Source organism: Stenella coeruleoalba, assembly GCF_951394435.1.
Source record: "Stenella coeruleoalba genome assembly, chromosome: 15".
In the NCBI taxonomy this organism is placed as follows: domain Eukaryota; kingdom Metazoa; phylum Chordata; class Mammalia; order Artiodactyla; family Delphinidae; genus Stenella; species Stenella coeruleoalba.
In genome coordinates, this window is record NC_137161.1 from 29,172,897 (window position 1) to 29,458,947 (window position 286,051).

The window sequence follows — 286,051 nt, forward strand, 5'->3', positions numbered from 1 at the left end:
CTGCATTGGGAGTGTGGAGTCTTACTCACTGGACCACCAGGGAAGTCCATGCAGAATATAATTTTAAAGGTAAATCACATATAGGCCTATAACAGAAGATTCTTCTCTATGCTTCTCTATTCTCAAGTCAACCACTTTTAGTTCTGTTTGTTATTCCTTCTTGTATTTACCTTTATGCTTCTATTGCTATTTCTTGGATTTTTATGTTTAGATGTTATCTGTGGATTTCCTGCTATGGAATTAAGGATTTCGCTTTCCTACCACCCCTCCCCGCAACATACACCAAAATACACATACACATTTCCTCCTGCCATCCTCCCAAAAGAACTAAATCACTGGAGTCAATATTCAGTGCTTATATTATGACCATGTAAAGATTATTGTTCAACTTTTTTTGTTCGCTGGAGTTAGCAAGTACTTTGTTTTATCATTTGCTTGGTTTTCAAGGCACTAGTTGCTAATTCAATCCCAAAGCTTCCAACAGAACTAAACATTTTGCATATGTCTAAAAACAGCAGATAGGGACTTCCCTGGTGGCACGGTGGTTAAGAATCTGCCTGCAGGGCTTCCCTGGTGGCGCAGTGGTTGGGAGTCCGCCTGCCGATGCAGGGGACGCTGGTTTGTGCCCCGGTCCGGGAGGATCCCACGTGCCGTGGAGCGGCTGGGTCCGTGACCCATGGCTGCTGAGCCTGTGCGTCCGGAGCCTGTGCTCCGCAGCGGGAGAGGCCGCAGCAGTGAGAGGCCCGCGTACCACAAAAAAAAAAAAAAAAAAAAAAAAAAAGAATCTGCCTACCTATGCAGGGGACATGGGTTCGAGCCCTGTTCTAGGAGGATCCCACATGCTGCAGAGTAGCTGAGCCCGTGTGCCACAACTACTGAAGCCCGCGCGCCTAGAGCCCGTGCTCTGCAACAGGAGAAGCCACTGCAATGAGAAGCCCTCATACAGCAATGAAGACCCAATGCAGCCAAAAATAAATAAATTAGAAAACAAACAAACAAAAAAAACCCAGCAGATAATCAGTTTCATTTTCTTCTGGAGACATCCCTCCTGGAGCATCTATCTTTTGATTCCAGGCTGGGTTGCTTGCTTTCTTCACCTGGAAACATAGCTGATGTCCCAGGTCTTTCTCATCACCACTCTCCTGTGTTTAGTCTCACTTCTTTCTTAGTTTAGTTCCTTATTTTTCTGAAGCACATGCTCCAGTAGCTTCCTAAGAAAGAGTGTATGCAAGGTCAAGTTTTTGAAACCTTGTTTGGCTTAAAATGTCTTTATTCTACCCTCATACTTGATAATCGTTTAGACAGATATGTTGCTAGGTTGTAAATCATTTTCCCTCAGAATTTTGTGGGCATTGCTTTATTGCTCTGGGAAGACTCAGAAAAAGGCGATCAATGAATGGTTCCAAGGGCTGGGGGCATTGGCTCTATGACTGTTGAGCTCACCACCACCAAAGATGTCAAGGTCACCAGACTTGAATCTTTGAACAGAATCCCCTGGAGGCAGATATGCAGCCGGACCCTTGCTCTGTCTCCTCCTCTCCTAGGGCCTGTATGGTCACTGTGCCCCTACCCCTACCTCCATCAGTTTTCCTTCGAAGTATGATATGTGAACAAGGATTAAGTTCTCTCAGTTATGACCCATTTCCACTCTTGCCTCTCAAGTCACTAAACTGAGCCTCTGTAACCATTTACAGATTATTAGTGGAGATAGGTTTCTTTTCCAGGTGACCAATCCCTTCATAATGCTCATTTTCCATAATTTCATTCTTGGAGGGTGACCGTAATCTCCAATTTTGGGGTTACTATGTTGTAGCCCTCTTACAGTCATTCTCTGTGCCATTTCTGGAATGCCAGTATCCAGAACACCTCCCACAAACAACAATGCTTCAAACAGCTAAACAGCCCCTTCCTGCCCCACCCCCATTTAGTAGGTCATGTGGGAGCCCTGCCCCAGAAAGCCTCTGGTTGCTTCCTGGCAGAGTCTATCTCTGCATTCCAGAACTGCAGTTCTGAAAAACCCCCCACAGGGGATTCCCCCACAGGAGCCCACAGGCCTCACCCTACTTTCAGGGGAGAGAGCTGGGGACAGACAGATCGAGTGACTTGCCCCTGGACACCCAGTCCCGGGAACCCGAGAGACAAGCAGCCCTTCATCCTGTGGTAAGCTGCCCAGGTGGTGATGGGGTTATAATGCCTTCCTGGCAACTCAAATCCCCACCGGAGGGCCCTAGGGCGGAGAATTAGCAAAGACAAGAGGATTAGTCTTAGCGCTCAAAAGTCAGACCTCCCTTTGGCTAAACTCTGCCTAAGCTACCCGCTACTTATGAGGCCAGAACCAGCATTAGCCTGCTCCTTACCCCAGGTCCCCACCTGGCAGTAGGTCACAATGCTCCAGCCGCCCAACCCACCAGAATGGCTGACTGAAGTGGGAGGGGGTGAGGAGGGTTTGGTGGGTGGGTGCGTGGGGAGGGGGAGATTTCTAAGGAGCCCAGCTCCCCACTGCCTGAGCTCACCCTTGAGTGTCTGCCAGGGCCCCACCCCCTCCCATGGTCCTCCCCCCAATACTCCTTCCCAGCCCTAGTCCTTCGTGTAACCTCCACCTCCCTCCATGACCCGCCTCTGCTTACCCAGGCCCGAAGCCCTTGCTTATCCTGTCCCAGTCCCTTCCAGGGGCGTGGGTGTGGGGAGGGATCGGGTAGCCCAGTGGGTCCATGTGTGTCCCCCTGGGGCCCTAGCCAGGCCCAGGTCCTGGACAGTGTCCTAGGGCTGGGGGCACTGGGGCTGACAGTTCGGGCAGTCTTTTCCACAGCTGACTCAGCCTCGCTGCTGCTGCTACTGGTCAGCTTACTGGCCTTCGACCTGCTCCACCGGTAAGTGGACAGCAGCCTGGAAGGTTGGGCAGGTGAGCAAGGGGTCAACCTCTCAAAGCCCAGCTGCCACCCTTTCTCTCCACAGGCCTGCAGGTCCCACCTGGCCACAGCACACACATCTCACAGGGGGCCAGAGTCAGGGGGCCGGCGAGGGTCCAGGGCAGCAGGAGGCTCCACTCCTGCCCACAGTGGCAGCCACAGGATGACTCAGCCTCCAGGAGGCTCTGCTGCTGCTGCTCCTGGGCCTGGGGCTACTTCTGGGAGCCCGCAGCATGCCCTTGGCACTGCTTGCCCTGGCTTTCTGCCTCCATCCTTGGGCCTGAATGCCCTCCGGAAATACACTGACCGTGCTGTTTCCTCAGGCCTCCTTTCCTCCACCCTGGTCTGGGAAGGTGGGAGGATACTCCTTTATCCCCCAGCCTGCACCTACATTGGGGGACCTCTGAGGTCTCCCCACAATGTGGACAGTAGATACCTAGGTCTGAGTCCGAGGGCATCAGTAAAAAGTGAGATAAGGGACAGGGAGCCCAGTGCAGGGAATGGAGCCATCTCAGAACCTCTAGGTTAGGGGTCACTATTCTGGCCTCCACTGTGGTTCTGGAGAATGAGGGTCCAGAGAGAAAGAACTGCAAGAGAGTGGAGTGGGACTGGATATCGGCCAGCAGGGAAAGGAGGATCCAGAGAGGTCTTTCCACAAGAAAACATGAGAAACTACATCTGTGGGCTCACCAGGCTCCCTGCCAGCCTGGAGGGTCCATGAAAGAGGCTCAGGTAAGCCTCACATCCTGCAGTGTTTCCTCTCTTGGCTGGACCCCACCCTAGTCCAGGTCACAATGGGGCTTCTTTGGGAAGGGTGGGGACAGTGAGAGTGGGGGCTCCACTCTGGCTGGGCGCTGCAGGAAGAAACATGACCTAAGTGGCTCTGCCCAGAGGTAAGACCCATGCCCCAGCTCAAAGCCCCACCACACCCATGCTGGTACCCTCCTGACCCCTGCACCCTCACCCACCCTAAGGTGCCAGGCATCTCCAGGGCTGCTCCTGCAGCTGGCGTGGCTCTCTCCCCAGGTGCACCAGACGTGATGCAGCAGCCGCGAGCGGAGACGCATGCCATCGGGGCTGGTGAGGGGCCACAGCGTGCAGTGCCCTGGTCGGCCTGGGTCACGCGGGAGGGCTGGGTGCGCTGGTGCGTGTGCCATGTGCCCCCAAGCTGGACACAGTGGTGGACCACATCAGGCTGGCAGCAACCGCTGCAGCGTGTGCTGTGGGGTCTGGAGGGGATCCTCTACCTGCTGCTGGTGCTGATGCTGTGCCACGCGCTCTTCACCACCGGCTCCCACCTGCTGAGCTCCTTGTGGCCCGTGGCAGCTGCAGCGTGGCTCCATCTGCTGCCGGCTGTCCTGCTGCTGGTGCTCAGTGCCCTCCCCGCCCTGCTTTTCACCGCCTCCTTCCTGCTGCTTTTCTCCACACTGCTGAGCCTCGTGGGCCTCCTCACCTCCATGTCTCACCCAAGCCATGCTCAGGACTTGGACCAATAGAAGGGCAACGCCATCCTGCTGCTTGTGTCTGTTGAGCCCTGGCCTAGGGCCTGAAGCCCAGGGGAGAGGGAGGGCAGTTGGGACCAGGGCCTTCCTGCCTCAGCAGGCCCCAGACCTTCAGGCCTTAGTTGGGACTGGTCAGGGCATGCATGATGTTGCTGGAACTGGCAGGGTAGACTGTCCTGACCTCTGGGCACCTCCCTCAAGCTGATGCTGCAGGTACTTGGGGTGCGGGGGCAGGGACTTTGAGAAGAGACATTAGGGCAGAAGGCTTAGCCAGGGGCAGAGCTTGACCAAGCCGTCAAGAGCTCCCACATGCATGTGGTGACACCACTGGGGCCCCCTTAGCAGCTGGCAGCATCTTTTTTTTGCAGCTGCTCAACTGTCTCAGCTTCAGACTCATAGAGAACGACTTGGGTACCTCTGTATTTGCCGTTCCCCCCACCAACCTCCTCTTTCCACTTCCCCAGGCTCTAGAAAGGGCCCACTGACAGAAACTTAGCTGGGAGAGGTCTAGCCAGAAGCCTCATGGGACCTCAGCCAACTCACCTTCCAGACCTTTCTGCCCAAGCATTCCCCACTCCCTAGACTTCCTACCTCCTGCCTCAGTCCACATCCCCACCTCTGGGAAATGGGCCAACCAGTGTAGTGAGGTTCCCAGAGAGCACTTACTCTTTAAGGCTCCTGAGGTTTGCTATGGAAAAACAAACAAGAAGTCCCATTTCACCCACCTATGCAACGTGTGGCCTTGGCCAATTAGTTTCTTTGAGCTTTGGTATTAAGCGGGTCCTGTCATGGAGCTGTTGCGAGTCAAAGGCAATAATACCTATGTGTGAAGTACTTTGAAAAGACCAGAAAACTGCACGATATTGTATTGAACTCTAAAGAGCAGATAGCTTCTCCAGGCCTTCAGAGAAATGTTCTGTCATGGATACAACTGGGGCCCTACCATGGTAAACAGCGGATGGACGAATGTGAACAAAATGTAAAAGGTTGTATGCCATGAAATCTCAAAATATGCAGGTGTTGAACTCTTCTGATTGTGAAATGCTTGGGGCTGGGGCTTGGTGCCAGGAAAAGTCTTGCACAGCTATGTGAGTGGGGAAAGCACGGCCCACGGGTTTCTAAAACCAACCCAACAAGCTGCTTACAGCACCAGGAGGGCCTTGGAAGGTGGCATCCCTTGATGCCCAGGATGCTGGCTGTTCACACATCAGCTAACCCTCCAAATAAAACAGTGAGTGATCAGTTACTACAGGTAAGACATTTGATAGATAAGACCCACCACCTGACCCCCACCTCACTCCAGACCTCCACCTAATCCCTGACCTTCCCCAATCTAGTCTTGACCCCACTATATACATAACCCTAAAATCCCTGTTCCTAAATCCCTCAACCAAAAGGCCCCTCTCCTGCCAGCTAAATACTCAAGCCCTGGTGACCAGCCCCTAGAACCCAGGTTCATTTTTGCTAAAACCCATTCGCTGCAGAGTTTCATAACTCTGGTCATCTGGCCACTAGTCATCAACAGCAGCTCCTGAAACCCCAGACGCAGTCCTCCTTTTTTCCTTTCAGTTCTCCCTGAAATCTGACCTGGTAGCAAGGGCAAAGGCAGGACATGGAGGTGGAATAGGTTCATGGTTAGCACGGGCTCTGGTGTATTAGCTGAAGCTGGGTTTGAATCCCAGCATTGTCACTTTCCAGCTCCATGGCTTTGGTAAAAATTGCTAAGCCTTCTTGAACTTCATTTTCCTCTTGGTTAAAACAAAGGCAAGAACACCTGTCTTGGGGCCCCTGTGGGGCACTTGGTATGTGAGGCAAAGTTTCTGGACTGACTCCTCACACCACAAACTGTAGCTATGCTGTTACCATCCCATTTTAGAGATGAGAAGTCAGGCACAGGATAGCTACTTGCCAATGGCAAGGCCAGGTTGTTTGAGTCCTAGTCCAGCCTAACAGGCTACTAAAGGGAAAGCAATGGAGGAGATATAACCTAACTGAAGACCCCAGGGCTTCTCAATGCCTGTTCTTTAAGCTCCTGTCAGAGATGAAGCCAGGATGCCAATCTTGGGCCCATCATTGACTTGGCCGTGCATTGCTAGCCAGGGACATCACTCCAGAGCCTTGGGGCCACTCTGATTGAGAGAGGAGGTTTCGGCCCAGACCAGACACGCTGGGGGGCAGGATTTTGGCAGGAGCAAGGAGAAGGCCTTCTTCCCTTCCCCACATAAATATATATCTTCTACCCTCCTGCGTTGCTGGTGTGGGGTAGGGTGGCACAGCCAGACTGGAGAGCAGATAGGCAATACTTATCAAATTAGATCAACACATACCCTGTGACCCAGCAACCCAAAATGAATTCTCACAGAGGCCCATAATGGCCTTGTTCCTCAAAGTGTGGTCCCAGGGCTAGCAGTATAGGCATCACCTGTAAACTGGCTACAAATGTAGAGGCTCAGGCCTCGCCCCAGGTGTGATGAATCAGAACCTGCATTTTAACAAGACTCCCAAGGGATAACTTTGCACACTGTGAGAAGCACTGCAGGTGAGGGGATATGTTGAGGGGATACGTCTGAGAATGATGATTGCACTCACTGGTGGTGGCAGGAAATGGAAAATGTGAAACATGGTGGATGAGCACTGTGGAGAGGAGGCAGCAGTTAGAAAGGGTGGAAGCTATATGGATTGATCTTGAAATCCTAGCGTTGAGTGAAAAGAAGCTGAATGAAAAATAATGCAATTTTTTTCACACAAACTTAAAATGCATGCCAACAAAACCAGACACTTTCTTCTTCTTCTTCTTCTTTTTTTTTCTTGATAAGAACAAAAAATAGAATGGAATGGCGAACTCTAGAGCCAGCCAAATGGGATGGATGGAGTACACAGATAAAAGGAAATAAAGTGAGGGACCTTGCAGAGAGGGAAGAAAAACATAACTCCTGAAATTACTTTAAATGTAGACAAAGTCATCCATTTAGACTTAAAACGCTTAATAATGCAAGTCTGGGGAGAATGAACATGCTAGAATGAAGTTCTAAGCCCTTCCGTTTGGGCCAAGAAGGGAAAGCTGTCCCACTGGCCTCAGTGACCTGGGAGGTTGGGTGAGTTTTCTTTGCTGGCCCTACCCCATCCAACCCCGCAGCGGGCTCAGATGGGGTGGGGTTCCAGTAACGCTTGTGGCCTGGCCAGAAAAATAATCAGATCAGGCGGAGCATAAAGAACCGGAGTGGAGGAGGTGTCAGCCGCGAGGGGCCTTGCATGTGAGAAAGCAGAGAGAGGATCCACAGCGGCATACACGCACCCTGGGGGAGCGCCTAGGAGCAGGAGCGCCCGGTAGGACTTTCCTCTGCCCCAAGGACCGGGGAGCAATGAGTAGGAGCGGCCAGGATGCGGGAGGGTCAGAGAGGGCGGTGTCAAGGGGGATCATAAGGCTGGGGGCTCCACTTGAGCTAGAGTTGTCAGTGGCCACCCTAGAGGGAAGAAGAGGGGTCTCTGGAAGCAGGCGGTGCGGTGCCCAGGGAACCGCTCAGGACCAGCTACGGGGAGCCGGGAGGGGGCGCTCTCACCCAGACGCTTTTGTGCCGGGGAAAGGGGGCGGCCCCGCCCCCGCTAGCGGGTGAGGGGAGCAGCACTGCTCGCCGAGAGTCCGTGGTCACAGAGAAGGAGGGGGCCGACTGGATCCTTGGGGGAGGAGGAGGAGGAGAAGACCTGCGCTGCGCGGGGAGGTTGCCCCAGGAGCGACCTCTAGGCTCAGGTGCGCGGGAGAGGGGTCAGGGCGACGGCTGGAGAGCGCCGAGCTCGCGCGTTGACCGTGGAGGCACAGCTGGGTGGGCATGGGCCTTATGTTGGGAAGGAAATCCCTAGCCTTGCCAGGGATCAGAGGGCTGTGGGCACTCACATAGGGTAAGTGCTAGCCACCCCCGTAAATCAACACCTCCCCCCACCTCCACTCCACCCCCGGAATCGCAGCCCCTTGACTCGGTGCATGGCTTGCTCCCCTAGCGGAGACCTCCAGCTCTGGCTACGAAGAGTCGGGCTTGGCTGGGTGCGGGAAGGAAATGAGGAGGGGGAGAGGTATCTCCCGGGCCGGGCCGGCAGTGGCGGAGAGGGTAGATCTTGGGGCCAGGAAGGAGCATCTCCGGCCCACTGGCGGCTTCATTGACTCCTCAAAATCTCCTTAACCCAAAACTCTAGCCTGAGTTCCCCAGCCTGAAACCCAGAGGCATCGAGGGCAGAGCTCATGAGAATCCAGGAGAAGGAAGGGCCCAATCTAGCTGGCTTCACTGTCTCCGACTGCTGTCCCAACCCTAGTCTATTATTCCGGGGGTAAAGACCTGTCTTTTGTAAGGTTCTGTCAGGATCTGGATGCAACCAACTTTGGACAAGTTATTTTCTGCTGAGCAAACATTTCTATTACCTTTCAAATATTTTCCATCTTCAAAATAAAAGAACTTAGGAGCTGTAGCTTTTATCATATTTTCTGGCCTGTGTCTTCAAATGTCTAAAACCAAAAAAGTTTTTAAAATCGATATGTGATACTGTATACTTGCAAAATATTTGTAACATATATGTAAGTTGTGAAGCCCTCTAAACCCAAGGATACCACATCCATCTAAAAGCCAGATGTTATGAGAATAGGTCCTCTTCCTTTGTGTTCATCTTCTGCCTATACAAGCTGGAATTCCCAGACAATGGTATATGGAATTGCTGTTCACAGGTAACTTTGACTTGATCCTGATTTTAAAAGAACTGCTTTTAAGTTTCCACCATTAAGAATTACTGTGGAGTTTTGATAGTTAACTTTTATCCAGTCAAGGAAATTCCTTTCTACTCCTAGTTTGCTAGTAGCAGTTTTGATCATGAGTGGATGTTGAATGTTAAAAAAAATTTTTTTTTCTTCATCTACTAAAAGGACTACTTATTCTGCTTTATGCTGCTTATATGGTGAATTAAATTTTTAGGTGTCTTTTTAATGTTAAACCACTCCTGGATATCCTGATTCTTTTTTTTTTTTTTTTTTTTGGCCAAACTGCACGACTTGTGGGATCTCAGCTCCTGACCAGGGATTGAACCAGGCCATGGCAGTGAATCCTAACCAGTAGGCCACCAGGGAACTCCACTGGTTCCCTTTTAATTGACATATAATACATACATTTTACATATGAATAAAATGCACAAATATCGAGGGTATGGCTCAATTAAAAAAATTTTTTTGCCCTCACTGCACGGCATGCAGGCTGACCTGGGATTGAACTCATACCCCTGCATTGGAAGGGCAGAGTCTTAATCACTGGACTGCCAGGGAGGTCTCTGGCTCAATAAACTTTAACATATTTGTGTGTCTTTGTGTGGCCATGTAACTACCAGCCAGATAGAACTTTTCCATCACCCCAGGTAGTTCCATCATGCCCTTTCCCAATCAATACCTCCCCCAAAAGGTAACCACAATTCTGATTTCTATCACCATAGATTAGCCTATTCTTGAAATCATGCAGAATAAAATCATATAAAATGTATTCTAGTTTCTGGCTTCTTTCAACATTATATCTGTGAGATTTATCCATGTCGTTGCATCTATCAGCATTTGTTTTCCTTTATTACTATCCCATTGTATGGGACGAATATCCACTCTCCTTTTTTTAAAAAAATTATTTGTTTTTGGCTGCATTGGGTCCTCGTTGCTGTGCGCGGGCTTTCTCTAGTCGCGGCGAGCAGGGGCTACTCTTCACTGCAGGCTTCTCATTGCGGTGGCTTCCCCCCGGCTGCGGAGCTCAGGCTCAAGGCACGCAGGCTTCACCAGCTGTGGCACACAGGCTCCGCAGTTGTGGCTCACAGGCTCCAGAGCGCAGGCTCAGCAGCTGTGGCACATGGGCCTAGTTGCTCCGTGGCATGTGGGATCCTCCCAGACCAGGGCTCAAACCAGTGTCCCCTGCATTGGCAGGCAGATTCCTAACCACTACGCCACCAGGGACGCCCCCACTCTCCTGTTGATGGACATTTGGCTTGTTTCCAAGTTTTGGCTACTATGAAAAAAACTTCTATGAATATTCTTGCACAGGTCTTTTGGTAAATCTGTCTAGATGTACTCATTTCTCTTGAAGTGAAATTGCTGAATCACAGAGTACATAAATGTTCAACTTTAGTAAATGCTGCCCAAGAATTTCCAAACTGATTTGTACCAAGCAGTGGTTCCACTGCGTTTTTCAGCCTATCCACCTAATTCATTGTTTGGAGTTTCTGCTCCTTCCTGGTCATCAGATATGGTATTTACATTTGTTTCTCATTTTCACTTTCGCTTGGGTGATTTCTGAGAGGAGGAGGGTTCTAATCAGTCTCCCACATGGGCTCGGGAGCTTTTTGTTTAGTTCCAACCACTTAATGAGTGTCTACCATGTGCCAAGAAATTGTGCAAGGTATGTATCTTGTATCTCCAGGAGCAGATGAGTGTTGAACATACACATGAATGTGTGAGACTGGTATAGGTGAGATCTAGCCAGATTCCAAACTGCATATAAAATATTGACAATTTCAACTCAGCCCTTGATATTTCCCAATCCCAAAGAGCTGCTGACAACAAAGAACCCCTCCAGGGTCTTTGTTAAGTACACGTGTGTTCTGGTGAGGGTGTAAACAAGTGTGTGAGACAGTAGGAAGGATGCATTCAATGATTTCTAAACAGCGTGGGTTAAAAGGTCCAAGGTCGCAGAGAGCCCAGAGGCAGCCTCCCCAACTTTTAAGATCATGGCTGGGAGACCTACTCCCTTACACAAAAAGATGCTACTCTGTTCTTCCATGCCTTTATTGGTGACAGCAATGGACAACAACAATGCCAGGCATAGCAAGATACCCTGGCCCAGCACCTGGGGTGGGAAGCAGGCACTGCAGGGCCACTGGCACATTCAGCTCCAGCATAAGATCCACTCTACCCAGGCCACGTCCCCGAATGGGGAGGAGGCCATTTGTCCAGTTTGTATGTATGGATCAGCCTGTCTGAGTGTCTGGGACGCTGCCTGCAGGGTGCCCCTGTCCTTGGCACGTGGTAGGGGCTGGTGTGAATACAGCGTGGCATCCCCCGGTGGATGGCCAGGCCCCGGTGCTGACCATGGGGGATAGGGCTGGAGACTGGAGGAGGCAGGGGGCCAGGCACAAAGTTCACTGCGGGGCTACATCCTACAAAAGAACCAGCCATTATCAGAATGGGCTTCTGGCCAGGGTGAGCCCAGCTCTGCCTTCAGGCAGTTCTGGTCCTCCAGGGTGAGTTTCTCTGGGCTTCAATTTCCCCATTTGCAAAATGGCAATACTACTTCCCCTACTTCCAAGTCAGGAAATTGTGACAATCAATGAGCTAATTAATGAGTCTACGGATGCTGCTCCAGACTCAGCTGTGACTGAACCCAAGCCTGGGGGGCACAAGGGCTACCCAACTCCTCTCAGCCCACCTGGACACAGGAGGCTAGGATGGGGGAGGTTCAAGGGGATGCTGGGAAAGGTGTGCTGGGAGGTTGTAGAGGCACCTACCTAAGTGGGGTGGCATCGAGCAGTCTTCTGTTGGATTAAAGTTGAAGAATTCATGGGGTGGGAAGGGCTGGCCTGGGAAAAAAGGGGGATCCTGGGGCAGGAGTGGAAACAGAGGAGGTGGGGAGGGCTGAGGAAGAGGGTAGGGAAAATGCATGGGAAGGGGTAAAGGAGAGGGTGGGGGCAAGGCCAGCTGCTCCCTGAAGGCTGGGGTCTGCCCCTGGCTCCCCTGGAAGAGATGATCCGGCTCTGGCCAGTCCTCAATCCATGGGTCTAGGAATGGGATGGTTGTTTTAGGTAGGCCTGGGGAGCCAGGCCGCCCTGAACTGTGGCTGTCCACACTTCTAAACCTCTACTCCCTCCTCTTGGAGAACACAGCACCCTCTACTTCCTACACAGGTTTCCTCATCCCCTCTCATTTCAGGCCAAGCCCAAGCTGCACTCTTTCTTCCCTGCCTGTCTCAATAGTCAGTGGATTTGCCTTTGTTCTGACCTCATGCTCCCCTCCAGTCTCCTCCCTCTGTTGCCCAGCTCCTGTATCTTTAGCTTTTTCCTCTCCCAGCTCCTTGCCACAGACCAATAAATAAGCTTAGTAAACCTTCTCTCTTAAAAACAAAGATCCTGTCACTTCCTTCTCCCAGTAGGCCCTTGTTCCTTTCATATTTCCTCCCACAAAGAGTATTTTGCCCAGGTGCCATTCTCTCCATCAACTGCTCACTACCTCTTTTAACCCTACTCCACTCCTTCAACACTTATCCTATGAAATGTAACCACTTCCTCGCTTCCTGACAAGTCACGTGGCCAAGAGCCTCTGTCCTCCCTGAAAGTGACTCTACCCTTGTCTCCTTTTGTTTCCTCCATCAGCCCCTCTTCCCTTCCAACTCCAAAACATGGCTATTGTTTTGCTCTTTCCGTCTGTTCACATTCATGCCCTCAGCTGCCATCTCCCTGCTGGGCATCACTGACTCCAAATCTACTCAACATCTTCACAGTACCTCAAAGAGATCTGCCCTAACCAAACTCACCAACTCATCCTCCCACCCAACTCTTCCCTTTGATGTTCCTATTTCTGTGGCTCCAAACTGGATTCAGAAGACCTGAGCCACGATAAACTAGCCTTACAACTTTTAGAGCAACCCTTCATTTGTTGGGGATCAGTTCTCCAACTGATTTAGATGAGATTTAGTTCTCACCTAAAAAAACAAAGAAATTGGACTATTATATAATCAAGATCCTAATTCACTTCCCTGATGCTCCAACTCCAGGCTAAAAGTGACATTCTTGACCTCTCTATGCCCTCACATCCCTTAATGCTACTACAGCCTTCTAACATGATTTGTGTCTCCAATTCAATAAACACTATCCTGTAGGTAGTATGTACACAGCAATTGTCCTAGACAAGTGGCTTAAAGGGATGAGTTGTCAACAAGTGAGGCAGGAACCTTAGCCTTGGAGGACACGATCCAGGGCAGAAGCAGACATGGAACAATCACCCACGATGTTCCCTTTATAAGCAGGCAGGAACTGAGGGGGTGACAGCACCAGCCAAGGGGCTTCGTTGTTTCTGCCACACTGTCTGGATTACCTTTCCTCTGTTTCTGCCTTTCCACCCCCAACATCTACTCCTGTCTAAAAGTATTCCCATTCCTTTTCCGTTTATCTGTAGCATAAGGGTCTCTGACATGCTGCCTTATGTGCTCAATGCTCACTCACATACACATGGGTGACCACACGGCTAGACCATACAGAAACCCAGGGGAAGGAAGGAGCACTCAGGATCCACAACGGTCCTTCAAGGGGCCTCTACTCCCCTTGAGGATCTCTGTCCTGTTGTTTATGAGCCCTATGCTTTGAGGGCCCTCTTTGCATCACTACCGTCCCCACTTGTGGTAGGGCTCACCATGGGGATAGTCACGCTTTGGCAGCTCCACACCCCAGGCATCAGCCACGTGGGTCAGAAGCAAGTGTGAGAGGTGGCGGTGGGCATGCTGGTCCCAGTGGACACCGTCCCGGTGACGGTGCTGTACTGCATGCCGGAAATGAAAGTGGAGATCCAAGACATCGAAGCAGTGGTCCCCAGCCAGTGTAGCGCTGTAGAAGTTCCCTTCAACCACATCCCGCCGCAGAGAGCCTGCCAGGGGCTGGAGCTGAGTGATAAAGTGCAGCATCTAAGAGCCACAGAATGAAGCAGGTTTGGAAGGGAGGGTCCTCTATCTACCAGTCAGCTGCCCCGTCCTCTATCCTAAGGGGCTCTGGTCACTTGCCTCAGGCAGAAGGAAACCCCCAGTGACACGCTCTCCTAGGGGCATTGCCATGTTCCACACCAGCAGGCAGGAGTCTGGCAACACCTGGTCCATGCGCATGAACACCCGCTCCAGGTTCTCTCGGTAGCTCTCCATCGAGCAGCGGCCATACCTGTTGGGTAGCACAAAGGGTGGGCAAGAGCACAGGGGTGGGTGGCCTCTGAGCCATACCTCCACCCCTGGTTTCCCTCTCCCCCTGCCCCAACCTGGAGAGATCCCAGAGGCAGGAGTTGATGATCACCAGGTCCGGGGCAGGCCCATATGTCAGCTCCTCCAGGATTCCCTCGAGGTACTCGGAGTAAACGCGGGTGAGGAAGTAGAAGCGTACAAGGTGGTGGCCAGAACCCGAGCAGAACTGGCGGACCTCTCGGTACTGTGTCCCGTTGTGCAGCTCACCCAGCTGACCCCCAGCCATCAGCTGGTCCTGTTCAAAGCTCAGCTCCCCCTGCCCACCCCCCGACCCAGCTGGTCAGACCCATGCCAGGGAGGAGGACCCTACCAGGCCAGAGTCTGTGCCCACCCACCACTGGCATGGCCACCAAGCTTCCCTCACCTTGGCTTTCAGCTGGGCGGCTGTGAGCAGTGAGTCTTTCTGGAGCAGAAGCACCAGGTCTTTGTACACAGCCCGCTGGACTGCAGGGAGACAGAGATCCTGCGGCTGAGGCAGGCTGCACTCCACCCCAGCTCCTTCCAAATCCAGGCCTCCCATCTTCCCAGGGCTGGGGCTGCCCAACACCACCTTTGTGGAGTGTTGACTTAGAGACAGAAGAGAAGGTGAGGTTACAAAGTCCTGGCACTACCTCTGTTCCTTCTAGCTGTACATCACTTCTCAACTCCGTATATAGTGACCCAAGATCACCTGGCAGAAATAAGTCAGCCAAGTCACCCAAGAGACAGACAGCACAATCCACTGCTTCCATGAGGGACATTGTGGGGGACTGTCAGGAAGAAAAATGCTGAGCAAGGATGGGGTGAAAAGCTTGACAGGCTACATCTGTCAGGACACCTGTGTAAGGCGTTAGGGAAATAAAAAGAGAAAACCTACTGGACTGTTCCAGACTAGGTATCAGGAAGGAGATTTGAGATGGAGGCAGAGGGTTCAGATGCAGAAAACAGGCTGCAGGTGTGGGACCGGGAAGTGTGATTCTAGAAGGGCACTCACTTGAGTCCCCCAAGATAACCACGAACTTGTTGTGTAGCAGCTGCTGGACTTCAGAGGCCTGGAATTGGACCATGGTGCTTCCCAGCGGGCGGCGCGCTTCCTCGTTCTCCAGACAGAAGACCATGCCGCCGCCAACAACGACGGGCTGCAGGGTGGAGACTCAGGACAGGTTGGCTCCAGGGCCCACACGGAATAAACGAGACCAGCGGCGGCCCCTTCAGGGCTGCTCTGGGCTACAGGGACCAGGTGGCGTTAGCAGAGTGGGGCCCATGGTGGCGCCGGTCTCCATTACACTTGGCACATGAGGCAGGAGGTCGCCAGGCCCGCAGGGCTCCAGGACACCGAGGCGCTTCCCGCGCGGTGCAGCCCTGCGCCCCGCCACGTGCCCGCCGCCGCCCCGCGCATGCGCGCGCTCGCTCGCGCCAATTACCGAGTCCCGGGGCGCCGCGCCGTTCACCCGCGACCCGGGCAGGCCCGCACACCGCGCGCCACTCCCGCAGCGGGGTCCGGGCCTGGCCTCATGTTCCCGCGCCCGAAGAGGCCGGTCGCTTCAGCACAGCCTCTGCCCAGCAGAGCCCGTGCGTCCCGGTTAGCGGTCGGTCCGCAGCCCGACGCCCAGCACTCTCCATGCGTGAGTCGCGGAGGCCCGACAGCGCCTGGGCCCTCCCCGCCCCGGGCTGCGACACTCACAACTCCCACTTCCGGTCACCCATGTCCTGCTCTGCCCGACCCCCCAACGCCCGAGGGGACAGGAAGGCAGCAGGGGTGGCCGCCGTGGGGAGTAGGAGCCAGGGCCGGGCCCACCCGGGCGTGGGAGGGGCGCGGCGGCGGCCAAGTGCAGCCACCCACAGCGGTGACGGCCGTGGCCGCGGCCTCGCCACGTGACCCGAACGGGCGGAAGCGGAAGTGCCTGCCTGGAGCCCGCGCTAGGTGCGTGTCCCCTCGGCGCTGGCTGGCTGCCACCTGCACCAGCTATGGACTGCTACACCGCGAACTGGAACCCGCTTGGGGACTCTGCCTTTTACCGGTGAGCCGCCCCGCCCTGCCTCCCACGGTCTGGCTTATCCCGCTCGCCCGCCGGCTTGAGTCTCTGAGCGAAGCCGGACGCGCGCGTCGCGGTCTCTACGGCGCTGGGGTCCGCCCCTCGCCGGCTCTCCCGCGGCGTCTACCACTTAACACACAGCCACCTAGGGCCGGGCCTTCCCCTTCTCCGGAGAAGGAAACTGAGGCAACCGTAGTGGTCACACTGGTAGCGGCACAGCCCAACTGAAGCCCAGGGCTGTCAGCCTCTGGAAGGATGCTCAGATCACGTTGAGGGTGGCCGCCCACGGGTGACAGTGAGTGATCGGTCTCCTGCCGGGAAGTGCTGCTGAAGTCAGACCAGGGGTGCTCCTACGGGGGCCTGCTTGCACGGCGGGCGGGGTAACAGTGCTGACCAAGGCCGGGAGAAGGAGGCGAATCGCCACTAAATCCAGAGGCAGCACGAGTGAGGACCCCCTGCTAGGGGCAGCCCTCTCATGGGAGTCGTGGAGTCCTAAACCACTAATCTTTCTAAAGTGTAGACTGATCACATCATTACCCTAATTAGGATTTTTTCCAATGACTTCTCTTCTTTGAAAAACAAAGTACAAACTCCTCGTGTTATATCTATAAACCGGCCTTATTTGTCTTTTCAACTTCGACTTCAATTTCTTCAACTCCTACCCAAATCTGTGTTCCAGTTGCACAGAACAGGATCCCAACACATCATGACGTTTCAGGGCTCCCTGTGTTCACACCAGCCTGCAGTTCCTTCTGTGAGCACTGCCATTTCCCTCTTTACTTCACTGGAGAATTCTTACTCATCCTTCAGGACTTAGTTTAAGGGTTCATTCTGAAACCTTCCCTGATTTAAGCCCAACAGACTTGACTTTCAGCTGACTTTCCTTTGGGTCTCACAAGACCCAGTGCTAAGGTCTGTTATGTATGGCACAGTAGGGCAATGTTTGTATAGGTTTCTTCTGCTAAACCAAATTCCTTGAGGGCTGAGAGCATTTCTTGCATCTCTTTATCTCCAGTGCATATTTAGAACAGTGCCTGCTATGTAGTGGTTGCCTAATAAAGTTTAAAAAAATACTTTATTGATTGCAACTAAAGATCACAAAGGCATCTCGTTGGGGTCTTATTTCAATAGAAGACAACTGTTAATGCTAGTGAAACTATATACCATTGTTATTCACATGTTAAAACTTTTCACTGTAATCTTTAATACACAAAATGTCAGCCCTTAACACTTCTGAGGTGGACAAATGCCTTGATGCAATTTTTAGAGATCTGTTGCATTTGTTGTTTATTTCTGATTCTTATAAATGTGCCTGTACAATGTGAGAAAAGTTGCAAAAATTTAGTTAAAAATCAGGGAAGTCAGTAGGAAATAACAGTGATTTAAACTTTTTGTGGAGAAGGGTTGTCAGTTGACATAGGTAGCGTGTAATTTGGTGTTTACGACACAGCATATACTTTTAAAAATATTAACTTGGGGCTTCCCTGGTGGCGCGGTGGTTAAGAATCTGCCTGCCAATGCAGGGGACACGGGTTCGAGCCCTGGTCCGGGAAGATCCCACATGCCACAGAGCAACTATGCCCGTGTGCCTGCAGCCCGTGCTCTGCAGTGGGAGAGGTCGCTGCAATGAGAGGCCTGCGCACCTCAGTGAGGAGTGGCCCCCGCTCACTGCAACTAGAGAAAAGCCCGCGAACAGCAATGAAGACCCAACGCGGCAATCAATCAATAAAAAATTAATATGTATTACTTTTGAAAATATATGTTGCCTACACAGGCTTATTAAATAGAGTACTGAAAATGGTGACCTCATTGCCATAGAACTCCTGGTTATCATATGAAGTCTTAGCTTTGTTTATACACCAATAAAATTTTACTATCTTTTTTTTTTTTTTTTTTTTTGCTGTATTGGGTCTTCATTGCTGTGCGGGGACTTTCTCTAGTTGCGGCGAGCAGGGGCTACTTTCATTGCAGTGCGTGGGCTTCTCACTGCAGTGGCTTCTCTTGCTGTGGAGCACAGGCTCTAGGCGCGTGGGCTTCAGTAGTTGTTGGCTCGTGGGCTCTAGAGTGCAGGCTCAGTAGTTGTGGCACACGGGCTTAGTTGCTCCGCGGCATGTGGGATATTCCCGGACCAGGGCTCGAACCCGTGTCTCCTGCATTGGCAGGCAGATTCTTAACCACTGGGCCACCAGGGAAGTCCCTCAATAAAGTTTTAAATGAGTGTAAATGTTGAGTACATGCTATAGACATGATCTGCATGGCTAGCCTACCCTTACCTGTACTGTACCGCCAGAAGGGAGTAGAGGTATAAGCCTTGCTGCAGACGATGTGTTGCTCTTGGTAATGGGTGTTGAGCCTTTCTATGTACTAGACACCATGCTAAGTACTTTATGTGTATTAAATTGTCTAAGTCTCACAGCCCCATGAGGTAGGTATCATTATTTTAACCCCATCTTACTGATGAGGAAACCAAGGCACAGAGAAGTTAAGGTGACCAGGTTACACAGATAGTGGAGCCAGGATTTGAGCTCGGTCTTCTTCTAGAACCTGTGTTAAAGCATAGGGTTTTTGTTTTTAAGTAGGAAAATAAAATAAGTAGAAAATATTTTAGGTGCAGATACTAGGTTTATTTGTATTTGTGTATAACCTTATGCCAAGACTTAATACATGTTCAAATAAGTGAATGAATGATAAACAGGGTGGCGGACATTTCAAGTCCTATCTACAGGATGGGATTCTTTTGCATTGGAAGTAATGTTCTGGAAAAATCACTAATTTGGGAGGGCAAGGAGAGGTAATGGTGATTAGTTCTTATGAGGCTCCAGAATTTTAACCATTTTTATTCTAAAAACCCAGTTTGAGATAATACCATTAAATAATTTTGCCCAGCCCTTTGCCACACTGAATGTATATTGGGCCAATAAAAAGACATGGACCCTTTCTGCCCTCAGAACTTATAGCCAGCAGGGAGACAGTTGATAACCACTAATGACTCTGTATTTGTTTGATCATAAGCAGTGAGGTAAAGGAGAGTGTAGGGTCCTCAGAAAGCATATAACAGATTGGTAAGTCAGAGGAAAAGAAGACTTTCTGAAGGAAACAATACCCCATCCAGGAGATGAGTAGACCTAGGTGCAGGGAATGGGATCCAAGAAGAGCATATACAAAGGTCCTGAAACGAGAGAGACAGGGACACTCTCAGTGACCTAAATAGAGAGAGCCAGTGTGGCTGGAGTGCCACAGACAAGGAGACAGGGTAAGAGACCACTTTATCTGAAGACCAGTGAGAAGCCTAAGTGAAAGGATTGATGTGATTGGATTTGCAGGATGTGTGTGTGTGTGTGTGTGTTTTAAGTTCCTCCTGGAGGCAATGGGGGGACAAGTTGGAAGGGGCAAGCAAGAATGGAGACTGGTTAGGAGGCTGGTGGAATAGACCAAGGAGAAGTTGATGGTGGTGAGCACTGGAGATGGAGAGAAGGGGACCAATAGGAGAGATATTAAGGGGGTAAAATTGAAGGACATTGTGATGAGTTGCATTTAGTAGGGAGGAGGAAGAGCAACAAATCGAGGATGACTTGGATTTTTGGCTTAACATAATGAGAAAGGAAGAGTGAGTTTGGTGGGGAAAAGAGTGAGCTTGGTGTTGAACACAGTGTTTCAGGTACTTTATTTTTTAATAAATTTATTTTTATTCATTTATGTATTTATTTATTTTTATTCTTGCTTGCATTGGGTGTCTGTTGCTGCACACGGGCCCTCTTTAGCTGTGGCGAGTGGGGGCCACTCTTCGCTGCAGTGTGCGGGCTTCCCATTGCCGTGGCTTCTCTTGCTGCAGAGCACCGGCTCTAGGCGTGGGGGCTTCAGTAGTTGTGGCTTGTGGGCTCCAGAGTGCAGGCTCAGCAGCTACAGTGCACGGGCTTAGTTGCTCCGCGGCATGTGGGATCCTCCCAGACTGGGGCTCGAACCCGTGTCCCCTGCATCGGCAGGCAGACTCCCAACCACTGCGCCACCAGGGAAGCCCTTAGAAACATCCTTTATGGTGAAGGAGACCGAAGATACATTTCGTACTTGTGGAACTCTTAGTAGAAGAGAGGTTGACTGTTTTAGTTGGTTTTATGGCTTTGTACGTTTGTCTGTTTTGCACGTATAAACGTGAACATTAAAAAAAACTGTGGTTAAATACACATAATATAAAATTTACTATCTTATTCATTATAAAGTACAATTCAGGAGTGTTAAGTATATTCACATTGTGCAGTCAATCTCCAGAACTTTTTCATCTTGCAAAATTGAATCTCTAGGGCTTTCCTGGTGGCGCAGTGGTTGAGAGTCCGCCTGCCGATGCAGGGGACACGGGTTTGTGCCCCGGTCCGGGAAGATCCCACATGCCGCGGAGCGACTAGGCCCGTGAGCCATGGCCGCTGAGCCTGCGAGTCCGGAGCCTGTGCTCCGCAACGGGAGAGGCCACAACAGTGAGAAGCCCGCGTACCGCAAAAAAAAAAAAAAAAAATTTGAATCTCTATACCCATTAAATGATAACTCCTCATTCTCCCATTCCCCCAGCCCTGGCAACTACCATTCTACTTTCTGTCTCTATGAATTTGACTACTCTAGATAGCGCATACAAGTGAAATCATACACTATTTGCTTTCTTGTGGCTGGCTTATTTCATTTAGCATACTGTCCTCAAGGTTCATCCATGTTGTAGAATGTATCAGAATTACCTTCCTTTTTAAGGCTGAATAATATTCTTTTGTATGTATATACCACATTTTATTTATGCATTCATCTGTCAGTGGACACTTGGGTTACTTCCACCTCGTGGCTATTGTGAATAATGCTGCTATAAACAATGGTGTACAAATATCTCTTCGAGACCCTGTTTTCACCCAGAAGTGGAATTTCCGGATCATATAGTAATTCTGTGTTTAATATTTTGAGGAATTATCCTACTGTTTTCCATGACAGCTGCACCGTTTTACATTTCCAGCACAAGGATACTTTAGTACTATTTATTTTTAAGGCAGGCTGGAGTCAAGGGATTTCGGGGGTGATTGTGGTCTCTTTTCGGGGCCTGGGGATTTTGGAACTGATGGATTATTCCCCAAGGCTAGACCTGATGCGCTTCTTCCTCCACAGTGATCTGACAGCTCAGCCTGGACAGGCTGGAGATCATCTATTTTCACACAAGCTCTTCTCTTACTGCAGTGGACTGTGCTTTTCCAGCAGTTCAGCTGCACTGCAGCAGGGATTTTGTCACTGTTTCCCGGAGGGGGCTGGAATTGAGACTACCATACCTGCTAGATTTAGTGATTTTCTGGTATTAGACCCAGGGTCCATTTACTGCTGCTCTGGGGATTTCCACTTCCAGGACCTGCAGGTAGAGGAGAAATATGTAGCTGACCTTCCTCACGGAAGATACGGCCTAGCGTCACAGAGTTCTCACCTCTAGACTTTTCTGAGATGCTGCTCTCAGTCTGTCCATCCACGCCCCAGGCCGACCTCGAGGCATAGCTTGAGTCACCTCACTGTCCCTGAGAAGCCTTCTTTACCTTGAAGGCTTGAAGAGGTGGCCCATGCTTTGCTGCTCTTCGCTCCCTGACCCTTACTCCTGTACCCGTATGCTTCTTTCCCACCCCAGTCTGTGTCGATGCTAACCTCCTGGACTGCAGCGAAAGCCTCCTTGGGTCTCTCCTGCCAATCGCTGACTTCACCTTGTGCTTCCCAGAGAGCTGGAAGTCGTTGCCTAGAAGAGTGTAGGGTTCCCCTGATGAAATCTGCCTGTTGTGTTGCCAACCTGCCAAGGAGGTGTGCCCCGTCTCCCTGCCTTCTCAGAAACCATGCGCCGTCCATCCACCCTCCCGCCACCATAGGTTTCTCCAACTGTTGTTACGCAGGACCCCCTGCATCAAGGTCACCTGAGATGCTGGCTGCACGCAGCTTCCTAGGCCAGATCTACTCCATTATCTCTGGGTTGGGTCCTAGGAATTTGATCTGTATTTTAACAAGCAGCCAGGTGTTTCTTTGCTGCAGGAAAATTTGAAGACCTCTACATTGTTTTCCACGATCCTTACCCCCAAGGGCTCCCTTTCAGACCTCAACCTCTATATTCAAATCTCCCCATCCTAACAAAAAATAAACTTCCCTATTCAAAAAATAAACAAGTCCCTCCTCCTCACCTCACCAAAGGTCTGAAAACTGCCACCTATACTTGCTTCCATTTTCTCTCTTCCCACCTATCACTCACTATGGTCTGACCACCCTCTTCTCAGTGACATCCTGTTACTGCACTGGACACAGCTCAGGCCTCATTTGAGCTTGACTGCCTGGGGCATTGGATAGAGGTGACCTCCCTTTTTTCTTGGAATTTGTATATAACTTTTTACAGTGAAAAATTTTAAATGTACAATTTAAAATTGTACATTTTAAATGTACAATTTGTACACACAAAATGTATAGTAGAGTGAATACCCATAGCCATTGTTTAGGCTTAAAAATTGTTATTGTGTTGTAATACATTTGCTTCAACTACTTGTAAGTTTAAAAAAATTTAAGAAAAAGTTCAAATATACGTAAATGTTCTAAAAGTAGTGTAGTGGACATCCATGTGCTCATCATCACCCAGCTTCAACAAGTGTCAGCACTTTGCCATTCACTTTTCATCTACCCGCCCCCCATCCCTCAACACACACACACTTTTTGGGACCATTTAAAAACAATATCCAGACATCTTTTCAATCAAATACATTTTCTGCTATATTTTAAAGTAAATTATAGTCACACCTTAAATGTGTATTACTTTGAAAAAAAAAGACAGTTTCCTAGAAAACTATAGTGTTATTTCACACCAAACAAAATGAACATTTAATATCATCTAGCAACCAGTCCTTCTTCAGACTTCTCCAGTTGTCTTCAAAATGCCTTTTTATAACTGGTTTGTTCAAATTGAGACCCAAATAAGAATTATTCATTTGCTTACCCACCCCACCCCACGCCCGCACTGCGTGGCTTGCGGGGAATCTTAGTTCCCTGACCGGGGATCGAACCTGGGCCCCCGTGGTGAAAGTGCTGGGTCCTAACCACTGGACCACCAGGGAATTCCCTGCTTATCTCTCTTAATTAAGTCTCTTGTAAACTTGAACATTATCATCCTTACTCTCACCCCTACCCTTTGTTTTCATGACGTTGACTTGTTTTAGAGACCTAGTCGCTTTCTGGATTTGTCCCCTTGCTTCCTCGTGGTGCCTTTGAACTTTTTTCTCTATCATAGCCTGTATTTCCTGAAACTGTGTGTTAGATCTAAAGGCTTGATCAGATTCAGGTTGACATTTTTGGCAGAAACACCTTGTACAGTGATGTGTGTGTGGTGTTCATCTGGAGGCATCATTGTATCGGGTTGTCTGCTACGAGGGAAGTTGAGATTGACAGGTAGTTTGGAGGCTGATGGCCACATCCTCACCCGTTTTCCCTCCTGTGACAAGCAAGTGGTCTGTGGAACGTGACACAGTTAATATCACTGTGATTCTAATTAGGAGACAAACCATACAGTGATTAAATAGGGGAAGTTTAGTATAAAGAACTATTAAACAGTGATAACAAAGTAACTATAAGATAAAATAAAACTGTCCTTTCCTAGGGCTGAGGAGAAAGGAAGGACAAGTTGGGGGGCGGGGAATGCCCTTCTCAAGCTGGGGTTCCTACCTCGCTGGGGAAGGTATAGTTGCAGCCCACTGGATGGTGGGGGAGTTGCTGGTTTGCCTGGGCCAGAGCTGGTCCACAGTCACTGGACAAGCAGGAAGCAGCCCTCCTGGGCACAGATAGGGCACAGGTGAGCCATAGCTGGTGGCCAGGTTCATGGGCTTGCACAGGGGGCACCAGTATGAGCAGGAGACCTGGAGCATGCGGTGTCTTGTGGAGAGAACCACGGGAAGGTGGATGCCAGTCCAGGCCAATGCTGTGAGGTCACCAAGGGATTGTGTGTTCTGGGTGCATGGTATCACCAGATGTCCTCATACCCACACTGCTGACTGACCTTGCAGCTGCTGGAAACAGCCAGAGACACCCCTCCTCCTACAATATCCCTTTACTACAGGGCCCTCTACTGAGAAAGCTTAACATCTAGCTCTCTGTGGAGCATGTATTGAAGGATGAATTTGGAGCTGGGAGGCAATAATTTGATAACTGGCACAGTCCATTCTTCGGCTGATCAGCTTCCACAAGTGCCCTCTACACTTCAACTCCCTCACAACAACAAAACAACTTTATATTTCTGCTTAACAAGATACCATCCTTCTTACAAGTAAACTTCTTTTTCCCAAAGTGAGAAGACGTACAGTCTTAACAGTCATTGTATCAATCACTATATTAGTTACTCCTCAAATTGAATTACAGTCCCACTGAATATTCTGTTACCTAAAAATTGAATTTTAAAGTTAACCTCTAATAATTTGTGTATAAAATAAAAATGGGAAGGAGAGAAGATAGTGGCTGGTATATATATATAAACCCATGCATACAACAAACACAGAGAAAATACACAAAGTGGCTATAGTCTTCATTTCTGTAACTGGTCACAAGATCATAGTATCTATGGTTTCCTTTTTCAACTACCCATCCCATATTTCCCTTGCTCTCAGCCAGAACCTTCACTGCTCTGCTCTTTACATAGTGAAGTGACCCAAACCTCAGTCATTCTGCTTTTTTTGATTGCTGAGGTTTTTCATTAACCTTTTTTGTTAGACACGGAAGTACTAAGAGGTGCCCCAGAGGATCCCTTGGGTTTCAGACAGTCCTCCTTGCCTCCATTGTGTAGCAGCAGCTTGATTTCCCCTTGGCCATCAGGATAATCACTTCAACCAGTAAATTAACCCCATTTTCTTGGCTGTTGTTTCAGTGGCATAAGGAGCCCCAAATGGCAAGGTAGCACCCTTTATATATATATATATATATATACACAAAAATATAAATTTATTTATTTATTTTTTGGCTGCGTTGGGTCTTCGTTGCTGCCTGCGGGCTTTCTCTAGTTGCGGCGAGGGGGGCTACTCCTCATTGCAGTGCACGGGCTTCTTATTGCGGTGGCTTCTCTTGTTGCGGAGCACGGGCTCTAGGCGCGCCGGCTTCAGTAGCTGTGGCACTCAGGCTCAGTAGTTGCAGCACACGGGCTTAGTTGTTCCACAGCACGTGGGATCTTCCTGGACCAGAGCTTGAACCCGTGTCCCTTGCATTGGCAGGCGGATTCTTAACCACTGCGCCATCAGGGAAGTCCCCAAGGTAGCACTCTTATCTTCTAATTCAGTGAATCCATTGTTGTGTCCCCTGGTGGAAACATTCTCCCCTTGGAGACTAAGCTCTCCAAACCAATAGGTCTCAAAGTTAGTGAAACTGGAAGCAATATTTTAATGAGAGTCATTAGGTGTAATAGTGAGAGGAGCCACTCCCACTTCCACTCCTTGATTCCAGGTCCCCCATATTCTGACTGTGGAGGAGATAATACTATATAATGGTCTCTGATGCAAAGCATAAGCTTGCATCCTGTAAGACAGGGCCCCATACTTTTAGGATACTGTCTCCCAATGGGTGCTTTAACTGAGTCGTCAGTACATTTAGACCAGCCACTTCTGGGTAATGGGATATATGGTAAGACTTGTTGATTCCATGGACCTGAGCCCACTGCTGCACTTCCTTTGCTGTGCAGTGAAGTCCTTGATTAGTCGCAAGGCTTTGCAGAATGCTACAACGGTAGATGAGACGTTCTGTTTGTTTATTTATTTATTTATTTATTTATTTATTTTGCTTGTGGTGCGTTTTAGTTGCGGCATGCGGGCTCTTAGTTGCATTATGAGGATTCTTAGTTGTGGCATGCACACGGAATCTAGTTCCCCGACCAGGGATCGAACCTGGGCCCCCTTCATTGGGAGCATGGAGTCTTACCCACTGGACCACCAAGGAAGTCCCATGGTACATGAGACATGCTGTACGTCCACGATGGTAGGTGCTAGCAAAGGCATTACAGGTAAAGAAGACAAATCCACATCCAGAATATGTATTCCAGTGAGGACAAATCTTTGTCTCCTCCATGATGGAAGAGGTCCAGTGTAATCGACTTGCGGACTGCTCCCCCTGGGAATGGTGCCATACTGGGACCATGTATTGGTCTCTGCTCTTGGCCGATTAACCACTCAGCAGTAATGTTAGCCAGGTCAGCCTTGGAGAGGGAGGCTCCCAAGACATCTACCTCAAGTGAGAGCATAACAGGGTCTTCAAGTAGAGGAAGGCTAGTCTCCTCGGACACAGGAAGGCAAGCTACTTCCACTGGTAAGGAAGACTCAGAATGACTTGGGGGCTCAAGATTGTCAGTTTCATCTGGGTCTAACCAGTTATCTCCCTTCCAAGTTTCAGGATTCCTTCCTTTTCTAATTAGTGCCCTAACTTTCACATGTGCCAGAGAATTTAACTGTCATTGTTTAACAACCCATAAGATTAAACTCTGTCTTTGATTTTCAGCAGTAGCAGCTGTGTGACTACAAGAAATAAGAGATTCTTTTAGGCTGTTACAGAAGCTTTCTGCTTCTCAGACCGTGACTGCAGCTGAAAGTTAATGGACCTAACCTTGTCATTTTCTCTTTGTAAATGTTCAAGTACACTCAAAATAACCCATCCACACCACAGCCTTTATAATCATCGTTATTGCCATACAGTCAAGCACGTGTTTGACTTGGCATTTCACTACACTGAACTACAGGTTTGGTTAATTGTGATGCTGCTGCACGCAGTGGGTTACTAGCATCCGTTTTGCATTGTCAGGGAACACGGCACTGCACCCAAGCCCAAGCACATGACCAAACCAGTCCTCAAATCCCATCTTTAGGAGTCTGTCTCCTGGGGCCACTCCCTGCACCAATTAGTCTGGGTCCAGTCAAGAGATGTAGACTGGGCAAGTTTAATAAATGTAAGGAATTATTAAGCTGTCATAAAGAGTAACTATAAGATGTGAGAAATTTTTATATGGTAGCCTAGGGCTAAGGGAGAGTACTCAAGAAACAACAAACTTGGCAGGAGGGACCTTCCCCAGGCTGGGGTTCATTTCAGACCTCAGAGAAAATACAGTTGCAGCCCGCCGGATGGCAGTGAAGTTTACCGGTTTCCCTGGGCCAGAGCTGGTCCACAGTTGCTTGGCCAGCAAGAAGCAACCCTCTGGGGTTCAGCAGGTAGGGGCCACAGGTGAGCTGCAACTAGGGGTCAGTGGTGTGGGCGTGCAGAGGGAGTTGGGGAGCTGATGCCGGCAGCCTGGAGCACTTAGTGTCTGTAAGGCAAGCCACAGCCAGTGATTGGGTGCATGGTTGTGCAGAGGGGGTCAGTGGAAACAAGGCTACGAGCAGGGCAGTCAGTGGCCTGGCATCTTGGCATGCAGAGGGAGTAGGGCCTGGTGTAGGCAGGAGGCCAGGAATGCCATGTCTGTCCAGGGAGCCAGTCTGGGCAAGCCTTGGAGGTTGCTGCATGGCTGGTCAGAGCACCACCAGATGTCCTCACACCCTAGCTGCTGGGTGACTGCCCTGCTGGAAGCAGCAGGAGAAGCCTCTTCCTCGTGCAGTGTTCCTCCAGCGCCCTCTACTGAGGAGGCTTAACATCAGGCTCACTGTGAAGGAGAAATTCTTAAAAGAATACTGTCTGTTATCACAAAACACATATGGAAGAGTGAATTTGGAGCTATGTGTCAGTGAATTGATAACTGGCATGCTAGGTCTGTTTGGATATCTATCTTCCCATCAGATTTAATCTAAGGGATTTTAGTAACAAAAGGTCAAAAGAAATGTACATGGGGTTGAAAAATTCAAATAATGCAAAGGTATATAGCCTACAAATTGTCAGTCTCCCTATTCCCCTCCCCCATTCACCACCCTCTCCAAAGGTAACCACTGTCTCTCCACGCTGGCTCAGTGTGGAGGCCTATGAGAGTTCTTCTATGTATTTACACACATACGTGTGATTATATGTAAATATGCTTATAAAAATATGTGCTGTTTTTTATTGTGTAAGTGGATTCATATGGTTCATACTGCACTGCAGCTTGCCTTTTTTTTTACTTAACAATATATCTTAGAGGCCACTTCATGTCAACATACCCAGTCACTTTGTTAATAGGCACATAATATTCCCCAAAATGGGCATAAGTAGTTTATTTAACCAGTCTCATTTTAATGGGCATTTAAGGAGATTTTTCCAGGATTTTTAAAAACTATTTTAAACAGTGCTGCAGTGAATTCATACCTTTGTGTACTTGTGCAAGTAGTTTCATAGGTTAGACTCTTGGAAGGAAATTGCTAAGATAGAGTGCATACACATTTAAAAATTGGATACATAAGTGCTTCATTCTCTTCCATAAGGGTTGAACCATTTTACACTCCCACCAATATGTAGGAAAGTGTTCATTTTCCCACATCTTCAACAATATTCCATGTTATTTATTAACCTCTTAATTTTTTGCCATTCAGATAGCCAAAACATAAAAATAATTTTTAAATTCATATTTACCTAGTTGTTAAGTATGTCTGTTCATATCCTTTGACTATTTTTCTATTGTGTTGTCTCTACTGATTTGTAAAGGAGTTCTTTACGTGTTCTCCATGATAACCCTTTGTTACAAATGTTACAGATTTTTTCACAGTAGTCACTTGACTTTTATGTATTAATGTTTAACATACATATGTTAAGTTTTATGTGATAACGTCTATCAGTCTTTTCCTTTTTAATTTCTGGGTTTTGTGTCTTACTCTGAAAGACTTTTCCATAGTTCACATTATGAAAATATTAGCTTACATTTTTCTCAAGTTTTTTATGTTTCGTTTTAAACTATTTTCACAGTTATGATATAGCCCTTGACCATTTTTCTTTTACTTTTATTTTCATTTTTTTCACAACTAATTAGAGCTTTTTTAAAAAAGTATTTTTGTTTTTATTTATTTATTTTTGGCTGCATTGGGTCTCCGTTGCTGCGCGTGGGCTTTCGCTAGTTGCGGCGAGCAGGGGCTACTCTGTTGTGGTGCGCAGGCTTCTCATTGTGGTGGCATCTCGTTGCGGAGCACGGGCTCTAGACACGCGGGCTTCAGTAGTTGCGGCACGCGGGCTCGGTAGTTGTGGCACATGGGCTTAGTTACTTCGTGGCATGTGGGATCTTCCCGAACCAGGGATCGAACACATGTCCCCTGCATTGGCAGGCAGATTCTTAACCACTGTGCCACTAGGGAAGTCCTTAACTTTAGTTTTTAAGTGTATTCAATATCTGATATATATATCTGTTTTCATATTTTCAAATGTTCTTAAATATTATCCAGTATTTTCTCTTTCAGATGACATTTTTTTGCCCCCCCCAGATGAACTGTAGAATCAGTTTGTGCTTCCCTACCCACCAGAAAATTGGACTGATTTTTAATGGAATTCTCTTGCATTTATACATCCTTTAGAATATTTCTTCATGTCTTCTATATCCTTGAGTAAACTGATTTGATTTTGCAAAAAATGTTTATTAGGTTTATTGTTCGGTATCATAGTTTTATTGCTATCAAGAGTTATATTTCTAATTAGTTCTTGCTATGGTATAGAAAACTAGTTGGTATAGAAAAAAATATATTGATTTTTGTTGATCACTTACTGAGCTCTTTCTTTCATTGTTCCATAGACTGCTTTGGATGTTCTAAGTAGACTATCTCGTTATTTGTAAATGAATAGTAGCAACCTCATTCCTTCTTCAAAATGGAAACCTCTGGGGGTTTTTTCTTAAATTATTTTGGCTAGAATGCCGAGAAGAATGTCAATAGAAAGAAATGATGGACATCTTCCTGATCTTTAACGGGAAGTTTCCTGAAATGATACTAGCCGAAACACCCTCCTTCTTGAACATTGTCTTCTCTTGGTATCCTGGTGTAGTGTCCACTTCTTCTCTGTCCCCTTTTCCCCACCTCCAGCCTTCAAATGATGGCATGCCTCAAGCCTCCTACTCTGTCTTCCCATGCAGCACGTCTCTTGGTGATCCATGCGTATCTCAGATTGCAGTCATCTCGTGCCAGTTTGCCAGTTTGTAATTTCAGTTACCTCCTGTGAGTCAAGCATTCATATATTGGCATCTGCAACCCAGGACTCTCCCTAGCTCTAGGCTTACTAAAGAGCTCCTCTTGGATTTCTTTCAGGCACTGCTCACTCAGTACCTCTAAAACTGAGTTCATTATCAACAGGCGTTGAGCTGGACCCCTGGGTGTAAAGCCCATAACCAGATTCAGTGTTAAGAACCAGAAATAGAAGAAAGGCTGTCTATCCTGGGAGGCCCTCCTGGAGGGTCTTATTTCCTGCTAATGCAGGCTCAAGCCAACCACCCCACCCTAGTCCCACCTCACTTTGTGCCCTGGATATTGGCCACACAGCCTGCCCTCCAAACACCCTCTGCTCCCTCACCTGCTATCCCTAAGCATGCATGTGGTCAGCTGGCCTAGCTGTTTCTAGTCATCACCCCCCTCCCTGCCCCTTGGGGGGGAACAGATGGAGGCATTAGGGGCTCCTCTGGGGCTCAGCCCATCTGGATGCAGGATCATGACGAGTCTAATCTCTGTTTGTCACTGTGTGGGCAGGAAATATGAGCTGTATAGCATGGACTGGGACCTGAAGGAGGAACTGAGGGACTGCCTGGTGGCCGCTGCGCCCTATGGGGGCCCCATTGGTAAGTTTCCCCTCTGGCACTGCATGCTCTGGGACCGCGGGATGAACTTGGGGTCCTTGCTGTTGGGTGGTTCTTGCTGGCATATGCTACCCACCCCCACTCCACCCTACTGAGATGCTTTTAATCCTGGTTCTCGGGAGGCCTGCCACATGTGGGGCGGGCCTAAGGAGCTAGTTCATAAGGCCTGCTTCACATGGGGTGGGCCTGGGCAGCTAGGACAGAAGGTTTCTTCTCAAACCACAGCGCTGCTGAGGAACCCCGGGCGGAAGGAGAAGCCTGCCAGCGCACGGCCAGTTCTTGAGATCTACTCAGCTTCTGGTGTGCCTCTGGCCAGTCTGCTGGTGAGCACCCTGCCTGCCCTGCGGCTGGGGGCTGGACAGGGTTCTGCATCCCGAGGACAGCTTCCGGAACCTCCCTCTCCTCTGCAGTGGAAGAGTGGGCCCGTGGTGTCCCTGGGCTGGTCAGCAGAGGAGGAGCTGCTCTGTGTGCAGGAAGACGGGGTCGTGCTGGTTTATGGGCTTCATGGTGACTTCCGGAGACACTTCAGCATGGGCAATGTAGGGGCCCCAGGGGGCTGGGGAAAAGGGATGGAGTCTGGGAATCTGCGGCTCCCTCAACCCACGGCCCCTCTCTCCAGGAGGTGCTCCAGAACCGGGTTCTAGATGCCCGGATCTTCCATACTGAGTTTGGTTCTGGGGTGGCCATCCTCACAGGGGCCCACCGCTTCACCCTCAGTGCCAACGTGGGCGACCTCAAACTCCGCCGGATGCCAGAGGTGCCAGGTGAGCCCTGACACCCCTGAGGCAGCATTCACTGCCCACAAATGTGCCTCCAGTCCATGGGACCATCAGAGGCAGAAACTGTGGGCTCTGGTCAGCCTGAGGTTGTCCTCTTCCCTGGCCGCAGGTCTGCAGAGTGCACCATCATGCTGGACCACAATGTGCCAGGACCGAGTGGCACACATTCTTCTGGCTGTAGGACCTGATCTTTACCTCCTGGATCACGCAGCCTGCTCTGCAGTGGTGAGAGGCCTTGAGTGGGAGTGAACTGGAGGGACTGGGGGAGGCAGTGGGAGGCTCTGAGAAGTCAGTATCTTTGGTGTCCTCTCCGGCCCTGCCCCAGACACCCCCTGGCCTAGCCGCAGGAGTGAGCAGCTTCCTGCAGATGGCTGTCTCCTTCACCTACAGACACCTGGCGCTCTTCACAGACACAGGGTACATCTGGATGGGGACAGCGTCTCTCAAGGTGTGATCCTGGGACAACACAGGGGCACCATGCCTTGTCTAGGAAAGATCTCTTGTGGGTAGGGGAAGGGCTTTTGAACCAGACTGGTGACTGTTGAGACAGGACCATGACATTCCCTGCACCCTTTCAGGAGAAGCTGTGTGAGTTCAACTGCAACATCCGGGCTCCCCCGAAGCAGATGGTCTGGTGAGGATGAGGGTGTTATCCTGGGGGTAGAAGTGGACATAGCCTTGTCTCCTGGGACAAGTTGATTCATCCTGTCTACTGACCCAGCCAAGTGGAGCTTGAATCTTGTCTTCTCTGCCAGTGCATATTTGAGGGGCCAGTCCCCTGTGGGCCCCAGATACCCCTGGGAGTTGATAGCACAGGATGAGAGGGAAGCAGACCGGTCAGCCAGAGGAATGGGATAAGCGGCAGCAAGCCTATGCAGGGTTGTCCCAAGGCAGAGTGATACAAGCAGCGATGTGGGAGACATGGCTGTGGACCAGGCATCCCGTGTGTCCGTGTGTGTGTGTGTGTGTGTGTGTGTGTGTGTGTGTGTGGTGCTGTCCACAGGTGCAGCCGTCCTCGCAGCAAGGAGAGGGCCGTTGTGGTAGCCTGGGAGAGGCGGCTAATGGTGGTGGGCGACGCACCTGAGGGCATCCAGTATCCTTGGAGGGCTGCTGGGGGTGAGGAGGGGGAAGGAGGGTTGCCTGCCCTGCGCCATCTCTGGGTGCTCTTAGGAACCTTGACCAAGCTCAGGTTCGTGCTGGATGAGGACTCCTACCTGGTGCCTGAGCTGGATGGGGTCCGCATCTTCTCCCGCAGTACCCATGAGTTCTTGCACGAGGTTCCAGGTGAGGCCCTCATAAGAGCACCGGGTGACCCAGGGCAGGGGCTCCTCGGCACCACAGCTGCCCTGGGCCGGTGCCCCGGAGTAGGATCAGGGTACTGAGGTAGGGATGAGGGTTTCCTGACCCCCTTTCCCACTTACCAATTTCCTCCCAGTGGCCAGCGAGGAGATCTTTAAAATTGCCTCAATGGCCCCCGGAGCGCTACTGTTGGAGGCCCAGAAGGAATATGAGGTAAAGCCTTGGGCTTCTCCTTGGGCCTCAGGATGCTGTCCTTCCCCTTCCCCTAATTGGCCCAGCCCATGCCCCTGCAGCCAAGTGCTACCTGTCAAGACAGGGGTCCAGACAGGACATTGGGGTGGGCTGGGCTAGAGAGAGCTGGCTCAGGTGGATTGAAGGGACATGGTGTCCTTCGTGTGGTGATAGGGAGGGGCAGGGAACCCCCAGTCTAGGCACAAGTCAGGGCTCTATTGAGAGGTCTCAGGGCCCTCACAGGCAACTGTGGGCTGCTATGGGGGTGTGTGTGGGCACCTTGCGGGGAGGACTGAGTGGGCTGAGGGGATTTGGGGCCTGGCCTCTGCAGCCTTCCAAACCAGCCCATTTGAACCACAGCCCGGAGGGGTTAGGGGCCAGACATGGAGGTGTTCTCAGTCATGACGCACTGTCCCTGGCACCTTCCCCCCTCCCCAGAAAGAGAGCCAGAAGGCGGATGAGTACCTACGGGAGATCCAGGAGCTGGGGCAGCTGCCCCAGGCCGTGCAGCAGTGCATCGAGGCCGCGGGACATGAGCACTGGCCAGACATGCAGAAGAGTCTGCTCAGGGTTGGGCTGGATGGCAGGGCTGGAGGGAGGGGGTGCTGGGCAAGGGTGGGCTGGCAGAGAGGGAAGCTCTCTCTTGCCCTCTGGCTCTTTTCAGGCGGCCTCCTTTGGAAAGTGTTTCCTGGACAGATTTCCACCCGACAGCTTTGTGCGCATGTGTCAGGACCTTCGTGTACTCAATGCCATTCGGGACTATCACATCGGGATTCCCCTCACCTATAGCCAGTATCCCCAAGTGTGCTGACAGGGTGTTTACTTCCAGGGGTGGAAGGGCAAGGGGATGGAGATGCCTCCTGAAGGTCCTTGGCAAATAGGACTTATCTCCCAACTGGATCCTTAACCAAATAAAATACAGATACAAGCAGCTCACCATCCAGGTGCTGCTGGACAGGTACAGCAAGCCCAGGGTGCTGGGAGGAGGGCCGTAAGTGGGTGGGCATTACAGCCCCTGGTGTGCTCTTGTGGTCACTGCTCGTGATTCATTTCCTTGGGATCTGAGAGGCTGGAGTTACAGGCTGGGACCACTCTGCCCTCTTTCTACCCCACTTTATCCCTTGTGCCCTTCACCTCCCTTGTCTGCCAGGCTTGTGTTGCGGAGGCTTTACCCCCTGGCCATTCAGATATGTGAGTACCTGCGGCTTCCTGAAGTGCAGGGCGTCAGCAGAATCCTGGCCCACTGGGCCTGCTACAAGGTGAGGATATAGGACAGAGTTTAAGGGGATTTAGGGGCTTACAGGCCCTGGTGAGGTGTAGGAAATAAGTGTAGAGCTGAAAGGGTGGGTCCTGATCAAGGCAGTGGGGGTGGGGGTTAAGGGGTGAGAGCCAGGTTTGTGTGACACCCCCTTCCCTCTGCAGGTACAACAGAAGGACGTGTCTGACGAGGATGTTGCTCGTGCCATTAACCAGAAGCTGGGGGACACACCTGGTGTCTCTTACTCTGACATTGCTGCACGAGCCTATGGCTGTGGCCGCACGGAGCTGGCCATCAAGGTGCGGGTGCCTAGCCCTCCCTGGATGCTCTGATGTGGGTGTTAGAGGTCCCCAGGCCAGCTCCTTCTCTCTGTGCCTTCCTCCCCACCCCACAGCTGCTGGAATATGAGCCACGCTCTGGGGAACAGGTTCCCCTTCTCCTAAAGATGAAGAGGAGCAAACTGGCGCTAAGCAAGGCCATCGAGAGTGGGGATACTGACCTGGGTGAGCAGGGTTTGGGTGAGGACAAGGCTGGGGACCCTGGGCTGAGGAAGGGGCTGGGCTGGACCCTCATCCCACCTTATTGTCCCATAGTGTTCACGGTGCTGCTGCACCTGAAGAATGAGCTGAACCGAGGAGACTTTTTCATGACGCTTCGGAACCAGCCCATGGCCTTAAGTTTGTACCGACAGGTGTGTGCAGGGGGCAGCGTGGGGTGGAGCCTCCTGAGCCCTTGAGTTGGCTTTGCTGACTGCCCACCTGCTGTGGCCCCAGTTCTGTAAGCATCAAGAGCTAGAGACGCTGAAGGACCTTTACAATCAGGATGACAACCACCAGGAGCTGGGCAGCTTCCACGTCCGAGCCAGCTACGCTGCAGAGGAGGTCTGAGGGCCGCAGGGCGGGTGGGGCCCACGGGCTGGGCCGGTGGTCTGGCTCCTTCTCCAGGAGTCTAGGCCTTGAATGCAGCACATACCCCATTTGGTCCTCACTGTGGGGGGAGAGCTTGAGAAGACATGAGGCCAGGCTGGGGATTGGTCCCAGAGGAGCTGGTCTTTCCATTAGGGACAGCAGAGCCGTGTGCCCAGTGGCCAAGGCTGGCAGTGGCAACCCTGGGCACAGCGATGGGGGAGAAAACCATAGCCTGGGTGGGAGGGCCGAGGTCCTTTGTGCTATGAACTCAGGTGTCCCTTCTTGCCCTTGCAGCGTATTGAGGGGCGGGTCGCAGCTCTGCAGGCGGCAGCCGACGCATTCTACAAGGCCAAGAATGAGTTCGCAGCCAAGGTTTGTCCCGTTCTTCTCTAACAACCTCCTCTCCTCCCCTCCCGGTCTTCCCTCCTTGTCCCTCTCATCCCTGTCCTGCCTTATCCCTGTCCCCAGGCCACAGAGGATCAAATGCGGCTCCTACGGCTGCAGCGACGCCTAGAAGATGAGCTGGGGGGCCGGTTCTTAGACCTGTCTGTACACGACACGGTCACCACCCTCATCCTCAGCGGCCAAAACAAGCGTGCGGAGCAGCTGGCACGTGACTTCCGCATCCCTGACAAGAGGTAGATGAGGGCCTGGTGTGCCTATAGGTCCCAGGACCCCCTGCCCCTCCTGGAACACCTCCATCCCCAACTTTCCCACAGGCTCTGGTGGCTGAAGCTGACCGCCCTAGCAGATCTGGAAGACTGGGAGGAGCTAGAGAAGTTTTCTAAGAGCAAGAAATCACCTATCGGCTACCTGGTGAGATGGGGCCCTCCCTCTACCCCACCTCCAGTGAGGTAGTACTGGGGAGAGGGCCAGGCTCAGACAGTCTGTTCACACATCTGTTCAGCTCTCCCGCAGAGCTAGTGGGAGCTTCCTGGGCCAGGCACATGGGAGGATGGGCCTGAGTCTGCCTGCAAATGTTGAGGGGGAGGGAGAATGAGCTGCTTTCCCAAAGGAGGGCCACAAGGGACACCACGTGCCTGAAGGAAAGTCCTGTTTGGGAGGGAGGGGCACAGGGAGGGCACATATGTGAGGCAGTGGAGGATGTTGAGGGGTTTGTTTTCTGTGGCAGGTGGTTCAGAGGTGTGGTGGGTCGGTGGGATAAGGGCAGCCATGAGAGAAAACTCAGGCCCTGGGAGGGCAGGAAGGTGCCTGCTGTGAGTGAGTAGCGGTGGATGGTGGAGTGGACACATGGAAATAATTGGTCCCAAAGCTCTAACAGATCTTTGTGGTAGGTTGTTTCTGCCCAAAGAATGTTGAGATCACAACTGTTGTATGTGTATGTTGGGTGGGAATGGGCGGGCATTATACAGACTGAAGGGTATATAAAATACATTGGGATAATAAATCCACTGGACTTTGCTCATAAGAGAGAGAACAGGAGATCTCTGCCTTATCTTCCCTCTCCACCCTCTCCCTCTCCTAAGCCCTTTGTGGAAATCTGCATGAAACAACACAACAAATATGAAGCCAAAAAGTATGCTTCCCGCGTGGGTCCTGAGCAGAAGGTCAAGGCCTTGCTTCTCGTTGGGTGCGTCTGCTGAGAGCCCTAAGGGTGCTGGGTGGCTGAGCCAGTGGGCTGATGAGAGGCATGGTTTGTGCCCTTGGGCAGCGCAATACCATCTCCCCTCCTGCTGAAACCCCAGGGACGTGGCTCAGGCTGCAGACGTTGCCATCGAGCACCGGAATGAGGCAGAGATGAGCCTCGTATTGTCCCACTGCACTGGAGCCACAGATGGGGCCACAGCTGACAAGATTCAGCGGGCCCGGGCTCAAGCCCAGAAGAAGTGAGGGGCCTACCTGCTCATCTCCGCAAGCCCTGGGCCTGGCAGAAGTGTCACTGCTCATCTAGCTCTTACCCCAGAGCAAAGCCCGAAGAGCTGGGGTGAGAATGAGGGTTCTGGTTGTAAATAAAGTCGAAACATTTTAGAGTACTTGTCTATGCAAGTCCATTCTAAGCAAAAGCAAGCTGGAGGCAGAACCTTCCAGATACCTCAGCAGAACCATGTGTTTGATTGTGGGGTACTGGAGAGGGAGCTTCTCCAGTGAGATTTACAGACCCCTCTCCACAGTTACCAAGGAAAGTCCTCTCAAGCCCACAGCCCCTAGGAAGATTATGGGGAAAGGTGGCACAAAACATAATAAGCACCAAGTCATCAAGAACCACACTGAAAAGCATTACACACACACACACACACACACACACACACACACACACACACACACACGAAACATGCTAAACACTTTACCATTGTTTTCATTTATTCCACAAGACAGCCCTGTGAGATAGTTAATATCACCCCCTCTTACAGAAGAGGATCGAGGACGGGGGAGCAAGTATGTGGCAAGATGGGAATTGAAACCTTATTGGACATTTGGGAGTCTTAGAGCTTCTCCTTGGCTGTTGTGACAGAGGAGGGATGACTCAGCTGGACCTGAAATCAGGCCCTCTGAGCAGGGGATCCTGAAGGAAGGCCCCCCTGGTTTGCACTACAGTGAGAATTGGAGGACTAATGAGAGGCATGTGGCCATTGGATTGGAGGGATCAAGGAGGAGCCTTTGGAAGCCCTGCCCCTTGGATAGTGGTGAGCAATTCTGAGTGGTCTCTGGGCTGAAGAGAAAAGGAGAATGGAATTCTCCTTTTGGCAGTTCTGTCAAGGAAGAACTGCAAACTGGAGACCCCTGGCTCCCCACTCCCCTCAATGGAGGCTTTGCCCCTGGTCAGTGGGAATGCCTTCGTGGCCCTCCAGGCTCTCTGCCTCTAGCCTCTGTACTCCAGTGCACTTTGGCTTCATGCCCCAGCGCCCCTACCCAACACTGAGGGCATTACCTTTCTTTTTGTTGCCCCCGTTAAGTCTTGAAGGAAGACAAAGGAGGAAACCAAAGCCCAGAGAGAAGGTAGGCCTCCCTGGAACATCTGGCTTTCCCCTCTTTGACGCCCCTAGGGCTATGCTTAAAAAGAGTGAGACTCAAGCTTGCTAAGATGTTTCTGATTCTTTTTCTTCCTCCACCTGATTTGTAAATGTAAGTTTGTGAAAATCCTGCAAGGGGATATAAATCAAATTGTAAAATAATCATTTGTTATTCTCACCACTTAGAGAACTTGAACAGGGTAAAACAGGGATGGTTTGTCTGCTCCACAATGTCTAGGACATCAGCTGGAAGACTCAAAGTTTGGGGGTGACTTGACAGCTAGGGACTAGAATCTGAGGGCTTGGCAACTCACATGTCTGGCAGTTGAAGCTGGTTGTTGACCGGAACCTTAGTTCTGTCAGCCATAACACCTGCCTCACGACATAGCATCTGGGTCCCAAGGGCAGCATCCCAGGAGAGCCACATAGAGCTGTACTGCCTTCCCTAACCTTGTTTTGGAAGTCACACAGTATCATACCTGCCATATTCTGTTTGTCAAGGCAGTTACATGGACCTACCCCATCCAATTCCAAGGGGGAATAGATGCCATCTTTTTTTTTTTTTGCGGTGCGCGGGCCTCTCACTGCCGTGGCCTCTCCCGTTGCGGAGCACAGGCTCCGGACACGCAGGCTCAGCGGCCATGGCTCACGGGCCCAGCCGCTCCATGGCATATGGGATCTTCCCGGACCGGGGCACGAACCCGTGTCCCCTGCATTGGCAGGCGGACTCTCAACCACTGTGTCACCAGGGAAGCCCCGATGCCATCTTTTGATAGAGGAGTAGCAAGGCTCTGGAAGAGTGTGTAAAACTGGAAATTTGGCCAGTTTTTGGAATCACAGTCTGGCACAATCTATCAGCCTTCCCTCTTAGAATCAGCAGACACCTTCAGGGAAAGGAAAGGAGGTTCCCAATACTGGGGTCACTCTGGGATTTTTTTTCCTCCTCAGTCTTGCCCCCACAGTTCTCCACTGCCCTGGTAGCTCTTCATTGCCTTTTTTTTTTCTTGGCCACGCTGTGTAGCATGTGGGATCTTAGTTCTCTGACCAGGGATCGAACCTGTGCCCCTGGCAGTGGAAGCGTGGAGTTCTAACCACGTGACCGCCAGGGAATTCCCTTCAGTGCTTTTAACAAATGCTTTCTCCAGCTTTTCTAACTAGAAAAAGGGTTTTAACCATCCAACCCAGTCCTCTTTCTCTGGAAGGGGGGCCCTGGGCAGTGCATTTAGAATGTACACAATAAAAGCCTGTGTCCTCAAACATACAGCATATTTACTCGTATGATATACAAACTCTAAGCACTGTACATGTAGGGACTTCCCTCGTGGTCCCGTGGTTAAGACTCGGCACTCCTAGTGCAGGGGGCCCAGGTTCAATCCCTGGTTGGGGAACTAAGATCCCACATGCTTTGACTAATCCTGCGGGCCACAACTACTGAGCCCAGCACGCTCTAGGACCCACATGCTGTAACTAGAGAAGCCCTTGTGTTGCAACGAAGACCCAGCGCAGCCATAATTAATTAATTAATTAATTTTAAAAAAGCACTGTACACGTGAAGTTTTAGAAATATGTGAGAACGATGACATACAAACAGTGATTACAACTTTATAAAAAGTGTGTATGCATGTGGAGAAGCACTGGAATTGTCCATGGGGAGACTTGTTTGAAAATTAAAAGCAGTTTTGTGTACCTTCTAGTAAAGATAAACTTTGATCTCCCCCCACCAACATTTTATCCTGAAAACTTAAAAACATACAGCTAAGTTGAAAGAATTTACAGTGAACACCTGTATACCCACCACCTGGATTCTACCATTAACATTTTACTATGCTTAATTTGCATACATCTCTCTATCCCTCTATCCATTTTATTAATCCATCTTATTTTTGATGCATTTCGAAGTAAGTTGCAGTCATTGGTATAGTACCTCCCTCTAAATACTTAAGAATGCATTTCATTAACCGGAGTTCATTATTTGTGTGCAATTTTTTCTTTTCAGGCAAAATATATATAATGCTCAGCTTTTAATTGTACGTTTGCTGAGTTTTGACAAACTCACTTATACACTTACAGTGATTTTATTTTATTTTATTTTATTTTTGACCATGCCATGTGGCATGTGGGATCTTACTTCCCTGACCAGGGATCGAACCCACAACCCCTGCATTGGAAGCCTGGAGTCTTAACCATTAGACTGCCAGGGAAGTCCCTAAATAGTGATATATTAAAAACAACTAGTTTGCTGCACAAAAAAATTAAAAAAAAAACAACTAAGATTTATTTTTCAAATCCTTGGTTGCTCAACTGTAATTAGTGTAAAATGCCTTCTCTACCCTGAGCGATTTGCACAGCAGGCCTGGGCCTACAGTCACAGGTAGGGTCATCATGGCCAATGGAAGGAACTAGGATTGAGCCTTGGACCAGGATTTTGGGCCTGGGGGCAGAGAATTTGGAAACATTTCTTCTGGTTTAGGATATCCATGGATATCCCTGGAGTGAGAGTTGGGGCAAAGGCTCCTATAAGCCATCTTCTCAGGGTGAGGGGGCTGCAGTTTCTTCTAGGTACAAAACTCTGGCAAATGACCCTTGGGAATAGAACAGTGAATGGCCTGGGAAGTCACTTGGCTCTCATTTACTTCAACTTCGTATCATGCTGCCTTGCTTTATTTTCATTAGAGCATTTAGGAAATTTTTTTGTTCACTTGTTTATTGTCTGTCTCCCCATCTAGACTGTAAGTTCCTGAGAGCAGAGACCTTTTCTGTCTTATTCCCTGCTGTGTCCAGCTCATGGTCGGCAGCACTTAATAAGTATTTGTTGAACAAATGACTCATTGGTCCATTTACTAGATGGGGAAAGGAGGCCCTGAAAGGGGAAGTGACTTGCCTAAAGAAACAGGAGTCCTTTACTCACACCCTCCAGTTCTCCTTCTAGTCTAATCCTTCTCTCATGAAACCTGTGACTTCTGGGGCACCTGTGGGGTGGCTGACAAGTGCCTACCGCTAGGTGTGTGCTCCTTTGGGCTGGAACTAAAGCAGGGTCTGGAGCAGAAGACTGCCTCCCCACCCTCTTTCAGTTCCTTTCCTCTCCTCTCCTCTCCTCTTGGAAGATAGCCCTTTGCCTTGTGGTGATGGGTGGAGCTGTGGACACCCTGGGCATCAGGTAGGATGGGGAGTTTGGGCAGGTCTCCACAGGTGGGCAGCTGAGGATGGGACTCTGTCCTCTCCCACTGCAAATAGGGTCTGTGTGGTCGCCAAACTGAAATTTCCTTCTCAGGGTCCCCAGGATGGAATACGCAAGGCCCTGTCTCTCCTTGGTGTGAGGTCCTGTCACCCCTGCACACACACCACAAATGCTCTGACCCCAATGCAGCTGTCTCATGGAGAGAAGGAACTGCATTTCCTGAGGATGGGTTACTTACCAAACTGCATATGCCTGTAATTCTCGGTGCAGCCTTGGGAGGTTCCAGGAAGAGTAGCAGAGGGAGACTCGGGTCAAGCAGCCAGTGGTAAGGCTTGAACCCCAGGGCTCTCTGACTACCACACCCAACCACAGCATTTTCCCAAGTGTAGTCAGATCTGGTGGGGATCCTTCAGATGACCTCAAGGATGAATGCTTTTTATTTTAATATATATTTATATTAATGTAGGTTAGGAAATATAAGTAGCATGGGAAACCCTTTTATGGTAGTATAAGTAAAACTATAAATAAAAAAATAAACCAAAAGAAACATACTAAGAAATAGTAGTGTAGGTCAGATGTAGGTGGGGCAAGCCTGGTGGAGATTAGTTCTAGCCTACTGCTATCCTAGCTACCCAGGTATCTCCAGCACTCACAGTCATTATTTTTCAGGGTTTCCAAACCCTTGAGTTCAGGCTTTTTCACCTTGGCAGTTCAGTGTGTGGATAGAGGGAGTTTTTCTACTTTCTGGGTAACTAAGTGGTTGGTATATATAAGGACCTGCCCTCATTCGCTGCCCTTGGGGCTCTAACAGGAGACTGGGTGTGTGGCCTCTGGGTCTTTGGGCTGGAGTGTCTGTCGGGCAGAGGCGTCTAGGATTAGGTCATTTCACAACACTTTTGGGCCAGCCCTGCTGAGAGGGAGTGGGAGACACAATTCCTACTCAGGGAGGAACTTCCCTGCTGGGGAGGGGATGCCCCGAAGGACGCCCGCCGCACCCGGTATTCCCAGTCCGTGGCTCTGGTCAGCACACGCTTATTCCACAAATCGGGGCAGCGGGGTGCATAGAGTTCCAAATTGACGCCCCAACTGCAGGCGGTAGTGGGGAGTGGAGGTGGTCACTGATGTGGGCTTCTGCTCCTTCGCCTAAATGTCCCCGCCATGCAAATGGATTGCAACCAGCCACAGACCCTTCCCATGGGGCGCGTTGAACGTGGGACTGTCTTCCGGGCCACGGACGGGAGAGGGAGGCTCGCCACCGCCAACTCCAGGCAGCTCAGGCTGCGGGTCAGGAATGAAGGGTCTCCCAGCAAGCTCCGCTTGCACACTGCTGGACAATCTTTCTCCAGCCTACAGACTCCCCGCCACTCCCCCTGTGCGGGTCCCGGTGCGTCCGTGGGACCCTGCGTGGGGACTACAACCTGAGGAGTGTCTCACTCGGCACCCACCACGACTGTGTAATCGGCCTTCAGCGATTCCTGAAGTCCTGCAGCCTGGGAACCCGCTGTTGCCGGGCATACCAACCGATGGCTTTGAGGTGGCCACGTGCGGCGGGGTGAGCTGGGGAGGAGTTCCGCACCTCCCACCCGGTCCCCGGTCCCTGGCCTCAGGGGGAGACGCATCTCCCGGTCCTTTCGGCGCTTTGAACCTCCCCTTCCCCGCCAGGCCTATCGCAAACACCCCCACCGCAGAGCACCATGTGTCGTGTTTCTACCCGGCTCGGTGCAAGCCAGGCCCGGATATGCGCATCTGGAAAGCTGGGGAGATTTCGCTGGGGCTCGAGTGGGGATGGCTAGGTTGACTTGATGGAAGACCACAGCCACGGTGCTAGGCCTCTTCTAGCGGTTTTGCAGGTTCCTCTCCCTCCCCACTGAGAGCCTCCGTCCTTTAAATACCTTGCACCAATTAGAAAAAGGGAGGGGGGAGTTCGAGGGAACCCGTTTGGAGACAGGAGTGGAAAGACGATTTTTGAGTTCCAGGCTGCCCTGATCGCTAGACATTGGTGTAACTTGTGTTTGGCCTCAGTTTCCGCATCTGTAAACTGGGAAGAAGGCCCACATCCAGGGAGGTGGGACAGTAGAGAGGCGGACGGTGTTGGTGCACGGTCGGCCGGTGCTCCCAGGGTCCATGTGCGCTGCCTTGGGGTGCACATCTCCCAGGCCATCAGTGAGACGGTGACAGTGAGACCCGGCCTTACGCCCCAGGCTGGCAGGCGAGAGAGCGCTCGGAGGCGCGCAAGGGCGGGACCCAGGAGGGCCAGGAGACGCCCGTTCTGTCTGGGCCAACCAGCGCCCGTCTCTGAACCACCAATGAGGAGGCTCTTTACAGCCAAGGCCGGGTCGGGAGCGAGGCTGCGGCGAGTGCGGCGCTGACAGAGACGCGCGCGCGCGTTCCAGCTCGGACCCGAGGCTGCCGCCGCCATCACCGCCGCCCGCCCGGTAGCCCCTCAGCCGCTGCCCCTCAGCCGCTTCCCCTCGCCATGGAGGCGAGGCCGCCGCCGCCGCCGCGGGGCTCCGAGCCGTGGGCCGGGCGGCGGCCCTGAGGGCGTGTGGCGGGCCGAGACGCCGCCGCGGCACAGAGGCGGAGCCGCCGTCCTCGTCCCCAGCGGTCCCGCCCAACGCCGGACTCGGTGAGTGTTCGCGGCTGCCGCCGCCCAGGCGGGCTCCGGAGGTGGGGGGGCGGCTCCCGGGAGCGGGTGGGAGGGGTCCCCGGCCCGATCCCAAATCCCTCTTTTCCGGGCCGGATCCATCCGGCTTTCCAGGGATCCCACATCCTTGCGCTGTCTGTGTGTGTGTGTGTGTGGTGGGGGGTGTCCCCGGAAACGCTGTCCGTCTGTGTGGGTGGGGTGGGGTGGGGGGTGTCCCCGGAAACGCGCCGGCCCGGGCGCCGACCCCTCTCTACTGCCCAGGAACTTTGCGTGTGTCCTCCTGGGGTCGGGCGGGGGCGCTGCCATAGTTCATTCTGAAAGAAGAAATTTGGACAGCGAGAACAGAATTTGCTCAGGTCCATTTAATGGGAAGAAAGAGGAAAACTCCTGGCACGAGAAAATTTGCTCTTACAGTGACCAACTTTTCTTCCCCGGGCCCCTCTCTTTACCGTCCACTCCCTACAGTTGAGGCCGCTTAGGAAGGGAAGTAGGGGCTCAGAGCTGCCCAGAATTTAAAATGAGCCAATTGGGAATGCAGGTCTCCTCCTTTTTTTTTTTTTTTTACTTTTGGTGAATAACACAAAGAATACCGTTTTTTGAAAAATTAGTTCCTAATTGTATTTCCTGAAGATAAAAATAATAATGGCAGAGCTGAGCCTAATGTTGAGGGTTTGTTTGTTTTTTTTTTGAGGTCAGTGAATGATGTTTGTAAGACAGGAAAATAGGAATGTTTAAGACCTCTCTAGGAGGGTGAATGCCTTCAGAAGCCTTTGCCCAGGGTAGGGATCCCTGCTCTAGAACCAGTCACATCTCCTGAAAGATCTCTTCTCTTGCCACCTGCTTGCCATTAAGGCAGCTCTAGAACCAGAAGATGGTGGGCAAGGAGAGGACTGGTGGTGGAAGATGGGTGAACATCTTCCTGCCTGGCCACTCCTTTACAAAACACAGATCTGATGCTGTCACTTGTTTACTTAAAACTCCCTCGCTTTCCTTTTCCCATAGGGTGAATGAAGCCCAAAATGCCTTAACAGGTCCTACAGGGCACTTGACAGTCTTGCTTCAACTTACTCTTTTACTTTTAGCTGAATCCTTCAATTCTCCTTCCTTTCATCCCCCTCTCTGGCCAATCAGAATTGCTTGACTGCCTCCTTTTTTGCTTGTGTGATCCTCTTTCCTCCCCACCTTTACCTGCCAACCTCCACCTCTTCCTTTAAAGCCCTTCTCATTTGAGAAGCTTGATGAGGGCAGGAGCTGTGCCTTGTTCAACTGTTCATCTTCCATATTGAGAGGTTTCTTCCTCCCGATTGTCTTACAGGTCCTGTCCCATCTCTTCCACTTATGTTTACTTCCAGGTACCCACTTCCTGAGAAAATCTTTTTTTTTTTTAATTCAGTGGAATCTTTTTTTTTTTTGGCTGCGTTGGGTCTTCGTTGCTGTGCGTGGGCTTTCTCTAGTTGCAGCAGGTGGGGCTACTCTTTGTTGTGGTGCACGGGCTTCTCATTGCCGTGCCTTCTTGTTGTGGAGCATGGGCCCTAGAGTGCATGGGCTTCAGTAGTTGCGGCATACGGGCTCAGCAGTTGTGGCTCGCGGGCTCTAGAGCGCAAGCTCAGTAGTTGTGGCACACGGGCTTAGTTGCTCCGTGGCATGTGGGATGTTCCCGGACCAGGGGTCGAAACTGTGTCCCCTGTATTGGCAGGCGGATTCTTAACCACTGCACCACCAGGGAAGTCCCCTGAGAGAATCTTTCCTGAGTGTTTCCTGCTTGGTGTGCACACCTATGACTTTTAGTATCTTGATTCCCCATCTCTTCATGTCCATCCCATCCAGCCCCCATAAGTAATCAACAGGCAGAAGCTGGCCGGTCTCATATGCCACTGGCCTTCAGTCTGCTTGACTGTCTCTGAAAGGCTAAAAGCCCCACCATCTCTTTTTCACCTCTGCCTGCCTGAAGTGGCCTGACTATGTGCGTACTGTAGGGCAGGGTACAATCTAGGAGGCTGTTCACTGGGTACCTTTTAGACACTAATTTACCACCTAGGTGAAATTCAGAAACCAGAAAAGCCAGTCCTCTGACTGAAGTACGTTCACATGTATTCTGTTTGCCAGGTGAAGTGCTTGGCATACAGAATAAAAGTGAGGAAGTCACATCTTTACCTTTGAGGGGCTCACAGCTTAATGCAGGACAAGTGGATACAAATACTTATATCACAGGTACTATGAGAGTGTAATAATACCTTTTATTTGCCTTGTGTCAGGCTAGGTAATAAATGCTTTCCACGAATTATCTTATATAATTCTTTCTGCCATCATGTGGTGGCTGATTCTTACTAGACAAGGGTGGAAACTGAGCCCATACAGTGTGCAGATGAGGGAATACTCAGGATTTGAATCTTGGCAGTCTAGTTCCAGAGTATCTGCCTGGCTGTATAGACAGCATTCCCTCCCTGGGTGGTCTGAGAAAACTTGACTGGAAGGGAGCCTTTGGGTCATGAAGGATAGATAGGAGTTTATGTATGGTGGACAGGATACAGGAAAGAAGGAGCAGCACAGGCAGGCTTGGAGGTGGAAGGAACCCATTGTCCTTGGGGAGCAGGGAGAGGTTAAACGTAGTTGGATAGGGTAGAGGGAAGAAGAGTGGGAGATGAGATTAGGTTGGCTTGAAGGGCTGTAAGTGCTGTGTTAGAGTTTGGGCAGTGGAGACTTTAAAGGGGGATTTTAAAGGAGGTCAGGGGGACTTCCCTGGTGGTGCAGTGGTTAAGAATCCGCCTGCCAATGCAGGGGATACGGGCTCGAGCCCTGGTCCGGGAAGATCCCACGTGCCGCGGAGCACCTAAGCCCGTGCACCAAAACTGCTGAGCCTGTGCTCTACAGCCTACGAGCCACAACTACTGAGCCTGTGTGCCGCAACTACTGAAGTTGGCGCACCTAGAGCCCGTGCTCCACAGCAAGAGAAGCCACTGCAATGAGAAGCCCGCATACCACAACGAAGAGTAGCCCCCACTCGCCGCAACTAGAGAAATCCCGCACACAGCAACAAAGATCCAAGGCAGCCAAAAATAAAAATAAACAAAATAAAATAAATTAAAAAACTAAAAGATAAAGGAGGTCAGGGACTTGGGCACACCAGACTTTTGAAAGGTCATTCAGGGGCAGTATGGGGCCAGATGTTAATACCCTTCCAATTTAGGAGGCAATGGTGAGGCTTCACAGAGGCAGAATCATAGCCTCTTAGACCCAGAGTGAGGCCTAAAGAGAATACTGCTGAGTTTTGGGCACAGGTCATACTTATGAGAAAAAATTCCAGCAGTATGAAAGCGTATGTATAGAGAAATGCCTCCCTTCTACCCTGACCTCCCCAGAGATGGTTGAAGTTTCCAGTTTCTGTGGCTTTACATAGACACTATTCCTGTATAAACATGTATCTGCCTATCCGTACTCCTACCCCATGGTACATACCAGTCACATCTTGCTCTTCTTCTTTTTCACTGCTGCTCGGCTTGGCTTGTAGGATCTTAGTTCCCTGACCAGGAATCAAACCTGGGCCCTCTGCAGTGAAAGCACGGAGTCCTTGCCACTGGACTGCCAGGGAATTCCCATATCTTGCTCTTTTTTACTTAACGTAGGAAAATCATTACTTAACTTAGGAAATCATTATATGTTAGTACATATAGAGCTATTTATTCTTTTTATTTTATTGATATTCTTTTACTTATTTCATTGTTTGGCTGCACTATTATTTGTAACTAGTTTTTGGATCAAACAACATTTAAGTTGTTTCCAGGTTTTTCTATTACAACATTATAATGAATATCCTTCTACATACTTTGTTAAGAGCTCATGTGTAAAATTACCTGAATTGTATATTTTTTATTTATTTATTTTTGGCTGTGTTGGGTCTTTGTTTCTGTGCGAGGGCTTTCTCTAGTTGTGGCAAGCGGGGGCCACTCTTCATCGCGGTGCGCGGGCCTCTCACTATCGCAGCCTCTCTTGTTGCGGAGCACAGGCTCCAGACGCGCAGGCTCAGTAGTTGTGGCTCACGGGCCTAGTTGCTCCGTGGCATGTGGGATCCTCCCAGACCAGGGCTCGAACCCGTGTCCCCTGCATTAGCAGGCAGATTCTCAACCACTGCGCCACCTGGGAAGCCCCTGAATTGTATATTTTTAGAAGTGGAATTACTGGGTCAAAGGATACGTGTGCATTTTAAATTTGTAGACATGTAGCCAAATTACCACCCCTTGGAGGGGGTTGTACTAACTTATCCTCTTTGCAAAAATGTGAATGGACCTCAAACAGATCTTCATCAGAGTATTTATCAGGGTAGCCTGGGATGCTTTTTCAGATAGACTGCTTTTTCAGGTGCTTTTCCCTCACCTAACCTCCTCCCCTCATGTGATTCTAGCCTATTTCTTTCTATCTGCAGAAGGAGACATTGAGTCTCAGAAGGATAAAGTGACTTGTGCAAAACACTGGGTGGTGGTGATTTTTTTAAGCAGCTCTGATATTTGTATTTGCCCAGCATCTTTCATTGGAGGTTCTCAGAGTCAGTTTGTAAACATTGTTGCATTGTTTTTCTCCACCTTCATGTGGGAAAAATGAGGTGCAGGTGAAGCTTAAGTTATAAGCAGGAATCTGGCCAAATATACAATCTTGTCTTTTTACTTCTAATGTAATAACTAATATGTTCCCAAATGACAAATTTGAAGAAATTTTTTTAGTGAGTCTGAGTACAACAAAAATAGCAATAATATAACACTAACAATACAATTGAGCAACAAACCCTCAAATAACCCAGTGTTAAAATTTGTTTTAATATATTCTCTGTGGAAAAGAGAATCCATTAAATGTGAAATTGTATTTACTTTAAATTCATATCCATTTGTGTCAGTGTATAGGCATAGTTTTTTTTATAGTTAAAACCTTTTATATGTACATGGCGAGTAAAGTAAATACAGCATATGATTTTTGTTTTCTTGAATAACATCAAATATTTTATATTTACTCATTTTGTTTATTATTTTAAATCACAGAATAGTATTCTATGCATTGATAGCTGTAGTTTGTGCGATCGTTTTTTATTTTCCTTTTCTTTCTCCTTTTTACTATTATAAATGGTACTTCTGAGCACCCTTGTTCAAATACTTCTTTTGGATTATTTTCTTGCACTCTTACCCCTAAAATGGGTTCACTGCATCAGAATATGGTTTCAGTGCCAAATTGCTCTCTAGAAAGGTTGAACTAGTTTACAACATCATCAGCAATTTTTGTGGCCCTATTTCCTGACAATACAGCCAATGCTGTTACAAACAAAACTGAGTATTTGGGCTTCCCTGGTGGCGCAGTTGTTAAAGAGTCTGCCTGCCAATGCAGGGGACACGGGTTCGAGCCCTGGTCCGGGAAGATCCCACATGCTGTGGAGCAACTAAGCCCGTGCACCATAACTACTGAGAGCCGTGTGCCACAACTACTGAAGCCTGCGCGCCTAGAGCCCATGCTCCGCAACAAGAGAAGCCACCGCAGTGAGAAGCCTGTGCACCGTAATGAAGAGTAGCCTCCGCTTGCTGCAACTAGAGAAAGCCCACACGCAGCAACGAAGACCCAACGCAGCCGAAAGTAAAATAAATTTAAAAAAACCTAATATTCGATTTTGTTAATTTAAAAGAAATGTAATAGTACTTTGAGTTAGGTTTAATTTACATTTCTTTAGAAAAACTTTAGAAAAAATCTAAATGAGCTACTAAATGAGTTTTAGTAGCTCATTTAGATTTTGAATGAAGTACGGTGCTGTGTTATATCATATCCAAGTGTTATGTAGCTAAAGTCAACTTTTTTATGAAGAAAGACATGGTTGATAGGCCAGAAATATTTTGGAAATTTAGGATAAGATCATACTGGTATGAAATAGAAAACTGGGTGCTGTTCAGTAGAAAATACCAGACATTGTGCTGGTAGTTAGGGATACTCCAGATAACTGGGTACTCCAGTAACTTGGTTGTGATGTCTGTCCTTATGGGCTAATGCAGAAGGCAGACATTAATCACCTGATGGTAATTATAGATGTGATCAAAGGGGAAGAATAAGATGTCTTGGGAGCACCAGAGAAGTTCAACAATGCTTGCAGTTTAAACAACACAGAGACCCTGAGCTAGGAAGAAATTGGTACCTTACGTATATATATATATGTATATGTATGTTTTAATTCCCTAGGTGATTCTAATATGCAGCCAGGGTTGAGAACCACTGGACTAGAGAGAAGCAGGGGCCAGAGTTGAGGGCCCTATACACCACGTAAGGATTTTGGACTTTATCGTGAAGGCAGGGCTAAGCCATTGAAGGATTTAAAAGAGGAGTGAACTGATCTGATTTGCAGTTGTGAAAAGTTCACTGTGGCTGCAATCCAGAGCAGTAGTTTTCCAAGTGAGGTGGATAAGATGCTGGGATGCTGAACTTTTTATTGTTTTTATCTAAAAAATGATAAAACATTACATTTAGGGACTGTCACTGGCATCTTCTTGGGTCTGTAGGTCAAACAGTGTTTGGGTGTCCAGAAGTAAGAGGGGAGTCCTGCAGTAAGCAAGCAGAGCTGTATATATACATTTTGTATATATATTTAAAAATTTTTTAAAATTTATTTGTTTATTTGTCTGACCTGGGTCTTAGTTGTGGCACAAGAGATCTTTGTTGTGGTATGTGGGATCTTTAGTTGTGGCATGTGAACTCTTAGTTGCAGAATGTGGGATCTACCAGGGATCGAACCAGGCCCCCTGCATTGGGAGTGCAGAGTCTTAGCCACTGGACCAGCAGGGAAATCCCTGTATATATACATTTGCTTTCAGTGTATTGCAACATATTGATAACAGTCTATATTATTAAGCTTTCATTAAACTAACCTTCACAAAATGAACAAGTGGCTTAAAAAGATCCCTGCAAAGAAACCAGTGATTGAAGAAAATATTAATAACGCAAGCACAAGGAAACAAACAAAATGGCAGAGCTGACCCTTGTCTAGCTCCTATTATGAAGTTCTGGTGAGCAGTTTTTTTTTTTTTTTAGTATTTATTTATTTATTTGGCTGCACCTAGTCTTATTTGCAGCATGCATGTGGGATCTAGTTCTGTGACCAGGGATCAGACCTGGGCTCCCTGCATTGGGAGCTTGGAGTCTTAACCACTGGACCACCAGGGAAGTCCCGCTCAGTGAGCTATTAAGTCAGATTAAATAAGTCAGCTCGTATTACATTGGAAGGTATCAAGAACTCTGTTTGAAACATAGACTTACATCCTCTGTCATTATAGGAATCTTGTTTTAAGATTATATAGAACCTGAGATATTAAATAGTAAAATATGAGGCTATCACTAACAACAAGACATTTGAAAACTAAGCATCTGGAGCATAAAGAGAAGCTCTGCATGTTTTTTTTCCCCCAATGATGTTTAAAGCCATAGCCTGGGGAGTTCCCTGGCAGTCCAGTGGTTAGGACTCAGCGCTTTCACTGCCGTGGCCCAGGTTCAATCCCTAGTGGGGGAACTAAGATCCCCCCAAGCCATGGGGTGCAGCCAAAAAGAAAAGAAAAAAAGACATAGGCTATTCAATCAGATACTGTACATAATTTTACTAGCCTAATGATTAAAGTATCTATTTCAAGGTTTTCTGTTCTTATAAATGAACAAAAGGCACATACCATTGGCAGGTTCTCCTGTCCGCACTGCCTGCACCCACAAAAAGGTTGATATAGTGTATGGAAAATAATATATCAAGAAACTAAGACTAAATTTTGTTTGCAGATACTCTTGTAAGATGTAGTAAATGTTGCTGAAGATTTGAACAAGCAATATTAGAATAAATTTTTCAGTGTTGGAGGTTTGTTACATACTTTTAAAAGTATAGAAGCTTCTAGCATGCCTTAGTATTTGCTAGATTCTCTTTATTAAAAGAAATCCAAGAAAAATCACTTCTTTTGTGAGCTACTGGAGAAAGTTATACTGGAGAAAACATTCTTAATAGTAAATGACTGCCTTCATAACAATGTTGTATGGAATAATTGTCTAAATGTAAACAGAACATACACTTGAATGAAAAATGAAATGCGTTCATTGCCTCTTCATGAACTATTGAGGCAGGTTATCTTGTTGGTTATCTTGTGGTGGAGTTGTTGATGTTATACATTTTACTTCTACCAAAAAAAAAAAAGCCTACTTTTTCTGTGATAAATGGCTATCTAGCTAATATTATTTGAGAAGTTAATATCCTTAATCTGTCTCTTCAAGTAAAGATGTTATTTTAACAGTGAATGAGAAAGTAACGTCTTTTTTCTTACAAGTATGCTATGGGATAACATTTTCCTTGTAATTTAAAAAAGAAGCTTTATCATGATATAATTTACATACTATAAAATTCAGCCTTTTAAAGTGTACAATCAGTGATTTTTAGTGTATTTGTGGAGTTGTGCAACCATCACCATTATCTAATTTCAGAACATTTTCATCACACCAAGGAGAAACCCTGCACCCATTACCTTCACTCCCCATTCCACCCTCCCTCCAGCCTCTGGCAGCCCCTACTCTTTCTATTTGCCTGTTCTGGACATTTTATATAAATGGAATCATATAAAATGTGGCCTTTGTTGACTGACTTCTTTTAATTAGCATAATGTTTTGGGGAGTTCATTCATGTAGCATGAATTCATTCATTCCTTTTTATAGCTGAATAAATAATCCATTGTTTAGATATATTGTTTATCTATTCATCAGTTAGTGAATTTTTGAGTTGTTTCCACTTTTTGGCTATTACGATTAATGCTGCTGTGAGCATTCATGCACAAGTACATGTGCGGGCATACGTTTTCATTTCTCTTGGATATAGAGCGGAATTGCTGGGTTAAATGGGTCTGTTTAACTTTAGAGGAATTGCCAAACTGTTTTGTAAAGCACCTGTGCCATTTTACATTCCCAGCAGCAATGCACAAGGGTTCCAGTTTCTTCACATCCTCACCAATATTTATGCTGTCTTTTTTTTTTTAAATTTATTTTATGTATTTATTTTTGGCTACATTGGGTCTTCTTTGCTGTGTGCGGGCTTTCTCTAGTTGCGGCGACCGGGGGCTACTCTTCCTTGCGGCACGCGGGCTTCTCACTGCGGTGGCTTCTCTTGTTGTGGAGCACGGGCTCTAGGCACGCGGGCTTCAGTAGTTGCGGCATGTGGGCTCAGTAGTTGTGGCTCGCGGGCTCTAGAGCACAGACTCAGTAGTTGTGGCTCACAGGCTTAGTTGCTCCGCGGCATGTGGGATCTTCCCGGACCAGGGCTTGAACCTGTGTCCCCTGCATTGGCAGGAGGATTCTTAACCCCTGTGCCACCAGGGAAGTCCCCTGTTATGCTGTCTTTTTGACTGTAGCTATCTTAGTGGTATGAAGTGATAGTTCATTGTAGTTTTGATTTGCATTTCCCCAGTGACTCATGGGCTCATTGTGATTTTGTTGCATCTATAAGAACTCTCATATTTTTACACATGAAAAACTTGGAAGCATAAATTTCTTACCTGATAAACATCTCCAAATGTATTTCTAAAAAAATTTCCAGATGATCTAATGAAATAAAAGACCTAGACATTGATCATCAGTTGCAATTAAAACCAGTAGGGAACTTTATAATAGAAGAATCAGAATGACAATCTTCTAATCAGTCATAACATCTCTAAAATGGGTACAACCAAACTTTATGTTCCTCTCATGTGGTACAATAGGAAAAATATAACACCATTCATGAAATAGTCTTTCCCTACCAAAATCAAATCAAACCTGACTCTAATTAAGCATCTAGATCTAACAATCAGCTTATAGAATGTAATTAGAAAATTCAGAATGTGAGAAATCCAGTAGGACAAATGAACCCAGTTACTTCAAATAAATGGCAAGAAAAAAAGTGGAGAAACTATTACAGGTTAGAAAAGACTTGAGACATATTAACTAAATGTAATGTGTAGACCTTGATTAGATCCTGTGTCATACAATTTAACTGTAAAAAGGTATTTATGAGACAATTGGGAGTAATTTGAATACCACTTAATATATTAAATGATTTTTAAACTATTGTTTTAAGTTTTTAAAGATATGATAATAGTATAGTTATATTAAAAGAAAAAACTCTTTTCCCTTGGAGATATGTACTGAAGTATTTATGGATGAGATGATAGGATGTCTGGAATTTGCTCTAAGATAATTCATTGTGTCTGAGGGTTGTAGGTTATTTACCATTACTGATAATCATTGAAGCTGGATAATAGGTATATAAGGGTTTATTATAGAGTTACTCTTGCTCTTAGTTTTAGTGGGTTTCACATCCATTTGTTAGAAATTTAAAAAGTAAAATCTTCTGACTAGTTTTCAAGAGTAATTTAAAGAGTCGTTTCCTTTTCAAGGGAAGATAGACATTTGCTAGCCAAATTTGAAGGGAAATGTTTGTATAATTGGATGGGGTTGGAAAAAGAAATACCACTCTTTAGTAAGCACAACCGTAGTGCTTCTTCCTTTTGGACCCATATTTCTTTTGGACTATGATAACCATTAAAACCAAGTATTGATTTGAAACCAGGCTTTCAGATTGCTTTGTCACAAAGTATTAAAATGAGATTTTTCAAGCATAATAAATATTTGATCATATGGATCACACTAAATATTTTTAAAACAAGGTTGATATTAACATCTTAGTGATAGCAGTAATGGTTTTTATATTTTCCCATATAAAAACCATTATTACAATCATTATTACATTTGGAAATGAATGACTGTTTTTTGTAGTATTTATATATATTAGTATCTTTATCATATTTATTGGTGAACACATGTTGGGGATGTGCGTGTTGATTGATTGACTGGTGTGCAGTCAAAAAATTTGATTGTCATTACTGTGGAGAATGAACTGGACAGAGCATAGAGACTAGTTTCATGATTGTTAGAGCATATTTGGCCAGGGTTGATGGTGTTCTGGACTGGCTAGGCATAGGGGAATGGAGATTTGTGGATAAGCATGATTTAAGCAGTAGAAGCATTAGTAGGGTTCCACATTTTTGGCTTTTTGAAAGTGAACTGAGCTTTTGTGTGTGGGGAGAAGTTAAAACCCGGCTGCTATAAATTGTTCAAGAGTTCTCAAATATTGATTGACAAATAACCATCAATTAGTTTTCAAACACTGGTTGACAGGTGGCTTAATGCAGTATTATAAATGCATTAGTAATACCCCATTAATAAAGAGAATGTCTTCCATTTGGTGTATCAGCAGTACATCAGTATATGGAATAGTTCCAGGACTTCCAGTGTTCCTCTAAAAGGAAAGGTGGGGAAGTGTGGGGGAGAGCTTTCACAGGAATGCTTCTGTTCTGGTGCCCCTTTCCATGCCTCAATTGATTTGAATGCTTTACCCACCTTTCAAGGAATGCGGCCAGTTCCTGAATCAGTGCTTCTGCTGCTGTCTGTGAGACCACTGCTCTCCAGCGCACCTTGCTTCCCACCTGGACCTGCTTGCTTTGTTAACAGGGGCTGAATATACAGTGACTTCCAACTGGTGTTTCTCTGTTTCTCCATTCTGGGGAGTTAGCCTGGCCCAGGATCTTGCTACTAGTTGGTGGAAGTGATAGAAGATCCTTTTTCTTCCTATAGTTCATACCCAGTTAGCAATAGTGCTGTTGGTAGCAGTTGTGAAGCTCTGAGGCAGTGATTCTCAATAGTGGCTGACTGTGGTGGGAAGGAGAAGGTAAATTTGAGAAAGCATCTTTTTAGAAAATGGAAAAAATAATGGCTTTATGTTTTTTAATCAATGTGTATATTTTTATTTTATTTTTTATTTAAAATTTTTTTTTTTTTTGTGATACGTGGGCCTCTCACTGTTGTGGCCTCTCCCGTTGTGGAGCACAGGCTCTGGACGCGCAGGTGCAGCGGCCATGGCTCACGGGCCTAGCCGCTCTTCGGCATGTGGGATCTTCCTGGACCAGGGCATGAACCCGTGTCCCCTGCATCGGCAGGCGGTCTCTCAACCACTGCGCCACCAGGGAAGCCCCAGTGTGTATATTTTTAAATTTGCTTCATTTAAAATCATGTATGCATTTGAATGATACATGTACATGTTAAAATAGTCAAATGTTAGTACTAAAAATATACGTAAAAGGTAATTCTCTCTCCCTCATCTTCCAAGTTCCCCTTCTCAGAGGCATCCCTAGGCACTATGAACAGTACTTGTGAAACCTTCCAGAAAGCGTCATGCCCGTATACTGTGAGAGTTACTTAAGTTTGACATTTCAACTAACATTTCCTGCTTATTCACTTGCACTTAGCTTTCAGAAGTTCTACTTTGAAGAATGCTGTTGTAGAGCAAGTAGTGGTTAACAGAGCAGTTCAGTTATGTGTGTTTTGTAATGTCTGAGTGGGGCTTTTGTTCATGAAAAGGACTAAAAATTACTTGGGTTTCAAATTAATGTTCAATTTATTTAAGTGGCAAATTTAAAAACCTAGTTTTTCTTTAGTCTTGTTATTGTACTTGTAAGCATTGTAATTTATACATAGAAATAAGAACAGTAACTTTCACTTGCTCTTTAATTAATGTTAATTCAAGCTTAACTGATTAAATTCCTTCATACCCCTTTGTTAGTGAATTAAATTTTCTTAGATATTTAAAATACATTTATACTGTCAGTCTGTCAAACACTGCCAGTCCTTGAATCAGATTAGTTCCTCCCCCCTCCGCCCCCTGGCCACGTTGCATGGCATGTGGAAATCGTAGTTCCCCGACCAGGGATTCAACCCATACTGCCTGCACTGGAAGCATGGAGTCTTAACCGCTGGACTGCCAGGAAAGTCCCCAGATTGGATTTTGTATTTCTTTCATATTTTCCTTGTCAGGCTTTATAGTTATTTTAATTTGGGGAGTTGGAAGTGACTAGAGTTCATATCCCATACCTGCCATGCTTTGTGAACATGGACAAAGTATTAATACTTAACCCTTCTGAGACTGTTTCCTCACCTAATAAATGGGTTCAACAGTAGTACTCTTTTACTGCATGTTTGTTTTAAGGATTAGATCATTCACCCCAAGTGCTTAGCAGAGTTCTTAGCATGTAGTAAACTTTCAGTAAATGTTAGGAAATATTATAATGACCTTGATTTTGTTTTTCCTCTGTAGTAGTTGGTCAGGATACAGTGTAGCTGCATAATTGATCACAGAGTAACTTTTATCTTCCTGGGGTTTCAATGGGGGAAAATGTGGCAAGGATGGGAGAGGGAAGAGAGAGGGAGAAGAATTGAGTAAATGGGATAAACCGTACAACATTTGCTTCCTGAACCATCTTCCCCGGAGTTCTGTGACACACTTTCTTGGTTTTTCTCTACCTTTCTGGCCACTCCTCAGTTCCCTTAGGCCTCTCTTCGGTGACCACTCTTTGACTTACCAAAGAGTACATCCTTAGCCCTCTTGTGTTTCATCCTACGCATTGTTCCTGGAAGCATATGCCTATGTCCAGGGTTTCGGCTGCCAGCTCCTTGCTAAGTAGGAGAAAATTCGTCCTCGCGCTGGATGATAGCCAGCAACCTACTGGTAATCTTCACTGGACTGTTTCCCAGGCACCTGTAACAGGCTCAGAACTGACCTCATCTTCCCTTTAAATGTGTTACTTTTGTATTCTCTGTCTTGATGAATGACAAAACCCTGTAACCCAAACCAGAAATTTGGATGACACTGTTCTTCTGGTTGGTGTTGCATTCCCATCTGTTTTACCTTTAATATTTCTCAAATTTGCCTGCTTTCCCCCACCTCTTCTGTCCCTTAGTTCTGGTTTCTTCTCATTTAGATGACTGCTGCAGATTCCCTAGTTGTCTACCCATTATTATTTCCTTATTCTACGTCATGTATCACACTGCTGCCAAGAGTGATCTTTTTGACTTCCCTATCTAATCATAGCACTCCCCAGTTTAAAATCCTCTGGGTAAAATCCAGACTCCTTATCAGAGCAAGTTTTTGTGACCAACCCCTCTTAACCCTTTAGCCTTACCTTTTCCCCGTATCCTTGACTGTACTGTGCTCTTTCAGACCCTCTGTCTTTTGGACTGCCCATCTCCCTCTTTTTTACCTTGCATTATAATTTCTTAGGTAGGGATCAATTCCTCCAATGAGCATTACCTTACTGACTGTCTCAATTCTGATCTAGGTATAGATCCTTGTGCTATTTCTATCAAGTCACTTAATCATATTATGTGATAATCCAGACACTTATATAATAATCCATACACTGACACATGCAGATTAATGGTTTTAGAAGGATCTTGGTGGTCCAGGATGTATAGTAATATGTAATTTTGCTGAGGCATGGATTCATATTACTTGCACTTTGAGTTTGGTGGCAGCAGGTGAGTTCCCTTAGTTCTTCAGTGAGCCTAACCTCACTCAGCATCTAAAGCTGTCTTTTTATTATTTCCTTCTTTTTCCTGTTCGTTTCCTAGTTTTGTAAGTTTTCTGATTCCAAAACTGGAAAATACCTTTAAACAAGAAACTGTAAGCCCATGTAATGGCTTGAAAACTCAGAAGGTTTTTAAGATGTCTTTTTCTTCTACTCTCTTCTTTCCATCTCCCTTATCTTTGGCATTAAGTTTGTCGGGGGATGCAAACTCAAATATGTCTTTGGAAGCTGGGCAGCTTATATGAATGAGAGAAGTAGATCTCTTGGGTCATATGTCATACTGGAGTTTCCATGGCCTATCTAAAGAGTTCATATTCAATATTTTTATAACACAGTGTGCTACCAGTTTGCAACCTTCACTGTAATTGCCAAAGACTGTACCTATATGATTTAGTTTATCTTTCTCTTTGAAACTGAATTCATTAAATAAACAAAAACTTAAGTAACCGCACTACTACATAGTCTTCTAGACCCTGCTGAAGTATCACCCACTTATGGAAGTCTCCTGAATTCTCCTAGGAATTGTTTTTTCCTCCTTTTAGGGTTGGTATAACAAATACAGTATTGATCACGATGTTTTTTGGTTTTTTAAAAAAATATTTATTTACTTATTTGGTTGTACGGGGTCTTAGTTGCAGCACTTGGGCTCCTTAGTTTTGGCACGTGGGCTCCTTAGTTGTGGCATGTGAACTCTTAGTTGCAGCATGCGTGTGGGATCTAGTTCCCTAACCAGAGATCGAACCCGGGCGCCTTGCATTGGGAGCGCAGAGTGTTATCCACTGAGCCACCAGGGAAGTTCCAATCACAATGTATTTTAATTACTCATTTTCATGTCTTAATTTCCTGTTAGTTTATTGAGGACAATTATGTATTGAGCATGTCTATTAATTCCATTAGGTGTTCAATACATTGATGTTCAACATTGAGCCAAGTGCTAGGCATATAGTAAACAGACATGTTTGCTGATGAACAGGTATCGATACCAAAATCTGGGGGCTCTGTAATATAACATTTCTTTTTCTTTTGATGATTCGAAGGGCTGTGTAGCTACCCTAAATTTCAACTTTGTTTCTTGGAAATTACCAAGAATGTTAGGGATGATCGATTATTGGGTTGGCCGAAAAGTTCATTCGGTTTTTAAGTAAAAATAGAAGACACATTTTTTCATTTTCACCACGAACTTTATTGAACAGTAAAGTTGTTTACTTTTTATTCACTGTTTTGTTCCACTACCTTCTGCCATTTTTCAAGCAACGTCATAATTCCATCTTCCCAAAACATTTTATCTTTTTGAGCAAAGAACTGTTCCAGGTGCCTTTTACAGTCTTCCAGGGAACTGAAATTTTTTCCATTAAGAGAATTTTATAGATACCAAAATAAATGGAAATCTGAAGGTGCAATGTCTGGTGAATAAAGCGGTTGAATCAAAACTTCCCAGCCAAGCTGTAACAGTTTTTGCCTGGTCATCAAAGAAACATGCGGTCTTGCATTATCTTGATAGAAGATTATGCGTTTTCTGTTAACTAATTCCCGACACTTTTCATCAAGTGCTGCTTTCAGCTGGTCTAATTGGGAGCAGTACTTGTTGGAATTAATCGTTTGGTTTTCTGGAAGGAGCTCATAATAGACGACTCCCTTCCAATCTCACCGTATACACAACATCACCTTCTTTGGATGAAGACTGGCCTTTGGTGTGGTTGGTGGTGGTTCATTTCGCTTGCCCCACGATGTCTTCCGTTCCACTTTATTGTACAATATCTACGTTTCATCGCCCGTCACAATTTGTTTTAAAAACGGAACATTTTCATTACATTTCAGTAGAGAATCACCTGTGGAAATTGGGTCAAGAAGGTTTTTTTCCTTAACTTGTGTGGAACCCAAATATCAAAGCGATTCACATAACCAAGCTGGTGCAAATGGTTTTCAGCACTTGATTTGGATATTTTGAGTATGTCGGCTATCTCCCGCATGGTATAACATTGATTGTTCTCAATTAATGTCTCGATTTGATCGCTATCAACTTCAACTGGTCTACCTGACCGTGGAGCATCGTCCAGGGAGAAATCTCTAGCACGAAACTTCACAAACCACTTTTGATATGTTTGATCAGTCACAGCACCCTCTCCATATACTGAACAAACCTTTTTTTGCGTTTCAGTTACGTTTTTCCCTTTCTTGAAATAAGAAAGCATAATATGCCAAAAATGTTGCTTTTTTTCTTCCATCTTCAATACTAAAATGGCTACAGAGAAATCACCAATTTTGATAAGTTTTGTTTTTAAATGCATGCTGATATGATAGCTGTCACAATACAGTCTGACAAAATTGTTTCAATTGAAGTTAAAGACAACTAAGCCCTACCAGAGCCATCTGAGGGAAAAAAATCGAATGAAGTTTTTGGCCAACCCAATATGTTGCTGTGTTTGGTGCAGACAGATCTGTGTATCGATGGTGACTTAACAGACTTAATTGCAAATAATCAGTCGTTCATCCCCTGAGAAAAACTCTGTTACAAGGGGAACTTCTTGCTTCTAATTTCATACGGTTAAGACAAATTAATCACCTGATGACTGTGGAAAATGTAAAGAAATTTGAGTACACCTTGGATAAAGAAAGGGTTTGGAGTAAGCAGACCTGAGTTCTATTTCTGGTAGTACTAATTAGCCTTGAGACTTTAGGCAAGTCTTTCCCGGTCACAGTTTCTTCCTCTGTAAAGTGAGAAGGGACTTGATGGTTTAACATCCTTCTATCCCTAAAATTATTTAATTCTAATACACTGTAATTTTGGGACTTCCCTGGTGGTCCAGTGGGTAAGACTCCGTGCTCCCAATGCAGGGGGCCTGGGTTTGATCCCTGGTCGGGGAACTAGATCCCACACGCATGCTGCAACTAAGAGTTTGCATGCTGCGACGAAGATCCCGAGTGCCACAACGAAGATCCTGCATGCTGCAACTAAGACCCAGCACAGCCAAAATCAATAAAAACAAAACAAAACAAAAAACAACTAAAAAAAAACAAACAAAAAACCACTGTAATTTCTAAAATATTAGGACCAGTGAAGGAAATACTCATGGCCTAGCTCATTCTAAGGAGAATTTGAAGTAATTTACTGATACAAATATAATACCATTGTGTGTGTGTTTCTAGAGAGAGTGCATTTAGGAGTTCTCCAGAAAGACACCAAAGAAGCTGGTCAGTAATAATGATCACTGGGGAGTGGGGAACTGGATGCCTGGTGGGAAGGATACCTTCTATTCAGCGTATTTTCTTTTGTAATGTTTGATTTTTATAGTGTGTGCTTGATTATGGTAGCGCAGACCATTAGATTCTATGCAGTTATTTAAAGAAGACTGTATACTGAGCTCTCAAGTTATATTAGCCGAAGGTTCCAAGAGATTCACTTGACTTACAAGATAGAAACCATCATCAGTAGTGAGAAACAGCCTTTCCTGGCACTGTGGTTTGAGGCATTTTCCTCTTAAATGGGATATTGTGTGATATGGTGAATGTTTTCAATAGAACCTCTACAGTCATACTGTAATGCAGTATCTCAAATGGGGGTCCTTGGATATATTTTGAAGAGAAATTTCTCTGAGTAGACTCTAATAGTTTTTAAAATTTCAGTAACCTGAACTATAAGCATATGAATGACTGCCCACCTTGTAACTGAGTATTGCCACACAATTTCAGTGCCCATGTTTGTGTGTGTGTTTAGGATCATTGGTTATCTATGTCTTTATTTGTAAGTAAGTAGTTAGTGGGACCAGTCAGTGGAAGGCCAAGTAGTGCTGGGCACGCTGGGCAACTTGTTTGCAGTTGTTTGAATGGGAAAGTGATGGGAGAATTAGTATTATATGACGTATGTGTTTAGGCATGCCAAGCTTAAAAAAAAAAGAAAACTGTTGTAGTAGGTGATGCAATAGCCATGTTGTGACTAGTGATTTAATTTCAGCATTAAATCGATTGTTATCTATTAATATTGTTAATTTGAATCTTACTGGTTTTATATTTTTATATAAGTTTGTTTTGGTTTTATAGCTGTATAATAGCACAGTGTTACGTTTATTCATTAATAAAAATTTTTTAATTAGCATTGAAGGTGTGTTAAAAATTTTGTTTCCTTTAAAAGGTAATTTGTATCTCTCAAATTTGAGAAATCCTGCAGTAGTGATTACAGCTTTGCTTATTCTAAGCTGAGTCCACAGTTGCCCAAATAAGAGGCAGTTTTCTACTCATCATTTCTCATAATTGAATTTTGTTGAATTAGGAAAATACTTTGAAATCATGAGTACAATTGCTGATTAGTGACACATCCAACTTACTTTGAAAATAAAGAAGGCTGAAGACAGCAGTGGTGCCTTGAATAGGTGGTGACTCCATCTCTGTTTACATGGAGCAACTGCAGGCAGGACTGAGATGGTTATCAGGAAAGAGTTCACCTGCTCTAAGGCACAAATGAATGGATAGACCAGGCTCCAACCTTCTCAGTTGAAGAGAACATGACTTGAATGAGTTTAGTCTGAAAAAAATGTCAAAGTTGTAGTACCTGGTTATTCATTTTAGCTATAGAAAGATATCACTAATCTGCCAAATTTCAAAGAGCGTAGTTTTCTGCTGAGTCCTCTAATAAGGACAACTCTTTTGGAAAAGGTTACTCTAGAAAACAGAATTGTACTATTTTAAAAAATTGTTGGATATCAACTTCCTGCTCAAAATGATTTTGATTTTATTTATTATTTAAAAATATATTTATTTATTTATTTGGCTGTGCTGGGTCTTAGTTGCGTCATGTGGGATCTAGTTCCCTGACCAGGGATCGAATCCGGGACCCCTGCCTTGGGAACGTGGAGTCTTAGCCACTGGACCACCAGGGAAGTCCCTCATTTTGATTTTAAAGTTGTTGATCTGAAGCCATTTTTTGCTGTTAGTAGCTTAGAAGAATCGCTTTTCTGTTAAGGTAATTGTTCTTGACATCAAAACAATATTTATCAGCACAGAAGAGATAACTACTTTTTCTGTCTTTTACATTTCAAATAATTGTAGTAGAATTTTAAAAGAAGGGTGCAAGGTTTTATATTCTGTGCAGTGTTATCTGATCTGGCAGGAGTCTGTTGAATCCTACCGTGTGATCTTAGGGCTGTAGACACCATTTATCAGATTAAGGAAGTTCCCCTCCATTCCTTGTTGCAAAGAGTTTTTAATGAGCGAATGTTGAATTATATCCCATGCTTTTTCTGCATCTATTGGTATTCATATGCTATTTCTTTAATCTGTCAGTATAATAAATTACATTAATCAATTTCCATGAGAAAATGCTGTTTTATTCTTTTGGGCTCATTTTATATAATTTTTATTGTAAAATATACATAACAGGACTTCCCTGGTGGTGCAGTGGTTAAGAATCTGCCTGCCAATGCAGGGGACACGGATTTGAGCGGTGCTCCAGGAAGATCCCACATGCCGTGGAGCAACTAAGCCTGTGTGCCACAACTACTGCGCCTGCGCTCTAGAGCCCACGCGCCACAACTACTGAGCCCGTGTGCTGCAACTACTGAAGCCCGTGTGCCTAGAGCCTGTGCTCCATAACAAGAGAAGCCACCACAATAAGAAGCCTGTGCACCACAACGAAGAGTAACCCCCACTTACCACAACTAGAGAAAGCCTGTGTGCAGCAACAAAGACCCAATGCAGCCAAAAATGATGAATAAATGGATTTGCCTTTTAAAAATAAATAAATAAATAAATAATTTTTAAAAAATACGTAACAAAATTTACCATTTTTACTATTTTTAAGCATACAGTTCAGTGTACATTCATATTGATTGTTGTGATATCATCACCGCCATCCATCTCCAGGACTTTTTCACCATCCCCAAGTGGAACTCTTAAACAGGACGTTCCTGTTTCTACCTCCCTCTAGCCCCTGGCAACTACCTTTCATTAATTAGAAAGGTAGCTTTTAAATGAAACACAATTTGGTCATGGTGTGTACCATATTATCTTTTTATCTTATACATTGATGGCATCAGATTACTAATATTTTGGTTGGAATTTCTTCAGTAACAGTTCAGACTATTTCCTAATTTCCATTGTGGTTTTATTCTTTGATCCATGGGTTATTTATAAGTGTGTCTTTTAATTTTCAACTGTGAGGTTTTTTAATATTGGCTTATAGATTTAATTGCATTGTAGTTAAAGAATACGGGCTATATGATTTTAGTCCTTTGGAAATTCGTATTTATTTGCTGTTTGGCCAAGTATATTCTTCACTGAGATTACACATTGTTAATGGTAAATTGTTAACGTTTTACCATAATTGCTTTATCTTTGTCACTATATCCATGTAGCTATACAGTTTTTCTGAATCATTTGAGAAGTAAATTGCAGACAGAAGGCTCTGTAACCTCTTAATCAGTATGTATATCCTCAAAACAAGGATACTCTTCTGTTGAACCACAGCACACTCATTAATATCAGGAAATAAATATTGATATAATACTGCTAATTCACAGACACCACTCAGATTTCGCTGATCTTCCAGTTATGTTCTTTACAGTAAAAACAAACAAACAAAAAACCCAAAAGATAACAAAAACCCACTCCCCCCTCCAAAAACAAAAGCAGAAAAACCTCTTCCTTTCCCTCATATTTCTAATTCAGAGACCATCCAGGACCATACATTGCATTTAGTTTTCGTGTGTCTTCAGTTAAAGTTAGTTCGGAAGTGTTTTGCACTTCCTAGTAAGTAAACATTATACATTTTGTGAGATGATACTTTGAGGCTATATGAATAGTTCATTTCTCATCAACTTTTTACCTGCTAGTTGTAGCATCTATTGATGATTTGTGCCTGAGTCAGTTATTACTACAGTGGTTACCAGATGGTAAAATTTTCAAAATTTCATCATTCCTTCTGCATTCATCATTTGGCATTTCACTTAAGAAAAAGCTTTCTCTCCCCCTTTTTTTCTTTGTATTTATTTATGTATTTATTTATTTATATATTTGCCATGCCACGTGGCATGCAGGATGTTAGTTCCCTGACCAGGGATCGAACCCGTGCCCCCTGCAGTGGAAGTGTGGAGCCTGTTTTTTTTTTTTTTTTTTTGTAATAAATTTGTTTATTTATTTTTGACTGCTTTGGGTCTTCACTGCTGCGTATGGGCTTTCTCTAGTTGCAGCGAGCTGGGGCTACTCTTCATTGAGGTGTGGTGGCTTCTCGTTGCGGTGACTTATTGCAGAGCACAGGCTCTAGGCGCATGGGCTTCAGTAGTTGTGCCACACAGGTTCAGTAGTTGTGGCTCGCAGGCTCTAGAGCTCAGCCTCAGTAGTTCTGGCACACGGGCTTAGTTGCTCTGCGGCATGTGGGATCTTCCCGGACCAGGGATTGAACCCATGTCCCCTGCACTGGCAGGCAGATTCTTAACCACTGCGCCACCTGGGAAGTCCCAAAGTGCGGAGTCTTAACCACTGGACCACCAAGTGGTCCCTTTTTTCTTTTTTAAAATCATTTAAACATATTAGCATGAACTCCTGGATTCCTGTGTTATTCATTTATCATTTATTTTGATGCTCGAATTGTCCCAAATTTGGCCATAGGAACTCTTTCAAGCTGGCTCCTGGGCCCTTTTTTCACGTCCCCATCATTCTTTGATCACTTACTTTTCTTAACTTTTTTGCACAGTGAGATTTTCCATGCTCATCTTGTACTTTCACTGCCCCAGTTGTGGAATCAACCATTTCATCAAGGAACTCTGGTTCAGACCTTTTATTAGGGGCTATATTTAGAAAACAAGATCTGAATACCAGATATGTTCTTTTCTTCTGGGGTATCATTGCTCTTAGGCTCTATTAGAGTCCAGAGGTAGGATATTGTTTTAAAATATACCTGGGATTTAATTTATAAGTACGACTGAGTGATGGCATGAAGAAGTCAATGCCATTGAAGGAAGTTTATTACTCATAGTTCCTCAGATGCAGGAGGCACCATGCTATGCAGGGCCACATGGGAGAAGCACTAGGGTCAGGAGGCAGAAGGAATGAGGGGAAAATATGGATGAGGGCCTTTATCATCGTGGTGGTGGGAAGTTGTTAGGTGGAAATTTTCCCTATTGGGCAGGAAGTGAAACACAGATGCTGGGGTTTGTGGTTGGAGGGTTTGTAATAATTTATACATATACATACACATGTATATACAAAACATACACAAACATCGATATATGCCTATAAATATTGAAAGCCATGATTTCACTCTGATATGTTTAGTTCTGTTTCAGTACCACAGGATTTTTTCTAATGTTTCCCCTTTCTGAATTTGTACCTCCTTTCTCTGACATTTAGAATCTAGCTTTCCGTCTTTTTTTACTCCAGCCCCATTGTGGGTAACAGTCTCGTGAGCATGAGGGCTATCTCATTGACCCCAGCCCCACTGAAAGTGCTGGCTGAGCACCCCCATCTAGTTCCATGAGTCACTTTTATATACAGAAAATTCTTACTTTGCATAGTTCCAATATGCATGAATTTCTAACATGGTTTAACGGAATGACACTGGTCCCCAAATAACAGTAAATATAACTTGTGATCAGGAATAGCTTCTCCAAAAACTTTAAAATTTACTCTGACCCTGTAATAGCTGATTAATACCTCCCCTAGACAGTATTCAATTGAAGGTAGCCTTTTTTTATTTTTTAAAGGAAAATTACAGTCTCTGCATTGCTCTCAGCTTAACTTTACACAGCTCTGCATTTCCCTCTGTCAGTTCCTCTTGGAATGGTGGGTGGGTAGCAGAAGAGAGGATATGTACAAAAATGTATTTTTAGTTCTTTTGAACAGAGAGGTTGCTACAGCCATTGCTATTGATGACAGGAAGTATATTTATAGCTCCAGGGAAGTAGGGTCCTGGTTTAAGAAAACCTGGGAGGCTGTACTTAATATATTTCATTAAAGCTCATTTGCACTTCATAGAAAGTGAAGTTGAAATGAATGGACCTGTAACTTTTCTTATGAAGTATTTATTTATAATAAATACTTATGAAGTATTTATTTTCATAAATATATTCAGTCTGCTCCTGAATTTGGAAAAACCTTCCATTTTGAAATTTCACAATTGGTAGCACCTAAAACAAAGGACACCTCTAGAGTATATGGGATGTGTGTGGACAGTTCAGATGGTGGCATGCAGTTGTACAGTTGAGGGGTTACCAAATACTGGTCCCAGTTAGACGTTATTTATGAAGTTCTACTGGTAGAGCTTCTGTTGTGATTTTCTTTTAAAGTCTGAAACGAAAATAATTGTTTATGGGTCATAAGATAATCTCTGTAAAACCAATTTGGGGTTTTCCACTAGGCACCATATAACTTTCTCACAAGTTTGATTGGGACAGGACTTTTGCCATTGATTATCATGTGCAGTGAACACATTAAACACAAGTTAAATTATTCTGAAGCCTTTTCTCTTTTTTTCCCCACTCCTTTTCTTAATTGAGAGAAGCCAAGAGTTGGTTTCCAAGGATACGTCTTCTCTCTTACACGGGTCTCAGATTGATGTAGTCATGGAAACCAGGCAGTAAACTCATTCTTGGCAGCTGCCACCACTGGTCTGATCCTTTCTTTTAAAGGCATGAGATTCTTTTAATAATTCATTTTGGGAAGGTTGGGGCCAGATGATTCCGGGTCATCCCAGAGGGGTGGTTGGGGATGTTGTTAAATAGATGTGATTCAGTTAAGTATTAAGAGCTTGCTAAACAAAACTGCGGTGATTTAACTAAAGATTTTATGCCTAATTTAAACTGGAATTTAAAATACAGAATTATTAATGTTTAGTTCTTTTTAAGAATATTTTAAAACATTCCTAAGTATAATTTGAAGATTTTATTTCTTGTTTTTAACTTTATGAATTTAAAATGTTAAGAATTGTAGATATGCTGACCTTTATTTAGCACAATGAAGGTTTTCAGCTGGCCCACTAAAGGCTATCCACTGATGAAATAAAAATATGAAATAATGTGCTCTTTAAAATATTTTTTGTGGATTCTGAAGCTGACTGCCTTGGTTCAAATTCCATCTTAGATATGTAACCTTGGGCAAGTTACTTAACCTCTCTGTGCCTCAGTTTCCTCTCTGCAAAATGGGGCATAATAACATCCACTTCATAGGGTTGTGGTGAGGAGTAAATGAGCTAAATTATGTAACACATCTAACTCACCAGGAGCATTCAGCAAATGTTGGTCATTCCATTTATACATAAGGAATAGAATTATTGGTGAGGTTGTAAAGGCTGAAAAATAAATCCAGAGAAGGTTTGTACTGAGTTCGTTTATGAAAGACTTTCAAAGGAAGGAAGATATCTTTTTTTAAAAAAATTTATTTTATTTTTGGCTGCATTGGGTCTTCATTGCTGCCCGCGGACTTTCTCTAGTTGCGGTGAGCGCCGGCTACTCTTCGTTGAGGTGCACGGGCTTCTCAGTGCGGTGGCTTCTCTTGTTGCGGAGCACTGGCTCTAGGTGTGCAGGCTGGGTAGTTGTGGCTCGTGGGCTCTAGAGCACAGACTCAGTACTTCTGGCATACAGGCTTAGTTGCTCCGCGGCATGTGGGATCTTCCCAGACCAGGGCTCGAACCCGTGTCCCCTGCATTGGCAGGTGGATTCTTAACCACTGCGCCACCAGGGAAGCTCCCAAGATATCTTTTTTGACGTGTACTATTTTTTAGGTTAACAAGGGTGGTGGAGGATTTAGAATCTCCTCCGTATCCCAAATGAATAAACCATCTGTTTTCTTCTCCCTTTTAAAGATTTAGTATCGGGTTTACATAACTTAGCAAGATATTTGTCAGTTTGGGAAACAGTAATTGTTTGATTGATTGCTACATACTAGGCAGGTACTTAGATTTCAAAGGTGAATGAGGCACATCCTGTTTTGGAAGGGTATGAATGGAGAAGGGTAAAGAAGTGAGGATGACCTATTCTTACAAAACTTAATTCTTTATAAATTGTGTTAAATACTACACTAGCAGAATTTTAAATTAAAAAAAAATGATACGGTGATAGGAGAGAACACAAATTAACTTAATAAGAAATATGCAAAACTAATATGAAAAAACTAAAGCTTTACTGAAGGATCTTTTAAAAGATATAAGTTCAATATTTATGCTCTGTTCCTCAATGTGAGAGACTTAAATATTATAAAGATATTATATAGATGTCAGTGCTCCCCAAGTTATTCTACAGATTTAATGCAAATTGTTGGTAAACCCAGTGATGTGAGCCTTTTCGAGATCTTGACAAATCACATATATAGTTCATTTGGAAGAGTAAATGCAGTAGTTGAAAAATTTTGAAAAACTTTGAAGAAGAACAATAATTGGAGGGCAGTAGAAGTGGGGAGGGTATGTGACCCTTGACCCTCCAGATAGTACCATATAGCAGGAAGTTAAAGGTGTTTAAGACAGTTTGGCATTTGTGTTAGAATAGACAAAACAAGTATTTAGAGCATAATAGTAAGTTCAGAAACAGACCTGGATATGTGGGGAATTTAGAATGTGATAAAAATAACATATAAAAATCAGGGAGAGGACTTCCCTGGTAGCGCAGTGGTTGAGAATCCACCTGCCAATGCAGGGGACACAGGTTCGAGCCCTGGTCTGGGAGGATCCCACATGTGGTGGAGCAAGTAAGCCCATGCGCCACAACTACTGATCCTGCACTCTGGAGCCTGTGAGCCACAACTACTGAGCCCTCACACCACAACTACTGAAGCCCGCGCGCCTAGAGCCTTTGCTCTGCAACAAGAGAAGCCACTGCAGTGAGAGGCCCGTGCACCGCAATGATGAGTAGCCCCCTCTCACTGCAAGTAGAGAGAGCCTGCGTGCAGCAACGAGGACCCAACGCAGCCATAAATAAATAAATAAAATAAATCAGGGAGAAAAGGATGGAGTATTCAATAAATGGTCCTGCCACAGTAGGCTGTTTTGGGGGAAAATACGTAAAGATTACTAATTTAGACTATGCTCAAATAATCACGAGATTACAGAGTATGCTTAACCAGATTACTGAATTAACCACGCTTTTTTTTTTTTTTTTTTTTTGGCCGTGCTGTGCACGGCATGCAGGGTCTTAATTCCCCAACGCCGGGGATTGAACCCGTGCTGCCTGTAGTGGAAGTGTAGAGTCCTAACCACTGGACCACCAGGGAATTCCACACCACACTTTGCATTCTTTAGAATGTACTGAATGATTCTTAAAGTGATCTGAACACTGATGGCTGACAGACTACTCTCGAGTATACCTTGCCTTCTGCAATCACTAGTTGAATTTTTACTTTCAGGAGTCAGTATGTTCTAAACCTGCTTTTATGCCAATTATACTTATTGTAATCTTGTAACCTAATTATATATTATTTAAACCAAGGAAATATGTAAAAATAGTTGTTTTTAAGAAAGTTAAGTTGAAGATCCTGGAAGGATTGGATAAATATAAGTCCCTCCCTTCCAGATTACTTTCTTACTAGTTTTGGGCATGAACACTTTAAAAGATTAAGGGAAAGAAACCATAAAAATCTTATTAAAGGTTCTGTGCTCATTTGTCTCACAGTTGTCTAAGTTTTTGTTCCACGCTAAGGAAACTGAAATTTGAAATCATCAATATGTATTATGGATATGATGATCTATGCAAGAAACATTAATTAGCATATCTGTACTTAAAGACAAGGCCTTGGTATTCTTCCAAAATATTGGCAGATGAATGTACATGTATTTTTTAAGTAAAAATCAAATATTTAATTTACATACATATATATATTTCTTGATTACCTGATTTACTGTATTTTTTCATGTAACCAACCAGGCCCAGATCCTATTTGTGTTGGGTAAAAGTTTTTACCATTCCCTGGAGGAAGTAAGAGGTGATACTTTTATGTGCTTAGGCTAAAGAAAACCCTTTCTCCAAAGCAAGGTAATTAGACAATTTCTGTAAAGGGCCAAAGAGTATGTATTTTAGACTTCACAGTCCAAAAAGCAAAATTGAGGCTCTTATGTAGGTACTTTATAACAAGAAAGAAAACACATTTCCCCAAATTTATTATTGATGAAATTCAAATATGATAATAGTAATAATAATTATTCTTATTACTGAGTACAACTTTTTGTAATACAGGTATACTAATGAGAAAAATGGACTTCTTTTTTAGGTGATACATTTTGCTTAATTGGGGTTCAGAGTTACTGTTTCCTGTCATCAAAATTGATTGCAAATGTTCATCTGTTAATGCTGATCTGTAATGAGATTTTACATATTTCATCTTTGGAAAGAAATATCTTCACACAGATGTACAGCCAAATATTGGTGTCAGCCCACAAGCATATGATTTTAATTGAACATATTAATCAATTGGGAAACATTTATAGAACTATATTAGGTTTTTCTTAGTATTTGCCTTTTAGTATATCATTACATTGTAGATTAATTACTTCCAGTTGAAGGTTAGGTGTAAGTGCCATAATTGCACTGTTAAATAGATTTTGAAAGATGGAAATTTTCTTTGCACTTGCGTTGAAGTCCTAAAAATGCTTCCAGAATTATAGTTTGAGCTAAAAATATATATCCACTGCAAATTTGTTTGAGAACTGAGATCTCACTTTTTGTTTTAACTTTTGACAGCAGGTTGACATTACTAGCGTTTGTGTAAATGAATTAACTGCAGTTTAAGTTTCACATGTAAGTCCAGTGCTGCCCTATAAGGTTAGGTTGAATTTATTAAATAGTATAAAGTCTGCAGCAAAAGCTAAGTTTCATTTGTGATGATAGTGATAATAGTGACTGAAAACGGTCTTATTGTTCTGAAACTTCAATCTCAGCCCTGAGCTTTAAAAAATAGATATCACAGTAAAACTTTACAGCTGCTAAGCCATCAAACTGCTGCATGGGCAGGCAAGACAGGTTATTCTGTTTCTGCTGCTGACAGTGATTTAGCCCGTGACAGTGAATGAAGTTCACCATTGACACTATTGGTTCAGTACCATGATAAATTCAAATATTTTCAGTACTTGCTGATGAAAAATAATAAACAACCACCTTATATCTTCACAAGCTTTGTAAGTTCCAACTAAGCCTTTTTCTACTCCATATATATTTTTTACAAACATCATCAATTATAACTCATCTTAGCAGATTCTACTTCAGGTTGTTCTAAATTAGTATTTTCTCAGCTTCTAGCCACACAGACTATTCATAAAGCTACTTCTTCAAATACTTTAAACTTGGCATTGACTTCTTTTGTAAACAACAGCAACTGAGCAGTATTGGTAACATCTAACTCATCAAGGGACAGGGGAATCAACTTGAAATCATTTGCCTTTTTTAAAAAAATAGATTATTAATTTTATTCCCATTGTCCTCAACTTTTGGAGCAGCTGGTTTTGCTGAAAGGCTAATAAGAGTCTTAAGTTTATTTTCTCTGAATACATTTCTTGAGCTCCTGCAGTCAAACATTATTTTATTTAATTTTAATTTTTGGCCACCCCACATGGCTTGCGGGATCTTAGTTCCCTGACCAGGGATCGAACCCAGGCCCCCAGCAGTAGAAGTACAGAGTCCTAACCATTGGACCGCCAGGGAACTCCCAGCATGATTTTATCAACTCACAATTGGCAAATTACTTTCCTTGCTTGGCTAACAAATGAGCTTCTTGGAAACTTACTTTGGTTGCAGCCTCGTTTTTTTTTTCTTCTCTCCCTCTCTTTCTTCCTTCCAGAAATTCTGCTGTGATGAGATATTCCATTTCACATTTTCTATTTTTTCTGACCATTGCTTTCCTGTGAATTGGGAATATTGAGATGACTACTTAGTCTGGTAATGTTGATGTATATTGAATTTTTCTAGCACAGCTGTAGTGTCATTGCATAATAAACACAATGCTTTCCCATCTGACTTGATAACAAAATAATCCACACTTTCCACTGTGCCTTAAAAGCATGACAAAGTCCACTTTTCTCTTTTCTTGTTTTGACTTGATGGCTATGCACTGGTAAAAAAAACCCAAAAAAACTATCATAGTATGCCAGTATGCATGTGTAGCACTCAAAACGCTGTTGACTTGCAACTTTATCACTGCGATGTGTGGTACACTGAGTAGCAGTGCAAAGCTCTGTGAGTACCACATATACAAGGAGCCACTCGATTCTGCCATTGTAATGTTGAAGCCAGCCATACATAGCCAATACATCAATGAATGAGTACCATTGTGTCTGATAATTATTTGTGGACATTGGAGTTTGAATTTCATATAATTTTCGTATCATGAAATATTGTTCTTTTTATTTTTTCCAACCAATAAAAAATATAAAATTGTTTCTTAGCTTGCAGGTCTTACTAAAATCAGATGATTTGCTCACCTCTATTTAGGGTAAAGCATTACACAAGGCCAGAATCAAGAAGGAAAAGATTGCATAAAATTTGACTGCTTAAAAGGTAATAATATAGGGCTTCCCTGGTGGCGCAGCGGTTGAGAGTCCGCCTGCTGATGCAGGGGACATGGGTTCGTGCCCGGGTCCAGGAAGACCCCACATTGCCGCGGAGCGGCTGGGCCCATGAGCCATAGCCGCTGAGCCTGCGCGTCCGGAGCCTGTGCTCCGCAACGGGAGAGGCCCGCGTACTGGGAAAAAAAAAAAAAAAAAAGATAATATAAACAAAACTAAAACATAAACTGCAAATTGGGGAAAAATATTTGCAACCATATGTCAGGAAGAGGTTAATATCATCCTAATATGAGAGAGTACCTACAGATAAGAAACAGACCAATATATCCTGTTAGAAAAATGGGCAAAGACAATTCACCAAATAAATACAAATGTCAGTAACTGTATGAACTATTGATCCAATACTGAACCAGGAAAGGCAAATGAAAACACGGGATGCTTTCACTTTTCACTTCATAAACTTGAGTATTGCTTGAGACTTTTACAGCAAGCAAATACTACATTTATCAGTGTTTAGAAACCAAAAAAATGTTTTTTCTTGTAATGTTTGAATTGCTGCTTTTTTTCCTGGTACCTAAGTTTTCTGTATTCCTGAACAGAGGTAGAAGAGGGTGAGTCCTGTCCCTTTCTTGCCTCTGCTGTACTATACATGTTGCTTCGGTTCAGAAGCCAGAGCATGTGGAGTTGAGGCCCCAGAAAATTCCCCCACCTCTGTCTTTTGTATCATCTCGGGTGTTTTACTGGGAAAGCATGACAAGCACTGCTTGCATTTGATACCTGTTGACCTTGAAGTCTAGAGTTTGATTTTTCAAACGAAGCTAGAACTTTGCTGGTTCCATTAAGCATTTTATAAATAACTTTGATGTTAAGAGTTTTGAATTGCTTTTTAATTCCATTTTTGTTGTTTTAAATAGTTATTAATAGAAGCAAGAGGGGGGAGAGAATTTTCTAAACCAACTCTTGTTTAAAATAGTTCTAATTTTGATAGGATTCTATATTCTCCTAGATTTGTTAAATATTTCTAAAGATGTTTGGCGTAGGTATTAACACTTCGTGGGCCTGTTGTATACAAACCATTTTTTTTTTTCTTTTTCTGGTTCTGAATTAAGTCAGTCCCGAGCAATAACCGAACCTGCTAGGTGTGTGACTGCTACTGCATTTGCTCAAGGCATTAGGTTAGCAAGGTGAATCACAAGGAATGAAAATTCTACTTTGCATTTCTTTTCAAATCAGGAGTTGTAGAATTTGATGTGTATGAAGCATGTTGTGTTATTCTTTTCCTATTTTCTATGTAGATGATTTCATTATAGGGACTTTGACTTTTAGATCTTGGTTTAAAACACTGATTGACTAAGTGATAATTAAGTATATTTCATGTGGAAAAGGAATAATATGCTTGTCCTGAAATAAGCTGATCTGATCAGGAGGAACCTTATCCTAAGCATGGCAGGAAATAAACTTGTAACACCAATTACATACAGTGTAGCAGCTATGATTGGGGGAAGATGAATATGAGAGAGAGTAAGTAAAAGTAAAGTATAAATTATAAGAAGTTTGAGAGAAAGTGACTTTGTGATCTAACTTTGTGAGAGACAGAGGTGAGAATATTGGATAGGCATGTACATGTCCCTAGATTTTTAGGAAGGCATTCTTCAAAAAGGTAGAGAAGACATGGGTATGAATCAATAGGAGTGGTATACCAAAAGGAACGTCAGTTTAGAAAAAAACAAAAACTGCTCTCAAACTAAAGATAGGTGGTTGCTTCTAATAACCATTCAGACTTGAATAAGAAATTAGAAGATAGGAGTACTGAAAAATATACAGGGTATATTAGTCTATCAGCAAATATAGAAAAAGTAAAGTAACTTAACTTCTCTTAAAATCTAATTAGTATTAAACTAATTTTTTATGAAAAAGCTTTTAAATCTTTTATGGCTTTTACTGCTGTTCTCTCGAACTTCACTGTTCAATATGATAGTCATCAGCCACGTGTGCTACTGTATTGGGTAGCACTATGTAGAACATTTCCAATGTCACAGAAATTTCTGTTGGGGAGTGCTTCAAAAATGAGATACATTATTAGAAAAGCTAGTAAAAAAGTAAGTTGGGGTATAAGGATACTTTTCTGTCCAGAAATTTTGCTAAGGAAGAATTAGATTTTTATAATACTAAGACATTGGTGTGTCCTTTATTGTTTTACTTGCATTTTGTCCTTTATTTTGAAATAATTTTAAATTTACAGATAAGTTGCAATAATAGTACAAAGAGCCTTTTCCTTTCCTTAACCATTTGTGAGTAAGATGCTCACTTGATGCCCCATCAGCCCTAATACTTTAGTGTGTATTTCCTACAAACAGGGATATTCTCCTGTATAACCTCAACATACCATGTAATCAGGACCTTAATATTGATACAGTAGTACCAGCTAATCCTTAGATTTCACTGATATCAGATATCCATAGATATCATTTGTCCTGATAAAAATATTGTATAGCAGGAGAATCCAGTTCAGAATCACATATCGCATTTAGTTGTCATGTCTGTCTTTGACTTGATCATCTTGATACTTTTGAAGAGTATAGGCTAGTTATTTTGAGGAATATTCCTCAATTTGGGCCTGATGTTTCATCATGGTTTGATTCAGAATATGCATTTTGTCAGGAATACCACATAAAGGATGCTGTATTTTTATTCTAATCTTATTCACAATTTCCATTGTGTCCTGTTTCTCGTAATGTTAGCCTTGATGACTTGATACTAAGGTGGTGTCTACCAGTTTTCTCTACTGTAAATTTATTCACTTTTCCCTTTGTAGTTAATAAGTGTTTTGTGAGGAGGAGGTACTTTGAGACCATGTAAATTATCTCATTTCTTGTCAAGCTTTCACCCACTGGTTTTAGCATCTATCGATAATTTTTGGCAGGATTATTACTATGATGGTTGCCAAATGACAGTTTTCTAATTTTATTATTCCTTCCACATTCATCAGTGGACATTCCATTGTAACAAAAAGCTTTCTTTTCTTCCATTCATTTACTAAATTGATATGGACTTACGGATTCCTATTTTATTCAGTGAGTTATTGTCTATTAATATAATTTGTTACTCTGAGCCTGAATTTGTCCCACATTTGGCCAGTGGAAACCCTTCAAGTTGGCTCCTATTTCCTTTTGACATGTCCTATCATTCTTTAATCACTTCCCTTTTTACCTTCTAGCACAACAAGATGTTCCAATCTCTTGTATTATACTTTTCCTCCCTCAGCCCTAGAATCAGTCATTTCAACAAGCCCTGGTTCCTTTTACTGAAGAGCATATTTAAAAAGCAGGTCTAATGGGACTTCCCTGGTGGTGCAGTGGTTAAGAATCTGCCTGCCAATGCAGGGGCCATGGGTTCGATCCCTGGTCTGGGAAGATCCCACATGCTGCGGAGCAGCTAAGCCCGTGCGTCACAACTACTGAGCCTGAGCTCTAGAGCCTGCGAGCCACGACTACTGAAGCCCGCCCGCCTAGAGCCTGTGCTCCGCAACAAGGGAAGCCACTGCAATGAGAAGCCCGTGCACTGCAACGGAGAGTAGCCCCCACTGACCGCAACTAGAGAAAGCCCGTGTGCAGCAGTGAAGACCCAATGCAGCCAAAAATAAATAAATAAATTTTTTAAAAAAAGAAAAAGAAAAAAACAGGTCTGGGCTTCCCTGGTGGCCCAGTGGTTGAGAATCCGCCTGCCAGTGCAGGGGACACAGGTTCAAGCCCTGGTCCGGGAAGATCCCATATGCCACGGAACAACTAAGCCCGTGACGAAGAGTAGCCCCCACTCGCCGCAACCAGGGAAAGCCCGCCCACAGCAACGAAGACCCAACGTAGCCAAAAATAAATAAAAAATTAAAATTAAAAAAAAAAAGCAAGTCTGGGAATTCCCTGGTGGTTCAGTGGTTAGGACGCTGAGTTTCCATTGCAGGGAGCATGAGTTTGATCCCTGGTCAGGGAACTAAGATCCCACAAGCTGCACAGCACAGCCAAAAAAAAAAAAAAGCAGGTCTGGATGCTAGGTATGATTGTTCTACTGAGACATTGCTGCTTGTAAGCCTCTCTGGACAGACCTAGGGGATATACATATACATACACAAAATATACTCTTACATATGCATCCATATCTATATTTTCTCTCTGTATATATATGTATATATAAAATGCTGTGAGTTCCTCCAATTCCAGGCTAACACCTCAGAGTTCATTTTATTTTCTCCCTTTTTTGTACTTGAAACACCCTTCTCTGACAGAGAATCTTGCTTGTATTAATATATTTATTTAATTGCTCAGACCCCTTTTAAAAATAAATTTATTTATTTATTTTTTAAATTTTTGGCTGCGTTGGGTCTTCGTTGCTGCATGCAGGCTTTCTCTGTTTCTGGTGAGCAGGGGCTACTCTGATGCAGTGCACAGGCTTCTCATTGCAGTGGCTTCTCGTTGTGGAGCACGGGCTCTAGGCGCACGGGCTTCAGTAGTTGCGGCACGTGGGCTTAGTAGTTGTGGCTCACGGGCTTAGTAGTTGTGGCTCGCGGGCTCTAGAGCGCAGGCTCAGTAGTTGCTGAGTAGGCTCACACGGGCTTAGTTGCTCTGCGGCATGTGGTATCTTCCCGGACCAGGGCTGGAACCCATGTCCCCTGCATTGGCAGGCAGATTCTTAACCACTGTGCCACTAGGGAAGTCCTTGCTCAGATCCTCCCTTTAATGTACCCAGTCTTTCTTTCCTTCTGAAACCAGGTGGATGCCAGCACCTTGCTCAGCACCACCTAATGAGTTTTAGACTTAATTATTCAAGAAGGAAGGATCAAAATTATTTGTAGATTTATCTACTTGCTAAAATTTATTTGTGACCCCAGAATCAGTACTTGAGCTTTCACGGTTGTTTGGGGACATGTGCAGAGGGGTGCAAAATTTGCATCATCCAACACGTATATTCCCAGCTAAAGTCAAACAAGGTGACTCTCTGCCTTCTTGTTTCAGCTCTCATACTGTCAACAAGTGTTCTTTTTTACAGTCTATTTAGTGCTATGTTTTTTTACATTTTTGTGCTTTTATTGGTAATTGGCCTCCAAGTGTGCTGTCTAGTATTACTAAGTTTCAAGAAGGCTGTGATGTGCCTTATGGGGAAAATACATGTTTTAGGTAAACCTCATTCAGTCATATCTTACAGTTCTGTTGGCTGTAAATTCAGTGTTAATGAATCAACATCCAGAAAAAGGAAAGGAAATTTGCTGATCTATACATGAAAGTACTAAGGTAACATGTATAGTGCATGTGAATCTGTGGAAAAGAGGGGAAAGTAGGTAAATTTGTGGATTTGTGAGGTGATAAACATGAAAAAGGTATAGTGGACAGCACTGTTATAAGGCTGAAGGCCAAAGAAGTTTACAGTTACATTATCCAGGACAAAGAAAATATTAAACACTTCTTGGCTAGTGCTGGCTGGTTTACATTTCTAAAGGTGATACTGTGTGAAAAATGGTAAACTTGCAGGCAGTGCAGGTTCTACAGATCAGGAACCTTTGAAAAAAAATTTCTAAATACCTGCTAAGTGTCATTCAGGGAAAGGGTTATGTGGAAAAGTAGGTTTTCAATTCTGAGATTGGTTTGTTTTATAAAGACATTGACGAATGAACTTATATTAACACAAATGGCATTTTGGTTGACAAAATGTTGTGACCATGATAACATAACCCTGTATTTCTCCTTAGGAGCAGTAGTTCAGTATTTGCTAACTCAGTGTTCATGGCAACTTTACAGAACATAACTACCACGAATAACAAGCATTGGCTGTAGTTTTACTTTTTTTTTTTTAAGAAAACAGTTGATTTTCTTTTTTTTGTGGTACGCGGGCCTCTCACTATTGTGGCCTCTCCTGTTGCGGAGCACAGGCTCCAGACGTGCAGGCTCAGCGGCCATGGCTCATGGGCCCAGCCGCTCCACGGCATGTGGGATCTTCCCGGACCAGGGCTTGAACCTGTGTCCCCTGCATTGGCAGTCAGATTATTAACGACTGCACCACCAGGGAAGTCCCAAAACAGTTGATTTTTATTCTCCACATAGAAGTAGCATCATTTATTATCTTTAGTCTTAGTATCACTTGAGAAAAACCTTGTTAAAAACTCAAAGTCTTAGCTTTTCTCCCAGTTTGTGATTGGTCCCATCCTTCCTCTCTACACACGCATTTGAGAATCTCAAAGTGAAGATTTCACTGTTCATGGTATACATGTGAAGAGGTATCACAGGCAGAAAAAGAGGTTATCTCAAATTCAGTTGGTGTAAAAACTTCACTTGTGCAGACTGTACCACCTTAATTGGTTTTGCTTGCATAGCTGAATTCTTAGTCATACTTTAAATTACATGGACTTTGCTAAAAATTGAGGCAAAATCCACGTAACATAAAGTTAACCATTTTAGGGCTTCCCTGGTGGTGCAGTGGTAGAGAGTCGGCCTGCCCATGCAGGGGACACGGGTTTGTGCCCCGGTCCGTGAGCCATGCTCCGCAACAGGAGAGGCCACAACAGTGAGAGGCCCATGTACCGCACACACACACAAAAAAAGTTAACCATTTTAAAGTGTACAGTTCATTGGCATTCAGTATATTCACAATGCTGTGCAACCAAGACCTCTCTCTAGTTCCAAAACATTTTTATCAGCCCAGAAGGAAACCTTGTATCCATTAGGTACTCACTCCCCATTCCTCCCTATCCCCGGCAACCAACTACTAATCTGCTTTCTGTCTGTATGGATTTACATATTCCATTTCGTATAAATGAAATTATACAGTATGTGACCTGTTTTCTGGCTTCTTTCTTTTAGCGTAACATTTTCGAGGTCCATCCATGTTGGAGCATGTATCAGTACTTTATTCCTTTTTTTTAAACAATAATGTCTATCATTTATTTAGAATTTATATGGAATTTACAGAGGTTTAATAGCTTGCTTCAGATTACCAATGGTTAAATGGCAGAGCAAGAAATGGCAGAGCAAGAATTCAACCCTGTTCTTCTGAATCTGCATAAATTACTTTACCATAAATAATGCCATTATTATATTGGGAGAAAAAATCTTATTCAAATTTTGGCTGGCAAATTTTAGGTATTTAATTTTGTTCTTTAGACATAAAATGCTCTAATTCAAGTGATAGTTTGCTAGCTTCACACTGTATTGAGACTACTGTTAGTTTATCCTCTAAAAACTAAACATTTCCTTTTGCTGCCCTTTAGAGGTTATTAAAAAAAAAGTGGTTTTTTTTTTTTTTGCTTTATAAAAACTAAAATTTCAGAATGAATGTAATCATTTATATGCAACTCAACTGGATCAACTGACATAAGGTCGTTGTATTCTTTCAAATATTGCACTGGAAGATTGATCACCAGCTGTCACCTACATGAACTGTTTTGATGAAATCAAGATGGTCATATAGAAGAGTTTGGTTGCTTTCAGCATTTAGAAAATTAAAGTATTCTAGTAACCAGTAAATCAGATAGATTTTTCATACATCACACAGGTAAATATGCATTCCAGTAAGTTATCCCATTTTATTCTGAGGGCAAATACATCTTATTTCTTTATCCTGTGTCATGAAGTTTGTGCTCTATCATCTATGTATTGGGTCGGCCAAAAAGTTTGTTTGGGTTTCCCGTAAGATGGTATGGAAAAACCCGAATGAACTTTTTGGCCAACCCAATATATATCTATCTACTTCTTTATATTTATCTATCATCTATCTATATTACTTAGAATATCAGTCAGAGAAAATAACATAAAATTCAACTAACTCATTTAGTAATAAAGGCACTTTTTTGGCTAACTAGCTGAAAAGTTTAGAGCTAGAGAATAAATACTTTGTCTGATGGTATCTTTAAGGCTGCATATCCATTTGTTTATGATGCTTTCAGCTCTTTCTCACTATGTTGGTTTCATCCTTACCTTATTTTTCCTCACAGTACTTTATTACTTTTTAAGGCTCAATAATATTTTGTTGTATTTGTATACCACATTTTGTTTATCCATCCATCTAGCAATGGACATTTAGGTTGTTTTCACCTTTGGGCTAATGTGAATGATGCTGCTGTGAACTTTCATGTACAAAATTTTGTTCGAATACCTGTTTTCAACTTTTTTGGATATATACCTAGTTGTGGAATTGCTAGGTCATATAGTAATTCTCTGTTTAACATTTTGAGGAACCACCAATATGTTTTCCACAGTGGCCACATCATCTTACGTTACCACCAGCAATGTACAAGGTGTCTCAATGAAGTGGATCTCATTGTGGTTCTTACTTGCATTTCCATAACAACTAATGATGAACATTTTTCCATGTGCTTGGTGGCCATTTGTAGATCTTCTTTTTGGAGAAATGTCTAGGTGAGTCCTTTGCCCATTTTTTAATTGGGGGACGGGGTCTTTCTGTTGCTAGGTTGTGAGAGTTCTTTGTATATTCTGGTTACTAGACACTTAGATACGTGATTTAAATTTTTTTTGTTTTGTTTTGTTTTTGTTTTTTGGCAGTACACAGGCCTCTCACTGTTGTGGCCTCTCCCGTTGCGGAGCACAGGCTCCGGACACGCAGGCTCAGCGGCCATGGCTCACGGGCCCAGCTGCTCCGCGGCATGTGGGATCTTCCTGGACCGGGACATAAACCCGTGTCCCCTGCATCGGCAGGCAGACTCTCAACCACTGTGCCACCAGGGAAGCCCGGTGATTTACAAATATTTTCTCTCATTCTATCTTTTCACTCTATTTAAAAAATTTTTTATTTATTTGTGGCTGCATTGGGTCTTTGTTGCTGCTTGCGGGCTTTCTCTAGTTGCAGCGAGCCAGGGCTTCTCGTTGTGGAGCATGGGCTCTAGGCACGCGGGCTTCAGTAGTTGTGGCTCACGGGCTCTAGAGCACAGGCTCAGTAGCTGTGGCACATGGGCTTAGTTGCTCCGCGGCATGTGAGACCTTCCTGGACGAGGGCCTGAACCCATGTCCCCTGCATTGGCAGGCGGATTCTTAACCACTGCGCCACCAGGGAACCCCTCTTTTCAGTTTCTTGATAGTGTTCTATGTTGTGTAAAATTTTAAATTTTGATGAAGTACACTTTATATTTTTATTTGTGCTTTTTAGTTTTTTCTTAAATCTAAATTGTGCCCTTAATGCTTAGGGTGTTTTTGTTTGTTTGGTTTGGTTTTTTAATTAGTTAATTAATTTTTATTTTTGGCTGCGTTGGGTCCTCGTTGCTGCATGCTGGCTTTCTCTAATTGCGGTGAGCGGGGGCTACTCTTCGTTGCGGTGCGTGGACCTCTCACTGCGGTGGCCTCTCGTTGCAGAGCCTGGACTCTAGGCACGCAGGCTTCAGTAGTTGTGGCACGCAGGTTCAGTAGTTGTGGCATGCGGGCTCAGTAGTTGTGGCTCGTGGGCTCTAGAGCACAGGCTCAGAGCTGTAGTGCGCGGGCTTAGTCGCTCCATGGCATGTGGGATCTTCCCGGACCAGGGCTCAAACCCATGTCCCCTGCATTGGCAGGCAGATTCTTAACCACTGCGCCTCCAGGGAAGCCCTTAGGGTGTTTTTTTGTTTGTTTAATTTTGGGTGCATGGGGTCTTAGTTGCGGCATGAGGGATCTTTAGTTGCGGCATGCAGACTTCTTAGTTTCAGCATGCTAACTCTTAGTTGAAGCATGCATGAAGGATCTAGTTCCCCAACCAGGGATTGAACTCGGGCCCCCTGCATTGGGAGCATGGCGTCATCCCCACTGGACCACCAGGGAAGTCCTTGTTGTTTGTGCTTTTGGTGTCACATTTAGATAAGATTTTTAGGACTCTATTTCCAAATCCAGTATCACGAAGACCTACCCCTTTGTTTTCTTCTATGAATTTTATCATTCTTTTCTTATATTTATGTCTTTGATTTGTTTTAATTTTTGTAAACAGTGTGAGGTAAGGGTTCAGCTTCATTCTTTTGTATGTGGATATCCAGTTTTCCCGGCACCATTTATCGAAGAGCCTGTTCCCCTCAACCTTGAATAATCTTAGCACTCATGTCAAAAAATCAGTTGATTAAATAAAGATGTATGTGTTTATCTCTGGATTTTCAGTACTATTCCTTTGATCTTTATCTCCTTATGCTACTACCACAGTTTTGATTTCCGTAGCTTTGTAGTAAGTTTTGAAATTGGGACGTATGAGTCCTCCATCTTTTTTATTTATTTTTTATTTTTTTGCGGTACGCAGGCCTCCCACCGCCGTGGCCTCTCCCGCCGCGGAGCACAGGCTCCGGATGCGCAGGCTCAGCAGCCATGGCCCACGGGCCTAGCCGCTTCACAGTATGCGGGATCCTCCCAGACCGGGGCACAAACCCGCGTCCGCTGCATCGCCAGGCGGACCCTCAACCACTGCGCCACCAGGGAAGCCCCATTTTTTTTATATTTTAAGACTGTTTTGGCTGTTTGGGATCCCTTGCAGTTCCATATTAATTTTAGGATCAGCTTTTTTATTTCTGTTAAAAAAAAAAGTACTGTTGGGATTTTGAAAGGGATTACATTGGCTCTGTAGGTTGATTTGGGGAGTGTTGCTATCTTAACAATATCAAGTCCTGGAATCCCTGAACACAGGATATGTTTCCATTTATTTAGGTCATGTTTAATTTATTTCAGCAGTGTTTTGTACTTTTCAGTTTACAAGTCTTGTACCTCCTTGGTTAAATTTACTCCTAAGTATTTTATTTTCTGATGCTATTTTAAATGAGATTTTTCTTAACTTTATTTTTGGATTGATCATTGCTAGTGTATAGAAATACAACTGATTTTTTTAAAGATGTATTTTATTTTATTTTTTGATTAATTTATTTTTGGCTGTGTTGGGTCTTTGTCGCTGCGAGCAGGCTTTATCTAGTTGCAGCAAGTAGGTGCGCGGGCTTCTCATTGTGGTGGCTTATCTTGCTGTGGAGCTCGGGCTCTATGTGCGCGGGCTTCAGTAGTTGTGGCGCACGGGCTTAGCTGCTCTGCAGCATGTGGTATCTTCCCGGACCAGGGCTCAAACCCATGTCCCCTGCATTGGCAGGCAGATTCTTAACCACTGCACCACCAGGGAAGTCCCTACAACTGATTTTTTTAAAACATTAATTAATTAATTTATTTTGACTGTGTTGGGTCTTCATTGCTGCGCGCGGGCTTTCTCTAGTTGCGGCGAGCTGGAGCTACTCTTTGTTGCAGTGTGCGGGCTTCTCATTGTGGTGGCTTCTCTTGTTGTGGAGCATGGGCTCTAGGCACGCAGGCTTCAGTATTTGTGGCATATGGGCTCAGTAGTTGTGGTTCGTGGGCTCTAGAGCACAGGCTCAGTAGTTGTGGCGCACAGGCTTAGTTGCTCCGCGGCATGTGAGATCTTCCTGGACGAGGGCTCAAACCTGTGTTCACGTGCATCGGCAGGCAGATTCTTAACCACTGTGCCACCAGGGAAGCCCCCTACAACTGATTTTTGTGTTGATCTTGCAGCTTTGCTGTATTTATTAGCTGTAACAGTTTGTGTGTGTTTTTTTTGGATTTTCTATATATGAAGAGAGATAGTTTTACTTCTTCCTTTCTATTTTGAATGCCTTTTATTTTTATTTTTCTTGCCTGATTGCTCTGGCAAAAACTCCCAGTACCTTGTTGAATGGAAGCAGCAAAAGTGGGCATTGTTGTTTATTCCTGCTATTAGGGGGAAAGCTTTCAATTTTCCCCCATTGAATATAGCTGTGGGTTTTTCGTAATTCCCTTTGTCATATTAGGGTAGTTCCCTTCTATTCCAAGTTTGTTGAGTGTTTTTGTCACGCAAGGGTGTTTGATTTTTGTTAAGTGATTATTTTCTGCATTAGTTGAGATGATGATGTATTTTTCCCTTTTATTAATATGATGTATGACATTGATACGTAGACTTTTAAGTAGTAATTAATTAGCTGTTATCTTGTGTTTTATCCTATCTTTTGCATTGTATGTAGGGTTTATTATGAATGACTGTTCTGCAAGATTGTATTGCAGGCATGTCTTCAGGATATCAAATATTAAATGATATTATCTTCTTAAAATCAACTTTATTGAGGTATAATCAATCTTCTTACAATAAAATGTGCCCATTTTCCGTATACAGTTGAATGAGTTTTGCCAAATTTATGTACCTGAGTGACCATCACCACAGTCAAGATATATAACATTTCCTTAAACCCAGAAAGTTCCCTGTGCCCTTCTCATTCTTCTCTCCCCTTACTTCCTGCACCCCAGGCAACTGTGGATTTGCTTTCTGTCACTGTAGATTAGACTGTCTTTTCTAGAGTGCTGTATAACTAGAATCATACAGTAGTACTCTTCCGTCTGGATTCTTTCACTCGGCATGTTGTTTTTGACATTTATCCATGCTGTTAGGTATATTAGTAGTTAATTCCTTTTTTCTGAGCAGTTTTCCATTGTATGAATATACTATAGTCTATCTTCCATACGTTAATAAGCATTTAGGTTATTTCTAATTTGATTCCCTTATGAATAAAGCTGCTAGGATCATATGTGTACACGTCTTTTTGTAGATATATGTTTTTATGGAATTGCTGAGTTTTATGGTTTAAGTGTATGTTTGGCCTTACAAGAACCTGCCAAACTGTTTTTCATAGTTTTACACTTTATATTCCCATCAGCAATGTGCAAGAGTTGTAGTTCCTCCACATCCTCACCAACACTTGGTATTGACAGCTTTTAAATTTTAGTCATTGTAACGAGTTTGTGGTTGTGTCTCATTGTGGTTTTAATTTGCATTTTCCTAATAACTAATGATGTTGAACATCTGTTTATGTGTTTATTGGCCATATTTGCTTCTGTGAAGTATCATCTTAAATCTTTGGCCTTTTCTTTTGGATTATCATTTGTTAAAATTATCTTACACATGAGTTGTTAAGAGTCCTTTATATATTCTGGATACAGGTCATTAATCATATATATGTATATGTATATAATATTGGGTTGGCCAAAAGTGCCTTTGGTTTTTAAGTAAAAATAAAAGACACATTTTTCATTTTCACCAAGAACTTCGTTGAACAACATGTTCACCATTTTGTTCCATTACCTTCTGCCATTTTTCAGGCAACGTCATAATTCCATCTTCCCAAAACTTCTTATCTTTTTGAGCAAAGAACTGTTGCAGGTGCCTTTTACAGTCTCCCAGGGAACTGACATTTTTCCATTAGAGAATTTTGTAAAGATCGAAATAAATGGAAATCTGAAGGTGCAATGTCTGGTGAATATGACGGTGAATCAGAACTTCCCAGCAAAGCTGTAACAATTTTCGCCTGGTCATCAAAGAAACGTGCCGTCTTGCGTTATCCTGATGGAACATTATGTGTTTTCTGTTGACTAGTTCTGGACACTTTTCATCAAGTGCTGCTTTCAGTTGGTCTGACTGGGAGCAGTACTTGTTGGAATTAATTGTTTGGTTTTCCGGAAGGAGCTCATAATAGAGGACTCCCTTCCAATCCTACCATATATACAACATCACCTTTTTTTTTTTTTTTTTTGAGAGGCAATATCTACTTTAATATTTCCTTCATTATCAATTTAATGTCAGTTTTTCAAAAAAATATTTTAAGATGTACACATCATTGATAACAGAAATGTGGTTAAAATGTGGTGGTATGGAAACTACATCTTTGATTCTAAGAAGCACTGTAGTTTTTTGGTTTCACAAACCCATTGTCATGAAACTCACATCTCAACATAGCATGAACCTCCATGGTGAAACAAGGATTGACCATTTCAGACCTTGATTTTATTCACTGTCATAAACCATAACCTGTCGGTGTGGGATAGTTTAAATTATTATTTCTATTTTACAGATGAGAGAAACAAAGAAAGATTGGAGTATCTTTTCCAGGGTCAGACATTTAATAAGAAAGAGGCAGGGCCAGGATTTCAACCCAGGTAGTCTTCATTCCAGAACCTTTGCCTCCTAAGCATTATGCTTCCAAGTTGCTAAATTTGATTTTGGACATGTTGAGTTCAAGGTGTTTGTGGGAGGGCCAATGGCAGATGTTCAGTATGGTGTATAAGTTTGGGGCTCAATAAGTAGTGAAATTGTTGTCGAACCCAAGTTCGTGTGCCGACCCACAGTGAGGCCAAACAAACCAAAACGTGGAATTGGGAGCGGAGAAAGGTTTATTGCAAGACATCACCTTCTTTGGATGAAGACCGGCCTTTGGTGTGGTTGGTGGTGGTTCATTTCGCTTGCCCTACGATCTCTTCTGTTCCACATTATTGTATAGCATCCACTTTTCATCGCCCGTCACAATTTGTTTTAAAAACGGAACATTTTCATTGTTTAAGTAGAGAATCACATGCGGAAATATGGTCAAGAAGGTTTTTTCGCTAAACTTATATGCACTGAAATATCAAAGCGATTCACATAACGAAGCTGGTGCAAATGATTTTCAGCGCTTGATTTGGATATTTTCAGTATGTCAGCTATCTTCCTCATGGTATAATGTTGATTGTTCTCAATTTATGTCTTGATTTGATTGCTGTGAACTTCAACTCGTCTGCCTGACCATGGAGCATTGTCCAGGGAGAAATCTCTAGCACTAAACTTCGCAAACCGCTTTTGACATGTTTGATCAGTCACAGCACCTTCTCCATACACTGCACAAACCTCTTTTTGCATTTCAGTTGCGTTTTTACCTTTCTTGAAATAAGAAAGCATAATACAGGCTTCCCTGGTGGCGCAGTGGTTGAGAGTCCACCTGCCGATGCAGGGGACACGAGTTCGTGCCCCAGTCCGGGAAGATCCCACATGCCGCGGAGTGGCTAGGCCTGTGAGCCATGGCTGCTTAGCCTGCACGTCCAGAGCCTGTGCTCCGCAACGGGAGAGGCCCACAACAGTGAGAGGCCCAGGTACCGCAAAAAAAAAAAAAAAAAAAAGAAAAAAAAAAAAAGCATAATATGCCGAAAATGTTGCTTCTTTTCTTCCATCTTCAATATTAAAATGGCTACACAAAAATTCACCAATTTTGATATGAAAATTTAATTTTATTTAATTATTTTTAAAATTAATTAATTTATTTAAATATTTTTTACCGCATTGGGTCTTTGTTGCTGTGTGCGGGCTTTCTCTAGTTGCGTCAAGCAGGGGTACTCTTTGTTGCAGTGCGAGGGCTTCTCTGAATGAGGTGGCTTCTCTTGTTGAAGAGCACGGGCTTCAGTAGTTGTGGCATGTGGGCTCTAGAGCACAGGCTCAGTAGTTGTGGCACACAGGTTTAGTTGCTCTGTGGCATGTGGGATCTTCTCGGACCAGGGCTCGAACCCGTGTCCCCTGCATTGGTAGGCAGATTCTTAACCACTGTGCCAGCAGGGAAGTCCCTGATAAGTCTTTTTAAATGCACGCTGATATGACAGTTGTCACATACAGTCGAACAAAATTGTTTCAAATGAAGTTAAAGACAACTAAGTGTCACTAGAGCCATGTTATGGAAAAAACTGAATGAACTTTTTAGCCAACTATATAAATAAAATAAATGTTGTCTCCCAGCTTGTGAGTTGCTTTTTCAGTTTTTAATGGTGTTTCTCAAAGAGCAGAAAGTTGTAATTTGGGGGTCCAGAGTCAGCAAGGAAGAGTCAGATGATTTAAAACATGAGAAGGATTGAACAAGAGGGAGATTTTTCCATTGCTGGCTTTGAAGATGGAAGAGTCCATATGCAAGGATTGCAGATGGCCTCTAGCAGCTGACAATGGCCCTTGTGAGACAGGAGGGAAGGGGACAGGGCACAACCATTGAAAGAGTGACACAGCCGTTGAGAATATGATAAAAACTAGTTAGAACCAACTAGGCGCAAGGTGTCGCAAGATGACTTCCAGCATACCTTGAGCCTCATTATGCACTCAGTGTAATATATTATCATGCTAAATGACACACCCACCAGCGCCATGACAGTTCCGAGGCTGGCCAGAAAAGGCCAAAAAGTGGGTGGTGGCCCAATTCCTGGAAATCCCTGCCCCTTCCCCAAAATAATTGGAATTACCCAGCCCATAAAAACTAATCACCCTCACAGCCCGGGGCCACTCTCACCCTCTGAGATGGTCCACCTTCTGTCTATGGAGTGTGTATCTCCCTGAATAAATCTGCTTTCACTCTACTTCTGGCTTACTCTTGAATTCTTCCCTGTGCGAAGCCAAGGACCCTCACTTGGCGGCCTATCCCAGGGACTTGCCCGAGACGTGGGATGTGACCATTCTCTCATGCCCCCTTCTCCTGCAACCGTTGAATGAGAAGTAGCAAAGAAGCAGGGACCATTGTCCTACAACTGCACGGAACTGAATTCTGCCACAACCATGTGAACTTGGAAGAGAATCTTGAGCTCCAGATGAGAACACAGAATGGCATAAATCTTGAGTTTATCCTGATGAGATCCTGAGCAGAAAATCTAGCCATGGTGTGCCTGGACTTCTGACCTCTAACCTTGTGGTAACTTGTTATGCCTTTAGCAGTTTCCTCTACTTTCTTCAGAACTTAGCTAAACTTTTCAAAGCATGTAAGCATTTATCCAGTATCTTTAGATTTTTGTGGCTGGAGAGTTGTAGCAGATTTTCTAGACTCCTGTATTTGAAGATTAAAAAGATAAGACCGTGTGCTTTAAAGATTGAGTTTAATGTACAGAAATATTGGGTGTCAGCCAAAATATAAAATTACTTTTACATATTCATTTATTAATTTCCAGTTTTAAACGACAGCTTTCCCTTTAAAGAAAGAGATCAGGAGCCTGATTTTCTTGTCTGTTTCCTGAGGAAGCAAAAAGGCAGAAACTTTGTGAATAGCAAGACCAGTGGTTGCTATAGTAAGCATGGGACTTCCTGACAATGGCTCTATTAACAGTAGGAAATGGAACCATGGCAGTGTTCTAATTTGCCATAAGATTTTGTTTCCCATCTTTAGAGTAAGAGGTTCCACTATATCAAGGAATTGGCTCTTCCAGTTTATTTTATTCATTTAGTTAGACAGTGATTAGAAAGCCTCACTGGTTGTGTACGTGGCACCATACTCAGGAGTTTTGTAATTATATGACAGTTATGATACATTTCAAACAGGGCTTTGAAACTTTCCTTCTGGAGGAAGCCCTTCTCCTCCAGTGGCTATTGACCTACCTTGGTTATAGGCCCTATTCAACCAGTGGGGAGAGCATAGATTTTGGAATCATATATACCTGGGTTTGAGTCTCAGTCTTGTCACCTACCAATTGTTTGACTGTGGACAAGTTATTTAACTACTCTGTGCCACAGTTTCTGCATGTGCAAAATGAAGCATCTGTTTTCTGTGCTTGTTTTGAAGATATGTTAAATTCTGAACATTATACACTTTGACACAGTGCCTGACACTTACTAAGCATTAACAAATGGTTATTATTCTGATCCTTGTTGAGCTGCTGATTTTTGATGTTTCTGGTTATGTCTTTAAATTTTTTTTTTCTTAGTATGCCTGGTTTTTCCTTCTTTATTGAATGACTTTCAAGATGTGATTATAGTTGAAGGTGCCACTTAGAAAGGAAATGTGTGTAGAAGGCATAAAGGCTGCTTATAGACCCAGCTCTCGTGGTGATGGCAACAGTATTGGCATCTCAAGTTGATTGTTTCAAAGATCCATACAACATTTCATGGCCTTGAAAAGCAGAAAACACCCAGAAAACAGAAATCGAGCAGTTATTGAAGCATTGAATAGCAAAGATCATTATTAATTGTACTTGATAAGGAATATCCTTCATGTTTGCCTGAGCCTTTATTTAATGCATTTTAACATTTGTTGTGTTTTTCTTTTCCCTTTAAACCTTACTGTTAAGTTCAAAAATGAGCTGAACTGAAAAGAAACCGATGTCTTAGAACAGACATGTTTCTTACCTTCAAGGATCTTACTGTCAGTTGAAGGAGGCCATAAACACTTATAATAGTTTGTAACAAGTACTTTACTAGAGGTAATGATTGATTCTTGTGGCTAAAGGAGAGGAAGGAATTGGGACATCTAGGATCTCTGGCTTGGGTAAGGGGGAAGACCAGAGTTGGCAAACTGACCTGCTTGACAGTTTTTTGCACAGCCCACAAACTAAAAATTGTTTTAACATCTTTAAATGGTTGGAAAAAGTCAAATCAAAAGAAGAATGATATTTAATGACTTGTGGAAATTATATAAAATTCAAATTTCAGTGTTCATAGATAAAGTTTTATTGGACTATAGCTCCACTCAAACTTTACCTGTTGTCTTTTGTTGCTTTTGTGCTACAACAGCAGAGCTGAATAATTGTGACAGAGGCTGTATGACCTACAAAGCCAAATGTTTACTGTGTGGCTCTTCACAGAAAAGGTTTGCTGATTCCTGGAATAGATGGTGATTTTTATCCACTGAGATAAGCGATTAAGGAGGAATAGATATAGGAGAAAATAACATATTTCTATGAATGTTGGTTATTTGAATCAGAGGTGCTTGTGAGCTATGCAGGTCTAGAAGGCAAGGGCATATATAGATATGGGATTCTGAAGAGAATTTGAGGCTGGAGATACATGGGGGGAGAAAAGATGAGATCCAGAAAGCCTGATGGAGGAGTGGTTCTCAGCCCTGGCTGCACATTGGAATCACCCTGGGTACTTAATTAAAAACAACCCAAAAAACCCAAACACACACTGCCAGGGTTACTTCCTACCCCCACCCTCTGAGATTGTGATGTCCTTGAGTTGGGGGCGGTGGGGAGGTGGTTTAAAGAATTCCCCAGCCTTCTAATGTGCAGCCAGCTTTGGGAACTGCTGGGATAGAGTGAGAAGGTTAGGCATGGAACCAGTATTTAAGGGGCAGTTCTATATTTACTGAGATGAAGTGCTGATTGAGTAATGATGGGACTTGTGGCAATGGTCAGATTCACAGTTTGGTGGTGTAAATAAGGATTGTGAAGTCTTCTTTGGAGATCGCTGTTGACTCTTATCAAGAGGAGTTCCTGTGGAGACCAAGTGAGAGTGTATGTCAAAGGGTTTGAGGTAGAGGAGGAGAGAAACTGAGTGTACTATTGAGAGAAACTGAGTGTACTATTGAGGGAAGGAAAGGGGAGAAATTGATAGCTGGGAAGGGGAGGCATTGGAGATTTGGTTTGAGAAGTTCTTTAAGATGATAAATGCTTGTGTCTATTCATGTACTGAGGGAGTCAGCACTTGGCAAGGAAACTGCTTGGAATGGCAATATCAGATGCCACCATTCAGTTTTTCATAGAAAGAGATAGATTTTGAATAGTTCTTGGAATAATCTTATTTTATCCTTTTTGGAATTGTATCTTTAATGTGCTTCCTACATTTGGACACAGTATCTGTATAGCTGGAAAGAGAAATGGACATAGGCATTGAGAAACAAGGCCAACAACTGTTCTTCCCTTATCCTGTCTGGGGCATTGATCTCATCCATGAGAATAGGAGGGTGAACTGAACAGGCTCCATTATCTCTTCTGAAAATCTTTCATTTAAATGAGTACAAATTTTAATTACACGAATGAGGAACCCTATGAAATGTCTATGAAAAGCCTGTGAAATGTCTGTGAAGCCCACTGCCTGATCTTTTAGTTCCTTAGTACCTGGGCATGTGCTTTTTTTGAAGAACACCAGCAGTTTATGACACACCCCTCAGTGAATATTTGGGCACATTGTGTACAAAATATACCAATTTATCCTACCCTTAGAATATTTCCTCAGGAGCAAAATTTAGTATAGAGTCTTCTTTTAATGTTTTTTTATTATGTACAAGCAATAGATGTTGGTTAAGGAATACTTGGATAGTACCCACCATTGTTGTTAACATTTTAGTTTATCTATTGGGAGTCTTATTTTTCCCCACTGGTTTTTGTTTCTCAATCAGAGTACATTTAATATATGTGCCAGTTGGGTTCTTCAGGAATCAGATTGAGATGGAGTAGGAGGGCAAAGGGCTTATTGAGGAGTAATGCCTGTGAAGAAAAAGAGAAAGGATTAGGTTGGGCATGGGAAGCCATCAGACTGCAGTTCACACCTGACAAAATCTCTGCCAGCCCAGATTGCCAGATTGCCTCACTGGTTGGAAAGGGCTAGGCCATTGTACCACCACATTGCCCAGTCATTGGCTGGGGGCAGTCCTGAGGAAAGTGTGCCCTCTGTTTGAAAGCTAAGGTGGATTCTAAAGGGGTTAACAGCAGGAAGCTGTCAGCTAACCACAGTCCTTGCACCTAGACAGGAATTCCCTTATCGAAGAGGGATCTGAGCAGTATATCTTTGTGTCTGCTAGGACATAAAATGTACTGTCCTGCTCACATTAATTAGGATGGCTACTATCCAAAAAACAAACCAGAAAACAAGTGTTGGTGAGGATGTGGGGAAATTAGAACCCTGTGCACTGTTGGTGGGAATGTAAAGTGGTGTAAAAGCTGTGGACTACAGTGTGGAGATTCTTTAAAAAATTAAACATAGTATTACCATATGATCTGGCAATTCTGATTCTGGTATATGCCCCAAAGCATTTAAGCAAGGTCTTTAAGAGATATTTGTACACCAGCATTCATAGCAGCATTATTCACAGTAGCTAAAATATGGAAACAACCCAACTGTCCATCAGCAGATGAATGAATAAGCAAAATATGGCATATACATACAGAGGAGTAAAATTCGGCCTTGGGAAATTCTTCGGTATGCTACAACATGGATGAACCTTGAGGACATTATGCTAAGTGAAATAAGCCAGTAACAAATACTGTGTGATTTCACTTATATGAGGTACTTGGAGTGGTTAAAATCATAGAGACAGACAGAAGAATGGTGGTTGCCAGGGGCTTTGAGGGAGGGGAGTATGGGGAGTTATTGTTTAATAGGTATATAGAGTTTCAGTTTTACAAGATCAAAAGAATTTTGGAGCTAGATGGTGATGATGGCTGCATAACAATGCTAGTGTAGTTAACACCACTGAATTGTGCATTTAAAAATGGTTACGGTGGTAAATTTTATGTAACGTGTTTTAACATAATAAAAAAATGAAAAAAAAAGTTTCCCGTTTTTCCTATTTACATAAGTGGGTTATTTTGTAATTTTTCTAAACTTTTTAAATGGATACATAATATTCTAACAAGTTTATATATCCATTCCCTAAGTTTCTAAATTTTCTATATTAATAAAAATAGAGCAATGAGCATCTTTCTGTGAAGTTCTTTACTGTACTTAGGATTGTTTTCTTTGAATAGACTCCAAGAAGTAAAGTAGATTGAAGAGTGAATATTCTTATGGCTCTTCATGTTGAAAGTTCTTTTACAGTGTCAGTGCAAGGTATAAGCAGCCTATAGCATCAGATCCTCAACAGTTTCAGATTTTGTTTCTTAATCTTGTCTAATTTGTAGCTTAAAAATAGTGTCTCTTTGTTTCTAACCTGCAGTCTGTATGGTCTTTAGTGGGCTGTGAATTGAGGGATTTGGTTAACTCAGTCCTCTGTCCAAAGGTCCAAAAGGATGGAGAAGATAATGTTAAGAATGAGGGCTCCAGAATCAGATTGATCAGGTTCAAATCCTGGCTCTGCTGCTTACCACTTTGTGACCTTAGGCAAGTCTCTGTGCATCAGTTTATTCATCTGAATAAGAAGGATAGTGGTAGCATCTGCCTTATAGGGCTATGTTGAAGGTTAAATGAGGTAGAACACATAAAAACATTTAGTATGATGTCTGGCCCATTGCATATGCTTAAGTGTTAGGTATTATTTCAATATAAATTTGATTATTTTAGTATCTTAACATTTAGAATGGGAGAGAATATTAAATTCAGACTCTAGTCTTTTTCCAAGGGAGAAAACTGAGGCTTAGAGAGGTTAATAAATTTGGCCTGGGTCACTTAGCTAATGGGTTGCAGAGCTTGGACCTGAAGGTGAGTTTTTGACCAATGCTGGGGTTTTCAACTTTGGCCTTTGGGATAATTCTTTGTCATGGAAGGGCTGTCCTGTGATTTGTTAGACAATCAAAACTATCTTCAGACATTGCCAGATGTCCCCTGGGGGGGACCTTATGGTACATAAACAACCCTACAGTGGAATAGTCTAGGTTTGGGGATTAGGGAGGAAGGTCCTCCACAGGAAGGACCTAATATATTGTTGAATTCCGTTCTCATGAGTTCTTCAGTGATCTGAATTAACTGTTTAAGATGGAGCTTTGTCCTGTGGCTACTGAAATGTTCAGCACAGCTCTATGAGACATCTTGTTAGAGTGTACTCCTCTCCCCTGGAACAACCAGTGGTATTTAAATAGGGCTGGTTTATCTTTCTAAAGGTTTTTTCCTGTAATTGCAGGTGGCACAACTGAAAAAAGTTATTTATGGAATTCCAATGAGTGTTGATGGATGATCCAGTTCAAGTAACTAAAGTAAGAGAAATAAAACCTGAGCTGCAAGGAAACTTTGTCACCCAACTTATTGTCCTCACAAAATATAGCTAAAATCAGATTCTCTCCCACTCCATTTTATTTCCAAGCTATAAGAGTAGTGTATTTTTTATGATTAAAAATGTTATAATTGGGGCTTCCCTGGTGGCGCAGTGGCTGAGAGTCCGCCTGCCGATGCAGGGGACACGGGTTCGTGCCCCGGTCCGGGAAGATCCCACATGCCGCGGAGCGGCTGGGCCCGTGAGCCATGGCCGCTGAGCCTGCGCGTCGGGAGCCTGTGCTCCGTAACAGGAGAGGCCACAACAGTGAAAGGCCTGCGTACCGCAAAAAAAAAAAAAAAAAAGTTGTAATTATCATCCTTTAAGACAGTGGTTCTCAACCTGGTCATGTATCAGAATCACTTAAAGAGCTTTAAGAAATAAAAAACCAAAGTCTGTGGCCTGCTGTCCTGCCCTTGTTGAATTAAAGTTTCTGTGGGTAGAGCAAAAGTTTCTGTGGGTAGAGCACAGGTGATCCTGACGTCAGCTACAAATTGGCACTTGCCATCTGCCTCTACAAGGATCAAATCACAAGCTGCAGCGACCGCTGACCTTCAACACACCCTGAAAGGAGTTCAGGTTGGAGATCAGGAATGAGGCATTCTGTGCTCTGGGAAAAACTGGCAGAACAGCCCTTCAGATAGATATTTTCAGGAGAAGATTTTATGAGCCCAATTCTTGCATCTCCTTGTATCTAGAAAAGCACTAAAATCTTTCATGGTGACATCTGCTCCTTGTGACTGGCAGTAACCTTCACGAGACTAGCAGCAACCTTCTGCAAAAATGCGTGCTTGATTGCGTGTACTCCACCTTCACCAATCGCATATATACTGACCTTCCCCCCTAACTCTTCGGAGCAGTTTCTCAGAGCTATCTGAAATGCTGACTCCCGGGCTGTAGTCCTCAATCTGCCCCACATAAAACTTAACTCACAACTCTCAAGTTGTGCAGTTTTTTAGTAGACACCGAATATGGATCCTTGTTGAAAAACTGATGCACTGAGAGATTCAAAGCATGCAGTACTTAGTTTGTGTAGCATTAAACAACTTGTATTAAAAAGGAAAAACAGGTTTTCATTATTCAACTTTGCCATCACTCTAAGTTTGAAATGGCAGTGTAAACCAGTACTACAGTTTTGGAAGACTGTTGAATATTTTCTACAAAGCTAAACATATATGTATCCAATGACTCAGAAATTCCACTCCTAGGTATTTACCCTTGAGAAATGAAAACATATGTCTACATAAAGACGTGCATGGGAACATTCACTATAGCTTTATTTATAAAATAGCAAAAAAAAAAAAGGAAATAATCAAATGTCTAAAAACAGGTGAAAAGAGGTACAAATTGTGATATATTCATACGGTGGAATTCTACTCAGCAATAGAAAGGAATGAACTACTGTACAACAACGTGGATGAATCTCACAGATATAAGTTTGAGTGAAAGAAGCCAGACGGAAAAAAAGTAGATATAGTTCAGTTGCCAGAAGATATGATGATAGAAATCAGACTAGTGGTTCCTCTGGCCGGAGGTGGGAGAAGGAGGAGGTATGAGACAGCAGCATTGTAAAGGTTTTACACGTTAATATATTCATATAAATATTTTTCTTTGTTGTGCAAAATAAAGATTGTGTTGTCCATAACATAAAAATTACCGTTTTAATCAGTTTTATGCGTACAAATCATTGACATTAAGTACATTTACATTGTTGTGCAGCCATCACCACCAACAATCTCCAGAACTTAATCTTCCCCAACTGAAATTCTGTACCCATTATACACTACCTCCCCATTTCCCCTTCCCCTGGGCTCCTGGCAACCACATTCTACTTTGTTTCTGTGAATTTGAGTACCCTAGGTACACATGTAAGTGGAATCGTACAGTATTTGTCCTTTTGTGGCTATTTCACTTAGTATAATGTCTTCAAGGTTTATTCATGTTGTAGCATGGATCAGAATTTCCTTCCTTTTTGAGGCCGGATGATTTTCTAGTGTGTGTATATGCCACATTTTGTTTATCTATTCATCCTTCAATGCACATTTGGGTTGTCTATACCTTTAGGCTCTTATGAATAATGCTACTATGAATATTGGTGTACAAATACCTGTTCAGGTCTCTGCTTTCAATTCTTTTGGATACATACCTAGAAGTGGAATTACTGGATCAGATGGTAATTGTATGTTTAATTTTTTGAGGAACCACCGTAGTATTTTCTATACTGGCTGTACCATTTTACATTTCTACTAGCAATGCACAGTGGTTCCAGTTTTTCTTCCTCACCAACACTAATTTCTGTTTTTTTGTTTGATAATAGCCATTCTAATGGGTGTCAAATGGTATTTCATTGTGGGATTTTGTGGGTTTTTTGAATTTTTGAATTTTATTTTATTTTTTTATACAGCAGGTTCTTATTAGTTATCCATTTTATACACATTAGTGTATATATGTCAATCCCAATCTCCCAATTCATCACATCACCACGCCCCCCCGCCGCTTTCCCCCCCGGTGTCCTTATGTTTGTTCTCTACATCGGTGACTCAATTTCTGCCCTGCAAACCAGTTCATCTGTACCATTTTTCTAGGTTCCACATATATGCGTTAATATACGATATTTGTTTTTCTCTTTCTGACTTACTTCACTCTGTATGACAGTCTGTAGATTGATCAACGTCTCTACAAATGACCCACTTTCGTTCCTTTTTATGGCTGAGTAATATTCCATTGTATATATGTACCGCATCTTCCTCATCCATTCGTCTGTTGAGGGGCATTTAGGTTGCTTCCAAGACCTGGCTATTGTAGATACTGCTGCATTGAACATTGGAGTGCACATGTCTTTTTGAATTATGGTTTTCTCTGGGTATATGCCCAGTAGTGAGATTGCTGGGTCATATGGTAATTCTATTTTTAGCTTTTTAAGGAACCTCCATACTGTTCTCCATAGTGGCTGTATCAATTTACATTCCCACCAACAGTGCAAGAGGATTCCCTTTTCTCTACACCCTCTACACCATTTGTGGTTTGTAGATTTTCTGATGATGCCCATTCTACCTGGTGTGAGGTGATACCTCACTGTAGTTTTGAATTGCATTTCTCTAATAATTAGTGATGTTGAGCAGCTTTTCATGTGTTTCTTGGCCATCTGTATGTCTTCTTTGGAGAAATGTCTATTTAGATCTTCTGCCCATTTTTTGATTGGGTTGTTTGTTTTTTTAATATTAAACTACATGAGCTGTTTATATATTTTGGAGATTAATCCTTTGTCTGTTGATTCGTTTGCACATATTTTCTCCCATTCTGAGGGTTGTCTTTTCATCTTGTTTGTAGTTTCCTTTGCTGTGCAAAAGCTTTTAAGTTTCATTATGTCCCATTTGTTTATTTTCGTTTTTATTTCCATTACTCTAGGAGGTGGATCAAAAAACATCTTGCTGTGATTTATGTCAAAGAGTGTTCTGCCTATGTTTTCCTCTAAGAGTTTTATAGTGTCCAGTCAAATATTTAGGTCTCGAATCCATTTTGAGTTTATTTTTGTGTATGGTGTTAGGGAGTGTTTTAATTTCATTCTTTTACATGTAGCTGTCCAGTTTTCCCAGGACCACTTATTGAAGAGGCTGCCTTTTCTCCATTGTATATCCTTGCCTCCTTTGTCATAGATTAGTTGACCACAGGTGCATGGGTTTATCTCTGGACTTCCTATCCTGTTCCATTGATCCAATTTCTGTTTTTGTGCCAGTACCATATTGTCTTAATTACTGTAGCTTTGTAGTATTGTCTGAAGTCAGGGAGTCTGATTCCTCCAGCTCCGTTTTTTTCCCTCAAGACTGTTTTGGCTATTCGGCGTCTTTTGTGTCTCCATACAAATTTTAAGATTTTTTTGTTCTAGTTCTGTAAAAAATGCCATTGGTAATTTGATAGGGATTGCATTGAATCTGTAGATTGCTTTCGGTAGTATAGTCATTTTCACAATATTGATTCTTCCAATCCAAGAACATGGTATATCTCTCCATCTGTTTGAATCATCTTTAATTTCTTTCATCAGTGTCCTATAGTTTTCTGCATACAGATCTTTTGTCTCCCTAGGTAGGTTTAACTAGGTATTTTATTCCTTTTTTTGCAATGGTAAATGGGAGTGTTTCCTTAATTTCTCTTTCAGATATTTCATCATTATTGTATAGGAATGCAAGAGATTTCTGTGCATTAATTTTGTATCTGCTACTTTACCAAATTTGTTGATTAGCTCTAGTAGTTTTCTGGTGGCATCTGTAGGATTCTCTATGTATAGTATCATGTCATCTGCAAACAGTGGCAGTTTGACTTCTTCTTTTCCAATTTGTATTCCTTTCATTTCTTTCTCTTCTCTGATTTCTGTGGCTCGGACTTTCAAAAGTATGTTGAATAATAGTGGTGAGAGTGGACATCCTTGTCTTGTTCCTGATGTTAGAGGAAATGCTTTCAGGTTTTCACCATTGAGAGAGATGTTTGCTGTGGGTTTTGTTGTATATGGCTTTTATTATGTTGAGGTAGGTTCCCTGTATGCCCACTTTCTGGAGAGGTTTTATCATAAATCAGTGTTGAATTTTGTCAAAAGCTTTTTCTGCATCTATTGAGATGATCATATGGTTCTTATTCTTCAGTTTGTTAATATGGTGTATCCCATTGATTGATTTGTGTATACTGAAGAATCCATGCATCCCTGGGATAAATCCCACTTCAGCATGGTGTATGATCCTTTTAATGTGTTGTTGGATTCTGTTTGCTAGTATTTTGTTGAGGATTTTTGCATCTATATTCATCGGTGATATTGGTCTGTAATTTTCTTTTTTTGTAGTATCTTCATCTGGTTTTGCTATCAGGGTGATGGTGGTCTCATACAATGACTTTGGGAGTGTTCCTTCCTCTGCAATTTTTTCGAAGAGTTTGAGAAGAATGGGTGTTAGCTCTTCTCTAAACGTTTGATAGAATTCACCTGTGAAGCCATCTGGTCCTGGACTTTTGTTTGTTGGAAGATTTTTAATCACAGTTTCAATTTCATTACTTGTGATTGGTCTGTTCACATTTTCTATTTCTTCCTGGTTCAGTCTTGGAAGGTTATACCTTTCTGAGAATTTCTCCATTTCTTCCAGGTTGTCCATTTTATTGGCATAGAGTTGCTTGTAGTAGTCTCTTAGGGTGTTTTGTGTTTTTGCGGTGTCTGTTGTAACTTCTCCTTTTATTTTGTTGATTTGAGTCCTCTCCCTCTTTTTCTTGAGGAGTCTGGCTAATGGTTTATCAATTCTGTTTATCTTCTCAAAGAACCAGCGTTTAGTTTTATTGATCTTTGCTATTGTTTTGTTTCTTTTTCATTTATTTCTGCTCTGATTTTTATTTCTTTCCTTCTGCTAACTTTGGGTTATGTTTCTTCTTCTTTCTCTAGTTCCTTTAGGTGTAAGGTTAAATTGTTTATTTGAGACTTTTCTTGTTTCTCGAGGTAGGTTTGTGTTGCTTTAAACTTCCCTCTTAGAACTGCTTTTGCTGCATCCCATAGGTTTTGGATCGTCGTGATTTTCATTGTCACTTATCTCTAGGTATTTTTTGATTTCCTCTTTGATTTCTTCAGTGATCTCTTGGTTATTTAGTAACGTATTGTTCAACCTCCATGTGTTTGTGTTTTTTACGTTTTCTTCCCTGTAATGATTTCTAATCACATAGCGTGTGGTCAGAAAAGATGCTTGATATGATTTTAATTTTCTTAAATTTACTGAGGCTTGGTTTGTGGTCCAAGATGTGATCTATCCTGGAGTATGTTCCGTGTGCGCTTGAGAAGAAAGTGTAATCTGCTGTTTTTGGATGGATGTCCTATAAATATCAATTAAATCTATCTGGTCTATTGTGTCATTTAAAGCTTGGGTTTCCTTATTAATTTTCTGTTTGGATCATCTGTCCATTGGTGTAAGTGAGGTGTTAAAGTCTCCCACTATTATTGTGTTCCTGTCGATTTCCTCTTTTATAGCTGTTAGCAGTTGCCTTATGTATTGAGGTGCTCCTGTGTTGGGTGCATATATATTTATTGTTGCATGTATAAGATACTGTATATCTTCTTCTTGGATTGATCCCTTGATCATTATGTAGTGTCCTTCCTTGTCTCTTGTAACATCTTTATTTTGAAGTCTATTTCATCTGATATGAGTATTGCTACTCCAGCTTTCTTTTGATTTCCATTAGCGTGGAATATCTTTTTCCACCCCCTCACTTTCAGTCTGTATTTGTCCCTAGGTCTGAAGTGGGTCCATTGTAGACAGCATATATATGGGTTTTGTTTTTGTATCCATTCAGCAAGCCGGTGTCTTTTGGTTGGAGCATTTAATCCATTCACGTTTAATGTAATTATTGACATGTATGTTCCTTCGACTATTTTCTTAATTGTTTTGGGTTTGTTTTTGTAGGTCCTTTTCTCCTCTTGTGTTTCCCACTTAGAGAAGTTCCTTTAGCATTTGTTGTAGAGTTGGTTTGGTGGTGCTGAATTCATCTTAGCTTTTGCTTGTCTGTAAAGCTTTTGATTTCTCCATCGAATCTGAATGAGATCCTTGCTGGGTAGAGTAATATTGGTTTTAAATTCTTCCCTTTCATCACTTTAAAAATATGTCATGCCACTCCCTTCTGGCTTGTAGAGTTTCTGCTGAGAAATCAGCTGTTAACCTTATGGGAGTTCCCTTGTATGTTATTTGTCATTTTTCCCTTGCTGCTTTCAATAATTTTTCTTTGTTTTTAATTTTTGTCAATTTGATTACTATGTGTCTCAGCGTGTTTCTCCTTGGGTTTATCTTGAATGGGACTCTCTGCGCTTCCTGGACTTGGGTGGCTATTTCCTTTCTCATGTTAGGGAAGTTTTCGACTATAATCTCATCAGATGTTTTCTCAGGTCCTTTCTATCTCTCTTCCCCTTCTGGGACCCTTATAATGCGAATGTTGTTGTGTTTAATGTTGTCCCAGAGGTTCTTAGGCTGTCTTCATTTATTTCCATTCTTTTTTCTTTATTCTGTTCCGCAGCAGTGAATTCCACCATTCTGTCTTCCAGGTCACTTATCCGTTCTTCTGCCTTAGTTATTCTGCTATTGATTCCTTCTAGTGTATTTTTCATTTCAGTTATTGTATTGTGCATCTCTGTTTGTTTGTTCTTTAATTCTTCTAGGTCTTTGTTAAACATTTCTTGCATCTTCTTGATCTTTGCCTCCATTGTTTTTCCGAGGTCCTGGATCATTTTCACTGTCATTACTCTGAATTCTTTTTCTGGAAGGTTGCCTATCTCCACTTCATTTAGTTGTTTTTCTGGAGTTTTATCTTGTTCCTTCATCTGGTACCTATCCCTCTGCCTTTTCATCTTTTCTATCTTTCTGTGAATGTGTTTTTTGTTCCACAGGCTGCAGGATTGTATTTCTTTTTGTTTCTCTCATAGGTTCTTAATAAGCCTTCACCAGGCGTACAAGAAGAACAGTAATTCAAAGGGCTCAGGTGCATCTCACCAGTGCGTTTGTTGTCAGGCTCCTAGCAGTCAGCTTCGGAGCCCACTCCTCATCAACAGAAACTTTTGTAGCGTTTTGTAAGCTTTGCCCTTACTGTGGGTGCCAGCCCGTCTGACAGTTGTTTCCTGAAGAGCAGGGAAGGGTGTTTTACAGCTTGGTTGCTGGGAAGCACAGACGTTGCAGGCTGTGCTGTGGCGAAGTGGTCAAGGCTCTTGCTGTTATGATTCTGTGATTCCTGCACAATCCAAATTAGGTACTTTGGGCAAGTTACTTGACCGCTCTGAACGTTCAATTTCTCATACTTCAAAAAATGTGTGCTGAGGCTCCGTGGCAACAGAACTGTACTGCTGGCTTCCTGTGTTACTTTCCGTTTAACAGTTTGTTGTTTGGGGGACTGCTAGTGTTAGAAGGTCTCCTGCAGAGGCAGGGGGTGGCTGTGGCTCACCATGAGAACAAGCACACTGGCAGCAGAAGTCTGGGAAGTACTCCTTGGCATGAGCTCTCTCAGAGTCCACCATTAGACCCCCCAAAGAGCCGGGTAGGCCCTCATTGTGGTTTTGATTTGTATTTCCGTAATGATTAGTGATGTTGAGCATCTTTTCATATGCTTATTGGCCACTCGTATATCTTCTTTGGAGAAATGTCTGTTCAAGTCCTTAGGTCATTTAAAAAATTGCATTGTCATATTTCTTCTTCAAAAGTGAGATTATTCATGTTTTAATAACTTGTTTTTAAAATTCTAATTTTTATTATACTACGCGCACATGAATGATCTGCAGCACATATGAAAGAAGTGAAAGAGCCTGAAATAAACATGTTCTTCAGCTCCCCATCCCGCTCTGCTGAGACAGTCTTTAATTGTTTGAGACTTTTTCATGACCTCCATAATTCTAGATTATATATTTATATTGCTGTTTAACCTTAAAAGAAATCAGCACAATTTTCTGCTCCTCCAGTATGAAAGAAGAGGGTTACCGCACATCACCACCCCTCGTTTGATATTTTTCATTGTTTTTTGTTCTTCTGTTATGTATTAGTTTCCTGGGGCTGCTGTTAATAAAGTACCACAAAACTGTGTGCCTTAAACAACAGAAATTTATTGCTTTACAGTTCCAGAGGCTAGAGGTCCAAAAGCAAGGTGTCGCTATGGTTGCTTCATTCTGAGAGCTGTGAGGGAGAATCTGTTCTTTGCTTCTCTCCGAGCTTTTGGTAGCCTCAGGCATTCCTTGACTTGTAGATGGCATTTCCCCCCATATCTTCACATAGTCTTCCCTCTATGCATGTCTATCTCTGTGTCTGAATTTGCGCTTTTTATAACAGTCCATTGGACTAAAGCCCACGTTAATGATCTCATCTTAACTTAGTCATCTGCAAAGACCCTATTGCCAAATAAGGTCCCATTCACAAGTACTGGGTGTTAAGACTTTTGGGAGGATACAAATCAACCCATAACAAGTTGGTTACCTTTCCAGTTATCAGAAGTGTTCTTGAACTTCTGTTTTTTGTTGTGTTAATTTTAAGCAGTATTACTTGACTTCCACTTTGTCAGATGTGGAGGTTAGTACCCCTGCCTTTCTGTCAGGTATAGTTTTCATTTTTTTTTTTTTTTTTCTTTTGCGGTACGCGGGCCTCCCACTGCTGTGGCCTCTCCCGTTGCAGAGCACAGGCTCCGGATGCGCAGGCTCAGTGGCCATGGCTCACGGGCCCAGCCGCTCCGCGGCACGTGGGATCTTCCCAGACCGGGGCACGAACCCGCGTCCCCTGCATCGGCAGGCGGACGCTCAACCACTGCGCCACCAGGGAAGCCCTAGTTTTCATTTTAAGCTGTCAGAATTGTTAATCTCTGCATACTGTCCTGTAAACACTGCAAAGCCTTTCGTGGTCTGTCCATAGGTTCTCTTTAAACTGGAAAGCCAGTAATCAGCATTTATATTATTATAGCTTTGTAAATATTGCTCATTGTCAAGCCAAGCATTGTTTTCTGGGTTTATATTTCTTTCTCTGTGGGTTTTATGTTATGGACCCTGCGCTGTTCAAAGGAGAAAATGAAGAAAAAGTTAATTCTCTTTGAAACTATCAGTTGCTTCCAGTCATATCTTTATTTCTTGTTTGGACTATAACTTTCTCATATAATTTTCTCCCTGGAGTTTTTTTTATCTGTCTGTCTTTATTATTATCCTACTTTCCCCCAAGCTCTCAATCACACACATTCTAGTCTATCAAGACCCTGCTCCAATTTGTACTAATTGTTCTTTAGGTCATCTGAACAGCTTGTTTTCTTGGGATTTTCCTTATTGCATGTTTGAGTTGGATCCATCCCGCTGATCTTAGATCTCAGTCTTCTTTTTTAAATTAAAACAAAATTTTTTAAAATTTTTGCTGGAGTTTATTCTCAAGTGACTTTTTTTGGGGGGGGTATAGTTGTTTTACAATGCTGTGTTAGTTTCTACTGTACAGCGAAGTGAAGTAGAGTTCCCTGTGCTATACAGCAGGTTCTTATTAGTTATCTATTTTATACATATTAGTGTACACATGTCAATCCCAATCTCCCAATTCATCCCAACCCCCACCCCCCACTCCCTGCTTTCCCCCCTTGGTGCCCATACGTTTGTTCTCTACATCTGTGTCCGGTAACTTCCTGAGAGAAAGAGTACCTGCAGATAAACTGACTCTTTCTGATGTCTGTTCTTCCCTCATGTTTGAGTGTTGGTTTGGTTGGGTTTAGAATTCTAGATTGCAGGTTATTTTCCCTCTGAACTTTGAAGTCATTGCTCGGTTTCCTCTGGCATCCATTGTTCCTCATGAGAGGTGAAATTTAGTCTCATTTTGTTTCCTGTAGGAAATTTATTTTCTCCCTTCTCTGGAAGCTTCTCTTTTTTCCATATATTTGACCCTGAATAACACAGGTCCACTTATACACAGATTTATTTCAATAAAGAACAGGCATACTTCAAGGATATTGTGGGTTTGGTTCCACACCACCGCAGTAAAGTAAATATTGCAATAAAGTGAGTCTCACAAATTTTTTTGGTGTCTCAGTGCGTATAAAAGTTATGTTTAGGGGGAATTCCCTGGCAGCCCTGTGGTTAGGCACATTCACTGCCGAGGGCCCGGGTTCAGTCCCTAGTCAGGGAACTAAGATCCCCCAAGCCACACAGTGCAGCCAAAAAAAAAAAGTTTATACTATATTAAGTGTGCAATCACATTATGTCTAAAAAAAATATAAGTACCTTAATTAAGAAATAGTTTATTGATGAAAAATGCTAACCATCATTTGAGCCTTCAGTGAATCGTAATCTTTTTGCAGTAGTAACATCAAAGATCACTGATGACAGATCACCATAACACATATAATAATAATGAAAACATTCAGAATATTGCGAGAACTACCAAAACGTGGTGCAGAGACACGGAGTGAGCAAATGCTATTGGACAATGGTGCCGACGGAGTTGCTGATGCAGGATTGCCACAGACCTTCAATTTGTAGGAAACACAATTTCTGCAAAGCACAGTAAAGTGAAGTGCAATAAAAGGAAGCATGGGTGAATGTACTATAGCACCACATGATGGTTTAATCTGGGGATGCCAAACCTGGGATGAGGAGGGCGGACTATAAAGTTATACATGGATTTTTGATTGTGTGTGGGGGCAGTGGAGGGGGGTCCTAGTCGACACCTCTAACCCCCAAGTTGTTCGAGGATCAGCTGTATTCTAGAATTCCATAGTGGTGTACTTGATGGGCCCCCTTAATCTGAAGACCCATATTTTTCATATTTAATGATTGTCTTATGTTTTTTCTTAGATAATATTCTCCCCTCCATTTTCTTGTTTCTTTCTGTCAGAAACTCTTTGATATTGGGCCTCCTGGATTGATCTTATACTGTTCTTATCTATTCTCTCCTGTTTTCGAACTCTTTGCCTTTGGTTTCCTTTTTTAGGTTTTCTCTTCTGGGAGATTGTCATGACTTTATCTTTCAATCTTTCTATTGAATATTTTTCAGTTTATTTAAAAATTTTCTAGAACTGTTTCTTGTTTTATCATTTTTAAAAATTGCATTCTGTTTTTGTTTTCTCTGTGAAGATAGTTTTTTAAGTTTTTTTTTTTTTTCTGGAATTATTCCTCTTTGCTCCAGTCATTTTCTTTTCATGCTTGTTTATCTTTGGTGATCCTTGCCTGTTCTTTCATTTTCAAGAATGAAAGATTAGAAAAGTTGAGTAAGAGCTTTGAGTACATAGGCAGGGCTTGTCAGCTGGCAGAGTTAAGTGGGCATTAGCTGGCTGTTAAACTTTGAAGAATGCAGAGGGCTTGACCACAGCATTAGCTCTCTTTATTCTTCTTATTTCTCCAGCTTTACTTTAGCCCTTGCTGTGTGTTTACACACATTCTTTCTTATTTATTTAATGTACATCCCTGCTTTTGAACACTGTGTCTTCATTAATGAGTGAGGTAAGATTGTAGGTATTGACATCAAAAAGTGACCATAAAATAGTGTAGGACAAAAAAAAGAAAAATCAAGTTGCAGACTTCTGGTTCATGTTGCCAGATTAAAGACATTTATTCATTCTTTCTTCCTGATAACACCTCACTGAAACGATAGTGGAGGAATAATAAAAGAAGTTTAACAATGAGAAATTTGGAATAGGGCCCATAGTAGGTGAAAGAAAGGGAATTGGAAGAGAAGAACTAAATGGAGGAAGCCACAGCCCAGAGAACTCATGGGATGGACTCTGGATCAGGAAGGATCTGTAGTAGGAAAGGCCCAGAACCTGGAAATGTTGGCAGTGAGGCAGGCACTGACTGAAGAAAATTTACTTAAAGGTTTGTGGATACTCCAAACCCCACCTAAAGCCAGGCTGCCTGGAGTCAGAAGATTTCTAGTTTATGGTAGAAGGAACCCCAGAGTAAGCTCCCAGCCTCTAATCACATCCCAGAGTGGCTGTAGAAATGAGGAACAGAGTGAGCTGTTACTACCAACATAAATGCATTACTGTTTTCATTCTCATCACTACATGTGCAAATTTTGAGGTTCAAGGAACCTGTAGAATGCTTCTTAGGGAAAAAGTTTGTGTAAAGTCTTACAAATTTGGGTGTTATGAAATTGAGTTATATGGAATTTGAGTTCCTCATCTCGAAAGTGTACACCATAAAAATCAAGGCAAAGAAATGTATAATTTGAATACAAATGGTCATTTAATCATACTGAAGGATTAGTGAATAAGGAACATGTGTAGGGGAAAACTTGGATAGTGCCTGCTGTATACTAGACTTTATGATGTGGATTTACAGTATTACATGTAGATATATTTACATTTATATTACGTTTTTTTTTTTTTGGCTGAGCTGTGCAGCATACCTGACCAGGGCGTGAACCCATGCCCCCTGCAGTGAACTCATGGAGTCCTAACCACTGGACCGCCAGGGAATTCCCTGTATTGCATTTTTTATAGTACTCACAGCAGTCCTCTGTCATCAGTGGGAGACATTGCTATTTTAAAGATGAGGAGATGAAAACTCAAAACTTAAATACCAAGAGCTTTTCTAATCTGTAGTAGTGACAGAGCTAAGATTCATATACAGGTTTGTGTGACTTCACATTTCATGCTTTTTTCACTCCATCCTGTCACCTCTCTAAGGAAAATAATTGCTTTCTCAATTTCTCATGTATTGGGCATTTGCTGAGTGAAGTAGACTTAGATTCTGCTTTCAAGGAGTGTATAGTGTAAGTTAGGGGCACAAAAAAGAAGTTTGCCTGTGGGCCATGAGCTCATTGAAGACAAGGACTGGTTTGAATTGGCTTTCTGACCCAGCACTATACTACTATGAAATTTTATCAAATTGTATAACCACTGCCACAATCAGGATACACAGTACTGCTCCATCACCACAAAGAAAAAAAAATCCCTCATGCTGCCCCTTTATATCAGAACTTCTCCCCAAGCTAAACCTTGGCAGCCTAATCACTGTAATTTTTTTCATTTCAAGAGTGGTATATGAATGGAATGTATGTAACCTTTTGAGATTGGCTTTTTCACTCAGCATGATGCCTTTGAGATCTATCCAAGTTTTTGTGTGTATCAATAATTTGTTCTCAAAAAAAGTAATAATAGTTTGTTCTTTTTGGATCTCGGTAGTATTACATTGTGTGGATGTACCACAGTTTATTCATCTGCTTGTTGAAGGACATTTGTATTATTTCCAGTTTGGTGGTATACAAAAAACTGTTATGAACATTCATGTACACATTTTATGTGTGGACACGTTTTCCATTTCTCTGGGATAAATGCCCAGAAGTGCCATTGCTGGGTCGTGTGGTAAGTGTACGTTTAGTTTTTAAAGAAACTGCCAAGCTATTTTGCAGACAGGTTATAACAATTTTATATTTCCACTAGCATTATATGAGAGATGAAGTTTCTCTGTATCCTCACTAGCATTTGGCATTGTCACCTTTATAAAAATTTGGTCATTCTGATAGTTGTATAATAATATCTCATCATGGCTTTAATTTGCATTTCCCTGATGTCTGATGACGGTGAACATCTTCATGTCCTTATTTGCCATCTGAATATATTCTTCAGTGAAATGTCTCTTCATGTGTTTTGCCCATTTCTAATGAGATTCTTTGTTTTCTTACTGTTGTGTTTAGAGAGTTAGTTATACTTTCTGGATAAATGTTCTTTATTAGATATGTGTTTTCCCCCCATCTGTGTCATGTCTTTTTATCTCCCTAACAGGGTCTTTGAGAAACTTGATTTTTAATTGTGATGAAGTCCAATTTATGATTTCTTCTCTTATAGGTCTTGCTTTGGTGTCATGTCTAAGAACTCTTTGCTCAACCCTAGGTCACAGAGGTTTTCTCCTGTGTTTTCTTGTAACATTTTTATAGTTTTACCATAAAACGTAAAAAATTTACATCTAGGATCCATTTTGAGTTAATTTTTACATAAATTTTGTATCTCTGTTTTTTTCTCTGCCTGTGGAAGTCCATTTACTCCAACCCCATTTATTGAAAACACTATTCTTCCTTCATTGGATTGCTTTTATATCTTTGCAAAAAATCAGTTTAGGCATACTTGTAAGTATATTTCTGAATTCTCTATCCTGGTCTACTGATCTCCATGTCTGTCCCTTCTTCAATACCATACACTCTTCTTTTTATTTATTTATTTTTTTGCAGTACGCGGGCCTCTCACTCTTGTGGCCTCTCCCGTTGCGGAGCACAGGCTCCGGACGCACAGGCACAGCGGCCATGGCTCACGGGCCCAGCCACTCCGCGGCATGTGGGATCTTCCTGGACCGGGGCACGAACCTGTGTCCCCTGCATCGGCAGGCGGACTCTCAACCACTGTGCCACCAGGGAAGCCCCACTCTTCTTTTTAACTAGATTTTATTGATTAATTGATTGGCTGCATTGGGTCTTCGTTGCTGCGCACGGGCTTTCTCTAGTTGCGGCAAGCAGGGGATACTCTTCATGGTGGTGTGCGGGCTTCTCATTGCGGTGGTTTCTCTTGTTGCAGAGCACAGGCTCTAGGTACACAGGCTTCAGTAGTTGTGGCATGAGGGCTTCAGCAGTTGTGGCTCGTGAGCTTTAGCAGTTGTGGCTCACGAGCTTTAGAGCGCAGGCTCAGTAGTTGTGGCACACGGGCTTAGTTGCTCCGTGGCATGTGGGATCTTCCTGGACCATGGCTTGAACCCGTGTCCCCTGCATTGGCAGTTGGATTCTTAACCACTGTGCCACCAGAGAAGTCCAGTACTGTACACTCTTGATTACTATAGCTATATAGTAAGTCTTAAATTGGGTAATATGGTTCCTCCAAGTTTATTTTTCAGTATTGTTTTATTCTAAATTCTTTGTCTTTGCATGTAAACATTACAATCAACTTATCCATATCTACTAAAAAAAAGCTGCTGTGGGACTTCCCGGGTGGTTCAGTGGTTAAGACTCTGCACTTCCACTGCAGAGGGCATGGTTTCAATCCCTGGTTGGGGAAGATCCTGCACGCCACATGGTGTGCCCCCCCCCCCCAACCCAGAAAAAAAGCTGCTGTGATTTTTGATAGGATTTGTGTTAAACCTGTAGTTCATTTAGGGGAGAGTTGACAGCTATACTAATGTTGAGTTGTCCAAAACATGAACACAGTATGTCTTTCCATTTATTTAGGCCTTATTTCATTAGTGTTTTGTAATTTCCAGCATACAGGATCCTAAACATGTTTTCTTAGATTTATACTTACATATTTTCTATTTGGGGGAGTGATTGTAAATGGTGTTATGTGTAAGTTTGTTTTTCATTTAGTCATTGCTAGTATATTGAAACATTACTGATTTTTCTGTGTTGATCTTAATATTTTGTAACATTGTTAAACTCAGTAGTTTCAAGAATTTTTAAATTGATTCCTTGGGATTTTCTATGAAGATGTTCATGTCCTCTACAAATGGGGGCAGTTTTAGTTCTACTTTACAATCTGTGGAAATTTTTATTTCCTTTTCTTGCCTTACTGCACTGGCTAGGGCTTCTGGTACTACGCTGAATAGGAGTGGTGAGAGCAGATATCCTGGCCTTGTTCATAATTTTAGGAGAAAGTATTCAGACTAGAGTTTTTGTTTCTTTAGATACCTTTTATCAGGTAGGGGGAAGAATCCTTAAATTTCTAGTTTGCCAGGAGTTTTTCTCATGAGTGGTGGTTGGATTGTTTCAAATATTTCTACTGCATCAGTTGATAGGATCTGTTGACTCACATATATAAAAAAAAATTTTGGTGGAGGAACCAAGATGGTGGAGTAGAAGGATGTGCTCTCACTCCCTCTTCTGAGAACACCAGAATCACAACTAGCTGCTGGACAGTCATCAACAGGAATATATTGGAACTCACCAGAAAAGATACCCCACATCCAAAGACAAAGGAGAAGCCACAATGAGGCGGTAGGAGGGGTGCAATCACAGTAAAATCAAATCCCGTAACTGCTGGGTGGGTGACTCACAGACTGGAGAACACTTATACCACAGAAGTCCACCCACTGGAGTGAAGGTTCTGAGCCCCACGTCAGGCTTCCCAACCTGGGGGTCTGGCAACGGGAGGAGGAATTCCTAGAGAATCAGACTTTGAAGCCTACTGGGATTTGATTGCAGGACTTGACAGGACTGGGGGAAACAGAGACTCCACTCTTGGAGGGCACACACAAAGTAGTGTGTGCATCAGGACCCAGGGGAAGGAGCAGTGACCCCAGGGGAAACCGAGCCAGACCTACCTGCTAGTGTTGGAGGGTCTCCTGCAGAGGTGGGGGTGGCTGTGGTTCACCATGGGGACAAGGACGCTGGCAGCAGAAGCTCTGGGAAATACTCCTTGGCGTGAGCCCTCCCAGAGTCTGTCATTAGCCCCACCAAAGAACCAGGTAGGCGCCAGTGTTGGGTTGCCTCAGGCCAAACAACCAGCAGGGAGGGAACCCAGCTCCACCCACCAGCAGTCAAGCGGATTAAAGTTTTACTGAACTCTGCCCACCAGAGGAACAGTCAGCTACTTTAACCACCAACAGTCCCTCCCATCAGGAAACTTACACAAGCCTCTTAGATAGCCTCATCCACCAGAGGGCAGACAGGAGAAGCAAGTAGAAGTACAGTCCTGCAGCGTGTGGAACAAAAGCCACGTTCACAGAAAGATAGACAAGATGAAAAGGCAGAGGGCTATGTACCAGATAAAGGAACAAGATAAAACTCCAGAAAAACAACTAAATGAAGTGGAGATAGGCAACCTTCCAGAAAAAGAATTCAGAATAATGACAGTGAAGATGATCCAGGACCTTGGGAAAACAATGGAGGCAAAGATCAAGAAGATGCAAGAAATGTTTAACAAAGACCTAGGAGAATCAAAGAACAAACAAACAGAGATGCACAATACAATAATTGAAATGAAAAATACACTAGAAGGAATCAATAGCAGAATAACTAAGGCAGAAGAACGGATAAGTGACCTGGAAGACAGAATGGTGGAATTCACTGCTGTGGAACAGAATAAAGAAAAAAGAATGAAAACAAATGAAGACAGCCTAAGAGACCTCTGGGACAACATTAAACGCAACAACATTCGCATTATAGGGGTCCCAGAAGGAGAAGAGAGACAGAAAGGACCAGAGAAAATATTTGAAGAGATTATAGTTGAAAACTTCCCTAACATGGGAAAGGAAATAGCCGCCCAAGTCCAGGAAGCGCAGCGAGTGCCATACAGGATAAACCCAAGGAGAAACACGCTGAGACACATAGTAATCAAATTGGCAAAAATTAAAGACAAAGAAAAATTATTGAAAGCAGCAAGGGAAAAATGGCAAATAACATACAAGGGAACTCCCATAAGGTTAACAGCTGATTTCTCAGCAGAAACTCTACAAGCCAGAAGGGAGTGGCATGATATACTTAAAGTGATGAAAGGGAAGACCTACAACCAAGATTACTCTAACCGGTAAGGATCTCATTCAGATTTGATGGAGAAATGAAAAGGTTTGCAGACAAGCAGAAGCTAAGAGAATTCAGCACCACCAATCCAACTCTGCAACAAATGGTAAAGGAACTTCTCTAAGTGGGAAACACAAGAGGAGAAAAGGACCTACAAAAACAAACCCTAAACAATTAAGAAAATGGTCAAAGGAACATACATATCGATAATTACCTTAAACATGAATGGATTAAATGCTCCAACCAAAAGACACAGGCTTGCTGAATGGATACAAAAGCAAGACCCATATATATGCTGTCTACAAGAGACCCACTTCAGATCTAGGGACATATACAGACTGAAAGTGAGGGAATGGAAAAGGATATTCCATGCCAATGGAAATCAAAAGAAAGCTGGAGTAGCAATACTCATATCAGATGAAACAGACTTCAAAATAAAGAATGTTACAAGAGACAAGGAAGGACACTACATAATGATCAAGGGATCAATCCAAGAAGAAGATATAACTATTATAAATATATATGCACCCAACATAGGAGCACCTCAATACATAAGGCAACTGCTAATAGCTATAAAAGAGGAAATTGACAGTAACACAGTAGTAGTGGGGGACTTTTAACACCTCACTTCCACCAATGGACAGATGATCCAAACAGAAAATTAATAAGGAAACCCAAGCTTTAAATGACACAATAGACCAGATAGATTTAATTGATATTTATAGGACATTCCATCCAAAAACAGCAGATTACACTTTCTTCTCAAGCGCACACGGAACATTCTCCAGGATAGATCACATCTTCGGTCACAAATCAAGCCTCAGTAAATTTAAGAAAACTGAAATCATATCAAGCATCTCTTTTGACCACAACACTATGAGATAAGAAATCAATTACAAGGAAAAAAATGTAAAAAACACAAACACATGGAGGTTGAACAATACGTTACTAAATAACCAAGAGATCACTGAAGAAATCAAAGAGGAAATCAAAAAATACCTAGAGATAAGTGAAATGAAAACACGAGGATCCAAAACCTATGGAATGCAGCAAAAGCAGTTCTAAGAGGGAAGTTTATAGCTATACAAGCCTACCTCAAGAAACAAGAAAACTGTCAAATAAACAATCTAACCTTACACCTAAAGGAACTAGAGAAAGAAAAAAAGACAAAACCCAAAGTTAGCAGAAGGAAAGAAATCATAAAGATCAGAGCAGAAATTAATGAAATAGAAAGAAAGAAAACAATAGCAAAGATCAATAAAACTAAACGCTGGTTCTTTGAGAAGATAAACAGAATTGATAAACCATTAGCCAGACTCCTCAAGAAAAAGAGGGAGAGGACTCAAATCAATAAAATTAGAAATGAAAAAGGAGAAGTTACAACAGACACTGCAGAAATACAAAGCATCCTAAGAGACTACTACAGGCAGCTCTTTGCCAATAAAATGGACAACCTGGAAGAAATGGAGAAATTCTTAGAAAGATATACCTTCCAAGACTGAACCAGGAAGAAATAGAAAATGTGAACAGACCAATCACAAGTAATGAAATTGAAACTGTGATTAAAAATCTTCCAACAAACAAAAGTCCAGGACCAGATGGCTTCACAGGTGAATTCTATCAAACATTTAGAGAAGAGCTAACACCCATTCTTCTCAAACTCTTCGAAAAAATTGCAGAGGAAGGAACACTCCCAAAGTCATTGTATGAGACCGCCATCACCCTGATAGCAAAACCAGACGAAGATACTACAAAAAAAGAAAATTACAGACCAATATCACTGATGAATATAGATGCAAAAATCCTCAACAAAATACTAGCAAACAGAATCCAACAACACATTAAAAGGATCATACACCATGCTGAAGTGGGATTTATCCCAGGGATGCAAGGATTCTTCAATATACGCAAATCAATCTATGTGAATCACCATATTAACAAATTGAAGAATAAAAACCATATGATCATCTCAATAGATGCAGAAAAAGCTTTTGACAAAATTCAACACCGATTTATGATAAAACCTCTCCAGAAAGTGGGCATAGCGGACACCTACCTCAACATAATGAAGGCCATATACAGCAAACCCACAGCAAACATCATTCTCAATGGTGAAAAACTGGAAGCATTTCCTCTAAGATCAGGAACAAGACAAGGATGTCCACTCTCACCACTATTATTCAACATAGTTTTGGAAGTCCTAGCCACGGCAATCAGAGAAGAAAAAGAAATAAAAGGAATACAAACTGGAAAGTAAGTAAAACTGTCCCTGTTTGCAGATGACATGATACTATACATAGAGAATTCTAAAAATTTCACCTGAAAACTACTAGAGCTAATCAATGAATTTGGTAAAGTTGAAGGATACAAAATTAATGCACAGAAATCTCTTGCATTTCTATACACTAATGATGAACAATCTGAAAGAGAAATTAAGGAAACACTCTCATTTACCATTGCAACAAAAAGAATAAAATACCTAGGAATAAACCTACCTAGGGGGATAAAAGACCTGTATGCAGGAAACTATGAGACAGTGATGAAAGAAATTTAGGATGATACCAACAGATGGAGAGATACACCATGTTCTTGGATTGGAAGAATCAATATTGTGAATACAACTATACTATCCAAAGCAATCTACAGATTCAATGCAATCCCTATCAAATTACCAATGGCATTTTTTACAGAACTAGAACAAAATATCTTAAAATTTGTTTGGAGACACAATAGACCCAGAATAGCCGAAACAGTCTTGAGGGAAAAAAACGGAGCTGGAGGAACCAGACTCCCTGACTTCAGACTATACTACAGAGCTACAGTAATCAAGACAGTATGGTATTGACACAAAAACAGAAACATCGGTCAATGGAACAATATAGAAAGCCCAGAGATAAACCCATGCACCTATGGTCAACTAACCTTTGACAAAGGAGGCAAGGATATACAATGGAGAAAAGGCAGCCTCTTCAATAAGTGGTGCTGGGAAAACTGGACAGCTACATGTAAAAGAATGAAATTAGAACACTCCCTAACACCATACACAAAAATAAACTCAAAATGGATTCGAGACCTAAAGTTCGGACCGGACACTATAAAACTCTTAGAGGAAAACATAGGCAGAACACTCTATATAAATCACAGAAAGATCTTTTTTGATCCATCTCCTTGAGTAATGGAAATAGAAACAAAAATAAACAAATGGGACATAATGAAACTTAAAAGCTTTTGCACAGCAAAGGAAACTACAAACAAGATGAAAAGACAACTCTCAGAATGGAAGAAAATATGTGCAAACGAATCAATGGACAAAGGATTAATCTCCAAAATATTTAAACAGCTCATGTAGTTCAAAATTAAAAGAACAAACAACCCAATCAAAAAATGGGCAGAAGACCTAAATAGACATTTCTCCAAAGAAGACATACAGATGGCCAAGAAACACATGAAAAGCTGCTCAACATCACTAATAATTAGAGAAATGCAATTCACAACTACAGTGAGGTATCACCTCACACCAGGTGGAATAGGCATCATCAGAAAATCTACAAACAACAAATGCTGGAGAGAGTGTGGAAAAAACAGAACCCTTTTCCACTTTTGGTGGGAATGTAAATTGATACAGTCAGTATGGAGATCAGTATGGAGGTCTGTTATAAAACTAAAAATAGAATTATCATATGATCAAGCAGTTCCACAACTGGGCATATACCCAGAGAAAACCATAATTCAGAAAGACACATGCACCCCAGTGTTCATTGCAGCACTATTTACAATAGCCAGGTCATGGAAGCAACCTAAATGCCCTTTGGCAGACGAATGGATAAAGAAGTTGTGGTATATATATATATAATGGAATATTACTCAGCCATAAAAAGGAACGAAATTGGGTCATTTGTTGAGACATGGATGGATCTAGAGACTGTCATACAGAGTGAAGTAAGTCAGAAAGAGAAAAACAAATATCATATATTAACCCACGTATGTGGAACCTGGAAAAATGGTAGAGATGAACCAGTTTGCAGGATAGAAGTTGAGATGTAGAGTACAAACGTATGGACACCAAGGGGGGAAAGCCATGGGGGTGGGGGTGGGGATGGTGTTGTGATGAATTGGGTGATTGGGATTGACATGTGTACACTGATGTGTATAAAATTGATGAGTAATAAGAACCTGCTGTATAAAAAAATAAATAAAATTAATATAAAAATTGAAAAGAAAAATTTTTTTGAACCAGCCTTCAATTCCTGGGATAAACCCCACTTGTTTATGGGATATTGTTCTCTTTATGTATTGCTACATTTGATTTAGTAGTATTCTGCTGAGGATTGTTGTTTCTGTGTTCATAAGGGAAATTGGTCTGGAATTTTGTTTTACTGTCTGGTGTTTATCAGGATAATGCCAGTATAAAAATAAGAATTGGGAAGTGTTCCCTCCTCTTCTGTTTTTTGGAAGAAATTGTGTAGAATTGGTGTTATTTCCTTCTTAAATATTTGTGGGATTTGCCAGTGAAGCCATCTGGGCCTGAAGATTTATTTTTCTGAAGTTAAATGTTTAATAGTTATAGGAGTTTGTGATTTTCAAGGAATTCATCCATTTTGTCTGAGTTGTCGGATTTCTGTATATCGAGTTGTTCTTAGTATTCCCTTATCCTTTTGATGTATGTGGTTTCTATAGTGATATCCCTTCTTTAACAGTTGTGAAGGTTTGTTTTATGAACCAGCATATGGTCTGTCTTGGGGAATATTCCATAGGAGCTTGAAAAAACGTCTAGTCTGCTGTTGTTGGATGGAGTGTCCTATAAATGTCAATTAGGTCTTGTTGGTTGATGGTATTGTTCAGTTCTTCTGTATCCTTGCTGATTTTCAATCAGGGGTTTTGTCAGTTACTGAGGGGGGTTATTGATTTGTCTGTCTCTCCTTTCAGTTCTGCTAGTTTTTGCTTCATGTATTTTGAAGCTGTTTTTTGGTGCCTACATATTTAGAATCTTATGTCTATTTAGAATTGGCCCTTGTATCATTATGTATTATTCCTTTTTGTCCTTGATAATTTTCCTTGCTCTGAAGAATACTTTATCCAATATTAATATGGCTACTTCAGCTTTCTTTGGTACTTCAATGGTGTGTCTTTCCTCATCCATTTTTAAAAAATTAATAGAAAAACAGTTTAAAGTAGAAAATGCAGAGTTCCCATATACCCTCTTCTCACCACCCCCCACCAGTTTCCCTTATTAACATTTTGTATTAATGTGGTCAGTTTGTTACAGTTGATGAGCCAATATTGATACAGTATTATTAACTAAAGTCCATAGATTACATTAGGGTTCATTCTTTGTATTGTACATTTTATGAATTTTAACAAATATATAATGACATGTATCCATTATAGTATCGTACCAAATAGTTTCACTACCCTGAAATCCTTCTGTGCTCTACTTTTTTATCCTTCCTTCCCTCCCCCTAAAACATGGAATCCATTTATTTCTAACCTGTCTGTATCGTTATATTATATTTGAAGTAAATTTCTTATAGACAGCATATAGTTGGGTCTTTTTCCTTTTTTAACCAATTCTGCTCATCCTTGTGTTTTACGTGGTGTATTTAGACCATTTATATTTAATGTAATTTTCAGTATTTTTTCTATTTAAGTTTGCCATTTTATGAATTGTTTTGTTTTTTCATATTTTTCTTCTTCTGCTTTCTCTTTCTTGTTTTCTTGTGGGTTATTTGAATTTTTTTTTTTTTTTTTTTCCTGGCTGTGTTGGGTCTTCGTTGCTGCATGCAAGCTTTCTAGTTGTGGCAGGCAGGGGCTACTCTTCATTGCAGTGTGTAGGCTTATCATTGCAGTGGCTCCTCTTGTTGCAGAGCACAGGCTCTAGGTGCACGGGCTTCAGTAGTTGTGGCATGTAGGCTCAGTAGTTGTGGCACATGGGAGTTGTGCCGCAGCATGTGGGATCTTCCTGCACCAGGGATCAAACCCATGTCCCCAGCATTGGCAGGTGGATTCTTATCCACTGCACCACGAGGGAAGTTCCGAACATTTTTTTAGCACTCCATTTTGGTTTTTCTAGTGTTTTGAGTGTATCTCTTTGTATAGTTTTTTTATATGATTGCTCTAGGGATTAAAATATATGTACATAATTTATCACTGTCTACTAATAATCGACCTTTTTACCACTTTAAGTGGAAACCTTACTACATTTTAGGGCCTTTTACCCTACCCTCTTTATGATACAGTTGTCTTAAGTATTACCTTTATATACATTGAGAACCACAAGGCAATGTTAAAATTTTTACTTTCAACCATCAAACATAATTTTAAAAACTCAAGAAGGGAAAAATTGTTTAATTAGTGTATATGTATTTATGTATATGTACAGTGTGTGCACACACTCTTTATACTGCTCACTATTGCTGATGTTTGAGGTTTCCTTCTGTTATCATTTATTTCCTATTTGAAGAAATTCCTTTAGCCATTCTTTTAGAGCTGTTTTGCTGATGACACATTGTTTCCCTCATCTGCCAATGTCTTTCTTTCATCTTCACTCCTGAAGGATATTTTTACTGTAATGTATTTTGGCTTGATCCTTTCTTTTAGCATTTGAAAAATACTGTACACTTCCTTGTGGCTTCCATAGTTCCTGATGGAAAATACGCTGTCATTCAAATTGTTATTCTCTTAGAAATAGTGTATCAGTTCTCTCTAGCTGCTTTCAGGACTTTTTCACTAGTTTTCAGCAGTTTGAAGGTTTATATCCTTAACTAAATTTGGGACGTTTTCAGCCATTATTTTTCAAATAATTTTTTCTATCTCTGCATTCTTTTTCTTCTCATTTTTTAGGACTCTGGTGGCACAAATGTTAGGTCTTTATTATTGTCCCACAGGACTCTGAGGCTCTGTCCATTTCTATTGAATCTCTTTGCTCTCAGTAGTGCAGATTGGACATTTTCTATTGATTTGTTTTTTTGGTTTTTTGGGTTTTTTTTTCAGTACGCGGGCCTCTCACTGTTGTGGCCTCTCCCATTGCGGAGCACAGGCTCCGGACGCACAAGGCTCAGCAGCCGTGGCTCACGGGCCCAACCGCTCCGCGGCACATGGGATCTTCCCAGACTGGGGCACGAACCCGTGTCCCCTGCATCGGCAGGTGGACTCTCAACCACTGCGCCACCAGGGAAGCCCTATTGATTTGTTTTTAAGTTCATTGTTTCCTCTGTCATTTCCATTCTGCTATTGAGCCTATCCAGTGTTTTTATGCTTTTTGGTTTTTTTCAGTTTCAGCTATTGTACTTTTTAATTCTAAAATTTCCATCTGATACTCTATATCTTCTGTTTGCTGAGTTTTTACAAGTTCTTTTTGGAGAGTTTTTAGGATATCTGCTTTAAAATCATTTCCAAATAATTTAAAATCTGTATTATCTTGGTGTTGGCATCTATCAATTGCCTTTTCTTCATTCAGGTTGAGATTTTCATGGTTCATGGTGTGACAAGTAATTTTGGATTGCATCCTAGACATTTTGAGTATTCTGATTCCTATTTAAATCTTTTTATTTAACAGGCAGTCAACCTGCATAGGTTTAGAGCACACACCCTGGCCTACTTTTGTTGGCTGTGGTTCAAAAGTCAGTTTAATTTTCGAAGTCTTGCTATGCTATTCTGGTCTGCCCTACTTGTGTGCTACCAAGAGACCAATCTGAAACCTGGGCATTATTTCAGACCAGTATTTTGTACTGAAACCTTTTACTGTGTTGCTTCTGGTCACTTTTACAAATAGGTCGCTCAGCGGTAGTCTAGGATTTTGTACTGATATTTAGAGGATTCATTTCTCTAGCTCCCTCCTCATCATAATCTTCCCCCCATTCTCTAGGTGGGCTGGGGTTGGAGCTCCACCTTATTATTCCAGAGTAGAAATGGAAAACAGGACTCCACCCACATTCTCCAAAACTGCAGCCTGATGGGGATGGGGGAGGTGCTGCCTCATTAATACAGGACGAGGTTGGGAAACAGTGCCTGCTGAGGAGAAAGAGGGGTGCCAGTTTTTTTATTGCTGTTTGCCTGGAGTATGTATGTCGAAATGTTTCTGTCTTGCTGTGCCTTTCCCTGGTCCTTTGTCTAGAGAAAGCAGGCTTTTCTTGGTACTTTTTTGTTTGTGCTCATTGTTGTTTTCAGGTTGTAGACCTCTCCAGAGCTGAGGACAGGACATATTAGAAGTCAAACCAAGCAAAAAATAGGAAACTTCCTACGGGGTCAGTCCTTGTGTCCCATGGTCTCTAGCCAGTCCATCTTCTTTTTTCTCCTTTTTGGAATCATCTGTTAGTTGCTTCATGAATTTTATGTGGGCTTTTTGTTGGTGGTGGTGTTGTAAATTAATGGGAGGAATAGGGTGAAGTATGCTTATTCTACCTTGTCCTGAACTGAAAGTCCCTGTTTCAGTTTTAAATTATAAACATTAATTTATGAATACTAGTTTTCACCTATGTACTTTTTTTTTCTAAGTACACAGTCATGCATCTACAGATAACTTGGGGGGGGGGTTCCCCAGTAATTATACCTCATTCTGTTTTCTCACTCCATTAATTAAAACTTGTAAAACAGGTCAGCAATCTATGGCCCATCTCCCATACTCAGCCTACTGCCTTTTTTTTTTTTTTTTTTGGTACAACATACAAGCTCAAAATGGGTTTTACATTTTTAAGTGGATGGAAAAAGACTCAAAAGAAGAATACTGTATGAACATTACATGAAATTTTAAGTGTTCATGAATAAAGTCTTTTTGGAATGCAGCTGTGCTCATTCATTTACATATTGTCCATGGCTGCTTTTATGGTACAGCAACAGAGTTGAGTCTTTACAGAGACTGTGTGCCAGCCCCTGTTGTAGAAGATTACAAAATCATTATGGTGATAGCCAACATGCTTTTTTTTGTCCTGGTTTAGTGATAAATGATTTCAGTGTTTTGCTTTTCAGTATATTGTTGGCCATTATTTTGAGATAATTTTCTCAGTTGAAAGATTCTTTTGTTTCTGGTTTTTAAGGATTCCTGAGAATTTTCCCTCACATATGTGATTCTTTTCCTTTGTTCTCTGACTCACTGAATGGCACAAACTAGGTAAACCAGAAACCCAAGAGGAGTAGCATTTGACACCTCCTCTCCCTCAGCTCGAGCAAATCCACTATCAAGTCTTATGCATTTTACCTCGAAATGTCTTCCTACTTGTAATACTTTACATCTTTGCCAGTAGCCTGGCCTCCTAACTGGGCTATCCACGTCCTGTACACTGTCCTCTGTACCCAGCTAGAGTGTTCATTCCAAAATGCCTGGCAGGTAAATCAGTCTCTGGTAGAAATAGAAGTCATGCTTCTACTGTTCAAAGGCTTCTTAATGCTCTTAGGACAAAGAAAAATCCCCCTTATGTGGTCCTGACCTGCATACATCCCCACCCTTCTCTGGTACCGTGATCTTCCTTGTTCTCTGTGCTCTAGATACAACGGCTGCTTTCAGGCCTTGTTCCCACCATTTCTGAGACTATTGGCTAGAATAGAGTTCCCTATACTCCTTGTCTGCTTAACTCCTAGTCATCCTTGACATCCCAGTTCAGGAGTCAGGAGTTCTCAAGGAGCTTTACTGAGCTCCCAGACTAGGTCAGATTTTCTTCTTATAGGCTCTTAAAGTCTTGTAATTCTCCTCTCACGTTTATCTCTGAGGTGGGTTGTTTAATGTCAGGTTTTTTTTGCTCCTGACTGTTAAGTTTCATGAAGGCAGAGATTCAGTTAGGTTTTGCTTACTGTTTCATTTCTAGTACCAGGAATAGGACCTAGCACAAAATGAGTGCTTGGTAAATCGTTTTGTCTAATGAATGCCTTTTTTAAAAATCAAGAGTTACAAGCAGGTTTTCTGGCAACCATCAGGGTAATCATGAGGCTTTTTATATTTTGAATTATTTTTGTGAGGATTTTTATTAATATGTTTCCTAGTAAGAGACCATTGCTAAATTTCTGAAGTAAGCTTTACTTGGTCATGTTGTAGTATAATTATAACACATGCTGCATTTTCTTGGTTAGAATTTTAAGATCTTTACAGTTACTGTGTGTGTGTGTGTGTGTGTGTGTGTGTGCGCGCGCTTTGTCAGATATTGATATCAGAGTTATCCTGTTATTTTCATGTTTTATTTTATTCTGTTTTTTTATTTTCAACTTTCTATATACTTATGTTTTAAACGTCTTACAGCAAACAGTTGGGTTTTTTTGTTATTAGGTCTTATAATTTTCATATTTTAATTGGAACATTTAGTTCATTTAATGTAATTAATTGAATTTAAATCTGCCATCTTACTCCTTGTTTTTTTTAAAAATAAATTTATTTATGTATTTATTTATTTATTTCTGGCTATGTTGGGTCTTCATTGCTGTGTGTGGGCTTTCTCTAGTTGCGGCGAGCTGGGGCTACTCTTTGTTGTGGTGTGTGGGCTTCTCATTGTGGTGGCTTCTCTTGTTGCGGAGCAGGCTGTAGGGCGTGCAGGCTTCAGTAATTGTGGTGCATGGGCTTCAGCAGTTGTGGCTCATGGGCTCTAGAGTGCAGGCTCAGTAGTTGTGGCGCACAGGCTTAGTTACCCCGCGGCATGTGGGATCTTCCTGGACCAGGGCTCAAACCCGTGTGCCCTGCATTGGCAGGCGGATTCTTAACCACTGTGCCACCAGGGAAGCCCTTACTCCTTGCTTTCTATTTGACCCATCTATTCTAGGTTCCTTTTTCTCTCTTTTCTTGCTTTTGGATTGATTGGCTTTTTTACTATTGCATTTTTTTCCCTCTTATCTTTGAAGTTATAGACTCTATATTGTTTAGTGGTTATTTTAGAGATTACAACAAGCAACTTAGACTATCAGATTAATGTTAACAATATATTGGTTCTTAAACAATACAAAGATCTTGGAACACTTGATTTCTTCAATCTCCCTCCCCATAAATATCTACTTTTGTTGTGTATTTTTTTTTATTATTATTATTTTTTTTGCGGTACGCAGGCCTCTCACTGCTGTTGCCTCTCCCGTTGCAGAGCACAGGCTTCGGATGCACAGGCTCAGTGGCCATGGCTCACAGGCCTAGCCGCTCCACGGCATGTGGGATCTTCCCACACCAGGGCACGAACCTGTGTCCCCTGCATCGGCAGGCGGACTCTCAACCACTGCACCACCAGGGAAGCCCCTTTTGTTGTGTATTTTAATCGTATGTGTTTTAAACCCCAAAAGACATTATTATTGTTTTATATGGTTGGCATACACTTAGATCTACCCACGTATTACCATTTTCATTTTTTGGAAATATTTATTTATTTATTTATTCATTTATTTAGGATGTGCCAGGCCTTAGTTGCGGCATGTGGGATCTTTAGTTACGGCATGTGGGCTTCTTAATTGTGGCATGCAGGCTTCTTAGTTGCGGTATGTGGACTCTTAGTTGCAGCATGCATTGCAGGATCTAGTTCCCTGACCAGAGATCACACCCGGGCCCCCTGCATTGGAAGCGCAGAACCTTACCCACTGGACCACCAGGGAAGTCCCACCATTTTCATTTTTCTCCACTCCTTTCTGAATCTTTTTGAAATTGTTTTTCTTCGGCTTGAAAAATGTCCTTTTGTAATTCCTTACTGTAGTTTTGCCAGTGATGAATTTTGTTTCCTTTTCTTAGTCTGAAAATTTTTACATTTCACCTCAGGATTCTTATAAGATATTTGTGCTGGGTACAGAATCCTAGGTTGGCAATTTTTGCCCTTTGAAGATATCACTACATTGTCTTCTGGCTTCTGTCTGTAGTAGTCAGGATTCTCCATAGAAACAGAACCAGTAGGTTGTATGTGCATGTATATATAAAAAGATTCATTTTAAGGAAATGGCTAACCCAATAGTGGTGGCTTGGCAAATACAAAATCTGATGAGGGGTTGGGCAATATGCTGGAGACTCAAAGTTGAAGTTTGAAGGCAGTTTGCTGGAGAATTCCCTCTTACTCAGGGAATCAGCCTTTTGTTCTGTTCAGGCTTTCAACTGATAAGATATAGCCCACCCTCATTATGAAGAACAATCTGCTTTCCTCACAGTCTACCAGTTTAAATGTAAATCTCATCCAGAAACACCTGCACAGAAACATCAGACTGTTTGAGCAAATATTTGGGAACTGTGGTCCAGCCAAATTGACACATAAAATTAACCATCACAGGTCTATCCCTTGCTAACTTGGCACCCACACACATCTTCGTAAACCATATTTAGTCTCCAAATAAAGACAATAGCAAGGCCATACTTATACCTAACATGATATAATTATCCTGCATACAACCAGAAGCTCACTAAACCTTTCCCAGAAGAGGATGCAAAGCCTGGATGATGTTTACTTTTCTCCTTGATATCTTATAACTTAAATACTGAGATATAAAGTTAACACTATGTAAATACTATGATCAGCTGTTTAGTCTGATTGCTTTTTCTTTAAGAAAATATTTCTGTATTTTCTACTGCTGCAAACCTAAGATCCCCAAACCTAGTGGTTTAAAACAACAGCCATCTACAAACGGTCCCCAGCTTACAATGGTTTGACTTATGATTTTTTTCAACTTTATGGTAGTGTGAAAGAAATATGCATTCAGTAGAAACCATACTTTGAATTTTTTCCTCCAGGTTAGTGATACATGGCACAATACTCTCTTGTGATGCTAGACAGCAGTAGTGAGCCACACCTCCCAAGTCAGCCATGCGATCACAAGGGTAAACAACCAATACTCTTATAACCATCTGTTCCCATACAACCATTTTGTTTTTTACTTCCAGTACAATATTCAATAAATTATATGAGATATTCAACACTTTATTATAAAATTTTGCTCAACTGTAGGCTAAGGTAAGCATTCTGAGCATGTTTAAGGTAGACCAAGCTAAGCTATTATGTTTGGTATAGGTTAGATTATTAAATGCATTAAAAAAAATTTTAATGCATTTTTGACTTGGGCTTTTTTCAGCTTACAATACGTTTATCAGGACATAACCCCACCCTAAGTTGAGGAAAATCTGTAATTAGCTTGTGATTCTGTGAATCAGCAATCTGTGCTGGGTTTGCTGTTTGATTCCTCTGTAGTTTTGACTGGAGTCATTCGTGCAGCTGTAGTCAGCTAGGACTGAGATTGGGACTGAGAGTGCCTCAAGTACATGTCTGGCAGTTGGTGTTACCTGTCTGCTGGAGCTCTTTATGTAAAGAGGTCAGCAAGGGCTACTTCACCTTATGGCAGCAGTGTTCCCAGAGAGCAAAATGGAAGCTGTAAGATCTCTTTAGGTCTCAACTTAGAAATTATGCCGTCACTTCTGCTGCATTTTATTGTTTCAGTCAAGTCACAAGGCCAGCTCAAATTCAAGAGATGGGGAAATAAATTTCACCTTTTGGTAGGAAGAGTACCAAAGTTTCATTATAAAAGGTATATGGGGCTTCCCTGGTGGCGCAGTGGTTGAGAGTCCGCCTGCCGATGCAGGGGACGTGGGTTCGTGCCCCGGTCCGGGAAGATCCCACATGCCACGGAGCGGCTAGGCCCGTGAGCCATGGCTGCTGAGCCTGTGCATCCAGAACCTGTGCTCCACAACAGGAGAGGCCACAACAGTGAGAGGCCCACGTACTGCAAAAAAAAAAAAAAGGTATATGTACCGAAATGAGAGGAATGTTTATAGCCATCTTTGCAGTCTGCCACAGTGTCTTTTTTTCCCTTTTGAACGCTTAATTTTTAAAAAAAAACAAAATTGTTTTTCAGAAGTATTACTTTAGTGTATCTAGACACAGATTTCATTTTTATTTATCTGTTTGGGGTTCTTGGAACACCTTAAATCTGTGGCTTGATGTCCTCTGTCAGTTTTGGAGAATTTTTAGCCTTTGTCTCTTCAAATATTTCTTCCGTTTCATTTCCCTCTTTCCTCTTATCTGGGACTCACATTACGTGTAGGTTAGATCATCTCACTCATATTCTGTCTACCTCTTATCCTCTCTTGTGTATTTTTTATCTTCTTGCCTCCCTCTGCTTTATTCTAGATAAATCCTTTTGACCTATCTTCCATTTCATGAATTCTCTCTCCAGCTGTATTTTATCTGTTCTTAAATACTTCTATTGAGATCTTTGTTTCAACTATTGTATTTTCTCAGTTCTAGAATTTCTGTTTGTTCTTTTTTGAGTTCTGCCATTACCTTTTTTAATAGCACTGACTCTTGGCTGAAATTTTCAATGTTGTAGTAGTTGTCTGTTTTCTACTTATTTGCATGTTATTTCTTCATGGACCAGACATTGTATTTTTAAAATTGTTTATAGAAATAATATGAGACACAGGATGATATCTTTTTCTAGAGGATTTATGTTTGTTTCTGGCCTTTCATAGGGGTCTTGGATCGTTTTAATCCAGTTTTGGGGATTCAGTTGTTTTTAAGCAGGGGCAGGTCGACTTCAGTCCACTACCTAGGCTACCTGTTATGTGTGGGGAACTTTGCTAGGTGCTGGGTAGGTCCTGTGAGCAGAGTAGTCATAGACTTTGATTCACATGGAGCACAGAGTATTGATTACAATTGACAGGTAAATGTATATACAATTAAGTTTTGGGAAAGCAATGAATAGGCTGTTATGGTAGTGAATATTTGGGGTGGGGACGGAGTGAAAATGATCCTATTATAACTAAAATGGGGCAGGTTTTGTTTAAGCCAAGATCTGGCTGATATGAGAAGACTGGGAGCAGAAGCATTCAAACAGCAGCAGTGCCAATGTAAAGGATGGATGGCAACAAAAAAAGTGGATAAGGGGAGAGGTGGGGGGAGAGAGTTGGGATTGATTTAGAACCATAATAATGAGCCTTGGAGACAACACCCGTCTCCCCTGCTGCCACCGCCATTTTTGTTTCATTTTCCTTCAGAAAGATTAGTGAATTGGGAATTGACAAATCTAGGTACTAGATCTAGTTCTGTGATCTTAGACTAGTTACCTAATTCTTCATTCAGAGCAAAATGGAGGGAGGGAGGGAAGGAGGGGACAAATGTGGAGGTGGGATGGGAAGTAATGAGAGGAGCACATGAGGAGAGAGACTGTCAAGTTTCCTTGTATTCCTCACAGGTGTTTGCACTGTTTGGCGTGTATAGTAGGCATCATACACCTGTTGATTTAGCAAAATGAGAACAGATCAAATCATATTTTTAATGGGGAATTAATCATGGAAGAGAAGAATAAGAATTTTCTATCTTATTATTCCTCTACTACTTAAAGGAAAGAGAGTAAATGAATCAAAATGAAGAATAGTCATATTTATCTACCTCCTGGATGACAAGGATTTTATTGACTACCCTAAAATATTTCGGGTAACATGAGAATGGTAGATGAGAGAACACTTGAGAGAAACAGGAACTTCTCTCTCCTGTGCAGCCCCACTTGGCACAAGACAATTGCCTGAACAAGTTAGCAAATGAGTGTTTCCCTGATTTGAAGCAACTTTGGCTGTCCTTACCTTATCAGACAGTTTACCATCCATTTGCTTTGTATAAGTTCCAGGGAGGGATTAAGAAACTATTTCCTCTTATAATATTATTAGCCCAAACTTCTGAACTGATTGATGGATTATAGAACTTAAATTTCTTCATAGCCAGCAGTCAGAGAACACATTGTTACACTGAGGTAAACAAGGTCATACCTCACAGATCCTTATAAAGTATTCTGTCTCTGGCCACAGACCGTAGGGCTTGAGCTGATATTTGAGAGGGAAAGATTGGAACTTAGTAGAGTTACACTCCCTGTTTCTTAATTTTCCAACCATTATGTAAGGTTTTTTTTTTCTCGAAAGAGACTAAACTGGAATGAGAATGAATTCTCATCAGTAAAAGCAAAGCTTTAAGTAGGTCACCTGACTTTGCTTTTGTGCTCCACATTCACTCTGGTTATAAAAGGGCCTTTCATGAATTTTCTATGCTTTCATCACTGCCAGACTCTCTGCAGGCATTATAAAAGAATTAACCCCCCCCATGCCTGTCTCATTGACTCTTTCATAGAGTACACACTGCACTATGTTTAGCTCAGCGGGAACTCTTTGCAGACACTGAATATATGAAGAATCCTCCTTCTAGATAAGAGAATTCAATATTGATTAGTGTCATAGCTACAAAAGTTAGTGTCTGCTAGAATCTAATACATATAGTGACTTGCAGCCTAATTTTTGCCAAATTATTAGGTCAAAGCTTAATAAGTATTTATATTAAAGTTATTATATGTAAAATTGGCCTATAGATAGTTTGTCTAATCAGTTGGGTAGGAGATTGATGAATGCTTCAAACAATCTACATACTCATAATTAACTTTTCTAAAAAATATTTATTTATTTATTTGGTTGCGCCGGGTCTTAGTTGCGGCAGGCGGGCTCCTTAGTTGCAGCTCGCCTACTCCTTAGTTGCGGCACGTGTGCTTCTTAGTTGTTGCTGGCGGGCTCCTTAATTGCGGCTCACCAGCTCCTTAGTTGTGGCATGCGAACTCTTAGTTGTGGCATGCATGTGGGATCTAGTTACCTGACCAGGGATCGAACCCAGGTCCCCTGTATTGGGAGCTTGGAGTCTGAACCAGTGTACCACCAGGGAAGTCCCTCATAATTAACTTTTTAAAAGAAGACAGTCAGCACTGAAATTGTTTGTTTCACCTGCGAGAGTAGAGGAGGAAAGTAAACATGGAATTTTGAAGGGATATAAAGCAAGCTGCTTGTGGCATTATCTGGTAGTAAAGGATTTGCATTTTATTGGCACCCTGTATATCTCAAGGAAACTATAACTGCAGTTGACTGTTGAACAACATGGGTTTGAACTGCGTGGGTCCATTTATATGCTGACTTTTTTCAGTAGTAAATACTACAGTACTACATGATCCACAGTTGGTTGAATTCCGAGGGTAAGGAACCATGTATACAGAAGGCTGAGTATAAGTTATATGCGGATTTTCAACTGCATGGAGGGTTGTTGCTCCTAACCCCCATATTTTTCAAGGGTCAACTGTATATAAAGTTAACCACAACCACATTTATTGATTTTTCAAGGACTACAGCCTATCATTTACAATGAATTCCAAACAATTCTGGTGAAATTAGTTTCTTGGAGCATGGGGGGCTTCCAGTTTATTTACTCTGTTCTTCCCACTATAAAATATTCTCCAACAGCTTTTGAGTTTGTAGTCACTTAAAGTCTTTATTTTCTCTAATCATCTTTAATATCTACCTTCCTCTCCTACCAAGGTTAGATTGGTTCTGCAATTCAGCTGTTCTCTTGCTAGTACTCAACTCTGTTGGTTATATTTCTATTACATTCATCCAGCAAAACCTTAATTCTGTATGTTCTCCAAACCATTATTACTTAGAGCATTTTTCCAAAAAAGAGTTCTTGAAAAATGGATTTCATCTCACTTGAGCCCTCAGGGCTGTCCAGTGTCAACACACTGCCATTTTCTGTAGCAGCACTATCAGTCGGATCACTTCTTAAAGCTTTATCCCACTATCTCCTGCTCCTTTTTAGCTTTTAATTTTGCTTTGTACTTCACAGGAAATCTTGAAGATGAAAGCTCCCTCACTTTTCTACTAGTTCTCTTATCTCTTCCTATCTTTCTTATATACCTTCCTTTCCTTCCCTTCTGATTCCTTCTTACCAGCATTTACACATGATTCATTCTCTTCACCTAACAAACCAACCCTCTCTTGAGTGCAAATCAGTGGCTATTTTTGCAGGGTATAAAAACCTATATCTCGGGCTTCCCTGGTGGCGCAGTGGTTGAGAGTCCGCCTGCCGATGCAGGGGACACGGGTTCGTGCCCCGGTCCGGGAAGATCCCACATGCCACGGAGCGGCTAGGCCCATGAGCCGTGGCTGCTGACCCTGTGCGTCCGGAGCCTATGCTCCGCAACTGGAGAGGCCACAACAGTGAGAGGGCCGTGTACTGCAAAAAAAAAAAACCTATATCTAGTCACCTTGGTAACCCCCTGGTAATTTGCCTATATGTTCTTGTGGATTTTCTGTGTAAATGATAATATTTCCTGCAAATATGTAACTTTAATGATTAATTTTTATGATTTTGATTTTATGGTTCTGATTTTTTCTTACTGCAAAGGCTGGGACCTTTCATACATTACTGAATAGAAGTAATAGTGCATAACCATGTCTTATTCTTCCTTTTTAAAGAGAATGCTTTCAATGATTCCCTATTGAAGATGATAATTGCACAGTTTTGTTGTTGTTTTAAAATAGCTGTTTTATCAGGTTAGGAAATTTTATTCAATTCCTAATTAAGAGAGTTTTTTTTTTTAATCGTGAGTTCATGTGTTTTAATTCAGTGCTTTTTCTACATTTATTGAAATGATTATATGATCTTTCTTCTTTAATATGGGTGAATTATATTTATAGATCTTATATTAAAACATCCTTGGGGCTTCCCTGGTGGCGCAATAGTTAAGAATCCAGCTGCCAGTTCAGGGGACACGGGTTCAAGCCCTGGTCCAGGAAGATCCCACATGCTGCCAAGCAACTAAGCCTGTACACCACAACTACTGAGCCTGCACTCTAGAGCCCAGGAGCCACAACTACTGAGCCCACACACCACAACTACTGAAGCCTGCACGCCAAGAGCCCATGCTCCGCACAGCAAGAGAAGACACCACAGTGAGAAGCCCGTGCACCTCAACGAAGAGTGGCCCCCGCTTGCCGCAACTAGAGAAAACCCGCGCACAGCAACAAAGACCCAACGCGGCCATAAATAAATAAATTTCAAAAAAAGAAAAGAGAAGAAAACAACATCCTTGCACTTCCCTGGTGGTGCAGTGGTTAAGAATCCGCCTGCCAATGCAGGGGACATGGGTTCGAGCCGTGGTCCGGGAAGATCCCACATACCATGGAGCAACTAAACCTGTGTGCCACAACTACTGAAGCCTGCACACCTGGAGCCCATGCTCCACAACAAGAGAAGCCACAACAATAAGAAGCCTGCGCACCACAATGACGAGTAGCCCCTGCTTGCCGCAACTAGAGAAAGCCTGAGCGCAACAACGAAGACCCAACACAGCCAAAAGTAAATAAATAAATAAATAATTTTTTAAAATCCTTGTACACCTTGGATAAACTCAGTTTGATCGTGGGTTATCTTTTTCGTGTACTGAATTCAGTTTGTTAATATTTTGTTTAGGATTTTTGAATCTATATTACTGAGTGGAAGTGGTCTTATAATTTCCTTTCTTCTAATGTTTTTGTCAGGTTTTACTCACCTCTTAGAATGAGTTGGGAATTAGTTCCTCTTTCTTCTCACTTATCATCTGGGCCGAGTGTTTTCTTTGTGGGAAAATTTTAAACTGTGGGTTCACCTTGAAGTTTTCAAAATTATTTGCCTATAGTTATTGAAAACAGTATTGATTTTCATATGCTGTAGTTGTAGTTATTTCCACTTTTTACTCATAATATTTTGTTCCTTCTCTTTATTTTTTTGTTTATCAAAGCACCATCCTTTCACTTTATTTCATTTTTATTGTATATATATATTTTTTTTTTTTTGGTTAGTTTCTGCTTTATAACAAAATGAGTCAGTTATACATATACGTATGTTCCCCATCTCTTCCCTCTTGCGTCTCTCTCCCTCCCACCCTTCCTATCCCACCCCTCTAGGTGGTCACAAAGCACTGAACTGATCTCCCTGTGCCATGCGGCTGCTTCCCACTAGCTATCTATTTTACGTTTGGTAGTGTATATATGTCCATGCCACTCTCTCACTTTGTCACAGCTTCCCCTTCCCCTTCCCTATATCCTCAAGTCCATTCTCTAGTAGGTCTGTGTCTTTATTCCTGTCTTACCCCTAGGTTCTTCATGACATTTTTTTTTCTTAGATTCCATATATATGTGTTAGCATACGGTATTTGTCTTTATTGTATATTTTATGTACTTTTATTTTGTCTATTATTTCTGTAATTTTTAAACAACTTTATAATTGACATACAGTAAACTGTACACATTTAAAGTTTAAGATTTAGTAGGTTTTGACATATCTATACAGCGGTGAAACTCACCACAGTCAAGAGAGTGTGAACATATCCATCACCCCTCAAAGTTTTCTTATGTCCCTTTGTAATCCCTCCTTCTTGCCCCTGCCTACTCCTCCATCCCCAAGCAATCAGTGACCTATTTTCTGTCACTATAGGTGTTTGTATTTTCTAGGTTTTTTTAAAAAATAAATTCATTTATTTAGTTAGTTATTTGGGCTGCGTTGGGTCTTCATTGCTGCACGTGGGCTTTCTCTAGTTGTGGTGAGGAGGGGCTACTCTTCGTTGCAGTGCATAGGCTTCTCATTGCTGTGGCTTCTCTTGTTGCAGAGCACAGGCTCTAGGTGCGCGGACTTCAGTAGTTGTGGCAGATGGGCTTCAGTAGTTGTGGCTCGCAGGCTCTAGAGCGCAGGCTCCGTAGTTGTGGCACACGGGTTTAGGTGCTCTGTGTCATGTGGGATCTTCCTGGACCAGGGCTTGAACCCGTGTCCCCTGCATTGGCAGGCGGATTCTTAACCACTGAACCACCAGGGAAGTCCTCTAAGTTTTTATCTAAGTGAAGTCATGTGTTATTGTATTAATCATGTGTTTATGATGCTTTGACATCTAGAACCTTGCTGACCTTGGAGAGACTTCACCTCCTGGGTTAGCCGGTTTCTGTAGATAGTAAACAACTCACCTGCTAGAGTGCCTTTCGTATGCAAACCAACCAATCCAGAGCCCACACCCTAAATACCTCCTTTATTGGGCTGTCATACTCTGGGTCACTGTTGACGTGCTCAATTCACCCTAGGGCCATGTACCAGGTGACTAAGGACAACCTTTAAGCCCCAGAGCTATTTTTTTTTTTTTTTTTTGCTTTTCGCGGGCCTCTCACTGTTGTGGCCTCTCCCATTGCGGAGCACGGGGCCGGACGCGCAGGCTCAGCGGCCATGGCCCATGGGCCCAGCTGCTCCGCGGCATGTGGGATCTTCCCAGACCGGGGCACGAACCCGTGTCCCCTGCATCGGCAGGCGGACTCTCCACCGCTGCGCCACCAGGGAAGCCCCCCAGAGCTAATTTTAAAACTTTACCTTGTCCATTGCCCATTCCTTCCTGAAGAAGCCACAATAATGGCTCTTACTCAAGTTTTCCCCTCACTCCCTCTCCTCTTGTGCCACCTCCTTTTGGGAACTGTGAGTAACAAACTAACAAACTATCTTTTCAGGAACAGTCATCTGATTTGTTGGTCTCACCATGCCTGAATAATAATAAAACCTACATTTTAAAACAAGTATGTACTCTTGTCTTGCTCCTTTTACTCAGCATAATTTTTTTTTTTTTTTTTTTTGCGGTATGCGGGCCTCTCACTGTTGTGGCCTCTCCTGTCTCGGAGCACAGGCTCCAGACGCGCAGGCTCAGCAGCCATGGCTCACGGGCCCAGCCGCTTTGCGGCACATGGGATCCTCCCGGACCGGGGCACGAACCCGTGTCCCCTGCATCGGCAGACGGACTCTCAACCACTGCGCCACCAGGGAAGCCCCAGCATAATTATTTTGAGATTCATCCATCTTGTGTGTATCAACAGTTAATTCATTCTTATTGCTGAGTAGTATTTCATTATATGTCTATACCAAAATTTGCTTATGCATTCATTTATTAATGGGCACATGGGTTATTTCCAGATTTTGGCTATTACAAATAAAGCTTCTGTGAGCAATAATAAACAAATTTTTATATGGACATACCTTTCCTTTTCTCTTGGATGAATACCCAAGAGTAGAATGGCTGGATCATAGTATATGTTTAGCTTTTTAAAGAAACTGCCAAATGATTTCCCAAAGTGGTTATACCATTTTACATTACGACCAGCAGTGTGAGGGTTCTGATTTTTTTATATATCCTTGATAACACTTGGTATTATTGATCTTTTAATCTTAGCCACTTCAGTGAGCAGATAGGGGTATCTTGCATTTCACTTTGCATTTCCCTGATGACTGATGATTTGTAGCCTTTTCCATGTTCTGGTTTCCCTTTACATATATCTTCTTTGGTGAAAATTTGTTCAAATCTTTTGCCCATTATTTTATTGGGATGCTTCTTATTGTTGAAGGTTGAGAGTTTTTGTGGATACCAATTCTTTATCAGATAAATGCTTTCTAAGATTTTCTCCCAGTTCGTGGCTTGCCTTTTTAAAAAGTTTTGGAGAGATGTATATATAAATATATGATAAAATGTACTGTTTTAACCATTTTTTAGTGTATGTTCTTGTGGCTTTAATTTTATTCACATTGTTGGGTAGCCATTACCACTGTCCATCTCCAAAACTTTTTCATCTTCCCCAACTGAAACTCTGTACCCATTAAATAATAACTTCCCATTTCCCCCTTCTTCAGCCCCTGCGACCACCTTTCTACTTTGTCTTTATGAATATGACTCCTCTACATACTTCATATGAATGAAATCATACAATAGTTGTCCTTTTGTGATTGGCTTATTTCACTTGTATGATGTCTTCAAGGATTATCCATGTGGTGGTATGTGTCAGTTTCCTGTGTAAGGCTCCATTGTATGAATATACATTTTGTTGATCCATTTATTTTTCGATGGACACTTGGGTCACCTTTTGGCTGTTGTGAATAATGCTGCTATGAACATTGGTATACAAGTATGTGTTTGAATTCCTGCTTTCAGTTCCTTTGAGTATATACCCAGAAGTAGTGATCTTGTATCCTATGATAATTCTGTATAATTTTTTGAGGAATCAAAAAATTTGATGGTTTCCACAGTGAGTACACCATTTTACATTCCCATTAGCAATGTACAAGTGTTCCAGTTTCTCTACATCCTTGCCAAAACTTGTTCTTTTCTTTCATTTTTCTTTTCTTTCTCTCTTTTCTTTTTTTTTTTTTTTAAATAATTATAGCTATCCTAGTGGATGTGAAATGGTATCTCCATATGGTTTTGATTTGACTTCCCTAATGATTAGTGATGTTGAGCATTTTTCATGGGCTTATTGGCAACTTGTGTATCTTTGGAGAAATGTCTATTCAAGTCCTTTGCCCATTTTTTTTAACCAGGTTGTCTTTTTGGTTGTTGAGTTGTAGGAGTTCTTTATGTATTCTAGTTTTCAGTCCCTTATCAGATAGGTGGTTTGCACATATTTTCTCTCATCCCTGAGTGTTCTTTTCATTCTGTTGATAGTGTCCTTTGATGCACAGAAGTTTTTAATTTTGATAATTTAGCTATTTTTTTATTTTGTTGCCTGTGTTTTTGGTGTTATATTTTAAAAAGTCATTGCCAGATCCAATGTCATGAAGCTTTTCCCTTATATTCTAAGAGTTTTATAGTGTTAGCTTTGATGTTTAGGTCTTTGATCTATTTTGAGTTAATTTTTGTATATGATGTAAGTTGGGGGTCCAACCTTATTCTTTGGCATGTGGATATCCAGTTGTCCCAGCACAATTTGTTGAAAAGGCTGTCTTTCCTCCATTGAATTGCCTTTGTACCTTTGTCAAAAATTATTTGGGCATATTTGTGTGGGTCTTTTTCTGGCTCTTAATTTTATTTCATAGATCTGTACATTATAGCCTTAACACTGGGTAAATGGATTCCTCACATTTTATTCTTTTCAAAATTGTCCCTGGTTTTTGTTTTTGTTTTTTAATTGAGATACAGTTGACTTACAGCATTATATTAGTTTCAGGTATATAGCATAGTGACTCAAATTTGTATAGATTACACTTCACTTAAAGATATTATAAAAAGGGGCTTCCCTGGTGGCGCAGTGGTTGAGAGTCCGCCTGCTGATGCAGCGGACGCGGGTTCGTGCCCCGGTCCGGGAAGATCCCACATGCCGCGGAGCGGCTGGGCCCGTGAGCCATGGCCGCTGAGCCTGCGCGTCCGAGCCTGTGCCCCGCAGCGGGAGAGGCCGCAACGGTGAGAGGCCCGCGTACCACAAACAAACAAAAAAAGATATTATAAAAATACTCACTGTAATTCCCTTTACGGTATAATATATCCTTGTAGCTTACTTATTTTATACATAGTAGTTTGTACTTCTTAATCTCCTACCCCTATCTTGCCCCTCCCCCCTTCCTTCTCCACACTGGTAGCCACTAGTTGTTCTCTATGTCTGTAAGTCTGTTTCTGTTTTGTTATATTCATTTGCTTGTTTAGTTTTTATTTTTATTTTATTTTATTTATTCTATTCTATTCTATTCTATTTCCTTCTTTCCTTACTCCCTCCCTTCCTCTCTCCCTCCCTTCCTCTCTTCCTGTGCAGCATGCAGGATCTTAGTTCCTCAACCAGGGATCCCATGCCCCCTGCAATGGAAGCACAGAGTCCCAATCACTGGACTGCCAGGGAAGTCCGTGTTTATTTTTTACATTCCACATATAAGTGATAACATACAGTATTTGTCTTTCTCTGTCTGACTTATTTTACTAAGCATAATACCCTCCAGGTTCATCCATATTGTGGAAATGACAATTTTTCATTCTTTTTTATGGCTTAGTAGTATTCCTGTGTGTGTGTGTGTATGTGTTTGTACACACCACATCCTGTTTATCCATTCATCTGTTGATGGACACTTAGGTTGCTTCCATATCTTGACTATTGTGAATAATGCTCCTGTGAACATTGGGGTGCATGTATCTTTTCAAAGTAGTGTTTTTGTTTTCTTCGGGTATATACCCAAGAGTGGAATTGTATCATATGGTAGTTATATTTTTAGTTTTTTGAGGAACCTCCATACTGTCCTTCTTTGTTTTGTGTTAGTCTTAGTTTTAAAGTCTAAGTTGTCTGATATAAGTGTTTGTACCTCAGCTTTCTTTTGATTTCCATTTGCATAAAATACCTTTTTGCATCCCATTACTTTCAGTCTATGTGTGTGTCTTTAGATCTGAAGTGAGTCTCTCATAGGCAGCATATATATGGGTCTTATTTTTGTATCCATTCAGCTACTTGGTCTTTTGATTGGAGTATTTAGTCCATTTACATTTAAAGTAATTATCGATAGGAATGTACTTACTGCCATTTTGTTAATTGATTTGGGTGGGGTTTTTTTTGTAGTTCTTTTTTGCTCTTTTTGTTCTCTTGTGATTTGATGACTATCTTTAATGCTGTGTTTGGAATCCTTTCTCTTTTTTGTGTGTGTATCTATTATAGATTTTAAGTTGCTGATCTCTTAATTTCAAATGCATTTTAACAACCCTGCATTATTTTTTAACTCCCTCCTCCCATGATTACTGTTTCTGACATCATGTTTTTCATCTCTTTGTTTTGGGTATCCTTTACCTACTTACTGTAGATGTAGATGATTTTATTACTTTTGTCTTTTAACTTTCCTACTAGCTTTTGTATGTGGTTTATTTAATACTTTACTGTTTATTTGCCTTTATTGATGAGCCTTTTCCTTTTGTCGTTTTTATGTTTCTAGTTGTAGCCTTTTTTTTTTAAGAGAAGTCTAAAAAAACATTTAATGTTAATATTTCTTTTTTATTGATTGATTGGCTGCGTCAGGTCTTGGTTGCAGTACATGGGATCTTTCGTTGTAGCATGCAGGCTCTTTGTTGTGGCGCACGGGTTCTAGAGTGCATGGTCTCAGTAGTTGCAGCATGCGGGCTCTCTAGTTGTGGTACGTGGGCTTAGTTGCCCTGTGCAGCATGCATGTGGGATCCTAGTTCCCCGACCAGGGATCGAACCTGTGTCCTCTGCATTGGAAGGCCGATTCTTAACCACTGGACCACCAGGGAATCCCCCCTTTAACATTTCTTGTAAAGCAGTTTGATGGTGCTGAATTCTTAGCTTTTGCTTGTCTGTAAAACTTTTGATCTCTCCATCAAATCTGAATGAAAGCCTTGCCAGGTAGAGTATTCTTGATTGTAGGTTTCCCCTTTCATCACTTTAAATATATCATGCTACTCTCTTCTGGCCTACAGAGTTTCTTCTGAAAAGTCAGCTGATAGCCTTATGGAAGTCCCCTAGTACATAGCTTGTTGCTTTTGCCTTGCTGCTTTTAATATTGTCTCTTTATCTTTTTTTTTTTTTTTTTTTTTGCCATTTTAATTACAGTGTATCTTGGTGTGGTCCTCTTTGGATTGATCCTGGTTGGGATTCTCTGTGCTTCCTAGACCTGGATGTCTGTTTCCTCTCCCAGGTTAAGGAAGTTTTCAGCTGTTACATCTCCATATATGTTCTCTGCCACTTTCTCTCTTCTTCTGGGACCCCTGTAATGCTAATGTTTTGGCTGCTCTGGGTCTTAGTTGCAGCACACTGGCTCTTCGTTGCAGTATACAGGATCTTTGTTGCAGCATGCAGGGTCTTTTTAGTTGCGGCATGTGGGATCTAATTCCCTGACCAGGGATCGAACCCAGGCTCCCTTCATTGGGAGGGTGGAGTTTTAGCCACTGGACCACCAGGAAAGTCCCGAATGTTAGTACTCTTGATGTTGTTCTCGCAGTCTCTTAAACTGTCCTCATTTCTTTTTGTTGTTGTTGTTCAGCTTCAGTGATTTCTACTACTTTGTCTTCCAGCTTGCTGATCTGTTCTTCTTTATCATTTAATATACTGATGATTCTTTCTAGTGCATTTTTCATTTCATTTATTGTATTCTTCATCTCTGGTTCTTCTTTATATTTTCCAACTCTTTGTTTAAAACTGCTAAGTTCTCACTCTGTTCATCCATTCTTCTCTCAAGTTCTTTGGTCATTTTTACAATCATTACCTTGAACTCTTTATCGGATAGACTGCCTGTCTCCACTTTACTTAGTTCTTCTTCTCGGGTTTTATCTTGTTCATTCATTTGGAACATGTTCGTTTGTCACCTCATTATACCTAATTTGCTGTTTTTATTTCTGTGTATCTGGTAGGTTACATTTCCTGACCTTGGAGAAATGGCCTTTTGTAGGACACGTCCTATGCATCCCAGCAGTGCACTCCCCTCTAGCCACCAGACCTGTATGCTCTAGGGGTACCCGCTATATGAATTGCATGGGTCCTTCTGTTGTGGTGGTCTGGTAGGTGTGGCTGGCCCCTGGTCCATTTGGTTGCCAGGCCCTACCTTGCGTGGAGGCTGCTGGCCACTGGTTGGCTGGGCCAGGTCATGAGGCAGCTGGCTGTGGAACCCCGAGGGAGTCCCAGGGCTAGTGCTGGATCACTGGTGGGCAGAGCCGGATTGGGGGGAGGCAGGTTGCAGGGCCAGGGTTCCTGGATGTAGTGTAGCCTGCTGGTGAGTGGTCCCAATTCCTGACATGGCTGGCTGCAGGTTCCAGGATGTTACAAAGCTGGTGCTACTCCACTGGTGAGTGGGGCTGGACCCTGGGGCACCTGGCTGAGGAGTCCAAGGCATCTCAGAGATGGTGTTGGCCTGTTGGTATGTGGGGCCATGGCTGGTGTTGACCAGCTAGTGGGCGGGGCCAGGACCCAGGGGGTCCTGGGGCTAGTGCCAGCTTGCTGCTAGGAGGAGCTGGGTCCTGGGGTCTCTGGGTGCAGGGCCCCAAGGTCCCAAAGCTGGTTCAACCTGCTTTTGGGTGGGGCTGCTGGCTGAGGGGCCCAGGGTGTCCCAGAGCTGGTGTTGACCTGCTAGTGGGCAGAACTGGGTCCTGGGTGAGGGGGTCCCAGGGCTGGTGCCAGCCTGCTGGCTTGTTATCTGGGTCCTGACAGGGCAGACTGCAGGGCTGCAGTGGCCCTGGGGTTGGTATCCACCAGCTGGTGGGTGGGATTGGGGTACAAGGGATCCCAGGACTGGTACCTGGCCATCAGTGAGTGAAGCCAGGTCCCCGGGTCTCTGGCTGCAGGGCTAAGTGGTCCCAGAGCTGGTATTGAACCTCTGGTGAATGGAGTCAAGGTCTTAGAGGTTCTGGGGCTAGTGCTGGCTCACTGATGGGCATAGCTGGGTCCTGTGATTTCTGCTGTAGAGCCCTGGTAGTCCTGGAGCTGATGTTGGCCCTCTGGTGAGTGGAGCCAGTTCCCAACACAGTTGGCTGTTCTCTCTAGGGTGTCCCGAAGCTTGTACCCGCCCACTAGTGCATGGGACCAGATACCAGGCTGACTTGCTGAGGGGCCCAAGGTGTCTTGGAGTCGGCGTTGGCTTGCTGGTGGGTGGAGCTGGGGCCCAGAGGGTCCTGTGGCTAGTGCCTGCCCACTGTTGTCTGAGTCTGGCCCCTGGGCTAGTGCCAACTCATAGGTGGGCAGAACCAGGGCCCAGGGTCTCTGGCTGCAGGGCCCTGGGGGTCCTGGAGTTGGTGTGTTGGCTCACTGGTATGCCTGCCCACTGGAGGGTGGAGCTGGGCCCTAGGGTCTCTGGCTGCAGGTCCCCGGAGGTTCCAGGGCTAGTGCCTGCCCACTGTTGTATAGGGCCAGGTCCTAGGCCCTGTGGTGGACAGGGCCATGTCCCAAGTTGGCTGTGGGCTCAGGAGGTATTAAGGTAGCCTACCTGCTGGTGAGTGGGGCTGTGTCCCTGCCTGGCTAGTTGCTTGGCCTGAGGCGACCCAGTACTGGTGCTGACCGACTGGTGGGCGGAGCAATGTCCCAGTGCTAATAAGCTAGAGGGAGGATTCCAAAATGCTGCTTGCTAGCACCAATGTGCACGTGGTAGAACAAGCTCCCCAAAATGGCTGCCACCAGTGTTTATGTCCCCAGAGTGAGCTCCAGTTGCCTCCTGCCTCTCTGGGAGACTCTCCAAGATTAGCAGGTGGGTCTGACCCAGCCTCCTTTCAAATTACTGCTTCTGCGCTGGATCCCGAAGCATGTGAGATTTTGTATGTGCCCTTTAAGAGGCTATTTCCCACAGCTCTCTGGGACTCCCACAGGTAAGCCCCCTTGGCCTTCAAAGCCAAGTATTCTGGGGGTTTGTCTTCCTGGTGCAGGACCCCAATGTGGAGCTCAAACCTGTTGCTGCTTGGGGAGAACCTCTGCAATAAAAATTATCCTCCTGTTGCGTTTTGCCCTCCTGGGGCTATGGGTCTTGACTATATCGAGACTCCATCCCTCCTGCCCATCTGGTTGTGGTTTCCTTCTTTATATCTTTGTAGATCTTTTCTGCTAGATTCCAGTCTTTCTCATCAATAGTTGCTCTGCAGATAATTCTGATTTTGGTGTGCCTGCGAGAGGAGGTGAGCTCAGGGTCATCCTACTCTACCATCTTGGCCAGGCTCCGTCTCTGGCTTGTTTTTCAATTTTATTTTATGCACATAACCTGTACTATATTTTGGTTTTATATCTCCAGTAGTTTATTCCAGTATGTGCTTTAAGCAGAACAAATACTTTTCCATATTGCTCTTTGTCTTAATTAATCTGCAGTATAAGTTTAGTATAAACTGTTTTGTTTATTGAAGTAAGCTGATTTCATTGTCTCCAGGCTCATCTGTCTCCAGGCCCCAAATTGAATCTTGCCTTAGGTGTAACTCAAAGACAATAGAATTTAACAATCTATTTCTGAGCCTTAGTGGGCCTTTTTCATTCTCTACATAAGCTTATCTTTGGAAATGAGCTGCTCTTGAGAGCTTCAGACTCCTATTAATTTTAGGGGTTCCTCTCCCCTTTATTTGGGACCTGTATCACGTTGTCTTTCTCCATTGAAGACCTATAATGAAAGTTGATTTCTGGTGTTCCAGGACTTCTTCAGGAGCGCTTCAGCAGTTTTTCAGGTTCTTTTTTCTCACTAGCAAGTATTCAGCGTGTGTGTGCCATTCCTACTCCACCCTCCCTTAGTGGCATGTGTCAATTTTTTTTTTTTAAGTTGAGAATTATATTTTGTTGTTAGCTTGTTTGATTATTTATTTATTTATTTGGCTGTGCCAGGTCTTAGTTGCAGCATGTGGGATCTTTTGAGTTGCTGCGTGCAAACTCTTAGTTGCGGCATGTGGGATCTAGTTCCCTGACCAGGGATCGAACCCAGGCCCCTGCATTGGGAACGTGGAGTCTTAGCTACTGGACCATCAGGGAAGTCCCAGGCATGTGTCAGTTTTTTACTCATCAGCACCCACCTACTCCTGCCTCCTGTGTTTGTCAGATGTCTCCTGCCTGGCTTGCTCATTGCTGCTTTTGTCAATCTCTACAGCTGTCTTCTTTTCTTTGGCTTACTGCCTGACTTCCGTGGCAGTTGCTCTGTCATTGCCTGTCTGCCATTCTGCCCCTTCTCCAACCCTTCACCCCCATTCCATCCCCTGTAGGTACAACATGTACTGTAGTACTGTACTGTTCTCAATGTTCAGAACTAAGCTCATCACCTTCCCTATGGTATGTCTCAAAGCAATCATTCTTCTGCATATAGCATTGAGATTCATCTAAGTCAGGGACCTGGGCCTTCCTTACCTCTGGCATCTCATTGTTAAGTTTTCAGTTCTGTCCCTATACACTTATCAGCCCTGCTCTGAGGTCCTCCTGGTTCATTGGCTAGATTATTTCAGAAAGCTTCAGTCAGCAGCCCTTCTAACCTCAAACCACACCAGTTGATCCTCTACCCTACTATTAGTCATTGTTTGAAAATCCATATTGTTATGGTCAACCTCCCTGTGTTAAAGCCTCTGGTGGTTCCTCAGTGTGTTCAGTGGAAAGTCAAAACTTTTTATTGTGGCCTAACAAGCCCCTTTGTGATCTGTTCGCTGCTTCTTCTAGCCTCATCTCCTGCATTTCCTCCACATATCCTCACAGTCCCCAGTCTTTCATGTCTGCCATTTTCACATTCATTTAGCAAATGTTTATCGAGGTCCTGCTTGATGCCCTTACCTAGCTCTTTGCCATTCCTGGAACCAGATAGATCTTTTCAAGCTTCAAAGTCCTCTTTGCTTTAAAGACTTTTTCTTGTTTCTGACCCTTCTCCTGGCTAACTGCTCTTTTTCCTTCCAAGTTCATCTCAAGCATTACCTCCCCTGAAAATCCTTCTGTGGTGTGCAGTTTTACTACCTCGCCTTAGTGTTAATTGACTAACATTTTGCCAGGTGATAATTCAGGGTTTGAAATAAATAGCTTATTTGTGCCTCACTGCTGGTTAGTGAACTACTTGATGGCAGTCTATACTTAGTCCATATCTAATCTGTCTGTGTATTCCCATTATCTGGTTGGAGGTTTTTTGTTTTTTTGTTTTTTTAAAATTTATTTATTTATTTGTTTTTTTGGCTGCTTGGGTCTTCGTTGCTGCGTGCGGGCTTTCTCGAGTTGCGGTGAGCAGAGGCTATTCTTCGTTGCGGTGTGGAGGCTTCTCATTGCAGTGGCTTCTCTTGTTGTGGAGCACAGGCTCTAGGCATGCGGGCTTCAGTAGTTGTGGCTTGAAGGCTCTAGAACGCAGGCTCATTAGTTGTGGCGCACGAGCTTAATTGCTCCACAGCATGTGGGATCTTCCTGGGCCAGGACACGAACCCGTGTCCCCTGCATTGGCAGGCGGGAACTTTGGAGTTTTAAAAGCCCTGAGTTTGAATCCTAGTAGGCACTTACTAGGTATGTGGCTTGGACAAATTCCTTAACCTCTGTGATCTTTATTCATTTGTAGAATGGAAAAACAGTACCTAACTCAAAAGGTGGTTGTGGGGATTAATTAGGTTAAAGTATATAGAATGCCTCATACAAATGCCTAGCACATAGCAGGCAACCAAGGATTATAGTTGTAAAAATAGTTTTTGATCTTAATAATAAATAATATAATGTTAATGAGTGAACAGTTAGCTGAAGGAACTGAACTCTCCATCTAGGTGCCTTTTTCTCAAATCAGAGAATCTGAAAAGCTCTAGAAGAAGGCTCAGGCAGAGCATAACACTCCTGGCTGCCACTTTGTTTCTTCCACACCTGGGAGACATCTTTCAACAGTCTTTAAGCTTTTGAAGGGTCAGTGATATGTGAAGAAAAGTCCGGTAGACCTGGATTTGAATTCTACTTCTACAACTCCCAGCTATGTGACCATCTCTCAATTTCTTTATCTTCAAAATGGGAATATGAAGAATCTCTCTCATGTAGAGTTGCTCTGAGATTTAACTGAGATAAAAGGCCAAATATTGAGATAAATTGTACCTGATACTTGATCATATTTTATCAATGTATTGAATATTGAGATAAATTGTACCTGATACTTGATCATATTTTATCAATGTATTGAATATTGAATGCTTAGCTTTGTATAGATGGACTCTTAATGGAAGCTATCACAGCCAGAGTCTCTACTCTGGAGAATGTGCAGATTGGCTGAGCTCTCCTTTGCTAGTGGGAACATCATAATATTAATTCCTTGTAACATTTTTTCTTTAGCAAATGTATGCCACATTGTGCTTCCTAGCAAGAGCACCAAGGAAAATGCATTTTAGAGCACCCTCATCGTTTCCATTCCTTATCCATAGCAAGTCATAATGTTAGGAGTTGGTCTTCTTATTCTTTATAACTATCTGTATCAGGATTGGGGTTGGTTGCATATATCAGAAAATAGGTTTATTTCTTTCTTGTATATATGAAATCTGAAAGTAAGCAGGGCTGGTATGGCAGTTCAACAGTGTCATCAGAGAACTTGGTCTCTTTCTAGCTCTCTATTCTATTATCTTGAAAGTCACTTCAGGGCCCATAATGACTGCTGAGGCTCTAATCATCACATCTGAATTCTAGATTACAGGAGAGGGAGAACAGGGAAAAAAGACTCCCTACCTCCCTCCCTGTTAAACCACCTTCCTAGAGATCTCATAATATACTTTAGCTTATATCTCCTTGGCCAGAATTTAGTCACTTGTCTACACCTAGCTGAGGAATGGGCGTGTTCTCCTTAGTACTAGCATCCAGTTTTCTTTCTTTCTTCCTCTCCTTGTTCTTAGGTGAGGGTGGCATGTCTCTCCAGACCTCAGGGTTCATTGACAGGGAGTGTACATCTGGGCAAGGAGTGTTTGTCTTTGGCCAGAAGCTCAAAAATTCTTTCTTTACTAGATACTCAATATGCCTGTGATGGTTCCTTAATCTTGGGTGCAGTATATATATTTAAAATAATTTACCCCTGAAATGTGTGTAAGCATGTATAATTGATTGCAATTCAAGAGAGACTCCCTCCCCCACAAGGTACACAGCATGGTAAGTTGTAATAACACCAATATCAGCATCATAGGATTGTGAAGGATTAAGCGAGAGGAAGCATACCAAGTGCTCAGTGCAGACTGGGATTTGAGATGGGAGGGCAAGTGTGAGTGATTTAACAGCCAATGAACAATGCCCACCATCCATGTCCCCACTGCAGAATTCAGCCTCCACATGATTTCCTGGGGAACGTCTCAGATCTGCTATGCTGAATTTGAATTTTAAGAGCATTTAGGAAATGTTCTTAGACACTAAAATATTAGGAAAACAATAGCTATAATTTTTCAGAACTTGCTTTGTTGTTTGTCCTAAGGCTTTTAAGTATCGCTAATGGCATCTTGGTTTTCCTTTGTTATTTGAATGTTAAACTTTCCTGGTTTATCTCCCTAATGTATGTGCAGTGGAAACAAATTTTTTTAAGTAAGAAATGTTTTTGTAATGAAAAAAGAACTGTATATTAGCCTTTTGTCTGGGTGTGGTGGGGTAGGAGAAAGGATACAGTGTGTATGCCATTGTGTCCAATAAATTAGGGAACTGCCCAGACCTTCATGACTCATCTCCCAAAGCCTCCCTGCTCATTTATTCTATACTCACATAACCAAAGGCTTATTATTCACAAGGGTGTTTGAAAAAAATGAAAAATGTATAAGCTTGAGTTTCTTCCATTATTTGGCTTTCCTGGAGTATATAATTCAGTCTTTACTCAGGCCACTGTTGCCCAATCAAAAATAACGTGTAAGGACCTCCTGGTGGCGCAGTGGTTAATAATCCGCCTGCCAGTGCAGGAGACACAGGTTCAAGCCCTGGTCTGGGAAGATCCCACATGTCGCGGAGCAACTAAGCCCGTGGGCCACAACTACCAAGCCTGCGCTCTAGAGCCCGCGAGCCAGAACTACTGAAGCCCGCATGCCTAGAGGCCGTGCTCCACAACAAAGGGAAACCACCACAGTGAGAAGCCCGCGCACCGCAACAAAGAGTAGCCCCCACTCACCGCAACAAGAGAAAGCCTGCACGCAGCGATGAAGACCCAACGCAGCCAAAAAATAATTAATTAATATTAAAAATGTGTAAGATAGAGGAGGAAATCATATACAGTTAACTCCTACCTAACAAAAGCAAACAGAAAGACTGGTTAAAATGATTGTGGTATATCCATATGATAAAGCACTTATGCAGCTACTGAAAAGAAAAGTAGCTGGAAAGTATTGATGTGGAAGATGTCCAGAATTTATTATTTAAGTAAAAATGCAAGCTGTAGACAGCAGATCTACTATCCTGTTTATTTATTTATTTTTTATGTGTAGGTATATAATTTTATAGTATAGGATTTTTCTTTATATCCATCGGTTCCGTTTGTATGTCTTTTGTTGTTGTTGTTTGGCTGTGCCATGCCTAGCTTGCAGGATCTTAGTTCCCTGACCAGGGACTGAACCCGGGCCCCGGCAGTGAAAGCACTGAGTCCTAACCACTAGACCACCAGGGAATTCCCTGTTTGTATGTCTTGTAATGAGCATGCTTTATTTATTTATTTTAATAGCTTATAATTTCAGTGAAGGGGAGGAGGACCAATGTCTTTCCTATATAAGAAAAGTAATCTATTAATAAATAACATTAAAAGATTCCACTCATTTCAGTTAGAAGATGAATAAGGTCTAAGGATCTAACATAAAAGATGGTAACTATATTTGATAATACTCTATTGTATAATTGAAATTTGCTAAGAGATTAGAACTTAAATTTTCTCTGCCCCCAAAAAAGATAAACAGGTGAGGTGATGAATGTATTAATTAATTAGATGGGGGAAATTCTTTCACAGTGTATATGTATATAGTATCACCACAATGTACACTTTAAATATCTTATAATTTTATATGTCAGTTTTACCTTAGTGAAGCTGAAATTTTAAAAAACAAAGATTCCATTCATAATGGTAACATAATATAAAAAAACCAGGAAGAAATGAATAGGACAAAAAATACAGTAACACTTTGAACATAAAAACTTGAATAAATGGGCAAAATACTAAAAACTTGATTAAATGGGCAAAATACTATGTCCCAAGATTATGCAATGCAATACCATGAAAATACCAGTTCTCTCAGAACTGATTTTTGTAATCAGCCTTTTATTCTAAACATTTCAAATGTAGAGAAGAGTTGAGAGAATTTTATATCCACCCAGCAAAATTCTACAATTAACATTTTACTCTACTGTATCTGTCTATCCATCCCCTGTATTCATCAATCCATATTGTTTTTATGTATTTCAAAGTAAGTTGTGTATATCAGTATACTTCTTCCCAGTTATTTAAGCATACATATCATTTACAACATGTGTTTATGGGTGGAATCTTTTTAGAGATAAAATTTATGTACAGTGAAATGCACAAATCTTAAGTTATCATTCAGTGAGTTCTGAAAAATTCATACACCCACACAACCCATTTCCTTGTCAAGATACAGAATATTACTGTTGTCCAGGAAGTACCCTCATGTTCCTTTTCAGTAAATCCTCCCATCTCTTTCCCAGGCAACCATTGTTCTGATTTTTCCACCACAGATTAGTTTTGCTTTTTCTAGAACTTCATCTGTATGGAGTCATATGTTATGTAAGGCTTTTTTCACTCAGCATGATGTTTTTTAGATTCATCCATGTTTTTGTGTATATCAGCAGTTCTTTCCTTTTTATTACTGAGTAATATTCCATTGTAAGAAAAAAACCACTTACCGTTTATATATTCTGTTAGCGATAGTTACTTGGATTATTTTCAGCTTTTTGTTATGAACATTCTTGTACTAGTCTTTTCTTGGACATATGTTCTTATTTCTCTTGTGTAAATATGTAGAAATGGAATTATTGGGTCATAAAGTTAGGTGTATATTTAGTTTTAAAAGAAGTTGTCAGACAAACTAATTTTTAAAATAAAATAAAAGTATCACAAATAGCTCATCTAAAAATCATCCTGTGACAAGGCAGAACCATTCCTACTATTAGAATTTGTGCACAGGCTTCCTGGCATCATGCAGACTATAGCTGAAAGGGAGGGCTGGTTTCCTTCTGACGTTTGATAGTGCATATTTCCCTCAGATTCAAACTATTTACCTGTTCATCTGTGTCAAGACTAGGCCTTCGTCATAGAACCAGCTTTCAAAATCCTCAATTCAGAGAGAGGTATGGGGAAGAGATAAATTTGGGAGAGTATGGGATGTCAATAAATCAGATGTGACAGAGAGGTTGAGAGATTTAACAACAAAGAAGTCGTGTGTGTGTGTGTGTGTGTGTGTGTGTGTGTGTGTGTGTGTGTGTGTGAGAGAGAGAGAGAGAGAGAGAGAGACAGACACACACAGAGAAGGGTGGGGAAGAGAGGAAGAGAAAGGGGGATGGGCGAAGGAGAAAGAAATACCAGTGGGCTTTTCCTCTTGTGAATTTTTAAAAATATATATATTTATTTATTTATTTATGGCTGCATTGGGTCTTAGTTGCAGCATGCAGGATCTTTCGTTGAGTCATGCAGGCTCTTTGTTGCGGTGCACAGGCTTCTCTCTAGTTGCAGTGCGCAGGCTCTCTAGTTGTGGCATGCAGGATACAGAGCACGTGGGCTCTGTAGTTGTGGTACATGGGCTCTCTAGTCGTGGTGCACGGGCTTAGTAGTTGGAGCGCATGGGCTTAGTTACCCCACGTCATGTGGGATCTTAGTTTCCCAACCAGGGATGGAACCCACGTCCCCTGCATTGGAAGGCGGATTCTTAACCACCAGACCACTAGGGAAGTCCCTCCTCTCATGAATTTTGAGTTTTTTGCAAAAGTTATTATTATTGTTTTTTTGGCTGTGTGGGGTCTTCATTGCTGCACGCGGGCTTTCTCTAGTTGCGGAGAGCGGGGGCTACTCTTTGTTGCAGTGTGTGGGCTTCTCATTTCAGTAGCTTCTCTTGTTGCGGAGCACGGGCTCTCTAGGTGCACGGGCTTCAGTAGTTGTGGCACGTGGGCTCGGTAGTTGTGGCTCGCAGGCTCTAGAGTGCAGGCTCCGTAGTTGTGACACACAGGCTTAGTTGCTCTGCGGCATGTGGGATCTTCCCGGACCAGGGATGGAACCCATGTCCCCTGCACTGGCAGGCGGATTCTTAACCACTGCGCCACCAGGGAAGTCCCGCAAAAGTTATTTTTAAGATGGTTCAAAGTTTTTAAAAAAGGCTTGTGTGCTGAAATAAAATGATCTCCAAAGAGCCTCATTTTGTTTAACAGCTGCATAGTATTCCATTTTATGAATATGCCATAATTTATTTAAACACGTCTCCCTCTCCCACTGATAAACATTTAGGTTATTTTCAGTCTCTTTCTATTGCAGACTATGTTTCATTGAATAACCTGTATATTGGCCACTTTAAAAGTATGGGTATATCTGTAAAATTCTCAAGTAGAATTGTGTCAAAGTGTTTGTGCTTTTGTAATTCTGATAAATATTTACAGATCATATGAGAGTACTTGTTTACACAAACCCTTGCCCCAACGCAGTGTTGTTAAAGTTTTTTTATATTTGCCTATCTGACATGTGAAAAATGATATCACAGTATGGCTTTAATTTGGCTTTCTTTGATCATGAGTGAGTTTAAGCATTTTTTCTTATTAAGAGAACTGTTCAGTTTTCTGTGAATTGTCTGTTTCGTCTCTTTTACTCTTTTGCCATCTCTTAATCTGTAGGAGTCCTTTATATATCGAGGAAAATAGACCTTTGTGAATGAGTTGGAAATATTTTTAAAGAGCTCATTCTTTAAAAATATGGAGGTAGCTGTTTTAGTGGAATGGTGGAAAAAGAAGCCAGATTGCCATGGAGACAACTCTTTCTAGAAATTTGGCTGTGAAGTGGAGTAGAGAGAATGCTAGCTGGAGGATTGATATAGATTAAAAGGAGTTCTTTTCTTTGAGAAATTCTTAATTGTGTTTAAATGCTGTTATGAAAGGGCGTTAAACCTAGGAGATGGTGTTAGAGGATCTACAGGACAAGGTTCCTAAGGGACTGAGATTCTTGGGAGGAATTGCAGAGAAGGAAGAAATTTGTAAATAAGGTGACTGGTAGGTAAGGGTATCCCAGTCTAGTAGTTTCTCTTATCTCTGAAGTGAAGGCAAGGCCAACAGCCAAGGATGTGAGAGGAGATGGTTGGAGAGGAGAGGAGGTTCTTTGAAATCACTGGAGCATTAGAGAGAGAGCTGACTAGGGAAATATAGAAAGATTGCAGAAAGTGTTCAGAGTTCCACTGAGGCAGAAACAGTGATCTTAACCTATGGGTTGTTTGATTTTCTTAAGGAACATTTGGCAGTCCAGGTGTAGGGCTGACAGTTGGATTAGTTCAGGGTTGGGGACTATTTCCCCCATGTAGGTGTAATAGAAGAACAACGTAGCAAAAGAATTTAGGATATTAGCAAGGTAGTGATTGAGCTAACACCAAGTTTTCTTGGTTGAGTAGAGAAGGAAATAAGACAGAACAGAGATATTGGAAAGAAAATTAGAGGTTCAAGGGACTGAAATCCTGGGTGAGGTCAAAGTGCAGGTATAGTAGACAAGAGTGTGAACTGCAAGGGTAAGGGAGTATGGTTGGAGAGTGGGAAAGTAAGATTCAGTATGAGAGCTTTTCCTGGTGCTGACAAAATCTAGAGTGCAGGGCTTCCCTGGTGGCGCAGTGGTTGAGAGTCCACCTGCCGATGCAGGGGACATGGGTTCGTGCCCCGGTCTGGGAGGATCCCACATGCCACGGAGCGGCTGGGCCCGTGAGCCATGGCTGCTGAGCCTGCGCGTCTGGAGCCTGTGCTCTGCAACGGGAGAGGCCACAGCAGTGAGAGGCCCTCATACTGCAAAAAAAAAAAAAAAAAATCTAGAGTGCAGCCATTGTCATGACAAGCCCCAGTGGAGTGGAGGTATAAGGTCATTGGAGGTGAGGAAGTCAGGGAACTCAGAGACTTGTCTGGATGTGAATTGTGGCTGTCATCTGTAAAGATGTTGAAACAAAATCTTCCAGGAGAATATCAGGACTTTGGAATGGGAAGAAAACTGTGAGCCACAATGCAGTGTCTTCAGTGACAAGTGAGTGCCAGGAAATCATAAGGCAAAAAAGCCCTCAAGAACAGGGCGTATTAGAGCAGACTCCAGGAAAAATGGTTTGTATATGGCATCCTAGAGGACTGAGGAAACCTCAACTGTACTTCCTGACTTTGCAGCTTTGGAATACTTGGAATGAAAGACTTGGAGACTGGAGGAGGGAAAGTTAAGCATAGGTGTGGTTGCAGTTTAGTCAGGGTGTCAGAACTCACAGGAATTTACCTGAGGGTCTTTATATCCTCTGGGAAGAATGAGGCCTTTACGATGGTTTTCCTGGTTGTGGTCCATGGATCTACCTTGTTACTGACATGGCTCTTCTTAAATTCTGACATGCCTCTCACTCCCTAGTTTATGCATACAAATCCTCTCCAACTTGCCATCCAGTATGCATTTGTTCTTTTCCTTGAATTCTTTCACTTCACTTTCCTCTGCAGTTTCCTTCCTTTAGTTTTGCTTCTTATATTCATGTTTTGTAGTGAAATCTATTTTCTTTTTAACTTACTTTTATTGATTATTTTTATTTATAAAAATATCATGCTCCTTATTTGAAAAATCTTGGAAATAAAATACAATATAAAGAAAATAAAAATCAAAAATGCTGTGCTAAAATGTTTATAGATTTTTCCTTCCAGGCTTACTTTCATGCATATACGTTCATATACATACATAAATTTAGTTGAGATCAAATGGTATATTCAGAGTTTTTTTAGTATTTATTTACTTATTTTATTATTATTTATTTGGTTGTGCCAGGTCTTAGTTGCAGCTCTCAGGCTCCTTAGTTGCTGCTCTCAGGCTCCTTAGTTGCAGCTCTCAGGTTCCTTAGTTGCTGCTCTCAGGCTCCTTAGTTGCAGCTCTCAGGCTCCTTAATTGTGGTGTGTGAACTCAGTTGCAGCATGCATGTGAGATCTAGTTCCCTGACCAGGGATCAAACCTAGGCCTCCTGCATTCGGAGCATGGAGTCTTAACCACTGCACCACCAGGGAAGTCCCTATATTCAGTTTTGATCTGACGGGGTTTTTTAAGCTTAAAAATGATGGGCTTGTTCCATTTTCTTAAATTCTTCGAATATAGCATATCGAGTAGCAACAATTATTGTCTTGAAGAGCAGCGTAATACTACTGACTTTTCCCTATTTTCCCTATTTTTGGGTATTTGGATTGTTTGTATTTTTCCACTTAATGAATAGCTCCATATCATTTTAATCTGAGTTTCAGATTATTTACATATACTCAAGAATAGAACCTTGGAAATGGGTCAGAAAACAATGTGGGCACCTTTAAGATTCTTGTATAATCTTTCTGGAAAGGAGTTTGTTATTATAGGCTAATTGGTATTACCATCAGTAGTTTGAGTTCTGTTTTGAGTACCAAGGAGCACAATTGCTTGTGTCATATGGTAAGAATATGTTTAGTTTTGTAAGAAACCACCAAACTGCCTTCCAAAGTGGCTACACCATTTTGAATTCCCACAATGAATGAGAGTTTATGCTGCTCTGCAGAAGCACCGGGATTTGATGTTGTCAGTGTTTTGGATTTTGGGCATTCTGATAGGTGTGTAGTGGTGTCTCATTGTTTTAATTTGCAATTCCCTAATGACATATGTTGCTGAACATCTTTTCATATGCTTTTTTGCCATTTGTGTATCTTCTTTGGTGAGGTGTCTGTTCAGGTCTATTTTTTAATTGGGTTGATAGTTTTTTTATTGTTGAGTTTTAAGAGTTCTTGATTTTGGATAGCAGTCCTTTACCTGATGTGTGTTTGGCAAATATTTTCTCGCAGTCTGTGGCTTGTCTTCTCATTCTCTTGACATTGTCTTTTGTAGAGCAGAAGTTTTTAATTTTGATGAAGTACAGCTTATTATTTTTTTATGGCTCTGCCTTTGGTGTTGTATCTTAAAAGTCATTGCTAAACCCAAGGTCATGTAGATTTTCTCCTATGTTATCTTCCAGGAGTCTTTTGCATTTACATCTAGGTCTGTGATTCATTTTGAGTTAATTTTTGTGAAGGGTATAAGGTCTGTGTCTAGATTTTTTTTCTTTCTTTTTTTTGTATATGTATGCCGAGCTATTCCAGCACCATTGTTTGAAAAGACTATCTTTGCTCCATTGTATTGACTTTGCTCCTTTGTAAAAGATCCATTGACTATATTTATGTGGGTCTGTATCTGGGTTCTCTCTCATGTTGCATTGGTCTATTTGTCTGTTCTTTCACCAATACCACACTGCCTTGATTACTATTTGCTTTTTTATATTACTATTTGCTTTTACAGTAATCCTCCAACTTTGCTTCAGTATTGAGCTACCTATTCTCAGTCTTTTGCATCTCTATATAAACTTAACCAGTTCTTGATATCCACAAAATAGCTTGGTAGGATTTTGATTGAGATTGCACTGAATCTGTAAACCAGGTTGGGAAGAACTGACGTCTTGACAATATTGAGTCCTCCTATCCATGAACATTGTTTATGATTGATTTCTTTTATATTTTGTAGCTTTTATTTTTTTCTATTGTCAGATATTCCATTTTTACCTTTGTGATTTATTCCTTTGTGATTTCTTACAATGCATTTATGTTTAGAAAATCCTTCCTCACTCTGCACTCACATTTGCATTTATTCCCTCTTAAAATGTGTTTGTAAGCATTTAATTTTTCAGCCCATCTGGATCTTATTTTGATATATGGAATGCGGTGATGGTCTAACCCCCTCCCCGCAAATACATTGTTATTTTTCCTAAAACCATGTCCTATTGGTTTATCAAAAATAGACATGGATACATACATAATAATCAGCCTTCCAATCTGTTTTCTAACCCTTATGGAGGGAATTGTATGCTTTCCCAATTTTGGATAATGATCGGGGGGAGGAGGGGAACTGGTCAAATCTTGTATGGCTGTACCTTGGGAAGGCCACTGGCTGAACCCAATTCCCTGCTAGGCATGGTTATTGGTACCAGAGGCAAACTCCTGGGATGTGCATAAACCACCTGCATTTCTTCACACTTCCTCAGAGATTGTCATGTGCCCCATGGAGAGGCATGTGCTGATTCCCTTGGAGAGTCACTACCATATTAAATTACCTCTAGGCTGTGAGTCTCATGAAAATGGGACCTCTGAGGGTATTGCTCCCTAGTTGTTTCCCTAGTACCTAGCTTAGTATAGGGCATAGACATCTGAATGGATGAATGAGCCACTACTACCAATGGGAATGTGCCATAGCCCTCTGATATGGTTTGAAGTGAAATAAAAGGTTGAGAACAGCTGTATAACGTCTGCTTTGGAGGGCAGTACATTCATGCAGTCAACCTACCTTCTCCATACTTCTCATTCTGAAGACACTAAAGCTGCACATAGCAATTAACTGGGAAGCTTTTAAACGGATTGCTACCTGCCTCTCACCCCCAGAGATGTAGTCTGGCGCAGGGATTTGTTGTTGTTGTTGTTAAGTTCTTTGAGTGATTCTAAAGTACAGCCAAGGTGGAGAACCACTGCTCTTACTTATAGTTGTGTAAAGATTCAATTAAGTAGCTGGATTCCTGGGGAATTGTGCTTACCAGACTCCCAAAAGATCATTGGTCCTGTGTGTGCACTTTAATAGCTAGGAAGAGTTTGCCCAATATACTCCTTTGGTGAATAGTTTGGACATAGTTACCGTATAACGGGACCTTATCTAAAATGGCTCTCTATTTTCCAGGTCAACATGGATTCCTGGTTCCTTCTTGTTCTGCTTGGCAGTGGTCTGATACATGTTGGTGCCAACAACACTACCATAGGTAAAGTGCCATTTGATAAGACTGGTATTAGGAATAGAATTTTGGTTTTATGTTTAATGACCCAAATTTGAAGGCCTCGGTGATACTGAAGAAAGAAAAAATATTAAAGTTGTACTTAAAAGTGATAGTAAAATGTCTTTGCACATCTCTGGGTTATAGTGTATGCTATGCTCAGCATTGTTCTATATACCATATACTACTTTAAATAAAGAGATTATGTATTCATTCCTGAAAAGTTAAGAAAAGAAAACGGTTGCTATTTAAGACTCATATATTGATTCTGAGGAACTAAGTAAAGAATCCCGTTTCTCCCTCCATTAGACAGTAATCCTTTGGAAGTGAGGGAAGGATTCAGCATTAAAAGAAGAGTATGTGCTGCTTGGCATATACCCAGAGAAAACTGTAATTCAAAAAGATACATGCACCCCTATGTTCATAGCCGCACTGTTCACAATAGCCAAAACATGGAAACAACCTAAATGTCGATCAACAGATAAAGATGTGGTACATATATACAATGGACTACTACTCAGCCATAAAAAAGAATGGAAAAAAAAGGAACGAAATAATGCCATTTGTAGCTACTTGGATACAACTAGAGATTATCATACTAAGTGAAGTAAGAAAGATCCCATATGATACCACTTATATGTGGAATCTAAAATATGGCACAAATGGACCTATCTACGAAACAGAAATAGAGTCACAGACATAGAGGACAGACTTGTTGTTCCAAGGGGGAGAGGGGGAGGGAGAGGGAGGGACTGGGAGTTTGGGGTTGGTAGATGCAAACTATTACATTTAGAATGGATAAAGAACAGGGTCCTACTATATAGCATAGGGAACTATATCCAATCTCCTGGAACAAACGATAATGGAAAAGAATATTAAAAAAGAATGTATATATATATGTGTAACTGAGTCACTTTGCTATACAGCAGAGATTGACAGAACATTGTAAGTCAATTATACTTCAATTTTTTTTAAAAGATAATAAAATAAAAGAGGGTGAGTGTGTGTGTGTGTGTGTGTGTGTGTGTGTGTGTGTGTGTGTATCTGCTCATTGGTCTCCAAGTGTTTGAGAGTGTAGTAAGGGCTTGCTGCTTTGTGCCTCATACCTGTTGAGCTCTCAAATTCTTTGTGTGATGTTTTCTTGCTTTTTTTGTGTTTGTAGTTTCACCTTCAGTAGGCGTTACAACATCTATTAAAGCATCTACAGCAGAATCACTTAAAGAAGAGACCAAAACTTCAAATCCTACTTCTTCAGTAACTTCTCCTTCCTTGGCACCAACATCCAGCCCAAGCCTAACTCTGGGACCCACCTATGTAACCACTGTCAATTCTTCAGACTCTGACAATGGGACCACAAGAACAGTAAGCACCAATTCTGTAGTCACTGCAGTTTCACCAAATGGAACATGGCTTCCAGATAACCAGTTCACAGATACCAGAACAGAACCTTGGGAGGGAAATGCCAGCACTGCAGCAACCACTCCAGAAACCTTTCCTCCTTCAGGTACTAGAGGTGGTTTCTATTTGTTCTTTCTTTTCCTCTTTGAGTTTGTTCACCCTTTTATTTTTTTTGTTTGTGTTTTCTAGCAATAAAATTTCTTGAAATAAGTAAAATCGCCCAAGCACAAAGTAATGAAACCTAGATACAGGGGATTCTCAGGAATATCTGGTTAACATAGTTAAGAGGAAAGAAGATAGGGGACTTCCCCTGTGGTCCAGTGGTTAAGACTCTGCACTTCCAATGCAGGGGGCCCAGGTTCAATCCCTGGTCAGGGAACTGAGATCCTGCATGCCGTGTGGCCAAAAAAAAAAAAAGGAGGTAAGAAGAGAGATTCTGGAGGTTATCCTGCTTTGCATGGGATCCTGGTTAGACTGGGGAGACTTAATCATGTTTAATGGTAGAGAAGAAGATTGAAAATATAAGAGAAAGAGGAGAGCTAATTGATGATGTGAGAGACTGAAGATTAAAGGGTAGTGAAACTGAGTAATAGTATTAGCCTTGAAAAGGAAGGAATCCATGGAGACCATGGGAAGGAGAAGGGGTCTGGGTGTCTATAACAATTAGATAAGAGTGGAAGGCCTGTGGCCAGGAGTAGAGTTAGGAAGAAGAATTCAGGGAAACAGTTAAGTTACACTGCCAGTTTGTTCAGGGCCTCAGCCCAGCCCACTTCTCTTCTTGGATCAATCACTGGTTGAAGTGGAAGTGGCTTTGAAGATAGAATCAGAGACCTAAATCTGAGACCAGGTGGGGTAGGGCAAATTTCCGAGGACTGGAGGGGGTTCCTCTAAGGGCTTCTGTGAGTAGTAAAGGAAATAATTGTTCCCCGACAGCTATATAATTGTCATTACTTTTCTAGCAAAAATCACTGTTACTCTTTGGTCTTATCCCCTTGGCTCATATTTTTTCCTTGTTAGAAGGTCAGTGCCCCATATGGAATCACATATGGCTCCTGGGGGGCATATTTACTGAATTGAATCTCATTTGCTGATGACATCTTTTAGCTAGACCTTACAACTCAGACCCTGCACCTGCCAGCTTTAATCCCATATGTTCTACTATAAAGGTTATGCAGCATTTGCGGTTAAGAGCACAATCTGCTGAGCCACACTACTTGATTTTGAATCCTAACTCTGCCATACACTAGCTGTGTGAGAATAGGCAAGTCTATTTAACCACTTTACCTCAGTTTCTTCATCAGTATATAAGAATGAATGATGATGATAGTACTTACTTCATAAAGGAGCTGTTAGGATTAAACAAGTTAATATGGGTAAAATATTTATAATGGGGCCTACGTATGGTAAGCACTAATTTTAAGTGTTAGGCATCGTACTACGAGTTTTATAGAAGTAATTCCTGTAAAGTATCCTATGGATCCTATTAAGTAGGTTCTATTTTATGTTTTATAGGTGAAGGAGTTTTACAGTGTTTTTCAAAGCACAGGTCATGACCGATTCTTGAAATCAGTTTAGTGAGCCACCACAAATTTGTGTGTGTGTGGATGGTCCTCTTCCATTTTTATTCTTTTCATGTTACATATATTATTTTGTAAAACTTTTGTTTCAAAAAAACAAAACACATACTGAGTAATGGTGTAAAAATTTATTTCTTTCTGTAAATTATGGCCATTGCTTAGAGAGGAAAAGCAAAATAACTTATACAAGCTGAAGTAGTAAATGGAAAAGGTGAGACTGTCACTGACTGTCTTCACGGCCTATGTTCTTCTGTACTGTCTTTCATTTAACAATTCTGTGAGATGACCAGGAGTAATTATCTCTTTTTAGTAGTTGCTTGACGTAAGACCTTAGAGGTTAAATAATTTGCCTTAGATCTGAAGGCTGTCAAGTAGCAAGTAAGACCTATTTCTCACTTCTGTGGTCTCTCCACACTGCTGTTAGGGAACCGAGTTTTCTATAATCTGCTGTAGGTCCAAATTATGCCATAGCTGAGAAACCAGTTACTATACAGTTAAAACATTTCATGTCTCAGAGGAGGCTGAGACTGCCTTTCACTGGTGGCTCTTATTCAAGATCAGTAGAAGGAAAACTTTATGGTACATCAGGTGTTACAGCCTGAAACCCCACATCTGCCGTGTCACCACCATTTTATCAATCCTCCCATAATTGTTACATCATAACTTTTGGTAAAATCAGTATTTGATGTTTTATATTACTATGACTATATAATACTATTCCATGCTGAGCTGTGATGTGATTATTTTCTCTTTCTTGTACAACTTTTTTCTGGATTTCATAATTACCTTTTTTTTTTTGCTATTGGAAGCCGCTTCTTCCCAAACTTTCCATAGGTTTGTAATACGGTTAGTTTTCCACAAAGTCAGACCTATTAGATAATCTGTTTATTTCTTTTTTACCTAGAGATCGTCCTCCTGAGTCCTCCATTGTCATTGTCTTATTGAAGCCTAGGTTTTTTCTGATCACTAGGGCTGCTACTCAAATGTCAGCCTGGGATTTCCCTTCTCTATCATTCTGGGAATTTCCTTTGCTGCTTCCTGGCTTCCATATTGTCTTCTTTCATGGATTACCCCATCACTTGATAGAACGTATCCTCCAGTAGCTTCCTGAGAAAGGGGTCCATGGGAGGTAAATTGCATGAGGAATTACATGTCTAAAAATATCTTTAGGGGTGTGTATAGAATTTGAGGACATATTTTTTTTCCCTGGAATTTTTAAAGCATTGTCCTAACTGACTTCTAATTCCCAGGCTTGGAGAATTCTACTGCTATCCTGATTCCTAATTGTTTGTCTTTAAAGATCTTCTCTTCATCATTGGTGCCCTGAAATTTCATAGTAATGGGTCTTGATGTGTGTCTTTTTCTTTCATTAATTATTTTGGGATAGGAGCTTTGGAGCTTTTGTCCTTCAGTTCTGGAAATTTTTCTTGTATTTGTTCAAAAATGTTCTTCCCTCTTCCATTTTCTCTGTTCTGTTTGTCTAAAATCCTTATTATTTGGATGTTGGACATATCCTGAATTAATTCTTTAATCTTAATTTTTCTTTTCTATTGACCTTTGCTTTGAGTTTTTTTTTCACTTTTCTAAAATAGCAAGTGTGTGTGTGTATATATATATATATACACACACACATACATACCTTTTTTCTTCCATTTATAACACAGATAATAAATGTACTGTGTACATTTCTACACATTACTTTTTTCAGTTAGCCTATCATACTTTTTCTATATTATAGTAAGGGGCTATCTCATTGTATGGCTTTACCTTGATGTATTTATCCAGTCTGCCCTATTAGCCAATGTTAAGGTTGGTTTTTCTTTTCAATTAATCAATCTATTTATTTATTTTGGGCTGCATTGGGTCTTCGTTGCTGCGTGCGGGCTTTCTTTAGTTGCTGTGAGCAGGGCCTACTCTTCATTGTGCTGCAAGGGCTTTTCATTGCGGGGGTTTCTCTTGTTGCAGAGCATGGGCTGTAGGCGCACGGGCTTTAGTAGTTGTGGCTCGTGGGCTTTAGGGCGCAGGCTCAGTAGTTGTGGCGCATGGGCTTAGTTGCTCCGTGGCATGGGGGGGATCTTCCTGGACGAGGGATCGAACCCGTGTCCCCTGCATTGGCAGGTGGATTCTTAACCACTGTGCCACCAGGGAAGTCCCCCCACTGTTTTAATGACTGTAACTTTATAAAATACTTAATGTTTGATAAGATGAGTTATCCCTTGTTAATCTTATTTTTCAGAATTTTGCTAGCATTTCTTGATTGTTTTTCTCCATAAGTGTTATAATCAACTTGTATAGCTGGAAAAAAGTTTTTATAGATCATGTTAAGTTTATAGATTAACAGGGACAATTGATATTTTTAATTCTTCCTATCCAAGAATGCTGCATATTCCATTTGCTGAAGTCTTTTATTTTGTATTTCTTGGAAGTGTTTTAAAATTTTCACCGCTCGTGTTGCACGTGCTTTGTTCAGCTTATTTCTACATATTTCAAAGGTTTTTCTTTTTGTTTTGTTTTTTGTTAGTATAGGTGGAATATGGTATCTTCTAACTGGTTGCTGTTGGGGCTATGAAACCTATTTTTTTAAATCGAGATACAATTGACATATAATACTGTTTTAGTTTTAGCTGTACAACATAAGGCCATTGATTTTTGTACTTACAATATATTTTATACTGATCATCTTAATTAATTTCCTTTGTGTTTGACATAATTTTCTTCAATTATCATAAGTTTTCAAATCATCTCATCTGCAAATATCTCTTTTTATTATTATTATTTTTTTTTTTTTTTCTTTTGCGGTACACGGGCCTCTCACTGTTGTGGCCTCTCCCGCCGCGGAGCACAGGCTCCGGATGCACAGGGTCAGTGGCCATGGCTCACAGGCCCAGCTGCTCCGCGGCATGTGGAATCTTCCCGGACCAGGGCACGAACCCATGGCCCCTGCATCGGCAGGCGGACTCTCAACCACTGTGCCACCAAGGAAGCCTGAAATATCTCTTTTTAAATTTCCAAATATTTAGATCTCTTTCCTTCTGTTTAAATGAATTGGTGAATACCTCTAGAACAAAGTTAGGAAATAATAGTAAAAGTAGATAGCCTTGTTTTGTACTTGATTCTAAGGAGGATGATCTCAGTCGTTTTTCATTAAACATGGTGTTGACTTTTGCGTTGAGATAAACATATTTATCATGCTCAGGATTTATTGACTCATTCCTGTTTTAAAGAGTATTTATGTCAAGAAGCAGTGTTAAATTTTGCCAGTTGCCAGCTGAGCATCATTGAGCAAGATCTGTATGGGTCTTTTTCTTTTTTTTATCATATGCTTCAGTGAATCATATTAATTGATTTTCTAATTTTGAACTATTTACATTCCAGCAAAAATAGCTCCACTTGGTCTTGTATTTTTCTTGAATAACTGTTGCAATTTATTTGATATTATTTTATTTCGAATTTTTTCATTGATATTTCTGAGTTGTTTCTTTTTTTGTTAAAGATTTAATTTTTAATTTATTTTTGGCTGCGTTGGGTCTTTGTTGCTGTACTTGGGCTTTCTCTAGTTATGGAGAGCAGGGGCTCCTCTTCGTTGCGGTGCACGGGCTTCTCCTCGTGGCGGCTTCTCTTGATGCAGAGCACAGGCTCTAGGTGTGCGAGCTTCAGTAGTTGTGGCATGTGGGCTATAGAGCGCAGGCTCAGTAGTTGTGGCGCGCGGGCTTAGTTGCTCCACGTCATGCAGGATCTTCCCGAACCAGGGATCGAACCCGTGTCCCCTGCATTGGCAGGTGGATTCTTATCCACTGTACCACCAGGGAAGTCCCTGTAAGTTATTTCTAAATGAGATTGGTATATGTGTTTCCTTTGTATGTATGCTATTTTTGATAAGTTTTGTTTGTCAGTGTTTTGTTTTGCTTCATAGAAAGAATTGAAGTATACCTAGAAAATTTTGCATTTCATTTAGATTTTCAAAATTATTCAAATAGATTTGAGGAAAAGTCATCCCTTAGGGTTAATTTCTTACATAGCTGTGACTATTTCTTATTTTATATATTTAAGTCCTTTTTCCTGTTTAGGTTGACTAACCATTTATCTATTTCATGGTTTGTTGCTTTTTTCTTCTAAAGAACCTGCTATTGTATATTTATTAGTTCTGTCACTTTTCAGTTTTTTATTTCATTAATTTCTTTTATTCTTATTTTTTCTGCTTTTCTTAGATTTATTTTGTGCTTTTTCTATCTTCCTGGATTGAATGCTTCATTTGCTTATTTTTATTCTTAATTAATATGTATTTAATGCTATGAATTTTTTATAAGCACAGCTTTAGGCGTATCCTGTAAGTGTTCCTGTAGGTAGTTATATTAGTTAGGGAGTGGTCTAAGCTACTCTGACAAAGATATACCGAAATTCATTGACCACTTAAGTCACTTAAGACACAGATGTGTCTTTCTCTCCCCTTTCACATTCCAGAAGTAGACAGGGGGGCTTTACCTCATCAGAGACCAAATTCCTTTTTTCTTGTGCCTCTGGCATCCTGACAGTTGCCCTCATCTGCTTGGTCAAGAGATGGCTCTCATCACTGGGTTCTGGTTCCAGCCCCCGGGAAGGAGCAACAGAGGAAATAGTTACAAACAATTTCTTTTCCAAAGGGTGTGACCCAGAAGTTACTCTCATTGGTTTTGTTCACATCCCATTGACTGGAATTCTTCATATGATTACACCTAGAGTCTCAGAAATGTAGTCTCTAAATGGACAGGTTTGTGCTCAGCTAAAAGTGGGGGATGTTCTGTACTAAAGGCAAGAAGAGGAAGAGACTGATATTGGGGGAGTGTCAGTAGATTCTGCCACAAGTGTGATTTGTTATTTGTTTAGGCATTTTGCAGTTCGGTTTTGATTTTAATTTTCAAGTGTTTTCTTACTTTGTTAATTTCTAGTTTTATTGCATCATGATAAAAGAATATTGTCTGTACTATTTCTACTACGAGGAATTTATAGGGGCTTGTGGATATTTCATAAGCCTTTGAAAAGGTTTTCTCTGTTAGTATACAGAGTTTGGTCTATGCCATTTAGATTTTATTATCTATTATCATTTAAGGTCTTTTATATTTTTAACTAAAATTTTGCCCTGTTGCATTTTAATGGCTTAAAAAGACATAAAGACCTCAAGTACTATTGTGTTTATATTTCTCTTGGCATTCTTGTATTTTTTATGAATGTTGACGCTGCATTGTTTTTGTACTCAGGGAGAAGGACAAACCATCGATAAAAGTTTAGTGAATCTGTGCAGTCTTATTTCCCAGTTGTTGGAGGGTGCCTCATTGTAGCTCCAGCATATACAAAGGGAAAAGTATCCATATTCCTAGAGCTTATTTTGTTTTACATTAGATTGAATAATAATGTTTGTTTTTAATCTGAGTGAATGTTTCTATTTTTTTTACTTATTACACAGGTAATTCTGACTCCAAGGACAGAAGAGGTGAGCCATTCACCTTATGTTTCTTGTCCTTTTTACAGTGTACAATATTTGTTGCATTTCCTCTGCTCAGTCTGTGGTAACCTTGTGCATCTCTGACTGTTACTTGTTTATTTTTCCTTAAGTTGTTTCCATATTAACCTCATGGAGAAGAGTAACAAATAAGTATTCATTACGTTTTTAAATGTAGATGTTGTTTTTTCCCCTAGTCTATAAAATGTTGACCTCTTGTCACTTTATATGAATTTTATGGATTTTCAGCCCTCTGGTGTAACGTCCCTATGACTGGAGATGTTATGTCAGTGGTCTAAGCAGGACTGCAGAATCCCTGTTCACCAGAGAATAGAATACATGGGGACTCTTGTAGAAGTGGCATATTTCTCTTAGGACAACAGTAAGGCTACCATCAAAGAGCGTAAGATAGATTATCCAGTGGTCTAAGAAATGATCATTGCATTTGAATTTGGAAAATGTTAATCTGCGAGGCAGTTTTTCTCATCTTGATTTCCTATTTTATCAAATCAGGCTTGTGTTTTGTTTTCTTTTTTTCTGATTCCATTATTTAAACATGCACAATTTTTCCTGCATAAGTAATGGAACACTTGAAGGCTTATGAAGTCCCATTAAGTAGGGAGCATTTGAATCAGAAAAGTACATACTCTGTACAGCAACTATAATTTAAGAAAGGAAAGAAAAGTAGATACTCTAACCCAAAGTGTTGCCCATCTGCCACTGTGTTTGGTGAGGAACAGTGAGGTGTTATCACACTGTGTACAGATTTCCCTTGATTTTCCAGCTCTCGCTTTCTTAAACTCAGGAACTGGATTTGATTAATGTAGTGCCCTTGCTATTCACTTTCACTTACCAGATTCTCACTGTCAAATGTAGAACCTAATAGATTTATGTAGCAATAGATACTTATATTTGCTCCCTAAAACGGCTCTTTTAACCAATCTTATAATAAAATCCGAAGTCAAAGTGGTAGGCTTCAAAATTAAACATAAGATCTCTGATTCCTTCCTCTACTTAGTGTGTATTTTCTTACTCTTCAGCCTTTTTCTTGCCCCAGATATTATCCCTGTTTTACCTAGCTGACTAATATAGATGTGAGTAGTTTCAGTATTATGATTAAAAAGAAATAAATTACCTTAATTATTTAGATTATTGCTAATTGTGACATACTAATATAATAAATCTTTTTAAGTTTAAAAAATAATTTTGTATAATTGCCTTTGACCAAACAGGAAAATGAAGAGGCATACATAGTCTCAGCCCCATATGTTATGATGATTTTACCAGAGCAAATCCTTAGAAGTATTGCTATAAATTTTGATATCACATTCTAATTTTAAAGCCAAGTGCTTTTTGAGAAATGAGGCTATTGTTTTGAAACATTTGCATTATAATGGGTTTGCTAAGCAAATGATGTCTTATGCAGATGATTAAGGGTTTAAATTTTTATGCATTGGCCTTTGATATGCTTTTTTTTTTTTTTTTTTGCGGTATGCGGGCCTCTCACTGTTGTGGCCTCTCCCTTTGTGGAGCACAGGCTCCGGACGCGCAGGCTCAGTGGCCATGGCTCACGGGCCCAGCTGCTCCGCGGCATGTGGGATCTCCCCGGACCGGGGCATGAACCCGCGTCCCCTGCATCGGCAGGTGGACTCTCAACCACTGCGCCACCAAGGAAACCCCTTTGATATGCTTTTGAACAGCAATAGCTGGTGTTTTAATTGCCAGCCCATATAAGCATAAAAAAGAGAGGACGGGAGGCAAGCAACTTTGCTTCTTTTCTTTCAAAGTTGAAGAAACTACTTATTTTCTCATGTGTATTATTTTTTAAATGTATTCCAAGTTATTTTGGTAGAGCCAGCCTTTTCCCAATTTTGAAAAATATAAATCATATAAGATTTACCATTTTAACCGCACAGTTCAGTGGCATTAAGTACATTTACATTGTTGTGCAATCATCACCACCATCTGTCTCCAGAATTTTTCATTTTATTTTTTTAATATCATCCCAGACTAAAACTCTGTAACCCATTGAACAATAACTCCTCATTTCTCCTTCCCCCAGCCCCTGGTAACCACTAATCTACTTTCTGTCTCTGTAAATTTGTCTGTTCTGTGTACCTCATTTAAATGGAGTCATACAGTATTTGTTCTTTTGTAACCAGCTTTTCTTTTAAAACATTTTCACTGGTGTTAATTTGGATGATTTGTGTACTATATAGTAATGTATTAAATCCAGTTCTGGCATTATCTACCAAGTACCTCTTCACCATGAAGTCAGTGGTCATGAGTATACTTTCCAGTTGTTATTTAGTCTTTGCTAGTTTTAAATCTCAGTTTCATTAGTTTTGTTCTAGGGGAAACAGACTCTGAGATAAAGATTCTCATGCAGCCCCTGTGAGACAGTGATGGCAGTAGTATTGGGTAGAGGGAGGAAATGAGATACCATGGGGTCAGAGCAGAGGCAGCAAAAGCATTAGTATATGTGGTTAAAACATGGGCTCTGGGGCTTCCCTGGTGGTGCAGTGGTTGAGGGTCCGCCTGCCGATGCAGGGGACATGGGTTCGTGCCCCGGTCCGGGAGAATCCTGCGTGCCGCGGAGCAGCTGGGCCCGTGGGCTGTGGCCACTGAGCCTGTGCGGCAGGAGCCTGTGCTCCGCAACAGGAGAGGCCACAGCAGTGAGAGCCCCGCGTACCGCAAAAAAAATAAATAAATAAAATAAAGGGCTCTGGAGCTAGACCACCTGAGTTTGTGTGTTGACTCTCTACCACTTAACCGGCAGGGTGGGGTAGGTACTTAACTCCTGTGCCTCCTTTTGCCATTGGCAAAATAGGATGGGAACAGAATTTCCTTCATAGGGTTGTTGTGAGGAATGAACTAACGTTGAACTAGTGCTTGGCCTACTGCTGGGTCAGCATATAGCAGTTGCTCAGCAACTCTTACCACCACCACCACTCTGTTACTATTACTGTTAATTAGATGGGAGCCTAAGGGGATCAGGAATCTCAGCCAGCCAGTCAGAATTTGTGGAAACAAGGGTGCGCTCTAAGGCAGGGTCACACTGCAGTTTACTACCACAACTGTAGACATCAGCTTATCCTCTGCCCTGTACCTTTTAAACAAAGTTCTGCATAAACCTGTCTCATCTTACTTTTTATTTTAATAGTTTTTTAACTTAGGGTTTTCACATGAAGACTTTATAACTGATATTTGTTAAATAGCAAGAATACAGGATAAAACTAGTCTAACCATACTTTACATTATTTTATATGTAATCATTTCTATAACTGGGTTTTTTCAAAAAATCTGGACTAGTACCCTGTTAGTATTTGTGAAGGAGTCCTTGAGCTACAGAGTTCTAGAACCAGGCAGGGTAAACATTCTGTTGCACCCCAGAGGCTCCTTAAAGTTTCTCAGCTCTCAAATCAGATCACCTGCTCCCCCTGGGTTTCTCTTTCAATACTTTGCTAGAGTTGAAGTCTAGAAGGGGGTTGGCATTCTTGTTAGAGAGGTATTTTGGGGGCTTCCCTTGTGGCACAGTGGTTAAGAATCCTCCTGCCAATGCAGGGGACACAGGTTCAAGCTCTGGTCCAGGAAGATCCCACATGCCGCGTAGCAACTAAGCCCGTGCACCACAACTAGTGAGCCTGTGCTCTAGAACCCGCAGGCCACAACTACTGAGCCCACGTGCTGCAACTACTGAAGCCCGCGTGCCTAGAGCCCGTGCTCTCCAACAAGAGAAGCCACCGCAATGAGAAGCCCATGTACCACAACGAAGAGTAGCCCCGGCTCATCGCAACTAGAGAAAGCCTGTGTGCAGCAGCGAAGACCCAACACAGCCAAAACATAAAAATAAATAATTTTTTTTAAAAAAATAGGTATTTTGGGATTATCACAGCAAGTGACATTATTAAGTGAACTTCATTTATGATGGCTTTCCCTAAGCACCTTTAATAATATATTCATTCAGCACCTATGAGGTGCTGAGGATTCTAGAAAGAAAAAGAAAAGTTCCCTGTCTGATGGAAGAAACGTGTGAACACCAAGAATCAGCCCACTCAACTACATGCTATTGGATATATACCATACAAAGTGCTATGAGGGGAGCTTAAAAGGCTCACTGTACCTGGGGAGTGGGAAGGAGGCATGAAGGTGAATTTTGGGCAGTTTAATATAGTAACTGAGGGGGCTTCCCTGGTGGCGCAGTGGTTGAGAGTCCGCCTGCCGATGCAGGGGACACGGGTTCGTGCCCCAGTCCGGGAAGATCCCACATGCCGTGGAGCGGCTAGGCCCGTGAGCCATGGCCGCTGAGCCTGCGCGTCCGGAGCCTGTGCTCCTCAATGGGAGAGGCCACAACAGTAAGAGGCCCGCATACTGCAAAAAAAAAAAAAATATATATATATATATATATATATATATAAGGAAAATGAGGATGCACGAGACAGGGTAAAAGCAAGGAGACGTGAAAGAGCCAGTCATGTGTTTGAGGAGCTGTGCATGGTTGACGTGCATGAAGTGGGAAGTGGTCAGAGGTAGCCTCAACAGCAGTACACTGAGCTCAGGGTGTCTCCTGGTGATGTTAAGGAAGGAAGTGACATGGTCAGATATTTGTTTTAGAAAGATAACTCCAGAGGCCCTAGGGAAGATGGATGGGCAATAGAAATTAAGGTTTCCAAATGGTAATTTGGCCCAAGACAACAGTGATTGGGTTCATCCCAGATGTTTGGGCACTTGAGGCAACTTTTGATGACTTTTGCTGTTTTTAGAGCACTTAACAACCTATAAGAAGCACTTAAAACAACTTTGCCTTTGAGTGTTGATAAATATTTCTACCAAAAAGTGTGAAGACGACAAAAAAAATGGGCCTTAGGAAGTGAGGCTAGAGGAGTATGGCTTTTACTTCACTGATTTTTTTTTTTTTTTTTTTGGCTGCACTGGGTCTTCATTGCTATGCGCGGGCTTTCTCTAGTTGCGACAAGCAGCCGTTGCGGTGTGCGGGCTTCTCATTGCGGTGGCTTCTCTTGTTGCAGAGCATGGGCTCTAGGTGCACGGGCTTCAGTAGTTGCAGCACACGGGCTCAGTAGTTGTGGCACACAGGCCCTAGAGCATGCGGGCTTCAGTAGTTGCGGCGCATGGGCTCAGTAGTTGCGGTGTGTGGGCTCTAGGGCATGTGAGCTTTAGTAGTTGTGGTGCATGGGCTTAGTTGCTCCGTGGCATGTGGGATCTTCCTGGACCAGGGATGGAATCCGTGTCCCCTGCATTGGCAGGCGGATTCTTTATTTTTTTTATTTTTATTTTTTTGCGGTATGCGGGCCTCTCACTGTTGTGGCCTCTCCCGTTGCGGAGCACAGGCTCTGGACGCGCAGGCTCAGCGGCCATGGCTCACGGGCCTAGCCCAGACCGGGGCATGAACCCATGTCCCGTGCATCGGCAGGCGGACTCTCAACCACTGCGCCACCAGGGAAGCCCCAGCAGGCGGATTCTTAACCACTGTGCCACCAAGGAAGTCCCTTCACTGAGTATTTTTGCGGTTGACCAACGTGTGTCTTAAGTCCTTGAGTGATTCACCTGTCTACATGTGAGCCCTTAAAATAACATGACCCTTTGTTTTCTTGGAAAGGGGATATAAGCAAATAGACAGGTCTTGTCCCAGAACACCATTTTAGTATTTTTAAAATGCTGTCCTCTGGTCTGAGTCTAGGGAGTGAACTTCTGGTAGAATGGGTGGTTGGGGAGTGGGGCGTAGGGGTGGGAGTGGCAGGGAATGGACCACTGTTCCTGCCTTGCCTGCATCATGCAAGGCCACATCTCCAGAGGGCCCAGATCAGGACAAGGCTAAGCACAATGATATGATGAGTCCGTCCATTTTGAGAGGAGCCCTAGGAGGGTGACTGGATTCTGAGCCTGTCTCCAAGTCTGAGATTTGACACAGGGAGCTGTAAATTCTCTCCTACTTTATTAATAGATCTGAGTCTCCTTCCCTCACACAGGCCTGGGAACATCTTTACTATCTGTATTGTCTTTAACTGTATTAAGAACATGGGTGTAATTCAGATGTCAAGAGGTAAAATCTGACTTTTATGATAGAGGACTCTTCTGGCCTGAAAGCTTGGGAGAGTTAAAATGTTTTTCCGACCAACCAACCAACCAACCAACTCATAGAGAAAGAGATCAGATTTATGGTCACCAGAGGCAGGGGGTAGCAGTAGGGGGAATTGGATAAAGGCAGTCAGAAGATACAAACCTCCAGTTATAAGATAAATAAGTACTAGGGATGTAATGAACAACATGATAAACATAATTAACACTGCTGTATGTTAAATACGAAAGTTGTTAAGAGTAAATCGTAAGAGTTATCATCACAAGAGAAAAAATTTTTCTATTTAATTTTGTATCTGTATCAGATCACCGATGTTCACTAAATTTATTTTGATAATCATTTCATGATGTATGTAAGTCAGATCATCATACTATATACCTTAAACTTTCTGTGAATTTCACTGCTCTGGGTACCTCATATAAATGGAATCATACAGTGTTTGTCTTTTTGTGACTGGCTTATTCACTTAGTATATTGTCTTCAAGGTTCATCCTTATATTGTAGCATATGTTTCCTTCCTTTTTAAGACTAAAAATATTTCATTGTACACGTATACCACATTTTGCTTATCCATGCATCTGTCAAAGGACATTTGGTTGCTTCTGCATTTTAGCTGTTGTGACTAAACCCATGTTTAGTTATGAAAATGGATATTCTTTTGGGCATATACCCAGAAGTGGAATTGCTGGATCATATGATAATTCTATTTTTAATTTTTTGTGGAACCGCCATACTGTTTTCCACAGCAGCTACACCATTTTACATTTCCACCAACAGTGCACAGGGTTCCAATTTCTCCACATCCTGGCCAGCATCTGTTATTTTCTGGGACTTTTTTTTTCCTGATAGGTATGAGATTGCTCCTCATTTTATAGTGGCTTTTTTTTTTAATCGATGCAGGGTCCTCTTGCATAAATTGCAGTATATTTTTAAAGATTTATTCTATTTCTTATACTGCCTCTGCTGTCGTTGGTATTTGTGAAGGTCTCCTGTAGGGCTCTGGTTGAGCTTTGCTCTGGAGCACTGAGTTGATTGGAATGTACTCACAGTAGGTGTCCCTTCAGGAAGACAAACAGGAACATATCCTAAACTAGGGGTTCAGTCATTGTTTAGGAAGTTGGACACAGTTATCCTCTAGGCGGAACTGCCTTTCTTTTCCCCTCCTTCGTGTCTTGTGGCCTAGAATTACCTCAGGTACCACTCTTGTTCTTCCTCTGTCTTTAGGGCCCACCCAGGAAACCCTCTGTGGACCTAGTGTGGCAGTCATGAGCATCCTCTCTGGATGCCAATTTTAACCAAAGCAAAACAAGCATTTATGAGACTATCAGGAATACTTAAACAGTAACTGAATATTAGAATATTAGATTATATCAAGGAATTAGTGTTGCTTTTTTTGGGGTGGGGGGCAGCTGTTGGGTCTTTGTTGCTGCACAGGGGCTTTCTCTAGTTGCCGGTAGCAGGGGCTACAGTGTTGCTTTTTAAATAAGGTAAAGGTATTGTGATTATGTTAAGAATCCTTATCTCTTAGTGCCACATACTGAAGTAAATACAGTTGAAATGATATGTCTCAGATTTGCCTTAATATAATCCAGTGGTTCTCAGCTCAGGGTGATTCCCCCCCCAAGAAGACATTTGGCAATGTCTGAAGGTGATTTTGGTCATCACAGTTAAGGGTTTGCTACTGGCATCTAGTAGCTAGAGACCAGAGATGATGTTAAACATCCTACAGTGCACACGAGAGCCCCCCACAGCAGAGAATTACCTATCCCAAAATGTTATTAGTGTGTGGCTGAGAAACCCAACCCTGGTATAGATGAAAACACTGGCATCTGGTAATATTGTCAAAGTGAAATGGTCAGTGCATAGGGATTTACTGTAGTGTTCTTTTACTCCTGTGTAAGTTTGAAAGTTTTCCATAATAACAAGTTAAAAAATGTATATGCAGCTTATATTTTTTATATATATTTTTTAGTAAAGAAGCCATCAGCACACCCCCACTCTGTATAGAATGCTGTTTTTCAAACTGAGCCCAGATGAGACACCACAGCTTCTTGCTCATCCTGTGGGTGTACGGACTGCGTTGGCAAGCCTTTGGTTAAATACCCTACTACCCCAAGACCTACTTTCATCCCCAGTCCTGGTTTGATGCTGAACTTGAGGTGTTTCTAGGCTCAGATTGATGGAACTAGTACTTACCTTTTAACTTGGAGGCTCTTCAGCTGTGATTGATCTCTTCAGCAGTCCAATCCCATCTGCTTTGTTGTCCACAAATCCCTCAAAGTTTCTGGTCTGCTGATGCCACTCTTTGCTGCCTTCCAGATGTGCTTTTTTTTTTAAGATTTTTTTCTTTTTTAATAAATTTATTTATTTTTGGCTACATTGGGTCTTCATTGCTGCATGAGGGCTTTCTCTAGTTGCAGCAAGCAGGGGCTACTCTTCATTGTGGTGCAGTGGCTTCTTTTGTTGTGGAGCATAGGCTCTAGGTGCACGGGCTTCAATAGCTGTGGCACGTGGGCTCAGTAGTTGTGGCTCGTGGGCTCTAGAGCGCAGACTCACTAGTTGTGGTGCACAGGCTTAGTTGCTCCACGACATGTGGGATCTTCCCAGACCAGGCTCGAACCTGTGTCCCCTGCATTGGCAGGCGGATTCTTAACCACCGTGCCACCAGGGAAGCCCCAGATGCAATTTTTATTTCATTCGTATTTTTATGTTTCTTCTATCATTTCAGTGTCCTTTTGGGAAGAGAAAGAAATAAAATTATGGATTCAGCCCCCTGTCTTGAGCCAGATGTCTCCAATTACCTTCTTTTTTTTTTTTCCTTCGGTACACAGGCCTCTCACTGCTGTGGCCTCTCCCGTTGTGGAGCACAGGCTCCAGACACATAGGCCCAGCGGCCGTGGCTCACGGGCCCAGCCGCTCCGCGGCATGCGGAATCCTCCCAGACCGGGGCACGAACCCATGTCCCCTGCATCGGCAGGCGGACTCTCAACCACTGCGCCACCAGGGAAGCCCTAATTACCTTCTTTTAATACCTGGTATACAGCCCTCTGTGAGTGGCATTGAACAAAGACATATTTAGTGATAAATCATTAATTATTTTATTCATTCGCTCAGTGTAGTCCATCCAGTATTTGTTTAGTGCCCACTGTGTGTGAAATTCTGTGCTAGGTGTTAGGTATATGGTGAGAAGCAAAGCAGGTATATAATCCTTGCCTTTGTGGAATTTATGGTGTAAAGGAAGGACACTCATAATCAGCTATACTCAAATAAATATATAATTACGAAGTGTGAGGGTATTATCAAGAGAAATAACAGAGTGCTCTGTGAGACTAATAAAAAACAATAATAGCTAACACTGACTGTGTACATAATGTGTGCAAGTTACTGTGCCAAGAGCTTTACATGGATGATCTCATTTAATCTTTAGAATAACTGATTTTACAAATAAGGAAACTAAGGCTTACCTAATTTAATGTTAAGTCAGAAAAGACCTCTCTGGTAAAAGTAACACTTGAAATGAGAACTGGATGACTAGGAGTTAGCCAGGCAAAGAACAGAGGGAGGCTATATACAGCAGAAGGAATAACATGTTCAAAGGCCCAAGGAAAGAGTGAACCCGGCATGGAAGGATGCCAGTGGCTCAAGTTCAGTGAGCAAGGAAAGAGTGGGAGGAGATAGAGAAAGCAGGGGCTAAATGGGGGAGGTTGTTATTGGCCAGGGTAAGGATATTAGATTTCATTCTAAAGGCTTGGGAAACCATTGAAAGGTTTTTACATAAGAGGGGAACGTGATCTGATTTGCTTTCTTCGAGATCACTCTCCCTGCTTTCTGGAAAATGGACTGGCAGGGGATAGCAGCTTACCGTGATTCAGTTGAGAGAGGACAGAGATTTAGACTAGAGTGATGGCAACAGAGTAGAAAAAAGGCAGACAAATTTGAGGTGTTGGTTTTAGTGCTACAACATTACTTGCAGCTGGGTTGGATATAGAAGCTAAGCATGGGGAAGAAACTAAGGGGATTTCCACATTTCTTGCTTGAGCAACAGGGTGGATGGGTGGCAGTACTAGCTACTGAATCACCGGTGAGGGAAATTTTTTTAGACCCAGGAAGTTTGCATTGCCTGTGAAATTTAAAGTAGAGGTGACATTATAGTTTCAGAAGAGTTCGAAGAGAGGTCTGACCAAGCAGTGCAAATGTGGGAATTGCTAGCATATCACTTGAGCTTCCAGCCTGATCTGATCGACTAGATAGCATATAGAGAAGAGCGCCAAGAACAGAGCCCTGAGGAAATCAGACATTTAGAGATCTGTGTTAGAAGAGCAACAACTGACAAGGGAAAATAATTTGAAGGAGACAAGACATAAAATCAGAAGAGTGCTTTGTTGTAGAGCAAGAGAGGAAAGTTCTTCAAAGAGGAGGGAGGGACTTCCCTGGTGGTGCAGTGGTTAAGAATCTGCCTGCCAGTGCAGGGGACATGGGTTCGAGACCTGGTCCAGGAAGATCCCACATGCTGCGGAGCAGCTAAGCCCGTCTGCCACAACTAGTGAGCCTGCGCTCTAGAGCCCGCGAGCCACAACTGCTGAGCCCGCCTGCCACAGCTGCTGAAGCCCGTGCACCTAAAGCCCGTGCTTTACAACAAGAGAAGCCACAGCAATGAGAAGCCCATGCACTGCAACGAAGAGTAGCCCCCGCTTGCCGCAGCTAGAGAAGGCCTGCGCGCACCAGCGAAGACCCAACGCAGCCAAAAATAAATAAATTTTTTAAAAAGAGAGGAGGGCGTAGTCAGCCCGTTTGAATGCTCATTTTAGTATGAGATCCACATACCAGGGTATGTTTGAAAATTGCCATCAACAAAGAAGCATTGTATAATATCTCCCATCTCTTTAAAAACAAACTTTCTACCCCACTTCTCCCTCCAGCTGCTGCTTTTCTCTGAATCTCTTTACGATAAAAGTCCTCACCTCAAATAAGGGGTCAGTATCTCACTGTCTCTTCTTTCCATCTTTATTTCACTTCATTTGGTCTTCCTCAACAGCTGCTTAACTGAAACCACTCTTGAGAAGATCACCAATAACTGCCCTCTTGTCAAATCCAATTTCACATCTCTGTTTTCATCCTACTGAATCTGTTGATTGAGTATTTGATTGAGTTGACTACTCCCTCCTTCTTGAAAAATTCTCTTCTTGGCTTGCATGACATCACATTCTGCTCGATTACCTCCTACCTCATGACTGCTGCTTATGAGTCAGTTTAACTAGCTGATCTTTTAAAAGAATGTAAATCCATTTATATCTCTCTCCTATTCAAACCCTTCCAGTCACATAGTGTTTCTCATCACATTCAGAACTAAATCCACACTCATTACCATGGCCTGCAAAGCCCTAAGTCTTCTGGCTTCTGCCCACATCTCCAGCCACATCTTGTATGAAAACTGGTCTTTGTGCTATTTCTTGAACCCACCAAATTCCTGAGGGCTCTTATGCTTTGCTGTTCCCTGTGCCTAGAAAGCTCTTTGCACAGATCTTTTTGTGGTTCACTTATTCACATTATTTAGACCACTCTAAGTAATGGCTCAGTATAACCACTTCAGACCTTCCCAAACTACTCTAACATAGCCAACCAATTCCCCCTCCCCAAAACCCATCACTCTCTATCCCTTTACCCTTCTTTTCTTCATATGTCTTGCCCCTGTCTGAAATTGTTTATGAACAGTTTTCTCCCACTTCCCCCAGAATGTCAGCTGTCTGTCGCTTGTCTGTTTAATCAATTCTCTATTCCCAGTGTCTGGAACAGTGCCTGGCATACAGTTGCTGGTCCGTAAATTTTTTTTTTTTTTTTTTTTTTTTTGCGGTTCACAGGCCTCTCACTGTTGTGGCCTCTCTCATTGCGGAGCACAGGCTCCGGACGCGCAGGCTCAGCGGCCATGGCTCACGGGCCCAGCCGCTCTGCGGCATGTGGGATCTTCCCAGACTGGGGCACGAACCCGTGTCCCCTGCATCGGCAGGCGGACTCTCAACCACTGCACCACCAGGGAAGCCCCATAAATTTTTTTGTAAATTTATTTATTTTTGGCTGCATTGGGTCTCCATTGCTGCACATGGGCTTTCTCTAGTTGCGGGGGCTGCTCTTGTTGCAGAGCACAGGCTCTAGGCACGCGGGCTTCAGTAGTTGTGGTGCGTGAGCTCAATAGTTGTGGCTCGCGGGCTCTAGAGCACAGACTCAGTAGTTGTGGCACACGGGCCTAGTCGCTCTGAGGCATGTGGGATCTTCCCGGACCAGAGATTGAACCCATGTCCCCTGTACCAGCAGGCGGATTCTCAACCTCTGTGCCAACAGGAAAGTCCCCATAAATATTTTTTGAATGAATGCTGCTAAGAAGTTGAATTAGATGAGGATGGGAATGTTTCCATTGGATTTGACAATATACCATTTGTTGGTGTCCTTGATGAGCAATTTAAATGGCTCACTGAGGGTAGGAGTCAGAGCAAAATAGATTAAGGAGTACCCAAAGGTAAGGAGTTGGAGAAAACAACTGTTAAATAAGACAACCGTTGTGAGAAGTTAACTGTGAAGAGAGACATGGGGCTGGCTGTTTGTGGTTGGAGGAGGGTAAATGAGGTCAGGAAGACAGGTCTTTGAGGTGACAGTAATAGATGTAATACAGGACATATGTGACAGGATTGACCTTTACATGGGGGGATCTGCTAAAGAAGATGAAAAGTGGTGCTGCTAGGAAAGATGGAAAAAGGAGAAGATAGTTACAAATTCAGGCTGGTTGTGTAGTTCGTGATGGGGGCTTGAGAGTGCAGGAAGAGGATGAGGTGGCACCTGGTCAGCTGCCATGAGGTTCAGTGTCGGGTGGAAAGGAACCCAGGCCCTATGGAATGGAGGGCAGAGTTGCTGTATCTCCAAGCCAGATGTCACTGTAGTTGGGGTCCCGGTAAAAGGTAGCTGTGGAAAGAGGGAGAAAAGAGTACCCAGCGTTTTTTGACACTGGGTACTTAAGGATCTAATAATGTGTCCTTGCTTTAATCAGGAACAGTATTCTCTGTGCCAGGAAACCATTTGGATTTATGATAGGAAAATTGTCATTTTTCCTTTCTCTCCCATCTTCCTCTAGATGGAGCGCACTGAGCCTGGGAGAAAGTACATTGTTGGCCCTGCATACCCAGCTTGCAATTAGGAATGATGAATACTCTATGAAATATTTGAGTATTTCTTATGTGCTGAGCACTGATTTTGTTTTAGGCTCTATAGCAATGAAAGAAAGTCTCTACCTTCAAAGAGCTTTCATTGTAATGCAGGGAGACACAAAATAAACATATGTATGATAAGTCAGAGATGGGGTGGGCATGTCACCCTGGGCTCTTACCCTACTGTACCCTCCTCTTCACCCAATAGCCCTGGGCTGGCAGTGGAAGGTGTCTCTTTTCTCCCTCCCTCCCTCTCCCTCTCTCTCTCTCTCTCCCTCTCTCTCTCTCTCTCTCTCTCTCTCTCTCTCTCTCTCTCTCTCTCTCCCCCCTCTCCCTCTCCCTCTCCCTCTCCCTCTCCCCCCCACCCCCCTCCTTCTCTCCCTCTCTCCCTCTCCATGCCCAGCCATCTACATAAGCATTTGGAGGAGCCCTTCTTCCTCATTTGGGTGTTTCCCTGAGCAGCCAACTTGAGCCCTCCATTACATACAATGATAATAACATGTTTTGTTCTCTTGATTTCAGATGAGACGCCAATTATTGCAGTGATGGTGGCCCTGTCCTCTCTGCTAGTGATCGTGTTTATTATCATAGTTTTGTACATGTTAAGGTGAGCGTGCTAATGCTTCTGCATTCTCTTGGACTCTGTTTCAATACCCCAGGGTCTCAATAAGCCCACACAGTCCAGAAGACAGTAGGATAAAGACAGTGAATGGGATAGAGGGGAATGACTCATGGTAGCACTCCTAAGATTAAAATTCTGCTTAGAAATGTTTTAAAGTTTTACATAGTCTTCCTTAACACCTAGCCCCTCTCCTTTGCTTCCATCTGTCCCAAGTCCAGTCCCTCAACTCCAGTTCACCCTAAAATCCAGGACCGTGGTTTAGAGGTTGAGGGAAGAAGTCACAGTCTGTTGTTACTAATAGGCGCTTTAAGATCTTCAGATCTAGCCCTATTGAAACAACCCCTGAAAGCACCCCAGTGAAGATTATGTGTTCAGTAAAGGCCTACTTTATTTCTAGTTGGGGCTTTGTCCCCAAACCCTTCTAGGGCCCCTGACTCAGGCATGCTGAACTGAACCATGTGAGCTACAGAGTTTCTCTTTCTGACTTTCTTCCAGGGTCTTGTAGGTATTACTCTTCAAACAGGTACCAAAGCCAGGAAGGGAAACGCAAGGGAGGGAAAAAGAAGGTGCATTTGTTCTCCTCCTGCTGAAGTCTCCACCCTGACTAATTGGGTTTAACTCTACCCTTATTTTTGGCTTAAGCTACTCTGGGCTCCCTCTCTTCTTCTGCAGGGATAAAGAGAGGGAAACCTTGTACACCCCTACAGTTTGTTGTGTGTCTCCACCTTTCTGCAGGAGACTTGTGGCCAGACCTGTGCCAACCCAGTCTGAAGCTCTGGGCTTCTCCCTGGTTACACCAGGGAAGTACCAGGATTTTTGTTTGATACTCTTATCTCCCCCCACTGTATTCTACCCACGCATCCTACTTCCACCTGGTGTGGCTATGATCTGCAGCTAATCCTGGAACTGGAGCTGCACAGAGGAGCCATTCAAGCCAGAACATACTGTGGGGTTCTCTGGGTTGGATTCTAGTGTGCTGAGGGTGAGCAAGAGCACAATGAGGTGCTCAGTCACCACTGGAGCTGCTTCCGTGTGTGCAGAACCTGTCTCTAAAAGAGCCTGTTTTTTGGTAAAGGATATTTTAAAAGGCTGAATCAGTAAGTGGAGCTACAAAGCCAATGATTGGTCTCTCCTGACTCTGTGCTTAGTGTTTCACTATGAACATTTTCTCATTAGGTTTAAGAAATACAAGCAAGCTGGGAGCCACTCCAATTCATTCCGCTTATCCAATGGCCGCACTGAGGATGTGGGTAAGACACCCCTAAATTACATGGGGAACCTTCACAGAGAAGAAAAATCAAGAAAATAGGAGTTTCCCCATCTGAAAGGAAAGGAAAAAAGAGACTTGAAAGCAGCCCTAGTTTTTGGATGCCTGACCAATGAGATAGAACCCCTAATTTAGTCTCCAGAGAAGGGCTGTGTCCCCAGGGCACCTGACCAACCTTCCCCCTTATGCACTGCAGAACCCCAGAGCGTACCACTTCTGGCCAGGTCCCCAAGCACCAACAGGAAGTATCCACCCCTGCCCGTGGACAAGCTGGAAGAGGAGATTAACCGGAGAATGGCTGATGACAATAAGCTCTTCAGAGAGGAATTCAACGTGAGTTCTTTGCTGAGGCTGGTGTGTCAGCAGGGAGGAAGGCAGACCTAAGGTCAAACCTTTTGAATCATGGGGTAGAAAACAGGTTTCTAATGGGTTAAGAGGTGAGAAATTTTTTACCAGGTTCATCTGACTCCTTTCCTATGTGACCATGGATAGGAAATGCAAAAAGATTTGCCATACCTCCCTCTTCTACCCATCTATCCATTCATTCATCATTGCATCTGTTACTTTTGTTTAATAAATACTTATCAAGCATCTGATATGTGCAAGGTGCCAGGGATTTGCTGGGGAGCAAAAGCAGATCTAGTCCCTACACTCAGGGAACTTGCTGTGTAAGTTCAAACAGCAATATAGAACATGAAGAACTGGTGCAGAGGCATAGGAACCTATATTAAGAGGTGGCCTTGGGCTTCCCTGGTGGTGCAGTGGTTGAGAGTCCGCCTGCCGATGCAGGGGACGTGGGTTCGTGGGTTCGTGCCCCCGTCCGGGAAGATCCCACATGCCGCGGAGCGGCTGGGCCCGTGAGCCATGGCCGCTGAGCCTGCGTGTCTGGAGCCTGTGCTCCTCAACGGGAGAGGCCACAACAGTGAGAGGCCCGCGTACCGAAAAAAAAAAAAAAATGAAAGAGGTGGCCTTTTAGAGTCTAGAGCCAGGGGTCACAGGGTATCTTAAGTAGACATTAGGAATAGGTCATTGTGGAAAATGAGGACCATGGCAGACTGCAGAGTGCAGGCCTCATCTTCGGTAGTATTTACAGTTGCATGTTTTATAACTCTCTCAAGGAAGCAGAACATGTTTGTGAATCTACCAGTTGATTATTCCAGTCCACCAGTTCAGAACTTCCTTTAAAAATGATATTTTAATTGAGACCTAATCATAGGCAAGGGCATTGGGGAAGGGGGGATGGGGAACATTCCAGGTACTGGGAATATCAGGAACAATCTGTCAGTAGTGAGGGTGGGTGAGGGAAGGGCACATTCAAAAAATAATGAAGGACTGTGAGTGGCTGAAGGGCAGAGACTTAAGGGAGTAGTAAGAGATGAAAATGTAGAAGACTGGACCAGACCGTAGATCTTGTAGAACGTCATGAGAGAAGTGGGAAGCCACAGACCAACCAGATTTGTAATTTGGAAAAAATGACTCAGACTACTGGTTAGAGAATAGCCCATGGGGAGACCAGGATAGAAGCAGGAAATACAGTTAGGGGCTGCAGCAGTTAAGACCAGAGTCGCTGATAGATTGATGTAAAGTGGTAATGATTAGGGAAAGGGGAATGGATTTAAGGACACAGGAACAGTTCCAGAGTTGGCTAATTCATCAACTTGGGCATTGTTAAACTCTGTCTCCTTCATATCTTTCCACTCAGCCATGTGTCAGTCCTGTCTCTTAGGCTGGCTTTCCTCATGTTGCCAAAATGACTGCCCAGGGAATTCCCTGGCGGTCCAGTGGTTAGGACTTCGTGCTTTCACTGCTGAGGACCCGGGTTCAATCCCTGGTTGGGGTACTAAGATCCCATAAGCCATGCAGCGTGACCCCCCCCCCCAAAATAATGGCTGTCCCAGTTCTAGGCACCACATGGGGGTAAACAAGGTCCAGTGGGAAGAGAATGACTGTTTCTTCCTGTATGTCTCCTTTTATTCGTGAGGAAAACTTTCCCAAAAGCTTCTGGAGACTTCCCTGGTCACATATTCCTTCTTAAACTAGTCATAAGCAAGGGAGAAATAGCCTTACTGCAACTGGCTGAGACCAATCCAGATTATTCCAGTGTCATGTAGAGGATAGGCGGTTAACCCACAGAATGGGAGCTCTAGTAGCAAGGAGGAATGTTTATTGGGTGGGTGGGTTACCACTCATATCTGCTCCGCCTCTGAAGGGCTTGGGGGAGTGGAGAGTGATGTGGTCAGATTTGTACTCTGAGAAAATCACTAGCTACAATGTGGAGAATAGATGGGAGGGAAGCAAGAGGTGAAGCAGAAGACCATTTACCAGGCAAGAGTTAAGGTAATAACTTGGACTCTTTTTTCTGGCTGTTAGAAAAACACCATTTAATGCTCATTATTGATTATGAACATTCACCTCATCCCACAGGATAGCACCTCAGCCTCAACACTATAGCTAGGTCTCCAGTAGGCACTCTGCTGTTTTTTAAATAGGATGCAGGCTACTTCTGGCTGATGGGTGGTGATGGGTATGTGACCTGGTGGCTGTACTTTTTTCTGTGAAATGAGTTCTTTGTTTAGAGGTGATTCCCTGAGATCCCATGATAAGGCATTCCAGTGAATACCTGGATAGGGGTGGTGTTCCTAAGAGGCATGGTAGGCAAATTCAGATAGGTATTGTGACAATCAATTGCCGTGGTATCATGGCCACTATGTTCATGGGCTCATTGGGCCAGCACTGGGGTGGTGAGGGAAAGGGCCGACCAACATCTCCTGGGTTCTTGCAGTGAGTGCCATTCAGTGAGCATACACATGGAGCATAAATATTTTCTGTCTTTTTTGTCCCAGTTATCTACTACTTAGGGATCAGCTTAGATCCTAACATCCAGTGAAGTGGATGGTGTGATACCTTGCTTGAAGTTCTGTTCACCAGACGGATTTCTCTTTTATACTCATTCAGAGCCATACCTTAAGTAGATTATCCCATAGCAATCTGCTTCCAGAATAAGCTAGCATGTCTCACAGAGCCATTTGTACACTAGGCTGGACTTCTTTCTCCTTTAGTCAACTGTTAATATCATCAGGAAGTTAGAGGAATCTATTGAAGGAGTGGGTGTGTGGCACGCGTTCTGTACACATCAGTTTCAGCTGAATTCTGGACATGTCCCAATTTATAGCTTATTGAATCACATAATACTTAGTTTATGACGGGCAGTTGACGTCATATGGATATCTAGTGTCCCATGGTCAGGCTTACAGTCTCTACCAGACTCCAGTGCTAAGCTAGGAACATAATCTTGCTGACAGGATCATGGTCTTGTCCCCAAATCCTAAGGTTTTTCATCATGATTCTCCTGCTCAGCCTGAACCACAGACACTTAGGGCCCCGTAGAATCTACCAGAGCTAATTTCTCTATGGCCTGGATCAGCTAGAGAGCCTTCTCTTTTCAGATCACTCAATAAATGAGTCAGAATAGGACACCAGCATGTGGTATACGCATGCTGTCTCCAAAATCCATAATGACCCAGCAAGCATCACTCCTCCTCTTTGAAGTGGGCGGTGGGGAGGGCGTGGGGGCAAGGAGTGGCAACTTACCCTTTACGTTGGAGGGGATATCCTGACGTGCTGCTGGCTTTTGCCTTTCAGAAAACTTGGCCAAGGTGGCAGGCCACTATATAGTTGTGAGGGTGATGTCCTGTGAAACAGTGAGACAAAATCCCAATGAACCAGTTCACAGCAGAGAGAGATCAAGATGATTTATCACTGAAGCTGCTCCTGCCATGAGAAAGGGAAACTGCTTCATGTAGTCCTTGTGCATCATAAAGGAAAAAATAAGCGTACTTGCCTCATTAATAGCAAAATTCCAGGTACCACGGGTTATATTAATCTGTAGGAAATATAACATCTGGAAAAGCAACTGCAAATCTGCAGCTCCACATGGTTCATGTATGACATTATACTGACATTCTTAAAAACTGTCAGCTTATCTGTTTGGTAACTTGCATGGAGAGTAATAGGAAGCATCAGAATAGCTAATATTAGTAGTTATTGAGCACTTGCTTCATGCCATCACTAAACTCACACATCTAAATGGATTATCTCATCATTATCCCACAACTTTTAAGTCTCCTGTAGCACTTAGGAGCTCTGTGACTCATCTAGGGACCTAGCCTTTTGGTAAAGGGAGATGACTGCTCCAGCAGCTTGCATTTGCTCTAGCTACTGGAATGGTATCTATCCAAAGGGTTAGGGGACCAATGTGGTTATTCCTACTCGTTGCTGTAGAATTCCATTCCAGCCATACATTGCGAAAATAGGTAGCTCCTAACATGAGACCACTTCAAGCCAAAAATCCTTCCATCTCCTGGGCTACAAAGGCTCCATTCAAACTAGCATGAAATTATAGCATTCTGGGTTCCCAGGAATTAGTTATCTGAAGGCCAGAACCCAGTAGACCCCAAAAGATGTATTTGCCTTTACCCAGTGGTTACCGTGGTAAATGCCTGCAGATTCTTAAGGGAAAATGAGGAGAAAGGTTCATGGTATAGGAGTGTTGATGTGCTGTGGCAGTGTTCTTTCTTACATGTGCCCATCATTGAAGGGTTCTAGGTCTGTGAACTGACTCAGGCCTGAGAGTTGGATGAGAAGGAGCCCTTCTCTAGCATGAGAGTCTAGTCAGGCCCCTTCAACTGACCTGAGCTGGCTGCCTCCCATTTCCATTATTGGGAGCTTCACAACAAATTATCCACCTCAGAGAAGTCTGAGCCCTGGTGAACTGTGGCCTCTGAGGCTTTTTTCTTCCCACTAAGATCAAGAATCCCTTTTTGAAGTCAGTTCCTTCTTCTAAAAGATGCGGGTGCTTTCCTCACCCATGTACACCCTCTAGTGAGGCATGCATCAAGGACATGATGAAGGTGTCAGTGAGAAGGTTGAGGCTGTTGGATCCCCTGTAACACTGATTTCCTCTACTTTGTGCCAAGGGCTTTCTGGCTTTTCTTTGTTACCTAGCTGAACCCAGCATTCCGTCCAGGTTCCTACTGGCCACCCCACCCCACCCCACCATTAGAACCGTGGCCAGTTTCCTGAGCGGTTACACTAACTGCAGAAGTTCAGATAACCGTACCATAACTAGAAATCTAGCCGTATTCAAAAATTAGAATTAGACCCCTCCTTGGTCTAACATCCTCAAAATGTATATCAACAGCTATTCCTATGGTTTTTGGTGATCCAACTCAGTGAATTCCTGCAGTTTCTTCTGGGTGTTAGTTCTTTGCTTTTCTACCTTCTTTATGTATTTTACCCTCCAGATCGTGTTATGCTTGCATCCTGATTATCCATGAGCAATGAGAGCTGGGTTTTGAGGCAGTTTTCATCATGAAAGCAGGATGCAGTAGAGAGCACAATAGAGATTTTTAGAAGTTGGCTTTCCCCAACTCCTCTGTTTCCTTTCTGCATCATTTCAATTATCTCACTTTAAAGCCGTGTCTTTCACATGACCAGCCAAGGAAAGATGTGAATTCCATTGGCATTAACATTTAACAACCAGCAAAATTCTGAAACTTTAACTTTTGGTTCAGCAAAATACATATAGCACAGTCATAGAAGGGCCCTGAATTTTGTGCTGTCTTTGGAGATAAGTATTTGATTTTGGAGCTGGGCTTCTTCTTGTTTTACTATCTAAAATTGTCAGAAATAATCCTATTCCTTGGTTTCAGCATTTCTCATGTCCTTTTAATTGGCACTCCCCCTCCCCCAACTCCTTTACCATCAGCTAGAGCATGTCCCAGGTGATTGCAAGCCAATATGAAGTAACTGTTTTACAGTTGTGAGGTATGAGTGGCTTGCGCTTTCCCATAATGCAAGTTGGTTGACAGTTCCTTTGCCTTCATCTGAACTCGGTAATCAGGTTCACATCACCCGTATTTTCCCCATCAGTATCTCATCTACAACCCCACTCTCTGTTACTAACTGCTAAGTGAGTTAAGGTCTTTTACTTAAAAACAAGAGAAGTCAACTCAAGCAAAGAAGTGGGGAAGCTGGCAGAATCAAAAGATGAGATAGACTACCAGCCTTTGGACAGAGCAGGTCCTATTCTGGTGGGTCTGGGCCCTCTAGGGAAGCCTCTGCTTCTTCCTGGGTTTCAAAATCCTGGAAAAGAGAACTAGTTGGTAGCAAATGTAGGTCAGGTGTGACTGTGCTTGCATCGGTCAGCCCTGGCAGGAAAGAGGAGAGTTAACACATAGGACAAATACACTAATTTGTGTCCACTATCATAGAATAATATTCTTGTAATCATGGGGTGAGGAAGGCCTTTCTAAGCAAAACACAAGATTCAGAAGCTAGAATAGAATAGATTGAAAGATAATAAATATATTAAGATGTTAAGCATCTCTGAAAAATAACACCATAAGGAAGTGGCCAACTGGGAGAAACTATTTGCCACAGGTAGACAGAGAATTTTCCATAATATATAGAGCTTCTCCAAACCTGTGAGAAAAAAGTAAACATTGCAGGAGAAAAATTGGCAGTTCAGAGGTGAAAAACAAATGGTCTATAATCATAGGAAAAGAAGCTCAACTATATTTAGTAATCCGGATATCCAGATTAAAACTAACCATTATTTTGGGCCTGTTAGATTTTAAAATTTTATAAGATTGATATCAAGTATGGGCAGGGGTATGGGGATAAAGAAACTCTTACACACAGGTAGGGGAAGTTTAAATTGATACAGCATTGGAAGGATGATTTGGCAGTATCAACCAAATTTTAAATGCTTATGCTCTCTGACCTAACTTATGGGACTCTATCAGAAAACAAAATATATATTTGTACAAGGATGTTCATTGTAGCATTACTTATAATAGCAAAGAAAATAAAGTGGAAATATTTATCTATCAAATAGCAGAATGGCTAAATAATTTCTTGCATCTATTATGAAATTCTGTACTGTCATTAAAATAAATGTGTTGACATAGAAAAATATGGGAAAAAACATATTCCAGGGGACTTTACATGGTATAATCCCCTTTTTTAAAAAAAATCTATGTATGTCTGCATTTGAGTGTGTTAATGCCTTTTTTTTTTTTTTTTTTTTAAGTCTGGAGGAATACTGTGAACTGAGCAGTGGTTGCCTACAAGGACGGGTAGAAGACAGGAGAGACATGATAGGGAACTTCCACTTTCTACTGAATTATTTGACTTTCTTTTACAACAAGCATATTTTTAAATAACATTTTTAAAAGCAGACATTAAAAACTTAAAAGGGGCTTCCCTGGTGGTCCAGTGGTTAACACTCCATGCTTCCACTGCAGGGGGTGCAGGTTTGATCCCTGTTTGGGGAGCTGAGATCTGCGTGCCTCGCAGTGCAGCCAAAAAGAAGAAGAGAAAAAAACTTTTAAAAGTTTTTTTAATATAGTAAACAAAGCTATTCAAGCTTATTAGCTTTAGCGTAGTATCCATTATGCTTTAATGTATAGATGGCATATAGAATAGAGTTGGTGTCCCCAGCTTGAACTGTGCCAAGAGTCTTGTGGTCAGGTCTCTGTGAAAAGGAATATCATTAAATGGGAAGTTGTTTTGGAGGAAAAACTGGACTGTGGGGGTGAACAGCTGAAGAAACAATAAGCATAGGAAATGACAGCTGTTTTCGGATATCTGACAGACTAAATGGGGAGTGTGTAACATTTCTATGAAACCCCACTGGTTGAAAGTTGTGGGTAATGGAACTTTTGTCCTAAAGTTATAAGCTGGAACATTTTACTGACCAGCATTTGTCTCAGAAGGAAGCACTGAATTTGTTTAAAAGAAACACTTTGAAAAGCCACTTATTGAGGTCCCTAAAACATGTTTAAGGTTTAATAAATAAATAAATAGACTTTAGTTAGCTTCTGAGATGAAGGGGATAGGAGACAGCTAGGGAAAGAACTAGAGGCTGTGAGGCGGTCATAATCTGTGAATTGTGAAATGTGAAACCCCTTAACCCACGCAGGACCCTGCATCTTTAGTAGAGACAGCTTAATTCTTGGATTTCCAGGTAAAGAAGCATTTATGTGTAATTTGGTGACAGAACTGTGTGGCATCTGAGTGAATCAGAGGCAGAATAGTCTCTGCATTGATGAGTTGTCTCCAAATAAATATATCAGAGCCAAAGGCCTATGGGAATTATCAGTACCTATGTCAAGGGCTTTAGAATTCAACAGTCCAGGGAATTGGGAGTTCAGGATTTCCAAGGGGCAGAGAAGGTACCAGCTGACCTCCTGGGTTTTACACTAGTCAGTACAAGGGGAAAACAAATTGTGTATCTGGGTTTTAAGTCCTTCTAAACAGAACTGTTCCAAGATCAGGGGAACTGCCTTGGAAAGTAGTAGGCTCCCCATCACAGCAGAGTGTTCAGGCACTGGTGACTGTGGCCAAAGTATTTGGAAGGGGATTCAAACTTTAAAGTGAATGAGATTCAGTACTATACTGGAGACGTTAACACAGTAAGGCAAGAAAAGAAACGAAAGGTATTACGGATTGGAAAGGAAGAGACAAAAATCAGTTTTTTTCACAGAGGAGATTATTGTCCCAGAGAAATCCAAAGACTCATCAAATAAATTATTAGAATTAATGTTATTTTAACAGGGTTGATAAATACAAAAACAGCATAAAAATGAATGCATTTTCTGTTTATAAGCCACAATCAGAAAATCTAATAATTTTTAAAAGATGCCATTTACAATAGCATCCAAAATGTGAAGTACCTAGGAATAAATTTAGTAAAATATTTACAAACTCTTTGGAGAAAATTATAAAAATGGTTGAAAACATTAAAGAAAAAAACCTAAATTAGTGAAAGAAATAGGATCAATGGATTAGAAGGCTCAGTATTGTAAAGTTGTCAATTCTCCCCAAACTGATATATAGATTCAATGCAATTCCAATAAAAATCCCAACAGGTTTTTTGTGGAACTTGACAAGCTGATTCTAAAATTAATATGGAGGAGAAAAGATTCAAGAATAGCCAAGACATTCCTGAAGAAGAAGAACAAGGTGAGGAGACCCGCCTTACCAGTATAAAGAGTCATTATAAAGTTTAGTAATTAAGACAGTTTTGTATTGGCAGTGGAATAGATTGACCAGCGGAATAAAATAGAGAACCCAGAAGCAGATTCATATGTAAAGGGAAACCTATTTGTGACAAATGCTGTTGTAGTTTTGCTGGGGTAGAAGATGGTCTTTACAATAAATAGAGCTCAGACAATTGGGTAACCCCATGGGAATAAATGAAATTGAATTCCTGTCTCATACCAAAAATCAGTCCCAGTTGATGTAAACACTGAAATTTAAAGGAAAAAATGTAGAGACAATAATGTAGGAAAATATACGATGATCTCACATAAGAAGGTGTTCTTAAGACTTAAAATGTTTATAAAGGGAAAGATTGATCAACTTGACTACATTAAAATGCAAAACTTCTGTTCATAAATAAATACTATAAAGAAAATGAAGGGGCAGGCCAAAAACTTGGTAAAAAATACTTGTAACACTTATAACTGATAAAGAATGAGTTTCCAGAACACATAAAGAACTTTTACAAAGTAGTAAGAAGATAAATAATCCAGTAGAAAGATGGGGAAACACTCAACTAGGTTCTTCACAGAAGAGGAAACCCTGTTGACCAGTAAACTATGACATGATGGTGAACCTCATTAATAATCAGAGAAATACAAATTAAACCTACATTTGATACATTTAAAGTCTGACCGTAGCAAATGTTGACAAGGATACGGAATAACTGGAATACTTTACATTGCTGGTGGGAGTGTAAATTGGTACAGCTACTATGAAAAACAATTTGGCCTCATCTGGTAAGGTTAAAGATAGTCATACCTGAAACTCTTGCAAATGTGCATGAAGAAACACATACAGTTAGTGCTCAAAGCGGGACGGTTAACTGTAAACAACCCAAATATTCACCAGTAGTAGAATGGATAAATAAATGTTGGTATGGTCTAAAAATGGAGGACTACAAAGTAGTTAAAATGAATGAACTTTGGCTACATGGAACAACCTGAGTGGAATCTTCAGAACATAATGTTGGGCAACAAAAGCAAGTCACCATTTATCATTGCATTTTTATCAAAAAATAGACTGAACAATAAAAATATATTTTTTTAAGGATACAGAATATATGGATACAAATAAGGGGATAATAAATACAAAATTCCAAGTTTACTTGTGAGAGGAGAGGGAAAAGCACATGATGAGGAAGGGCCCAAAGAGAACTTACAGGTTAAACTTATAAGAACTTACTTTTTAAAAAAATAATTGTAAAAATTGAAAAAAAATTTTTTTTAGCTGACACTTTTTAAAAAATGAGTCTTGCTTCCAGTAAAGGCCTAAGCAAGGGATGAAGTGGTCTTTGATGCCACCTACTGTTTGTGGAGAATTTAACATCTTAGAGCCTTCTGGTTCAGCTGCTTCTGCCCAGCTCTCAAGGCTGGGTTTTTCAGAGTAGAAGCTAAAAGTAGGATTCCCCTTGTTTTCATCCTTGACCTAAGCTCTTTAATCTGATATTTTGCATCTAGTACAGTGTTCTCTAAAGCAAATCTTTTATTTTCTCTTGTCAAACAGTGACTCCTGTTTCTTCCTAACTTTCCTTTTAGGAGCCTCAGCCTACCTGGAGACATAATTTTTCTTCATCATGACTGGGGGAGCTAGGGGTGCTGACAGGACTTTGAGATGTGGTCATTGTCATTACTGACCCTGAGGACTATTTTCAAGAATCTTGTTATCACTACATCTGTTCTACATCATTTTAGACAAGGGATGTAGAGGAAAAGTAATGCCTCAGGATTAGTCTTGAGGGCTTTTAAAAACTTGTATCTCATCCTGCCCTGCATCAAGGTGGAAATCTAGCCTATCTGGGTGAAGAGAAGGCAAACTGTGGGTGAACTGGGAAATTCCAATCTTCCGGTCCAGGAAACTCCTTTTTCCCCTTTATGTATTGACAGCAGTGGGTCTAAAGAAATTGGCTTTCTTAGTAAAATAACAGGCAGAACCTCCAGGGTTTTAACTCTGAAAAGAAAATCTCTTGAATAAGTGAAGGTAGATGGACTATGAGACCTTGACTCCGGTTATCTTGGGGTATTTCACTTTAATTTCTCCTACCACTATCTTGCTGGTTCCTAGGAAGTATATTTGCTCCTTCTTAAAACTCTTGTTTCTTTCTGGCGAAATTGGTTCCTTTTAGGCTGGCATTTCCTTTACTTAATCTTTTTTATTATTTTTATCCAAGCTAGAAACCTGAGAGTCATCCTTCATTCCTGTCTCTTTCTCTCCCCAACTTTTGTCCATTCCATCTCTAAATCTAGTCATTCTGACTTCATAATATATCTCAAAGGCATCTATTTCCTTGTACCATCATCTTTCCACATTCTGTACTTGCCTTCCTCCCAGCCCATTTTCCATGTAGCAGCCAGAGTGATTCTTTAACAGGTAAAGTGGATTGCAGTTTATAAAAACCTTGAATGGTTTCCTCGTGCACTTAAAGTAAAATTCAAACTTCCTATTCAAGGACCTATGTAGAAATATGTGATCAACCTTGTCAAAAAACTCATCTCCTCCCACTTCCTCTTGCCATCTCCACCAGCAACATTTTATACATAACACCCTCACTGACACTTTATTTCCTCACACAAACCAAGCCTTCTCCTGCCTCTGGGTCATCATACATGCTGTTCTTTGCCTGGAATACTCTTTTCCATACTCATCCTTCCTCATAGAGACCTACCCTTAATCTGTATTGGGGTATTCCTTGGGCTTTCTGATACTTTCTCTAATAACCTGTTCTCTCATTGCATTTATCATGGTATGTAATTTTATATTTACTTGTTTTATTTATTTAATATCTGTCTTTCACCCACAAGTTTGCATTGTTCATGAGAGCAAGAACTGTGTATATGATTTGATTCACCACTGTTTGCTCTGTACCTAACTCGGTACCTAATAGGTACACATTATATGTTTGTTGAAGGAATGAATGAAAAGTAATACATGAACCATAATTTACTTAACTGTTCTCCTACTGCTGAATACTAAGGTTGTTTTCAGTTTGGGGTCATTCTAAATAATGATGAAGTAAATAATTTGAACATAGAGATTTTTATTTATTTAGGCTAGAATCCAGATTTCCTAGGTCAAAGGGTATGAATATTTTTAAAGCTTTAAGACATATTTCCAAATCACTTATCAGGAAGGTTGTCTAGGTTGTAATTTTAAACTATTTCTCTTTTTGCTTTCTTAGTTTTGAATATATAGAACACAGAAGAAAACAATTCAAATAATAAAGTTTAGCTTCCTACTCCTATAAAACGAATTTATTGAATGCTTATTCTATGCCAAACATGAGATTATCTTATTTACTCCTTATGTAGCAGGTATTATTTTCCCAATTTTATGGGAAACTTTGGCCGATTTGCTCAAGTTCATACAATCCAGACTATCTCATGTCAAACCATTTATACTTACCCACATACCTCCCAGTGCTAGCTGATTTACATTTGCTCCAAAACTGCTGCAGATTCAGTGTTACCTCATCCAAGTCCTCTGCTTCCTAACTGCTGCATCCATGTGAATGCCCTCTCACCCACTCACCTGTCCTTGCTTCCTTACCACATGATGCTAGAGGCTGGGCTGCCATACCCCCTTGTCAGGCTCCTAACTCAACTGACCATCCAGACCCCTCCTGTGTGGTTTACTCTGAGATACATCTCCAGCTTTGCATGGTGGTCAGCATGGGGATAAATGGCCCATCCTTTCAGTTGTGTCCCCAGTCCCATATACTGGGGTGGTCCATTTTGACCCAGCATTGTAACATGCTCCTAACCACATAGTAATCATATAAAGAGCATGCTGTGCTTACAGTAACAGGAAAGGCATTCTGCCCTCTGGGCATTCAAACTCTAAGGAGCTTAGAAGCTATTTAGAAGAGAGGTGCACTCTCTGTATTAGGTGCAAGTATTCACCTGGGCACATCTTTTCCCCCCTAAGAAAAGGTAGAACTTGCTGCCAGGTCAGAGTATGGTGCAGCAGTTTACATGTTTGGTGTTTATCCCTTTTAATAACTTCTGTAATTTCTCTTAACCTTTCAGGCTCTCCCTGCTTGTCCTATCCAGGCCACCTGTGAAGCTGCCTCCAAGGAGGAGAACAAGGAAAAAAATCGATATGTAAACATCTTGCCTTGTGAGTGTTTGTAGGGTTTCTTGGGATGTAACCTGAAACTGCATCTGTAGCCAGATTTTCTGAGGATGGAAAGAATCTTGTAATTGATCATAGGAAGGCTGGTAATAAGAATAGAGTCAAGCCTTTGGACTGAAAGAGCCTTTATGGCTCCCCAGGCAACCCCAGGTGCTCATAAAGTCAGTAGGGGTGCTTGACCAGGTTTTTTAAGGCAGGCCTAAAGTTTCTGGGAAGTTAAGGAGAGCAGTTTCACTAAGACCAGACAGCAAGTGCATGGTTGTTGTGGGGGTTTTTTGTTGCTCATTGCAAAGAAATTCCAATTCAGAGTTCTCTTCGTAACTCCTTCCCAGAGTTAGCCATTGCTAATCAGTTTATCTATAACCTAACAGACATTTTTCTAGGTTAGTGGTCTCCAGAATGGAATATGCATAATCTAGTGGGATGTGAGAGCAAAATGTTTGAACTTTGCTTTTTTTTTTTTTTGCGGTACGCGGGCCTCTCACTGTTGTGGCCTCTCCCGTTGCGGAGCACAGGCTCCGGACGCGCAGGCCCAGCGGCCACGGCTCACGGGCGCAGCCGCTCCGCAGCATGTGGGATCTTCCCGGACTGGGGCACGATCCCGTGTCCCTTGCATCGGCAGGTGGACTCTCAACCACTGCGCCACCAGGGAAGCCCTGCTTTATCTTTTATAATTGCTTTTTTTAAAAACTCATCCTTTAAATAATTCCTGGTGCAGTTTTGGGTGCATAATATATTAAAGACCACTGTACTAGGCATTTACAGATACTTATGTCTTATTTGTGTATAAATGCATGTATATATATTATATATTTTTAGTATAACTGGTATGCTGTATACATTGCTCTTTTTTCTTTTTTTTCCCAATATATATTGGAAAATAAGTGAGATGGAGAAAGATAAATACCATATGATTTCACTCATGTGGAATCTAAAAAAACAAAACAAAACAACAAAACAAACACAAACTCATAGATACAGAGAACAGATTGTTGGTTACCAGAGGGGAAGGGGGTTGGAGGTGGGTGAAATGGATTGGTGGGGGGTTCCTACTGTATGGTGGTGGATGGTAGCTAGACTTGTGGTGGTGATCACTATAGTTATTACAGATGTTGAACTATAATGCTATATACCTGAAATGACTATAATATAGAGAAATGTATTGGTGTATTGGTATATATATGTACCGATATATGTACTGGTAATTGTCAAGAAACAGAAGTGTTCACTTTCCTTTTTATCAACTGCTTACTATTCCATATTATGGATATATCTTAATTTATTTAACTTAGTCCCCTAATGATGGTTGAGATGTGTCTGAATTTTTGCTGTTATAAATAGTGCTGCAGTGACAACTTTATACTTGTGTGTCTCTCTACACATAGTCATAGATGTCACAACTGGCCTGGTTGCATTGGGACCAGTGAAAAATAAAATTGAATTTAATTGAAAAAAAAAATTTTTTTTTCTAGATGACCATTCTAGAGTCCATCTGACACCAGTTGAAGGAGTTCCAGATTCTGATTACATCAATGCTTCATTCATCAATGTAAGGAACTTGAGCTTTTCTCATTATTTCCTTGATTCCTTCTCAGCTGCATGTTAGAAGGAATATTTGTCATTTCAGTTTTTCCCGGAGGAGTCTGATTTTTTTAAAAGACTGAAAAAATTTTTTTAAAGATCAGACAGTTTAAAATGTATTCTTATGTTTACCTGTCATCATTCCCAAAATTTTCCCATGCAGAAATCTGAACCTAAATGTATACTTTTCTGTAAGAGTCAGTGAATCCTTTATTGAGCTTATTCAGATAACTAAGAACAAAAGCACACCTTGTCCTCCAAACAGGACTAGAATATCTGACTCCGGGTAAGTCTGGTTAGTCATGTCTACTATGAATTGAGAGAAGAGCTGAAACTGAAAGGTTTTTAGGGGTGATTTAGAGAATGTTTATAGAGATGGTGTGCGAGACTTGAGTATGTTTTATAGGCTGACGGGAGGGAACCAGTAAAGAGAGAGTTTGAAAGGAAGAGAGAGAGCAAGCAAGGAGCTAGAGAGAGCAAGCCTGACTACTGAAGCATGAAGAGAATACTGATGGAATTTGTACACCCATGATCATAGCAGCATTAATCACAATAGCCAAAAGGTGGTAGCAACCCAGGTTCCATCAGTGGAAGAATGAATAGGTAAAATGTGGCATATACATGCAATGGAATATTATTTAGCCTTAAAAGGGGAAGAAATTCTGACACATGCTATAACATGGATGAATTTCGAAGACATTATGGTAAGTGAAATAAGCCAGTCACAAAACAATAAATATTGTATAATTCCACTTATATGAGGTACCTAGAGTAGTCAAATTTATTAAAACAGAAGGTAGAACGGTGGTTGCCAGGGGCTAGAGGGAGGGAGGAGAAGGGAATTATCATTTAATGGGTACAGAGTTTTAGCTGAGGAAGATGCAGAAGTTTTAGAGATGGATGGTGGTGATGGTTGCCCAACAATGTGAATAAACTTAATGCCACAGACCTGTACACTTAAAAATGGCTGAAATGATCAGTTTTATGTTACGTATATTTTACCACAATTTTTTTTTTTTTTTTTTGGCTGCATCGGATCTTAGTTGCGGCATGTGGGAAACTTCGTTATGGTGCGAGGGCTTCTCTCTAGTTGTGGCGCACAGGCTTCTCTCTAGTTGTGGCACACAGACTTCTCTCTAGTTGTGGCGCGCAGGCTCCAGAGCACATGGGCTCTATAGTTTGCAGCACGCAGGCTGTCTAGTTGAGGTGTGCGGGCTTAGTTGGCCCACAGCATGTGGGATCTTAGTTCCCCAACCAGGGATCAAACCCACGTCCCCTGCATTGGAAGGCGGATTCTTAACCACTGGACCGCCAGGGAAGTCCCTTACCACAATTTTTTTTAAAAGAATACTCATGGAGAGATTAGCGTTGAACATAAGAAAGGATGTTTTTTCCTCTGAGACTGATGGTAAAGGAATATAGAATAGATAGAGGTGGTTTGTAGGTGTGAATAAATCAAGCTGAGGGAACTCGTCTGTTTTTTCTAAGAAGTAAAGTCAAGGTTATCTGCTGAAAAGGGAGGATGGGACTGTGACATGAGAGTACTGAAGTCAGTAAGAAAGAATACTGAAAAGGGCATGAAAAAAGCATGTTTAGCTGCACCGAGGAACTACCTAAGATGTAAATCTTTGATATATAGGGGCCTCAGTTGTGTGATTTTCTCCAGTTGTACCCTAGGATTGGTGATATGCAGAAAACATGTGGTACTCAGACAAAAGGGCTAGGGAAGTCAGTTGTTGCTTCGAGTAGTCAGCCGAGGGCTTCAGGTTCAGTAGAGAAAGGAAGGGATCAAGGACTAGGTCTCAAGAAATTGAAAGAGCAGTCTTGGGATAGGAAAAGGAGAAAGATGGAAGAACAAGGGGCCATGGCTAAAAAATAGGCTATCAGATGGACTTCAGAAATGGAGTAGTGCAGGCACCCTCACGAGTATGGATTTGCTGAAATTCCTGTATATGTTTCTTAGTGATGGTCATATGTTTATAGTTAGAAGGAAAGGAACCCTGGTAGAAATGATTGATGTAATAGATAAGGAAAATGGAAAAAGGTTAGTAACCAGCTAAGAGTCCCAGGATTTAGATCAAAGATTATGATGAAGTGGTTGGGAGGAACAGGTTGAGTTTAACATTATATGGAAGAGTATAGCAATATCAGAATGTTGCCATCTGCAGGTAACAGAATACTCAGCTAGAAGTGGTCTACACAGGAACATTTACTTCTCATTTAATCCAAAGGCAGGTGTATAGCAGTTCTGGGGTGGGCTGAGTCTGTGACTCAGTGACATCCTTAAGAAACCAGGTGTTTCCATCTTTCTACTCATATCTTCAGCCTATTGGCATTGTCTCTTGCTCACAAGACGGCTACAGCAGTTCCAAACGTTTCTTATAAACACAACATAGAGGAGGAGGAGGAGGTGGAGAATTTCTGCATATGCTTTTCTTTTTTTTTTTTTTTTTTTTTGTGGTACGCGGGCCTCTCACTGCTGTGGCCTCTCTCATTGCGGAGCACAGGCTCCGGACGCGCAGGCTCAGCGGCCATGGCTCACGGGTGCAGCCGCTCCACGGCATGTGGGATCTTCCCGGACCGGGGCACGAACCCACGTCCCCTGCATCAGCAGGTGGACTCTCAACCACTGCGCCACCAGGGAAGCCCTATGCTTTTCTTTTTATTAGGGGCATGACCTTTCTCAGAAGCCTCTCCGGTACAGTGCCCTTCAGAGCCCGCAGGCCAGGATTGGATCACATGCTTACACCCTCTCTCCAGTCACTGGCTAGGGTGCTGAGAATTATCATGATTTACCCTTCTGGGGCTGAGGAATGACCACCTTCCAAGCCAATGAAAGGTAAATGTCTGAACAAAAGCATGGTTTTGATGGCAAGAAAGAAAGGGAAGGAATAGCTTTTCAGTTAGTGACCAGCAGTGTCTGTCACCGTAACCAGTTTGGCTCCTTCCCACATTGAAGGTGAAGACAGACAAAAGTAAGTTGGATGTTAAGGCTGGTAAGCAAGTAAGATGGGTCTATTCATGGTCATGATAAGCAAGGCACTAGAAGGAAACAAGCCTTCTCCTTTGGCCATGCTTAGTTGGAGCTCACAATAGGGCATCCTATAAAGGCTTGATGGTTATTGGAGGTTATTAATAGGTAATATGAAAGTTTAGATGAAGAGGGTTAAATTGGAGGTACTTATGAACTCAGTGAAAATAGAAAAGCAGGAAAAAGCTTATGGTTAACCATTAGTAAGAGTCAGGGATTAAAGAAGATTTAGGTTTATTAAATTCAGTCAAAATTTTTTGTTCACCTGCTGTGTGGTAAGCACTGGGGGTACGCTCCAAGGTTACAGAGATAAGATATGGTCCCTAGTGTGATCTACCTACAGGTAGATCATAACCTTTAGTGTGCAACATGTGTGAAGGAGGTATTCCCAGAGTCTTTGGGACTTAGAGAAAGAAACATTCAGCCAACCTGATGAGCCAGTAGAGCTGAATATTGAAGGGTAGGTCTGAATTCAAGAGAAGAAAGATGGGCAGAAACTTCAAAGCAAAAAGAGAAGTATGAACAAAGTCAGAGACTGGAAACAGTAGTCTTAGTTATAAGATATAAGATGGGAAGTCATGGGAGATGAGGCTTGGGGGATTGGTAGGAACTCGATCTTAGAAGGCATTGAATGTCAAGTGTGTCTGTTGGGGTTCTTGGTTGAAGATGACAAGAGTCCACTTTCTGTCTATTCTTTTCAACAGGAAGGGGTTTATTATAAGATAGTGGGTGACTTACAGAATCTGTGGGAGAGTCACCAGGAACAGAGCAGCCGTAGATGTACCCAACTACCCCGTATGACTCTCGTAGTGAAACCCCTGCAGAGGTGCTACAGAAGAACTCAATGCTTCCGCTGCCATGCTTGCCCAAAGACCAGATCTTCCTAGCACAGTCACCATCTCACATTGCTCACTTCTATCCCAAGTCTTATGTGGGACTGCTAGGAAGAAACTGGGTGCTTAGGCAGAACTGAGCTGCAAGAGAGTCTAGTGAATTTAGCTTTTAGTTTTTCAGCCTCTATAGAAAGAAAGTCAAGCTAGAAGTGGGTGGGGCTGGGTGCTGATTGAGTCACCTTACAGTATCTACAAATTTTCAGTACAGCTTAGAGTTTTTGTTTTTGTTTTTTATTTATTTTTGGCTGCGTTGGGTCTTCATTGCTGCGCGTGGACTTTTTCTAGTTGTGGCAAGCAGGGGCTACTCTTTGTTGTGATGCGTGGGCTTCTCATCGCGGTGGCTTCTCTTGTTGCGGAGCACGGGCTCTAGGTGCGCAGGCTTCAGCAGTTGTGGCACACAGGCTCAGCCGCTGTGGCTTGTGGGCTCTAGAGCACAGGCTCAGTAGTTGTGGCACACAGGTTTAGTTGCTCCGCAGCATGTGGGATCTTCCCAGACCAGGGCTTGAACCCGTGTCCCCTGCATTGGCAGGCAGATTCTTAACCACTGCGCCACCAGGGAAGTCCCCAGCTAAGAGTTTTGATTTCTAGGCAATGGGATAACATTGAAAGGTGTTAAAGACAAGGAGCGATATAGCCACATTTGTATATTGATCACTCGGGTTACCGTGTGCAACATGGATTTAGGAAGGGCCGATTGAGGGCTGTTACAGTAGCGTGCTACAAATGGTGAGGGTAGAAGGGTTGGAGAAGATGCATCAAAGTAAAAACCACTTTGGAGGTAGAATTTAGCAGGATATGGTGATTGACTAATACATGAGAGAATATAGGATGATACTCTGTAGAGTGTATTTAGGGTGGAGTTTCCTTCTTTCTCCATTTCTGGGCTGGAGGAAACACCCGAACATGTGGAAACCCAGTGCTGGGCAGCCAGGGCCATATCCACAGCCCTCTAACATCGGGTACCCTGGAGGTTGCAATCCTGCTCATCTACCACCTGCCAACCCGACCTTTCCTCCAGACCCCTTTCCCACTCCCCCAGGAGCACCCCAGGGGAATCCAGCTTTTCCCCCTGGTGGGCCTTGTCATCTATGCCACAGCTAGGGTATCCAGGATGCCAACCCTCAGGTCCCTACCCCCCTCCATACCCACCACCTGACCCTGGCGTTGGCTCCTGGCATGGTAGGACCAGGAATGGTAATGGACAAGAAGATGCAGAAGAAAATGAAGAACGCTCATAAAAAGAAGCAGAAACACCATAAGCATGGCAAGCATTCCTCCTCTTCCAGCAGTGACTCTGACTGAATACAGGGCCTGGACCCTTTCCTCCAGTCTCTCCAGTTCTTCTCGCCCATCAAGCTTTAGATGCCGTCTTGTACTGGGGAAAATTAGCCCTTGTGTCCCTCCCCACCTCACGTCCGCAATCTGAGCCTCACTCTGCTATTCAGCCCTAACTCGCGAGGGAAAATGGGAGAAGGATTGCCATGGGCTAGCAAAGGCCATCTTCGCAGTGCTTTGATAGAACTTTTAGCTGATGAGTTTTGCAAGAGATCTAGTTTTTGAAGATGGTGAGATTTGAGCTAAATGCTGAAGACATGTGATTTTTTTATACACATTGTGTAAATGTGTAAAATGTGATTTTTTACATTCTTTTGTAATACTTATGCTTGGGGAGATGCTGTGCAAATTTAATTATGGGGGAAAAAAACAACCTATACCTTTCTTGTTTTAAAAAAAAAAAAAAGAGTATAGGGTAATCCATGTGGATATATCCAGCATAGTTGGGCATCATTAATCTGAGCTCAGGGGAGAGATTCCAAAGCCATGGCCTTTGAAGTCATTAGAGAAAGAGTGGGCCCTGGAGCCCACAAACCTCAGCCAAGGCACACTGGGCAAGAGGTGCTCATTAGTGAGACAGAAGGAGACCAGGAGAGAAGAGCACCTCAGAGGGCAAAGAGTAAAGCATGGAGAAGTGTTAGGTGGTCAACGGGGTTGAGTGCAGATGAGAGATCCAGTGGGAAAGAAGGAGCAGATGTCCTTAGGGCTTGGAGTATAGGGGCAGGCAATAACTTTTGCTGAAACAAATTGTGGCCATTTGTTGTGAGCTGCCAGTTACACTTACGAAACCCTTTTTTCCTCCCAACATGATTGAGGTACAGTTTATATAACAGAAATTCAAACATTTAAAATGTAGAATTCAGTGATTTTTAGTAAGTTTACCAAGTTATGCTGTCATCACTATAATTGTTTTAGAACTTTGTTAGTGGCTTTATTGATGCAATTTACATACCATAATTTTCACCCACTTAAAATTTACAATTCAGTGGTTTTCAGTATATTCACAGATACGTGCAACTATGACCAATTTTAGAACATTTTCATCACCTCAGAAGAGAAACGCTGTACCTTTTAGCTATTGCCTCTTAGTTTTAGAACTTTTTGCTCACCCCAGAAAGAAGCTTCTTGTCCATATACAGTTACTCCCCATTCCCACCCCCTGACAATCATTTACCAAGCCCTTTTTGCACACAGAACCAAGATCACACATGTATCTTGAAGAGAGGTGGTGTCAGGCACCACAGAGTGGTGGCAGTAGGCACGGGGGATGGGTTCTGTGGTTTGGAGAATACAAAGGTCTGAAAGTGAACCTGACATTGGTAACAGGAGAAGATGAAATAGACAGTACAGATGCCAACTGGGCTTCCCTCCTGGAGTCTTAGGAGGACCAGCTTCCTCTCTCACCTTGAGGTGTCTAAGGGTATAGAGGGGCTTTGGAAGTGTTTTGTTTTTGTTTTTAAACTGGTAGGAATGTAGGTGCCACCTAGAGCCAACTTGGCATTTGACTTTCAGAATCCAAAGATGTCTCAGGAACCAGGGAGCCACATTTCATCTTTCCCTTGAACATAACACAAGGAATCAGTAGTTTTGCCTCATTCTAGTTATTCCTGACTGGTTGAGCAATGTCAGCATATCACTATGTAGGCATGTTTTCATGGGGGATATATAACACACTACTGGTAAAGATGGAGCGGGAAGCACTTTGGGGCTGGGCCTTCCAACAGTGCTTTTAAGCTATTCATGACCCACATGCTCCAGTGAGAACTTGGCCGCAGCTTCTCCTGAAGCAAGCGTATTATACGGCGTAACATACTCTAAGAGCTTCTCAGTTTTAATTACAAGTTTAGTGCTATAGGCAGAATGCAGCATCCTGAATTAAGGCTTTATCAGTTTCCATCTTCTAGTGGTTAAAAACTTTTGGAGAATTCCTCTTAATAAAAATTTTAACAAGCTTCTTATTGTTAACTCTAAACATGTCCATATTGAGGCCTAAAGCTTTCTCCAGTGCTGGGAAGCAACCCTGCCCTGCCCTTGTTTGAGCTGGAATAGGAAGCGGCTTCTCAGACTCGGCCCCCTCCTTTATTCTGCCACTGCCTTGCAGACTAGTATTTCACATCATCACCTTGGTATGGTATCCCATCCATGAAGTTGCCTCCCTCATTGCCCATCTTAGTGCTGTCTGAGAGAGGCAGAAGGTGATTTACAATCCTTAAGTCAAATGATTTTTCACTTACCTGGGACGTCTCAAGTGAACACTATATTTAAACAATGAGGTTGAAAAGATGTATGACTAAACAGTAAAGAAAGTTACTGCCAGTGTCAGTTTTTCAGAGGCTCCTTATCTATTAAGTGACGTCCCCAGGCTCCTTGACTTCTTTGTCTCCCACTTCCTGTAATGGAGAACCCTCTTGTCAAACACTGGGAGCTGTTACACCATACCCATGGGCTATTCCCCGAAAACTTTTGCACCTGGGTACAGCATCAGCAAGAAAATAACCCTTTTTCCTTCCTCGTGTGGGCCCAGCCTCACATGCTTCTGACTTGGAGGGTTCCTACCCAGTAACACCAAGACCCAGATTGTCAGCAACTAAGAGAGCATCAGAACAGGGTCTAGCCTAGGAGTTGTTATTTGGATGTTCTTATACTAATGTTTGCTAATAATTCACTTTAAGAAGACTGCCTAGACCATGTAATCTTTGCTTCCTGCTATCCAAAGCTAATCCCATTAAAATTTCTAGAATGGAAATCCTTGTTAATTGCCTGGACCTTTTCACAAGGAAGGCTTTGTAAACTGGTTGGGAGTCTGGAGAATTTCATTCCTATCCATTTTTGGGTTTTCACTTTCTGTTTCTCCTCTACTCTCCCACCCCACCCCCAGGGCTACCAAGAAAAGAACAAATTCATTGCTGCACAAGGTAAAGTAAGATAATTTTTTACTCTTAGGCTTAACCATGAATGGATTTGGGATTTTTCTTCCAAATGCTAATAGATTACTCAGATATATTAGCTTTTCTGTAATTATTACCACCTGAAAAAAATATAATCTACCTTGCAGGTTTATAACTAAGGGCCTTCATCTTGATGACTTAGTGTCCAGGGATCCTTTGAAAGAAATTCTTTTATATATGTGCATAAAAAATACTGGAAAAGGCTATACACACACATACAACACAGTCTAATGAGGTTCTCTGTCTTGAGGTCATTTGGGAAACTTAAGTTCAAACCAGGCTGCTCAGAATTTGAATTTGGATTTAGTCTCCAAAGAGGATTGGCCACCTCACTGGTCCAGGCTGACTCATCTCCTCCTCCCACTCATGGGCCTGAGCTCCACTATTATACACAGATAAGTGGTCTAAGAACCCTCAGAGCAGGGACCCAATGCCATGGTCCTATACATGCTTTGCACACGTTTCCATAGCCTGAAGTTCTAACAAGTGTCCTCACCTTTGGGATCCTAGCAAAATAAAAATCTTGATGTTTGCAGCACTAAAAAGTAATTGATGTTATTATGGTCCATCAAAGCCCATTTATTTAATCACTCAACAAATATTTATTGACCATTTATTAATATTATGTGCCAGGCACTGGCCTAGGTGATGGGGATATGTAGGGGAATAAAACAGAATATGGTCTCTGCCTTTTTGGAGCCTTTAGTTGGTAGAGGATAATTTATAGCAAAATAAACAGGAACTTTGGTAAGTGTCTATCGTGTTCAATACGGTAGCCACTGACCACATGTGGCTATTTAAAATAAAATTTGGGGGAGCTCCCTGGTGGTCCAGTGGTTAGGACTCTGTGCTTTCACTGCTGAGGGCCCAGGGCTCAATCCCTGGGTGTGGAACTAAGACCCCGCAAGCCATGTGGCGAGGCCAAAAAATAATAAAATAAAATAAAATTTTAAATCCAGTTCTTCAATCACACTGGTCACTTTTTTTTTTTTTTGGTACGCGGGCCTCTCACTGTTGTGGCCTCTCCCGTTGCGGAGCACAGTCTCCAGACACGCAGGCTCAACGGCCATGGCTCACGGGCCCAGCCGCTCCACGGCATGTGGGATCTTCCCGGACTGGGGTACAAACCCGTTCCCCTGCATCGGCAGGCAGACTCTCAACCACTGCGCCACCAGGGAAGCCTGCACGCTAGTCACATTTTAAGGCTCAATAGCTACATGTGGCTAGAGGCTACCATATTAGTGCAGATATGAAACATTTCCATCATCACAGAAAGTTCTGTTGGACAGTACTGTGATCGTGATAAAATAGGGATAGAGGTAACATGAGGCAGAGGTGGTCAGAAGTCTTAGATCTTCCTTGCCCTTGTAGTCTCCCACCAGGACCTGGCCCTTGCCTAACTGGACCCCACTTTCCCTCCCTCTGTAGCCATCTGTCAGTTCAGGTCCACCCTTCAAGGCCCACCTCAGCTACCACCTACTCAGTGATGATTTTGGCACCAACAACCACATATAATCTCATCCTCTCTTTGTTTGTCATGGGGCCTTGTTGATGCTAAAATAGTTCTTAAATTAAGTTCACCTTTGATTTCCCTGTTAGCCTTTTCTCAGACTCCCTCCCTCTTGAACTTCTCCACAGTACTTAACACTCCTTGAAACCCTCCTGTTATTTCCTGCCATTCAGTTCTCTTGATTTTTCTCACTTTTCAAAATATTGTTTCTCTAGCTCTTATTCTTCTTTCTGCCCCTTAAGTATAGTTTCTCTTCAATACTGTGGATGACTACTTCCCTTGAAACTCCATTCTTGTCTTTCATGGCACATTTCTGTCCATCCTTCTGCCTCCTGGGCTTTTTGTTCTGTCTGAACTTGAATAATGCTTGAAGATCCCCAGCGTTCTGTGTTTGACCCCTTCTTTGCTCCTCCCCCTCTGTATCCTCTTTGAGAGACCTCATCTAATACCCACCTCTGTTTGACTGGCTGCTGCCTCTCTTGAGCTCCAGAGCCACATTTTTTTGTTCTCTTCCGCTTGAATACCCCCACAGACTCTAGATTCAACATCAGGAACTGAAACGTGACTCTTCCTTGCCCCAAAGCTGCTTTTTCTCCTCTGTTCTTAAGAGACTGGAATGTAATCTATATTCATGGTGACTGGAATGTAATCTACCTAATCAACCAAACCAGATTTGGGGTCATCCAGATCTCCTACCTGTCCCTTGCTTTACATATGACTAGTCCTCTTGTTTCTCTCTCCAAAATCTGCCTTCTCTGACACACTTCCTTACTCTCATCTCTTCTTCCAGCTCTGTTGCAGCAGCCTACTGACTGATCCCTCTGGATCCTAGCTTTGCTCCTTGGATTCCTTCCACCAGAATGGCCTTTCTTAATGCAAAATTTTTGTCAGACTCTCATGAAAATCCTAGAATGATTTTTCATTATCTGTAAAACAAGCCTTCCTTAGCCTGGCCTCCATCCCTTTAGATCCTGGTACCTCACCTATCTTTCTAGCTTCATCTTCTACCTTCTACACACCCTACACAGTGACCTCACTGAACTCCTTACAGTCCCTGGATGTCTCATGCTCTTACTTGCTGCTAGCCCCCTGCACCTCTGCCTGGAGTACCTCTTCTCCCTATGCCTCCTTTCTAGACTCCCATCTACTTTATCTGTCCTAACATATGGCTCAAATGTCATCTCCTCCAGGAGATATTTCCTGACCTTGCCAGGCAGTGAAATAATTCCACCTCTGTACATCTTTCCACTATGTGTCCACTTCTGTCATTATTTGTTTTTCTTTTTAATATTTTTCTTTTTACCAAAGGGAATACAAATTTTAAGAAAGTCAAAAGGTATTACAAGTCTATAAAAACAAAGTTCTCTCCCCCCTTTCGTCTAAACTTTTTTAGTCTAAAGCAGCCATTTTTATCTGTTGACTTTTTCTTATTATAGATAACTTATTTAATCCTCTTACAAACTACCTCACACTCAGACAGACATGTCCCTTTTCCCCATTCTCCTAGTGGAGTTAAATCACAATTTGTGGTGAAGATAATACTTGTTATTTACATTCTTATTACTATGCCAATATTATTCACAGCTTAAGCACATAATATTATATAATTTTTTGGTACAGTTTTTGGTTTCCCTCTTTCCCAAGAGTTAATAATTGCCTTTTTTCCTTATTCACTTAGTTCTTTATATACCTAGCACTGATTTTTTTTCTTTTAAACTCTTTGCTAGAAGTATATATTTCCTCTCAGTACCCTCAGATACATGAGGTTTAATTTTTTTAGTTTAATTTTTTATCTTGGGGTCCTTCTAGAACCTTTTTCCTTCAGTTCCATTCTGGATTGATCTAGCCTCTGGCAGAGAAATTATCCTGAGCCTTCCCTTTACCAACACCCTGGAAATTCTGTTAGTCTCTCTCCTGTGTTAGATCCCACTTTTTTCTTATTCTTTGTGCCCTTCTAGTGACTTTCTGGAAAAGGCTGTGTGGGATGTAAGTTTTAAATTTCAGCCTAAGCAATTTACCCAACCTCTCTGGTTAATGACACCCACCTCAGAGCATGGTAAGAAGGAGTAAATGAGATATAAAGGACATAGCTCACTATCTCGCCCATAACATAGGTATTCTGTAGGGGTCGTGATTTCTAATCCTCAACTATAGCATCCTTGGGAAACATTGTTCATGTGTTCTCTTTTTATTTTAAGAACCTCACATCCCCACTTCACTCCCTAGTGAAGTGCCTGGCACATACATGGTGGATACACAGGAAATGTTCAGTTAGTAGGTAGGTGGATGGGTAGATGGATGATATATTTAGCTGGGGGCATGTGGGCACAGGCTTCCAAAAGTCAGGAATGAACGTTCCCAGTTTCCCAGCATCTTTCTTCCTCTTGGTGTGTGTTCTCATCTTTGCTCTTGCCTACTATAGGACCAAAAGAAGAAACGGTGAATGATTTCTGGAGGATGATCTGGGAACAAAACACAGCCACCATTGTCATGGTGACCAATCTGAAGGAGAGAAAGGAGGTGAGTGGAGAAATTAGATAGAATGGCCCCTGATACAGGCATGACCAACAGAGGGACTGCTTTGCTGGAGTTCTGTGTTTGAGCCTAGGCTTTCCACCCTTTGTGGCTTCTGTGCCTGTCATTCATCCAGACAGGACCCAGGCCAATGTGCCTACTACACTTTCCTGTGGCCTGGAAGCCTCCGATGAACTCAGAGGTATACCTAGGGCACACCCTGTGTCTGGTGACCAAACAGCTCACCTTAGATCCAAAACATCCTGGAAGAAAGACTTGGGCCATTAGACAAGGAAAAGTCACAGTGGGGCTTTTCTCCCCTGGCTTCTCTAGTCCCTCACTCCCCTGGTTTTTTTGTTTTTGTTTTTGTTTTGTTCCTCCTCCTGAGATAGCAGAGGGAGCCGTATGAACTGAGACCCTGCAGGGCACAAGGAAATGTGAGCCCCTGAACTGATCCTTCAGGCAGCCTTCTGACTGGTTCTTTTCTTTCTGTGACTGCCAAGTCCATGCCTGGTCAGCTCCATCACTGGGCCACAGCCAACACCAGTCCTGAGTCCTGGATCAGGCCCCAGAGAGGAATCCCAATTCGGGATAGTCTCTCTCCAGGATGGCCCTAGAGTCAACCTGATACCCACACTGGGCTGTTGGATGTATTGATTGGCTTAGGAGGGATAGCTTTAGGGCTGGGCTTTAGGTTCATTTTCTCCAACCCTACCTCTGGCTCTTGGGAGCTGTCCAAGGCCTAGTCAACCAGAGAAGGCCTTGGGCCTCTCGTGGCAGGTTTTACAGTCTGCATCAATCCACCCTGGTGAACTCCCTCATAGAAGGTTGCTCATTCCAGGGGATCAGACAGACTTACCCCTAGAGCATGACCTAGGATATTGTGGAAGTACAGATTTTGTAGGTAAAATGGCTTCCGATTTGCCCTGAACTGAGAGACTAGAGGTGGGAAAGAGTGAGAAGTATAGGGCTGCTGGGGCTCTGCATAAGTTAAGAGATTGTGCTAAACAGGATAGAAGCTGAGGAACTTAAAAAAAGAACAGTTAAGGAGTTCCTTGGTGGCCTGGTGGTTAGGATTGTGGGCACTGCTGTGGCCTGGGTTCAGTCTCTGGTCAGGGAGCTGAGATCCTGCAAGCCGCATGGCATGGCAAAAAAAAAGGAACAGTTAAATAAGTCTGTAGCTGACTGAGGTGAGAGAAGAGGCCATAGGGCTTTCTGAGGATTTTAGTCTGGGCTTTTGTGGTCCTTTTCTTTAGGGCCCTTTGCACCTGTTGTGGGCGGGAGGTCTCAGGTCAGGGGGGTGCATGTCTGTTTCTTTCCAGTGTAAGTGCGCCCAGTACTGGCCAGACCAAGGCTGCTGGACCTATGGGAATATCCGTGTGTCAGTAGAGGATGTGACCGTACTGGTGGACTACACAGTGCGGAAATTCTGCATTCAACAGGTACTGTCTCCTACCTCCTTTCTTGGTTCTCATTTAGAATCTGCTGACCATTAAGAGGGCAGAACAGGCCGAGTCATCCCCATCTTACTCAGAGTGGTCAGGAATTGCTGAGTGTGCAAAATGTTCGAACTCTGAAATCAGAGTTCTGGGCTCCCAGGGGATTTTTCTTTTTTTTTTTTTCTTGTTTTTTTCTTTCCGTCAAAGCTAAGGGGGGAACATTTTCATGACTTCATGGCTGGGAGAAAAAGTATTACTGAGATGGAGTTTGGTCATCTTAGGTATGAACCAAGTGCATCAGGAGGTATTGCACCAGTATCTTCTGGTACTTGACTTACCTCTCCTCCTTTCTTACCCCAAAGGCTCCTGACATCAAGGATGTGGTGGGCCCTGCTCCTGACCCTCCAGGGTGACCCTGGAGGCTTGAGCAAAGGTTGCCTTCAGCTGAGGGCACTGTGGTGCTATGAAAAGAGGGCTTACCAAGACTCAGGAGACCTGCATTTTAGTTCTGACCTTGCCTTTTACTAATCCTGGGACCTAGACCAGGTCATTTAACTTTTCTGAGTTTCACATTTCACATCTGTAGGCTGTGAATAATAGTAACAGCCTGCCTACCCCATGGGGTTTCTGGGAAGGTTCTCTGTCCATGGTTAAAACTTGCTTGGGAAGTTTAATCCTCTCACTTTCCCATTGTCAGTGATAGCCACAGCTGGCCCTGGCCCCTAAGCCTCACCCTCCTTCCCCTGGTGCTGCCCTACCCCAGGGTATCAGGGCCAACACACAGGGATCTCTTCAATTCACAGGTGGGCGACGTGACCAACAGAAAGCCACAGCGCCTCATCACTCAGTTCCACTTTACCAGCTGGCCAGACTTTGGGGTGCCTTTCACCCCGATTGGTATGCTCAAGTTCCTCAAGAAGGTGAAGGCCTGTAACCCGCAGTATGCAGGGGCCATTGTGGTACACTGCAGGTCAGTGTGGCCTGACCCTTGGCTCCCCACTCATGTCACATTCTGCTCCCATGCTGAGAGCAGGGAAGGCACAGGGGCCCTGGCTGAGGAGGCTGGCACAGAGCAGATGAGCTCTTGGGGCGCCAGGGCAGCATCCAGAGAGACTCCTCAAGAAAACTAGGTGCTGGGTGGGAAAGCACTTGAGGAAAGAGGGAAGGGCAATCCTCCAAGATTGGGGGTGGGGTGACCACTGCTATGAAGCCAAGAAGCTAGGTTGAGTGCTGCCTTGTGTACTTGGAATCTTCAGACCATTCTAAGTGTCAGGGTTCTCTGGTCCTGATAACTAGAGGTAGGGAGTTCAGGGTACAGTGGAGTTGTTGGCTCCGTGAGAGTCCATACAGAATTAGCTCTACCCCATACAGAATTAGAATTTAAAGCCTTGAAGAAAGAGCCCTACCCTGTGCTGCCCCCTCCCTGGGTGTTCCCACAAGACATGCTAGCCATCCCAGTAATACTCCTGCTCTCTGGCTACAGTGCGGGTGTAGGGCGTACAGGAACCTTTGTCGTCATTGATGCCATGCTGGACATGATGCATACAGAGCGGAAGGTGGACGTTTATGGCTTTGTAAGCCGGATCCGGGCACAGCGCTGCCAGATGGTGCAAACAGACGTGAGTGGTTTGTGGGTAGGGGGCATTCCAGGACCAAAACAGCCTCATGGATTACTCAGCCTCCCAGGTTATTGTAAATGGTCATCATACAGTGTGATGAAGGGCGCTTATAAATTACGTATTAAAAGAACTATGGAGCACAGAGGAGGCTGTGCCTAGGGGAATCTGGAAGGTGGGGCAGATGTCATTTGCACTAGACTGTAAGGATATGGAACAGGTCCTGAGGGAAGTAGGTATGTGGGCAGCCAAGGGAGCCATTGCCACAGAGTTGTGATGCAGCTTAGCCAGGTCCAGGAGCAGCAGTGAGATCAGCTCTGTGGTTAGGGCATGGAGTTCAAAGGGCACAGCACTGGGAGGGGAGGGGGGCTGGCACAGGTTTTGTGTGTCACCAGAATTTGACAACCCCTCAGTCTATCTAGTCCGTGCTCTCTGAATGAGCAGGAGTTGGAATTGTCCTTCTCTCCAGGAGGGTACCAGAGTAGGACCCTCCCTCCCAAGTTTAAGCACCCCCAGAGGGACTCATGCCTTTTGAGTCCTGCCTCCCTGAATTGGGACAAGAGTGAATCATTTTATCTCTGCTAGGATTGAAGAAGTGGACTGAAGTGAAATGGGAGTGGGAGGGAGTGCTCTGGCACCACCAGGACCATGTGTATAACTGGGAACTCGGGCATCATCTGCATTTCAGATGCAGTACGTCTTCATATACCAAGCCCTTCTGGAGCATTATCTCTATGGAGATACAGAACTGGAAGTCACCTCTCTAGAAACACATCTGCAGAAAATTTACAACAAAATCCCAGGGTCCAGCAACAATGGATTAGAGGAGGAGTTTAAGGTAAGTTGGAGCTGAGCTCTTTCAGGATGAAGGATCTATGTGACCTACAGAATACAGGATGCTTGACTCCTTGTGGATTTACCAACAAATGGTTAATCCCCTTGCAAAGCATGTGGGTGGTTAAGGAGGTGGGTCTCTGGCCCTTTACTCATACCCTAGTCATTCTCAACCCATCCTGCATGTTAGAGTCACTTGGGTTGTGTTTAGGGGGGAAAAAAAACAAAAACAGGCAATGGTATTTTTTTTAAGTCCCCCAGCTCCCCCTCCCAGGTCATTATAATGTACAGCAAGAGCAAACATTCTCTGCAAAGTAAATATTTTTGGCTTTGCATGCCATACGGTCTCTATTTGCAACTACTTAGCACTGCTGTTATAGCACAAAAGCAGCCATAAACACCCCATAAGCAAATGAGCATGGCAGTGTTTCCGTAAAACCTCATTTGCAATCAGCAGACCAGATTGGCTCATGGACCGTAGATTGCTGACCCCTGCTGTATGCCATTAGACAGTGGTTCTCAACTCACCTAAGGGACATGTCACACTCTCATCAATAAAAGTGCTCCCAGAAGCAAGAGATTCTGGATTGGGATGGGGAAGACCAGCTGCCTTAAAGCACTCCTGAAGCTATAATGTACACATGAATTACCTCGGGATCCTATTATGATGCAGGTTCTGTTTCAGCTGGTCTGAGTTGGGGCCTGAGATTCTGCATATATAACAAGACGAGGCTGATGCTGGTTTATGGGCTACACTTTGAGTAGCAAAAATCAAGAAGGAACCTTGGAATAAGGAGAAGGGAGGATATATATTTGAATAAGATTTTCTAAAGAATCTAAGACAGCCTCTGGGAGTAGAACAGCAGGGAGAGAGGGAGAAAGGGCACATTGTCTCCTATAAGAGTAGATTACTTGTTCCAGGATCATAAAATTTCAGTCTAAGGGAATCACAGGAACCGGGAAAACAGTGTTTCCCAAACACTCTTGGCTTATTAAAGACAGAAAAACAGTGTTCTGATAAGAACATGTGAAAATGTTGGAGGTCAGGGCTCTGCTGAAAAGAGCAGTATGCCAGTGTGCCCTGGATGCAGGTCCAGTGACAGACGTAATCTTGTCAAGTCCAGTTACTGAGATCAGTAATGCTTCCCCTCCCCTTCCCAATTCAGAAATTAACATCAATCAAAATCCAGAATGACAAGATGCGGACCGGAAACCTTCCAGCCAACATGAAGAAGAACCGGGTTTTACAGATCATTCCATGTAAGAGCCCTTTCCCCACCCAAAGCCTTAATGCCCCATCCCCCTTTCCCTTCACCCTTTGAACTTCTTGGGTACTAGTTAATGATCAGCTTGGAGACAAGAATTATGGCATTGTCTCTTATTGTTCCCAGTTCTTCAGTGGCTTCTGGAAAGAGCATGAAGCCCAAAGGTTTTCTGCCTCCTGGGCTAGGAACAGGCATGTTGTTGCCCAGCTGGAATTATATCTTCTCAGAGCTGAGGTTGGGGGGGATAGATGGAAAGAGAGGGAGAAGACGACAGGTGATGCTGGGGAGCCACAGGCTGCTGTCCTTCTTGCAGATGAATTCAACAGAGTGATCATTCCAGTTAAGAGGGGTGAGGAGAACACAGACTACGTGAACGCATCCTTCATTGATGTAAGTGGTGGCTGTGTCCCCGGAGCTCCCAACACTCCATGGAGATTCAGCTGGGCCTTGCAGTGCTCCCCTCCCAATGCTTGGAAGGGTGGTCTTTGAGTCAGTCATCAAATACAGAACTGATACCCTTCCTGTACACTAGGTCTGTCAGGGCCCCAGTTTGGAAGGAAAAGTTCACAGCACAGACCAAAGGCTAAAAACACTAACCTCTGGTCCTTCCCATTCCTGCTGTCTCCATCCTAGCCCCAGCCCCCACTTCCCTCATCTTCTTACAAAGAGACCAGCATGCCAGCCAGGGTTTGGTCCTTGGCCAGAGGGGAGCTCTGCCTGGGATGTGTTTGTCTCCAGGCAGCCCCTGTCCCATCCCAGTGGCCTGTCTTCTCCACTAGCCCCTCCCTGATCAAACCATTTCACTCCTGCCATTGACCTGGATTGTATAGGGCTACCGGCAGAAGGACTCCTACATCGCCAGCCAGGGCCCTCTTCTCCACACAATTGAGGACTTCTGGCGAATGATCTGGGAGTGGAAATCCTGCTCTATCGTGATGCTAACAGAACTGGAGGAGAGAGGCCAGGTGAGCTCAAAAAGGTCCTGGGCTGTAGGAGACAAGAGACACATGAAAAAAAGTGGGGGTGGGGGGGTGGTGCTAAGAGGGTATTTGGACTTTTTCTTTGACTTAAACTAATCAAAGAGCCATTGCCCAGCTGCTTGGTATCTGAATAGTCAGCTTCTCTCAGGACTGGTCAGAGCCTCCATTCGGTTCCCAGACAGTTCACACCCTCTCATTTCTCTCCTGAATACGGTCTCCCCAAGCCTAGCTTTGTGCACACCCTCTGCACCCCACCTCCACGGGCAGGGCAGAACTAGTGAGAGGAGGGATACAGAGCCAGACTGAGGCTCCGACATGGAGCTTGTGTGAGTGTCTCTAAGGAGAGAGTGCCTTCCAAGCCAGAGAAATTAACTAGAAGACTGGTGGGAAGATGGGTCACTTCTTTGCTGACTAAACAAAAGAAAACAATAGAATTTGAGAAATAACTTTTGTTAACATTCAATAACAAGGAAATCTTCTAAAGAAAAAAGCCCTTGAGAATTGTCAGCGTACTCAGAATATAAAGGGACCTTAGAGGCCCCCTAGGCCAGCTCCCATTCAGTGTAGGAAATCTCTTAACACTATTTCTGGATCAGAACCTTGCAGCCTCTACTGAGCATTTTAAATCTCAGCGGTCACTCTTTCTCTGCCCACCTCCCACCCCACCCCTCTCAGTATTACTTGTGGCTCAGTCTGTGTTCAGATAGTGCTTATTATCTTCAGACTCTTTCTGCTGTGGTGCACAGTGTAGTAAATGGGTGCTTCATGATGCCTGGTGCGCAGCTTAACAGGGGTCAGAATCGAGAGAAAGAGCGGGAGAGGCTAGCAAGGGCCCAGGGGAAAAGGTCCTTCTAAGCCATAGTGAAGAGTTTGAATTTTGTAAAGCAGTTGAAGAACTCTTGACAATATCAGATTTGTAGTTTTTTTAAAATCCATCTGGCTATGGTGAGGAGGACAGATTAGAAATGAGCAGGCAAGCCAGAAGCAGAGAGGAAACTGCAGCAGTAATGCTGGTGGCCTGGACTCAGCAGGGGTGGTGAGAAGGGATCTGCCCCAAGAGATGGTGCAGAGGTGGGGTGGACTGGACTGGGGGAAGGAGGGAGAGGAAGAATTAAATACGTTTTTTACATTGGTTTTTCCAAGCCACATCTTTCCCATTCTGTACTTGGGCAGTTTGTTTATTTTAACCTTGATACAGCCTTGATATTTGCTCACCCTGATGTACTGTTATGTCAAGATTTTTTTCAGATTTAATCGTTTAACTCATTAGTTGTTCTTCTCGGATTTGTATCATGTATCTAATCAACAGACATACATCATAGGTCTTCACCTATCATTAATAACAGTACTGATGAGGTGAGAGATTTGGAGGAAGCGTACACCTGAGTGACAAAGTTGTCACTTTGTCACCCCCAGTTGGGGGATGAGCTACTTTGTTATCAGGAATTAGGTGCATGTCTCTTGACCCTCTCTGATAAGCTGTGATGGAACGTACATATAGACCAGGGACCTACATGAGGTTCCCTCCACACTTCCACCCTCTGGATCTATGGTGGGCAGGTCCAAAGAGCAGGCAGAAAAAGCTGGAATGGTGAGCACATTCTCAGTCCACTGCCCTGTAATAAAAAGCAGCCCAGTGAATACCTCAGACTCTGTCTAGTCAGATTGTCAGGCTTTTCCATCCTTGAAGTAGACCTAGTGAGAGTACAGGGCAGAAGGGCAGGAAGCATTTCTCACCTGTAGAGGTGGGGAGAGAGAGGACACGCACACACAAGTTTTCCTGCCTGTTGGCCAGGCCTGCAGTCAGTTGGATGAGGCCCATTTCCCCTCTACCTACTAACACTGTGCCTATGCTTCTGTCTTAGGACCAGTGAAACAGAAGCTTCTGAAGTGGAACAGAACAGGTTATAGTAACATTCTTTACCAGCCTCACCGGCCTCTAAGATAAAATTTTACTTTCTGTTCCACCTCCCATTCATCTTATCAAGTGTAGCTCCCAGAGATATTAACACAGTAAGCCTAAGTGAGACAATGAAGGGTGTCTCCATTTATACATTCTGACACCACTCCCTACCCCCAATTTAAATTCCAAGAAAAAGTCTGATCCAAAAATGTAAATTCTGTATACATTAAAATTCCAAAGGAATTAAAACCTAAAATTCTCTTCTCCCTGGTTTATTTTTCTGCACCATTTAAACCGGGGGGTGCACCAAGAGGCTTGGTAAGGCCTGAGTTCCTCTCATCAGCTGCAGCTTGATGCATCCACCATCATCATCAGAGTGGGCAGAGCAGCTCTAGCAGTTTCTGCATGGTGTCACCTCAACCCAAGGCCACATTCTACTTCTCCAGAGAGACAATAAAACATGATAGACCCTTGTTAGACCCTTGCCCACAAAGCTCTGTATCACCATCACTGTTTTCAGCCCCAGACCATAGCAAGAAACTTAGTGCTATCTAGGGGAAAGAGGGGTAAACAAAGACAGCAAGAGAAAAGACTGAAAAGCTTCTCTGTTTCAGCTTCTTTAGGGATACCAATATCTAGAGTCCATAACCTGAAAATATAAATATTAGATTAAACCCCAGTTCCCAAGCATTCTTCTACTAGACTTGAACACCAACTCCTCATCTCCGATCACCCACAGATGACTCCAACACCTGGCTTGCTGCCCCTTTTTTGATTCCTATTTCTGTTTCTATTCTTGGAAGCAAAAGTATGTATGTGGGTGATCCATCTACTCTTGTCTTTCAGCTTCTCAGCCTCCTTAGCCATCCAGTTCCATGGTCAAACCACAACCTTGTCATCCCCCCATATCTGCACTGCCTTTGGAATATCAACATTAGGCATCCCGCCCTGTTTACCATCTCCTGTCCTTTCACCTCACTACTTCTCTTTTCTTACTCCAGTAATTCTTTGTCCTCATCAGGTCCTTAGAGCCATTGGCTTCTCCATTTTTCAATCTCAATCACCCCAGTAATGTCCCCACCTTCCTTCTTACTCTGTTAAGAGTTTTTGTGACTTGACATGATTATAATCCCTCCCTTCTTAACATGCACTATTCCCTCATGGTCTCTTACTTTCATGGCAAGGTCTCTACCCTATTAAACTCAATTATATGCCTGCATCTGGTATCAAACATTACTGGGAGAAAACGCAAAATGGTGCTGCGTGGTCTCACATTGAATTCGTGACCACAAATCTAATATGGGTAATTAGTGTCACCTACCAATCCTACTTCCCTTCCTTCTCTTTCCTCAGACCTTCAACATTCCCTCTTGCCTATCCCATCACACTCACACCTTATCTTTTGATCTCATTCTTCTCCAAGAAAGCAGACAAGAATGCTCTCATCTTCTTACGCCCAAGCAGCCAGCCTGGGGCTGGATGAATCTGTATCCATTCGTCCATTCTCTTGTCTTCTCTCTGGTTGCAGTAGAAAAGTGTTCCTACATTTCTCAGTCCAACTATCCACTGTGCCCTGATCCCTTCCTCTCCTGTCTTCTCAAGAATGTTGCTGCTCTCATTATCTTCTCTCACCTCCATCTGTAAATAGTTCCCCTCTCTCCTCTATACTCTTATTAGCCTATTGTTACTTTCCTATCTTTAAAAAACAAAGATCTCCTAACCCCACATTTCCTTCCATGTGCCATCCCATTTCTCTCTACCCCTTCCTAGCAAAACTCCTTTAAAAAGTGTTGGCTTTCTCCCCTCACATTCTCTCATCCTGTTCCTTCTAGCCTTGACTCCTTGGACTGCTTCAGTCAAGATCACCGGTGACCACCGTCTGCCCAATGCAAAAGTTATTTCTCTTTTCTTGTCTTTCTTGTACCTTTGTAGCAGCGTGTGAAACCGTCAACACACACTTCTTCCTCCCCAAGACATTTTCTTCCCTTGACTTCCATGATGTCACCCCCTCCCCGCTCACTGGCCTGGCAACTCCTTTGTTATTTCTTTTGTGACCTCCTCCTCCTCTGCATGACCTCTAATCATTGGAGTGTCCAACACTCAGGTCTTAACCCACTTTTGTTCTCTTTTGATACACTATTCCTTGAGGATCTCATCCAACTCTGTGGCTTTAAATACTATATGTCAGGGACTCTCACATCTATGTCTCTAGCCCAGTTACCCCCCACCTTCCCAGTTGTGGACCGGTGTATCCACATAGCTACTTGATATCTTCTCATGGATGTCTGTTAAGAATCTCAAACTTCATATGGCCCAAATAAAATTTGGTTTCCTCCTTTCCCTCATACTGGTTCATCCCACCCTACCCATCTCAGTAAATTGTACCACCTTCCACCCAGATGCTCGTATCAGAAGTCTAGGAGTTACCTTTATTCCTCTCCTTTTCTCACTCTCCACAGCCAGTCTGTTAGTGAGTCCTGATGTATGCTGAGCATATCCACTTCTCTTCAGTGTAACTCCTGTCACCCGCATGCAAACCATCATCTCTCACCTGCATCACTGAAGTAGTCTGGCAGCCAGTCTGCCTGCTTCCATTCCCATCCCCTTTTAGCCACTTCTCTACATGGAGGCCAGTGATCCTTTTGAAAATATAAATCTAATTATATCACTCCTTGTCTTAAAATCCTCTTTGGGCTTCCTCATCTTGAGGGAAAATCTACCCATGCATTCAAAATTTAGGGCTTTCCTGGTGGCGCGGTGGTTGAGAGTCCGCCTGCCGATGCAGGGGACACGGGTTCGTGCCCCGGTCTGGGAAGATCCCACATGCCGCGGAGTGGCTGCGCCCGTGAGCCATGGCTGCTGAGCCTGCGCATCCGGAGCCTGTGCTCCGCAACAGGAGAGGCCACAACAGTGAGAGGCCCGCGTACCGAAAAAAAAAAGAAAAAAACAACAAAATTTAGAAACCTTTTCCTGTTAATATCCAGTCCCAAGACTTGAATTGGGTCCTTCTTCCTCTCCTGTTTCTATTGCTTATTTTAAGTCTCCTAGTTTCCATTTTCCCTCATCCCCATCTGCCCTCCACATACAGAGTGGAGCATAGATTCTGAGATGAGCCACAGCCTCTACTCCCTGAGGGTTGTGTCCCACATTTGTCACAGCCTTGCATTCCCCACAGGCCTAGTCTCCAGCTCTGTGCTCTCACGTCTCCATCCTCAGCAGGATACCAAGGCATTTTTAGCCCTGGGCGACAGTGGGTACAGCCACTGCTGGCCCCTGCTCTGGATTCTGTTACAGCTCTTTTTGCCATATCCCTCCCCACAGCCATGAGAGGCACCTCAGGAGTCAAGTCCCATTTAAGCCCAACCTGATTTTTCTGTTTGTGTTGTTGGGCCCACACAGAGGGCTAAATTAAATAAGCCTTCACCTGGCTGAGTAGGGTAATTTCCTGCCGTCGGTCCAACATCTGTGATCATCTTATGTGGCTTCTCTTTATTTCATGTAGTCCCTTAAATCCTATCCCCATAAGTTTACCAGGCTTGCTTTCTCTCAGCACACCATACCTGCTTCCGTACAATAGCTGTGTCACCTTGAAATGTACCCTACAACAGCACTGATCTAACTTCTTGGTCCTACCACAGGTAATCATTTTGGCTGGTTAGGCAGCCAGAGCAGACATGCTTTCACTGTTGACCAACTCCTTGTCCAGAGTTTGAAGAGGGGATTTTTTTTTTTTTTTTGCCAAACCGCGTGGCTTGCGGGATCTGTTCCCAACCAGGAATCAAACCCATGCCCCCTGCAGTAGGAGTGCAGAGTCCCAGCCACTGGACCACTGGGGAATTCCCTAAAGAGGGGAATCTTTTTTTTTTTAATTTGTCTTTATTCTATTTACTTTTTATTTTTGGCTGCGTTGGGTCTTCTGTGCTGTGCGCTGGCTTTCTCTAGTTGTGGTGAGCGAGGGCTACTCTTGCGGTGCGCGGGCTTCTCATTGCAGTGGCTTCTCTTGTTGCGGAGCACAGGCTCTAGACGCACGGGCTTCAGTAGTTGTGGCACGCAGGGCTCAGTAGTTGTGGCGCACGGGCTTAGTTGCTCTGCGGCATGTGGGATCTTCCCGGAACAGGGATTGAACCCGTGTCCACTGCATTGGCAGGCGGATTCTTAACTACTGCACCACCAGGGAAGCCAAGAGGGGACTCTTAATGGTTCAACTCTGCATCCCTGGGAGTCCTCCTTGCAATCTGCCCCTTTTCTTCTCTGTTATGCCTCTTTTCCTAAACTAAGGAGATCTAAAATGTCTGAAGGCTGTTAAGTGTGGGACCATTAATATTTCCTTTTCTTGCCATAGTGTGATTCTAGCTCCTACATGCTGTTGCTGTAAAGCTCTTTGTATCTTAGCAGTTCTAATGGTTTTAAAGCCCCAGTCTTTAGTTCTGACTGATAAAACTGTATAAAGGCAGTGTTGGGAAGGAACTGTGGTAACAAAACTCACTCCACCCACCAAACCCTAAAAACCAATGTAGTCTCTGTTTAAGATGAGCCTTAATTAGATTTTTCTAAAGCTGTTCTGGTTGAAGAGAGGGCCCAGAGCTCTGACCCTCAGGGTATCCCCAGGGCTCCTAGTGGGCACACATTGAAAAGCAGTGATCTGTGACATTTCCTTGATCTACCACTTTAATAATCCCGTATTTTAAAATGAGCTCAGTGTCATTTATAAAGGGGGTAATGAATGATCACACATGAAAAGCAAGAAAAGTCATTAAAAGGGACTTATAATACTGATTTTATTTGGACTGAGAGACTATCAGTGATTTTTATTTTTGTATTTAATTTCCCCAAATCTTTTCTAATGAACATAGAGTACATTTATGGTTGAGTATATTTATTTATTTATTTATTTATATTTTTGGCTGCATCAGGTCTTCATTTCTGCGCATGGGCTTTCTCTCTAGTTGCGGCAAGCAGGGGCTACTCTTTGTTGCAGTGTGCGGGCTTCTCGTTGTGGTGGCTTCTCTTGTTGCGGAGCGTGGGCTCTAGGCGCGCGGGCTTCAGTAGTTGTGGCTCACGGGCTCCAGAGCGCAGGCTCAGTAGTTGTGGCGCACAGGCTTAGTTGCTCCGCGGCATGTGGGACCTTCCCAGACCAGGGCTCGAACCCGTGTCCCCTGCATTGGCAGGCAGATTCTTAACCACTGCACCACCAGGGAAGTCCCATATGGTTGAGTGTCTTTAAATTGCCAACAGTGAAGTATCTAAGATCTCCCCTAAAATGATCTAAAGAAAGGACAGCATAACCGTATTTTGTTTTGTTTATGTATTTATACCCTGGCTTGTTCTGCAAACATTAAACACATTCATTTACCAGATACTTATTGAGAGCCTACCAGATGCAGGCAGTGTGCAAGGTGCTGGGAAAACAAAGATGAAAAGAGGCAGCCCCTGCCCGCAAGGAGCTGTAGAAGGAACTGAGCCAGGTGCAAGCAGAGACAACAGTAAACCATCTTGTGCTCACTAATAAGGACAAAAACACAAGAGCTAGCAACTATAAGGTGCCACTGCAGATTAAAGAGTTAAAGAGGAGGGACTTCCCTGGTGGCGCAGTGGTTAAGAATCCGCCTGCCAATGCAGCGGACACGGGTTCAAGTCCTGGTCTGGGAAGATCCCACATGCCGTGGAGCAACTAAGCCCCTGCACCACAACTACTGAGCCTGTTCTCTAGAGCCAGTGAGCCACAACTACTGAGCCCTGCGTGCCACAACTACTGAAGCCTTCGCACCTAGAGCCCATGCTCCACAACAAGAGAAACCCACGCACTGCAACAAAGACCCAATGCAGCCAAAAATAAAATTAATTAATTAAAACAAACAGAAAAAAAGAAGTTACACATTTTTTTAAAAAAAAGTGTTAAAGAGGAAAGGAATGAAAGCATACTGTGGACTGGGCTTTGGTGAAGCACCATGGCTGGGTGAGAATGTAATTGGGTTCAGTTTTTCTGGATTAGCAGTCTGATATACATAAGTAACTACAAATGTGGGAACACCTCAAAGGAGCAGAGAAAAAGGAATTGGAACAAAGACACTGATTCCTCCTCTCACTCCACCCTGCCATTGAGTGTTAGATGCAGCTATGAGCTGATGGTCAGAGTTCTTCACAGACCCTGTCAGTGTTGCAAATTAGACTATAAATAATAACAAAAGGTTAAGTGATTAGTGGACTTAAGTTGTTAAATATGGATGTCCTGCTGAGGATCAGAAGTTAAACTGGACTGATGTTAAGTAGTAGAAGGACCCTCTGAGTTTTTGATACCTTGGGGAAGAAGTGTGTCGGTGTAAGAAGTGGCTGTGTTGAAAGGAGCAGTCTGTTCACAGGGCAGCCCTGCTTTTACCACACATGGTATTCTGAGCCCCTCACCTCTCCCATTTGTCCCCCAGGAGAAGTGTGCCCAGTACTGGCCCTCTGATGGACTGGTGTCCTATGGAGACATCACAGTGGAGCTGAAGAAGGAGGAGGAATGTGAGAGCTATACCGTCAGAGACCTCCTGGTCACCAACACCAGGGTAAGATGCCTGGTGGGTGGCCTTCTCCCACAGGGAAAGCAGGGTTGCACCTACCTCTCTGATCCTCCTTCCTCCAAAGGAGAACAAGAGCCGGCAGATCCGGCAGTTCCACTTCCATGGCTGGCCTGAAGTGGGCATCCCCAGTGATGGAAAGGGCATGATCAGCATCATTGCAGCCGTGCAGAAGCAGCAGCAGCAGTCAGGGAACCACCCCATCACCGTGCACTGCAGGTATGCCCACCCCAACCCTCAGGGGGAAGAGAGAGAAAGGCATGGGAGGCAGGCAAAGGGGTGTGATGGGAGCCTGTATCAGACAGTGAGGAAAGCCAGACAAGAGTGGGATGTTGGCGAGCACGTGGCAATCAAGTTTAATGACCAGGACAGGCCCAGATGATAAGAACTTCATACTTTAAGTGCTAGGGAACAGCAGTCCCTAATGTTAAGATATTGGCCAGGGGAGGTGATGCAGAAGGGGAACAGCAGGGGAGACTGACAGTGGAGAAGACCAGTTGGGCAACATGGGAATGAGGGCTGTTTCCCTAAGAAACACAGGAAAAGAGAAAAGGGCAACTATTTTGAAAACAGTTAGAAGAAAAATGAACAAGACTATAAACATAGCTGTGAAAAAGAGGAGTCTCCTAAGTTCGAGGCTGGGTAATGGCTGGTGTCACTGACAGAAGGAAGATAGCAAGGGGACCCATGGGGCAGGGGGTGGATTTTGTTTGGGGCACATTGTATGAGATTGCATTTTAGAAAAAATTTTACCTTGAGTTTGTATTGCTTTTATAATTGGGGGAGGGAATCTCTTTTAAAAGGGAAGGAAGAATATATTTTAAATTCCTACAAATTGGTTTTGAAGATAGAAAAATGAGCAAAGGAACTTCTAGAAATGTATCTAGTAAATGTTCTTCAAATGGTCAAAATGAAATATGTAATTACAAGAATCGAAGTACCGTTTATAATAGTAAAAGATGGTAGGGACTTCCTTGGCGGTCCAGTGATTAAGACTCTGGGCTTCCACTGCAGGGGACATGGGTTCAATCCCTGGTTGGGGAACTAAGATCTGGCATGCCATGCGGTGCAGCCAAAAAAAATTGAAAAAAAGATGGTAAATAATCTAAGCATATATTAATAGGGGACTGGTTCAGTAAGCTCTGATATATCTCATACTACAGAGCTTCAGATAATTAATTAGAAATCTGTTTATGTACTGGTATTCAGTAATCCTCAAGATTTATTGCTTAGTGAGAAAAGCAGTGGGAGACAGGGAAAGAATATGTTCATGTCGGTATATGCATAAATTATCTCTAGAAGGACACACAAGGACCTGATGACGTTGGTTGTTTCCCAGGAAGAAACTAAAAGGATGAAGAAGTAGAGTAGGAAGGAGACTTTCCACTGTTTCTGACCTTTTTGAAATTTGAACTATGCTAATTTGTTACCCGTACAAAAATAACTCATTTGAAAAAATGTTTTTAAGAAGAAAAAGTGGCAAAGTCCATCATCTAATACAAGTGTACAGTAAACATGAAAAGATGCTAATCCTTATTAGCAATATGAGAAATGGGGATGAAAACAGTACAACATGGCTTTTTGTCCATTGGATTGGCAAATTAAAAGGATTCCTTGAACTACAAAAATAAACACTTCCTTGCCCACACTTTTAAATCTCCCATGCTGCTCTCTCCCTTAGTCACCCTCTCTTGGCAAACCCCAGATTCTCTAGCTACCCTGCACCATGCAGCTGAATATGGCTAAAGGAAAGCACCATGTTACAAGCCTCATTTTACATTTCTGATGACTTCATAGTTGGCGATTAGTACTGCCCTGCAGTCCTTCTGCATCTCCCACTGTTCTAGACCAGGGCTAGGCAAACTAGGGCCCAGTGCCAGAGCTGGCCTGCCACATGGTTTTGTGGGGCCTGCAAGGTAAGACTTGTGTTTACATTAAAAAAAATTTTTTTAATCAAAAGGAGAATATTTCATAACGTGAAAATTACATGAAATTTACATTTGTGTTCATACATAAGGTTTTATTGGAACACGGCTATGCTTATATATTATCTGTGGCTGCTGTCCTGCTCCAGCAGCAGTATTGAGACCATTCGTGTTACTCTTACTACCTCACACTGCTGCTCAGCACACAAGAAGCACAGTTGTGCAGTTGTAACTTGACTTTCTCTCTTCCCAGCAAAACCTAAGATACTTACTATTTGGCCCTTTATAGAAAAGCCTGCCAGCCTTTGTCCTGGATGATCATTTCATCCTCCTCTCAAACCTCAAACCTCCAGTACCTCTCCCATCCTCATATTTAAGAAATGACCATGTTTTCTATTTGCCTAGGAAAAAAGAAGCAATCAGAGAATTTCCACTTGCTCTTAACCACCACAGCTCCCCATCTACCTGCATTAGTGCTGTGAACCCTGCATCCCTCCTGTTCAGTGGATGAGTTGTCTGAACTCTCTCTGAAGTCAGCTACATTAGTCCTCTATTGCTGTGTAATAATATTACCACACACTTAGCATCTCAAAACAACACACATTTATCTTGCAGTCTTTGTGGTTAGGAATCTGAGCACATCCTAGCTGAGTCCTGTGCTTCAGGGTCTCAAAAGGCTGCAGTCAAGGTGTTGACCAGATGGGCTGTGGTCCCATCTGAGGCTTGCCTGGGGAAGGATCCACTCTGAGCTCACTTGGTTGTTGGTAGCATTCAGTTCCTTGTGAAATTTTGTATTTTGAAGTTCCTTGCCACGTGGTGGACCTTCCCAGCATGGGTGCTTGCTTCTTCCAAACCAACAAAGGAGAGAATATTTCCTTACAAGACAGACATTATGATCCACGTAACATAATCACATACATGTAATTGTATACGCTCCATCACCCTTGCTACATTCTGTTGGTTAGAAGTACATCACAAGTCCTGCCCACACTCAAGGGGAGGGGAATCACACAAGTATGTGAACACCAGGAGGCAGGGATCTTGGGAGTCAAGCTAAAGTCTGCCACACCCACCCTCCACTTGGATACCAATTCCATCCTCTTTTGTCTCTTCAGGGACCTGACTTCACTATCCTACATCATCAGGTTTTCTTCTGGATACCTACTGTCTTCATAAAAATGTGCTATAATTTCTCCCATTTTAATATTTTTTAAAAACTTTTGCCTCCAGTTCCCCTCCAGCTATCCTCTATTTCTCTGTTTTCCTTAATTGTAAAATTCCTCAAAATATTTGTTCATACTAACTCTCCAGTTCCTCTCCTCCCAGCCTCTCTTGAGCCCATTTCAGTTAACCCCCCACATACTCCCTTGCAACTGCCCTGTGAGGGCCGCCTGTGACCTTCACATTGCTGAGTCCAGTGATCACTTCCTAATCTCATTATCCTTGACTTTCATCAGCATTAGACACAGTTGGTCATTTGGTTCTCTGTGGAATGCTTTTAGCATAGCTTCTCTCCAGGGTTTTTGTCCTCATTGGCTGTTCCTTCTCTGTCTCCTTTGCTAATTCCTCCCTATCTGTGGTCAAGGGCCAAGTCCTTGGACCTCTGTCAACTGACAGTCATTCTCCTAGGTGAACTCATCCAATCTCCTGGCTTTAATACCAACTCCCAAATCTTTATCACCAGTTCCCCTAAACTCCAGATTTATATATCCAGTTAACCTACTCAACATTTCCACTTGGGCCTCTTCAGTTTTAAAGGGTTATCTCAGAACTCCCTATCTTTCTTTCCAAGCCTGCTGTTTCACAGCCTTCCCCACATCAAGAAGTGGTATTTCACTTAACTCAGATAAGAAGCCTGGAACAATTCGTTTTCTCACACATGTACATTTGTTCTACCTGCAAAATAATTTCAGAATCAAGTGTTTATCACTCCCCCCACCATGGCCCTCTGTCCAAGCCACCATGCCCTCTCCTCAGTAACTATACTGGCCTCACTGGTTTCCCTGCTCCCACCCTTCCTCCTGTAGTTTCTTCTCAACACAGCAGCGTGAGAGCTCCTTCTAAAACTTCAGTCAGACCACATCACTCCTTTACTCAGAATCCAGACACTGGCTCACGAGGTACAACATGTCTGAGGGCTCCTTGCTCAGGCTAGGCAGGGAGTGAACCGGGGCTCTGGCCTTCTCCCTGAGGGCCCTGACCTTACCCCGCCCACTTCCCTCCCTCCCTCAGATGCAGCTACAGTGGCTTCGGCACCTAGACACACTCCTGTGTCATTCCTGAGATGCTCATTTCCAAGGGCCTTGTCCTCACCTTCTCAGGGTCTCTGCTCACATTCCCTGACCACCCTGTTCACAATAGCACTTCCCACACTGACTAGAACTGCTGTTCTCTTTTTCCTGCTCATACTGCATATCTTATTGTCTGGGGGTACTGCCACCCACCTCAGCCCCTACCACACAGCAGGCACTCAGTAAGGGTCTGGTGATGACACATTGAACAGGTGGACAGTGTCAAGGTGAGAGTCTGGATTCCTGGGATTTCGGAAGAAAATGAGCAGCATGGAAAAGCATCAGCAACCATATACCAGTGCAGAGGGGCAGGAAAGAGGGGGCCAGAACTCTTGACATGAATGAGCAGCAGGCCAGGGCCCCGCAGGGCTGTTTTTGTTTTTTGTGTGTTTTGTTTGTTTGTTGGCTGCGCCACGCAGCATGTGGGATCTTAGTTCCTCAACCAGGGATCGAACCCGTGCCCTTGGCATTGGTAGTGCGGGGTCCTAACCACTGGACCGCCAGGGGATTCCCCCTACCCCCACCCCAACCCCAGCTTGTTTGTAGGTGGACAGCGAAGCCTCAGTGCTGGGGGTGGGGGTGAGGTTCTTCACCACTGCCCAATGAGTGAGCCCCTCAGCAAGCAGAATGGGTTGTACAAGAAGGGCAGCAGGGGTGCACCCGCCTCCCCAGAGCTGTGTGAGCTCCTGTGCCCACCCCCAGCAGTTCCACTGGATGACTGACCTTCCCAGGAGCACCAGCCTCGGCCTTTATCTGCTCATTGTCATTGTCACTCGCCTTCTTGGCACAGGGAGTCATTGCAGGTGTGATAAGTGTATCTGCTTTGTTACAGTGCGGGGGCAGGACGGACAGGGACCTTCTGTGCCCTAAGCACAGTCCTGGAACGGGTGAAAGCAGAGGGGATTTTGGATGTCTTCCAGACCGTCAAGAGCCTGCGGCTGCAGAGGCCACACATGGTCCAGACACTGGTATGCTGCCCTGCGTATTTATCCATGCCACCACACCATCTGCAGCTCCTCTGCCAAAGCCAGCTCAGGGGGGTGGCTCTTTTGAGGGGCCCATCTGATAGTCAGAAGACTGTGTAACCACAGACTCATCCTTCCTCAAGGTGCCTCAGGCAAACAGAATGAGCTTTGGGAGGCAGGAGAGCAGTGGGGGCATAGCCTAGCCCCACACCAGTAAGAGATGGAAGTGGCCTCTGTGAAGGCTACAAGAGGGTGCCCAGGTGCTCCATGGGGCTCTTCACTTCTCCATGGGTCCAAGGTGGGGAAGACTCAGAAGTACCTCCTCTCCTCTCCTCAGGCTCCCTTTCAGCAGGTCTCCTGACAGTCTAGATGACCAGTAACCACTGAGTGTGTGGACAGACTTGAGCTCGTGTCTGACCTCTGCAGGCCTAGGAGTGCCATCTGCATGTCTAGTCACTTCTATCTGTAGAAGATAGCTGCACTCAGCCCAGAGGGGAATGCTGTCAGAACTCTGGCAGGCAGCTCAGGGCTCAGGTGGAAATCCAAAAACATTCATCTCCTGTGAATTTTCCATTTTTTAAAAAATGGGTTTGTCAGGAGCTGCAGGTACATTTTTCTCTTCCGTAACTACCCTGGCCTTTTCCCCCACCTTTCACTCTGCAGGAACAGTATGAGTTCTGCTACAAGGTGGTGCAGGAATATATTGATGCATTCTCAGATTACGCCAACTTCAAGTGAGAAGCGATGAGGCCCCGTGGACAGGAGAATTGCCTTTAATATTTTGTAATATTCTGTTTTGTTAATATACCCAAAATTGTGTATATATCTTACAACTGTTTTAGAAATTGGTACATAGGCTTCTATTACCTATTAGGTGGAGATTTTATATGTAAATGTGTTAGCACTGATAGTCCTTTTTCCAATGTTTTATTGGGGAATTAAATAGTGTGATGTTTGGATTGATATCATGAAATCCTCTGCCTGGAAATTGGGCTCTATTGTTCTTTGGTTTATACATCTTTTCCTAAAGAAGAAACACAAAACTCATTCCAGGTAGCTAGGCATTAACTAAGAAAAAAAGCACAAAGTTATCAGAGCTCTTGAGGAAATTGGTTGTCCCAGTGCCCCCAGTTCAGACCGCTCTCCCCTCCCTGCTCTGTAAATAATCTCTCCCCTTTCCACCCTTGCCCACCTTCTCGTACCGCCTACATCCCACCATGGCGAGTAGAGGGACCAGAGTGTTATCTCTGGCACCACACTAGGGATTATCAGGTAATAAAAGCTTTGACTCCCTGAGGAAACGTCTCTCCCTTTGTCTGGGTTGGGGCAGTCATACCAGGGCTGGGGTTCTCCTGGGCCACTCCCGTCCCTGCCGTTACTGTTCTGTCTTAGCTGGCTGCAGAGAGGGCACAGTCTCCCTAGCTCCTTCTTTCCAACAAACACAGCCCCTCTAGCCCTTAGGTAGTTATCAGGACTATTCTTTCACTCCCAACATATCTTTGGTGCAGTGGTCCTAGCCAGCCTTGCTCCCTGGGGAAGATGGCCAGGGTCCTCACTGCTTCCCTAAGTACAGAGGCATGGAGGAGAGAGGGGTGGCTTGGCTTTCAGGTTTGAGTCAGTTTGACCTCTCCAGTCCTTGGTGCTTTGCTGCAAAACTATCTGGATCATGTCGCTCTGTCCAGAGCAAGTGTTTATATCTATATTTATTGTGTTAAACCGCTTCCATTTCCTTTCATATCTGTCCTCATTTCCAGGACTTTTATGTGGAAGTGCCTCAGATCCAGAGGCCAGGATGGTGGGAGTCTTAGATCCCAACTCGAATTTGAGCCTAACATGTTAGACAAAGTGTCTTAAATAAGGTGGATGTTCATTTATGTTTCATGTTAACAGTCTGCCCAGTCCAGAGACCCAGTATCCTCCATCTCATGGTCCCAGTGTCCCTTAGGATGTTGTTCTCATCCTCATGGTTGAGGTCGCTGTCTTTTCCCATGGAGAAGCAAAAAGAGCATGGGCAAACAAATTCATTTTTAAAGACATGAAGCAAAAGTTGCACTTTTCACTTCCACTCATACCCTAGTCATAAGACCACACTGAGCTACAAAGTGTGCTGGGAAATGTGGTCTTTAGTTGAGGGCACAGCTGGGAGGGTGTGTCTGTTCATGGCCTCCTTTCTTCATGATCAGCCCAACACAGGAACAGGAGAGGAAACCGGTTGCCATGACTGTCAGTTCAGGGCTGAGAGAACCTTGCAGCCCTTGGGGCCTTTCTTAAGGATCAGGGGCCAGGGGCACCTTGGGGCTGTCAGGAGTGAGAGGTGGCACCCCCGTCTGGCCCATGGAGGAGTGCACAGAGATCACCACTGCCGTGCTTGCTGGAGGAGGTAGGACTTGAACTGGACCTGCAGGATATTGGAAGTTTAGATGAGCGAAAGGAGGAAAGATCAGCGGAGCAGCATCACAGAGGGCCTCAGATTCCAGGCAAGCAAAGACGCAGTGGCTCCAAGATAGAAGCCAAGTTCTGCACCACATATTCAGGGTGTATGCACGAAGCCCGGGTGCCACGACAGACCACCTTCTGGAAGGTTGCAAGGGGTGAAGTCGTGTAAGTCAGTAGGTGTACTGTGGTCCTTCTGTAGGAACCAAGGAACTGTAAGGGGCGATAAACTCAAAAAGTCAGTAGGTTTAAAAGAAGCATGGATAAATTAAGCAAAGACAGAATCTAAAGAATTTCGGGTGAGGGCTGCCATGCTTGGGAAGGAAACCCTGTCTCTTTGCAAGCTACCTGTTGGCGCCTCTGTGTAACCATGTCCAGGCAGATGGAGGAGGGCAAGCCTTGGGTCAGCAAGCCGTGCAACGAACATATCCCCTGGTTGCTAAACAGACATCTTCAAGCAGGAATTACCCCAGCTCTTTGCTCCCTTCTCTCCCTCAGCTTATAGGTATGGCTCATCACTCCCTCTTCACCTCTTTCTTTTCCTGTATTATTCAGAGCTTACATGGTGTCAAGCGACATAGGCTCAAAGGGAAGTGTGTTGAAGCTCACGTGGCACAATTGTGTGGGAAGGGCAGAGGAGATTGCTTCATCTAGTGCCCACTCCTCAGTCAGTCAGCTGTGACTGTGCCCACTGCACACCCAAACTTCTGGGGCCTGCCACACTTGCAGAGACCTCACTTCATCAAATTGTCTCTGTCCTGGGTTTTCCTTCATCCTCTACCCCCACCTGCCCAATATGCTCATCTTTCATTTAAAAGAAGAAAAAAAGCACTTCCCCCATGCCTAAGTTCTTCCATTCCCGCATATTCCTTCCTTACCCTTTCATCCTCAGTGCTGAGCCCGAGGGATCCACTGTCTCCCTGTCCACTGGCACCCGCTTGGTGTAATGACTGCCTCCTGACTTTTATCCTCACTCTGTAGCTTTTCCTCCACAGCCCCCTTCCTCAGAGGTCAGGCATTCCTGCAGTCTGTGTGGTGTGGACCCTCAGCCCTCCTCCAGCCCTGAGCTCCTGGTCCACACACCCCACTTCCTACTGTGACTCCACAGAGTGGCCCAGAGGCACCAGTCTCAGGCTCCACACACCCAGCAGTTTGCCCAGTCTCTAAAGCCCACTGCCCTTTCGTGCAGCCTCCAGCATTCTCTGCCCACACCCACCCCGTCCCAGCCCTACTCCCACTGAGCACCAAACCCACAGGCCTGCCCCCCCCCCACAGATCCCCCCCGTAGTTCCTGTGTTAGCTCTTCTCCATTTTGTCTCTTACCCTAGAGCACCCACTGCAGCCCTATTGCCGAGACTAGCTAACTCTCCATCCTTCACCCAGACCACCTGCTCAGGGGGTGTGCCCCTCTGTGCTCCTACAGCACCTGAGCATTCAACTCAAAACCTCTGCTTTCCCAACTGATTACAGCAGCCCCCAGACTAGAATAATGTGGCCTCAGGGCTGAGTGTGAGCTAGAGCTCAGTGGTGAACAAATGGCTTTCTGTGTCCTGCTGAGAGGGATACAAGGATGAATTCCAGAGTTTATAATCTGGAAGGGGAAAGCAAATATTCCTAAAAGGCAAACTATGTGGCCAGAAAGAAAGGGAAGCTTTCCCCTGGGAAGCTTGTTCTTGTTTGGAATTTTCAGGAAAAAACACAATCAAATTACAGAAAAAATAAAGGCACCCCATTCCTTTTTTAAAATAAACACCAGGGCCTTTGAATAAAACATTCTGTAAACCCAAACCAGAACTAAGCTAGTTTATTGAACTCAGTTGTTTTCACTAAACCACAAAGCAAATGTTTTCCTAAAATTTACTTGGTTAACCGGTACATAAAGGGACAAAACCTGTTTCCCAAAACAGTTTAACTGATCATACAGTCCAAATATTCATTTCAGGTAAGTCAGTTTGGAAATTCACCCATGCCCTTCTGCCTGGGCAGCTGAAGTCGAGGTGCCCATGTTGTCATCTCCCCCATCTCTGCCACAGAATTTGACACACTTGCTCTCCCAGTGACCAGACACTGCGATGCCCAGCCTGACCCTGCCCTTGCACTTGCTGTTCAAATTGCTGTCCAAAGGCGGAGATTGGCTAACCCTATAAATTGGCCTCTGCCCCCCAGAGGCTGGTGGCTGGCAGCGGAAAGCTGAGCTGATGCAGACTAAGGCGGGAGCCTTTTCTGGCATTCCAGGGGCTGTGCCCAAATCCATGAATGGTCCTGGGCCAAGTACAGGATGAGGGGTTGGAACCTTGAGGGACAAAATTATTCCTACCACCTTCCGATAGGCCCACAAAGGCTGCACTGCTCCCTTAACTGGGCCCCCTGTCAGGGACCTGCTTGGAGGAGAGAGAGGCCACCTGTGGGGTAGCTATGCCCCACCCAAACCTACTTCCACATGGAGTGACCCAGTCCTGGTGCCCAAGTGTGTGGTTAAGGACATCCCACCCAACCCATTTTACAAGTGGGCAAACAAGCCCTCAGGAAGAGTGGTCATAGCTCTCCCCAGACTTCTTAACAGGCTGCTGGACTCCTCACTCTTAGGCCCCCACTTTTCTACCAGGGAAAGCCCTGAGCTGGGTGGGACTCAGGAAGACCCCAGGCATTGCCTCTCTTAGGGCCATAATTTGCTGTGTCAGAGAGGGCTGTGAGGGCTTTCTAGACCTAAGGGCAGGAGCTTGAGAATGCAGCTAGGGAAGTGGCTAGATGAGACTTCAGGGGCACAGGCCAAGCTTGTGACTTCAGATCCCTGGGAAGGTGGAAGGAGGAGGCATCTGTCTGGTGACCCCAGCGCCAGCAGCTGAACATACACTGCGAAGGGAAGAGAGTTGGTGGCGAGCTGCCACCCGTCCCCTCTTTGAGACGTCATTGGAGTCTGTGGGCCCAGAGCAGTGGGTGGAACTACCTGAGCAATAAATCTTGGGTCTGGCTGCCTGGGTTCCACTGCTGCCTGGAGGAGCCACTTCATCCACAGCTCTCCCTCGGTGAGAGAAAAGGCTGCCCTCCCCAGGGCTGGGGCTCCGGGATGGAGCTCTATTCTGGGTACACTGCTCCTCTTCCCCCTCCCAAGTCCCTCTACCCCTGACCCATGCCCAGAAAAGCCCCCTTTCCCTCATCTTTCCCCAACAACACTATTCCTGTGCCTGCTGCCCCTAGCGTGGGAGGGACAAGGGGTAGAAACCCTTGCCCCTGTAACTACCACACATCCCCAACTGCCATGGAAGAGAGATAGCAACCCACAGGGAAAAGGAGCTGAGGGCCTGCCAATAACGTCCCCCAGCACTGGGTGCCCCAGATTCCCCCACACTGCTGCCTGTCTTTTGAACAACTCCCCTGTTCCCCTCTCCAACCTTCTCTCACTTCTGGGATCCCTGAGGGAAGAAAGGGTAGTCCTGCCCTACTGGGGAAGGCCCTCAACTGGCAAAGCGGGGAGCCTCTGTGCCCCAGGGGTTCTGAGAGGTGGCTAGTTGCCAGGAGCCCTCAGGGTCCAGACCCCTGTAGTCCTGGTATAGGGAGCAATAGCAGAAGAGAGAAGAACATTAGGAGACACTGAAGCTGCCCCTGAAACGCCAGTTGTCCAAGGGGACCCCGGAGGAAGAGGAAGGGGGTATGGATGGGAGCACTCCCTGAGTGCTGTCCACTGTCCATGGGAGCAGCCCTGCCATGGCCAGCTTTGGGCTAGGCCTCCTGGTGCTGCTGCTGACCACCCACCCTGAGCCCTCGAAGGCTCAGCACTGCTCCCACAGCTGGCACCCTGAAGGAAAGCAAGCCTCCAGCTCACTCCATGACCCCCAACATACTCCTGGGCCCCCAGGTGAGTTGAAGGGTCTCCCCAGCCTAAGTGAGAAGAAGGTGCTGGCTGGGACTCTTTCATCTACCTCCAGCCTTGGGTGGAGGTGGGGAGGGCAGGCTGCAGCCTCAGTTCCCTTCTAAGGAAGGGTTCTGGGCACTGCAGCTCACAGCCCAGGCCAAATTGTCCCCAACCTCCCAAGCTATGTTCTGGCTCCCCCTGAGGACAGTGTGCCCTGGGAGAGTAGGACCATGGCCTGGTGGCTCCTCCACAGGAAGCAGCACCTGGTGCAGACACTGCTGGTAAGTAAGCTAAGAACTGGCTGGGGGTGAGGGGGAATGATACACCACTGAGTGATTTATTTTTGGTTGCCTTGGGTCTTTTTTGCTGTGTGCGGGATTTCTCTAGTTGCGGCGGGGGGGGGGGGGCTACTCTTAGTTGCGGTGCGCAGGCTTCTCATTGTGGTGTCTTCTCGTTGCGGAGCACGGGCTCTAGGCGCACGGGCTTCAGTAGTTGTGGCACATGGGCTCAGTAGTTGTGGCTCGCAGGCTTAGCTGCTTCTCAGCATGTGGGATCTTCCCGGACCAGGGCTCAAACCCGTGTCCCCTGCACTGGCAGGCGGATTCTTAACCACTGCACCACCAGGGAAGCCCCAATCCTAGACAATTTATGATGAAATACTATGTTAGATTAAAGTAAAAAATTAGAAGTCACTAGTGGAGTAGAAGGAGGTACTACAAACCTCCATAAATAGGACAGTGGCGGCTGTGAAGTCCCCTAGGCTTCTAGATAGCCAAGGGAAGCCAGTGTGGCTCAACGTGGGCAGGCCCACAGCCAGTGGAAAGAGGTGAGGGGTGCGACCTCACACTCTACAGTACGGCCCCGATAACCAGGTGGTCATTGATACGTGCACTGGGAATGACTCAGTGATTGCAGAGCTCCCCAAGGCCAATAGCGGAAGACAGGTGTAGGGAGATGGTTTATTATTTTGCAAATTGTATTTTAAAGTGCACCACGGGAGCACAATAACTAAAGGAGAAAGTGTAAATTCCTATAAGGCAAGACCTTATCGCCTAATTTCTGTCGGTGTGAGCTCGGGTTTTTAGATATCAGGTGGGCAACGCCCGTTAAGCCCAATGAGCTAGAGAACCCACAGGCTGGGTCTTCTAGGAGGCTAGGGGGCGTCCGCAGGACGTGGGAGCCACAATACCGGCCGTCGGCCAATCCTAAGCAGCGAGGCCAAGCCGGGAGGCGAGGGAAGAGGAGGAGAGGAGAGGAGGGGGCGGGTAAGGCCGCAGCTCTGCGGTCAGGTGACCAGAGCGTCCGGGGGAATGATCGCGCCCTCCTCCCGCAAACCCGACCCCGAGCGCCGCGCCCCGCTGCCCTCCAGTAAAGGTGTGAGGTCCCTGAAGTTGTTGCATCCTTTGTCCCCTCTCTCTCCATTGAGACCCTTCCCCGGGTGGGGGCTGGAGGGATGCAGGTCGGAACCCGGTCCCCCAGGGGGGACACAGCCAGGTTCCGGGGGGCGGGGCGGACGCAAATGTCAGCGGGCAACAGAGGGTGGGGTCGGAGCCCGCGGACTACGCGTCCCGTGGTGCCCCGCGGCCACTTCCGGGCCCCAGTGATGCCCTGCGGCGCGCCGGACGCTAGGTGGTCTGGCCATGTTTCGCGCGCTGAGCGCCCTGGGCGCGCGGCCCGTGGGTCGGCCCCCAGCCCCGTTTCTGCTCCCCGCGCGCTGCCGCAAGACCCGCCACGACCCGCCGGCCAAGTCCAAGGTTGGGCGCGTGGCGACCCCACCCGCTGTGGATCCTGCGGAATTCTTCGTGCTGACGGAGCGTTACCGGCAGTACCGCCAGACGGTGCGCGCCCTCAGGTGTGTGTGACGGAGGGGGAAGCGGTGCCGTCCGGCGTGTGTGTTAGGGCGGGCGGGCGAAGAGAGTGCCGACCTTGGGCGCGTCTCCGTCCAGGCTGGAGTTCGTGTCCGAGGTGCGCAAGAAGGTGCACGAGGCCCGGACCGGTGTCTTGGCAGAGCGCAAGGCACTGGAGGACGCCGCTGAGCACCGCGAGCTGATGGCCTGGAACCAGGCGGAGAACCAGCGGCTGCGCGAGCTGCGGTGAGTGGGGCGGGAGGCGGGGCGGGGACGCCTTGCCGGCCCGGAGACACCCAGCCACGCTCAACCTCGTCCTCTCACTCCTCCCAGGATGGCCAGGCTGCGGCAGGAGGCGCGGGAGCAGGAGCGGCGGCAGGCGGAGGAGGAGGCCCGGCAGGCCCGAGAGGCGCAGGCTTGGGTGCAGCTCAAGGAGCGTGAAGTGCTGCAGCTGCAGGTGGGCCGTGTCTCCAGAGGGTGGGGCTGCAGGCCGCGAACTCTGCCGGTGCCGCGAGTCCTGCGCGCAGCCAGGTGGGGGAGGTGGGGCCGCGGCTACATGCAGAGTTGGAAGAGAGTAGCCTTGAGTCTTGACACGGGGTTAGCAGGTGAGGATTTGGAAGAGGAGGCGTGCAGGGAGAGTGTCTGTCAGGCGCGAAGACCCGGAGGTGAGAGTTGACAATGCAGTAGTGTTCACGTGGCTAGCCACTTGGCTAGCCACTGTCTGTGAGACTGGCCCCCACGTTCCCCAAGGAGTTTATATTTTGCTGTGAGAGTGGGAAAGTCACCGAAGGGTTTAAACATTTTGGCCTGGGATGCCAGGTGTGAGACTTAAAAGCAGGGAGATCAGTTAGAAGTGATCCAGCGAGAATGGATGAGGCTTGAGTTAAAGTAATAGAGGGAGGACAGTTTGAGAGAGGTTGAGAGATCTAGGCAATATTGAGAGACTGATTCCACCCAGTGAATTGTCACAGCTGGTGTGTCTGGGTTTTGGCCGAAATGTCCAGGGGATGATTGTCTAAGAGAACTGAATGTGGCAAAGCTGCCTGATATTCTTCCACTGGAAGGTCAGCGGGGTGCTCAGAGAAGACCTGGGCTGCAGACATCTTTCCCATAGGAGAGCTGGAGCCCCTCCCTCAGTGGGCTAAAGGCTAGCAGGCATGTTCTGAGGGCTTCCATTCAGTTGGCCTTCTCTCTTCCAATAGGAGGAGGCAAAAAACTTCATCACCCGAGAGAACCTGGAGGCGCGGGTGGAAGAAGCGTTGGACTCCCCCAAGAGCTACAATTGGGCCATCACCAGAGAGGGGCTGGTGGTCAGGCCACAGCACAAGGGCTCCTGAGGGCCCAGTAAGGACAGTGTCCACCCAGGGACCGTGGGGGTAGGGGGGTTGGGCCTGATCTGAAATAAAGCAGTTGTTTCTTATGAAGGAGGAGGCTCTACCTATTCCAATGCAGCCTTCACTTTTGGGCCTCAGCACCCACCACTTGGTCAGAAACTCCACACACACAGTGCCCTGTTCTGCACCCATGTACAACTCTTAGCAAAGCACCAGACCTTAGAAGTTTCCATCTCAAAAAAAAAAAAAAAAAAAAAAAAAAGAAGTTTCCATCTCACAGAGGAGCATAGTCCCCTCGGCAGCCAGGTCATCTCCTGAGTATCCTCAGGGTCCAGTGGTTGGCATATTGCAGTCCTTGGGCCAAATCTGGCCTATTGTTTCTTTTTGTAAATAAAGTGTATTGGAACACAGCCACAGTTATTCATTGACTGCTCTCATACTACAGTGGCAGAGATGAGCAGGTGCAACAGAGACCTTATGAGTTGCAAAGTCTAAAATACTGTTATATGCCTTTTTAAATTGAAATATAGTTGATTTACAATGTTTTGTTAGTTTCAGGTGTACGGAAGAGTGATTGAGTTATACATCTATTCTTTTTTAGATTCCTTTCCGTTATAAGTTATTACAAGATAATATAGTTCCCTGTGCTGTACAGTAGGTCCTTGCTGGTTATCTGTTTTATATATAGTAATGTGTATATTTTAATCCTAAACTCCTAATTTAGCTGCCCCACCCCAATTATATGACTTTTTTGGGGGGGCGCACCATGCGGCATGCAGAGCTTCCCCTACCAGGGATCAGACCTGTGCCTCCTGCAGTGGAAGTGCAGAGTCTTAACCACTGGACCACCAGGGAAGTCCTATATGACTTTTTACAGAAAAAGTTTGTTGACCCCTGATCTAGGGCTTTCAGGCTCCAGCAAGGAGCAGATATCACCCAGTAACTGAGCCACAAAGTAGCCATTGGCCAAAGATACGCTTCTGCTTGACCCTGAGTTTTACTGGCCAGGGTCTGGTGTGCCCAAGACACAGAAGGCAAGAAGACCCCATTTCTTCTGGTGGCCCTCTCCACCCTTGGCCTCAGTGACCCACATTTACCCTGGCAGTGCAGCTTCCTTGGACCACACACCAGATTGGTGCTGGCAGAGGCTTGATTGACCTTTATAAGGTCAGTGTGGCTTGTCAAGCACTTGGAGCAAACCAGAAATACTTGTGATTAAAGTTCACAAGCTTAGGGACTTGCCTGGTGGTCCAGTGGGTAAGACTCCGTGCTCCCAATGGAGGGGGCCCGGGTTCAATCACTGGTTGGGAATCTAGATCCTGCATGCATGCCGCAGCTACGAGTCCGCATGCCACAACTAAAAGATCCCGCAGGCCTCAACTAAGACCCGGCGCAGCCTAAATAAATAAATATTAAAATAAAGTTCACGAGGTTGAATAAGTGAGCATACAGATCCACAGCCCCTACTCAGGTGCAGGCCCTCCAAGAGCATCCAGGGTGAGAAAGAGACATGTTTCTCTGAGCCAGAGCTTATGTCCCTTTGCCACCATTCACTGAACTTTGCCTAGATACCAGCAGAGGAAAAAACAAAACAGAATCCTTGCTTCTTTCCCTAATTCCCATGTTGTAGATAGGACCTGAGACCCTCAAGAAATGAAAACCTTTTAGGGAATATGGGCAATCCCTCACGTTCAGGTAAGGAAGCAGGTAATAGAGATGCAAGCAAAGGGCCATGGTTATCATAGTGCCTAGGACACAGTCCCCATCAGGGTATCGCATCCCTGAGGGCAGTGGCCTCCCTCCTTAGGCTAGTAATAGCTCTTCTCTTCCCTGGCACTGAGCCCAGGCACAGTGGAGTCCTGGATTTCAGGTGCTCAGCGTAATTTCTAGGGTGAGAGGATAGGCACACATTGTGGGCCATGGTTTATGCCCACAGCCTTGGGCTTTGTCATGGTGAGGAGTGGGCCATCTGGTCCCCTGCAGAGGAAGCCTTTGGTGAGCTTTCACATGGGACATTGAGCCTGTTTGGGGAAGTCCCTGCTCGTCTATCAGGATCCAGACAAGCCATCTGTCTTCAGGTACAGGAGACAGTGTCATACCTTCTTGAAACTCTGTGTTTGGGCTGTTTTTCCTTCACTGGTGTCCTGCATGGGGCTATAATTCCTTAGCATTCACTGCTGATGGCAGCAGGTCATGCAGAGCTACCTGTAAACCAAGCTTGAACATTTTTGTTCTCCACCCACGGCCATCTTACTGGTTTCGGCACAAATAGGCAGTTTAGTAACTTCAGGGTTAATTCAAGCCTAATGCCATCTGTACCTGCATTTAATGGATTGTAAGGTGCTGCTAGGTGCACAGGTAAGCTGTCAGATCATACCCAGTCCAGGTTGCAGAGTTATGTGGTGTCCCATGGAAGAATGCTTAATCTCCAGTAGAACCCTAGTAGTTAACCTGATGGGCAGTCTTGCTCAGAAACACCAGGATCTCTTCTGATTCTTACCTCAAGTTCCAAATACGGTTTGGATCTGCTACAGACAACGTGAGCTTGTACCTCCTAGAGAGAATCTTCTCTTGCTCAAGGCCCCACTTAGTAGTAGATTTGAGGGCTACCCAATAAATGCATTTGGAGCACAATACCCAAATGTAAATGCTTTCACCAAAATTTGAAGAGGCCTACTGTGCTTTGTGCACAATAGGATAGAGAGGATAGGGGACAAGTGGAATTTGTGTTTCACTTGTTGGGAGAGGTATGCTGACCCCCAAAAACTTGGTTGAGTGAGCACTTTTTTCCCAGGATTTATGTCCCCAATCAAGCATAGGTGTTTTGGGAAGTTCCGTGGTGGTCCAGTAGTTAGGACTTGGTGCTTTCACTGCTGTGGCACGGGTTCAATCCCTGGTCAGGCAACTAAGATCCCGCAAGCACCTGCAAGCCTCGCGATATGGCCAGAAAAAAAAAGCATAGGTGTTTTACCAAAACACGCAGGATTCTTGCCGCTTCCAATTCTCTAGGAAAAGCAGCATGATGTCAGCAAAGTGGACCACCATTGTGTCCTTGGGTTGGGTGGTCAGGGTCTTGAGGATTAGGTTTTGCAGAGTTATTCACCTCTTAGACTGGGTTGTGGTGATACACTGCTGCCAGGGCAAGGCATACTGCTAGTAGTAGTCCAAGTGGACAGAAAAGAATGTATTTGCCACATGAATGGGTGCCGGGTGCCTCCTCAGTCTGTTCCGTCAAGGAGACCACCTAGACCTCAGTAAGCCTAAACTCATTCCCCATATTTTTGCAGTATACTCCAAATTTTCTGTGTGTATACAATGTTCCCTGAAATCTTTGGGAAATTTCCCCCTGAACTTACCCTGTGTTTATTTTCCTGACGCAAGTACAGAAGTGAAATGGATACCTAGGAAACAAGCCTAGTTAACTGCTAAAATGAGGGCAATTCTGAATTCTGGTAGGAAGAGTCAAGCTTGGAACTCTTTTTCCTTCCCAAATAGGAAATCAGAAGCGATATTTGCAATCCCAAATCCTGAGACAAACAGGCATTTCTCCCAAGGGGTGCTCCAATGATTATTTCCTCAATGCAGGTAAATGCATAAGCCATGAATGTGAACATCCATGTCTGGGTAAATTCATAGTGCAGTTTGCAAAGCCTTGAGATCAAGAACCTGTAAGGAAGAACACCATACTGCCATGGGGCCCAATAACGTGACATAAAGAAAGGCAGAGCTGCATAAGCCCCACCCTCACCAGTACTCTACAGTGGCTCTGTGGGTCACTGATATCTAATAATCTTCGACCATTCTTTGGGCATTTTCCCTCGCTGAGGGAAGTGTTATATTCACACTCTTTTTTAATGCTGGCTCATGCGGGAGAAAATGGTCTGAGAGTGGGACTTTGTGTCTGGGAAACCCATAACTGAGGTATAAACGTCAACCATGACTATTGCACCTTTGCCTGTCACTGCCAGAGCCAAGCCCGCAAGTGCTGGTGCTGGCTGACCCGTTGCTGCTGCTGGAACTGCAGTGCCTATGCAGGAAGGAACCCAGGAGCCACGTTTAACCGCCGCCATTGCTGCTGCAGCTGCCAGAAGTACCAGAAGCTGAGGGGAAATGTGGATTTGCCCTTCCTCTGGCTTTAAAAACAAATCTTTTGTCAGTGACTCCTATGTTACTGTCATAATGGAAGCCAGCTGGCAAGGAAGGCTGGGAAATGTGTGCAGGCCTCCAGCCTCCTGTGGAACTGAGAGCTATGGATGAATAACCGGTACAAACCAATTTTTTTAGAAGCACTGTTTCTCACAACTTACAGTATTTAGAATGGGATAGGCAGAATTGTTTTGTGGGGACTTCTTTAAAATAAGGCGAAATGAAATTTGAGACAGTCATATATTTTGGCAATCAGGGATTCACACTTTCTGAAATTCTGCAAAAATTATCAATAGCAACAAACAGCATATCACTAGCTTGTTTTTTAATCTGAAAAATGTGATACTTTCAAATATAATTTTGTCTAAAAACATAGTTTAATTCTAACTTTTAATAGTAGACAAATTTAATTTGTCAAGAAGAGTTTCATGTAAAATATCTTCAAATTATTGTTTGGCAAAGGTCATTAAAATACATATTTTTGAAAACAGCAGTTTGTAAGCAGCTGTTCTATATACGTCTCTTTTATCATCATTTATCAGGATTGTCACTTCTTTGTGTGAGACACATGGTTTTTTCCCTCTGAATATTTTATTGCTGCCTGTGACATTCAGCACTTCGGAAATTTTTTTAAATGACAAATTTCCCAGACAACATATGGACTGGAAGAAAATATTTGCAAACGATGTGACCAACAAAGACTTAATTTCCAAAATATACAAACAGCTCATACAACTCAATATCAAAAAAAAAGACAACCCCACCAAAAAATGGGCAGAAAACTTAAGTATACATTTCTCCAAAGAAGACATACAGAAGACCAACAGGCACATGAAAAGATGCTCAGCATTGCTAATTATTAGAGAAATGTAAATCAAAACTACAATGAGGGATCACCTCATATGGTCAGAATGGCCATCATCAAAAAGTCTACAAATAAATCACTCGGCCCATAGTAGGCCTTCAATAAATCATCATTCCCCCACATTTAAAAAAAAAAGTCTACAAACAATAAATGCTGGAGAGCGTGTGGAGAAAAGGGAATCCTCCTACGCTGTTGGTGGGAATGTAAATTGGTGTAGCCACTATGGAGAACAGTATGGAGATTCCTTAAAAAACTAAAAATATAGTTGCCGTATGATCCAGCAATCCCACTCCTGGGCATATATCTGCAAAAGACGAGAACTCTAATGAGAAAAGATATATGCACCCCAATGTTCATAGCACTATTTACGATCTCCAAGACACAGAAGCGATCTAAGTGTCCATCAACAGATGAGTGGATAAAGAAGATGTGGTGTACATACACAATGGACTATTACTCAGCCATAAAAAAGAATGAAATAATGCCATTTGCAGCAATATGGATGTACCTACAGATTATCATTCTAGGTGAAGTAAATCAGACAAAGACAAATATATGATATCACTTATATGTGGAATCTAAAAAAATGATGCAACTGAACTTATTTACAGAATGGAAACAGACTCAGACATAGAAAGCAATCTTATGGTTACCAAAGGGGAAAGGTCAGGGGGAGAGATAAATTGGGAGTTTGGGATTAACAGGTACACACTACTCTACATAAAATAACCAACAAGGACCTACTATATAGCACAGGGAACTATATTCAATATCTTGTAAAAAACCTGTAATGAAAAAGAATTTGTATGTATGTGTGTGTGTGTGTGTGTGTATATATATATATATATATATATATATATATATATATATATATACACATATATATATCTGAATCACTTTGCTGTACACCTGAAACTAACAACATTGTAAATCAACTATACTTCAATAAAAAATAAAATTATATAGCCAATAATAACAAACAATTTCCAGTATTTCAGTTACTTCCTGACCTGGCAAAATTTAAGTTTTTGTTTTTGGATGATCTTTGCAAGTAGAATATCTGCTCCAGAAAACTAATTTGGGGATGACTTGAGCTGATTGAGTCACACTTGTGGCTTCCGGGACCCTTTTGTGAGTTTATAGTAGAAATTAAAAATCTCCAAGAGATATGGGAGTGTTTGCATGATTTTCCTGCTCACTGCTTCAATCCAGAAATCCATATGAATAAGTTAAAAATAGAGAAAGCGTGGTGAGAGGCTACGTAGCTTAGTGGTTACAAACCTGGTGCAATCTGCCTGGGTTTGAATCCCAGCTCCCCTTCATACTACTTTGTTCCCAATGTCTTTGGGAACATTTCTTAGTCTCTCTATGCCTCAGTTTCCTCAAAAGTAAAATAGGAATAATAGTGATATCTACCTATAAGATTATTATAATTAAATGAGACATTCATGTAAAGCTAAAGTTCAGTGCTTGGGACTTAGTAGGTGCTCAATACATGTTAAATGCTATTTTTTAATGAAACTACAGAATGGCCTTAAACTCATACCACGAACTAAAACAATATGGTGATTCCTCAAAAGAATTACATGCCAAATACAGTAAAATAGGGAATCAATTGCCAGAGGAAGAAAAGATCCACTCTGCAGCTTCCCCTACCTCCAGCAGAGGGCAGCCTCACCAAGACAGTGACAGGGCCTTCAAAAGTTGGTAAATTTGACATTATTTTTACAAAGAAATGAAAGAAGGAAAGGCAGCAGGAACCTAGGTAGTTCTTTCAGTCTGTTTCCTCTAACATCACTCTGTCTCTTAAATCTGTTGCTCTCTGTACATTTGCAGTCTGCCTCTCTCTGCCTCTCATTTGAAAGTAAGTTGCAGCCATCACAACACTTCATCTCTAAACATTTAAACATATATCATTTCAGAACAAGGTCATTTTCCAAAGTAACTCTAATGTTATTATCTACCCAAGAAATCAACTCCCTATTTCCCCCTCCTTCGAGCCTCTGACAACTACCATTCTACTTTCTGTCTCTATGAATTTGACTATTCTAGATATCTCATATAAGTGAAATCATACAGTATTTGTCTTTTTTGTGACTGGGTTATTCACTTAGCATGATGTCTTCAAGGTTTATCCATGTTGCATCATGTGTCAGAATTTCCTTTTTTTGGGGGGTGGGGGGCATGCCACACACCTTGTGGGATCTTACTTCCCTGACCAGGGATTGAACCCAGGCCCAGCAGTAAAAGCACCAAGTCCTAACCACTGGACTGTGGGGGAATTCCTTCCTTCCTTTTTAAAAAAGTCACATTGATCATTGAAATACAATGGTATCCCTTTGTATGTATATACCACATTTTGTTTACCCATTCATCCACCCATGGACACTTAGGTTGCTTCCACATTTTGGCTATTGTGAATAATGTTGCTATGGACATGGGTATACAAATATCTCAAGACCATGCTTTCAATTCTTTTGGATATATACCCCGAAGTAGAATTGCTGGATCATATGGGAATTTTATTTTTAATTTTTTGAGGAATCACCATACTATTTTCCATGGCAGCTGTACCATTTTACATTCCCACCAATAGTGCACAAAGGTTCGTTTGTCTACATCCTTGCCAACACGTTATTTTCTGTTTCTGTTTTTGTTTGTTTGGTTGATTTTGATAGATCCCAGTGGGTGTCTCATTGTGATTTTTATTTAAATTTTTTAGTTTTGATGAAGCCTAGATTATCGATTTTTTTTCTTTCATGGATCATGCTTTTGGTGTCATATCTAAGACTCATTACCTAATCACGGGTAATAAACATTTTTTCCTACTATTCTAAAAGTTTGATAGTCTTCAGTTTTACATTTAGATCTATAATCCATGTCAGTTAATATTTGTATAAGGTGTGAAGTTTAAGTCAAGTTTCATTATTTTACATATGATACCTAGTAGTTCTTGAACCACTTGTTGTAAAGACTAGCTTTTCTCCTTTGAATTGCCTTTGAACGTTTGTCAAAAATCAACTGACTTGGGACTTCCCTGGTGGCGCAGTGGTTAAGAATCCGCCTGCCAATGCAGGGGAGATGGGTTCGAGCCCTGGGCCAGGAGGTCTCACATGCCACGGAGCAACTAAGCCCGTGCACCACAACTACTGAGCCTGCACTCTAGAGCCCGCGAACCACAACTACTGAGCCCATGAGCCACAACTACTGAGCCCACGTGCCACAACTGCTGAAGACCACATGCCTAGAGCCCATGCTCTGCAACAAAGAGAATCCACCACAATGAGAAGCCCACGCACCACATCGAAGAGTAGCCCCCGCTCACTGCACCTAGAGAAAGCCCACGCACAACAACGAAGACCCAACACAGCCATAAATAAATAAATAAATAAACAAACTGACTTTGTCAGTTTCCTGGTTTTGGGTTATGTAAAACACTATCAATGGGGGATCTTGAGGGAAGCTGTGTAAAAGGTATAGGTTAAATCTCTGTATTATTCTTTGCAACTTTTTGTGAGTCTTTAAATATTTTAAAATACAGTATTTTAAAAAATCAGTTGGCCATATTTGTGTGGACCTATATTTAGATTCTCTATTATGTCCCCCTGGTCTACGTGTCTTGATTATTGTAACTTTATGGTAATTCTTAAAATCAGGTAGTATGATTCCTCCACCTTTATTCTTCTTTTACCAAATTGTTTTGGCTATTCCAGTTCCTTTGCTTTCCATTTGAATTTTAGATTCAGCTTGTCTGTATTTACAAAAATTCCTGCTGGAATTTTGATTAAAGTTGTGATATTGTTTTATCAATTAGATATTATTTTATAACCCACAGTATAGTCTGTTGGTCAATGTGTTCCATGTGCTTTTGTAAAGACTGTACATTTTAAACAAGTTATGACACAAATGACCCTATCTACGAAACAGAGACAGACTCACAGACATAGAGAACAGACTTGTGGTTGCCAAGGGAAAAGGGGTTAGAGGAGGGATGGAGTGGGAGTTTGGGGCTAGCAGATATAAGCTATTATATATAGAATGGATAAACAACAAGGTCTTACTATATAGCACAGAGAACTGTATTCAATATCCTGTGATAAACCATAATGGAAAAGAATATTATAAAAAGAATGTATATATATGGATAACTGAATCACTTTGCTGTATAGCAGAAATTAACACATTGTAAATCAACTATACTTCAATAAAAAGAAGCAACAAAAACAAGGACCTACTGTATAGCACAGGGAACTATATTCAATGTCTTGTAAAAATCTGAAAAAAGTGTGTGTGTATATATATATATATATATATATATATATATATATGAATCACTTTGCTGTACACCTGAAGCTAACACAACATTGTAACTTAACTATACTTCAATATTTTTAAATGGTTAAAAATAAAATCCCAACAGGAATAAAAACAAAAAGAAAGAATGTATATTTTGTTTTTGAGTGACGTGTATATTGTTTTTGAGTGAAGTATTGTATAAATGTCAATTAGATCCAGCTGGTTGGTGGTGGAGTTCAGTTCTGTATCCTTGTTGATTTTCTGTCTACTACTATCAATTACTGAGAGTGGAATATTAAAGTCTTTGATTATAATTGTGGATTTGTCTATTTCTCCTTTTAGTTCTGTTAGTTTTTGCTTCGTGTATTGTTACTGAGTCCAAGCTTGCTCTGCTTGCAGCACGACAAGCCAATAAATTGGGAGACGAGGTGTTGAGGCAAGGAATAGCATCTTCATTCAGAAAGCTGGCAGACCGAAAAGATAGCAGACTAGCGTACCCCAAAAACGTCTTATCAGGGTCTGGATGCCAGTTTCTCTTATAGAACAGAGAGGGGGGAGAGGTGAGGAAGTAAAGTAAAAAGACCATTTGTCTTGCAAAATCTCCTCCCTCAGCCCACATGGGAAGGGGATGTGTTAATTTCTTCTTTTCTGCAGCCCATTCACAGGTGGGCAGGGTCAGAATATCTCTCTGTGAGCTGAATAAAGGCCTTCTAGTTTAACAGTCAGGCAGAGGGGCAGGGTTCCCTGTGGCAGGCCATTTTGTATGCTTACAGCTATAGACAGTGATTATAATAATAACAAAAGCAACGAAAAGCAAAGGTTAAAGTAAAGGAAACAGAACCAACATGGAGTCAGAATTTGCTCTTTCCTGTTACAGTTCCCCACTGTCAATGTCCATTCCACAGTCTTGTGGAAAAAGGGGCGATGACCGTTGTAACTGCTTCTTGTTGTGTCTCGTCAAATGGATCTTTCTGGGAATGTCCACCATCAGTGCCAGTGTTCCAAATGTTGCTTCTCTTGTTCCTCTTTGGAAAGTGTCTACTTTACACCTGTAGACTTAAAGAATATTCACAGCCTAAAAGTTGAGAGTTATGTTTTATTCAACGGGAATTTTGAGGACTTCAAGCCCAGGAGGCAACATCTCAAGTTAAGGAATTTAGTGCTTTTCTATGTGTGGGAAGATGCAAGAGCCTGGGCTCACTAAAGTCATTCCTTTGATATGCACCTCAGCTATCTGGGGCCTGTATCCTGTATTTTCAAATCCTGAGTTTCCTCGGGGCTCACCATAGGGAGTGGCTGCAGTCTAATGGCTGATATGGCAGGAAACATTCCATTTCTTAGATCCTCTCCTCTTGGTCAGGAATTTGACCAATATTTGGGAGACACTTCATGATCAAATTTTGTCCCACAGCACTGGGAGGCTCATCCTAGATCAGGCAAAAATTCTTAAAATGCAACTCCAGGTGCTAATTGTTGGATTAGGCCCTATCAATAATTAAAGATTCTCTGGATCCTCTGTCAATTATGATCCAGGAGACATTTTCCCTTGTTGCTTCTTCCCATACTTAGAATCACATTATTACAATTATTTTATGTTATAAATGTGATCTGTTTCCTCAAGATGTTTAGCCATAAAAGTTTTGTTGGAGACCTTGTTTCACACTGGGTACTGTAAGAGACAACAATCTTATAAAATAGGATATAAGTAATGCAGTTAGTAACATTGACAAAGTACAAAGCACAAACAATCTGGAAACAAAGAACAAATTAATACAATGATTGATATAACTAGTTGTAATCCAGTTGCAATAATGAGTGACCAAAGGAACCATAACTGATTTAATGAGCCATCTGCAGATTCACTGTACCAGCCATGCATACTTAGACATACATGGCTTAATCTTTGAGACAAGCATATACTACTAGCAGGATCAACCAGGTAGAGAGAAGAAGATAAATGTTTTCTCTTTGTTTACAAAGGCATACTTTATCAACCTGTTGTAGGTAATAGCCTAAGAGAAAAGTTTTTTTCTGAAAAACTAAGATTAAAGCTAGTATATTTCCCAAAGTCATAAAGTTATAAATCATATTTACCAGTCCCTTCAGTCCATGTAATTAATTCCTGTTGATCTGAATGAAGTAATCAGGCTTTCCATTAGTTTTTTTTTTTTTGAATTTTTGAATTTCACTTTATTTTTTTATACAGCAGGTTCTTATTAGTTATCCATTTTATACATATTAGTGTATATATGTCAATCCCAATCTCCCAATTCATCACACCACCACCATCCCCCCCAGCCACTTTCCCCTCTTGGTGTCCATACGTTTGTTCTCTACATCTGTGTCTCATTTTCTGCCCTGTAAACCAGTTCATCTGTACCATTTTTCTAGGTTCCACATATATGCATTAATATACAATATTTGTTTTTCTCTTTCTGACTTACTTCACTCTGTATGACAGTCTCTAGATCCATCCACATCTCTACAAATGACCCACTTTCGTTCCTTTTTATGGCTGAGTAATATTCCATTGTATATATGTACCAGAACTTATTTATCCATTTGTCTGTTGATGGGCATTTAGGTTGCTTCCATGACCTGGCTGTTGTAAATAGTGCTGCAATGAACATTGGGGTGCATGTGTCTTTTTGTTTGTTTGTTTATTTGTTTTTTGCGGTATGCGGGCCTCTCACTGTTGTGGCCTCTCCCGTTGCGGAGCACAGGCTCTGGACACGCAGGCTCAGCGGCCGTGGCTCACGGGCCCAGCCGTTCCGCGGCATGTGGGATCGTCCTGGACCAGGGCACGAACCTGCGTCCCCTGCATCAGCAGGCGGACTCTCAACCACTGCGCCACCAGGGAAGCCCGCATGTGTCTTTTTGAATTATGGTTTTCTCTGGTTATATGCCCAGTAGTGGGATTGCTGGGTCATATGGTAATTCGATGTTTAGTTTTTGGTGTTTTTTTTTTACAAAATGTATTGCGTCCATTTATTCTGTCAGGCAAAGTTGGGTTCCTCTCATTTAGGACAGACTGCATGGTAGCATACCAACAGAGTATATATTTTATAGGTAGCAATAAAGTCTTATTAGTATAAAATCTCATTACAACTAATGATACTTAAATCCCTTTTGAAGTAGGTGAGGTTATCTGGCTTTAGAGGGAGTTGGCAGGTAGATGGATTGATAGTGAAAAGAACTCAAAAAGGTAAATCATGTCATCAGGGCCTGCATGGTTCCTAGTCTCTGAAGCCCACTCTCCTCACAGCTGCAGCCACTTGACCTTCAGCCTCAGGTCCTCTCTCTCTCTGGCCTTGAAGTCAATGATTCTCAAAGTGTGGCCCCAAACAGGAGCCTCAGCAGCATCTAGGAATTTGTTAGAAATGCACATGCTCAGGGGGGAAGACCATGGACCTAAGATGGAGCCGACAAAATAGAGTCAGTGTGGTCCAGCCACACAATAATAAATTCCCTCTTTCCACATTCTCTTATTCTATTATTGTTGTTCTTTTATAATTTCTTTAGATCCTGAATTCCTTGTTTTTTAGTCTTTCTTCTTTAATACTAAACATTATTGAGATTATATGCATTTTTTCTGAGTTTGGCTGTATTCCAAAGACTTGGGGTTCATTGTTATCCTTTTCATTGTTTTTCCTATGGTCTGTAGTCTATAATTAGGGGCTTGTTTAACTTAATTTTCTTTTTTTTTTCTTTTTTAACATCTTTATTGGAGTATAATTGCTTCACAATGGTGTGTTAGTTTCTGCTTTATAACAAAGTGAATCAGTCATACATATACACATGTTCCCACATCTCCTCCCTCTTGCATCTGCCTCCCTCCTACCCTCCCCATCCCACCCCCCCAGGTGATCACAAAGCACCTAGCTGATCTCCCTGTGCTATGCAGCTGCTTCCCACCAGCTATCTATTCTACGTTTGGTAGTGTATATATGTCCACGCCACTCTCTCACTTTGTCACAGCCTACCCTTCCCCCTCCCCACATCCTCAAGTCCATTCTCTAGCAGGTCTGGTTCTCCATTCCCATCTTACCCCTAGGTTCTTCATGACCTTTTTTTTCCCCCTAGATTCCATATATATGTGTTAGCGTACAGTATTTGTTTTTCCCTTTCTGACTTACTTCACTCTGTATGACAGACTCTAGCTCCATCCACCTCACTACAAATAACTCAATTTCATTTCTTTTTATGGCTGAGTAGTATTCCATTGTATATATGTGCCACATCTTCTTTATCCATTCATCCGATGATGGACACTTAGGTTGCTTCCATCTCCTGGCTATTGTAAATAGAGCTGCAATGAACATTTTGGTACATGACTCTTTTTGAATTATGGTTTTCTCAGGGTATATGCCCAGTAGTGGGATTGCTGGGTCGTATGGTAGTTCTATTTGTAGTTTTTTAAGGAACCTCCATACTGTTCTCCATAGTGGCTGTATCAATTTACATTCCCATCAGCAGTGCAAGAGTGTTCCCTTTTCTCCACACCCTCTCCAGCATTCATTGTTTCTAGATTTTTTGATGATGGCCATTCTGACTGGTGTGAGATGATATCTCATTGTAGTTTTGATTTGCATTTCTCTAATTATTAATGATGTTGAGCATTCTTTCAAGTGTTTGTTGGCAATCTGTATATCTTCTTTGGAGAAATGTCTATTTAGGTCTTCTGCCCATTTTTGGATTGGGTTGTTTGTTTTTTTGATATTGAGCTGCATGAGCTTGTAAATTTTGGAGATTAATCCTTTGTCAGTTGCTTCATTTGCAAATATTTTCACCCATTCTGAGGGTTGTCTTTTGGTCTTGTTTATGGTTTCCTTTGCTGTGCAAAAGCTTTTAAGTTTCATTAGGTCCCATTTGTTTATCTTTGTTTTTATTTCCATTTCTCTAGGAGGTGGGTCAAAAAGGATCTTGCTGTGATTTATGTTCTGCCTGTGCTTTCCTCTAAGAGTTTGATAGTTTCTGGCCTTACATTTAGGTCTTTAATCCATTTTGAGCTTATTTTTGTGTATGGTGTTAGGGAGTGTTCTAATCTCATACTTCTAGATGTACCTGTCCAGTTTTCCCAGCACTACTTATTGAAGAGGCTGTCCTTTCTCCACTGTACATTCCTGCCTCCTTTATCAAAGATAAGGTGACCATAAGTGTGTGGGTTTATCTCTGGGCTTTCTATCCTGTTCCATTGATCTATCTTTCTGTTTTTGTGCCAGTACCATACTGTCTTGATTACTGTAGCTTTGTAGTATAGTCTGAAGTCAGGGAGCCTGATTCCTCCATCTCCATTTTTCGTTCTCAAGATTGCTTTTGCTATTCGGGGTCTTTTGTGTTTCCATACAAATTGTGAAATTTTTTGTTCTAGTTCTGTGAAAAATGCCAGTGGTAATTTGATAGGATTGCATTGAATCTGTAGATTGCTTTGGGTGGTAGAGTCATTTTCACAATGTTGATGCTTCCAATCCAAGAACATGGTATATCTCTCCATCTATTTGTATAATCTTTAATTTCTTTCATCAGTGTTTTATAATTTTCTGCATACAGGTCTTTTGTCTCCTTAGGTAGGTTTATTCCTAGATATTTTATTCTTTTTGTTGCAATGGTAAATGGGAGTGTTTTCTTAATTTCACTTTCAGATTTTTCATCATTAGTGTATAGGAATGCCAGAGATTTCTGTGCATTAATTTTGTATCCTGCTACTTTACCAAATTCATTGATGAGCTCTAGTAGTTTTCTAGTAGCATCTTTAGGATACTCTATGTATAGTATCATGTCATCTGCAAACAGTGACAGCTTTACTTCTTCTTTTCGGATTTGGATTCCTTTTATTTCTTTTTCTTCTCTGATTGCTGTGGCTAAAACTTCCAAAACAATGTTGAATAATAGTGGTGAGAGTGGGCAACCTTGTCTTGTTCCTGATCTTAGTGGAAATGGTTTCAGTTTTTCACCATTGAGGACGATGTTGGCTGTGGGTTTGTCATATATGGCCTTTATTATGTTGAGGAAAGCTCCCTCTATGCTTACTTTCTGCAGGGTTTTTATCATAATTGGGTGTTGAATTTTGTCAAAAGCGTTCTCTGCATCTATTGAGATGATCATATGGTTTTTCTCCTTCAATTTGTGAATATAGTGAATCACGTTGATTGATTTGCATATATTGAAGAATCCTTGCATTCCTGGAATAAACCCCACTTGATCATGGTGTATGATCCTTTTAATGTGCTGCTGGATTCTGTTTGCTAGTATTTTGTTGAGGATTTTTGCATCTATATTCATCAGTGATATTGGCCCGTAGTTTTCTTTCTTTGTGACATCTTTGTCTGGTTTTGGTATCAGGGTGATGATGGCCTTGTAGAATGAGTTTGGGAGTGTCCCTCCTTCTGCTATATTTTGGAAGAGTTTGAGAAGGATAGGTGTTAGCTCTTCCCTATATGTTTGATAGAATTCGCCTGTGGAGCCATCTGGTCCTGGGCTTTTGTTTGTTGGAAGATTTTTAATCTCAGCTTCAATTTCAGTGCTTGTGATTGGTCTGTTCATATTTTCTAATTCTTCCTGATTTGGTCTTGGCAGGTTGTGCATTTCTAAGAATTTTTCCATTTCTTCCAGGTTTTCCATTTTATTGGCATAGAGTTGCTTGTAGTAATCTCTCATGATCTTTTGTATTTCTGAAGTGTCAGTTGTTACTTTTCCTTTTTCATTTCTAATTCTGTTGATTTGAGTCTTCTCCTTTTTTTTCTTGATGAGTCTGGCTAATGGTTTATCAATTTTGTTTATCTTCTCAAAGAACCAGCTTTTAGTTTTATTGATTTTTGCTATCATTTCCTTCATTTCTTTTTATTTCTGATCTGATTGTTATGATTTCTTTCCTTCTGCTAACTTTGGGGTTTCTTTGTTCTTCTTTCTCTAATTGCTTTAGGTGCAAGGTTAGGTTGTTTATTCGAGATGTTTCCTGTTTCTTAAGGTAGGATTGTATTGCTATAAACTTCCCTCTTAGAACTGCTTTTGCTGCATCCCATAGATTTTGGGTCGTCGTGGCTCCATTGTCATTTGTTTCTAGGTATTTTTTTATTTCCTCTTTGATTTCTTCAGTGATCACTTCGTTATTAAGTAATGTATTGTTTAGCCTCCATGTGTTTGTATTTTTTACAGATCTTTTCCTGTAATGGATATCTAGTCTCATAGCATTGTGGTCAGAAAAGATACTTGATACAATTTCAATTTTCTTAAGTTTACCAAGGCTTGATTTGTGACCCAAGATATGATCTATCCTGGAGAATGTTCCATGAGCACTTGAGAAAAATGTGTATTCTGTTGTTTTTGGATGGAATGTCCTATAAATATCAATTAAGTTCATCTCATTTAATGTATCCTTTAAAGCTTGTGTTTCCTTAATCTATTTTCATTTTGGATGATCTGTCCATTGGTGAAAGTGGGGTGTTAAAGTCCCCTACTATGAATGTGTTACTGTCGATTTCCCCTTTTATGGCTGTTAGTATTTGCCTTATGTATTGAGGTGCTCCTATGTTGGGTGCCTAAATATTTACAATTGTTATATCTTCTTCTTGGATCGACCCCTTGATCATTATGTAGTGTCCTTCTTTGTCTCTTGTAATAGTCTTTATTTTAAAGTCTATTTTGTCTTATATGAGAATTGCTACTCCAACTTTCTTTTGATTTCCATTTGCATGGAATATCTTTTTCCATGCCCTCACTTTCAGTCTGTATGTGTCTCTAGGTCTGAAGTGGGTCTCTTGTAGACAGCATATATATGGGTCTTGTTTTTGTATCCATTCAGCCAGTCTATGTCTTTTGGTGGGAGCATTTAATCCATTTACATTTAAGGTAATTATCGATATGTATGTTCCTATTCCCATTTTCTTAATTGTTTTGCATTTGTTATTGTAGGTCTTTTCCTTCTCTTGTGTTTCTTGCCTAGAGAAGTTCCTTTAGCGTTTGTTGTAAAGCTGGTTTAGTGGTGCTGAATTCTCTTAACTCTTGCTTGTCTGTAAAGGTTTTAATTTCTCCATCAAATCTGAATGAGATCCTTGCTCAGTACAGTAATCTTTGTTGGAGGTTCTTCCCTTTCATCACTTTAAATATGTCCTGCCAGTGTCTTCTGGCTTGCAGAGTTTCTGCTGAAAGATCAGCTGTTAACCTTATGGGGATTGCCTTGTGTATTATTTGTTGCTTTTCCCTTGCTGCTTTTAATATGTTTTCCTTGTATTTAATTTTTGACAGTTTGATTAGTATGTGTCTTGGCGTGTTTCTCCTTGGATTTATCCTGTATGGGACTCTCTGTGCTTCCTGGACTTGATAACTATTTCCTTTCCCATATTAGGGAAGTTTTCAACTATAATCTCTTCAAATATTTTCTCCGTCCCTTTCTTTTTCTCTTCTTCTTCTGGGACCCCTATAATTCGAATGTTGGTGCGTTTAGTGTTGTCCCAGAGGTCTCTGATACTGTCCTCGGTTCTTTTCATTCTTTTTTCTTTATTCTGCTCTGCAGTAGTTATTTCCACTATTTATCTTCCAGGTCACTTACCTGTTCTTCTGCCTCAGTTATCCTGCTATTGATCCCTTCTAGAATATTTTTAATTTCATTTATTGTGTTGTTCATCATTGCTTGTTTCCTCTTTAGCTCTTCTAGGTCCTTGTTAAATGTTTCTTTCATTTTCTCTATTCTATTTCCAAGATTTTGGATCATCTTTACTATCATTATTCTGAATTCTTTTTTAGGTAGACTGCCTATTTCCTCTTCATTTGTTAGGTCTGGTGGGTTTTTATCTTGCTCCTTCATCTGCTGTGTGTTTTTCTGTCTTCTCATTTTGCTTATCTTACTGTGTTTGGGGTCTCCTTTTTGCAGGCTGCATGTTCGTAGTTCCCGTTGTTTTTGGTGTCTGTCTCCAGTGGCTAAAGTTGCTTCAGTGGGTTGTGTAGGCTTCCTGGTGGAGGGGACTAGTGCCTGTGTTCTGGTGGATGAGGCTGGATCTTTTCTTTCTGGTGGGCAGGTCCACGTCTGGTGGTGTGTTTTGGGGTGTCTGTGGCCTTATTATGATTTTAGGCAGCCTCTTTGCTAATGGGTGGGGTTGTGTTCCTGTCTTGCTAGTTGTTTGGCATAGGGTGTCCAGCACTGTAGCTTGCTGGTCCTTGTGTGAAGCTGGGTGTTGGTGTTGAGATGGAGATCTCTGGGAGATTTTCGCCGTTTGATATTACGTGGAGCTGGGATGTCTCTTGTGGACCAGTGTCCTGAATTTGGCTCTCCCACCTCAGAGGCACAACACTGACTCCTGGCTGCAGCACCAAGAGCCTTTCATCCACATGGCTCAGAATAAAAGGGAGAAAAAGAAGAAAGAAAGAAAGAGGATAAAATAAAGTAAGGTAAAGTTATTAAAATAAAAAATAATTATTAAGACAAAAAATTTTAAGTAAAAGAAAAACAAAAATGGATGGACAGAACCCTAGGACAAATGGTGAAAGCAAAGCTATACAGACGAAATCTCACACAGAAGCATACACATACACACTCACAAAACGAGGAAAAGGGGAAAAAATATATCTTGCTCTCAAAGTCCACCTCCTCAATTTGGGATGATTCGTTGTCTATTTAGGTTTTCCACCAATGCAGGTACATCAAGTTAATTGTGGAGATTTAATCCTCTGCTCCTGAGGCTGCTGGGAGAAATTTCCCTTTCTCTTCTTTGTTCGCACAGCTTCTGGAGTTCAGCTTTGGATTTGGCCCTGCCTCTGCATATAGGTCGCCGGAGAGTGTCTGTTCTTCGCTCAGACAGGACGGGGTTAAAGGAGCAGCTGATTCGGGGGTTCTGGCTCCCTCAGGCCTGGGGGGAGGGAGGGGCACGGAGTGCGGGGCGAGCCTGCGGCGGCAGAGGCCAGCGTGACATTGCACCATCCTGAGGCGCGCCGTGTGTTCTCCCAGGGAAGTTGTCCCTGGATCCCGGGACCCTGGCAGTGGCGTGCTGCACAGGCTCCCGGGAGGAGAGTTGTGGAGAGTGACCTGTGCTCGCACACAGACTTCTTGGTGGCAGCAGCAGCGGCCTTAGCGTCTCATGCCCATCTCTGGCATCCGTGCTGATAGCCGCGGCTCGAGACCGTCTCTGGACCTCCTTTAAGCAGCGCTCTTAATCTCCTCTCCTCGCGCACCAGGAAACGAAGAGGGAAGAAAAAGTCTCTTGCGTCTTCAGCAGGTCCAGACTTTTCCCCGGACTCCCGCCCGGCTAGCCGTGGTGCACTAACCCCTTCAGGCTGTGTTCGCGCTGCCAGTCCTCTCCCTACGATCCAACCGAAGCCCGAGCCTCAGCTCCCAGCCCTCACCCGTCCTGGCGGGTGAGCAGACAAGCCTCTCAGGCTGGTGAGTCCCGGTCGGCACCGATCCTCTGTGCGAGAATCTCTCCACTTTGCCCTCTGCACCCCTGTTGCTGCGCTCTCCTCCGCGGCTCTGAAGCTTCCCCTCTCCGCCACCCGCAGTCTCCGCCTGCGAAGGGGCTTCCTAGTGTGTGGAAACCTTTCCTCCTTCACAGCTCCCTCCCACTGGTGCAGGTCCCCTCCCTATTCTTTTGTCTCTTTTTTCTTTTTTCTTTTGCCCTACCCAGGTACGTGGGGGAGTTTCTTGCCTTTTGGGAGGTCTGAGGACTTCTGCCAGTGTTCAGTGGGTGTTCTGTAGGAGTTGTTCCACGTGCAGATGTATTTCTGATGTATCTTTTTCTTTTTCCTTTGTGCTTGGTCTAGATGCACTTGCTCATAGGGGGCTGCGTGCAGAGGCCTCGCGCCCAGCCCTTCACACCGGAGTTCCTAGTGCGAACTGGCTTCAGCGAACACTGTAGCTTCAAGGGCCATGTGCAGACGCATGTGCAGAGCCACGTGCAGACACACTGAGCACCTCACAGCAGTTCAAGATGGCGGCGGCGGGCCGTGTGTCGATTTTTAGTTTTTTAAGGAACCTCCATACTGTTCTCCATAGTGGCTGTATCACTTTACATTCCCACCAACTGTGCAAGAGGATTCCCTTTTCTCCACACCCTCTGCAGCATTTGTTGTTTGTAGATTTTCTGATGATGCCCATTCTAACTGATGTGAGGTGATACCTCATTGTAGTTTTGATTTGCATTTCTCTAATAATTAGTGATGTTGAGCAGCTTTTCATGTGCTTCTTGGCCATCTATGTCTTCTTTGGAGAAATGTCTGTTTAGGCCTTCTGCCCATTTTTTGATTGGGCTGTTTGTTTTTTTAATATTGAGCTGCATGAGCTGTTTATATATTTTGGAGATTATTCCTTTGTCCATTGATTCATTTGCAAATATTTTCTCCCATTCTGAGAGTTGTCCTTTTGCCTTGTTTATAGTTTCCTTTGCTTTGCAAAAGCTTTGAAGTTTCACTAGGTCCCATTTGTTTATTTTTCTTTTTATTTCCATTACTCTAGGAGGTGGATCAAAGAAGATCTGTCTGTGATTTATGTCAAAGAGTGTTCTTCCTATGTTTTCCTCTGAGTTTTATAGCGTCCAGTCTTACATTTAGGTCTCTGATCCATTTTGAGTTTATTTTTGTGTATGGTGTTAGGGAGTGTTCTAATTTCATTCATTTACATGTAGCTGTCCAGTTGTCCCAGCACCACTTATTGAAGAGACTGTGTTTTCTCCATTGTATATCCTTGCTTCCTTTGTCATAGATTAGTTGACCATAGGTGCGTGGGTTTATCTCTGGACTTTCTATCCTGTTCCATTGATCTATATTTCTGTTTTGGGGCCAGTACCATACTGTCTTGATTACTGTAGCTTTGTAGTATAGTCTGAAGTCAGGGAGCCTGATTCCTCTAGCTCTGTTTTTTTCCCTCAAGACTGCTTTGGCTATTTGGGGTCTTTTTTGTCTCCATACAAATTTTAAGATTTTTTTTGTTCTAGTTCTGTAAAAAATGCCATTGGTAATTTGATAGGGATTGCATTGAATCTGTAGATTGCTTTGGGTAGTATAGTCATTTTCACAATATTGATTCTTCCAATCCAAGAACACGGTATATCTCTTCATCTGTTGGTATCATCTTTAATTTCTTTCAACAGTGTCTTATAGTTTTCTGCATACAGGTCTTTTTTTCTCCTTAGGTACATTTATTCCTAGGTATTTTATTCTTTTTGTTGCAGTGGTAAATGGGAGTGTTTCCTTAACTTCTCTTTCAGATTTTTCATCATTAGTGTATTAGTAGTGCAAGAGATTTCTGTGCATTAATTTTGTATCCTGCTACTTTACCAAATTCATTGATGAGCTCTAGTAGTTTTCTGGTGGCATCTTTAGGATTCTCTATGTATAGTATCATGTCTTCTGCAAACAGTGACAGTTTTACTTCTTCTTTTCCAATTTGGATTCCTTTTATTTCTTTTTCTTCTCTGATTGCCATGGCTAGGACTTCCAAAACTATGTTGAATAATAGTGGCGAGAGTGGACATCCTTGTCTTCTTCCTGATCTTAGAGGAAATGCTTTCAGTTTTTCACCATTGAGAATGATGTTTGCTGTGGGTTTGTTGTATATGGCCTTTATTATGTTGAGGTAAGTTCCCTCTATGCCCACTTTCTGGAGAATTTTTATAACAAATGGATGTTGAATTTTGTCAAAAGCTTTTTCTGCATCTTTTGAGATGATCATATGGTTTTTATTCTTCAATTTGTTAATATGGTGTATCACGTTGATTGATTTGCGTATATTGAAGAATCCTTGCATACCTGGGATAAATCCCACTTCATCATGGTGTATGATCCTTTTAATGTGTTGTTGGATTCTGTTTGCTAGTATTTTGTTGAGGATTTTTGCATCTATATTCATCAGTGATATTTGTCTGTAATTTTCTTTTTTTGTAGTATCTTCATCTGGTTTTGGTATCAGGGTGATGGTGGTCTCATAGAATGAATTTGGGAGTATTCCTTCCTCCACAATTTTTTGGAAGAGTTTGCGAAGGATGGTGTTAGCTCTTCTCTAAATGTTTGATAGAATTCACTTGTGAAGCCATCTGGTCCTGGACTTTGGTTTGTTGGAAGATTTTTAATCACAGTTTCCACTTCATTACTTGTGATTGGTCTGATCATATTTTCTATTTCTTCCTGGTTCAGTCTTGGAAGGTTATACCTTTCTAGGAATTTGTCCATTTCTTCCCAGTTGTCCATTTTATTGGCATAGATTTGCTTGTAGTAGTCTCTTAGGATGCTTTGTATTTCTGTGGTGTCTGTTGTAACTTCTCCTTTTTCATTTCTAATTTTATTGATTTGAGTCCTCTCCCTCTTTTTCTTCAGGAGTCTGGCTAATGGTTTATCAATTTTGTTTATCTTCTCAAAGAACCAGGTTTTAGTTTTATTGATCTTTGCAATTGTTTTCTTTCTTTCTATTTCATTTATTTCTGCTCTGATCTTTATGATTTCTTTCCTTCTGCTAACTTTGGGGTTTTTTGGTTCTTCTTTCTCTAGTTCCTTTAGGTGTAAGGTTAGATTGTTTATTTGAGATTTTTCTTGTTTCTTGAGGTAGGCTTGTATAGCTATAAACTTCCCTCTTAGAACTGCTTTTGCTGCATCCCATAGGTTTTCATTGTCGTGTTTTCATTGTCATTTTTCTCTAGGTATTTTTTTATTTCCTTTTTGATTTCTTCAGTGATCTCTTGGTTATTTAGTAACGTAGTGATTAGCCTCCATGTGTTTGTGTTTTTTACATTTTTTCCCCTGTAATTCATTTCTAATCTCATAGCATTGTGGTCAGAAAAGATGCTTGATATGATTGCAATTTTCTTAAATTTACTGAGGCTTGATTTGTGACCCAAGATGTGATCTATCCTGGAGAATGTTCCATGCGCACTTGAGAAGAAAGTGTAATTTGCTGTTTTTGGATGGAATGTCCTATAAATACCAATTAAATCTATCTGGTCTGTTGTGTCATTTAAAGCTTCTGTTTCCTTATTTATTTTCATTTTGTACGATCTGTCCCTTGGTGTAAGTGAGGTGTTAAAGTCCCCCACTATTATTGTGTTTCTGTCAGTTTCCTCTTTTATAGCAGTTAGCGGTTGCCTTATGTATTGAGGTGCTCCTATGTTGGGTGCATATATATTTATAATTGTTATATCTTCTTCTTGTATTGATCCCCTGATCATTATGTAGTGTCCTTCCTTGTCTCCTGTAACATTCTTTATTTTAAAGTCTATTTTATCTGGTATTAGTATTGCTGCTCCAGCTTTCTTTTGATTTCCATTTGCATGGAATATCTTTTTCCATGCCCTCACTTTCAGTCTGAATGTGTCCCTAGGTCTGAAGTGGGTCTCTTGTAGACAGCATATATATGGGTCTTGTTTTTGTATCCATTCAGCAAGCCTGTTTCTTTTGTTTGGAGCACTTATCCATTCACGTTTAGAATAATTATCGATATTTATGTTCCTATTACCACTTTCTTAATTGTTTTGGGTTTGTTTCTGTAAGTTCTTTCTTCTCTTTTGTTTCCCACTTAGAGAAGTTCCTTTAGCATTTGTTGTAGAGCTGGTTTGGTCGTGCTAAATTCTCTTACCTTTTGCTTGTCTGTAAAGCTTTTGATTTCTCAATCGAATCTAAATGAGATCCTTGCTGGGTAGAGTAATCTTGGTTGTAGGTTCTTCCCTGTCATCACTTTAAGTATTTCATGCCACTCCCTTCTGGCTTGTAGAGTTTCTGCTGAGAAATCAGCTGTTAACCTTATGGGAGTTCCCTTGTATGTTATTGGTTGTTTTTCCCTTGCTGCTTTCAATAATTTTTCTTTAATTTTTGCCAATTTGATTACTGTGTGTCTCGATGTGTTTCTCCTTGAGTTTATCCTTATGGGACTCTCTGCGCTTCCTGGACTTGGTGGCTATTTCCTTTCCTATGTTGGCAAAGTTTTCGACTATAATCTCTTCAAATATTTTCTTGGGTCCTTCCTCTCTCTCTTCTACTTCTGGTACCCCTATAATGTGAGTGTTGTTCCAGAGGTCTCTTAGGCTGTCTTCATTTCTTTTCATTCTTTTTTCTTTATTCTGTTCCACAGCAGTGAATTCCACCATTCTGTCTTCCAGGTCACTTATCCGTTCTTCTTCCTCAGTTGTTCTGCTCTTGATTCCTTCTGGTGTCGTTTTCATTTCAGTTATTGTGTTGTTCATCTCTGTTAGTTTGTTCTTTAATTCTTCTAGGTCTTTGTTAAACATTTCTTGCATCTTCTTGATCTTTACCTCCATTGTTTTCCTGAGGTCCTGGATCATCATTATTCTGAATTCTTTTCCTGGAAGGTTGCCTATCTTCACTTCATTTAGTTGTTTTTCTGGGGTTTTATCTTGTTCCTTCATCTGGTACATAGACCGCTGCCTTTTCATCTTGTCTGTTTTTCTGTGAATGTGGTTTTTGTTCCACAGGCTGCAGGATTGTAGTTCTTCTTGCTTCTGCTGTCTGCCCTCTGGTGGATGAGGCTATCTAAGAGGCTTATGCACTTTTCCTGATGGGAGGGACTGGTGGTGGGTAGAGCTCAGTAGAGCTTGCTTTGGTGGGTGGAGCTCAGTAAAACTTTAATCCGCTTGACTGCTGATGGGTGGGGCTGGGTTCCCTCCCTGTTGGTTGTTTGGCCTGAGGTGTCCCAACATTGGACCCTACCTGGGCTCTTTGGTGGGGCTATGGTGGACTCTGGGGGGGCTCACGCCAAGGAGTACTTCCCAGAACTTCTGCTGCCAGTGTCCTTGTCCTCATGGTGATCCACAGCCACCCCCTGCCTCTGCAGGAGACCCTCCAACACTAGCAGGTAGGTCTGGTTTGGTCTCCCCTGGGGTCACTGCTCCTTCCCCTGGGTCCCGATGCCCACACTACTTTGTGTGTGCCCTCCAAGAGTGGAATCTCTGTTTCCCCCACTTCTGTCAAAGTCCTGCAATCAAATCCCAGTAGGCTTCAAAGTTTGATTCTCTAGGAATTCCTCCTCCCGTTGCTGGACCCCCAGGTTGGGAAGCCTGACGTGGGGCTCAGAATCTTCACTCCAGTGGGTGGACTTCTGTGGTATAAGTGTTCTCCAGTCTGTGAGTCACCCACCCACCAGTTATGGTATTTGATTTTACTGTGATTGTGCCCCTCCTACCGACTCATTTTGTCTTCTCCTTTGTCCTTGGATGTGGGGTATCTTTTTTGGTGAGTTTCAGTGTCTTCCTGTCGATGATTGTCCAGCAGCTAGTTGTGATTCTGGTGTTCTTGCAAGAGGGAGTGAGAGCATATCCTTCTACTCGGCCATCTTGGTTCCAATCTAAAGATTTGTGTACAATGCAATTAGCAGGAAACTTGGATATTTGTGTGACATATAACATTTTAGAATAACTGGGATTATGATTGATAACATATCAGGACATATCAGGTGTTAAGGATTCCATATAAATTTTGGAATATCTATATTAATAACATTTATCCATACACTGTAAACTAAGGTTCATCTGCAATCACTTGACAATGTTTTTGAAGTAATTTAACATACCAAATAAACTTAGTTTGACATTCCTCTCTGAGATGTCTCAGAGATGTTCTTTCCAAGTAACCCAGAGTCATCTGGAGGCTTAAAAACTTTTGTCAGATTTTGATATTTGGGAATTTTGTTAGAAATATCAAAAATGCTTTAAAACAAAACAGGATCATAGGTCACTGTGAAACAATACTGATTCATTTAACCAAAGTCACAAAACAATTAAAAGAAAGCAAATACGGATCACCTAAGGGCACAGAAACTCATACAATCTGTTATCAAAAAGGAGCACTTCTAACAGAGAGATCAAATTCCAGTCTTGTATTAGCTTACTTAACAAAATGCATTTACTTAGTTAAATTCAATCTAAATTTAGTTAATCCTGACCATGTATAAAACTTTCTCAGTAAAATGTAATTCCATCCCTCATACCTTCTTATCTGAAAGCACACATTCTACTATACTGAAATGTTTTATTATTTTCAGTAACTTTAATTATATATTTAAATTAAAATCCCCAACTCTTAAAAATCTTAATTTCTAGTGAAAACCAAGAGGCAAGTAATAGTTACCAAAATCTGGAGAGACTATTTTAGATAATCTTCAGAACATTATTATTCATATAGAGTTTACCTAGGGCTCTTATCTCATTTACATTTACTTTTTTTTTTTTTTTTTTTTTGCGGTATGTGGGCCTCTCACCGTCGTGGCCTCTCCCGTTGCGGAGCACAGGCTCCAGACGCGCAGGCTCAGCGGCCATGGCTCACGGGCCCAGCTGCTCCGCGGCATATGGGATCCTCCCAGACCAGGGCATGAACCCGCGTCCCCTGCATCGGCAGGCGGACTCTCATCCACCGCGCCACCAGGGAAGCCCTACATTTACTTTAAGGTTTCATCATATCAAGTTATTTTTCTTGCTGACAAATTTGCAACAGGTATAACAAGATTTCATTTAACTTCTATTAAACCTAGGTGCAGTGAAAGTGTTATACTTAATGTTGATGACCCTAAAGACATGTCTATATTAATTAGATCAACAAAAACATTAATTTAATACTATTTTCCAGTTCACATGAACCTGAAACTCATTTATCTCAATTTCTCTTGTGTTTAGAATTGTTTGGTTTGTAAGCACTTACTTTTCTTTAAGCCAGTTAAACAGAGCTCATCCAGCCACTTCCTAGATGAGGAGGTGAAACTCATCAAGAAGATGGGTGACCACCTGACCAACCTCTGCAGGCTGGCTGGTCCCCAGGATGGGCTGGGCGAGTACCTCTTTTGAGAGTCTCATGCTCAAGCATGACTAGGAGCCTCTGGAGCCCAGCAGCCTTTGAGGACCCCCTCTGGTGTCAGGGCCTCTACCTGAAGCCCCCCTCTGCAGCCAGTAGGCAACTTCTTAACCATCCTGGAGCCTTCTCCCAAGCCTTGGACCAAATGGAAACAATAAAGCTTTTTGCAGGAAAAAAACACAGAGCTCATCCACAAATAACCTCAGCAATGTTATCCAAAGACAAAGATACATACAAACACACAAACAGAGAGACCTCATAGTTCTCATTTCAAAGTTTCAGCCCTGAGTTGGGTACAGCACTGTAAAACCCATCAGTTTACAAAAGAGGTTGGATTAAAATTAGGTTTTTGGCAGATGGAAAAAATCAAGCTCACTTGTCTAGATGGCTAAATATTTATAGAAAAGACACTTAGGATTTCTATTTACCTTTGACGAGTCAATTTCTAAATTACTTTACCCTCTTTTCAAAATTTACATTTTATTTATTTTATTTTTGGCTGCGTTGTGTCTTCATTGCTGTGCACGGGCTTTTCTCTGGTTGTGGTGAGCAGGGGCTACTCTTCATTGTGGTGCACGGGCTTCTCATGGCGGTGGCTTCTCTTGTTGTGCAGCACAGGCTCTAGGTGCATGGGCTTCAGTAGTTGTGGCACACGGGCTCAGTAGTTGTGGCTCATGGGCTTAGTTTCTCGGCAGGATGTGGGATCTTCCCAGGCCAGGGCTCAAACCCGTGTCTCCTGCATTGGCAGGTGGATTCTTAACAACTGCACCACCAGGGGAGCCCCCAAAATTTGCATTTTAAAAAGATGGCAGAGATGAGGGTTCCTGAGAGGACCAGATAGGACATTTGCATCTCAATACAGGCAAGTTTCTCCTAGGGTGACTTTGTTTCCCCTTTGTTTAATACTTCTCAAGATAAATAGGGGGGGTTTGGGGAGCAGTATCTAATAGAAAGTCAATCAACTTGTTCCCCACTGTGAAAGTTACCCAGGGCTCCTGTGGGGAAATTAGAATTGGATGCCTCAAGTCCAAGGGAGCCCACTGGCCTTTTGCAGGATACCAGCACAAGGGAAATTGCCCTGCAGAAGAAGTGCCTCCCAGTCCAAATTGGGTGCCCTGTAGGGTCTTAGATGGTGATACTAAGCCAGGTCCCTGTGCTCCAGGTGTTAACATAGAAACTTCTATTCGATCCCCATGGATAGGGGAAACAGGAGGCAGTAAAAGGAGTGACTATGTTGGCGGCATGGAGGGGCAGTTGGAACAACTGCTGGTGTGGCCTGCTCAGCCAGTGGGGGAGCTGGATATGCCGGGGGGGGGTTAAATTTTGAAGTAACATGTACCCACTCTCATTTTCTCCCTCTTCCCCTTGTAGAATAGGTTCCCCCCTTGGTTTTCCTTTCAGACCGCTGCACCATAAGGTGGCAGTCCTCTGACTCCTTTTCCTCCTGGTGCAGTAGCATAAGTGCTTCTACATATGGAATCTCATCTCTTTTCCCTGCTCTTTTGCAAAACACCTCTAATTGCGAGATTGTATAATAATTGAGTGAGCCATTCGGGGCCATTGCTCTTCTGATCCTAACATATATTGGGTCCACACCTTATTACAATAGTATATCATGTCTTTCTTAGTCATAGGCTCACAGCTATGTTTTGCCCATTTATCTAATACACTCCCCAAAGGGCTCTCCTTCGGGATAGATGGAGTATTTCCCATTTTTATAAGTTTGATAACACCAAAACATAAAAGATACAAACAAATTCCAACACAAAAGGCCCAAACAAATTCCAACATCGATGCACACAAAACCAAAACCAAAACCAACACCAACTAACCGGTTCCCAAATTAGGTAGAGTCCAACAACAATTCCCTCTCCAACAAGGTCCCCAATCAAACAAATTGGCTTGTCCCATAAAGGAAAAGCCCAAATTGAGGGGGGAACATGTTCCCAGTGTGCACACCTGAGAGACTCACCCTACAAAATCGAGGCCTTCAACTTTCAGAAGTTTGTCGTTTCCTTATTTCAACTGCCAAGCACTGGGGTAGCCAATGACGCTTCAGGGAATTATGAAGGGAAGATCCTCAGGACAAATTGTCCCAGCAGCTGCTAGGGCTGCCCAAATATTCCCTGACCAGGGCCTGCTAGCCACGAGCAGCAAGGCTCCTGGTTGGCTCGCCAAATTGTTACCAAGTCCAGGCTCACTCTGCTCACCAAACAACAGGCCAGTGAATCAGGAGAAGGGGTGCTGAGGCAAGGAATAGTGACTTTATTCGGAAACCTGGCAGACTGAGAAGATGGCAGACTAGTGTACCCAAAAAAACTCATCTTATCAGGGTCTGGATGTCAGTTTCTTTTATAGAAACAGAGATGGGGAGGAGGTGAGAAAGTAAAGTAAAAAGGCCATTTGTCTTGCAAAATCTCCTCGCTCTGCCTACATCAGGGAGGGGATGAGTTAATTTCTTCTTTTCTGCAGCCATTCACAGGTGGGCAGGGTCAGAATGTCTCTCTGTGAGCAGAACAAAGACCTTTTATTTTAACAGTCAGGCAGACGCGCAGGGTCCCTGTGGCAGGCCATTATGTATGCTTACATCTATAGACAGTGATTATAACAATAACAAAAGCAATGAAAAGCAAAGGTTAAATTAAAAGAAACAGAACCAACACGGAGTCAGAATTTGCTCTTCCCTGTTACAGTATTTTGAAACTCTGTTGCTTGGCACATACACATTTTTTTTTAATAAATAAATTTATTTATTTATGGCTGTGTTGGGTCTTCGTTGCTGTGCTCAGGCTTTCTCTAGTTGTGGCGAGCGGGGGCTACTCTTCATTGTGGTGCATGGGCTTCTCATTGCAGTGGCTTCTCTTGTTGCGGAGCACAGGCTCTAGGCACGCAGGCTTTAGTAGTTGTGGTTCATGGGCTCAGTAGTGTGGCTCGCGGGCTCTAGAGTGCAGGCTCAGTAGTTGTGGCACACAGGCTTAGCTGCTTCATAGCTTATAGGATCTTCTCAGACCAGGTCTTGAACCTGTGTCCCCTGCATTGGCAGGTGGATTCTTAACCACTGCACCACCAGGGAAGTCCCACATACACATTTAGAATTGTTGTCTTCCTGATGAATTAACCACTTTATCATTATATAATGAATTTCTTTATCCCTGGTAATTTTCTTTGCTCTGAAATCTACTTTGATACTGATTTAGCCACTCCAGCTTTCTTTTATGTTTTCATGTCAAATCCTTTTCTATCCATTTACTTTTGAAAGCTGGACATAATATGTCTGGTAATAGAAACTGAGGTAACCAGGCTTTTAGTATGAGGTTTTTTATGTTAATCTGGTTAGAATCTGGGCTGTGTGTAGATCTTTGCTGTAGCTGTAGGTTCCCAGGGCATATGTTTTCTCTAGGTTCAATGTTTTGTTTTGCTTTTCTCCCCTGTTATCTTTGCTTTTCTTTAAGGATTTCTTCTTACATAGAGTTGGTGTCTTGCAGCTTTCTCAATCAATTGTAATCCACTGTATTATACTGGAGCCCTATTGATGTAGTGGTAAAGTGTAGAGAAGAGAGGCATTCTACAGTCTTATGATTTAATCTCAGGTTTTTGTTGTTTTTTTAATGGGCCTATATCCCTAGGCTGTGATCTTCAGAAGCCTATTTTAGCCTTTCTTTTTTTCCTCCCCTTAATTGAGGCAGGAAGGCTATAGGGGGCTGGAAGTGTCTAATTGTTCTTCCCGCAGGTCAGATAAGGCTTTGATAAAGTAGTTTCCCTTGAGGGCAGGCCTTTGTTATATACAGTGCTCTGGGTGTATTTCAAAATCTTTACAGGATTTTTCTCCAATCTTCACTTTGAGAATTGATGGCTTTCCTGAAGGCAAAACCAACAGAACTCTAAGGGTCTTTCCTAAGACTGGTCACTTAGGAGTTAACTCTCAAGTTGGTGTGGACAGAAATAATTAATAACCAATCTATAAAAAGAATAGAAGAGTTTTATTTGAGCCAAACTGAAGACTATAGCCCAGGAGACACAGATTCAAGAAGCACTTGTGTTCCGCTGGACTATAAAATGGGGGAGGCTTACAAAGATGAAATTACATAAATTGTTTGTCAAGAATTAGGATTGGAGCTGGCAAGAAGTAAGGGTGCTTGTTAAGCAAGGATTGCTTGGGGTCTGAAATTGTTGCATAGTTACAAGTGATAGCTCAGCTTCACTGTACACTGGTGCCAAATTGAATCTCGGAGACAGAGTTTTGGGTGAAGCAGAAAAGGATAGCTTTACTGCTTTGCTAGGCAAAGGGGGACACAGTGGGCTCCTGCCTCAAAAAACTGGGAGGATTTGATGAGGGGTTTTATAGCAATACTTCAAGTGTGGTGTTGCTGACAAGATTAGGGTATGTGCAGGGCTTGCACTCCCTTAATCTTGTCTGAAGTGGTTTCTTGGCTGTTTCTCCCTTGATTAGCAACTGTTCGAGTCTGCCCTTTGGAACTCAGGGAAGGTCATGGAGGCTGGAGTCTTTCCTCCAAGAAATGGGGAACAAAAAGGCCTCCGTGCCTGAGAGTCCCACAGGGCCCCACTCAGTTTCACAAGGGGAGACCTTGAGACTGATACCGACCAGGGTTCTTGGCCTTCCCCAATCAATAGAAACTGACTAGAGGCTCGACAAGAAATTCAGGCAAGGCTTTATTGGGACCCCTGCTATAGCAGGGGGTAGCAAGAACAAACAACAGGTTCCCTGCTTGCTCGCTCCCTGAGTGGGGGCAAGCTTGTTCCTTACATGGGGTGAGGGTAGGGATGTGTCCAGTGGTCAGGCCAGAGGGGTGGCTTAGGTGTTTTGCTCACCCACTAGGTGGTGTTGTGTGCAGGGGGGCATGCTCAGTACCCTGCTTTTGCTCCCAACACCCTGTTTATGCTCTGGGCTCTTCCAAAGTGGCAGTACGGGTTTTTTTGGTCTTTTGTATCTTTTTGTCCATAATTTGCCCCAACTGTGCATGCATGCAGTTATTTTCTGTTTCTTTGTATTTTGTTGCTTGAGGAGAGGTGTGTCCAGGTGCAAGCATTGCAGCACTGCTGCAAAGGGTCCCAGGTCTCAGCCTGTCTCAAGACTTATAAGGCTGCAGCTGGCAGCTGCTAGCAGATATTGTTTTGAGAATGGCTGGTGGTGTCCTTGAGTCTGATACAGTTCAGAAAATTCAACTTCTCAATAGTACTGGAACGTCTGAAACCATATCCACAATGGCCACCCAGCTCCATTTTGAATGCCTGAACCACAATTACTCCGTTTTGATTTTTAAATGCATTCTTTTCTCTAATGGTTAAAGCAGATGTATAATTCATGTTTGACAGGCCACAAAACAGGCTGTTCTAGTTAAGATAAAGTTCAAGTTAAATCATTTGTAAGCCAAAATGACTTCCCCATACCTCAATATGTGAAAATTTCTTCTATCACTAGTCCATACTCCACCTCTAGGATTAGTCAATTACCATTTAGTGTTCCTAAAAATTGCTGGCTTCAGGGGCTTCTGCCCCCCAATAAGCTGATTTTGGCTCTGATTATCTATATTCATGAGTCTTTCTAATTTTTAAGGTGGCAGTTTGCCCTGTGACCTCAAGTCTCTGATGGATCTAAGAAAAGTCATTAATTTTCAGTTTATTCAACAGTTTTATTGTTGTGAGGATGGGAGTGATATTTCCTAGCTCTTTACAAATCAGAGATAAATCCAGAAGTCCATCCATTTACTTTTCATCTACATAAATCATTATATTTCAAGTGAGTTTCTTGTAGAAAGCATATAGTTGGGCATGGTGTTTTAAAATCCATTCTGAAAATCTTTGTCTTTTAATTGGTGTGCTTAAACCATTTACATTTAATGCATTTTTTGATATTTTGGATTTAGGGCTACCATTTCCCCACTTCTGCCTTCTTTGAGTTATTTGGATTTTTTTTCATATTTCATTTTAATTAGTCTATTGTGATTTGCTTATATCTTTATATTGTTTCCTTTACTGTTCACTCTAGGGATTACTTAATAATTTTTCACAGTTGTCTTAGAATCAACATTTTACCACTTCAAGTGGAAACCTTACTACAGTAAATGTCCCTTTACCCTCCTTTATATTGTAGTTGTCTTGTTATTACATCTACATACGTTAGAACTCCATTAGACAATGTTATACTGTGGCTTTTCCTTCAATCCTAATGTTCCGATTTTCCCTTTGGTATCATTTTCGCTATCTGCAAAATGTCCTTTAGCAATTATTTTAGAGCAGGTAATGCATTCTCTTGGTTTTCCTTCACTGAGAATATCTTTCTTTTTTCTTGACTCCTGAATGATATTTTAACTGGAATAGAATTCAGAGTTAACAGCTCTTTTGTTTCAGTACTTTAAAAAGCTGTACCTCCTTCTGGCCTCCATAGTTTCTGATGAGAAATCCACGGTCATGTAATTTTTTCCCCAATTAAGTAATAGATTGTTTTTCTTTGGCAGCTTTCAAAATTTTTTGCTTGCATTTAGTATTCAGCACTATTGTTATGACTTGTCTGGGCATGAATTTCTTTGACATTATCCTATTTGAGTTTCACTGAAATTCTTGAATATGTGAGTTTATGTCCTTCACTAAATTTAGGAAATTTTCAGCTATTATTTCTTCAAATATTTTCTTCTGCTCCATGCTTCTTCTCCTCTCCTTCTGGGACTCTGATGAAATAAATGCTAATCTCTTCAGATTATACCACAGGTCCCTGAGGCTCTATAAACATTTTTAAAAATCTGTTTTCTCTCTGTTGTTCAGATTATATAATTTCTGTTGCTCTATCTTCAAGCTTATTTACTTATTCCTCTGCTATCTCCATTCTGTTACTGAGTTGTTGGGCTGCACCCTGCAGGCCAGCAAGCCCTGTACTTGCCCAGCCTCAAGACTGAAGAAAGAACCCAGAGTCAGTGACAGAGACATCAATGGTTTAATGGATAGAGGGATCTTACATGTCTGAAGCAAAGCCCTGAAGTGACACCCCACCGTGTGTGGCAGATGGTGGGCAGGACATGGCAGCAGTCTTCACTACGCAGGGGAGAGGAGGGGGGAATTGACATCAGGTTGGCTCATCAGTTACCAGGGAAACCAGCAGAGCAGCATGCCCCTCACTGCCCCTTTGAGAAGCTATCATGGTGTAGATGTTCTGATCTAAAGATTAGAACAATCAGTAGCTGGGGCTAGAGGCAAGTATGTAGGCATTTACAGATTAGGCTCTATGATTAAAAGGGAAGGTCAATCATGTGAGTAGTGTGTAGGTGAAGCAGGGACTGGTCAAACAGGGGATATACAGAAAGCAAGAGAACAGCCATCTTGGGTGGCCTGATCATACATGAGCCCATAGGGTTTTGTTGTTGTTACTGTGTTTTTCAGTTCTAAATTTTCCATTTCCTTCTCCTTTATGTCTTCTATTTCTTTGCTGAGACTATCTTTCCATTCATTTCAAGTGATTTCACCTTTATTTCATAGAACATGGTTATAACAGCTGTTTTAGTGTCTTCTTCTGATAATTCCAGCATTTATGTCATTTCATTGTTGGTATCTGTTGATTGTCTTTTCCTTTGTCAGTCAAGATTTTCTTGATTCTTCATAAGCCAAATAATTTTGGATTGTATCTTGATTTTTTTTAATGCTTTGTTATCATCATTTACTTTATTTATTTATTTATTTATTTATTTGGCTGAGTCCGGTCTTAGTTGCAGCATGTGCGATCTTCGTTGAGGCATGTGGGGTCTTTTGTTGTGGTGTGCAGTCTCTTTGTTGCATTGCGGTGCATGGGTTTCTCTCTAGTTGCGGCATGCGTGCTCCAGAACGTGTGGGCTCTGTAGTTGCGGGACACCGGCTCTCTCATTGAGGCATATGAGCTCAGAAGTTGTGGCATGCGGGCTTAGTTGCCCCAGGCATGTGGGATCTTAGTTCCCCGACCGACCGGGGATTGAACCCGCGTCCCCTGCATTGGAAGGCAGATTCTTTACCACTGGACCACCAGGGAAGTTCCTATCTTGATGTTTTTAATATTATGATGAGACTCTAGGTCTAGTTTCAATCCTAAGAATTTGTTTGTTTGTTTGTTTTAGCAAACAGTTGACTGGGTTAGGTTCAGGTCACAATTTCTGACCTGCCTTTTGTGGGCTGTGGTTCTAATGTTTGTTCAGTTTTCAAAGCATTTGCAATGCTATTTGGATCAGACCGTCACGTGTGCCACTCAGTGACCGGTCTCAAATTTGCACTATGGTCTAGCTGAATTCTAAAGCCTGTGGTGTAGTGTATAGCGTCAGATCTGCTTATGCAGCTTGAAGATGGGCTCAGGAGTTCATACCCAACTTTACGCATTTGCTCTCTTCACTCTCAACAGTCTCCCTGATACTTTCCAGCTTCTAAGGGCCTTCCTTCCTGGTCCTCTGGTCAGAAAGCTGGAGTTTTACATTCCCTGTTAGACCACACCCTTCATGTGACTATATCTGTGTCCAGAGCCAAGTGGTAGAAAGATAGAGAAAGATGAAAAGCAATGGAGAGTGACCCCATGCTCTTTGGTCAGAGAGGAAGCATTTCCCTCCCTCAGAGGTTTGGGTGCCTGTCTGGATGTCACTGCTTTTGCTTTGCTGCCACCTTTGCCACCATTTCTGTGGCCATAGCAGCATTGCCTGGTGGCTGCACTGTGATAAGGGGGGATGGGAGGGGTAGAAAAAGGGGAAATTACTCTCTCTGAGCTTTAGGAGATACCTTCCACTCCTCAGATCAGGAAGAGAGGAGAAATTCTCTTGGAATAATTTCTTTTCAACGTCTGATGCACTCTTTGAGTTCTAGCTAGGCAATACTAGAGGAGAAAAATAATAAACCCACCGCCAGTTCTGGGAACTTTGAATGCTAGTCTACTTATGTGCCTGCTACCATGTACATTTCAGAGTCCTCATGTAGCCACTCTGTGTCCAAAATTTATACTTACATTCAACGAGAGAGACCAGGTGGAGTATGCTTGTTCCATCTTCTGCAGAACAAGAAACTTTTTTTATTTAAAACTGTTATTTATTTGTTTGTTTGTTTTTTGGCTGCACTGCGCAGCAGATCCCTTAGATCCCCAACCAGGGATCGAACCCACGCCCCCTGCAGTGGAAGCTCCAAGTCTTAACTTCTGGACTGCCAGGGAAGTCCCTTAAACTTTTAAATTAAAGTATAACATACATACATAAAAGTGCACAAATCTTCAGTATTTACCTAATTTTCACAAAGTAAACATACTGTGAAGTCAACATCAGATCAAGAAATAGAAGCACCTCTCATGCCCTTCCCAATCACTACCTACTGCTAGTGGCCACTCTCCTCTTACTTCCAGCTCAGTAGATTGAGTATGCCTCTTTTTGAACCTTATATAAATGAAATCATACATTTCTATTCATACACATTCTTTCATTTGACATAAAGTCTGTGAGATGTTTTCATATGTAATAGTAGTTTCTGCATTTTTCATTGCTTTATGGTATTCTGTATTCCATTTTACTGGTGATGGACATTTGGGTTGTATCCAGGGGGGGCTATTACAAATAGTGCCACTATGGTAAACATTCTTGGACATGTCTTTTGATGCTCGCTCACATGTATGTATTTCTGGAGCATAATTGTGGGACCACATGTATGTACATGTGCAGCTTGCGTAATACTGCGAACCAGGTTTCCCAAGTAGTTGTACCAACTTACACTCCTTCCAGCAGTGTATGAAGGTTCCCATTGTTCTATATTCCCTTGGTAATACCAGCCTTTTTTGTTTTTTTAACATCTTTATTGGAGTATAATTGCTTTACAATGGTGTGTTAGTTTCTGCTTTATAACAAAGTGAATCAGCTATACATATACATATATCCCCATATCTCCTCCCTCTTGCGTCTCCCTCCCACCCTCCCTACCCCACCCCTCTAGGTGGTCACAAACCACTGAGCTGATCTCCCTGTGCTATGCGAATACCAGCCTTTTTTAATTTTAGCTATTCCAGTGGGTGCATATCTCATGATGGTTTTAATTTTAATTTCCCCAATAACCAATGGGATAAGTACCTTTTCATTCTTATTGGACAATTGTATAGCTTTTTTCGTGTTTTTTTTTTTTTTTTTTTCTGGTTCATGTGTCTTTTTTTTTCTGGCCAGGCCACACGGCTTGTGGGATCTTCGTTCCCTGATCAGGGATTTAAACCTAGGCCCTCAGCAGTGAAAATGCTTAGTCCTAACCACTGGACTGCCAGGGAATTCCCTGTAGGCATTTATTTTAGATTTTGACTACAAACCCTTTGTTGAGTATATATGCTGGGTAATAAAAATGGTTTGATCCACAGGGATCTTTGGGAGGCACTAAGTGGTCATGAGTCTCCTAAGGACTGAAATAATCAGGAAGCCCATTGAGGTCCCACTTGTTCTATATGACCAAAAGTACTCTATCTGTGGTGAATAAGGGCCTAACCTAAGCCACCACAACATAGCATCCTAGTCCTTTATCCAGTTGCCAGACCTCTGTTTTGGTTACAGACCCAGAGCCACTTGGATGAAGGAAAGACCAGATGAAGGAAGAACCCTGCAATAACGTTACATATTTGTACTATAAATCTTCCTCCTGGCATTTGCCAAAGAGACCTGTGACCTGTGTAACTGGAGTGGGGAAAAAATACCAAGACCTTCCTAGAACGTAGACTAATCCCCAGGGACCCAGAGTTCCACTGTGGTCCAGTGATCAGAGCCAAAGCTTGTGGTAGTCAGGAGGTAAGTAGGATGTAGGTATCAGGAAGTAACATCATACCTTTATAAAATGTATGTGTGTTAGAGGGCAGGAGATAAATCTCATGAAAATACAAAGGCTTGCATGTCAATGAAGTTTCTAGAAATGCAGTGGCCTGGGCCATGTTGGGATATCCTGTCAAAAGTGAAAGAGAATTTCCACACTGTGCTGATAGGAAAAGCTAAACGTAAAAAAATTCTTGAATCTAGCAATTCCACTTGTAGGTATATACCCAAGAGAAGTGATGTTTGTGTTTGCGCATGTAGGAGCATGTTCACAGAAGCTTTATTCACAATAGCTAACAACTGAAAATAATCCAAAAGTCCATCAACAGAATAATAGATAAATATGTTAGTATATTCTTACAACTGAATACTACTCAGCAATGAAAAAGAATCAAACCACTGCTACATGCATTATTGCATATGCATGGATGAACCTCAATGAGAGTATATAGAGCAAAGTAAGCCAGATATATAATTACATCTATATGAAGTTCAAAAACAGGCAAAACTAATCTCTTGTGATACGCATTAGAGTAGAGGTTGTCTCTGAGAGGATACTGACTAGGAGAGAGCATGTGGGAGTCTTCTAGGGTGCTGATCATTGTAGTGTTTTACAAAGTATAAATGGGTAAGAATCCACTGAGCTGCACATTTAAGATTTATGCACTTTATGCAAATTTTACTCTGATAAGTAAAAGTGAAGGAGAAATATTTCCCATCATGAGACAAGGTGACATAGCTAGAAATGACTGCATAAATTTGTTGGCCAAGAAAACAGAGAGTGCATCATATGAATACCCTCTCCTATGTAGATAAGTGTGTTGCTCTTATAGTAACAGCAAAACAGATGCCTTTCTACCCCTAAAAAAACAATGGACAAGTTGCTATACCTTGAGCCCTTTATCCCTGAAAAAGAGATGCATTGAACAGTGGACCTCCAGATACTGGAATCCACATTGGCCACATTTGAATGTACTACTCTGACCCATTTAGCAGAACCAGAAGGGCTGTGGGCTTTGAGGTCATCCAGGGCAAGAGGACACCACAGGAGATCCAGCTGTAAGGCAGGCAGCTCTGCCTTTTAGGCCTTAGGACCCAGCCGACCCCCCATGCTCAAGATGCCCACGGGTGACCAGAATGCTGGGGAAGCCTGTGGCAAGCCCCAGTGGGGTCTCACATCAGAAGTCCCTAGGGTTTTAGAACAAAGCTATGACCCTTTCTGACAAGTCACTAGCTCCTTGTCGGAGACTACCTGATGCTGAGACTCCAGGGTGTATCAGTTAGCTTATGCTGTACACAAACGACCCAAACATTATTGGCCTGAAACAATAAATACTTATTACTGCTCATGAGTCCCTAAGTCTTATGGATGATTCTTCTGTTCTTGGCCAGGCTCATTCACGGTGTGTGGTCAGCTGTGGGTCAGATTAGCTTCATGGACAGATGGACTCTTCCTGAGCTCATGTTCCCTCCCCAGCCCATACATGTGATCTCATGGGGAGTCTTATATGTCCAGTTGACCAAAGAGGAAAAAATGAAGTCCAGTTTTCAGACAGCTCATGTCCAGGTGGCAGATGGCTACAGTGTTGCTGTCTTGCTTAAGTGGCCCTGAAAGACAGTAAGGAGATGAATTTTCTCCAATTGGCTGTACTTGATAAATTACATCACAACCACTTAACCTGGAGCTAGAGAGAGCCTTAGGGACAGATAAGTAGCTAATGTTTTGGCTGCATGATAAGGGACTTGGGACTTAGAAGGAATATGATGGGAGGTTGGTAACGTGGAGGCCTGTGGAAAAGTATGTGGATGGACCTCTCAGAATGGATCTGAAGTTGGAGAATATTTGTGGAATATCTGTTGAATCTCACCAAAGGGACCTACTGCAGAGGTGGCTGTCAGGAATCAGGTGAACAAGGTGACTTGTGCATGTCAGACATCCTCTATCCCATCCACCCCAATTCTTGCTCAGTGGACTCATGAACAAAGTGGTCATGGTGGCGGGGGTTGAGACTGTGCGTGGGCTCAACCGCGAAGGCTGACCTGGCTACCAGCACCACTGAGAATCTAACCCACCAACAGCAGAGACCAAGTTGGGCACCATCCCCTGGGGCTCAGCCAGTCACTGCTAGCACCAACATTTATAGACACACTGAAATACAGCATGATGGATATTCCACCAAATTGCTTTTGACCAAAGAGCTCCCTTTATAGGAAAAGAAAGAGGGCAGTGGATTTTCCTGGTCTTACCATGCACCTATTCATCAGAAGCAGCTGGCCTTGGAGAACACCAGAACAGCCTATTGAAGATGGAGTTACGGTATCAGCTCAGAGAAAACAATCTAATCTAATGCGTATCACATCTAACCTGGGATTAGATTGTTTTCTGAATCTACAATCAGTGTGTGGGACTGTCTCCACATAGGCAGTGGTGTGGGAAAAAATAGCTGACTCAACAAAGGAAAATAATTCGTGAACAGTACTGAGAGACTAGTTGAAATTAGAAACTGCTCACTCTTTGTAGCTGTGAGATTCCCATTAGCAGTACTCAGTCACTCTGACATAAGAATAGAGAAGGAAGCTGCAGCATTGAAGATCAAGGTTGTGTGGGACACCATTATGCACCAAAATTCTCTCAGCCCTACTCTCCATCCAGCTGCTGCTGGGGGACCACTTCATGTGGGCTTTGACTGGCTCTGCACCAGGACCATCAGGCAGCACTTCCACTTAGGTGGAGGTGATACTGCTCACCTCTTTTTTTTTTAATTAATTTATTTATTTCTGTCTGCATTTGGTCTTCATTGTTGCACACGGGCTTTCTTTAGTTGCAGCGAGTGGGGGCTACTCTTCATTGCGGTGCATGGGCTTCTCATTGCAATAGCTTCTTTTGTTGCAGAGCACAGGCTCTAGGCATGCAGGCTTCAGTAGTTGTGGCACATGGGCTCAGTAGTTGTGGCTCGCGGGCTCTAGAGCGCAGGCTCAGTAGTTGTGGTGCATGGGCTTAGTTGCTCCACGGCATGTGGAATCTTCCCGGACCAGGGCTTGAACCTGTGTCCCCTGCAGTAGCAGGCGGATTCGTAACCTCTGCGCCACCAGGGAAGCCCACTGCTCACCTCTTAAATAGTTCATCGAACACTTACTATAGGACCCAGCAATTCTATTCCTCGGTAACTAACCAAGAGAAATGAAGCATATGCCCATGCAAAGACTTGTACATAAATATTCATAGCAAGATTATTGTAATAGCCAAAACTAGAAACAATGTCCATCAACTGACGAATGGATAAACAAAATGTGGTCCATCCATGGACTACTTCTCAGCAATACAGAGGAAAAAACAGCTGACACATAATCACTTGGATGAACCTCAACAGCACTATGGCAAGTGAAAGAAACAAGACACAAAAGATTACGTACTGTGTGTGGTTCCATTTATAGGAACTTTCTAGAAAAGGTGAATCTATATCAGTGGTTTCCTGGGGCTGACGATGGGAACAAGGAGTAATGGCGAACAAGCACGAAGGACTTTTCCTAGGATGGAAGCGTCCTACAATCGGATTGTGCTGATGGTTGCACAACTGTTTACTAAAAATCATCAAACTGTGCTCTTACAATGGGTGAATTTTATGCCATATAAATTATACCTTATTGAAATTGTTTAAATAAAGAATTTCAACTTTTATGTCAAGCAGCATTTGGCACAACTGATCATTTCCTCCTCCTTGAAATCCCGTCTTCATACTCTTGTTTTCTCTGACCTTACTCAGGGTTCAATTCACTCCCCCTAAGTGACCTCCTTCAGGTCTGTGCCTTTACATATTGGCACTGATGATGTCCACATTTACATACCTGCAGCCCAGCCCTCTCTCCTGAACTCCAGACTCTAAAACCCAAATGCCTGCTCACAGTCTCCTTGGATATGTGATGCACACCTCAAATGTCATATGTCCACACTGAGCTCCTGCCCTTCCCAACCCCGATCTGAGCCACCCTCAGGGTCCCCATCCCAGCTGATGGCAGCTCCTTTCTTCCCACTTGTGAGGCCAAAAGCCTTGGAGTTGTCTTTGACTCCTCTTTTTCTCTCCCACCCATATCCAACCCATCAGTAAACCTCAACTGGCGCTTCCTTCTAAATACACCCAGAAATGGGTCACTTCTGCCCACCACCTTGGTCCAGCCCATTGTCATTCCTCGCAGGCATTGCTGCAGTAGCCTCCTCTTCCCTGCTTCCACCTTTTTCCCACAGCCTTTTCACAACAAGATATCCAAAGTTGTGCTAATAACATGTAAACCCAATCACATCATGCCTCTGCTCTGGTTCCCCATTTCATTTGGGCCTATGTGACCCAGTCCCATGTGACCATTCTGACCTCAGGACTCGGTCACTCTGCTCCAGTCCCACTGGCTTCTTTGCTATTCCTTGAACATGTCAAACATTCCCACCTCAGGACCTTTGCACTTGCTCTTTCTCCTGCCTAGAATAGTGTCCCTCCAGAATTCTAAAATAGTCTTGTGATTCCCACCCCTGGTATCCATACCTTTGTGTAATCTCCTCCAGTTGCATGTGGGTAGGACCTGTAACTTTCTTCTAACCAATAGAAGAATATGGCAAAAGTGTTGGGGGATCACTCCCATGATTATACTATAAGCTAAAGATGAAGGGATTTTGCAGATGTAATTAAGGACCCAATTATCCAAATTAATCACTTTGATTTTGAGTTAGAAGATGACCCTGGTGGACCTGGCCTAATTAGGTGAGCCCTTTTAAAAGAGGGTTGGGGACTTTCCTGGTGGCGCAGTGGTTAAGAATCTGCCTGCCAATGCAGGGGACATGGGTTCAAGCCCTGGTCTGGGAAAATACCACATGCCGCGGAGAAACTAAGCCCATGCACCACAACTACTGAGCCTGCACTCTAGAGCCTGAGAGCCACAACTACTGAGCCCGCGTGCCACAGCTACTGAAGCCCACTCACCTAGAGCCCGTGCTGCACAACAAGAGAAGCCACCGCAATGAGAAGCCTGCGCACCGCAACGAAAAGTAGCCCTTGCTTGCAGCAACTAGAGAAAGACCGCACACAGCTACGAAGACCCAACACAGCCAAAAATAAATAAATTTACATTTTAAAAAAGAAAACATACATAAAGTTTAAAAAGGTATTAAAAAAATAAAATAAAATAAAAGAGGGTTGCCTGCACTTAGAGACTTGAAGTACCAAAGACTCTTTCTCTCTGTTGCTGGCCTTGAAGATGCAAATCACATGAGTTCTACAGCTGCAAGGCAATGCATTCTGCCAACAATATCCCAGGCTCCAGAAACGAATGCTGCCTGGCTGATATCTTGACTGCAGCCCTGTGAGACACTGAGCAGAGGACCCAGCTGAGCCGTGCCCAGACCCACAGAAACTGTGGGGTAATAAGTAGATGTTGTTTTAAGCTGCTAAATTTGTGGTAACTTATGACATAGCAATAGAAAACCAGTCCACCCTCAGATATCCACATGGCTTCTTTCCTCACCTCCTTCAAATGTCAGATGTCACCTTCACAAACAGACCTAGACTGAGCACCTCAGGAAAACTGCAACAAGTCCCACCTTTTCCTCCATAGCACTTACTGCTTCCTAACCCACTGAAATATGTTTCTTGCTTCTCCCCCTCCACTAGAATATAAGCGCCTGAGGGCTGGGATTTTTGTCTGTTTGTATCACTGATGTTTCCAAGCATCTGTACTGGGACCTGGTGCATCTTCAGATGACAGTTGTTGAACAGCTGAAGGAAAACTGTCCTGTGGGGGACACTATGCTAAAATAATCTATGTGCATGTGTTAACTTGGGTGAGGTCACTGTGCTCACAGGGCAGGCGGGAGGCCTTTCTGGGGCTGCCTCCAGGGTCAAGCCCTTGGCCTTCTAGCCCGGCAATGCCAATGAGCTGATTTGGGTGAGAAACAAGACCAGCTGCTGACTGGTAATCCAGGTCAGCCTGATCTGCTCAGCCTGGCAGCCTCAGCACCCACCTTGAGGGGGTCAACAAGAGTGCAGAGGAGGCTGTCTCCTCTCCCAGGGATGACAATGACCTCATTTTTTCCTATTGCACGTCGGGATCCCCAGAGAGCAGACTGAGATGGAGTTTAACATGCAGGATGCTTATTACCAAGGGCCCTTGGGACCCACACTTGTGGGAGGGAGGAGGTGGAAACAAGGCTAGGCGGAGGGAGAACTTCCATGCAAGGCTCAATTGACCCCACAGGGATGTCCTGAGCTGAAATAATCCTTCAGAGTTGTCCGGCATTAGGCCAAAATGGACCAGTCATTGGATGTGGGCCGCCGGGGGAGGATGTGACTATGACCTTGGGACAGGCGGCTCTCTGTAGCTGAGGCAGGCCTTGGATGGGCTGTCAGCCAAAGGCTATCTGATGACCACTCTCCCAGCAGCTGGGTGGCAAGTCCCTTCTTGAAGGAGGATCCATGCTGAGCACCTCCCTGGTCATGACAACACTGATCAACACCCTTTCCACTGAGGCAGTCTGTCTTTCTTTTATTTTTAATGATTTTCATTTTAAGATACTGTACATTAAAAATGCAAAAAAAATCAGTTGTTTTTCAATTTTATTTTTGGCTGTGTTGGGTCTTAGTTGCGGCACGTGGGATCTTCATGCGGCATGCTGGATCTCTAGTTGTGGCGAGCAGGTTTCTCTCTCTAGTAGTGGCCCGCAGGCTCAGTACTTTCAGTGCACAGGCTTCATTGCCCCGCAGCATGTGGGATCTTAGTTCCCTGCATTGGAAGGCGGATTCTTAACCACTGGACCACCAGGGAAGTCTCCCAAAATCACGGTTTTTAAATGCATAACTAAAAACATAGAATTACAAATGAAACCAGTTATATTTATGAGCAGGTATCAAAATATTAAAAACATTTGAGATACAGTCACAAATGTGCTTCTTTATTTAAAGCATTAGATAACAAGATCTAGTGGCAGGTCCAATAACTGCCATAATTTCAAAGTGATGATGAGTCTGATGTTTAGAGACATTTGCGATAGCTGTCGTAATGGGATAGGAGGACATCTGCCATTTTGATTTGCAACAAAGCCACGGGTATTGCAAATTCCACTGTGGTTTGTTGTCTACCTCACAGCTGAGGAAAGGCTGAATTTCAGTTAGAAGTGAGAGAAAATAAAATCTTTTCCGATCTCAGTTCCGGGTGCAGGGAAATGGTTGCTGGTGTGGGGAGTGGGGCTGGGGTTCCAGGAAATCTGTGTTCAGGAGGAGGAGGACTTCTTTGTAGAGGGGAGCTAGGCTGCGTGTGTGGTTGGCCGAGAGGGCAGAGGGGGAGTCCTGCCGGAGTTTCTTCTGGCCTGGAGGAGCCCGAGGGTCCAGCCTGACCCCCACCCCAAGGTATTGGGAATGGGGGAGGGGGCTGCAGTGCGTCCCCCCACCCCCCACCAAACCCTGTCCCACCCTAGGGCCCAGGCCACGGCACTGGCTCCCCTCCCAGAGCTGCTTCCTTCCCCTAGCGGCATTCGGCATTCGCTATCATTGCCAGGTCCATTAGCCATTAGCCGATGCGGTGACCTTGACCCGGCCTGGACCCTGCAAATGAGGGGGCACGCCGGGGGCGCAGGGTCTGAACCGCAGTGGCCTGCTGTGACCAGTCATGCGGCGGCCCTCTTAGACACTGCTCCGCCTACGCGGCCCCTGGGCATAAAAAGCCGGGCCAGAGAGACAGCGCAGCCGCCGGACCCCGGACCCAGCCCGCCCGCACCATGGCCGCCCCCAGCCTCGCCTGCTGCCTGCTCGGCCTCCTGGCGCTGACCTCCGCCTGCTATATCCAGAACTGCCCCCTGGGCGGCAAGCGGGCCGTGCTGGACCTCGACGTACGCAAGGTGAGCGCCCAGCCCTAGTCCCGCGGCACTTGAGGCTGGGCAACCCGCAGCCACAGGGCCGCCCCTGCCGCTCCCTTTCCCGCGCTGACCCCGCGCCGGCCCCGCCTGGCCTAGGAACCAAGGCAGCCGAGTAGCTTTTGAGTCCCCTCCTTCGACCGCTTCTGGGGGCCAAAGAGCGCCAGGGAGACCCCGAACCTCCGGCGCTCCTCTGCTCAGCCGGCTCAGCCCCCCGCCCCGCAGGCTCTCCCTCCCGGGCCCGGGCCCCTCCCCGCCCCCGGCTCACCCCCGCCCTCCCACCAGTGTCTCCCCTGCGGCCCCGGGGGCAAAGGCCGCTGCTTCGGGCCCAGCATCTGCTGCGGGGACGAGCTGGGCTGCCTCGTGGGCACGGCCGAGACGCTGCGCTGCCAGGAGGAGAACTACCTGCCGTCGCCCTGCCAGTCGGGCCAAAAGCCGTGCGGGAGCGGGGGCCGCTGCGCCGCCGCCGGCATCTGCTGCAGCCCGGGTGAGTCAGGCTGGAGCCGGGGCGGGACCGGGACACCGGGACCAGGCGGGGCGGGCCGTGGCGGGCCCTGACCCGGCGTCTCTTCATGCAGACGGCTGCCGCGGCGACCCCGCCTGCGACCCCGAGGCCGCCTTCTCCCAGCTCTGAGACCCGCCGGCCCCCGACACCGTCGGAGCGCAGCCCTCGCTCCCTCCGTAGCCACCCCCAGGAACTATGACTATTAAATAAAGCAGATTTTTTCCCCTCCAGCCCGACTCGCGTCTAAGTGTCAGAACTGGGAAGGGAGGGCGTTGGGGGAGTCGAAGATCGCCGGCTCTCCGCGCTTCATAGGGAATTAAAGCCGCCACCCCGAGGGGAGAAGGGTGCCATTCCGCGGTGACGTCCTGTAGGGGTGGATGGAGGAAGGAGGGGGACGACACGGCTGGCTCCCAGGGAGATGAAAACAGTCCCCTGCTTCCCCCTCCAACAGAGCTGGGGGCCTACAGCAGGCTGGACATGAGAGGAACTTTCTAAGGTCCAAAGCGACAGAGTGGGGCCTGCAGAGATAAGAGTCTGACGGGGCACCAGAGGAAGGGTAGGAGGTTGGTCGTAGAGAGTGAAAGACTTCCTGACATCTGGAAGCAGGCTTGGGTCACACATGAGGGCTGGCCTGGGGGAGGGGAGCTTGGCTGGGGCAGCTGAAGGGCCTTCACGTTTCCAAGGAGCTGGACTCTCAGGCCGCAGGAGGCCACCTGTACTCTCAGAAGGGGTGGCCAAGCTGGGGAGGCTGGGCGGGAGGGCCAGCACAGCCACCCTGTGGCTTGTTGTCCCACCCAGGAGGCCCTGGGTTCCCAGTGTTGCATGGAAGCCAGGAGCCCTGCTCCTGACTGCAGTAAAGAAATGTGACAGCACTGGGGACCCTGCAGAACAGGGGTTCCTGAGAGCCCATAGCCACAGAAATGACCACAAAATGCAGAGGACACTAACAGAGAGACTCCTGCAACCTACACTTCTCATCTGTTCCTGGATCAAAGACCATTTTGGAGCAGCTATAAAAGCCTAACCCCTCTCCCCCAGAATGTGCCACCATTCACTTACTCGTGCTGTGGGACAAAAGCGATTTCAGAAGGTGCATGCCCACACACCCACTCCAAATAAAACAAGAGCGCATCACTATCTGTTAGTAATTTTTGTATGTTATTTCTGTGGCTTTCTCACACATTGAAGCAATGAGGATTCACTCAGAGGCCTCCCACCCACCACAGGCAGTGTGTCATCTCAGAGTGGAGAGAGAAAAAGTATACTAAAGAGGACTGTAAGGTTTTCTTTGTATAAATTACAAAACCAGGCAAAACTAAGCTATGGTGCTAGAGGTCTTGGGTGTGGTGGTGACAGGAAGGGGTATAAGGGGGCTTCTGGGGTGCTGGTCATATTCTGTTTCTTGGCCTGGGAGCTGGTAAAACAAGTGTGTTCAGTTTATTAAAATTCATTCAGATTGCACACATGTGATTTGTTCACTTTTGTATGTATATTATACTAGAATAAAAGTTTTTTAATGAAAAAATTATCATTATTACTGAGATGTATGAAGAGAAGAGAGATGAAGCTTTTGAAAGCCCCAGTGGTTCCTGACAAGGCTGTGAGAGCAGGTCCCTCCTCTTACCCCCCATATCTGGAACAAGAAATGACTGAAAGCTGAGTCCTGTTCAAATCAACCATGGGGAAGTATGTGATTCTCATAAATTGGTGTTTGAGAACCATGTCAAAGTTCTGTGGTCCCTCAGAAACCACACAGATGAAGAGGGAAGCAACCAGAAGGAACCACACTACTCAACTAGAGAGACACAAGGTTAGGGATTTGTGCTTTTCCAAGCTTGGGCATCCACCGGCCACATCAGCAGGAAGCCTGGGATCTCCCTCTGGGACATCAGTCTCTGAGTGCCCTGCATACCCTTCAAACCCCAGAGGATTCCATAGAGCAGAGCCATGTCAGCCCAGGTCTCCCCACCTGGAGAGAGAGTTCAGGGTCCCCTCACCCCTCCAGTGTTTCCTTTTCTGGTCTCAATAACACAGGGGCAGATTGACACCTCTTTTTCAGGGGATGATGCAGAGGTGGCATCAACCTGGGCCTGGTGAGGAAGAGGAGCTGGGAGAGTTGCCACGTGTGCTAAGTGAAGTGGTTCAGTGGCCAGACGGTGCAGAAGCCATTCTTCACTCTTCCTCCT

At 43.3% G+C, this 286,051-nt stretch overlaps 7 protein-coding genes and 1 pseudogene across 16 annotated transcripts; 7 read left to right on the forward strand and 1 right to left on the reverse strand.

Moving 5' to 3' along the window:
• Window positions 1–2,608: 2,608 nt before the first annotated feature.
• Window positions 2,609–3,259, forward strand: LOC307198875 (uncharacterized protein C20orf141; the record flags this gene model as incomplete). The annotated part of the gene is given in 4 exon segments (XM_079946175.1): window positions 2,609–2,678; window positions 2,681–2,870; window positions 2,956–3,073; window positions 3,077–3,259. Coding segments are annotated over 4 exon segments (495 nt in total). The 3' UTR covers window positions 3,194–3,259.
• A 669-nt stretch (window positions 3,260–3,928) lies between these two features.
• TMEM239 (transmembrane protein 239) lies at window positions 3,929–4,405 on the forward strand (the record flags this gene model as incomplete). Its single annotated transcript, XM_079945130.1, has 1 exon — window positions 3,929–4,405. The coding sequence occupies exon 1, from the start codon at window positions 3,950–3,952 to the stop codon at window positions 4,403–4,405; it is 456 nt and encodes a 151-aa protein (XP_079801256.1). The 5' UTR covers window positions 3,929–3,949.
• Window positions 4,406–11,155: 6,750 nt separating this feature from the next.
• On the reverse strand, window positions 11,156–15,942 carry PCED1A (PC-esterase domain containing 1A). Of its 3 annotated transcripts, none has more exons than XM_079945921.1 (8): window positions 15,816–15,942; window positions 15,386–15,530; window positions 14,777–14,856; window positions 14,430–14,668; window positions 14,185–14,335; window positions 13,821–14,067; window positions 11,924–11,950; window positions 11,156–11,575 (listed from the first exon to the last, which is right to left on the reverse strand). In XM_079945921.1, exons 2-8 carry the CDS (start codon window positions 15,507–15,509, stop codon window positions 11,328–11,330), a joined length of 1,116 nt encoding a protein of 371 aa, XP_079802047.1. In that variant the 5' UTR covers window positions 15,510–15,530; window positions 15,816–15,942; the 3' UTR covers window positions 11,156–11,327. The 3 variants fall into 3 exon arrangements, with proteins under 3 accessions (XP_079802047.1, XP_079802046.1, XP_079802045.1); XM_079945920.1 differs by having other exon boundaries at window positions 11,924–11,995; XM_079945919.1 differs by having other exon boundaries at window positions 11,157–11,575; window positions 11,924–12,193.
• A 246-nt stretch (window positions 15,943–16,188) lies between these two features.
• Window positions 16,189–37,604, forward strand: VPS16 (VPS16 core subunit of CORVET and HOPS complexes). 3 transcript variants are annotated; one of them, XM_079945916.1, is made up of 24 exons: window positions 16,189–16,412; window positions 31,046–31,134; window positions 31,378–31,475; window positions 31,563–31,691; window positions 31,772–31,916; window positions 32,041–32,156; window positions 32,257–32,379; window positions 32,510–32,565; window positions 32,935–33,024; window positions 33,121–33,215; window positions 33,367–33,443; window positions 33,900–34,031; window positions 34,126–34,253; window positions 34,384–34,419; window positions 34,612–34,720; window positions 34,884–35,018; window positions 35,114–35,222; window positions 35,313–35,410; window positions 35,493–35,600; window positions 35,922–35,999; window positions 36,096–36,265; window positions 36,347–36,443; window positions 37,115–37,218; window positions 37,334–37,604. In XM_079945916.1, exons 1-24 carry the CDS (start codon window positions 16,360–16,362, stop codon window positions 37,476–37,478), a joined length of 2,520 nt encoding a protein of 839 aa, XP_079802042.1. In that variant the 5' UTR covers window positions 16,189–16,359; the 3' UTR covers window positions 37,479–37,604. The 3 variants fall into 3 exon arrangements, with proteins under 3 accessions (XP_079802042.1, XP_079802043.1, XP_079802044.1); XM_079945917.1 differs by lacking the exons at window positions 16,189–16,412; window positions 31,046–31,134; window positions 31,378–31,475 and having other exon boundaries at window positions 31,571–31,691; window positions 31,848–31,916; XM_079945918.1 differs by lacking the exons at window positions 16,189–16,412; window positions 31,046–31,134; window positions 31,378–31,475; window positions 31,563–31,691; window positions 31,772–31,916 and having other exon boundaries at window positions 32,098–32,156; window positions 32,322–32,379.
• Window positions 37,605–44,113: 6,509 nt separating this feature from the next.
• On the forward strand, window positions 44,114–229,105 carry PTPRA (protein tyrosine phosphatase receptor type A). Of its 4 annotated transcripts, XM_079945664.1 has the most exons (22): window positions 44,114–44,403; window positions 157,596–157,674; window positions 158,849–159,190; window positions 166,102–166,128; window positions 179,950–180,034; window positions 181,226–181,299; window positions 181,513–181,649; window positions 194,447–194,537; window positions 196,025–196,101; window positions 204,271–204,307; window positions 208,273–208,370; window positions 209,687–209,806; window positions 210,607–210,773; window positions 211,287–211,422; window positions 212,108–212,257; window positions 213,420–213,513; window positions 213,832–213,908; window positions 214,349–214,483; window positions 222,824–222,949; window positions 223,029–223,180; window positions 228,010–228,145; window positions 228,806–229,105. In XM_079945664.1, exons 2-22 carry the CDS (start codon window positions 157,602–157,604, stop codon window positions 228,878–228,880), a joined length of 2,409 nt encoding a protein of 802 aa, XP_079801790.1. In that variant the 5' UTR covers window positions 44,114–44,403; window positions 157,596–157,601; the 3' UTR covers window positions 228,881–229,105. The 4 variants fall into 4 exon arrangements, with proteins under 4 accessions (XP_079801790.1, XP_079801791.1, XP_079801793.1 ...); XM_079945665.1 differs by lacking the exon at window positions 166,102–166,128; XM_079945666.1 differs by lacking the exons at window positions 44,114–44,403; window positions 157,596–157,674 and having other exon boundaries at window positions 159,043–159,048.
• LOC307198437 (proline-rich protein 13-like) lies at window positions 197,922–201,665 on the forward strand (annotated as a pseudogene). The gene has a single exon. The product of its transcript is annotated as a proline-rich protein 13-like (transcript).
• Window positions 229,106–235,883: 6,778 nt separating the features above from the next.
• Window positions 235,884–237,840, forward strand: MRPS26 (mitochondrial ribosomal protein S26). Of its 2 annotated transcripts, none has more exons than XM_079945397.1 (4): window positions 235,884–236,280; window positions 236,375–236,521; window positions 236,609–236,739; window positions 237,484–237,840. In XM_079945397.1, exons 1-4 carry the CDS (start codon window positions 236,069–236,071, stop codon window positions 237,621–237,623), a joined length of 630 nt encoding a protein of 209 aa, XP_079801523.1. In that variant the 5' UTR covers window positions 235,884–236,068; the 3' UTR covers window positions 237,624–237,840. The 2 variants fall into 2 exon arrangements, with proteins under 2 accessions (XP_079801523.1, XP_079801524.1); XM_079945398.1 differs by having other exon boundaries at window positions 235,980–236,280; window positions 236,609–236,732; window positions 237,478–237,840.
• Window positions 237,841–283,208: 45,368 nt separating this feature from the next.
• OXT (oxytocin/neurophysin I prepropeptide) lies at window positions 283,209–284,271 on the forward strand. Its single transcript, XM_079945536.1, has 3 exons — window positions 283,209–283,345; window positions 283,646–283,847; window positions 283,939–284,271. The coding sequence occupies exons 1-3, from the start codon at window positions 283,226–283,228 to the stop codon at window positions 283,992–283,994; spliced, it is 378 nt and encodes a 125-aa protein (XP_079801662.1). The 5' UTR covers window positions 283,209–283,225; the 3' UTR covers window positions 283,995–284,271.
• The last annotated feature ends 1,780 nt before the right edge of the window (window positions 284,272–286,051 follow it).

Excerpts from the sequence above, each read along its gene's own strand:
- MRPS26 (XM_079945397.1), top strand. The coding sequence starts at position 236,069 with ATGTTTCGCGCGCTGAGCGCCCTGGGCGCGCGGCCCGTGGGTCGGCCC. Across the intron at positions 236,281-236,374 it reads CAGACGGTGCGCGCCCTCAG|GCTGGAGTTCGTGTCCGAGG; the intron begins GTGTGTGTGACG and ends GTCTCCGTCCAG. Across the intron at positions 236,740-237,483 it reads GCTGCAGCTGCAGGTGGGCC|GCAAAAAACTTCATCACCCG; the intron begins GTGTCTCCAGAG and ends CAATAGGAGGAG.
- VPS16 (XM_079945916.1), top strand. The coding sequence starts at position 16,360 with ATGGACTGCTACACCGCGAACTGGAACCCGCTTGGGGACTCTGCCTTT. Across the intron at positions 33,216-33,366 it reads GTTCTTGCACGAGGTTCCAG|TGGCCAGCGAGGAGATCTTT; the intron begins GTGAGGCCCTCA and ends ATTTCCTCCCAG. Across the intron at positions 34,254-34,383 it reads ATTCCCCTCACCTATAGCCA|ATACAAGCAGCTCACCATCC; the intron begins GTATCCCCAAGT and ends AATAAAATACAG.
- OXT (XM_079945536.1), top strand. The coding sequence starts at position 283,226 with ATGGCCGCCCCCAGCCTCGCCTGCTGCCTGCTCGGCCTCCTGGCGCTG. Across the intron at positions 283,346-283,645 it reads TGGACCTCGACGTACGCAAG|TGTCTCCCCTGCGGCCCCGG; the intron begins GTGAGCGCCCAG and ends CCCTCCCACCAG. Across the intron at positions 283,848-283,938 it reads CGGCATCTGCTGCAGCCCGG|ACGGCTGCCGCGGCGACCCC; the intron begins GTGAGTCAGGCT and ends CTCTTCATGCAG.
- PTPRA (XM_079945664.1), top strand. The coding sequence starts at position 157,602 with ATGGATTCCTGGTTCCTTCTTGTTCTGCTTGGCAGTGGTCTGATACAT. Across the intron at positions 181,300-181,512 it reads TGGCCGCACTGAGGATGTGG|AACCCCAGAGCGTACCACTT; the intron begins GTAAGACACCCC and ends TATGCACTGCAG. Across the intron at positions 194,538-196,024 it reads ATATGTAAACATCTTGCCTT|ATGACCATTCTAGAGTCCAT; the intron begins GTGAGTGTTTGT and ends TTTTTTTTCTAG.
- PCED1A (XM_079945919.1), bottom strand. The coding sequence starts at position 15,509 with ATGGTCTTCTGTCTGGAGAACGAGGAAGCGCGCCGCCCGCTGGGAAGC. Across the intron at positions 14,336-14,429 it reads TGCCTCTGGGATCTCTCCAG|GTATGGCCGCTGCTCGATGG; the intron begins GTTGGGGCAGGG and ends GCTACCCAACAG. Across the intron at positions 11,576-11,923 it reads CTCGATGCCACCCCACTTAG|GATGTAGCCCCGCAGTGAAC; the intron begins GTAGGTGCCTCT and ends GTTCTTTTGTAG.